The sequence below is a fragment of the Plecotus auritus genome (genome assembly GCF_963455305.1).
Source record: "Plecotus auritus genome assembly, chromosome: 1".
NCBI lineage: Eukaryota > Metazoa > Chordata > Mammalia > Chiroptera > Vespertilionidae > Plecotus > Plecotus auritus.
This window is the reverse complement of record NC_137770.1, coordinates 51,343,533-51,601,332: the sequence shown is the minus strand read 5'-3', so window position 1 is coordinate 51,601,332 and position 257,800 is coordinate 51,343,533. Positions and strand designations below refer to the sequence as shown.

At 45.5% G+C, this 257,800-nt stretch overlaps 3 protein-coding genes and 2 pseudogenes across 36 annotated transcripts; 2 read left to right on the top strand and 3 right to left on the bottom strand.

Annotated features, from left to right (window-relative positions):
- Positions 1-21,452: 21,452 nt before the first annotated feature.
- DAPK2 (death associated protein kinase 2) lies at positions 21,453-146,283 on the bottom strand (the record flags this gene model as incomplete). 27 transcript variants are annotated; one of them, XM_080676697.1, is made up of 13 exons in its annotated part: positions 145,892-146,017; positions 140,703-140,800; positions 105,371-105,471; positions 77,976-78,105; positions 69,350-69,488; positions 51,588-51,717; positions 45,376-45,424; positions 44,320-44,346; positions 40,733-40,885; positions 39,628-39,673; positions 27,975-28,064; positions 27,771-27,854; positions 23,637-25,142 (listed from the first exon to the last, which is right to left on the bottom strand). In XM_080676697.1, the coding sequence occupies exons 6-13, from the start codon at positions 51,703-51,705 to the stop codon at positions 25,062-25,064; spliced, it is 648 nt and encodes a 215-aa protein (XP_080532823.1). In that variant the 5' UTR covers positions 51,706-51,717; positions 69,350-69,488; positions 77,976-78,105; positions 105,371-105,471; positions 140,703-140,800; positions 145,892-146,017. The 27 variants fall into 27 exon arrangements, with proteins under 27 accessions (XP_080532830.1, XP_080532823.1, XP_080532834.1 ...); XM_080676708.1 differs by having other exon boundaries at positions 77,884-78,105; positions 145,892-145,998; XM_080676685.1 differs by having other exon boundaries at positions 77,884-78,105; positions 105,275-105,471; positions 145,892-145,983.
- Positions 53,663-54,610, top strand: LOC308254037 (sodium/potassium-transporting ATPase subunit beta-3-like; annotated as a pseudogene). Its single transcript has 2 exons — positions 53,663-54,332; positions 54,578-54,610. The product of its transcript is annotated as a sodium/potassium-transporting ATPase subunit beta-3-like (transcript).
- A 26,207-nt stretch (positions 146,284-172,490) lies between the features above and the next one.
- Positions 172,491-202,844, bottom strand: CIAO2A (cytosolic iron-sulfur assembly component 2A). 6 transcript variants are annotated; one of them, XR_013960259.1, is made up of 6 exons: positions 202,581-202,844; positions 194,434-194,598; positions 191,046-191,095; positions 188,918-189,786; positions 182,331-182,376; positions 172,491-172,954 (listed from the first exon to the last, which is right to left on the bottom strand). XR_013960259.1 is itself a non-coding variant. In XM_080662173.1 (5 exons), exons 1-5 carry the CDS (start codon positions 202,702-202,704, stop codon positions 172,857-172,859), a joined length of 483 nt encoding a protein of 160 aa, XP_080518299.1. In that variant the 5' UTR covers positions 202,705-202,844; the 3' UTR covers positions 172,491-172,856. The 6 variants fall into 6 exon arrangements, 2 of the variants coding, with proteins under 2 accessions (XP_080518299.1, XP_080518300.1); XR_013960261.1 differs by having other exon boundaries at positions 188,918-189,732; XR_013960260.1 differs by lacking the exon at positions 182,331-182,376.
- Positions 184,876-186,307, bottom strand: LOC308245234 (SWI/SNF-related matrix-associated actin-dependent regulator of chromatin subfamily D member 2-like; annotated as a pseudogene). Its single transcript has one exon. The product of its transcript is annotated as an SWI/SNF-related matrix-associated actin-dependent regulator of chromatin subfamily D member 2-like (transcript).
- Positions 202,845-204,434: 1,590 nt separating the features above from the next.
- Positions 204,435-248,165, top strand: SNX1 (sorting nexin 1). The gene is made up of 15 exons (XM_080659652.1): positions 204,435-204,791; positions 223,688-223,796; positions 230,501-230,628; positions 231,071-231,137; positions 235,013-235,056; positions 237,255-237,396; positions 238,040-238,118; positions 238,581-238,656; positions 241,186-241,299; positions 241,480-241,573; positions 242,630-242,835; positions 245,292-245,435; positions 245,965-246,045; positions 246,509-246,580; positions 247,735-248,165. Exons 1-15 carry the CDS (start codon positions 204,639-204,641, stop codon positions 247,783-247,785), a joined length of 1,560 nt encoding a protein of 519 aa, XP_080515778.1. The 5' UTR covers positions 204,435-204,638; the 3' UTR covers positions 247,786-248,165.
- Positions 248,166-257,800: the final 9,635 nt, after the last annotated feature.

The following is a 257,800-nucleotide window of genomic DNA, read 5'->3' as shown; positions in this document are numbered from 1 at the left end:
TTTTATGCCTATAAAAGAAGCTTTTTGTGGTAAATTTCAGAACTCTTGGCAGACTTGATTTTGAAGTTTCTTGTGGCTGTGGCTTGTGACTTTTTGTATCTTGTGTTTACAGACAGAGAATGGTGGATGGTCAGTGATCGTTTGATGAGAGCCTGTTGTCAACCACTCAGTCTCTCAAGGACCTGCCTATGAGGCCACCAGTTGGAGAGCCAATCACGTCCAGATTCCCTCCCTGTGGCCACAGGAAGTGCTGCCTCTCCACTCTGTCCTAGGACACCCCCACCCACCCCTGACATGGGCTCCTGGATTTTTCTCTAAGATCTGGATTTATGGCTCTTCTAGCATATACCCTTGGTGGAGCAGGGTGGGGAGGAGGCTTCTACTTCCTCTTGGGAACGCATTGGAAATCATGCCCCTAATTCAAGTCCCTCTTCTTCCCTTTAGCCATCCCTGCCCCACTAGACTTTCTCTACCTCTACCCCCTCTTCCCCATAGGGTCTGCTCCAACTGCTTCTGATCACCCACCTCTCTCTCTCTCTCTCTCTCTCCCCCCGCCCTCCCTCTCAGCTTTATTAAATACAATATACATACTATACATTTAAAATATATAATTCAAGCTCAGCTAGTGTGGCTCAGTGGTTGAGTGTCGACCTATGAGCCAGGAGGTCACAGTTCGATTCCCAGTCAGGGCACATGCCCGGGTTGCGGGCTCGATTCCCCACAGGGGGTGTGCAGGAGGCAGCCAATCAATCAATGATTCTCTATCATAATTGATGTTTCTATCTCTCATTCTCCCTCCCTCTCTGAAATCAATAAAAAATGTTAATAATAATAATAAAGTATGCAATTCGATGGGTTTTAGTATATTCATGATATGTGTAACCATCACTACAGTCAATTTTACAACATTTTTGCCATCACAAAGAGAAACCTTGTATACTTTGGCAAACACGCCCCCATCCCCCACACCACCCCCATAGCCCTAAGCAATCCCTTTTCTGTCTCAGTAGATTTTTCTCTTCTGGACATTGCATATACATGGAATCATATAGCATGTTGTCTTTTGTGTCTGGCTTTTTTCACTTAGCATCATGCTTTCAAGGTTCACCCAAGTCGTGGGAATCTCTTTTATGTATGTGAATGTGACTTCTTTCTCTGGCTGGGTTTTAAATGCCTTCAGGTCAGGGCCACTTTTTCTGTTGCTATTCTATCACCCCCACCCAGTGACCGGGACAGTGCTAAGCACTCAAACACCCATTGGTTTCCCCTCTGGGACTTTGGGAGGAAACTGCTCCTAGGGATTCCCTTCCATTGTCCTTTGTGGATCATGATAGCGAATGGGCAGGGGGACCGTTCAAATCAGCTCTGGATTTGCCCAGAATAAGGTCTTCAACATCCAAGACATTGGTCACTTTATGGCCCTCAACTTTTATTGGCTTATTGCTGACTACAGGATTGAAATCAAATTCTTTAAAACTTTGCAGCAGGGAGGGAGCCCTCAGCCAGTTGCTAGCTTTGTCTTGGGTAAAACTCACCCTTCAGTCACAGGGGCTTCTCCCAGCTTCCTAAACAAGGAGCTTCAGGCCTTTGCTCAGGCTGTGCCTCTGCCTGGAATGCCCTTCCCTCTCTCTCCCTTAAGCCTAATACTGTGGCTTATTGAAAACCTACCAGGTGGGGAGGAAGCTAGGCTGAGCAGGAAGTGTGAGGGCCTGGGTTTGATTCCTGACTCGGTCATTTAGTAGCCTCAACCTCGGACAAGTTTTAAACTTCTCTGGATCTCAGCTTACTCATGTGTAAAGTGGGGCCAACCAGGAGCTACCTCACGTGGGTTGCATTGAGTGTTGAAGCTGCATATGTGACATGCTCGAACAGGTAGGTATTCAGTAGTTTCAATTCTTTCCCTGTTAAATGTGAGCTCTTCTGAGGAAATATCTAAGCTGTCCTCATTAAAAAACAAACATTTTTTATTGAATTATATGTGCATAGCCCTAGCCGGTTTGGCTCATCGGATAGAGCGTCAGCCTGTGGACTGAAGGGTCCCGGGTTCGATTCCGGTCAAGGGCACATGCCTGGGTTGCAGGCTTGATCCCCAGTTGGAGGCAGCCTATCAATGATTCTCTCTCATCATTGGCGTTTCTTCCTCTTCATTCCTCTCTGATCAATAAAAATATATTATTTTAAAAAAGAAATATATGTGCATACAAGTACACTAATCATAAGCGTATAGTTAGATTAAATTTCAAAAACAGGCACACCTGTGTAACCAGCCCCAGAGCATGCCCCCAAAGTCCCTTTGTGTTCCTGTTCTGACACCACAGAGGAGGGTAGCCGTTTTTGTACTTTATATACATGGGATCCTACACTAAGTTACCCTCACTTTTTGTTGGTGGTGTTGTTAATCCTCACCTGAGGATATTTTTTCCATTGATTTTTAGAGAGAGTGGAAGAGGGGGGGAAGAGACAGAGAAACATCGATGTGAGAGAGACACATCGATTGGTTGCCTCCCATGTGCCCCAACTGGACTGGGAATCGAGCCTGCAATCAAGGTATGTGCCCTTGACCAGAATCGAACCAGAGACCCTATGCTCTAACCACTGAGTGAGCAACCGGCTAAGGCCATTACCCTCACTTTTAAGGAACCTCTCCCATCTCCCCAATCCATAGCAGTGATGCTAAACCTCTGTTTGACACAGTGTGTTCAGTGGGCTCCTAGAAGGCAGAAGCGGAGACTTGTTTTCCTCAGTGCCTCTCACAGGATTCAGGTGCATGGAGAAGGCAAGGAGCCCAAGATGGGTGAGTTTTCCTGGGCACCAGTCCCAGGCTGAGAAAAACACGTCTTTATTCAGTGGAGAGGCAAGCTCACCCCACCAAGGCCACTGTGGTTTCTCAAAGCGTGCATCTCTCTTTTCCTCTCCTTTTTGACCCCTGCTTCTCTCCCCTGGGTCCAGGCCTCCTTGACCCTTTGCCAGCACCTGCTCTGAGGGCTAGGCCCTGGGCAGGAGGCCTGGGAAAGCTGCTCCCAGCAGCTCTTGTGAGAGACTGCGGTTGGGCTGGGGTGATCTATTTGAGGCTGGTTTGGCATGGGAGTGGGGAATAAGGCCTCCAGGCAGATGCAGGTCAGGTCCTGTCTGGGGTCAGCTCTTGTCATCCTGAAAGCCACAGGGCCTGGGGCAGGTCCCTGTAGGCCTTCCTCTGACCCTCCCTCTACCCCCATGAAACCCCAGGAGATATAAACCCTCCTGGGAGCCCCATGCACATGTGTACATGCACAGAACCACAAACTACTGCCAACAACGAAGACCTTCCAAGCCTGCTTAAAGCTCCGGAATGTTATATTGTATTTATAGATATCACATGTGCTTTACATTTTCTTTTAGATTTAAATTTTCTAAGTCTGTTTATCCAGTGCTTTTCTTCCTTCTGCCCTCCCTCCCTCTCTTTCTCTTTCTCAAAGAGAATGGTGGTTGGTCATTAGTCGAGTTATGTGTCCATGCTGGGCAAACGAGCCCCTTTTGTATTGCTTAGTGGGGAGAATGGGAGTGGGGCTGGCATTTTCTTAGTCCTGCCCCTGCCCCAGTCTGGTCCTGGGGACATCACCTGGCTATGTGGCTGGATCTCATGGGTCTCATCATAGTTCACTGCCCTCCAGTCCATTCTAAGGTCTATTGTCCAGATTGTCCCCAGGGCTGACTGGGTAAAAAGGGAACTCCTGACAAGGCGGGCCTCCTGGACCAACATCTATAGTATATGAGCCCCTACTTGAGTATGTCTGAGAATATTGCCTCATCTGCAGCTGCTGCTAATGGCTGTCTTCCTTCAGGGTTAAGCACTGTCCTCTCTTTACAGAACGTTGGGGCCTAGTGAGAATGCACCTCTCTCAAAGGGGTGAGCTTACTGCATTGCCTTTTCTTCAAAATGAGGAAAGAAGAGCCTGAGGAAGATTTTGAGTAGGATAAGCTCTGGAAAATGGGGAAAAGCACAGCAGGAGGGCCCTGGAGACAAACCAAGGTGGTGGTTCAATGTTCACTCTACTCAGGGGCCTGCCTTGTTGACAGGACTAGGGTTAGAGGCAGCTCCGGATGGAAGCACCTTGTTGCAGGAGCCTGTGAAATCCCTGGAAGGGGCTCTGAGTCTGAAAAAGTGGCCTTACTGTAAACACACCACACACACTTGTATTCACCACCTCCCTATCATGGACACACCTCCACAGTGCATCCCTACAAATCCAACCCCACCCTTTACCCTACCCTCCTCCATCATCTCCACCACACACAGAAGTCTAGAGCAAGGACCTTAAAAACCCAGCCATTTTATAGACAAGAAGACTAAGGTAGAGAGAGGAGAGACCTGCCCAAGGTGGCCTATGGGTAGTTGCCAAGCCAGCGCAGGAGTGGGAGCTCAGGTATCCACGTAGTTCAGGCAGCTGTGTGCAGTGGAGACATATCTCCTTTCCCCAGCTGTGTGACCTTGGGCAGGTTGTTTAACCTTGCTGAGCCTAGAGTCTTTGTTTGTGAAATGTTAACACCCACATCAATGGGCTTTTCTGAGCAATCATGTAGTATGAGCATATCTTCCTTGCAAGCTATAAAGATGGTGAGATATAGTGGGCAGTCAGAACTCTGCCCTTTTCCCTTCCTTGGAAAGTTCATCTGCAAGTTACATTGGGAAACAGGTTGCAAATATTTTTCCCATTGTCTTTTAACATTTTTATGGTATTGTTTATTAGAAGTTTGTGATTAAAATATATCCATCTTTTCCTTTAAGGTTTTGTGTTTTTGTGTATTGCCTAAGATTATAGGGGAGGAACATTTTATAAATGACAGATTCCCCAGATAAATCTCAGAAAAGGAAATATAAATAGATTTTAAAAACATGAGAAAAAATTCCACCAATTATCTCAGAAAAAAGGAAATGCTGGAATACCAGTTTTTACATTATAAGATTGGCAAAAATCCTAAAGTTGAAAAACGCATTGTATTGGTGAAGCTGATGAGGAACAATTTCTCTCACACTTTCCTGGTAGAAGTATAAAGTGTACAACCCTTATCAAGGGCAATTTTGCTATATTTGTGAAAATTAAAAATGCACATACCATTTGATCTAGCCATTCCACTTCTAGGAATTTGTCCTCAGATATTACATGTGTGAAATGACATATGTACATTATAGCCTTGTTTGTAACAGCAAAAGAAACATTGGGGAACTTGTAACATATGTTTCATCCATACATGGGACTACTATATAGCTGTAATGAAGAATAGAAAGATCTTCATGAACTGAAATTGAAAAAAATCTCTATACTGTTATGTGAAATAAGGTGCAGAATAGTATCCTATATAATAAAAGGGTAATATGCAAATTGACCCAAACGGCAGAATGACCGGGAACGACCAGTCACTATGACACGCACTGACCACCAGGGAGCAGACGCTCAACACAGGAGCTGCCCCTGATGGTCAGTGCCCGCCCGCAGGGGGAGCTCTGCTCAGCCACAAGCCGGGCTGATGGCTGAGAGCACAACAGAGGTGGTGGGAGCCTCCCCTGCCTCCTGCCTCCTCCACAGTGCTAAGGATGTCTGACTGCGGCTTAGGCCCACTCCCTAAGCTGGCAGGTGGACATCCCCTGAGGGGTCCTGGACTGTGAGAGGGCGCAGCCCGGGCTGAGGAACCCCTCCCGCCCCCCCCCCCCCCCACGAGTGCACGAATTTTCGTGCACCGGGCCTCTAGTGTACTTATAATATATAACACTCTCTCTCACTGCTAGAGACAACCAGACTTCCACATCATAGAAGCAGGTTCCACAGGTCGCTGTGGTTGGGGAACTGGGAAAGTGCCATCCCACGCAAGGGTACTTGACAATGTATAGCCAGTGGTTTGGCATCGTACAATTCCCAAAGCGGTGATCTTGAGAGCCAAGCCTCCCAAAAGCCAAGAGGCTGAGCGACATCTAACAGGAATCCGACACCGCCATCAGAAGCATAATTTTATTTCGGCTTCTGTTAAGTCAAAGGGGTGGGATCCCTTGCAAGTTGACCGGGACCAGCATAACAGGAAGTTTCTGGAGAAAACTTGTGCAAGCAAGAATTGAGGATGCCGTGCAAGGGTTTATCATTAACACTGAAGAAAGACAAAATAAGTAAGGCTCAGAACCCTGGGGACCCAGACTCTGAAACAATCCTGAAACCTCAGTTTGAGATTGGCTTGTCAAAAATCAAGTGAATTTTCATAGTAAGAATCATGGCTGAGATTTCCATAGTCCTATCAAATCAACAGCTATTGCTTATTAGTATTTTTACTTGTGATAGCCTGTTTTGCTGGACAACAAAAGAATAAATATTTATTTTATTACTTTAATTAAAATCTACTCATTTTACTTTTGTTGCATGTATGTGTTTTGTATCTTATCTGGATGTGATAAAATATGGCTCAGATCAGTCATTTTATTGACTTAAAACATCAACTAGTCTTATTTAATGGAGGACTGAAATATATCTTTTCCTTTTTTACAAAAGTTATGCTTAGACATAATTCTGAAATTGAATATGACAAAATAATAATCAGTTAGTAAAAAGATATGCAACCATTCATGTAAAAAAGAGAAAAGTATATTATTATTATATATGTACTCTTAAATATAGATGATTATATATATTATATACATATGTGCAATCTCTAGAAGGTTACTATATATAACTAATATTAGTGAATACCTACTGGAAAGTGAAGGGAGATTCTTCTCTATATAGCTTTTCATACTTTTAAAATTTTGAACCATGTGAATGATACTTCACTGATTCAGAAAAATTAAAAAACACAACTTTTAAATGGCAAATTTCCGGAACCCATATCTAGAATCTCAGACCCATCTGTTGAGGATTGGGCCTATATATTTAGAATCCTTTTAGGAGAATCCTGGCCTGTCCTAGAAGATCCCTAAAAACCTGCTGAGCCTTAGATCCTGGAATCAAAGTCCCATGGACTATGCTGCGCCATCTGGTGGCCTTAGACAAGATTGCAAACATCCTTCTGAAAAAAATCTGCGGGATACTCAGTAGACACAGAGGAAGGATGGTAACATGGCACTATGCCCACAGGCTGGGTGGGGTGGCCACAGTGGCACGCAGTTGACCTCCAGGGCTGCTTGTCTGGGTCCTACTAGGAACGAGGCACAGCTCCTAGAGTTCCACAGCTTCTGTATCCCAAGGAGTCCCCTAGAGGCATCCTGCAGAAGCACATAGCACATGGACTGGGAAGCTAGACCTGGGTTCAACCCCTGGCTCCATCTACTAGCCTTGCTATCTCACCTGGTTTAACCTCTCAGGTCCTCAGTTTTTTCATCTGCCAAACAGGTATAAATCAGATAAAGTCTGCACAAAAATCTAAAACAATGCCCCCACATAGCAGGAACTTGGTAAATGTTCATTCTCTTCCCTTTTGTTACTCTTAATAACTTTACTCCCCTGCCCAAAAGAGAGTGGACTGGTTCCTGGAAGCTTTCTGTGGCCACAGTGCTGGGAGGGTTCGACATTGGAAAGGCTGAGGAAAAAGAAATCCATATAATCCTGGTATTTCGAAGCACTCTCCTTCCCTCATTCCACCTTCTTGCGTCTTTTTAGCTACCAAGGAATATTCTATGGCTGGCCAAGGAGGGTAAGAAGCTCAGGAAGTGGCTGCAGTTCCCACAGGCAGGGTCAGATCCAGTTTCAGTCATTGCCCCAGGAGGCCTCGGTGCCCCATCAAGCACTTCTTCTGGCCTGGGAGCAAGGCCCAGTTCTTGCCCCCAGGGAGCGCATAGTCTGGGAGAGAGTCAAATGGAACAACCATCACAATGAAAACGCAGGGAGTTGAGGGGACTCAGAGAGGCTCTGATGAAGTTACTAAATTGGCCAGTTGCTCTTTTGAGGGTGATACTGTTTCTAGAAGCTCCTGATAAATTTAACTAAGATCCTGTTAGACCCTTTCATTCAGATTAGCATCTTAGTTTTCTTCCTAGGTCTTCTCAAAATGGCAGAATCCAAGGAAAATGAGAATCTAGGATGAAAAATGTTTGATTGAGACTATGAGCAGGAATGTTCAGAGATTAGGAAAAGCAGCCTGGGAGGGGTAACTACCGGTTTCAAAGGCGTCTAGCAGTGGCAAGACACCAGCCTGGCCTGAGGAAGAGCCTCACAGAGGAGACTGGGAAATACCGAGGTCACCTGTGTTACAGTTCTGCCCAGGCTGTGCTCTACACCCCTGGCAGCAGAGGACCACCAAGAAGTCAGATGCCAGGAGAACAGAATCCTGACCTTAGGCAACTGATTCACAGGTGCGGAAACTGAGGAACAGTAAGGGAGATGCTTGCCCCAGTCCCACGTGTGTTAATGAATGACCCTGACCTGGCCTTGAGTCTTCTCCCCATTGTGTGGTGGAAAGCACGAGGGCTATGGAGCCAGAAAGAACTGGATTTGAACCCAAACTCTCCAGTGAGTTTGCCAGCTACATGGTCTTAGAAGAGTCATTCACCTCTCTGAGCCTGAGTTTTCCTCATCTGTAAAACTGAGACAATAGCTCTTTCTCAAGATGGTTGTGGAGACTCAAGATAATACATAGAAATCACCTGGGACATGGAAGGCACATGACAAGCAGGACCACTGTTACCATTGCTTCTCCTCCCCAAACTGCCCCTGGCACAGACAGGCAGGAAGGGGGCAGGCTGCTGCAGCAAGACCGCTTGGCACTTGGTGGTGGTCATGGTGGGGGCGTGGGGTTCTGGTTGGTGGGGCCAGATGTATGGAAGTAGAATGTGGCCCAGGGCTAGGCAGTGAAGCTTCCTAACTAACCTCAACTTGCAGAGCATGCAGGCTGTTGGGGCCATACACACCACGCACAGTGAGGAGAGGCCACGGAGGTTTGGCCTCTTAATAATAAGACTAAGAGGCATGGCTCCTTATTCGCATTAAGGCACCTGTCAGCCAGAGCAGTTGCCAGGGGCAGAAGTACTACAAGCACTCTCTATCCTCCTCTCCCTTTTGCTCCTGTTTCCTCATTTATGTATTTACTAGAGGCCAGTGCATGAATTCGTGCATGGGTGGGGTCCCTCCCCGCCTATCAGGGCCGGCTGGCCAGCCATGGGAGGTTGGCTGTGGGAGCGCACTGAGCACTTGGAGGCAGCTCCTGTGTTTAGAGTCTGCCCCCTGGTGGTCAGTGCATGTCATAGCAACCAGTCGTAATGGTCGTTTAGGCTTTTATATATATAGATTCTTATTCTTTTATTGCATGATGCCAGTAAGAGGCATGGTTATTGCAGCAGCAACCATTTCCTAAGTGCAATGTACTGGGTGCTTAGCTTAGCTTACATGCACTTCTAAAATTTTGTTTGTTAATCCTCAGCCAGGGATATTTTCTATTGATTTTCAGAGAGAGTGGAAGGGAGGGAGAGAGACACAGAGAGAGACACATCAATTGGTTGCCTCCCACACATGCCCCAACCAGGGCCAGGGATCCAGCTTGCAACCTGAGGTACGTGCCCTTGATGAGACTCGAACCCGGGACCCTTCAGTCCACAGACCAATGCTCTATCCACTAAGCCAAACCAACTAGGTCTTGATCCTCTGTTTAATCCTCACAGCAGCCCTGCAGGGAACATACTGTCATCCCCATTTTACAAGAGGGAAAACTGAGGCTCAGTTCCTTGCCAAAGTCACTCAGCCAAGAAGGTGCCAGAATATGGATTCAAATCTCCTGGAGGCCTGGCCTGACTTCAAACCCAGCATTCGCACACCTGAGGCCAGCACCTCCTGCTGGGTTTAAAGCTGCTTTTCAGGGAAGGGGGTGGACATGGGCCACAGGTTTTGGAGGCTGCAGCAGGCCTGGCGACTGGGCCAGTATGGGTGTGTGTTGGGAATGGGGAGCCTCATTTGAACTCCAGAAAATTGGCTCATGAGCCAACCCTGAACTAGTGGAAGGTGTCCCAGTGGCAGAACCGGTAAAAAGCAGGGGTCATCAGGAAACGGGGAGAGAGTGAGAGACATGAGGCCCCTCCTGACATGTTCCCCTTCTCCTGGCAGAGACCTCAGTTCCCCATTATCAGTTTGGAGGAAGCTGACTCCACCCTAAGGCCCTGGGTCTCGGGCCTCAACAAATCACCCTCATCCATTGCAGTCCCCATTATTAGTCCATGGACTGGCATGTGGACCAGTAAGCACAATGAGAAGTGCCTTGGAGTCTTCAGAAAGAAGCCGCCCCACTTTTCTGAGAAAGCTTCCATGGGCAACCTTTCTGTCGGATATTTGTACCTCAGGTCTCTGTTTAAAAAACCCAACCTTTCGGAAAGGTGGGAGGTCACAGGGCCCTGCACTCTCCCCCTCTCTCTCCCCCTCCCCCTGCCAGGCCCCTGGCTAAAGTGGCGAGAACCCTGTTGAGCCCAGAGTAGTGGGGTAACAGACACCACAGTGATCCCCTGACTCCTGGCCCAGAGGAGCCAGCCAGGCACCCAGGCCAGGGCACCAGGCATTTTCAGCCTCCAGCAGCATCAGCAGGGCCTGAGAGGTGACAGCCATATTGTGTTTCACGTGGCGCGGAGCGGGCCAGCACCATGGCCATGGGGAGACAACCTCGTGCCCTTGCCACTGACCTGGGCCCCGTCTCCCTTTCTGCTGGTCACCAGAGTAGAAGCATGTGGGAGAGGCTCCTGCCAGACCCAGCGGGCACCAGGAACCGGTGGCATGAGGGACTAGCAATTGTAGCTGCCACCAAAGTGCTTGAGAATGGGCTTTGGGCCCCTCAGCATCCCCGCCCTCCACTCATTCCCTCCGGAAACATCCTGAGCAGTGCTTCTCTCTGAGGCCACATAGGGAGTAGGGTGACCGACCATCCTGGTTGCCCTAGACCCGTGGTCGGCAAACTGCGGCTCGCGAGCCACATGCGGCTCTTTGGCCCCTTGAGTGTGGCTCTTCCACAAAAATACCACAGCCTGGGCGAGTCTATTTTGAAGAAGTGGTGTTAGAAGAAGTTTAAGTTTAAAAAATTTGGCTCTCAAAAGAAATTTCAATCGATGTACTGTTGATATTTGGCTCTGTTGACTAATGAGTTTGCCGACCACTGCCCTAGACCAGTGGTCGGCAAACTGCGGCTCTGTTGACTAATGAGTTTGCCAACCACTGACCTAGGCTCTCGATTCCAATAATTACAGGTTGTTGTTGTTCCTTGTGATTAAGCCCCTAGGCCTAGACACTCCTGGTTTTAGCAGTAAAAGTCCCCTGTCCCATGAAACCACTCGGTCCTGGGCAAGCTGGGTCATTTTGGGCCATATCTCCTACCGTTCTCCAGCTGTGACTCCTCTTTGAAGATGCAGAAACTGAGGCTCAGGAAAGGCAAGCTCCTGGCCCAGATTCATGAAGCTAGAAGGTGGGGGGTTGGCTCCTGTCTTTCTGCCCCACTCAGGTCAGGCCTGCTGCCTGCTCATTGAGGTGATGCTAATGGCCCCTAACTGCGCTCCCTCCTCCAGACTATCCCACCTCACCTATCTCTCCTTCAGCTCTGGAGGATATTTGTCTAAAGCAGCCCCTGGAGGGCCTGTTAAAGCAGCTCTTTAGGTCCCAACCCCAGAGTTTCTGATTGGGCTGGTCTGGGTGGGGCCTGAGGACCAGCATTTCTAACAAGGTCTCAGGTACTGATGCTGCTGACCGGGGACCATGCTTTGAGAATCACTGATGTGAATCACAGCTCTGATAAAGTTTCCTGAAACCTCTGGACCTCCCATGGCTCAAAGTAAAGGCCCAGGACTGACTTCAAGACCCACTGTAATCCAGCCCCCATTACCCCCAAGCTCCCCTCCACACCAGGCCCCCATCCTGCCAGGTGCTCCACATCCTCAGGAGATGCTCCACTCTCCCCTGCCTCTGTGTCTTTGCTCAAGCATTCCTGGCCTGGACTCCACAGCCCCCTCCATATACAAAAGTACCCCTCCCCCTTTTTTTTGTTAATCCTCACCAGAGGATATTTTTTTCCATTGCTTTTTAAAATTTTTTATTTTTATTAATTTCAGGGAGGAAGGGGGAGAGAGAGAGAGACAGCCCCGTACTGGGGATTGATCCTGCAACCCAGGTATATGCCCCGATTGGGAATTGAACCAAGACATCCTGGTTCATAGGTCAATGCTCAACCACTGAGCCACACCAGCTGGGCTCTATTGCTTTTCAGAGAGAGTGGAAGGAAGAGGGGGAGAGAGAGGAACATCTATATGAGAAAGACACATCGACTAATTGCCTCCCCACATGCCCTGACCAGCGGTGGGGAATGAACTGCAACCCAGGTATGTGCCCTTGACTGGGAATTGAATCTGTGACCCTTTGGTGGGCTGATGCTCTAACCACTTAGCAACACTAGCCAGGGCAAAATTCCCTCATTTTTTAAGCCCACCTCAAATGCCACCTCCTCTGGATGCCTGTCTGGGACCCCAGTGATCAGGACAAAGGACTTCCCTCTGTTCACAGCTTAGCCCTGTTTCATCCTGCCCCATGTAGTAGCTGTCCTTGTCATTGGTCTGTAGATTCATTGAAGACAAGGATTGTCTCTTTCATCTTTGTCTACATATTCATTAAATGGATGTGACCCCAGAAGATAGAACCAGGACAATAGATGGCACTTTGGGAAGGCAAATTTGAACTCAACCTGAGAAAGAACTTATAACAATGTGAACAGTTGACACCAGCTCTTGAGTGTCCTGCCAGGAGATCATAAGTTTCCTGTCACCTCGGGCATCTTTAGTGGGGTTGGATGAGAATCTAAAAAGTCACCAAAGTCCCTGGTTAGGAGAACCTGAACTCCACCAATCCACTGTGCATTCCAGACCTACAAGGCCCTATGGGCTGGCTGGACCTTACAGAGGCAAGTGATGGCAGGCAAGCCTGAGTGTTTGTCAGTGGCATTCACTGAGCAAGTGAGGGCCGCCTCCTCTAGGCCAGCCCACCTCCCCACTCTGATCACCTCCTCCTCCGAAGGACCCACCCCCTCGTTGATCCACCCACAGCTCTTTCCTGCACTTCACCCACACCCGTGCTTCCAGCCTTACGGACTAGGGGAAGCAGCTTATCTATGGGTCGGCTGAATGTCTAGGTGTGCCCCCAGCCTGAGCTCCTCAGGAACAATGTCTATCTGGCACTATACCAGACACATGTCATTGCTCAGAAGGTGTGTGTTTTCTCCCCATGCCCCATTTAAGCCCTTTCCTCATCCCTGGTGCCCTCCAGTGCACACCAGTGAGCAAATGCTCTCTTGTCCTTCCGCATCTATTCTTTGGAAAGAACCTGTGAACCCTGTGACTAAGGCTTCCTGCCCTGCTATCCCTGGGGGAAATTTTACTGTTTAAATCAGACAAGTTTGAAACACTCACTTGATTGCATTGTGGCTACATATACTATTACACTACTTTTTTAAAATGTGTGTTTTTATTGATTTTAGAGAGAGAGGAAGTGAGAGAGGGAGAGAGAGAAGCATCAATGTGAGAGAGAAACATCAGTCAGTTGCCTACTGCACACCCCTCAATGGGGATTGAGCCCACAATCCGGTCGTGTACCCTGACCAAGAATCAAACCAGTGACCTTTTGGTGTATGGGACGATGCTCAACCAACTGAGCCACAATGGCCAGGGCTGCAGTACTTTTTATTTGTGTCATGGTTGGTTTGGAGAGGGAAGAGAAGGATTTTCCAGAGTCTGGACTCATGACTTGGTGGGGCCTTCCAGGGTCAGCACTGATTGTAAGAGTTTGGTGAGGTCTGTACTTTGTACTATTCAAGACAATCCACCCTGGCTTCCTCCCCCATCAGAAAGTGTCTATTCTTCAGTTTCAAAGCCGGCAGCTTGGTTATTGGAACAGCCTGAGAAAGCCATGACCCGGAAAAAAGCCATGACCCGGAAAACCCAGCTGGGGAACACCCCGGTCCCAGGTCACCTTCTGCTAACCTCTAGGTCTCATGAGTATTCTCATTTCTGTTCCTTCCTGGGCCTGGCTGAGGTCATGACCTACAAAAAGAATGCAGGGTCAGCCAACTCTGTCTACAATTTCCTCTGTGTGTGTGTGTGTGTGTGCGCGTGTGTGTGTGTGAAAGGAGATATGTCCAACTATGAACACAGAGTCCACATCTTTATGATTCAGCAAACACCCCGTCCCCTGGAATGTGAACTAGACCAGCCTTAGAGGTCTGACAGCATCAGAACAGATGCTGCAATGCCTGGCCCAGAGGCACTTTCCTCTTGAGTCTCTTTAGACAATACCCAGGCACCCAGATACATCTACACAGAGATAGATGCACACACCCAGACATGGTCGGATGCATACACATAGAAACATAGACACACAGAGAAAACTCAGACACATCCAGTGATACACACACGCAAGCTACACACACACACACACACACACACACACACACACACACACACATCTAAACATACCCACAGAGAGACAGACGCACACACACAGATACCTAGGAACACCCAGAAACACACACTCCTCCAAAGAATTCAACCAGAGTCAGATCTGTCTGACCTTGAACATCTCTTTCAACCCCAACAAGTGGCTGCTGGCCCTCTAGCAGGGGTCCCAATGGCTAGAGGGGAAAGTGGTAGAACTACTAATTCATCACACTACTAATTCAACACCCCCCCACCAAAGTTTCATTCTTTCATCTATTTGGTAGCTTTCTAAAGTCCAGCCATGGGAAGGCATAAGGACAAGCAATCAGAATACTAACCCATACCCTTCTCTTATCAGAAGCTTCCTTTAAAGCCAGACAAAAGTCTGATGCACAGCAGACCTTCAAGACCAGTACATACTAAACTGAGTATGTCCACAAGGAATGGGCACGCCAAGATAGGGTGGCTACCCAATGCCTAGTTCCGAGACCCCTGTTTTGGCTTCTTGAAAGTCTGAGGTCCTACAGCTGTCCTTGCCATTTTCAATCAACCAAGGAAAGAGAACTCATTCAGAGCACCTTCACACACTGTACAAAAAACAGCAGAGGGTCCGGGGCCAGGTCTCATAGAGCTTATAGCCCATCAGAGGAGACAAACATCAAAAACTCAAGTAATTCTTAAAGTATTCATTATGGGCTATATTGGGTCTTCCCACCCTCCCCCAAATTCATATGTTGAAGTCCTAACCTCACGCACCTTAATCACCATTAAGTAGGTGATTAAGTTAATGAGGCCACCAGTGTGGGCCCTAATCCAGTATTACTGGTGTCCTTATAGGAAGAAGAAATTTGAATACACAAAGAGACACCAGGGACACATGTGCGTAAAAGAAAAAACCATATGAAGAGGCAGCAAGAGGGTGTCTATCTATAAGCCAAGGAGAGAGGCCTCGGAGGAAACCAACCCTACTGGCACCTTGATCTTGAACTTCCAGCCTCCAGAACTGTGAGAAAATAAATTTATTTAAGCCACACAGCCTGTGGTATTTTGTTATGGCAGTTCTAGCAAACTAATACAGCATCAAAAACAACAAAACAGGAAAACAGGGTGGGGGTCAAATAGTCTGACTCCTGCATCTGCTTTGTTAAAAAGCTGTTACACCCCTTGAAGTGATCTACACAGGTCCTGAATGAAAGGGCAAAGCAGCAGTAAGCAGCCCTCTCAGCACCCTGACCCACCAGGGCTCTGTTTCTGCCTCTGCTTCGCCAGCAGGTCCCATCCAGCACCTGTGTGGGAAGAAAGCCCCTCATGCCTTCACCTGTGTTTAATAGGCCATTGCCAGCATCTGCAGGGAATCAGGCATCACACAGGTGTGCTGGAGCGGGAGCGGTGAGTAAGAGGTGCACCTGGGCCCAGGAGCCCTTCACACAGTCTGGGCCACCAGTGTTGACTGACACTATGGGCCACAGTTGTTCTCCTTTTACGTTTCTCAAAGTTGCGTATGGTCTCAGAGTGCAATTAAATTATGGAAATACAAATCTCTTAAGTTGTCCCAGTTCTTAGAAGTTGACAAATCTTTACAAAATTGGTTTCAAACAGGCACTTATGACAATTAACATGGATATTATTATCACCATTTCACAGATGAGAAAGTTGAGGTCCAGAAAGGTTGAAACAGCAGCTGAAAAATGGGGGGACTTAGCCCAGACTTTTGGGCTCTGAGTGGTGAAATATAATATGGACTGTTAAGAACTAGAAAAGGACCCAGCCGCCGTGGCTCAGAGGTTGAGCATCAACCTATGAACCAGGAGATCACGGTTTGATTCCCAGTCAGGGCACATGCCCAGTTTGCAGGCTCAATCCCCAGTATGGGGTGTGCAGGAGGCAGACGACCAATGATTGATTCTCTCTCATCACTGATGTTTCTATCTCTCTCTCCTTCTCCTTTCCTCTTTGAAATTAGTTAAAAAAAAACAAAAAACAAAAAAACAAACAAAAAAAAAAACACTAGAAAAGGGAATGAAGGAAGACAATGGATCACCTTCTCTCAATTCAAAATGAGATGAAGAAACCCAAGTGCAGTCCCATCTAAGAGTAGGGGAATGGCCCAAATGGCTTTTCAAACCCCATCCAGCCTTTGGATTTAAACTCAAAGAGAAGGCACCTACAGTGTGAGCTGGCAAACAGCCTAGTTGGGCTCTGGTGTCCTCGGGCATCTCAGACTCCTTAGGCAGACTCCAAGGGGAAGTGATGATTGGGAGGGGAAGCTGTGAGGGACAGGGGGTATTTTCCACCCTTTCTCTTTAAAATGGAATAATAAGTCCTAGCCAGTTTGGCTCACTGAATAGAGCATTAGCCTGCGGACTGAAGGGTCCCAGGTTCAATTCCAGCCAATGGCACATGCCCAGGTTGCGAGCTCAATCCCCAGTAGGGGGCGTGCAAGAGGCGGCCGATCAGTGGTTCTCTCTCATCATTGATGTTTCACTCTCCCTCTCCTTTCCTCTCTGAAATCAATACAAATATATATTTAAAAAATAAGTAATAAAATGGAATAATAAGCCCTAGCTGGTTTGGCTCAGTGGATAGAGCGTTGGCCTGAGAACTGAAGGGTCCTGGGTTTGATTCTGGTCAAGGGCACATGCCTGGGTTGCAGGCTTGATCCCCAGCAAGGGACGTGCAGGAGGCAGATGATTAATGGTTCTCTCTCATCATTGATGTTTCTATCTCTCTCTCCCTTTCCCTTCCTCTCTGAAATCAATTTTAAAAATCCTATATAATAGGGAGAAAAACCAAGATGGCGGCATAGGTAAACACCTAAACTGCTGCCTCACACAACAATATCAAAACTACAACTAAAAGACAAAACGGACACCATCCAGAACCACAGGAAAGCTGGCTGAGTGGAAATTCTACAACTAGAAGAAAAGAGGAAAGCACATTGAGACTCAGAGGAGCTGCAAAAGGCTGAGGTACAAAGACTTGCACGGGAGAGGACGGGCGGCTGTGTGCATGGGTGGCTGAGTGCATGGCTGGCTTTCTAAAGCGGGAGGGAGAAGGAAGCTCCCAACTGCACTGAATTCCAGTCCCGGGCGAGACGCCGGGAAACCAGACTCATTCGGGGGGAATCTGAACTGTCAGGAAAAGAGAAAGCACACTGAGACTCAGGAGCTGCGGAAGGCAGAGGTCCGGAGGCGCGCGCGCACAGAGAGGACTGACTGCTGAATGCACGGGTGGCTGAGTGCGCGGCTTGCTTTCTAAAGCGGGAGGGAGACGGAAGCTCCTGACTGTGCTGAACTCCAGTTCCGGGCAACTTCCTGGGAACCCTGACTCATTCAGGGAGAAACTGGACTGTCTGGCAGCGGGCAAAACTCGAGGGCAGCTTTCTCTCAGAGGTGCTTGCAGCGATTACCGAGGGACACTGAGACCCAGGGGCTTCATAGGGCAGGGCTGATGGGAAACCAAGGCTCCACCCTGAAACTCTGCCCCATCCAAGCTGAGCACAGAGGCTTTTGCAATTTTGCAAGTCTTGTCTCATAAGAGTGTCTCCAGCACAGAAGTTCTCCCAGCGTAGACACAGCTGATCCTCACAGCCAATTGGCCTGGAGGTCAATTCCTCCCAGTGATACCAACAACAATCAAGGCTTAACTACAACAAGGCTGAGCACACAGTCCACAAAGGGGTGCACCAAGAGTGTCCACCTCAGGTAACTGGGGAGGCTGAGCCACTGGGCCATATAGGATACCTACCACACAAAGCTACTCTACCAACTCAGGGAAGCAGTGAAAATGTGGAGATAAAGAAACAGATCACAAATGAAAGAAATGGAGGAAAGCAAATGACTGGATATAGAGTTCAAAACCATGGTTATAAGGTTTTTCAAGAATTTCCTAGAAAAGGCCGATAAATTTAGCGAGACCCTCGAGGATATAAAAAAGGACCAACTAGAAATTAAACATATACTGACTGAAATAAAAAATATTATACAGAGACCTAACAGCAAACTAGAGGACCGCAAGAATCAAGTCAAAGATTTGAAATACAAAGAAGCAAAAAACACTCAACCGGAAAAGCAAAAAGAAAAAAGAATCCAAAAATTTGAAGATAGTGTAAGGAGCCTCTGTGACAACCTCAAGCGTACCAACATCAGAATTATGGGGGTGCCAGAAGAAGAGAGAGAGCAAGATACTGAAAACCTATTTGGAGAAATAATGACTGAAAACTTCCCCCACCTGGTGAAAGAAATAGACTAACAAGTCCAGGAAGCGCACAGAACCCCAAACAAAAGGAATCCAAAGAGGACCACACCAAGACACATCATAATTAAAATGCCAAGGGCAAAAGACAAAGAGAGAATATTAAAAGCAGCAAGAGAAAAACAGTTAATTACCTACAAGGGAGCACCCATACAATTGTCAGCTGATTTCTCAACAGAAACTATGCAGGCCAGACGGGAGTGGCAAGAAATATTCAAAGTGATGAATAGAAAGAACCTACAACCAAGATTACTCTACCCAGCAAAGTTATCATTCAGAATTGAAGGTCAGATAAAGAGCTTCACAGATAAGAAAAAGCTAAAGGAGTTCATCACCACCAAACCAGTATTATATGAAATGCTGAAAGGTATCCTTTAAGAAGAGGAAGAAGAAGAAAAAGCACCTGGATCTCTCAGCCCAAGGCTGGCTTGCAGATATTGAAGCACATACATGGGAGGAGTCTCTGTAAACAGCTTCTACTAAAACGTGATCCAGAGGATCATCTGTTTAAAAACATGGCAGCAGAGGAGGCCTCTGCTTCCTGTCTGACCAAGCTCTGGCCGGTTTGGCTCAGTGGATAGAGTGTCGGCCTGTGGACTGAAGGGTCAGGGCACATGCCCGGGTTGTAGGCTTGATCCCCAGTGGGGGCGCCTAGGGAGCAGCCGATCAGTGGTTTCTCTCTCATCAATGTTTCTATCTCTCTATCCTCCTTCCTTCCTCTCTCTTAAAAAATGAATTAAAAAACACATATAAAAGAATATATTAAGAAAACAAATTTTTTAAATACACACTTCCTTTATTTTTCTATATGTATACATAGTTTACTTAGCAGTAATATAATGAAAAGGGTATAATGATTCTGTCATTTCTGGATGATAATATGTTTCCTTTGGAGTTTGAATGATTAAATATTTGGAAATCTGTCTTTGGGCACACTGTACTTAGCTGTATTTTAAGACTTCAATTATGCTAACTTCCTGGCCATGTACTAAAGGTTATTTTCTTTTTCCATTTGTATCATTGAACATAAATTGCTTAGCAATTGGTTATAGGCAAAAAAAAAAAAAAGTCCTATATAATAAAAGGCTAATATGCAAATCGACCAAACAGCAGAAAGACTGGTGGAATGACCAGTCACTATGACACACACTGACCACCAGGGGGCAGACGCTCATTGCAGGAGCTTTCCTCTGGTGGTCAGTGCACTCCCACAGGGGGAGCGCCGCTCAGCCAGAAGCCGGGCTCACAGCTGGCGAGCGCAGTGGAGGTGGTGGGAGCCTCTCCGGCCTCTCTGGCCTCTGCAGCAGCGTTTAGGATCCCTTGGGGGTCCCGGACTGTGAGAGGGTGCAGGCTGGGCTGAGGGAGCTCCCTCCCCCACCCACCCAGTGCATGAATGTCATGCACCAGGCCTCTAGTATATATATAAAAATAAATAAAATGGAATAATAATCCAGCCCAGGGATTCATACAGGGTGGCAGGATTGTCTCTGATCAAGGTGCCAATAAAAGAACACAGATAAAAGCAGGCCACTGGGTCATGTGGGGGAAAGCACACTCAGGGGTAGTCACCACACAGACTCCATGTCTGTTCACTCTGGCTCCTGCTGACCAGTAGGGTTGATTTCTTTCACCTCACTTCCTCCCTTTGTGATTTTAATGTAATACTTGATACATGTAACAGAGTAGGTAACTAATATGTAAGAAAGCATGATAATAAACTGAATTCCTGGGAGCCCACCGTGAACTTAGCGCTGGCTAGAACACTGCCAACAGCCAGCACCCACCCTGTCCTCCTCCCCATTTCAGCAGCCTGGAGGTAAGCTTAAACTTGAATTCTCAGTATAGTCATTGTCTTGTGTTGCAGATACAGTTTTATCATGTTTGCATGTATTCCTAAACAACATATGGTATAGTTTTTGAGCTTTACAAAAATAGTATTATATGATATGTGGTGGTTCTCCGGGATGCTTTTTTCACTCAACAATGTTTCCCCAAGAAAAGTAGAGAAGAGATGTGAATTTGAAAGTAGGCAAAATAGGGCTGGAATTTAGATTCTAAGTACTCAGCTGTGTGATTGCATACAAACTTCGTCACTCTGCTGAGTCTCAGCTTCCTCACCTATGTAAGGGGGCTCTTGTTTCCCTTACAAGGTTATGAAAAGGACTAAATGGATTGCTGTCTGTGAAATGTTCCTATTGCAGAACACGTTTTTTAAAATTATTGTGAGCTTTTTTCTTTCATTTTTCTTTAGCTCAGATGGGGAAGCACTGATCCACAGGGGGGAAAATACAAAATTATTTCTCCCTAGATAATATTAACAATTTTTTTTTTAGACTAAGAACTGGGAATGTGAATTTTATTCAATAAGTCATTACGAAAATATGTGCTTCAGCTATATATTATGGTTTGCTAATGGGCAGAGGAGGAGTGAAAGAGAGAACTAGAGGGAAAGAAGAAAAAACAGGAAGAGAGAAATTATTAACGGGAGGACACCTACTGTGTTTCTGCTTTTTGAAATGTCAGTTAAGCATTGTTTACAGATCTTCAACTGCTCCAATCCCTAAGCCTATTATGGTTTGCTTACAATGAGATCCTTTCAGCAGACCACCAAGGCAGACATTCTTTGGGGGGTGGGGGCAGCAATGGTGAACAGAACAATGTCAGGATGACATCAAGCTGGGAACCAGATGGAAAGAAAGTTCTATAATCTGTGCCAGGTAAAATTCCCTGTGAAATCCCAGTTTTCATTGTAGCTCTTTTCACATGTACCTACTTTGTAGAGCACAGCGCTTAATTTTTTAAAAAATATTTTTTATTGATTTTTTTACAGAGAGGAAGGGAGAGGGATAGAGAGTTAGAAACATCAATGAGAGAAAAACATCAATCAGCTGCCTCCTGCACACCTCCTACTGGAATGTGCCCACAACCAAGGTACATGCCCTTGACCGGAATCAAACCTGGGACCTTTCAGTCCGCAGGCCAATGCTCTATCCATTGAGCTAAACCGGTTAGGGCACAGCACTTAATTTTTATTTTATCTTTTTTAGAGATTTTGTGGTTTGCCTCCTACAGCATGGCTTTCGTTTGCTTCCAAAATAAGGTTTTCAGCAAATGAGTATGTGAGTGGAAAAGGCAAATGCCATCTAAGATCTGGAGTCAGGAAAGTCAGTGAAATTGATATTAAAACGAAGTGCATTAAAATATTTATATGCGCATTTGTGAAATATTAATGCAGCATCCTGGAAACACACAGGCAAACACTCTGGGGCAGAACACCCTCAGACCTCTTTAGAGACTTGCCTTTTAACCAGACACAGCTTTCGTCACTGGGAATGTTCCATATGCCTCTGAGCACACTATTCAGCTCGAAGTGTCAGCTGGTCAATTGTCCTCTTCGGAGTCAACCCAACACACTGCTCCCCTGGGCCAGCTGCCCCACCCCTCTTCACGCCTGGAGGGTACCAACCATCTGCCAGTGGCGAGGCCACGAGGACTGAGCCTGTATGGGAGTGGGCACCTGGCTTGGCTGCTGGGATTCAAAGGCATCCTTGGAGATGTGCATCCTCAAAGGCCTCCCTCTGCCCACTGCTTGGCCCTATGCTTCCCAAGAGATTCTGGAAAACCCAGCTGATGCCGTCAAACACCAGAGAGCTGAGCTGAGGGGACTTGGTCAATAGGGCTTTAAATGACCCGGATGAGAGGAGGAAGAGGAGGGGCAGTCTGTGGTCAGGACGGAGTCTGGATGCCCAGGACTTACAGAATGTGGACCCCTTTAGGGCGGGGCCCATTCCTATTCGTCGTCCTCACTCTACATCTAGAACAGTGCCAGGTACATGTTGGTTCAATGACAGACTCGCAGCCCATGGATGTTGTCTGCTGAGATACCCCTACCTGGGGGCAGTGTCCTTTACTGTGAGAAGATGGACAACAGCAAGTGTGGCTATTCCTCTCTTTCCCAGGAATGAAGGATGAGGCACGGAACAGTAAGGGATAGATGAGAACTTGTTTAAAATGAGGCAAAGTGAATGCTCCATCCATTTCCACAGTTTATCACACTGAAGCAAGGAGCATAGAATCAGGAGTCAGGAAGTCTGGGCGTTCATCAGATGTTTTCAAAAATTTGCTGTGTGTGTCATAGACCTAGTTGTTTCCTCTCTCTAGGCTTCAGCTTCCTTGTCAGTAAAATATTGGGTCAAGATCTAAAAGGCTAACCCCATGGTTATGATTAAAAACTCAGACTGGGATTGTCAAAGCCATTCACTCTTGCCTTCCTAGCAGGAGGGCAGTGCCTACCCACCACCACACTTGACTTCCTAAGAGCACCCATAAGCTCCCATTCTAGAGCATTCCTTGCGGGTCTATGTGACCAGCCACAGCCAAGAGCCCCTCACTGGCCCAGGGGCCCTGAACACAGTTCTCAGCCTCGGCTGAGAGGCTGCAACGAGACCCAGGGCTGGCTCTGCCTGAGAACTACAGGTCAACTCACAGCTTTCTGCCACAGCCTGCAGGCCCACTCCATTTCTACCTATAAGCTTTTCCAGAACTGGATGGCCCTTCTGTTCCTGTGGGGCTCTTTTGCTCAGAATCCATCCACTTGGATGAAGGCAGCTTGATCCACTCTCTCACATGAGGGGCTTAAAACTTGCAGACAAAGGAAAAGGCTGCCTTAGGCCCTTTTCACTTTCCCCCCTCTCTCCTTCCTGGCTCACTTTTCCCCACTCACCTTCCAAAACTTTCCCTTTCTTTCCACCTCTTCACAGGTACTCTCTCAGTTTCAGGGCCTCACCCTGACCTTTTTGATTTCTGGTTTCCAAGGGTCTTCTCTTGGGTTTCTGGAAAGCATGGCCCAGATATCTATGTCCATTAAGGTTCCTTCCTTTACCATATTCACTCCAGGATCCAGGTAATCCACCTCTCTTCCCTCTCCTTTCTCCCTGTGGGTTCTTCTTTATCCTTCTCCACTCACATCTTCATTTATTTATTTAAAATATATTTTTATTCATTTCAGAGAGGAAAGGAGAGGGGGATAGAAACATCAATGATGAGTGAGAATCATTGATTGGCTGCCTCCTACATGTCCCCCACTGGGGATCTAGCCCTCAACCTGGCCATGTGCCCTGACCAGGAATCGAACTGTAACCTCCTGGTTCATATTTCAATGCTCAACCACTGAGCCATGCTGGCTGGGCTCCATCCACATCTTTAAAAAGTCCCCTGCCCCTATCTTGGCCATAGTTGGCAGGTGCATTTGTTTTTTGGGGCTGTTTTAATAAATACCACAGACTGGTGGCTTAAACAATGGAAATGTATTCCTCACGGTTCTGGAGGCCAGAAGTCTCAGATGGAGGTACTGGCAGGATTGGTCTCTTCTGAGGCCTCTCTCCTTGGCTTGTAGACGGCTGCCTTTCCCTGTGTCTTCACATGGTCTCCCTTCTCCTCCTCTTATAAAGACACCAGTCCTATTGGAATCAGGGCCCACTGGCCTCATTTTAACTTGCTGACTTCTTTAAAGACCCTGTGGCCAAATATTGTCATATTCTGTGGTACAGGGGTCGGGAGACACAACTCAGCCCATACCATCAGGGATGATGGTGATAGTAGTAGAGACAGTACAGGCATTACATGCCACATCTGATTTAGGGAAGGATATAGAAGGTAGGTGCCTTAGAGTCCAGAGGAGGTGGTTCAGTATGACCTTCTGAGGCACTGTCCACTCAGCGCACCCTAACCCTGGGTGCTCCCCCAGAGTCACAGGCACCTAAGCTAAAGAAAATCAGATGGAGAGAGACCTAACAGAAGCCAAGCATCAGATAAACCAGAAGTTTAATAAAAATGAAAAAAAATTACAATACAGTGGGCTGGCAATGGGCTGCTTTAGAAGGTCTGATATATTGGTCGGCCTGATGTGCTGACTCCATGTGGGTTCTAGGAGGTCACAGGATTGGTCCCTCACGCCTGAAGATTCACTTCACTCATTTGGCTTGTCCCCATGGGGGAGGCCTCTGTCCTCCTGGTGTAATTTTTGACCAGGCTGGTTCTGAACTCCCTCATCCTGTGAGGAAAACTGCCTGAATCTGACCTTTACCACTGATGACAATGTTCATTTACATTGTTTTCTTAAGTCCACACCTGCACCCCACGTTCTGAAGTTGGCCGATGGGTGAGAGCCCATTTTATGGAGAATAAGAGCTTTGGGAATGCTGGCACCTCCTCCGTAGGAAAAGCCACAGCTCCCAGAGTCTCCTGGATCCCCTGCAAACTCTTCTGAATCCTGCAGGCCCATCTCTCTTGCAACATGTTCAGAAATGCAGAATGCCTGGGTGCTGGAGACAAACAGGACCAAGAGTCTGCACAGACGGGGGCCCCACTGGGCCTGGGCCTCCCTGGCGGCCACTGAGAGCCGGATCAGTTAGGAGGTACTGCTCCTCCTCCGGGGGTGGAGGGCTTTCCTCTTGGCGATGTCCTCCTCTGTGTCACTCTCACAATTCCTCTGGAAGAAAAAAAGAGGCCCAGGGCCAGAGGGTCATGAGATGTCAGGAATGGGGTTGTGCCACGCAACTGGCCTGGTACACCTGGGCCAGGGGATTGCAAGCCAGAGAGGTGGATGTTGAGAGGAAGGTTGTTGTTCTGTCCAGAGACTGGGCACGGGGCGGATAGGGTGGGGAAGGACTTGAAGTGAGGCCAGATCAAACGCCAGGAGGAAGGAAAACAGGCACCCTCGTGTCTAGGGGGAAACAGGTGCCAGGAGAAGCCAAATTACAATAATGAAAATTATATCTGGTGGCTGCCACATGACCAAGACCACTTGGATACATGGTCTGTGGTCTGATAGGTCTCCTGAGCTCAGACTAGAGAGAAGGGGGAAGAAGGGAGCCACCAGGACCTCCCCAACCCCTGACAGTGACCACTCTATCCCCCTTCTTCCGCCACTGGCTTAGGCTGCACCTTGAGCGAGCCTTGCAATGTGGTTTTTCCAGGGAAATAGCTTTTGTGCTCCATTTTTATGAGAGAGGAAAAGATTCAAGTACATTCCATGGCTAAACCAAAGCTGAGGCCCTGGAGGTCACAGTGCCTTTTTCCTTCAGGCCACACTGATCTACTGAATTATTAAAATTACTAAAAGAAGTACTAATTCAGAAAGACTTAAGCAAGTTATAAAAAAAATCTGCTGTGCCGAAACCGGTTTGGCTCAGTGGATAGAGCGTCAGCCTGCGGACTGAAGGGTTCTGGGTTCGATTCCGGTCAAGGGCATGTACCTTGGTTGCGGGCACATCCCCAGTGGGAGGTGTGCAGGAGGCAGCTGATCGATGTTTCTCTCTCATCGATGTTTCTACCTCTCTATCCCTCTCCCTTCCTCTCTGTAAAATATCAATAAAATATATATTTAAAAAAACCTGCTGTAAGATGTTCGATTTTAATGCTTCCTAAGCAAAATGACCTATTTTTTTTTTTTTTTTTTAAGGAAAGTCCCTTTGGGAAACTTTGTAATGGATGTCTAGGACCCAACCTTTTGCACTTGCAGGGTGAGCCATTGTGCTAATGGTGCTGAGCATTCGAGTAAAAAGAGGACTTTTTAAAATGCTTATACAAGGACAAGTCTTAGGATAGAAATTGATGGTCTTTTTAATACTCTCTGGTCCTCTCTCCCCGCGGCCTGCATTATATCAGGGCAATGCAGCTGGAAGGCATGCCTGCTGTCCACTTATGCCTTCCCAGGGTCTTCTCCCCTTCCCCTGGTCTCAGCCACTTGGAAATCCAAGGTCAAGATCAACTTTAGCCAAATACATCCTGGACCAAGCCTGGCTATAACAATAAAAATAACTCAAGCTCCGCTGAATAGCAACTTTTTAGTGTGTGTCAGAGCCAGACAATAAAAAAGTAAGCTGGGGGAAAGTCTGCCTGTCATTAACAGGGATTTTCAGAGGGAGGGAGTCCAATTCCTTTTATAGCAGATGAGGAAAGCGACCAGGGAAGGGACATAGCTTCGTCAAAGCCACATACTTGTTTCAGTTCTCTGGAGCCATAAATCCTCAAGTACTGAGCAAGAGCAAGAATCAACAAGAGTTGAGTCTGAAGAAAGAGGACCCCAGGATGTGGGGGTGGGGGGGAGGGAGGAACACAGGGGCTGTGCCGGGTCCTGGGATTCAGCCCGAGTGCTGTGTCCTAAGGCTGCTCAGGGCTGACTGCCCATCTGTCTCAGGCAGCTGCCTTCCAGCCCTGTCCTGAGCAGAAGTCACCTTCTGTCCTGACCTGTGCCACCCCAGACACTCCTGGGGCCCTCAGCGAGCAGTGAGGAGCTTCTGTCCAGGGAACTTCTAACAGCTGAAATACTGACACTGCATTCGGAAGCACTGGCACCGCATTGTAAAGTCTACAGGAGTATTTTAAACAACAATAACCGCTAACGTGTATTGAGCACTTGGAGTGTCAGGTTCTAAGAATATGTCATCATTTAATCCCTATGACTGCCCTATGGGATGGGAACTATTGTTAACCCCATTTTACCAATGATAACATTTTGGCACAGAGAGGTTAAGTAATTTCCTCAAAGTCACACAGCTATTAAGTGGCAGATGTGAATCTTGGCAGTCTGGCTCCAGAGGCCGCACTCTTGATCAGTGTATTATAAGTCCCTCGATTTAAATGTACACAAAATGGTAACAAGCTAATCAAATATAAGATATCTAATTATTATTATTGATGCTCATCTAGAGCCACACAGAAAGAGAACAATTGAAACATGAATATAAAGCGCCATTCTGCAGCAGATCTTTGGATTGCCAGGAATACATTTTGGATTGCCAGTGGTAGTCTCATTATCCAAAGTCCTCAAGTCCCGACAGGCTACCTGTCCTCAGGGAAAAGCTGGGCAGTGAAGCAGCAGCAGCTGTGCCTTTAAAGGCCCACCAGGAGAGGATTGAGATCCTCCAGGGCTATGCTTCTCCTGGCACCATCTAGGTGGTCCCTCTGAACACCAGGCCTCCACTAATCACAGTGCAGAGGAAGGCAGACCAGCAGAACTGGCTGGAAACAGTTAAGACCCAACTGCTCCCCTTCATTCCCGGGCTCCAGGCCACCCCCGAGTTCCACCCCAGAAGAAGGCACTGGATTTATTTACCAGGCTGTCATCTGGCCTCAGGTGCACCTTCTTCATCAGGGAGCGGGTAAGGTGGTTACACAGGGAGACAATGCTGAAAGAGAGCTGAGGGAGGGAGAGAAGAGGAAGTGCCAGGTGAGAATGTGCACAGAGACCCTGGAGGGAACCAGGAACCCACCTGGGTCCCCTGCACCCACAGCCCCCCACCCCTAAGCCCTGACACACCTTCCACCGTCTGCGGACATACTGCTTCTTGAAGTTCTCCAGGTTGACCACGGACTCCCTGCGCACCAGGGCTTGCTGGTTGTCCACGGGCTGGGAGACAAAGCAGAGCATGGCAGCTGATGCTGAGCTTTGGGCAGCAGCCACCCCTCTCCACAGAATCCCCAACCACACGCCATCCTTAGCCTGACCCTGGCACCCTCTGCCGGGCAGCGCATGCGGAGGGATATCACACAGAGGACAACGTTTACAGGTGTCTCAGCTGTTCAGGAGATGCCCTTGGTGCCCCTGAGCTATTATTACCACAGCCAGATGCACATGCTGGCAGGGCAGAGGCTGAGCTTCCGCAAGAAGAGAGGGAGGCAGGGCTTTCGATCACAAATCACTTTTGGGAAGGGTCATTGTACGGTAGTCTAAGATGCCCACTGTGCACTGGGCCTGATGGGCTTTAGCAAACGGATGCCTTGTTGGCAAACGACATTGTACTCCATTTAAAAATAAATGGAAGGAAATAGGGGCTTTGATGGAGGTCAAGAGGAAACGGAATGTGTAGTTGCCTTTCATGGCCTGATAGTCAAGGCTCAGCTTAAATCCTGGCTTTTCCAAGAAGCCTGGATGACTTTTCTGAGCCTCAATTTTCTCATCTGTAACATGGGGATAACAAGTAACATTGTATATCAGGGTTGTTTAGGATTGAATGAATGTGGGTATGTAAAGTGTTTAACCTAGAGATGCTCAATAAATAGAAATAAATTATTGATAGCCTTCCTGCCTTCTCCAACCCCTCTTTTTAAAATTTATTTTATTTTAAAAATTGCTTTATTTTTACCAAGAAGATGAACATATTTAATGTATACAATTTGATGAGTTCATTCCCTCTTAATTCCCCCCTTCTGTAAATAAAACAAGGATTTCTGAGACCAAGAGATGGCTTTTGGGGGTTCTATGAACCTTCTGAAATGGTTTATAAATTTTAGTGTGTAAACTTGAAGGTGAATGTTCACAGCAGCATCATTCATAACAGCCAAAAAGTAGAAACAACTGAAATGTACGTTAACTGATGATGGACAGACAAAATATGGTCTATCCACACAATGGAATATTACTCATGAAAAGGAATGAAGTAGTGATCCATGATGCACATGAATGAACCTTGAAAACATTGTAAGTGAAAAAAGGCAGAAGCAAAAGGCTACATATTGTATAATTCTATTTGCATTATATGTGCAGAAGAGGCAAACCCATGGAGACAGACGATAGATTAGTTGCCAGGGGGTGCAGAGAGGGAAGAATGGGGACTGACTACTAAAGGGTATTAATAAAAGGCTCTGGAATTATACAGTGATGATTGCTGCACAATCTGTGAATATACTAAAAACCACTGAATTGTATACTTTTAAAAGATAAGTTTATAAAATGTGAATTATATCCCAATTAAACAATTTAGAATTTATGCACAGATACACATTTCTTCTGAGGAGAGTCAATAGCTTTCACCAATTCTCAAAGGATGCTGGGACCTCAAGAAATGAACTGCCCAGGATGGTCCATAAAGTCCAGCTCTACTTCTCTCTCTGCTCTGACGGCCTCCACACAGCAACGCCTCATTTGACACCTCAGTGAATGTGGGGCGAGGCAGCTCATTGGTTCCTGAGTGCTGGTCTTACTCTTAACCACACTTGTTTAGTTTCCATCATGGTGCTAGGCTCCAGGGGAAGCCGGTGCACACTGCTGGCCCACACTGCCCTGGACTTAACATCTTCCAAGTCCACCCAACCCCCATCGTCCTGGAAGGCCTCTGTGTGTTTGTTTCAAAGCCCAATTCAAATGTGACCTCCTTTAAGACAACTTCCAAGAAACAATGTCACTCACACACGTGAGAGCCCTTATTACATATATCACCCATCTCAGTCCCACTAGTGGAAAACAACCTGAGGGCACAGAATTTTCTTCATGTGTTTGTCAATGTTCCTGGCCCCACCTCCTTCCCACTCAGAGCATTCAACAATGGGTGCTGACCAGTGGTATGTTGAAATTGTTTCCCTGAGCTGTTGAAGAGACCAACTGGAATAAAACCTAGGACTTAGGACCTGCTCACTCCTGCCAATGAGAGACCAGGCACCTGGGTCAGCAGCCATGACACCATGACAAGGTGTCATAACACCATGACTCCCCACAGCTCTGCCTGAGAGTCAGCAGAGTTCTGTGGGGGGCAGGGGGGGATGGGGGGCAGAGAGGAGAGTGTACACAACCTTAACACGTGAGAGAGAGCTAGGGTAAGTCACCCCCCCTCCCCCGCCCCAAATTGGAACATAGTGGTTTAGATCAAAGAGCGCAGGAGGACAGAAGGGAGGGGGAGGAGAAAGAAAGATGGAGAGGGAAGAGAAGAGCATAGGGCACCGAGGGGAGCATCGGGCCAGCTCTCCCACTCCTTCCTTAATTGCCTTCATCTCCTCTGCCACACCTGTAAGCCCAGCCCTGGGCCGAGGACTCACCTGGAAGGGAGACTCAAAAGAGAGCAGAGCCTGCCCATTCCTGGTATCAAAGCCTTCCAGCAGCTTCCTGGCACTCTTAATGGAACTCAACATGTTCACCAAGACCCCCAAGGCCTGAACCACCTGGGTCCTTCTCCAACCTGATTTCCTCCCTCTCTCTTTCCTATCGCTGTGGCTCCCCATCACACAGGTCTGCTTGCTAGTCCAGGAACTCAGCATCTCAGAGTTTTACCCTTGCTCCTTCATATTCACTTTGTCACTTTGTTCTGGTCCTTGCTTAAATGTCACCTCCTCGGAGAGGCCTTCCTTGATCATCTACATAATAAAAGCCTAAGCAACCGTTACAGCAGAATGACCAGAATGCCTGGTCACTATGATGCACACTGACCACCAGGGGGCAGATGCTCAACGCAGGAGCTGCCCCCTCGTGGTTAGTGCACTCCCACAGGGGGAGCACCGCTCAGCCAGAAGCTGGGCACACAGCTGGCGAGTGCAGCGGGCAGTGGCGGAAGCCTCTCCTGCCTCTGTGGCAGCGCTAAGGAGCAGCGAACCAAGTGGTAAGGAGCAGCGAGCAGATGGGTGGTAAGGAGCGAGGGGTCCTGGACTGCAAGAGGGTGCAGGCCGAGCTGAGAGACAACCACCCCCCCCCCCCGTGCATGAATTTTGTGCACCGGGCCTCTAGTCTTGTATAAAATAGCACCCAGCTGCTCCACACAACTCACTGTGCCTGTGCCCTACTTTTTCCCAGCATGTGTCACTGTCATTTTATCCTGCAATTGTGTAGGGGTTTTTTTTGTTAGTTCCCCTCTCCTGCACGTCCCAGCAACTAGCGTCTCCTGTCCAATGTGATTTCCTGCCTCCCCAATCCACAGAACATTTCTACCTCTAACTTCACTGATGCCTGCAATTCACCTTTGGGCCGAACCCTTGCAGGGGACACTTGCACTCCATTTGGAGATTTTGATGAGGCGGGAAGAGTCTACCCACTTACTGATTGGCACCACTGCCAGGAGAGAGATGCCTAAACCCCATGGCTGGAAGGTCAACATGCAGGCTAGGGGAGTCACGTTTATGAGAATCCCATCTTCCAACTGGTCTAGCAGTGCCAGCGACAGCAGAGAGGCCCAACTAAAATATCAGGTGGGATCACTCACAGAGGCCATTCATGGGAGGTGATGCAATTCCTTCTAGGGCCCTGTCTATTTGCTACACAAAACAGCATGAACTCTGAGGAGGCCACCGGGACTATAAATCTATCAGCCTGGCCTTTCCTAATCAATGGCCTCCTTGGTTGCTAAGAGAGCTCACCAAATGCTGACACTCTCATCTAAGCCTTAAAAATCAGAGATGTAAATTCTGCGGTGAAATCTGTTCCCAGAAGGTGGCATGAAAACTTCTAATAAATTGAGAGTATGAGGTGGGGTGGAGCTATGTTCTGCCTGACCCCCACCCCCATCTCTCTGCAAACAGACAGTGCCCGCCTTCCTCTGGCCTGTAGTCCCTCGGGATACCAGAGAGTCTGGGCAATTTTGACCAGGCTCCTAGGAGCATGTTTTGTGTCTCAGAAAAATGTCAGGGAGGCAAGAAGACAGAATGCTGTGGCCGAAGTCAGGTTTTGTTTTGCAGATGCAAATGCCTTTGAAAAAGCCCAGCACCCTCATCCACAGAGCAGGGAGATGAAGCAGCAGCCATCCCCCAGGTATAAAAAAGAACCCTGGCTTTTCAGAAGAGGCACTCCAGAAGATTTTTCTTTAAATACCAGGCCTCCTCTAGAAACTGCGAACAGATTGCAAGTTTTCAAACCTCCCTCTGTGCCCTTTCTCCAGCCCCATCCTCCACTGAAAACCAGGGACACCTGAATGCCCACTTCCCTCTCTTGCCCAGGTCTGTTACTCTACCCACTCCCCACCCCCTCCCCTTCGCCGATCTCTCTATAGGCAGCCCCTCCACCTCTGCCTTTTGCTGGCTGGTTTCCTGGCTGAAGCCTAGACTGCCTAGACTCACCTCCTGAAAGGAGCGGCGTGTGAAGCTAAGAGGTGCCTGAGTCTCTGCCTCCATATAAATAGGTAGGGAGAGCTGCAGAAATGATGTGTCCCTGCAGGTTGTCCCTACATCAAACAAAGGCAATGGAAAGAGGCAAGAATGCCCTTTTCTTTGCCTGATCTGGTCTCACTTTTCCCAGTTAAGTCTCAGCATGGAAACTCTCATTTTTAATCCACTCTCCAGGGCCTTCAGTCTTCTGAGCCATTTTCCATCCCCAGGAAGAGCTTCCAAAGCTCCCCATTCTGTACACAGAAGACAGGCGACTGGAGAGACACAACAACCAAATGCCACGTGTGGACGCTGTTTGGATCCTGATTTGAACAAACCAACGATAACAGATCATCCTTGAGAAAAGTGGGGACATGAGTATGGAATGTGTATCCAGATGATATTAAGGAATTCATCCTGATTTTGTCAGATGTGATAATGACACAGTAGTAATATTAATAGGAAAAGTCCTTATCAGAGATTCAAGCTGAAGAATTTGTGAGTTAAGTAAGTCTGAATTTTCTTTTAAAATACTCCAGAAAAAGTAATGGTGGAGATGAATGAGACAGAACTGGCCACAACTTGCTCACTGTTGAAGCTGGGTAATACGGTAGGTACATAGAATTTACTATACCATTCTCAATATTTTTTGCAGGTTTTGAAAAATTTCCATAACAAAAAGTTAAAAACAAAAACTCTCTTTTTAATCTCTGTAATCTTCTCTTTAATCCCCACTTCCCAGTCCAGGTTCCTGGCCCCAATCTGGGTTTATCCCCACCCCTCCAAATTCTATTCAGCTGCTTCTCCAAGGCTACAGTTTGGGGTGGGGGTGGGGAGGGTGTTGAGAATGTTTCTGCCCTTGGCCTCCCCTCTCAACTTTTCTCAATCAGAATTCACCTCTCTCCTGTTTTCTGGAATATTGGGTACCTCTATTTTATCACTCACCACGGCCTGTCCCATCTCTTGGGTAGGTGCCCGTTTATCCCAGAAATGGAATCTTTTATTCAGGAGTTGTCTTGTCCTTATCTGTCACCTCCCTTCAGAGCCGAGCACAATCAGTGTTTGTTCCACTGAAACTGGCCCCTTCTGCTCCTCAAATATGCCCACTGCTGGGTCTTTGCTCCAGAGCAGAGCCTTCTCCACAGGCCAAGAGTTTCACAGACAAAGGAGAAAAGGCCATTCAGTTCCGTAGACATTTGCAGCAGGGATGGTATCTGGGCACAAAGCCACCTCCCAAGGGGCCGACTGCACCATGTGATGGAGTGAGGTGGGAAGCCTCCATGTCCATAATCACCTGTAGGGGAGCGTGGACAGTGCTGGGAGCAGGTGCATGGAGGAGACTCTGGCTTCTCCTGTCATTATTATTCCTCACACCCCTTCAAGGCCAGCCACCTGCATCGCAGAATCAGTGGTAACCCCCCCTTTGTGTGCCATGTGCATGCCTCTCAGAGCAGGTTCAGGCTGCCGCCTTCCCCAGGAGCCGACTCCAGCTTCCCTGGGAGCTGTTATTCAGGAAGATGTCACACACTCACCCTCCCCACCCCCAAGAGTCCAGGATGGCATTTGCACAGAGCACAGCAGCCGACCTTTCATTAACAGCCTAGTGAATGAAAACTCTGACGGCAGAGGGGTCTGCCCACAGAGCAGTGCCCCAGGCCTTTCTCCCTCTAAGTACCAGTGTCAGAGACATCCGGATACCTAGGGACCGTCAGCCCCACCCTGCCCTTGACCCCATTGCTAAAATTCCAGCTGTGGGTGTGTGGGGAGAAGTTCAGCGGGCCCCCTGGCTGGGTCTCCTTGGGTTCTAAAGCCAAAGGGTGATGCATGTTGGACTGGCCAAGTGGCGGGGAAGGTTACAGTCTTCTCTGATTTCCCTGAAACACTTGGGGGGCATTTCTCAGTTCACCGCTATTTGTCTTCGGAAGTTCTTAGTACAGAAAAGGATCTGTTTATAAAGTGTCTAAGTGACAAATCGTTGCCAATGACTGGAGTTGAACATAAAGAGGACAATTCCACTCCTGTGAGGAAAACCTCCTATGGTTCTGACCAGCTGGGTTACCTTCAGACAAGTCCTGCCCTGTAAAATGCTGTAAGGACATCTGGTGGTTCACCTCTGAGGACTTCCCTGCATGGAGAGCCTGTGGCTGCTGCCATATTCTAAAATAACCCCTTATCCCTCCCTCTTCCCAGTCTCCCTAATTCAAATCATCATCAATGTCTTACTCTTTTATTGCATTTTATTTCGATGTCCGCAAGAAAGTTTCCCATGAGTTGCTCAATCGGGGCTTCCTTTCCTTAGGAAACCTGGCCATGTGAGATCAAGGTCTGTTGACATGGCCAAAGGACCCTTTAAGGAACAGTGTCATATGCCAAATGAGAACATCACATCCTGGGACAAGGCATCCTTGGAGAGATGATAGATGTGTCATTTGTCCCCATTCTCCCAGGCAGGGCATAGGAACAGCTTTGCCATCTTCTATTGATTCCAAGATGCACATTTTTGAATCTCTGAAATCAGGACTTGTCTCCCCATCAATGGCATCATATCATAACTGTCGGTCTAAAGTGAAGGCAGGTGTTCACGCTGCTTCTGCCAGCCATCGGGGCCGCCAGCTGTCGGGGCCACCAGCCTCAGGCTGTCTGACCTAGAGTACCTGCTTGAGGTTTTTTTGGATCACACTGATTGTGCAAATTCACAAAGCATGAGGACCACCACCCGGAATTCCTATTCTTAGAGGAGGGTTTTTCATCCCGCCTCAAGTATCAAGGTTGGAACTCATGTTCTATTGCTTTTCCTTTCTCATGGTGGCCTTATCTCTTACCCTCTTAGTACAGGTGTTCCTCTTTGTGTGTGTGTGTGTATGTTTATTTATTTTTTTTTTTTGGGGGGGGGGGCGGGTCTCCTATTGGACTTCCCATCTTGGGCTTTTTATCTTTCTTATTTTTGGTACATAAAATATGTGTCTTATATTTGATGGAAATACAGTTTCTTCTATTTGATGAAAAGAGTTTGTTACAACATTATATATATTTGAAATGATCCATCATGCTAATAGAAAAAGAGGTAGACTTTTGAAGAAATGGTTTCATGAGATCAAAATCTCATGTCTCATCCTAAACCACTTCCCATCTGTGCTGCTCACTAGGCATTTCCCCCCAGCACTTCAGGCCACTGACTAGCCTGGCATCCATCATGGCTCCCCATGACTCTTGGGATAAAGGCAGAGCTCTTTGATATGGCAAAGCCTTGCTGGTCCTGCATCCTCTCCAGTCATATCTACACAATCCTCTTATTCTGTCCCCTCCAGCTTTCTTTCTATCTATGTAATTTCAGCCTCCCATGCCCCTCCCACCACAGAGCCATGGCATGAGGGCTCTGTAGGGAACAATTCTTTCTCCTTAGTGTGCTTAGCTGATCTCAGCTCAGCATCACCACCTCATGGATGCCTTCCCCGACTAGATCAAACCCCCATTGCAGGCTCTTACAGTAATTCATACTTCTTCCCAGCGTATGTCCCAGCTTCAGTTCTACATTTCTAGAATGTTCTTGATTAACGTTGGAATCTTTCACTGGACTGCAAACTTTGTTAAGGCAAGAAACATGCCTGTTTTCTCTTAGCTTTGTATCTCCAGTGCCAAACCAAGAACCTGGCAGGTGATAGGTGCTCAGAAACTATTGAGAATGGGTAGATGGTTGAATCTGCATATCACCTGCCTCAGAAGCAGAGAGAAAACTCCTGAAGCCTGGGGCAGTTAGTGGAAGCAGAAAGGCAACAGACTTCTTGGGATACCTCCACTTTTGCCACAATTATGCCCTTGGGCAAATCACATCCTCTCTGTTTCCTCATCTCCAAACTGGGAATAGCATTTACCCTGCTTCTCTGACAAGGGTATGTTGTGAGTGTATTAAGACACTTGGAAATGATACATCCTTTCCCCAACCCCCAAGCTTCTAGAACAGTTCTGGGCCCACACTCAAGCTCTGTCTCTATGAGCCGGATGATGGGTGCTCCTCTGGGAAAAGGGTGATAAGACCACACAGTCCTCAGGGGGTAGGCTCAAAGCTTGGGGTCAAGAGGGGACCACTGAATCTTGTGCTTCCCAGTCTTAATGTCCACCCTCTTCAGAAATCCTCATGGAGTTTCTCTGACCTTTCAGGGCCCGATGCCCTAAGTACGTAAGAAAAGGAACCTTCTTGCTAAGTCCCATTTGGTATTCATTCCCAACACAAGGTTGAGGTCCTTAGCCAGAGGGAGACAGCTGGAGAAGGTTGAGATGCTGCTCTCCTCCTGCTCTGTGGGCAGAGCTTCAGACAGGCTCAGGCTGGACAGGAGTCATGACCGCACCCTCTAGGACATACTTCTCCATCATCTGAAGGTACGAGGCATTCCATCTATACCTGGCAGAATATGTGAAGTTCCTTATTTTACCACTGGGGTCTAAACTTTAATATTAAGATGGATATTTACATCAAAGTCTTGCAATTTCTTCCCATATACCTCATCTTAGAGTCAGGCATCTCGAGTTTCAGTTTCATCTGTATCAACCAGCTATGAATGAGCCTGAGTAAATCATTTTCCCTCTTTGAGTCAATTTCCTTATCAGATAAATGAAAATAATAGTAACAGCAATAATAATGCCACCAACTTTCCTGTCTTGCAAAGTTCTTTTAGGGATCAAAGACATAAGGATCAAAGAGATAAGTGCTTGGTAAGTGATGTCAATGCAAATGATAAGTAATATTTTCTCTGTGCATTTAAAATTCCTCCTTCTGAAGCAGGAAAGCACCAAGCTGACTTACTATTACCCCTGGTTAGCTCAATATTACCCAAGATCTGCAACCCCCAAGGCATATAGGTGGGAAGTGAAATGTGCACAAATCCATGATCACACATCAGTTATCAAGCATTTCCCCAGAGCCAGCTGTCCTCCCTCTAGAGAAAGATACATTGAAGGGTATTTATTCTTATTTGTTTTAACAGCTTGGCTGCCCTGCCAATCCCCCATCCCGAAAAACCAGGTTGGTGAGAGGAGGTGCAGAATGAATAACTCGCTAGTACCTCTGTGGTTCTGGATTCTGGGAAGGGGGTGGAAGTCTATGCTACAGACATACATCCCTGCAGGATGACTCTAGTTGATGCCCAGCAGGGCCGTTGGAACATGCTTCTGTAAGCCATCCATGAAGCATTGCTGACTAGATTCTGGTGCTCAGAGCTCCAAGCTGGCCAAGACTTCTTCGCTGCCTGATCTGCTGTGCAGCTCCGCTAGGGGTTCACTGGCATCCCGGCAGAACACAGGCCATCTGTGCTCCCACTCTCCAGCTGGTAGCTGCCCACCAGCTCCTGGACCCACTGTAGGTCTGCTGAGAGCTCCTGCCTCAGAGCTTCGAACTGCACCTGCAGATGGTCCAATCTCCGGGCCATACTTCCGAGGCTGGACCCTGTGGTCTGGATGTCTTTTCGCAGGAGCCTCTTCAAGGACTCCACTTTGCGGAACTCGTACCTGAGCTGGGACAGGTCATGCCGGGCACTCTCACTCTCCTCTCGGTACCAAGCTTCCTTCTCATTGAAGATGGAAACCAAAGCTTCCACATCATCCTGGATGGTGTCATGGGCCCCTGCCAGGGCATGGCATCCCTGGTCTACCCAAGCCACATCCTCCATCACATGAGCAAAGCGCTCAAAGTTGATGTAGGTGTTGTTGGGAGGCATGCTTGAGTGGCATTTGAGTGTGTACTCTCTCAGGCGCTTGGTCTTCAGCTGGGTTGGCTCGGTTTTCCGCCGTTCTGGGGCTCTGACTTCTCCTTTGGACTGGTGGGTGTTTAGACAGAAGAGCCAGAGTTAATTTGACTCCTGCTCCAAAGGGCAGTCCGAGCTGGAGGCAGAAGACACACAAGCAGCCTCTGGCATTCACTGCATGCGTCAGGCCAAGTGGAGGACCAGGATGGGAGGAGCACCCCTACAGACCATCATAAGGCGAGGAATACAGGGGCGCTGCCTGCATGCTCACTTCAGGGCAGGGTGGCCCTCAGCATTAGAGAGTCTTCACGCGCATAGCATTTAGGGGCGCTCACACAGACAGGCAGGCTGCAGCACTTTGCAGGCATCTACTCAAGGCCAGGAGCACGCAAGGCCAGGTCTCACAGTGGGAGGCTGAGTGGCCTCTTGCCTTCAGGGCCAGTTGGCCTCCTGGACCTTGCAACACTCAGCAGGCTGAGCAAGGAGGCAGCCCAAGAGACTCCCTAGCTCTGCGCCTTGACCCCAGCCCAAACCTGTAGGGCCCTTGGCCTTCCTCATCCTTCAGTGAGCAGAGGAATCTGACCTTTCTGGAGCACTCCAGCCCTCTACCCCGCCTCTGTACCCTCAGATCATCCTCACCAGCTCTCTCATTTAACAAATAGTTCAAGGGAATTAGAAGTCCTACTGTGTCCCTGGAGTACACATCTGATCAGTTAACAGAACTAGTAGGACCAGAGTCCCAATCTCCTGATTCCCACCCTCCCAAGGGCTTTTCATAGCACTTTACTGTGACTAGACCACAAAACCCCTGGAAAACCAGCAGCTGGAAGCGCAATTACAAAGCAGGTTAGGCAGGGAGTCGCCTTTGTGCCCCTGTCCTCCCCAGAGGGAATGGAATTGCCCAAAGAGTGGCTGCCTCTTCCCACCAGGCCTCTATCTCAGAGCCCATTCCCTGAGGTCTCACGGTGCCTGAGGAAGCCCGTGACTGGTTTAGTGTCTTCCTTTACTCAGAGCCCCAAAAGTCAGAAGGAGCCCTGGTTACAAAGCTGAGATTTTTCATTGTTACCAATCTCTCTCTACAACTGGGAACAAGAGTGACACATCATCCGACAAAGAACACTTTGTAAGATGGCCCTAGAGAAAAAGGGTTACAACCAAGGTTTGCGAGGGTTGCATTTTATAAGTCACCTGAACCCATGAAATAAAAACGTAAACCTATAAACCTATTTGAAAAAGGCCCAGAACCTTGGGGCTTTCGTCTGTGTCCCCAGAACCTTGGGGCTTTCTTCTGTGTCAGTATTTCAAGGGCCCTCTGCATCCAGCCACCCCAGCCAGCCCTGGCGACAGAGCGGAGACCTTCCTGCTCACTGGAACACATCACTGTGCCCTTACCGTGATCCAGGGGTGTCCGAGAGCCTCTTGGATTGTGAGCCGTTTCCTGCGATGAGGACCAGAAACAGAGGTGATCCATGAGGACAGAAACTGAGAGCAAAGGTCTTCATTCTTACTCTTCTTAGACTACCATTTTGGCATTCTTTGATCACTGCCATCAAACCAGAATAATGGGGGAATGCAGAGATGGATGGGGAACTGGCTGAATTCTCTGCACTCCATAGAAAATGGTCCAGACAGACCCCTCTGTAGAGTGACAATACATAAACCCTCTTCTTTGGTTCCAAAGTTGAAGGACCCAACGCCATACTATGGGAGAGTGGTAAGTGCTCTTTTGAGCTTCCCACTTTCTATTGTTAAATCTTTGGTCTCTGTTTTCCTGTTTGCCTCCCAGATCCCTTCTCAGCTCTGCCCTTCCCAGTACCCAGGTGCGGTGCTGCTTAGCACTGCCCTTAGCTGGAGAAATCAGGCTCCTGTACTATAGAGGACCGCACTCTGGCTCTCTCCAAAGTCTGTAGGACCAAGAAGACATGACCTTGTAGAATCTGCAGACCTTACTCCTGCCCCACGTAGGCAATGCTCCGAGCACCTAACTCCCTACAATTCCCTGCCCATCTCCTGCTGTGACTCCACAGCCACAGAGCTCACCCTGGGTCCTGAAGAAGGGATAGGATTACTATGTCTCCTATTTTCCCACTTTTTGGCCTCTCTGAGCTCACTTCTCCCAACTCCCACCTGAATTGGTTTGAAACCTGCTGCTTTCCTTTTCAAATTCTAGTTATAGGTGCTTTTGGGACAGATTGCACATGGAGAAACCCAGGCTGACTTCCAAACACACACACAGACACACACACACTGCTCACACACAGATACACACTGTGCACACACCACGTACAGTTATTTGCATTTCAGCAGGAAAAGAAGCAGAAAGACTTAAGCAAACAAGATGAATGCCAGTCCACACTTCTCAGCACCTGCCCAGATTAGACCACAATGGCACAGATGACAGCCCGTGACAAAGTGGGGACAGACTGACATGTCTTGGGGAAGAGCAACAGGTGTAGGTCAGTACCTGAGAAGCCCGTGCCTTTCTCTGTCCTCTTACCGTGTCTCTTTAACCAGAAGCTTCCGAATGAAGTCCTTGGCCAGCTCACTGGTCTGACTGAAGAATTCCTCATCAAAGTCGTAACTCACCGCTGTGATATTTGCCAGTGTCTCCTGCTTTGTGTCTCCCAGGAAGGGGGATGCTCCACTTAGGCTGAGCACAGAGAGAGAGAACACGTGACTACAGGAAAGTAGATGAATAGGGGGGTGATGGACTCAGGGAACCCTGACTCATACTATTGCATGGGGTTGGGAGGCTCCCAGCAACACTGCCTGACCCCTCTGGGCAGCCAGTCAGCAGCCTTTTCAACTGAGTCTAATTCAATACACTTTATGGAGCTCTGACTAAGCACTTGACAGAAACTGCATCTTCAGGAGACTGGAAAGAGGAAGGGAGAGAAGCAGAACAAAGTAGAATATAATAGAAGGACTGTGGGAGCACAGGAGGGAGGTGAGGCCTAGTGCAGGCTTCATGGGAGAGTTGACACTTGCATCAGTTGCGTCTTGAAGAATGAAGAGGCTGTCAGCAATCAGAGAAAGTGACGGAAAGCCTTCTAGGCTAAAGGGGCAATTTGAGCAAAGCCTGACAGGTGTGGAAGCAGACAGGCCATTAGGGACTAGACAGGGGTGGGCAAACTTTTTGACTCGAGGGCCACAATGGGTTCTTAAACTGGACCGGAGGGCCGGAACAAAAGCATGGATGGAGTGTTTGTGTGAACTAATATAAATTCAAAGTAAAGGAGCGGAGGGGAGAGCAAGAGAACCGGATAGAACAGCCGGATCCGGCCCGCGGGCCGTAGTTTGCCCACGGCTGGACTAGAGGGTGGTGTGAGGTTCCCCTGCAAGGTTTGTGAAGGAGGTGTCATTTAAATAGCAAGTCCTGAATCTATTGTCTCCTAACACATATGCCAGTTGCTTATGGGAAACCTCTACCTAGAGGTGCCATTTTCCCAGAAGTCACTGTGCCTGAACCTCCCTCCTTGAACTCCCTGCCTGGATTAATGATGCTACTTCACAAATGTATCCAAGCTGGAAACACAGGGTCACCTCAGACTCTTCCTTCCATTTTCTCACCTCATCCAACTGGTCAGAAAGTATTGTTGGTCAAATATCTCTTGAAAATCATCCCCATCCACATTGCCATTTTCTTAGCATAGCGCACCGGAAAATATTTGATATTTCAATCTTAGGTTCAACCTAGGTAAGTTACTCAACTTCTCTGATCTACAGTTTTCTTGTCTATAAAATGAAGAAAATTAAATCTCCACCTCACATAATTGTTGTGAAGAGTAAATCTATATACATAAAAGCCTAAGCGACCATTACAACTGGTCAACCAAATGACCGGGAGACTGGTTGCTATGACAACGCACTGACCACCAGGGGGAAGATGCTCAATGCACCCCTGGTGGTCAGTGTGCTCCCACAGCCAAGCTCCCACAGCCAACCTCCTGTGGCCGACCAACCTCCCATGGTCCCTCTCCCTCCCTCCCCCGGGCCAGCAGGCCCCGATCGGGACTGGGCGAGACAGCCCTTATCGGCCCCGATTGCCAGCCAGGCCGAGGGACCCCACCTGTGCATGAATTCGTGCACTGGGCCTCTAGTATATATATAAAATGACCCATACAATCACGGTGGCCCTTATTAAAGATCTGAAATTGGTGGCCATTATTATCGTTGTTGTTAGAACACAAAGAACCTTCTATGGCTCCCCATTGTCTATAGGAGCAATTTTCAACCTTTCTCACTCATGGCACACATAAACTAATTACTAAAATTCTGCAGCATACCAAAAAATATATTTTTTGTTGATCTGAAAAAAATAGGTATAATTTTGATCCAGACAGCTCTTGTTGTGTTGGCTGTTGTCATTTTTTAATTTGACAGCCTAAGGGAAAAGAGGTCAGTGCCCCTAACTACCCGGGTATGCAGTCGGGTATTGCATGTTTTAAAAATGCTTGTGGCACACCAGTTGAAAATCGCTGCTCAATAGGATCACATCTAAACTCCTGAGCAAGGCATCAGGAGTTATTCCCTAACACATTCTTTATACATTTCACCACATTTAACATGCTGTTTCCTTCCTTAGCAGGACATTCCTTCCATCCCTTTATACCTGGAGAATTAACCTCATTCTGTACAGTCCAGTTCAAATCAAGTAAATCAATCAAGCTCCTTCTCCTCCCCCAAACCCATTAAACCTTCGGAAGCCCCAGCAGACCATTGCCTCTCCTATCTATGTCTCACAGAGGTGTGTTCATACCTCCACCATAACCTTGATCCCACTGGGTGAGAGTTAGCTATCTGGAGTCATTCCCCACTCCACCCCAATACAGGGAGCTCCAGACTAGCAGGGCAGACTCTCCATCATGTCACTATCCCAAGGGCCTGGCACAATGCCCACGATGGAGCAGGCACTCAAAAATTGTATGGAATTCAAATGAGCTACAAGAAGTCTATGTGCCCTGTACACACTGGAATTCTTTAACATTTCAATGTGGGCACCAGACTTCTGAGGAAACCAATGTTTCAAGAGCTAACGTCTGACTATTCTGGCTCTGATTTGAAACTATAGAGCAATGCATCTCTCTTTGCATCGAATTCCTCTGGGGCTTTTAAAATAATTGGTGTCCAGATGCCACCCCTAGTGATTCTAATTTAATAGATCTTGACCAGGGTTGGTATCAAAAGGTCTTATGTGCAGCCAGGATTTAGTCCCTCTCTGCAGCTCAAGGGGGTCCCTCACATTGTACAGAGCTTCCAATCCAAGTACTACTGGTCAGAAAACTAGTTTATGGGGGTGTTTGGAGAATGACCCCCTCAGCTGTTGAGTCTGGCTGTGGGCTGACTCTCACCCAGTGTGCCACAGAAATAGCGTTTTGCAGGTGTGCTGTGAGGGGAAACTGGTTGGGAAGCACTGATGGAATAAACAACCACTAATCAGCCGTGTACTAGGGGCCAGAGCAGTGCCAGGAAATTTGCACATGTCAGCTCATTTAACCCTCACAGCACACCCCCGGTGGGAAGTTTGTGATTCCTATTTTTCTGATGAGAAAAACAGGCCCAGAGAGAGTTAAGAATCTGCCAAGGCCACAGAGATGGAAAGTGTCAGATCCACTACACACAGAGCTGTGTGGGAAATCTCTGCTTGAGCGACTTAAAACTTCAGGAGCAGAAAGGAGAGACTCCAGGGAGAAAGGAGGAGGGAGAATGTGAGAACTGGGGAAAGAAGCGAGAAAGGGAGAGAAGGAGGCAGGATCAGGGAGGGCATAATGACATTAGAGCTGTCACACTGACGTTAGAACTGGTCTGGGTGAAGCAGAGAGGTGGGCCCCAGCCACGGTGGGGATGCAGACACAGGCTGCACAGTGTGGAGGGTCACAGGCTGCTCTCCTGCCCAACCCCAACCCCAGGGTCAAATGTGTGGAATGGAGCTAAGAGGGCTTAGCCTCAGGTTTGCTGTGTGGCTCGAACACATCTGATTTATGGTGGGTGCTCAGTGTCAATCTGTCTGTCTGTTTGCCCCTCTCTCATTCCTCCTGCTTCCCCCAGGTCTAAGCTGGGACACCCTGAATCAGGGATACTCACAGGATGTAGGTGATGACACCGATGCTCCTGCAAAACAAAGAACAGTCAAGTCAGGGCCTCCTGGCTCTAATCCCAGACCAGCAAGGGACTCCCCGCATGGTTCTCAAGGGAAGTGGCCCTTCCATGGCAGCCTCTGAATGCCATCTTGAGCCCCACAGTCCTCTCCATCCCACTCTTCAGCAGCACCCAGGGAAGCATGTGGAGTCATCACGCTCTGGACATTGAGTCTGAGGACCCAAGTTCAAGATCAGACTCCTGCACTTGCAGGCTGTGATTGGGGCAAGTCCCTTATCACTTCTGAGTCTCTTTCTCCTCATACAGTGAGGACAATAGTAACTACCTCACAGGGCTGCTGTGAGTATTTTAGAAAACCAACTAATCAAGGGGCTCAGCCAACTAAAAGCACTGTCCAAATGAAACAAGTCCTGTCTGTGCAGAGAATCAATCACGCAGTATCCCCAGGCCCACCACAGAGCCTAGAACACGAGGCTCCCAGTGTCACTTGGTTGACTGACTGAAAGAGCTGCTACCACATTATCTCAATCATGGCCGTGGCAGGCTTCAGGGATGGATCCTGAACCTCACCCTCAGCTCTCCCCTTGTTCTCTGCCTCGGCCATGTTCTAATCAGGGGTCCTCAAACTTTTTAAACAGGGGGCCAGTTCACTGTCCCTCAGACCGTTGGAGGGCCGGACTATAGTTTAAAAAAAAAAACAACTATGAACAAATTTCTATGCGCACTGCGGGCCCAAGACGAGTCGGCTGCTAAGCAGGACAGGCAGCGGCACCCGGCGGGCCGGATAAATGTCCTCAGCGGGCCGCATGTGGCCCGCGGGCCGTAGTTTGAGGACGCTCAAACTGGTCTCAGCTCCAGGCCTAGCTGCCTCCAGCTGCCCAGGCCTCAGACCCAGCACACCTGGAGCAGGCAGAGGCTCTGAAAGGAGAATGTGGAGAAAGTGGTTTTCATGGTCAAGAGGGATATCAGGCAGAGCCAGGGTCTGAGGCCTTCGGCCATTGGGAGGATCCCTAGACCACGTGGGTGGCCTACACAACTTACCACATGTCCGCCTCCAGGCCCAGGGGCTCATAGTTCACAATCTCTGGAGCTGCAAGAAGCCACATAGAGGAGTCAGCAGGAGTAAGAAAATGGAAGAGATGGCGGTTGGGAATTTTAGGGAGTTTGCTACCAAATGTCTCCATCCTGAATCCCCACTAAGGAAAATCAGAGCAAAGGAAGGAGATAATCCAGCTCTAAGAATTTTGAGGAAGTTAGTTGCCTGTTATCCTGGTAGAAACATTTTACAAAGAGGCCTTGATAGTGAGGAGGGGGAAAGCACAAAGGAATGTCCGGAAAAGGAAGAAGAGGGTGGGGAGAGGAAGATGCAAGAAGGGGAAATGGGGCCTAGTGACAAGGCCTACTTGAGAACTCTCTGGTGGACGCCAGTCAGGTCAGCACTGGAAGGTGGTGGAGAAGATGGCAGAGAGGGAATACACATTCCTCCAAGTCTGGTCTGAAAGAGGGTACCTCCCACCTGGGGTCCAGATGATGAACTTGAGGTCCCTGAGGGGCATTCAGGGGAAGGTGTCCAGGAAGAAGCTGGGCATTGGGGAGTGGGCCAGAGCTATCAAATTTGGAGTCATCGTATAGGTGGAAACAGGAGTTGTGCAAATGATGCGGTGGCCAGGAGAGGGTTCGGAGTCTTAGGGAAGAAGACTACTGAGAAGACGAGACTAAACGCAGCCCAGAGGTCAAGCAGACAAGCACTGGCAAGTGAGTATTGAATTTCACACTCACTGCAGTGGCCAGAGAATGCCCTGAGTGTGGGGAGTGGAGATAAGTGTGTAGACAACTCTTTAAAAAAGGTTGCTTATGAAATGGAGGAGAAAGAGAGGGCAGAGGCTAGAGAAGGGAGAAGGATTAAGCCTATTTCACCACTAATGGAATAAGATAGGAAGTGGGAAAGGCTAAATTTGTTGACCTAGAACAATATCAAAGCCACTGCATCTACAGGGTGTGCCCACCATTTCACCCTCCCACCTCTCCCTACTTGCAGAAACAGGAAGCCATTCTTCTGGCTTTGCTTATTTTTCAGCTTCATAAAAATGGTGGCATACTGCATGTGGTGTCAATGGTGTCATTTCATGTTTTCCCCCTCACTCAACATTATGCTTCTAGCATCCATTGAATGATCATCCACGATCTTTCATATTCTCCGCTAATTAATAATCCATTGTGTGGCTATACATATATCATTTTTTTACTTATCCTCTTCTCAGTGATCATTTGGATGGTTTCCACTTCTTTTATTATTAGAATACCATTTCTATGAACTGTTTTTTGTACATGTATCCCGACACACACGTGAAAGATTTTGTCTAGGACAGTGGTATTCAAAGTGTGGCCCACCGACGAATAGTTTGCAAATTGTCACTGGTCCAGACAAGGTAGATACAGAAATTGGGAGTAAGCATTTAGAGACACATATAGCACTTTGCTATTCAGTGTGAGAAGCGCAACTCATTTTCGAGTACTTACCTCTATTCGACATAATTATGTATCATATCTATCCTCTATGTGCTTTTGTTTGTCCATTTTTGTGCTTCTTTCTGTGTTTTTTTTTTTGTTTTTTTTTTACTTTTCTTATTGTTCATACACACACTTATATTTTTATAATGGCTACCTTGAGACTTTACTATGTCTACCTAACAAATTCTAACATAAGTCAACATTTTAACCTTCCTCTACTAATATAAACCCTAATTTCAAGCATTCTGTCAAATCTAACATTATTTTCTTCAGTTTTCAGTTGTCCTTTTTTATCCTCACAATTAAAACTTCATCATTATTTTAAATAGAAAATGTTTATGTTTGCCTAATGTTTTTTTTTGAAATGGTAAAAGGCTTTATTTTTTTTCTATTTTTTTTTATTGTTTAAAGTGTTACTCATAGTAGTACATATATCTCCTTTTTTTCCCCCCATTGACTTTCCCCCAGCCTCCCCCACCCCCTGTCGCATGCCCTCATCCCACCCGCCAGTGTCTTGTGTCCATTGGTGTGCTTATATGCATGCATACAAGTCCTTCGGTTGATCTCTTTACCCCCCTCCCCAACACTCTCCAGCCATCCCACTGTAATTTGACTGTCTGTTCGATGCTTTACTGCCTCTGCATCTATCTTTTTGTTCATCAGGTTATAGTGTTCTTTATTTTCCATAAATGAGTGAGATCATGTGGTATTTTTCTTTCATTGCCTGGCTTATTTCACTTAGCATAATGCTCTCCAGCTCCATCCATGCTGCTGCAAATGGTAAGAATTCCTTTTTTATAGCAGCATAGTATTCCATTATGTAGATGTACCACAGTTTTCTAATCCACTCATCTGCTGATGGACATCCAAATCTTAGCTATGGTGCATTGTGCTGCTATGAACATAGGGGTGCATATATCTTTTCTGATTGTTGTTTCTAGTTTCTTGGGATATATTACTAGATGTGGGATTGCTGGGTCAAATGGGAGTTCCAATTTTAGTTTTTTGTGGAAACTCCATACTGTTCTCCAGAGTGGCTGCACCAGTCTGCATTCCCACCAGCAGTGCACGAGGGTTCCTTTTTCTCCACATCCTCTGTTTGCCTAATGTTAACTGATTTATTTGTTCCTATTACTTCTTACATTGAGATGTCCCTTCAGAGGTCATTTTCCTTAATTCTTAAGTATATCCTTTAGAAATTCCATTAAAAAAGATCTGCTGGTATTTGATTGTTTTGTTTTTGTTGGGTTTTTTTTTTTTTTTTTTGCTTTGTTTTACCTGAATCTTTTACCCTCATTCTTTTTTTTTTTTTAAATATAGAATGCTTCACAAATATTTGTGTCATCCTTGTGCAGAGGCCATGCTAATCTTCTCTGTATCGTTCCAATTTTAGTATATGTGCTGCTGAAGCAAGCACTACCCTCATTCTTGAAATGCAATTTTCCTGAGTACACAACTATTTTTTTTCCCTCAGTTCTTTGTAGATAATATTCTATTGAACATTGGCTTCCATTGTTTTGTTTTGTTTTAAATTCTTTATTGTTGAAAGTATTACATATGTCCCCTTTTTTCTCCATTGACCTCTTCCAGCCCGCCCCTCCCCCCAGGCCTTCACCCCCCTATTGTCTGTGTCCATTGGTTATGCTTATATGCATACAAGTTCTTTGGATGATCTCTTACCTCTCCCCCACACCCAACCCTCCCCTGCCCCATTGTTGTTTTGAGAAGTATAATTACTGTTTGTTTCTTGTTTTGTAGGTGATCTCTTTTCTCTCTGGCTGGTTTTTAAGATCTCTTTGTCTTTGGTACTTTAGAGTTTAACTATAATGTGGCTAGGTATGGATTTATTTTCTTTTGTTTTCTGTTTGATGTACACTGTCCTTTCAGTTTCTGTTTTTACATCAGTTCTGAAAATTCTCAGCTATTCTTTTCAAATGTTGCCTCTCTATTGTCGCTGTTCTTTCCTCTGAGATTTCAAATAGACCTATGTTAGGTTTTCTTTCTTTAATCCTCATTCTCTTATCCTCTCATATTTCTATGTCTGTCACTTTGTGGTACTCTAGCTAATTTTTTCCAGCTCAGTATTCCAATTCTTCAAGTCTTTCCTCTGCAGTGTATAATCTGCTGTTTAGTCCATTCATTGAGTTTTAAATTTCTACAAGGATAGATTGTATTTCTTAAAGTTCTATCTGGTTCCTTTTAGAATTTGCCTGGTCATTTTTGACACTCTCTTGTTGCTTGCTCATTCTTGTGATTCTACCTTTTATTTCTATATACATTCCATTTATTTTATAGTCAACATCTGATCATTTAAATATCTTATGTTTTTGAACATCTAAATCCTGCTAGCCTCTGATTGAAATACTGATATGTGTACTTGCTTTTAGGAGCAGTCCTTCTATTGAACTTGCTGCTCACTGATCCAGTTCTAAATTCATTTCATTGGCTTTTGGGGTGGGACAGATTATGCTAAAGGAGTTACTACCCTTACTCATTTTCTATGAGTCCAAAATTGTTTTTAAAAATAATATTTTTTTCAAGAGCCCAGTTTTGTAGTGGGAGGGCTTTTGGAAAACCAGGTCCACCACACTCCAGGAAGCTGACAGTAAATTTTTAACCCTGGGTCTCGGGTTGAAATTTCAAAGAAATCATGGGAATAAGGAAATGGTTATAACCTGTTTCTCAGGGGTCTTAGGCATCAGAGTTTGGGCCGGGGCCTAGAGAAGCCACTCTACATATCTCTAAGGTACAAAGAAAACCAGTTTGGGGCTGGAGCTGGCTCATACTGTCTCACAAGAGTCAACTGTGTGCATCTCTTCACAACTCTGATTTCAGTGGCATGTTCATGGCTTGAAATTGGAAAATACTAGAAACTAGGGTTTTGTTTTGAGACCCAGTTGTTAGACATTTATCAGCATATGATTGGGCAAAACACTCCACAGTTTGGCCCTACTCATGAATATCCCACGTACATAACCGTCTGTGTGAACTCTCTGCTCCTTCCAGAGTGAACAGTGAATTGTCCCTGATAAATGCACTAATTCTGGCCCTAACCCCCTGCTATGGATGACTAAACCCGGGGTGGACTCCTCCCCTACCCTCACTCCTTCCCCACCCCTCTCAGACACTTCCCCCACTCACAGCAGCCCTTGTCCCTCACTGGTTCAAAGCCTTGACTGATCCCATTGACTGTGCTAGATATCTTGTTTGAACAGTCTTTGAGGAGCTGCATTCAGAATGACCTACCCAAGGTCACACCATGAATTGGTGGCAGAGCCAGTTTGAACATGAAGCATAAGACATCTATTATTGAACTTTTTCTGAGATAGCAATTACTGCCCACCATTCACATATGTAGTAAAAATGTATATGTTTATTTTGTTAAGTCATGCCAAGTGTTTAATAACAATAAATGGTTCAATTAGAAAGTCAGGGCAATGAGTGGCTATGAGATAGGATGTGATTAATTGCTCTGCCACCAATTCATGCTGTGACCTTGGGTGTGTTATTCTGAATGCGGCTCCTTACCATCACTGTGTCTATCCCCAGTCCTCACCTAATATCTCCCTACAAAAGATTAAGAATAGCCATTGGTTGACCTTAACTAAAATCCTCCAGCCCTCCAGTTCCACATTTGTAAAACTAGACCAGATGATCTGCAAAGAGCCTTCCAGAACTCTTATTTGGTGGCTTGATGTCTTGTTTCCACAAACTGTAAGCTCCTTGGGGCAGGGTCTCCTCAGAGAGGCAATCCAGTATAATGGAAAGAGGATAGGCTTTGATGTTGAATGTATCTGTATTGAATCTCAGCTCCACCACCTACTGGTTGCTTTGCCCTGAACAAAGCACTTGATAGAGGAAATAATTAAGTCTGCTTCACGAGGTGGCTTGAGGATTAACTGAGATAATGTCTGAAGAGCACCAGGCATAGTATTTGGCACATGGCAAGGGTCCCCCGCCGGTGGGTCTGTGGGTCCTCTGCAGCACCATGCCATCATGGCTGCAGAGCTGGTATGTGTGGCCTAAAAATCCATCAGAGTGAGTGATCTGACACATTTTGCCTTCTTTTTTATTTAGACTGTGGTCAGAAGTTTCAGCCCCTGGGTTTTGGGGAGACCATGCCCTCCCTCCATTTTCAAGACCACTCTAACTCCCAAAGCAGAGAGACAGTGGTTCTCAACTCTCATTCCTTTCCCCTTTACAAGGCTGTTTCTTTATGAACCCAACCAGCAGCCCAAGCCCCATGAGGGGGTTTCCGAGGCCTGGGCCAAGAGTGGGAGAAACAGAGGGCAGAGAGAGCCGCCTGGGCCCTGCTGCAGGTGGGCCTCCTGTGCATAAATAAAGGATAGGCATACAAGAAAGGCAAGTGGGAGGATCTGGCATCCAGCAGATGATTTCCTTTTTCTTTTCAGAGAAAGTTGAATTTACAGGAATGCAAGAGGGTGAGGTAATTTTAAATCTTCAACAAACTCATCTAAGAGCAGGAGATGGGACCAGCTCTGGGAAGGTTTAACTCTGCAAAGGCCTGTAGCCCCACCTGGCCTTCCCAAGCCAACCCTGGACCCTCACCCAAAGGCCCAGCAAGACATTTCCTTTCCCACCCATTGGGTTTTCAGGGGGTCTCGAAAGCATCATCTCGTAGACTGGAAGCCATAGCCCCAGACACCCGGATTGTTACTGGGATTTCTTTACCTTTTGATAATCAGATTCTTAACTGGGAGAGAAATAGCCCTAAAACTCACCAACAAATTCTGGTGTGCCAAAAATGTTCTTAAATTCAACTCCATCTTCTATTTCGTGAGCAAGGCCAAAGTCAATTAGCTTGATGTGTGGAATGGGAATATTCTTGTCTAACAACATAATGTTTTCTGGCTGGAGAACAAAAAACAAAAAAAAAGGAAAGGAAGAAGAAAAAGACAGTAATTAAAGCCCTGTTTTGTGTTTTTGCTTTGGGGCTGGGGTGGAGTTTGGTGTTCTTTTTTCAGAGACTAAAACAACATAAACTATTCTTGTTTTTTTGTGTCCTCAGTCTTCTCCTGTGAACTCAAAAATAGGCACAGCACTGAGGGCAAGACCCGGGTTTTACCAAACCTGCTGCTCCTGCTGCTCTCAGCACAACTGGAGACCCTGTCTTTAATACCCTTTCTGTTTCTGAATGGCACATTCCTTCAATGCAGTGCCTCTGTTTTCTCATCTGTCAAGTGCGGCCAGGACGCTACCTACAGCATTTCCCATAAACAAAACCACTTGGTTTACACTTGGTTAACTGGCCTTTGTCTCTCTGACCACCTCTTTCCCCTAGCAGGTCAGCTTCCTGTTGACAACACTCTTCTCCTCTAGACTATGGGTGTGGCTCACCAGTCTCTATCTATGTGTTTAACTAATTTTGGGCCCCAGCAGGGCACAGAAAAAAATGGACCTGATTTCCAGGGAAAATATAATGGTTCAAGTTACTTCTAGCAAATGGCTGTCAGATCTGGCACAACAATGCGGGGGTGCAGTAGTTGGGGGACAGCCCTACTCTGGCCTCACACACTCTGGCTCCCAGTGAGGCTAGAACAGGATCTTGAGGCTACCCTTCTCATTCCCACCCATCTGCTCCGAGTACCCAGTGGGCGAGCAGGTCCGTCTGCTTCATTCTTTCTTCCCACTCCCCACCATGACTTTCCTAGACTCCAACTGGAAGTGGAACACCCTGAGAACATACATCCACACAAAAACTTGTACACAAATGTCACAGTAGCATATTCATAATAGCCCCAAAGTGGACACAAGTGTCCATCAACTGATGAGTAAACAAAATGTGGTGTATCCATATGGTGGAATACTATCTATATATATATAAAAGGCTAATATGCTAAGAATCCGTCGACTGGTAGCTATGATGCGCACTGACCACCAGGGGGCAGACGCTCAATGCAGGAGCTGCTGAGCTGCGGTGACTTGGCAGCGGTGGTTCTCAGGTGACACACTCCGAAACCAGACAGGAGGGAGCCCGATTCCTCGTGGGGCTGTGTAATTCCACCTTTGACCGTGGATTATGTTGTTGCTGGGGTACTGTCAGCCCCGAATCTGGTTTACTGCACACTTGCATTTGCGTTCCACACCCTGTGTCCTGTATGACAGCAACTTTGCAGAGTGCCCTCTCGCACTCCGGGACCCCTCGGGGGATGTCGGAGAGCCAGTTTCAGCCCGATCTCCGCAGGCCAAGCCGAGGGACCCCACCTGCTAGAGGGACCTTGCTCACTCTGCAGACGCCCTTCGAGCCAAGGCTCCACACCAGGAGTGGCAGACTGGGGAGGTTGGCTCCAGGGCATGTCCAGCATGTCTCACTCAGTCCCGCCCTGCCGGCCACCTTCTAATTAATTTCCTTTCAATGTGCACAAATCTGTGCACCGGGTCACTAGTTCAGCCATAAAAAAGGAATGAAGGCAAAGAAAAAGAAAAGGGAGGTGGTGGCAGTGGCAGCATTGTGGGTCCAGTGGCGCAGGGATTGGCCGAAGCAGTGGAAACATCAAGTTCCCAAGGCCTCAGCAAGAGCCCGCCCAGCGCATGACAGTTGGCCTGGGTGCGATCGGCAGTGAGAAGGTGTCCTCTGCAGTCCCACCTTCTGAGACCATAGCCAGGCTGCACCTCTGGAGCCAGAATGCACCTCCATGCTCCTCACAGCCTATGTGGCCGCAGCTCTCCTCACACACACCATGACAAAGAAACACAAAAAGTCCTTCAGCCAGAGCCTGTCTGGGTGGGAGCTCTTTATCTACAACCACCGACCGAAGGCAGGATCATTCACCACCACTAGGAGTTTGTGGGGCACATGGCCAAGAGCAGGAGTTTGGTCCTGCTCTTCCACCTAGTCTCTTATGGGTTCCTGGCTGGATTCTTCACATTCACAATGTGGGCTATGCCTCAGACTGTCAATGATGGGTTCCAAAATATCAAGACCAGGTTTTTAGTTCAGGACTTAAATTTTTTTACAAAACTAGTGTCAGTGTTGGAATAGTCATTCAGTGTGTCTAATCCAGAGTCCTATACAGGGCACACTGAAGACCGTGAGATGTTTCCAAAGCCATTTGCTTTAGAAGGACAGAAGAACCTCAGTCTGCCCTGATGGAGAACTCTTTGAACAGAAGGGGCTAGTGTATGTGGCATGTCAGTCTCCTATTACCTTACTTCAAGCATGCCATGGTGTGAATGATCCTGACTTTGGCCACTCCAGTGGACACCCTTGTATTCTTGTGTAAATGAACAGAATAATTGGGTTAAAGCCTCAAGGAGAACCAAGGATGGATGGCTTTCCTAAGGGTGAAAACAACTCTATCAGCTTATCCTCCCAAGAGAAATATAGACTTAAAATATTTTCCATATTATGGGGAAAACTGCATGTGAGGTATCTGCAGCCATTAGTTGCTATCCAGCTCAACTTTGGTGCTAGCAGTACCCCCCAAAAAGTAATAGTCGAGTGCAAGATTATTGAATCACCCAACGTAAAAAACCACAATGATCATGACAAGTTTTTAGACAGAGTTGCATTCAAAATCACAATGCGGGGTGTGGGACAGGGGGTAGGGAGTGGGGAGAGAATGGGAGATAGCTGTAATACTATTAACAATAAAAATATTTTTTTAAGAAGAGAAACAAAACAAAATTACAATGTATGTATAGTAGGAGTTAGGAGATCTCCACTCTGCTGGAATGCCTTCTTGACAAGCTTCTTTCCCCTTCCCACCAGCTCCAACTCATCCACATTGGAGTGTCTTCTTGAGCCCTTGCCCCCAACACATGTAGCTACTTGTTTCCACCCAAGGGCCAGCATGGTACCCTGGCATGCCTCTGGCAGAGAACCAACTGTACTGTGATTACTTCTTTATGTGTCCTCTTCCCACTATCCTGAAGCCACATGACTGGGGCTAGGGACCTTCTTCTCATTTCCATCCCTAACACCAAGGAGTGGCTGGGAATGTGGTAGGGGCTCAGAAATTGTTCACTGGACAAATGAAGGATTGAACCAATGGAATCACAGATGCATCTCTGGTATATCCCGCTTTTAGGGAATCACTATAGATGATGGTTCAGAGCCTTAGAACCTGGGTTCGAATCCTACTTGTGCCATTTACCAGCAGTCTGACACTGGGCAAGATACTCAGCCTCTGGGGTCTCCCCTATGAATTAGAAATAATAATAAAGCCTACCTCAAGAGGATCACACAAGGCATATAAAGTGGCCTGCGGCTGTTATCAACATCTGTCATTATTTCCTTGATCATGTATCTCCTCCCCAGAGTGAGAGTCTTTATTTTATCATCTGCCTATTGAACTCCTACCTATCCTTCCAAGCCCAGCAAAAATTCTATCTCCTCCAAGAAGCATCATCTGAATACCCAGTCCAGCCCTTCTTCCTTCTCCCAGCTCCACATTCGTGCAGCAATCTCAACCTGCAGCACCAACACTGCCCAGAATTCTGTGTGCCTGTCTTCCTGCCCCACTAGATTGCACATTGCCAAGGGCAGGGCCTGCTTCTCATGCTCTACCTGTGTTCCTAAAAGCATGCAGCCCTGGGTTTCACATAAAGCAAAACCTACAGTGCTTAGTTTGCAAAGCGATCACACTCATCTATTTGATTCTCACTCTCTGAGGCAGGTACCGTCATCACTCCTATTTTACAGATGAAGAAAATGAGACTCAGAGGCAGTGGAGCTGAGATTCAAGTTCAGGCTGACTCCAAATCCTATGTGTTTGCCCTTTTCCCACATTGCTTCCTTTCCACTAGTTGATGCAGAGATGCCCACTGGGATCACCCCTGCTGGCTGGCAAAGTGGTCATTTCCATCTCGGCACTAGTGCCTCATGAGCTTGCTGTTCCAGCTCCATGTTTTTCCCAGAAAACTCACAGCTTAGGGAAGGGCCCCAACTCAGCTGCCCTAGATTTGTTAAAGCATAGCCTCTAGCCACTCACTCATGCCTCCTCCTCCTCCTCTGGGGGAGAAAACCACTTCCTAGTGTCTGTATGCTCTTGTGGGGTACAGGGAGGGATATAAAAATTCACTTTCAAGGTCATGCCAGGACCACTGGCTTTCAGCCTTGGGCCAGTCAGCAATGCTAGCTTTGTAGTCTGTGCCACACAACAATTAGCATTTGTCATGGGCATTCCCCGCACAACAGCATATTAGGTCCTCACAGCCTCCAAGCTATAGATGGCCAGTGCCCCATCTAACCAGTGAGGAACCTGGGCCTGGATCCAGGCATTCTGAGCCCCAAGTTAAGGTTTGGGGGCCCCCATCTGAGCTAGCTGCCCATCAGAATCCCCTGGGGACTGTGTTAAAAATACCAACCGACTAAATCAACTCACCAGGAGCGAGACTCCAGAATTGATTTTGTTAAGCAAGTTCTCCAAAATCAGGCAGTGCCCAGAGTTTAGGAAACCAGAACTAAAGAGGGTCCTGTCATCAGAAAGACATGGGTTTGACTCCCACTTCTGCCCCCTGCTAGCTGTGTGGCCTTGGCCCCTCATCTGAAAAATGGGAATATTGATATGGTACTCTGAGGAGGCACAACAAAGCCCTCTAGCAACCTCTCCTTTCTAAAAAATGAGCACCACCATGGAACCTCCCTCACAGAGTTATTGGGGCGATAAAAAGAGTAAACAAATGCAGAGCATGCAGAGAGGAGCCTGTGTGTTTACCAATACATGTTGGCTGCTGTTATTATTACACCACTGCTGACACCACAACAGGCAGCCTGCAGAGAGCACTATCCTGTTTATAAAACACTTTCACCTACGGCGTCTCAGGAAATGTGTGTGCGCACTAGAGCTGGTGCCTACCGGTTCATGACAGCTGGTTGTTCAATTGGTAGAAATTTTGTCAGCCAATTATTAAAGAACTATCCTATCTAATAAAAGAGTAATATGCAAATTGTCCATCACTCCAACACAAGATGGCTGCCCCCATGTGGACACAAAATGGCCGCCACAAGATGGCCAGCAGGAGAGGGCAGTTGGGAGGGACCAGGCCTGCAAGGGAGGGCAGTTGTGGGCGATCAGGCCAGGAGGGGAGAGCAGTTGGGGGGGACCAGGCCTGCAAGGGAGGGCAGTTGGGGGCGATCAAGCCTGCAGGGGAGGGCAGTTAGGGGTGACCAGGCCAGCAGAGGAGGGAAGTTGGGGGCGACTGGGCCTGCAGGGAAGGGCAGTTGGGGGGGACCCAGGCCTGCAGGGGAGAGCAGTTGGGGGGGACCAGGCCTGCAGAGGAGAGAAGTTGGGGGGAACCATGCCTGCAGGGGAGGGCAGTTAGGGGTGACCAGGCCAGCAGGGGAGGGCAGTTAGGGGTGACCAGGCTGGCAGGGGAGCAGTTAAGCATCAATCAGGCTGCAAGGGAGTGGTTAGGGGGTGATCAGGCTGGCAGGCAGAAGCGGTTAGGGGCAATCAGGAAGGCAGGCAGGCGAGCAGTTGGGAGCCAGCAGTCCTGGATTGTGAGAGGGATGTCACCGACTGCCCGTTTAGGCACGATCCTATCAGGCCTAAACGGGCAGTCCGACATCCCTCGAGGGGTCCCAGATTGGAGAGGGTGCAGGCTGGGCTGAGGGACACCCCCCCCCCATGCACGAATTTCGTGCACCAGGCCTCTAGTGTAATAATATTATTTTAATATTAAAAATTAAATTATATAAACTTATATTTAAATAAATTATATTTAAAACTTATTGCTCCCTAATTTTCATTATATTTTAGTATTGAGGTTGGTTCTACCTTTTTTCTTTGTATTGGGGAAATACTACATAATGGTGGGCTCCTGCACCCCTCTTCCCAGCTCTAGTCAGTGACATCACGTTGGCATCTTGAAATTGGCCATGGTGGGTGCATTTACACTGTGGAAATTGGCAGAACTACAAATCAGGATTTGATTTATTGTCTTCTTAATTCTAGACTTAAGTGCTGGAGAAGATTAGGTAATCATGAAGATTAAACTTAAAAGAGTGCCGTGTCTGTAGCCATTGTTTTGTGAATAGCACAGCAAATTAAGGAAGTATTTTTTTAAAGAATAGTTTATTGATTTTTTAGAGAGAGGAAGTATTTTTTTTCCAATATGCAGAAACTATTATCCAGTTCATCAAAGAAGTTACTCATGTCATTGGCAAACAAGTAAACTTCCAGCACATGCTTTCACTGTTTCATTTTTATCTTACTTGTTAATGTAAATAAAATTATCCACTAACGTTCTTGTTGGAACTACACTCCTTTGTCCACTACACCCACAGGTTGGCTACTGATGCAAGACTGGCAAAATCCAAGGAAAGCTATGAGAATCAACTGGCTCTCTGGAATTTACAATAAAAAGTATTATATATTTATTATTTGTAAATTGTGTTATAAATCTTTATATCATAAAATTTACAATATAAGTGTGTCTGTGTACGTATATTTGTTTTTTTTCAGAGACCTGGCTGTTACCAGAATACCACAGCACAGAATCTCAGTAAAGCAGGTTACAGTCTATGTTTTCCAGATGAGAAACTGAGGAACAGAGAAGTTAAATAACTTACTCAAGGCCATACAACTAATAAGTAGTGGAGCTAGGGTGGAGCCCAGGTCTTCTTAGTGTCAAGGTACCTGCTCTGTCTAACACCCTTCACTGCTTCCAGAATCAAGATTCTTTCACTCCCACTGAGATCAGCTGTAGTGGGAGGGCTGATGGTGGAGCTGAGAATAGAACTTTAAAAGTACTGTTTGAACATGTGATATTTCAATGGGGGTCAGGCCTCGCCAGAGATCCAGAGTGGAGGCTGTGGCATCTAAGAATAGCAAGAGGCCTCTGAGCACCTAACATTGATGGCAAAGTCAACAAGGGAAAGAGATAAAGGGCACTGCAATTTTGTCTTAGGTTCCTCATCTGTAAAATAGGGGTCTTGATCAATCTACTCCAACCATATCAGCCTTACCCAGTGTCCTGCCACCCTGGGAATCTGCACAGCCTGCTAGCTAGGAAATGCCACCTTATTCATTCTCCTTTTGGATGCTTCCATGCCCACGTCCCTTCCCGAATTCTTCCAGAGGCAAGAGAGAAATAGGGAGAAATGTGGCCTTATGGAGAGGCTGTTAGCCCTGGCCAGTGTGGCTCAGTTGGTTGGAGCATTGTCCTGTACACCGAAAGGTCGCGGGTTCAATTCCTGGTCAGAGCACATTCCTAAGTTACGGGTACCATCTCCATTGAGGCATGTACCAGAGGCAACCGATCAATGTTCCTCTCCCATATTGATGTTTTTCTCTCTCTCTCTCCCTTCCTCTGTCTCTCAAATCATAAACATATCCTCCGGTGAGGATTAAGAAAAAAAATTCACAACCAGCACTTGCACGGAGTTTTAGAGTTTGCAGAGTCCTTTCATAAACAGTTACCTCCCTGGTCCCTCACTCCACTCCTGTAGGACAGGAAGGAAAGGCAGGTTTATCTCCACTCTCAAGATCTGGAAAGGTCAGAGACGTGACCTCCCCAACATTCCCCAACAGAGGCGAGACTCAAATGCAGGCTCAACTTCCAATCTTCTCCCTGTTCCCCTTTGCCACGTGGCCTCCTGCTGTATCTTTCAAGAATCAGCTGGTTGATTTAATACTCCCATTTCAACTCTTTTAATAACAGCTCCCCATCATTTAGTTTTTGCTACATTTTGTTCTTTTCCTCAACCATTCAGTTCAGTGTCCTCATTCACTTGTCCTCAGGTTACCCTAGGGTGGCCTTGCAAGAGTTAATGAAGCAACCAGCATGCATTTCTAGGCTCCAGGCTCACATCTGATGCAGGGCTGAGATGAAGGGGCCCATGGGGTACACTCTGAGGCTGGGGCAGGCTAAGCTTTGGGTATGAGGAACTGGAAACAGGTCCACCCCTCAGAACACACTGAGAGGGTAAAAATCAGGAAAGACTTGTATAAAAGCTTCTGTAGCGAAGTAAAATACTTCAGAGTACACATGGGCTGCTTAGGTAAGAATGTAAAGGGAAAGAAACAGAGAGAAAATTGTGAAAGCATATAGTTCTAAGCACCTGAAAACACACACACACACACACACCTGTTCATAAAAACCTGGAAAAAATGCACCAAATGTTAATAATTATGTTTTGGAGTAGAAACTTTGTAGGTAACTTCTCTGTACATTTCTGTATTTTCTATGAGTTATTATTTTTATAATAGCATAAAAGACCATCAATTTCATTTTTAAAATGTTTATGGGGTACCATTGGTTTCTTTCTTTCCCACATCGCTAGTATCATCTCCAATTGGCTTATAGTCTCCCATCCATCCTCTTCCCTCTGGGAGAACTAGAAATAGAACCAAGTAAATGTCTTCTATAAATTATTATTCATTTTCTTAAGTGTGATGATGGTACTGTGGGTTGTTAGGAGATAGACCTTAATCTTTGGAGATACATACAGAAGTGTTTAGAGTGAAGTATTAGGATGGCTATAGTTTTCTTTCAAATGATACCAAAAGTTTAAAAAAATCAGATCTGTATGCATACATACACACACACACACACACACACACACACACTCACACACACACTAGTGACCCGGTGCACGAAATCCGTGCACATTAAAAGGGGGTTAATTAGCCCTAACTGGTTTGGCTCAGTAGATAGAGTGTTGGCCTGTGGACTGAAAGGTCCCAGGTTCAATTCCAGTCAAGGGCATGCACCTTAGTTGTGGACACATCCCCAGTAGGAGGTATGCAGGAGGCAGCTGATCAATGTTTCTCTCTCATCGATGTTTCTAACTCTATCCCTCTCCCTTCCTCTCTGTAAAAAAGCAATAAAATATATTTTTTAAAAAGGGATTAATTAGAGGAAATAATTTAATATTGCTATTTACCTTTTCTCTATAATAGAAGTGTCAGAGATGAAAGAAAATTAGTAAAATGTATATGAGAACCTTCCTCCTGTCAGAGTCTGGGGCTCACCACGGGACCCAGAGTCAAGTCCCCCCCCCACTCACATGAACCTCAAAATCCCGTGTGACCCAGACCCGGCCGCCCTTCCCCCCATTGGGCTAGATCCAGACCCGGCCAGTCCCACCCTTGTCAAGCCCTGCTGGGCAGGGGGCGTAGCCTCAGGTCCCCTGGCCCAGCGCCAGGATGGGGGGTGTGGCCTGAGGTCCCCCAGCCCAGACCAGGGCGGGGGGCGTGCCTTAAGGTCCTCCATCAAGCCCCACCAGGTGGGGGGCATGGCCTGAGGTCCCCTGTCAAGCCCTGCCATGTGGGGGGCGTGGCCTGAGGTCCCCTGTCAAGCCCTGCCGGGTTGGGGACACAGCCTCAGGTCCCCTGTCAAGCCCCACAGGGGTGGGGGAGGGCGTAGCCTCAGGTCCCTGCTGATTGCTCGTTAAGGCTCCTTATGGGAACTTGGCCTCAGCTGTGGGTGCAGCCATCTTTGTGACGGAGTGATGGTCAATTAGTCCCTCTTTATTAGATAGGATAATGTATATAAATGATTTTTTGTTTGTTTGTTTTTTAAATATATTTTATTAATTTTTTACAGAGAGGAAGGGAGAGAGATAGAGAGTTAGAAACATCAATGAGAGAGAAACATCAATCAGCTGCCTCTTGCACACCCCCTACTGGGGATGTGCCCTCAACCAAGGTACATGCCCTTGACCGGAATCGAACCAGGGACCCTTCAGTCCGCAGGCCGATGCTCTATCCACTGATTCAAACCGGTTAGGGCATGTATATAAATGTTTTTAAGACAGAGAACGATAAAGCAAGTGTGACCAAATGTTGAATTTAGGGGAAGGGTGTCCACTGTATTCTTCTCTAATTTCTTCAAATGTTTTCATAATAAAAAAAAAATTTAAGGTCTGCTCTGAACCTTTAAAATCTCACCCTAACCCAGTGGTTGGCAAACTGCGGCTCGCGAGCCACATGCGTCTCTTTGGCCCCTTGAGTGTGGCTCTTCCACAAAATACCACGGCCTGGGCGAGTCTATTTTGAAGAAGTGGCATTAGAAGAAGTTTAAGTTTAAAAATTTTGGCTCTCAAAAGAAATTTCAATTGTTGTACTGTTGATATTTGGCTCTGTTGACTAATGAGTTTGCCGACCACTGCCCTAACCTATCTTGACAGTTAAATCTCTGCCACATCTCACCTCCACTCCATGCCCCCAGGTGTTAGCATAAAATAGTCTCATTGTTGTAAATTTTACTTTCAAATGCATGCACATTTTATAGCACTTAATAAAAATACAAATTAATTTATTTAAATATGAGGAATAGCTTATTAGAAAAAAAATGTAACTGAGAAATTAACCATAAAGAATACCTTTACCTGATATAGCACAGTACAGACTTTTAGATTAACTCTGTGTAAAAGGCATGCATGACCCAAGGAAGAAATCTGCACTGTTAGAATGGTAAAATAAAACCCAGCTTTGTTAAATGTTTCTCACTAAGTTAAAGTCTAAACTCTGACATTTAATACCTGTGTGATCTTGAACAAGTTACTTAACCTCTCTGAATCTCAATTGCCTTGTGTGTAAAAAAGTGGCCATACCTTGTATCTCAATGGGTGGCCGTGAGAATCAAATGAGAGAACAGATGTAAGCATGCTATATTCTAGAATGTACTGTATATATTTAAAGTATTATTGGTGTCATTCTTATAAGAGCGTGAGGAGCAGACCCCATGACATTATGAACTTAACAGCTCAAAGGATGATCAGGGCATAGAGGAATTTGGAGTTTGGGAGTATCTTGCTCAGGAATTCACTCCTTTTAATACTACTTATACAGATCAAAAAGTCCCTTCAGAGTTTGGGTTCCTGGCTTGCATACAATTTCATTCAACCCTCGTGTCTTATTCTTATGCCAGTCAGACCCGAGAACTATCTTCTCTTTCTGAATTCTCAAGTTGAATCAGGTCAAGGCTGTGGGGGAGAGTGGGGTCACACCCTTACTCAGTAAGGATACTCCCAACTCCAAAATAAACACAAAACCACATAAAAACGCCCTTTACAAGGCTTTTATTTGTGTTGGGATCACATGCCAGGGTGAGGTTCCTGTGTAGCACTGAGTCCCATTTCCTGGTAATCCATCCTGTGGAAGGCATGTCTGAAGGCACATCAGGTGCTGCCCGTACTGAGGGGCAGTTAGCCCCAGTGTCCCTCCCATCTATGTAAATACAGGGCAACATCATCTACCTCTACCCACCTACCCACTCCAGCAGGCCTTTTCTGTCGAATTTACAGCACACAGCGGGATGGTATTCACTCTGCTGGGGCAGAATTTACCTCTTGGAAGTGAACATTTCTTGGGTCAGCTTCTATTTCAGGTGGCCTCCCCACTGAACCCCACTATGACATCTCCTAGTAGATGGTGAGCCCTTGGAAAGCAGGTACTATATTACATTGATGTTTGTCATTCTACTCTGTGGCATAAAATAGTCCCTCAATAAATATTCAGATCACCGAATTGAAATCTGCCTGCAACCTCTTTTGCTTTTTCCAGGTGACATAAAAGGGCCTTTGCCATCCATGCATACATTTGGTCTTACTAAGATATTCATTTACTTATTTGCACAACACTGAGTCACTGTGCTAGACACAAGCAGCGGAATGTTCACAGGGATAATGCTCCCAGCAGTAGTCTGTACAAAGGACAACAGAAGCAGACAGGCAGGTCAGTTCTCAGTGATGATTTGGGAGGTGACAGGGGTGGGAAAGTCTTCCCAGAGAAAATGGTGTTTCTGTTGGGCCTTGAAGAATGAACAGGAAGTCCACAGGCATAGGAAACGAAGAGCAGCAGTTTCCTGGGTGGGGGAACAGCAGGAACAGAGGAGGAGAGGCCAGAACAGTATCTGTGGTGCTGTTGGTGGGGCTAATGTTTTGGAGTGGGGGAAGGTGGATGAGGCCAGACTAAAGGCTAAGGCAGCATAAGGAAGGCCTGAAAGCCATGCTGAGAATGGGGCCATTTATCTATTCCATGGGTGAAAAGGATCCATCAGAGATTTCTGGACAACAGCATGCCATGATCTGTTTACCAAGACTGCTTATCAACATTTTTGTGTCCATTCGTCTGCTTTCTGCGACAAAGCTTCCGGAGCATGTTGTAAGCAGGGTCAGAGCCTCACCATGCCCAGCACAATGGCTGACATAGGAGTAGAGGCCATTCATATTCCAAAGGCTGACCCTACTCCATCAAGCTGGAAAGTGAGAGTGGAGAACAAGTCATGGGTAGGAACATGGACACATGTTACCAGGGCAGTTTGGCTAGCCTGGCTCACCTGGTGAGGCAAAATAAAAATGGAACAGGATAAAACAGGAGAGGAAAACCAAGACCCCCTCGTTGAGAATGAAGACCAGGAATAAAAATGTATTCATATAAAATGAATTTTATATGGTGGGAGACAATATGGAACCAAGAAGTCCCCTCTAAGCTGGATCTTCAGCACGATCCCCTCGGGCGGGCGGAAAGCTTCAGCAAGGGGGCACACACACGCACATTCTGGCTCCAGGGAGTGTCTATCCAACCATGAGTTCAGCTCTCTGAATTCCAGCCACTTATCACTTCCTGAAGGTGCCTAGCTGGGCCCAGGCCAAGGGACCCACTGGTGGAGGAGTCAGAAGGCTGAGTCCACACAGCTCTAAGGACATGAGGAGGGGAGTGGGTGTTAGCAGCATCCTCACCCTGCACGCATCCAGGAGAAACCCAGACTGTCTCCAGACTGTGGAAAATGTCCAGACTGAGCCCAGGAGCCAGACATCCTCCACAGCAGCCCCACCTAGCAACCAATCTCAGCTCTCTGCTTGGCAGAGTAAATGGCACCAACAGGCTTTGTTTTCCTAGTCTATTGGGGCCCAAAACACTGTGACAAGAGTTGTGTGTTCTTGGAGAAAACCAAGATGGCGGCATAGGTAAGCACCTAAACTGCTGCCTCGCACAACAATTTCAAAACTACAACTAAAAGACAGAACGTCTATCACCCAGAACCACGGGAAAGCTGGCTGAGTGGAAGTTCTACAACTAGAAGAAAAGAGCAAACAGCATTGAGGGGTGCACAAGTGCTGAAAAGCTGAGGTATGGAGACGCGCGAATTGCGCTGGTGACAGGTGACTGAAAGCGCTGCTGTTTTCAACCCGAAGGGAGATAAGCTCCCGATTACTCCGAACTCGTTTCTGGGGAGACGCGGGGGACCCAAACTCCTACAGGGAGAAGCTGGACTGTCTGCCGTGGGGTTGGAAAGTGAGGGAGGCTTGCTTGCAGGGCTGCGCGCAGGAACAATTGTTTATTGTGCTTGTGCTGGGGCACGGGACGCGGGGACAGGGTCGGAGCTGCAGAGCCGGCTTACTGGCAGCCATCGCTGTTTGCCACGCCCTAGCCTAGTCACGCCCTGAGACCCCGCCCTGCACAATCTACGAACCCACCCAAGCTCCAAGCAGCAGCTTTAGCATATGAATGGCCTGCCCTATCGCAGCTTAACCTAGCAAACTTGCAGCCCGGGTCAGACAGCTCCAAAACCTCCAAACTCCAAGCAAAGAGGAGAAAACTGTAGTTCTTGCTGTAGCTCCTGCTGGGTGGCCTCAGACAGTAGCTGACCTGCACCCCATTGGAGATCCAGAAGCCAGTGTACCTAGTGGTCAGTGTGAGACACCAGATTTCAACTCCTCACATCCATAAGTGATACATTCAAGAGGCAGACTCAGTGAGCACCAAAGCCCCACTGAAACAAGCCCTGCACCATAAGCTTGTCTCCAGCGCAGCAGTTCTTCCATTATAGACACAGCGGGTCCTCACAGCCAATTGGCCTGAAGGTCAATTCCTCCCAGTGTACCAACAGCAATCAAGGCTTAACTACACCAAGACTTTGCACTCAGCCCATAAAGGGGTGTACCAAAGGCGTCCACCTCAGGTGATTGGGGAGGCTGAGCTACTGGCCCCTATAGGTCACCTACCACACAAAGCCACTCCATCAACATAAGGAAGCAGCAAAATGCGGAGACAAAGAAACATGTCACGAAAGAGAGAAATGGAGGAAAGCAAACTAATGGACGACATAGTGTTCAGAACCACATTTATAAGGTTACTCAAGAATCTTCTAAAAACCGCCAAGAAACTTGATGAGACCTTCAAGGACCTTAATGAGAATGCCAAAAAAATGGAAAAGGACCAGTCAGAAATTAAGCATACACTGTCTGAAATAAAGAATATACCGAAACTCAACTGTAGATCAACGTACCCCAAGAATCAAACCAAAGATCTGAAATATGAGGAAACAAAAAACACCCAACCAGAAAAACAAAAAGAAAAAATCCAAAAATATGAAGATAGTGTAAGGAGCCTCTGGGACAACTTTAAGCGTACCAACATCCGAATTTTTGGGGTGCCAGAAGAAGAGAAAGAGCAAAATACTGAAAACCTATTTGAAGAAATAATGACCGAAAACTTCCCTCACCTGGTGAAAGAAATAGACTTACAAGTTCAGGAAGCGCACAGAACCCCATACAAGAGGAATCCAAAGAGGACCACACCAAGACACATCATAATTAAAATGCCAAGAGCAAAAGACAAAGAGAGAATCTTGAAAGCAGCAAGAGAAAAACGGTTAGTTACCTACAAGGGAGCACCCATACGACTGTCAGCTGATTTCTCGGCAGAAACTATGCAGGCCAGAAGGGAGTGGCAACAAATATTCAAAGTGATGAACAGCAAGAACCTACAACCAAGATTACTCTACCCAGCAAAGCTATCATTCAGAGTTGAAGGTCAGATAAAGAGCTTCACAGACAAGAAAAAGCTAAAGGAGTTCATCACCACCAAACCAGGATTACATGAAATGCTGAAGGGTGTTCTTTAAGAAGAGGAAGAAGAAGAAAAAGGTAAAGATAAAAAATTATGAACAACAAAATGACATCAAATACATACCTACCAACAAGTGAATCTAAAAATCAAGTGAATAAAAAATCTGAAGAACAGAATGGACTGGTGAATATAATAGAATCAGGGACATAGAAAGGGAGTGGACTGACAATTCTCAGGGGGGAGGGGGTGTGAGGGGTGCGGGAAGAGACTGGACAAAAAGCTTACACCTATGGATGAAGACAGTGGCAGGGGATAAGGGCATGGGGTGGGGTGGGGAATCAGGTGGAGGGGACCTAGGGGGAAAAAAAGAGGAACACCTGTAATAATCTGAACAATAAAGATTTATTTAAAAAAAAAAAAAGAGTTGTGTGTTCTTTTCCTCTGTTCTAGACAGAGCCCACCCAGCTACTATTACAGAGCACCTCTTTGGTATTCAGCACTTCATGCCACTTCTCTCTAACCCTCACAACAACTCCGCCAGGCAGGTATTATTGTTTGCACTGAAGCTGAAAAACCCAGGTTCAGTTGGAGCCTGGTACACAGTAGAGGGAGACACAAACCCTGACCTGCTAACTCCCGGCCAGCACTCCCCACAACCACTGAGAGCCGCCATAGAAGCAAACTATACAGCACGAACCTGCTGTAGTCATGGGGCCTGCGGGCCTCACAACTCCTCCTCCACCTCCACAACTCCTCCTGTGGGTGTTAGGGCGAGGATGCTGCTAACACCCACGCACGCCTCATAACCTTAGAGTGTATGGACCCGTTAGAGAACAGACAAAGGAGCCCATTTTGAGACTGGTCTCCTGGATCTAGCAAAGACATGAAAACAAGTTCACTGTCTATAGTATTACCAGGAAGGAGGCACAGGTGTAATCCGGGTTGAGTGTTTCCTATTTGATGTCTTACCACACTGAGGTCCAAAGGTCTGCCCAGGCCACACCCTCCTTGGTGACCCCAACTTTTACTCCTTGACACATAAGTGAAGCTCTGTAAGACATCTTCTATTGGAGGAATTCAATATACTGCGAGATAGTAACAACTGGCATTAGGAGGGGGAAACCATGCGGAGGAGATTCACAGCAGGTCACCTCATAATGCAGAATAAGTGCAGGGGTAAGATCCATATGCCGGAACAGAGCCCACCCTCTGCAGTTTCTCTGAGGCAGTAGATAAGCCATACCCTCTGGACCAGTCCCCCAAGTCAGTGTCATCCTGGACTCTGCCCTCTCCCTCATTTCCCACATCTAATGAGGCACCCAATCAATCCTCAGATCAACCTCTGAAATAGGTCTTACATCTGTCCCCTTCTCAAATAAGTTTGACACTTGTCACATCTCACCTGATAAATGTATAACCTCCTGGCTGGGACTCCAGCCTCCAGTGTTTTGCCACCATTCTATCCATCCTCCGGATCAGAGGGATCCTTCTGAAACACACTCCTTGCTCACCTGGCCCCCGCAGGGTAAAATTCTATCTCCTTGGCTAGGCTCCCACACCCTCATGTTTCCCTCCTTCTCTCCTCCTGACTTCTCTAGCCATTCAGCACATTCACTCTTTGCCTTACTCCCCTGAATGCTTTGTGGTATTCTGGGACCATGTACCCTGCTGGCCTCTCTTCCTAAGGAGGGCCTTCCCCTCTGATAATGCCTACCCATCCTTCAAAACTCAAGCCAAATACCACCTTCTCCAGGAAGCCCTCTCAAATACCCCATTCTGATTTAAATGCCCCTCCTTTAGGCTCCCAGCCCCACGTACTTCCCTCTATCATAGCACTTAGAATTGTTGATCTTTCTTTTTTGCTTCCTGCACTACGTTCCCTACAAAAGAGGAACTAAGCCTAGACAGGGCCTCAGATGATTCTGGATCTGTAGCAATATCCAGGCACCCAGCACAGTGCTTGAAACACAACAGGAGTTTCTGGATAGAAAAATGAGTGGGTCTCCTCCCCAGTAAACATGTCCCTTTGATCATGGGTTAGAGATCTTCATGCTTTGGGTGTCTGTACAGGCTCATCAGTCGTTGCAAAGGAGCTCAGTTTCTATGGGAACTGATCACCCTACTTTGACCACATTCTTGCTTTTTGAAGTCCTATGTGGTCACAGTGAACTTTCTCGACCTTGAAGAACAGTTACCACAAATGATCTGTGGCCCCTGGAAGCAATTTGATGGCCACAGTACGGGGTGGGGTGAGGGAGGGAGGCCAGTGGTCCTGGGCTCCAAGATAGACAACCTCTGGTCAAGGGATGCTGGAGGCTATGCTGTGGTGGGTCTGGAGCGCCAACCAACCTCAGCCGTCCCCTCTGAACACTTCGAGATCTGCCTCCTCAGGAGTTAGCTCTTTCTTACTGAAAAGTTCAATCTTGTTAAATGTGTTTGGTTTCAAGTTTCTTGTCATTGGTCTACTTATTTAAAAATTACACTATCTGCTCCTGAAAGAGATAAGGTGCCTGTGGTCTGATTAAGAAGCTTCCTGCAGTCCGCCTATGTGAAGAAATCCTAATCTGTTCAGTGAACCTGGGGAGGTGGATACTTTCCCAGGAGCTCAGAGTTTTCAACTGTAAGATGAGGGAGGAGAGCCATGGCCCCTGGCCCCTCTTGGCAATGACATCAGTAGAGACTGGGCCCATTCTTCCTAAATTGATTATTTTCCCTCACCTCCCTCCCCCTTCACTGACCTTGAGATCAAAGTGAGCAATTTTCTTGGCATGAAGGTAGTTCACTCCGTCCAGGATCTGCTTAATGAAGCTGGTGGCCTCCTCCTCACTCAGCGACTCTTTCTGGGCCAGAAAGTCAAAGAGCTCTCCTCCGGACACCCTGCAAGAAACCAGCAGGACGCCCGGTCAGCCCTGTGCCCCGAGGCCAGGCCGATGGCTCCAGGTCCTGAACCTGACCCCTGAGCACCCTGCGTGGCAGAATCCCTCGCCCATCTCTGGGGCTTTGTCCAGCCAGGGGCTGACTTGGCTTCTGTGTTGTGTTCTTCCCTTTGGCTCACAAGGGCAGGACCCATCCTGAGGGTGTCACCAGAAAGGTCTCTGGGAAGGCTCTAGGCCCAGGGCCCTGGTTACTCTGGATGTCACCTCGCCCCCACATATGACTGAGGTGGCAGAGGACAGAAACAAGAGCTGTAGGATGGAAAAAGTAACATACGCTGGGCCAGAAACTAGAGACCTAGGTTCCCACTAGCCCTGCACTGACCTTGGACAACTAACTTCCCCTCCTGGCAGACCTGCAAAAGGAGCAGATTGAGCAAGATGGCTCCTAAAACCCCTTTCTTTGATTTTATAACAGATGGCCTCATCAAAGGTCCCTAATTTAAACATAAAGACCCATTAATTATATTAATCTCTAAAAACTAGAAAATACTTTTGTCCTCACACTCCACACTCTTGCACCTTATAGTTGATGTGACAGAAATGGAGACCCACAGAGCAAAAAGAATCTCCCCTGTAGTTTACAGTTTTATCTGAATTTAGGATAGCCAGGTAAAGCAGGAGGTTTTTATTTGCTAAATTGGGCAACCCTTCTGGGCTTGTTTGTCCTCTGTCAGAGGCTGGGGTATCCAGCCTGCATGTGCTTCTCTGGGGCTGGGACAGAGCCAAGGGTCACCCCAGGAAAAGGTCTCAGTAAGGGACCTGGGACAGTTGGTCCAAGAACCTGATCACTGAGATAATGCATTTAAAATGCAGATTCCCAAGTCCCACTACAGACCCTACCAAATTATAGCCTCAAGCAGCAGAGCCTTGGAACCTGTATTTTTACGATAACAACATAATAGTAGTTAACATTTATTGAATACTTACTTTGTGCATTATGTATACTGTATACACATTATCTCAATCATCACAATACCCTATGAGTGAAGCACTATTTTTTTCCTATTTCACCGTTGAAGAAACAGAGGCTCTAAGCAAGCTTCACATGTGACATGAATTAATCTGTTGAGATTTTGAAAATATTCTTTGCGCCATAAAGAAATCAATTTATATGGACAACTAAATCCTTCCCAGCCCCGGCCACAGTCTGGCCACACACTAGCATGTAACTGGGACTAGTTGCCCTAACTCTCTCAACAATATCCCCAGAATTGAGGGTAATGAGAAGATCTACATGCTAGGCTTGTTCTGATGAGCAAATTAGCCAGTGCACCGAGCCAGGCCCTTGGCACAGTGACTGGCACAGGACAGTGCTCCATCCATGGGGACTTCTGTTATGATGTGATTATTTGTGTTATATGTGGTTAGCACAGGCTCAAGTGGTGGGAGAAGGTGCTGGGAACGCAGTAAGACTTGGGCAGGGCCTGGATGGAGGAAGCAGAGAATGAGGACAGGTGTGACAGGCAACAGCACAAGCAAAGGCCCAGAGGTGAGGGTGAGCATGGAACATGTACATGGCATTAACTCCCTGCGCCCTGGCCGGCTTTGGAGGTGAGGTGCAGGCCTGCTGGAATGCTGCTTCTGCCACTTCCTAGCAAGTCTCTCTCCACCTCAGTGTTTTCCCATCTGTCAAATGGAGCCAAAAATATCTCCCTTAAGTAGATGGACCAATGTCAGAAGCACATGTTCCTGCTGGGCTGTGAGCTTCTCAAGGGCAGGAGCCATGAGTTAGGTACTCATCTGTATGTCTAGTGTCTGCCATATAATAGATGCTGAGTAAATATTTAGAGAACGAGAGCGGGGGCAGGAAAGAGAGAAAGGGGAGGTGAGAGAGTGAAGGGAGGGTGCGATAAGATGGCACATGCAAGCATAATGTCTGCAAGAGCTGCAGTGCCCCTCTACTCAGAGTGAGCTGGGTGTGGCCTGAAGTGGCTGCCTGGGTGTGCGTGGGTGGCTGGTGCACTATTTCCCCACGTGTCTCACGGGTGAGGTCATCCTCTGCCCCACCTCCACCTGGGGCAGGTGCTGGAACTAGAGCACCCTTGCAGTTGCTGAAGTGTGTGGGACGCGGCTGCTGCACTATTTCCCCAAGTGTCTCATGAGTGAGGTCATCCTCTGCCCCATCCCCACCTGGGGTAGGTGGGAAGAATCTTGTAAAATTGGACAAGTGCTATGAGAGCCTCAATAAATACCATGATCTCTGAGTAAACACTATGCTACATCATTGTCAGGGGTGACAGTGGTGGAGGGCTTCATTTAGAGTTTACTTAGAGTTTGCCACCTCTGCCATGTGTGCTTCCTCAAGCATTCTTCCACATTCACCCTAAGGCAGTGGTTCTCAACCTTCCTAATGCCGCGACCCTTTAATACAGTTCCTCATGTTGAGGTGACCCCCAACCATAAAATTATTTTTGTTGCTACTTCATAACTGTAATTTTGCTACTGTTAATGAATCATAATGTAAATATCTGTGTTTTCCGATGGTCTTAGGTGACCCTGCTAGCGGTTCTCAACTTGTGGGTCGCGACCCACAGGTTGAGAACCACTGCTGTAGAGCCTAAGCATAATTTTATGGTTGGGGGTCACCACAACATGAGGAACTGTATTAAAGGGTCGCGGCATTAGAAAGGTTGAGAACCACTGCCCTAAGGTGTAGATGGAACTTCTGTTCTGAGGTTTTTTTCTTTTTTTTAAAATATATTTTTATTGATTTCAGAGAGGAAGGGAGAGGGAGACAGAAACATCAATGATGAGTGAGAATCATTGATCTCCTGCCTCCTGCATGCCCCCTACTGGGGATCAAGCCCGCAACTCAGGCATGTGCCCCTGACCAGAATCAAACCCGGGACCCTTCAGTACACAGGCCAATGCTCTGTCCACTGAGCCAAACCAGCTAGGGCATATTCTGATTTTTCAAATGAGAAGAATGAGGTCCCAAGAGACCAGGTGACTAGCCCAAGGTCACACAGCTAGTGAGTGGCAGAACCACCATTTAGACAGAGACCTTCTCAGCATTAGTCCACCATGTTACAAAGCTGGAATTGCTGAGGCGAAAGGGACAGCTCGAAGCCACCCCAGGCCCTGGGCACGTGCTCTGAGATCCCTGCTCAGCAGCACCCATGCCCTCATCACACTGTGTATCATTGTCTGTCTATCTCCCCAGCTGGATTATCTTTGCTTCCGCAGCATCTTGTACAAGAAAGACATTCAATAGAAGGTAGGTGAATAAAAGGACAAAGGAAAGAAAAACTTTTAAATATAAACATGACATAGGATAATCTAGATTGCATAGAAGGGAAGCCTTGGCCTTTGTAAGAGACCTGTCTAGAACACTTGGGAAATTTTTCAAAACCATAGTGCCCCCTGCTTTCTAATATCCAAGACCCTGCTGGGTCCTGTGAGGCTGTGACCTTGGGCACATCTTGCCATTCCCACCTTAGAGGGAATGCTGCATAAATGCAAAAGAATATCATGGTGATGCAGGGGTATCTGGCCACCCAAAGTCCCTGATGTAAAGGCTATGTGAGACTCTGGGGGACATCCGCCATTCTGTTTGAAGGTGTGATGTGGGCAAGAGACCAGGTGAGACCATATCTCCTTTGAATGAAGAAGGGTACAGCCACAGTGGCCCTTAGAATCTCCCCCCGAGACTCAGAAAAGGAGAGACTGGTGAGCATACCAGTCCTAGGTACCCATGCTGGGGTCACTCACATCAATGCTCAGGCAACTCGTCTCAAGATTCTGTTCATTTTCCCCCTAACATAGTTTCTCCCAGGGATTTCTCAGCCCCACGCCCTCTTCCCTGGAGCCTTTGCCCACCTCCTCCCAAGCTTCTCTCCGTTCTTTCCCAAACCTGTTTAGCTTAAAGAAGAAAAGCAAAACCTAACAGGCTGGGCCTCCTCTGTTCTCCTTCCAGAGTCCCCACCATCAGTCACCTTCCTGCTAATCGGACCTTTGCCTCCTTCCTCCCTGCAGGTTGGTCTCCCTGCTAGAAACACTTTCAGCACTCTTTCAGGAACGTGTGTCCGAATGACCTGCAGGCAGTGATTTGAAGAATGCTGACTGACCCATCGGGGCCGAGGAAGCTGGACTCAATCTGTGGAACTGGGAAGCACTGCCTCCACCTTGGAGCCCTCTACCAGGCCATTCTCCGGAATGCAACTGCCAGGGTACCGCTTTCCACTAACGTAGAGTCAAGGAGATCCCAGAGAGGCCAGAGGCCTGGGACGGGAGACCAGCCCAACCCTCCCAGAGCAGACGTATGTTTTCCAGAGCAAGCTTCACGTGTGACATGAGCTCATCTATTGAGATTTTGAAAATATTCTTTACAGCATACAGAAATCAATTATATGGACAACTAAATCCTCCCCAGCCTGGCCTTCAACAACTCTGGCCAGAGGTAGCTGCTGCTAAGGAGGTCATGCTTGAGGTAATAACAGCTGAAAGGGACCTAAACCAGGGCTGAGCATGGCCACCTAGTGCTGGATACCTTAGCAGAAATCAGGAGAAGCCCATCCCAGATGACAGGTGCAGAGAGAGCAGTGGTATCAGTGTAAACCCAACCACAAAACTTGCAAATTACAACTGAGCAGGTGGGCACTAATACCCGTGTTTAATTATTGGGCAAACCCACTAACCTACCAGGGCACAGTGAGGACCAGGAGGCCAAAGGCTCCTGATCAGCCCAATAGGAGTCACCAAGTCCAAACACAAAAGCCCACGGAAAGCCCTTCTCTCCCAGATGGTCCTCCCTCTCATTCCCTGAGCATGCATGGTTTCAGTCTTAGCAACTCCTAGCACCCCGTGCAGACAGGCTCCCTGAGAGCAGTGAGACAGCCTGAAAGTAAGGAGGAGACAGAGAAACTAGGAACAGACAGAACACAACAAGCACAGCAGCTCAAGCAAGTCACAGGAGCAGCAGTGTGACAACGGATGATATGAATGGTGACAGCTCTCAAGAAGGCACATAACTGTTGGTTGACCATGAGTCCTGCTGGGAGAAACTGGGGCATCTCAAGATCATCCCAGACCCCAACTCCTGGGGTTCTATAAACAGGGAGAAACAGACAATTTCCCCAGCAATTACAGAAATGCCAATTAAAATAACAAAGTGCCCTGGTAAGTGTCACTCAGTGGTTAGAGAGTCAGCCCACAGACTGAAGGGTCGAGGGTTCGATTCCCAGTCAAGGGCACATATCTCGGTTGCAGGTTCAATCCTGGGCCCCAGTTGGGGTGCAAGCAGGAGGCAACCAATCGATATGTCTCTCTCACATTGATATCTCTCTCTCTCTCTCTCTCTCTCCTCTCTCTCTCTCTCTCCCTCCTCCCCCACCTCCACTCTCTCTAAAGATCAGTTGGAAAATATCTTCAGGTGAGGATTAACAACAACAAAAGAAATGACAACAAAGTATCATTTTCTAAGTATACAGGTCAATAATTAATGAACCCTGTTTTAAAATAAGTGACTCAGGGTTAGCAAGGCTGCAGGCAAATAGGAACATTGCTGTGTTGCAGGTGGTACTGATTAACCAACATCAGTGTATGAAAGTGAGGATATCAGGAGCCCTAAAAATGTCAGCCTAGTCATCCCAGTCCTGAGGATTTATCTGAAAGGATGAATTCAAAACAAAAGGGGGAAATTATGGGAAGAAGGTTGTTTTATGGCAGTAAAATTTATAATGATTAAAAGCTGGAAAATAAAAACCAAATGACCAACAAGAGGGAAAGACAGGTATGTAATTTAATGAAACATGATATAGCCAGTTAAAAGAAAAAAAGTTATTTATGGAATTATGTGAACTGGGAGGGAAAGTAGAGCAGGAAAATCTATAAGGACGATGACTGTGTACAAATAGATAAAAACAGAGGAACCACAAAAAAACATAAATAGCTATGGTTGGGAGGTAGGATTATGAATGTAATTTCTTCTCAGTCGCTGTAAAGTTTTGTTGATAGTGGACTTTTTAAAGGCGTGGCCTGGCCTTCCCAGTGAAGATGGGCTTCTCACTCTCTGCTGGGAATCCGTGTGCCAACCAGTGACCCTTAGCCTTGGGGCATGTCACACCTTGGGCTGTCCACATGGCTGGCCACACTGTGGGAACCCATCAGGCTTGTCTGGGCCAGGAAGGTGCATACACCAACTATCCAGTGGTCAGCAAACTCCTTAGTCAACAGAGCCAAATATCAACAGTACAACGATTGAAATTTCTTTTGAGAGCCAAAAACCGACTTCTGCACATGGGCCAAGAAGTTTCAATCGCACTGTACATGCGCGCCTGCATGTGGTACTTTGTGGAAGAGCCACACTCAAGGGGCCAAAGAGCCGCATGTAGCTCGCGAGCAGCAGTTTGCCGACCACTGAACTAGTCCAACTGGCTGAGGGGTCCATGGGAGAAATAGAGAGGATGCTGGGATTTAGAGAAGGGGGAACATGGGCAACACGTCCATTTAAACATGCAGATGATAATTTAAGAATCAAATGCAAGAGCATCCAAATGCCCATCTGCCACATAAATCTATATCCTGGCCAAGACAGAGCATAGTTCTTAAATTAGAATGATCTCAAATGCCAGTGGTCCACCCCTCCTGTAGGCAGGTTAAGGATGGCTGCCTGGTTTACAGATGAGATCTGAAGCTCAGGTGGATGAGATGACTTTGCCCAAGGTCACAAAGTCAAGGAATGCTGAGATAAGTGCCACCACTCCTCGGCTAACTGGCAGATGCATACATGCCTACGAGGCTCAGAACCTTCTCAGCACAGTGTCCTGCTGCTTGACTGGGCACAGCCACTGTGACTTGTGCCACAGCCCAACTCAAACTCGCTTGTCTGCCAGAACCGCACATCCCCATTCCATGGAGACACCTCCAGGAGGGACAATCCTGAGAACTTGGTGTCACCTATCCAAATTCCACCAGGATGGGCCAGCATAAGGCCATCTTACCTCATGCTCACAGCTGTCTGCACAAGCAGTGTGGACTCAAGTCCTGGTGCAACCTAAGCTATACATGTAGCCTAGCAGTAGCCTAGCATAAATTAACTTTTTGCTTAGAGTTTCTAACTTTGCCTTGATTAACCTGGAACCTCACTTAGATCACCCTAGAATTTATATGGTTTGTGTGATGCATTATCTCATAATTTGCCAAGTTTCATAGAAAGACCAAAACATAATCAGCTAAAATTCCTTCCATAACAACTGCAATCCCCGACGTAGAGGATCGCCAGGGACTGTTCAGGAACAAGCCCAGGACGTTTTGCAGAACCAGGGGGTGAACCAGCTGAAACCGTGAGACCAGCTTGAAAGACCCTCCAGTGACCTCCTGCTGAACTTTCCTCATTATATTCTCATTATAATACTAAACTCTCCAACCAGAGGCGGAGATTTTTGAATATGCAATATATGTATAGGCAGTTTTCTAACTGTCGGTGCCCTGGCATGTCCCCACCTATATATTCAATGACAAAGTTCACCTTGATGTTTATGCATGATTTCCCCCAATAAAGTTGGATCAGATGCTTTGCTTGAGGAACACTGTTCTGGGAGTGATCCCCAGCATGTTCCTTGTTTACAAGCCTGCAATGAAGTTCCTTTTCATAAAGTCATCTGCGTTGTCTTTTGGCTGGCTACTCTTGAAAGTTTGGGCCTGGTTTGGTCCGGTAACCCCACCACTTCCTGGCTAACAGATCTGGTAAGTGACCTGGCCCAAGTGTTCTTGTTGGTAAAATGGGGATAAGGAGAGTCTCTGTGTGATAGGGTTAATATGAGGAACAGACGAGGTAAGAGACATGCCTGGCACAGTGAATGTAAAGTAACCTCTCTGTGTTAGTAGGATACTTCCTTCATCACAGTCCCCGTGAGGACCAAACAGATGACAAGCATGAGACATGTGGCAAATGCTCTCTAAACAATAGTTATGATAACAATAAAGGCATCACAGCACAAATGCAGTAGATTTTTCCAGGAAAGGGCTGGAGAAGGGCTCCGCAGAGCCCAAAGGATGTTTGTTTCCCTTGGTCATAGAACAGACCCCTGCCTGACAATATCCCCTGCTGCCCCCACCACTCCCCGCTCCATCCTCCCACCTGCTTGCCAGCCATGAAATGACCCAGAGCCAGCCAGCCCTTCCCTTTGATCCCCAGGGCCCATGAAAGCCAGACCTAGACTGTCACCTCTATCCTGCTGCTTGGCCCCTGCTTTTCCCCAGGTTTAGAAGGAGGCTGGGGGGTCACTGAGGGCAACCACCCACCACTAACTTCACCTCCTCTGGGGCCTGTGGCTGGAGCTTCCGCCGCCTGGCCTGCCCCTGTTGCCCACCATGGGTCCCGGCAGCCCACTCACAGCTCCAGGATGAGCACCACGTCGGTGCGGTTCTCAAAGACGTCGTGCAGCGTGATGATGTTGGGATGCAGCACCTGCCGCAGGATGCTCACCTCCCGCTCGATGTCCTCCCGGCACACGCCGCGCCGGCTGGCCCGGCTCTGCCGCTTCTTGATGAACTTGGCTGCGTACTCCAGCCCGGTGCTCTTCTCCCGGCACTTCTTCACAATGGCAAACTGGCCGCTGTGGGGACACAGACACGCAATTAGGGTATCACTGTGGCCTTCCGGGACACTAATTCAGAGTCACTCTGCCAGCTCAGCACAAATCCTGCCACCAGCCAGCATCCCCACCTGGCCATCAAACAGTGGCTGAGATGGGACAGGTACTGGGCTTCCCTTCTGTTCATGTGAACCCTGAATGAATGTTAGCATTGTTGTTTCCAGTGTACAGATGTGAACACTGAGGCCCTGAAAGGTTACTGATTTGATCAAAATGACACAGCCTTGCCCTAGCCGGTGTGGCTTTGTGGATAGAGCGTTGGCCCATCCACCAAAGGATCACGGGTTTGATCCCCAGTCAAGGGCCCTTACCTGGGTCTCAGGTTTGATTCCCAGCCCCTGTCAGGACATGTGCAGGAGGTAACCAATCGCTGTGTCTCTCTCACATCGATGTTTCCCTTTCTGTCTCTCTTTCTCTCTATCCCTCCTTCCCTCCTTTCCACTCTCTCTAAAGTCAGTGGAGAAAATATTCTCGAGTGAGGATTAACCAAAAAAAAAAAACCACACATAAAAAACTACACAGCCTTGTCATTCCAAAGCCTCAGCTGGAACCCAAGTCTAGTATTCACCAGATGAAATCACAATGCCCAGAGGCCTATATTATGTAATGGAAAGGTTAGAAAGGAAAAACAAAAAGACTAGCATACCCTGGCCAGGTGGCTCAGTTGGTTGGAGCATCGTCCCATGTACCAAAAAGATTGCAGGTTTGATTCCCACCACCTAGGTTGTGGGTTCGATCCCTGGTCAGGGCATGTAGGGAAGGCAACCGATCGACGTTTCTCTTTCACATTGATATTTCTCTCTCTCTTCCTTTCTTGCTCTCTAAAATCAGTAAAAGCATATCCTTGGGAAGGATTTTTAAAAAGACCGGCATGGTCAAAATACTAATGCTAAGAATCATCCAGCTGAGTCTCCCGTATCTGGATACAGGCACAGATTCATCCATTGGGAACTGGGAGGTAAGTGACAAACACCTGCCCCTACATTCGCATTTTTGCCACTTTGCTTCCAACTTCCTCCCCACAAGTAGAATCTCGATTGCCTGACATGAGCCAAGCAGCTGGACAATAGGGGGCCCAGCAAATATGAGGGTTATGCACTTAATTTAAAGACCGGGCCAGAGGCTCTGCAGGCTGGGTTGGTGGGGAGTCTGCTGGGGTGGAGGCAGCCTAACACTGTGAATAACTAGAGGTGGGAGTTCATCACGGTGAGAGGGCTGATGGGACCACAGAGTTGTAGAATGTTTGGAAACTGAGGCACAGAAGTCAAGTCACTCTCCCGAGGTCATCACAGGGTTAATGGCAAGGCCAGGCCCCAGCGATGGGCACCTAGCCCACTGTCCACAAAGCCTCTAAGATACAGGAGTCAGGGCTGGGCCTGGAAGCCTCCACCCTGTAGACCAAGACAGCAGCCATAATATGGTGTCCACGCCAGAGCGGCAGGCGGCGCTGAGCCAGCTTCCCTGGGTGCGCCCACCCCAAGGGAAGGCCAGCAGCCTTTGCTTCACCATCTCAGTCCAGGCATCCAGTGAGGGCAGCTCTAAGTCCCTGGAGACTGCCTGGTGGCCACCCCTCTTAGGGTCCTCCCACTCCCCTTTCACCATGGCCCCATGTTTTCTTGCCAGCCTCAACACCCCTGCTTGAGACAGAACTCAGAGAATCTTAGATTAAGCTTAATAAGGGGCCACCAGACTCCACACTTGGGATGTATACTCTCTTAGTGGCTCTGGGGTAAGAGCTACACAATGAAATGCTCTGAAGATCTGCCTCAACCTCAGAAAACAGCACAAATCTGAACCATTCCATTACTAGAATAATACTCAGTGAGGCAACCTTCAAAATAAACCTAAGTGACACACACACAAAAGAGTCAAGTAGAGCCAGCAAGGAATACATATGCCAACATGCTGTAGAGATGTCACCAGACACACATCCTCATTCACTCAACGCTGGCTGTGCATCTGCTCTGTGCCAGGCTCTGTGCCAGGCAGGGATCAAAGGGAGCTCTGGGGAGGGAGAGGGCCCCGGGGGCTGGGGTGGGCAGGGAAGGCTTGGTGGAGCCAAATTGATATTGCATTGTCCACTAATGTTAAAGTTTCAGCTATTTATGCCTCAATATGCTCTCAGCTGTCGAAACACCCAGCTGACGCAGGTGGAGTGAAGCCAGTCCGCCCAAAGCCGGAGTGAACACATTAAGCAAGATCTCTAACACAGCTGGTGACTTGGAACCACTTTGGGCCTTAGGGACACTGGGTCCTTTAGTGGGTGCCAGCAAACACTTGATGAAGCTTTCAGTCCAGGCGGCTGTGAGTCTCAGCGTGGATGCCACATTCTCTCCTCTCTCTCTCTCTCTGATACCTCAAGGGGCCTGGCATCAGCAGTCCTGAGGGCAGACAGAGATCCCTCTTTCCAGTTGACTGATGAGAAACCAAAGTGTAAGGATTTTAAGCAATTTGTATAAACTTACAGAACACAGAGGTGGAGGCACCAGGTTTTTATTAAGCAGAAATCACTATTTCAGGTGACCTTGTCAGAGCTTCCCCTATTCTTACGAGGGAAACAAATGCATTTTTCTATATTGCATGTCTGAGAAATTCCTCCAACTCTCAAAAAGCAAATGAGTGTTTGCTTTTCCTGGTTGAGTTTTCTCTTTGTGCGAGCAGCTGTGGCAATAGGAGGTGCCGGGGTCAGGCCTAATGTGCAGGCATCTTCTTCCGGCCAAAAGGAGGTATCTTGAGAGGGGGTGACCATCGCGGAGTCAAAGGCCAGGCAACAGCGCTCATTTCCCCCTCTTCTCGAGGGTGGGGTCCTCCACTCAACCTGCCCTGGGGAGCCTCAGGAGATCCAGGGACACTTGCTGGTTTTCCTCTCGTCTTGAGCTGTTCCTGGAAAGAGTGGAGAATGTGCCCCACTAGGGCCAGCCCCCAGGCCATGAGGCTTTGGACAGTGAGAGCAGACTTCAAGGTCAGACAGGTCTGGTTCAGGAACTCACACTGTCACCTGTGGCAAGAGGCTACCTGCTCTGAGTATCAGTTTCCTCAACTGTACACTGGGAATTTTCAAGACTGGAAATGTCTGTAATGCTGGCCCATAGTCAGCACTAATCAGTGGTAGCTATCATAACTACGAATTTGTGGCTCAGGTGAAGGCTGAGCAAGAGGCATTAGACACAGAAGTCACTGATTTAAATGGTCTGCAATGTGTGGCCAGGGAATCAGTGTAATTTTAAAAGCTCCCCTGATGATTCCAGTGCACGGCCAGCTGTGGCAATATCTCTGTTCTAAGCAATTAGCCAATTCTTTTCATCCTTAGAGCAATGGTTCTCAATGCTGGCTGCACGTTGGAGTCTTGTGAGGAATTTACAACTACTGGTGCCTGGGTTCCATCTCCAGAGATTCTCATCTCCTGGGCCTGGGAATCCGGATGCAGCCAGTCCTTGAGTAATGTTTCATTATAACAAACGATGAGATGCTACTGAAATGTAACTCTTGTTTATATCAATCGGCCTATGGCAAAATTGGCTTCTTTATATGTTGTTTAGCTTAAAGTTGCAGAACCTGTCGATGACGTTAAGTGAGGATTTACTGTACTTCAAAGCTGCCCGGTGACTGATGTGCATCCGGGCCGAGAAGCACTGACTCACAACAGCTCTCTGATTATCTCCACTTTCCAGAAGACACTGTGCAGCTGTTACTCATATTATTCCTTGTCCTTTTCCTTACCCTCTCCCCGAGTTCTTTGATCTGACAAGGGAGGGATGGAGAAAGAGAAGCAGGCGGGGACTATTGTCTTTCCCACCAACACAGTGTTTGCTTGAGGGGTCCGCAATCTAACTGCCCCAATACTTATTTGCAAATCAAGACAGAGAATTACCCTGGGCTTTGGGGGATAACAGGAGTGGAAGTTTGCATGCAGGCATGCCCTGGTCACTATACCCAGGGAAGACACATGAAGGCCAGACCTGAGGGTACTCTATCATGTCTATCAGCACCTGCAGACTCACAGGCAGGTGAAAACAGTGACAGTGATGGGCCCTTGCCTGCCCATCAGAAAGGCTCCAAAGCCAGAAGTTCAGGCTCCCCTTCCTCCCCCCAACTCCGGTGCAGAGGTCATCCAGCTAGGGCTAGGCTATGGGGGCAAAGGTGAGAGTGAGGGCCCCTCTAAGGTTAGGACAGTCACCCAGGGCATTATCCAGAGAGGGAACAGATGGGAGCCATTCAATCATTAATGGATATTATTGCCAACACTGATTCAAAAATTAAGGGAATGCTGAAACATTGATACACATATGCAAAACATGCATATCCCCATCCCCCATAGCAACAGTCAATACCTAACCCACGGTCTAATGCATCAAAGGGCAGGTAGTCAGGAGGCCCGAATCCTGGTCCTGACCTGCCATCAAAGCTTCGTGGGCTTGGACAGGAACTGCCTTCTCAGGTCATGTTTCTCCACCTGACACCTGAGGCCTCACCTCTTAGAAAGCACCGAAGAGTCTGAGACAACTCTGAACAGAAATGAGAGCTTTCCCTTCACTCGCCAAATTCCTATTTCTGAGCAGCTGTCCTAATCAAAAGCCTACCACTAACTGGTCACGACCCTGGGCAGCCTCTTCAACTCCGGGGGCCTCAGTTTACCCCCTTGTCAGAGGGGGATGAGAAAACCTAGCTTGCACACCTCTCAGGGTTGGTGGGAAATCACAAGATAATGCTCGAGAAAGGACTTTACCATCCAGCGCTGCACAAAGGCAGGAGGTGTGGGTGCGCGGAACTCTGCCCTGAGGCTGGCCTGCAAAAGTCCCGTAGGAGGGCAGTAAATCCGCAAGTCACAGAAACTACCTTCCCGGCTGCTGCCAGTGCGCTCTCCTGCAATTATGTCTCAAACACACCCCTCTTCCCAGGCGGAGGGCTCAGCTCCTCACTCACTTCGCACCCTGGGAGGATAGAGCAGGCTGCGTAGAGAATGAGACAGATGGGCCTCATTCCAGAACTCAGCAGGACCCAGGGTGGCACCCCACGAGGGCCTCCTGTTGTCTGCCCTGAAACCAGATGATAAGGAATAAACTTACAACAGCTCCTCAGCACCAAAAATGATGTTAGTGTCTCCAACAGCAGCTCCTAAGCTTCCTGGAAGAGCCTGGTTCAATTGCCCCCCAATTCTTCACTACCAAAGGGAAATAACCCAGACATGACCCAAATCTCACCCCATTTGGATTTTGTATAGCATTGTGGACATTACAAGACTTACACCCAGCTTTTCTTTTTCTAAGCTGTGGACGAAAGGGGCCACACGCTAACCAGGGGTGGGCAAACTTTTTGACTCGAGGGCCACAATGGGTTCTTAAACTGGACCGGAGGGCCGGAACAAAAGCATGGATGGAGTGTTTGTGTGAACTAATATAAATTCAAAGTAAAGGAGCGGAGGGGAGAGCAAGAGAACCCTCCGCTCTTTCGGCTCCGAGGGCCGGATAGAACAGCTGAACGGGCCGGATCCGGCCCGTGGGCCGTAGTTTGCCCACGGCTACGCTAACCTGACAAGCTCAGGGAAGGCCTGCATGGAAGGCTTGCAAACTCAAAGACCTAAAGAAACCACAAAGGATGGTCTGAAATTAAACTGTAACTAAAAGCAGTTATGGTGGGTAGTCACCTCCTAGGCCAGTATCTTCCCTGACAAGGTCATTCTTTACCTTAACTGAGCTTATTGTCTTTTTGCATCTACAATAACACATCATTGAAATGTCAGGGTAACTTGTAACTTCCCTTTTTTCTGGACCCCTCAGGGCACAACCAAATGCCCTGGGTGCCAGGACAGATACCATAAAGTCCTTCGTTATTATTATCACTAGAGGCCCGTTGCACGATATTCGTGCAAGAACAGGCCTTCCTTCCCTTGGCTTCACTCCCAGCTGCCCGGGAGCAGGCACGTCCCCGCTCCCCAGCCGCCCGGAGCCAGCAAGTCCTCGCTTCTGTCCAGAACACCACTCCAGTAGCTCCCTCCGCCACCCCCCTTCCCCTCATAGCAGGCTTCACACCACTCAGCGTGCCTGCATATGCAAATTAACCTCCATCTTTGTAGGGTTAATTTGCATAGTCACTCTGATTGGCTGTGGGCGTAGCGGAGTGATGGTTAATTTGCATGTTTCTCTTTTATTAGGTAAGATGTTAATTGTTGACTGTTAACTATCCTGGATCCACCTAAGTAAAAGAAGTATGTGTCTATCATTTTACTCTTTATCCAATCCCAGAGGTTTCCCCACTTTGCTTTCTCCCACCTCTCTAATCTATCACTGATGGATTTCATGTAACCCATTGTCTCCTCCTTTCATTGCAATGTACTAGTACAAAAATAGATAAAAAACCGCCATTCTCTGGAGCATTATCCCAATCCTTTGAGATTCTGCTTCCCAGCAATTGTCGACTGTTTGGCTCAAAAATTCTTTACAGGCCCTGGCTGGTTTGGCTCAGTGGATGGAGCGTCGGCCTACGAACTGAAGGGTCCCAGGTTCCATTCCAGTCAGAGGCACATGCCCGGGTTGTGGACTTGATCCCCAGTAGGGGACTTGCAGGAGGCAGCCAATCCACCATGATTGTCTCTCATCATGGATGTTTCTATCTCTCTCTCCCTCTCCCTTCCTCTCTGAAATCAATAAAAATATTTTTTTTTAAAAAATTCTTTACAGGTTTGAATGTTTTTACATTAACAAAGCTAATTTTATATTTTTCTATTAATATTTACAGGTAGTTCCATTTTACAGATCAGAAAACTAAGGTTCAGGGAGGTGAAGTGACTTGTTGATTGGCCAGGTAGCAGGCCTAGATAGCATGGCTAAGGCCTAAACCTGTTGAGGTAACTAACCAGCGGTGATATGTCAGGCAATGAGGAGAGGGGCCCACCTCAGAAGGGAGGAGCATTTTTGTCACTAACACTGTTTAAATTTGCCAGTGCATGGTGATAATAAAAAACAGATTGACCTTTATTCGATTTTATCATTTAGTTTTGAATTCTCAAAAGACAATGCACCCCCATGACCTGCAGCGAGCAGACCACTGGCCCCCACCTTCCATGGGAAACCACAGCCAAGCAGATGTGTTCTGGCAGCCCCCCAGCAGCTGGCTGCTACAGGTGTTTTGCAAGGTCTATGAATAGGGTGGGCCTAACTCATTCCCTTTCTTGGTCAACTCTTAAATGTCCATGACTTTAGTAACTTGCTCCAAAGTCACTGTTTATCGAGGTGGAGATGAGGCAAAGCTGCACAGAATGCAAACCCAGGGATGAGATGCCTCATGAGGGAGATGTATCATCAAATGGGAAGCCTTCCAAGGCAGAAGGATGTGGAGACCAGGTTCCTCCTGCTGGGCTTCCCCCAGCGGTCACAGCAGTTCCCCTTCCCACCCTGGAGAACAATGAGCAGATTCCTCTGGAATTACCCTGCAAGTCTTCAAGGCCACAGCCAGGGATAATGCTTAGAAGCTTCCAGCCAAGGTCATCCCAGGTGCAGCTCAATAGTTGGGGGTTGAGACCTGTAGCTAACATGTTTCAAAGTCATAGACAGAAGCAGCCTGAATCTATAGTCAGCAGGAACCAGATCAGCCTGATCCCAGAGGACCCACACCCTGATCCTACAGCAACAGCCTGTGGGGGGATGGTGTCACCGAGCCCCCTCTTTACCTCTCAGCCTGACCAGGTTTGACTGTGGGGCCTCTGTGGCTGCCCCACCCCTCTCCACCCTCCCCTTTCTAACATATCCACCTCTAGCGAGGTCACTTCCAGTTCCCATGAACAAGATCCTTCCCCCCCACTGCCTTAGTAAACAACCTGTTTCTGATCTCCTATATCCAAGTCCAGGATTTAGAGTCAAAAGATCCAAGTTCTATTTCCATCTCAACTACTTTTAGCAAATCACATAACTCTGAGCCTCAGTTCCCTTGTGTGAGGTAACACAGACATAAGAATATCCCAGTCTCACCAGGTTGTAATGAGAATGACATGAGACAGGTATGTGAAAGCATTATGCAAACGATCATTTCTCCATGAATGTGAATTATTCTTCCCCTCCATACACTGGACTGCCACATCTGAACCCTGGTCTCCATTTTCCAATCCCAGTGTCTTCCGGAACCTCACTCAGCCTCAATGAAGCCCATCCTCAGATCCCAGCTTAAAAATAGGTAGTGCTGGGATAGACTGTGGCAGCTGGAAAGCAGGGTCCCCAGGTGGTGCCAGGATCTAGGAAAGCAGAAACCACTTCGGGACACAGTTAGCCAAGGTCAGAGCAAACAAGGGACTAGATATCCAGGAAGAAGCCAAAATAGGGTGAAGAAATATGAAGTTACCAAAAATCAGAGCAGGATATGGGTCAGGATCCCAGGCCAGAGAGATGAGGGCAAGTTGCAAACATTTATGAGAAGCCAGGTGGGCAGCACATCAGGAACTAGGTAGACAAGCAAAGAGTGAGAGGCCCACAGGAGCAGCAGCCAGGCCAGCATCCTGTGGGTAGAGACCCCTGGAGCAGACAGAAACATCAGCACAAGGCCTGAAAACACAAGAGTACCCAGAGCCGTTCAAATGGCCTTTTCTCCCAGCTAGCGACTAGAACCACTGTCTAATGAACCCGTTTTTCCTTTGACCATGTTGTCAATGCCTCTCTAGTCTCCTGACAATGCTTTTTAAATTTATTTGAGGAGTGGAATCCTCTCTCCAATAAATCTTGCACAGAAGCCCAACATGTAAACCAGATGAAAAGTGGTGCTTCTTTTTGGGGAGAGGCACTCAGAGCCCACCCTGATGATGTGAAAAGGGACTTCATGGAACCCCATGAGCTCCAGGGAACACAATTTGAGAAGTAAGCTCTAGAGCATGAAAGGATGCTCTTTGATGATACCAAAACAGTTTCAAGCTGTAAATGAAGAGGAGAAACAAAAACCACTGATACTTCTCAAAATTATTATCTAGTCTTTGAAGAAGTCACTCTGGCCAAGCCAAGCTCAGGGTAAACAGAAAAGAATACAGTTAGGATAAGCATTAGGAACCAGAAGTCTCCATGGAGCTGAACCCTGACCTAGAAATGGCCCCTGTCCACAAAGTCACAGGTGTCTGCCTGTGCAGGCCCATAGCAGCTGCTTTCACAGGTTAGCTCAGTGAATTCTCTAGTCCTGCAGACTAACTTCCTTCCTCTGACCTTTTTTTTTAAGCCAGAAAAATCTCCTAAGGCACAAAACGGAAGAAACCGCTGAACACAGCCAAGTCGGGCTGAGGTATGATTACTTTTTGGAATCTATTTTTAAGCATAAGCACATTTTGATGCTGTTGTCAAATGAACATGAGCTCACAAGTCCAATCCCTGAAATAAACTAGGCTCCATAGAGAAAAGTTTTCACTAAAAATGCAGCTCAGAGTTCTCTGGTCTTTTCCATAGTCTCTAGAGCCTAGGACCTATATGCTGACATGATGTAGGTTACTGTAGAAGTGTTGGGCTTAGAGGGTACCATCCACCCCACCCCCCATCCACCTAACTGTCCATTCATCAATCCATTCACTCACTAATGTATCCCCCACCCTCATTTATCAATCAATGTCCTAAGTGCTATACACAGGACCCACCTCACAACTTGAAGGGCTTATAATCAACTGGGGAGATCGAACAAACACTAATGGAAAAAGAAATATGTTCTGGATGTGAAGAAATACCTGCCTCGGGGTCAAGTGAGTGGGCAAACAATAAGGGCTGCAGCAATTCAGGGGAGGGAAGGACAAGTACTACTGAGGGGGGTCAGGGGAAGCCTTATGGGATTTGAACCAGGCCTGGAAGAAAAGCTGGATTCAGACAGGCAAAGGAAAACTGCCTACTATAGCTGGAGAGGCAGAGGGGCGATACACAAATGCTCTATTCTGTGGAGGCCCCAAGTCACCACCTCTCCACCTCACTTCCTCCCGGTCAAGTGGCCACTTTCTCAAGGAAATATCTCAGGAAGCTGAACTTGCCCTTTCCCCACCTCTCTGTGTGGTGGAAGGAGGGATAGAGCAATGAGTCAAGTAGTCAGTAATACTCAGTTGGGTCAGACAGCCTTTTCATCATCCCAGTCGTGAAGCCAACTGGCCTTTGCAGCCTGGGCAAAGCCCAGAAGGCTGGACCTACAGTTGATACCTGAAACATGAACTCACGCTGCAGAGCACGAAAGGGACTGCTAAGAGAAGACAGAAAAACCCAGGATGGTTGAGGTTCTGCTATCTCTGTGGGGGTACAGGGTCATCCTTCATAAAATGGGGAAGTACCTCCCCTCCAATGCGGAGTTCTCCTGTATCAGCATGTCTCCTGTGAGCTTTGCACCTCCCTTTGGCCCACATCCCTCTGGGATCCTTTCCATAGTCACATAAAGTGACCATGGACTCGCAAGGGTAACCTGACCTCATTCAAAGTAACACGTTCACATGTTAACAGCATCCTAGACCAAGAGGGACTTCAATGGTGGCAAGTTTAGGTACACACTGGGCAAGTGGAGGAACTACTTGGAGATAAAAAGGAAGGTCTTTCCACTTTCCCAAAATTCACATCAAATATACGGGACGGACTATGTGTGTCTGTGTTTGTGAATATGGGTGTGTGTACAAATCATAAACTATTATTTCTTCTGGTCGATTCTCTTCTGCACACCTAGATCTTAATGTCCAAGAGATTCTTGTAGCAACTTCTTCATTGATATACTCAACTCTCCGTCCTAAGGTGGATGCTCTCTGTTTCTCAGCATGTCTGTGAATTTTTTACCCCAAGTTGGTTTCCTTGTCGTTACTTGACAATGCCACAGATCACCTCTCTCAAACACTCAGAGTTGTGAATGGGGAAGAGCATACACTGTGGGTACAGCATGGGGATAGGTGCCCTGGATCCATCACCTACGTCCAAGTCCCTTTCTCTCTTGGGACCTCAGTATCCACATCAGAAAAAATGAAAGATGGGACCAAGAAGACTCTTTCAGGTCCCCACTGCCATCCCACCCTCTTAGGAATCTCTGATGCAGGTCATTATGTCACATGTATCTATCAATGTGAGACATTTAGAGTGATTTCTGGGCTTCTTGCTGTACAGAGCCCAGCCATGGGTTCATGCTACTGAGATTTATCAGTCACATGTTAACTAACTAAATTTCCAAAGAGAGAGGGGGATCAGGGCTTTGGGCAAGGAAAGCAGATCTCGGGTGCTCTCAAGATACCCCTGTACCACCTTCACATACAGCAAAATCCTGAAAATACCCAATGCCAAAGGTATTTCTATAAAAAGTGACTGGGTACTCACCTTAGCCCTTAACCCCCAACCCTCCCCTAAGGGCCTGGAGAGTAAGTATTGTCTTAGTCATCTTTATAACTCTCACAGGGCCTGCCCAGCACTGAGCAGTAAGCAGGGATTCAGCCAGTGTTTGCAGAAATAAAGATCTAAACCAAGCATGTCAAACTCATGGCCCGAGGGCCGCATGTGGCCCACCATGAATATTTTTGCAGCCCCGCCAATATAACGGTATGTAAGAAACGTTTTAATAAAAATTTTGTAACTTAATTTTTACAATATCCTATTGTACATAATTATTAATAACAAACTACAACATTCGCTAATAACTGATTACTATAATCATGTTGCACTCATTTCCCTTACGCACAGGCGCACCATTTCTCTCCACTAATACTATCAGTAAATCTTTTAGCAGCTGATGGCCACATCATTAGTCTTGGACTGACTTGTTTGGTGTGCGCAACAGTAAATACTTCGCTTTCAGAGAACAAGAAAAATAGGTTTATTTGTGTTACGCTTATTAATTTGTGCAGTTATTCAGTGTCTGGTAAGTTAATGTTCAAGAAAAGATATTAAGTTTTATTAAAATGCTCTATTATTTTAGGTTAACGATTACTCATTTATTTCAGTCCTTTGTATTCAGCATGTCTCTATCGAAATAAACCTACGTTTCTATGAAAAATCGAAGCTTTTGTTTTTTTGCGGCCCACATACACTTAAACCTTGTTTATTTGGCCCGAGTTAGCCTTTGAGTTTGACATGCTTGGTCTAAACTGAGGCAGAAGTGTGTTGAAGGACTGCCACCCACAGCCAGCCCTCAGGACAGCAGAACCTCCCTGGCAGACTTGCTTTAAAAACAACACATTCTTGATTTTTTTTTATTACAAAAGGAGCATGTACATTATTTAAAAGAACAAAAAAAGACAACAGAAAAGCACAAAGAGGAAGCTTCCTGAGAAAACCATTGTTATCATTTTGGGGTCTGCTCTCTTGGACTTTTTTCAGTTTGTTCATTTTTAATGTAATTGGTATGATGCCATATATACTATTTTGTAAACTGCCTTTTTAAACTCTCTACTTAATGTACTTCCCACATAATTAAAAATTATCTTACTACCTAATTTTAAATAATGCCCCACATACAGATAAGCCATGGTTTTTAAAGCAAAATCTTAATTGTGGACATTTCTATTACTTCTATTTTTAATACAATTAATAACAATTATAAATATTCTTAGGTATATATCGTTGTGTACACCCCTGATTATCTTTCCTTAAGATAAATTCCAGGAAATAGGATACCTTGGTCAAAAATTATGTACACTTTTATGGTTTTTGACACTTGATAAATTATCCTCCAGAAGGATTGTCCCATTAATACTCCTAACAGCACCCCTACTCCCCATCCCACACACATTTCACCAAATACTGGCTCCTTACTTTTTCAGCTCTACCATACTGATACTTGAAAGATGATATCTCATTGCTGTTTTAACATGAATTAATTAACCTGTAGTTAATTACAAGTCAGAATAAACAACTTTTCCTGTGTTTTTTGGTAACTTGAAGTGCCTACCAATATATGCTTTGTTAATTTTTCTATTAGGATATTTGCCTTTTTCTTATTGTTCATAAAAACTCTTTACATATATGTGATATTAACCTTTGTCATAAATTTTACAAGTATTTGCCCTGATAGTATTGTAAAGGAGCTTTAGGTCTTCTCAGCATCGAATGGTGTTAACCAGTTTTTTTTACTTTACTTTTCTCTTCTCTTACCTGCCACTTTAATCACCCGACTACTGTGCCTTAGGAGCACTCTGAAGAGGAAAGCCTTGTGGCTTGGTGATGTGGTTACTGAGGCACTCAATCCAGGTTATACCTTCAAACTTACTGCACAGGCCCCAGAGGAATTACCACTGCCCCTTCCCCCACACCTGGTCCTTCCTCAAGTCGTCCCACTCTTCCTCCTGACAATGTCCCTTCTACTGGCTGAGTGCAGGAAGGGAAGGCATCTGAGGATGAGCAGGTCCTGCTGCAGAGTGGGCCTGGTGTCCCCAGGGTGGGCCGCAGCTGGGGGGGCGGGTAGTGAGGGAGGTTGACCCACACAACCAACCCCTTTAGGGATACAAAGCATCCCCCTGCCCCCCAATTATCCATTATGTTGTTAAGTGTCCTTCATAACAGGCACAGGCAATGGCTTTCTCTCAGAAATTAGTACCGTGATGATGTGTATCTACCCTGAACAAATATTCTTCCTCATTTCAGATAATGAAAATGACATAACCTTGTTTCCCTTTTGCTCTTGGTAGTCAATGGCAACAATTATGATGGCCTAGCTCTTAGGTGTATTTCCTTCCTCCTTCCTTCACTCTAGTGGCTCTCAAACTTGGTGGTATAACAGAATCATTGGGGGAGCTTGTTTAACCCTTTGTACGCTGTAAGTGAGTATAGACGCAAGGATGGTTTTCGTTTTTGGACAAGTGGCAGTTAACTGGTTAAAATGCAGGTATCCAGGCCTTACTACAGATTTGAGAAATCCTAATCTTTTGGAGGGTATGTGGCTTTTGATCTTCTACCTTTATTTTCAAATTCTCTGTGCCTCTTATTGTATGTTGCCTCAAATCCTCAACAAACAGGAGAAACTAACTCTAAGTGGTTCTGTGTTGCTATCACTGGAGCACAAAGAAAGAGAGTGAGCTGCAGAGCAGGCCTGCAAAGACAGAATTTGACCCATTTCACAGATGGCAAAAGGAGGCCCCAAATCGTTAAAGGTGTTGACCAAGGCAGGACCACCCAAACGCCCATTTACAATCCATCCCAATGTCCAAGTTGATTGACTGCAGAGCAGAAGGCTTTTCCCATAAGAATAAAATGGTTCCACCCCTTCTCCCTTCTGCCTCCATGCCCCCATTCTCTCACCCCCACCCTGAAAGGGACTTGACTTCAGATCCACACCCAGCCTCCCTGTGCCCACAGCCTGGGGGTGAGGGAATAAGTCCTGGGTGGGGGTGAGGGAATAAGTCCAAGTCCTCTTAGAAGCAAATTTCCTCCCCACCCTCCTCCCACCCAGCCCCGTCTCCCCAGCAGAAGCCAGAGCCTTGTTGGGCAAGCGGCTCCAAGTTGCAGCTGTGCCACCGCTCTGTCATCGCCAGCCCCAATTAGCAGCTACCAAGCACCTTCAGGACTGCCACTCCTTCCTGGTTCCTCTAACTCTGTTCTAAGTCATTACAGGATTTGGCGCTGCCTACCATGTCTCCTTCCAGCCTTACTGTGGGGACACAGGAAAGGTATGTGTCACATCCAACATGACTTATTTTTCCTCGGTGCACCCAAACTAATCTAAATGGACCTCTGCTTCGAACATGGCCTCGTCCCTCTAGAAGCCCACGCACCACGCCTCCCTTGCTAGGTGCCTCAAGGTGGCCTTGTCCTCGCCCACGTGGTTCACATCGGAATCACGGGGGCAGAGGTTAACAACAGTGCCCTGGTGTGCAGGGGGCTCAGATCTGGGCAGGACCCCAGGATAACCCGACCCAGCTCTGTTCCTAAGCTGGTTCTAGGACTTTGGGTGAGTTTCACTTTTCTGTGCCTCTGTTTCTTCATCAGTAAGATGGTATGACAACCACCTCAGAGGTCGTGATGAGGATTAAAGGCATTGACACATGTACGTGCCCAGAATAGCCTCTGGCACATGATAAACACCAATAAATATCGTTTCCATTTTAGCACTCTGGACTTCAGTGTCCTCACCTGTGAAATGAAAATAATACACTCAACTCACAGGACTGTGGAGAAACTTTAGTTACAGAAATGTGAGAACACGTAGCACATATATCCTTGGTGCTCGGGATGTGGTGAAGGGGGAATACACTGGACACTGAATGTCATGGATCAGAGCACATGTTTCCACGCAGGCCGCAATAACCCAGAAAATCACCTCCACCCTCAATGAAACAGGTCCACAGAGCAGCCACTGGCCCCCACACATTCCTGCCTTATCTGGAGAGCTGGCAGGTCCCAGCTTTCCTTCCAGAGCAGAGTGAGAAGCCGGCTGTGTCTCACACATCAGGGCCCATGACAGCCAGGGGACAGACTGTCTCCTTGGGCCTCCTGCCACCACACCATTTCCTCCAGTTCAGGGACTCTGCAGGGTCCTCAGACAGAGGCTGGGTCTGGCTGGCAAGGCTCATATACACACAGAGAAGGATTCCCAGATAAACAGAGATCTCTGCCTGGATCCCTGGGTCTCTGCCGGGTGGGACACCTTCAGAGCAGACCCAGAGGAATTGCCAGGGAGCCCAGCCAGAAGCAGCCGAGATTGCCAAGACCATTACAACAGGTGCCCTCTGTGTGTGCAACTCAACGTCTATCACAGCTCTTACTGCCCTCAGACATATCTGGGTTTGAACCCTAGTCCTGTCACTTTGGACCTGGGCTATTCTGACTATCTACCTGCCTGAGTTCCCCACCCTCAGCTGAAAACTCCCAAAAGCAGGGTCGGCACTGTCTTACTCACTGCTGAGCTTTTGGCATCTCCAAGTGCTCAGTGCGTGTGAGCGCAATAAATGAGTCTTGAGTGGAGGCACTGGGAACACAGATGAACAACAGGCAGTTTCTCATTCAGGTAAGTACCACCAAGCATTTGAAGAGGGCACCCTCACAAATCTCTTTTCTAAACTAGACTTTCCATGTGCCTTCTCTCTCGTGCTCTTTGAGGGCAAAGCTGTTGGGTGGAACTTCTCTTTACTCCCAGGACACCTAAGCTCACACAGTGTTCACAGTACGCCCTTCGATGTGGACTAAACTCAGCTCAGGAGCCCTACGCATACACTCTGACGGAGACTCGCCCAGCTGGAGGGGAATTTTCCCATGGGTCCCAATGGTAAGACACAAAGTAATTTGGTCAAAATCCCCCTTCCTCTCCAGCCTAGGAATGATCGGAGTATGCTGGGGCGGCCGAGGGGGGGGGTGGGGGTGGGGGGGCACGGGGAAGGGGAAGGGGGTGACGCGCGCCAGGCAAGGTGTCAGACCCAAGCCTTTCCAGGCACTGCAGGAAAGGGGAGGGACGGTCCTACGCCCACAGCTGCCAACAGCTGCTTCTCACGAAATTACAGGGTCAAACCGCAGGGGAGAGGAAGGATGCTTTTCACAGCTGAAGAAACACACAGGGTAGCTTGCCCAAGGTCACAGAGCAGTTTACAGCAGAGCAGCCCAAGACCCCAGGTCGTTCAACACCTAGTCTGGGTCTTGGATTTGGCAAGGATTTCCAAACTTTTTCTAGTAGCATAGCTCCTTTTCTTGTCGTCTATTTTTTTTACATTTTTAATGCAGTAATAGACACGAACATGGCTAAATAAAAATGAAATTGCACAGAAGTTCTTTTAGCAGAATCAACGGCCCGCTGCCCCAGTTCTGCTTGCCAGAGGCCTTAAGAACTTAAGAATGTTTGTTTCAAATTAATCTTACATAGAAGTTCTAGTAATGTACAAAATATATGAAAGCAAAGATGCTTTGGTTGAAAGGAAAACAACACAAAACACTTGTCTGATTACTACACACACACACACACACACACACACACACACACACCCTTCCCAAGTTTGTACCATAGGACTCCATGTGCAAACCACACAGCTGCAGGAAACCTCCCTTACATCACAGCCTCCTGCTTTTCCTGGGGCCTGCTGTAGAGGCAGAAGGAACCTTTCTGCCTGAACAGACACACCTGCACCAGGTACACCTGGATTTTGTCCCACAGCTCTTCCCACACCCAGACTCTTGAGTTCTCAATCTACAGCAAAAGAGACCTCTACAGAACTTCACATTTCCCCAAGGCTTAGGCTCTGACCGGAGGGAGAGAAATGGGGAGGAATCCATGTATGTCACAGCTCATAAAATACAATTAACTATAGCTAGTTGGATAGGCAGTCATGCATACCTTAATATGAATTAGTTGAATTAGACTGCTTTCCTACCACCTGGCAAAATTCAGCTATGCTGAAGAGAAAAAGGAAATGTTGATGTAAGAGGAGAAGAAGAAATTGTGTTGGGGATGGGGAGAACTGAGGTACTTGAGGAGAAGGCAGAACAGTGGAAGGCTTGGGCTGCTAGGAGGCAGCATGAGGGCACCCGTGTTGGCAAGCTTGGAACAGGCAATGACAAAGGTATCAGAGGAATGTAAAAAGAAGGGTGGGAGCACGTCTGGTTGCTTACTCCGCAGTCCTTCCCTTATTTGAAACACTTAAGTCAACACTCTTCAACCGCCTCCACTACTGGCAAAAACATTTTTTTAAAGTTCTGGTCTGCACTGGATCTTGCTGTGTGGCCCCATCAGATGCTGAAGGCAGGAACTTCCTAGCTCATTCTGCTATCTCTAGATCATTGTTCAGCCGTGGGGAAATGGAGCTTGCCACCTAGAAAGGACAGTTACCATACCCGATGGTGCAATCTCCTTCCTTCCTCCTCCTTCCCCAAGCACTCACAATGGGTATGTTCTTCCCCCAAAATTCAGAACAAATACACAGCCCAGACAGCAGCCTCTTCCCACCAGATGGCGATGGGAAGGAAGTGGGGGCACTGACTCGCAATCACAGCTCCCAACACAACCTTCCTGGCATTCTTCCTCCCTCCCAGGGCCTGCACTGCACTTCCTTTCCTGTCCTTACCACTGGACATGGCATCCCTGAGAACACTGCTCCCCAAAGTGTGATCCTTGGACCAACAGCATGACTTCACCGGGAACTTGTTAGAAAAGCAGAATTTCAGACCCCACCCCAGCACAACTGAGTCAGAATCTGCATGTTAACACGATGCCCAGGTGATTCACATACATATTACAGTTTGAGAAACTCTGTCTTAGAAAATATTACATACAGCAAGCCTGCAACTCATTAGCTAATGGAATCCTGGGCACCCAAAAATTCACTCCAAATTCTCTTTGGTTCTGGCTTTTCTTGCTGAAAATCTGGATCTATGAGACTGTTTTCATACCTTGGAAAAGGCAGTATAACACAAATTAATAAATATCTAATGAGTGACTCCTTCTATGAATAAGTACTCTTGAAGAGGAGCTTTATGATTTACGAAATGGTTTCACCTGAGATCTCTTATTTCATCCTTACCAAATCCCTGGGAGGCCCTTGGGGACAGGTATCACTGACTCCTATTACAGAGAAGGGGCCAAGCTCAGGGCCCTTGGAGAAAGTGGCATAATCAGCCTCCATATCTAGATCCACAACTGGTGGGAATGTTGTGGCTCAACACAGATTAAATATAGTGTTTGGAAGAAAGGATGATGTGATTTGATTTTTTTCAATGTTTATAATTACAGTAAACTAGAGGCCTGGTACACAGATTCATGCACCGGTGGGGTCCCTTGGCCTGGCCTGCACCCTCTCGCAATCCAGGACCCCTCAGGGGATGACGGAGAGCTGATTTTGGCCCAATCCCCGCAGGCCAGGACAAGGGACCCCACCGGTGCACGAATCCGTGCACTGGGCCTCTAGTATGCATATAAGATCTTTGGTTAATCTCTTCCCACCCTCTCCCCTCTCCCCTTCTTCTTGAGATTCATCAGTCTATTCCATGTTTCCATGCCTATGGTTTCCACTCCTGAGTTGAGTGTTTGCCCCCTGGTGGTCAGTGCGTGTCATAGCTACCCGACAGTCAGATGGTCACTTAGGCTTTTATATATATAGATAGATATTTATCAGAAATTCTTTTTTATTTGGGCTTTCTGGTTGGGAACATGAATGAGCTTTACCTGCCCTGATAATGAACAATATCCTGTATATGTGCTTTAATCAAAAAATTCTTTGAGCCAAAACCGGTTTGGCTCAGTGGATAGAGCGTCAGCCTGCGAACTGAAAGGTCCCAGGTTCGATTCCGGTCAAGGGCATGTAACTTGGTTGCGGGCACATCCCCAGTGGGAGGTGTGCAAGAGGCAACTGATCGATGTTTCTCTCTCATCGATGTTTCTGACTATCTATCCCTCTTCCTTCCTCTCTGTAAAAAATCAATAAAAATATATTTAAAAAAAAAAATTCTTTGAAAATAACAGATCTTTAAAGGTCTTAAAGTTTCTCCTGTTTATCACTGTGTCTTCCACAGCACAATAATTTGCTCATACTTTGCTCACATACTGTCAATAAATGTTTTTTAGTTAGTTAATTAATAGATAGACAGGTGACCAACTGGCAGATTTATCAGAACATGTCTTTTCCTCTCGCACTGAAGAGGCCTGAGCACAGGTATGAGAAATTAGGCTCCTACCTCTAAAAATATAAACTAGATTCCTGATATCTCTTGTTTTCTTTTAATCTGCCTCTCTCTACTCAACAACAAACAATCACTCATTATTTTACAGTCATATCTTATTCTAATTGCAAAGACTTTTAACTATTTATAAAATAGCTAGCATTTCTTTCTTTCTGTATTCTAGGCACCATGCTAAAATGTATTAACTCATAAAAATAAAAATTAAAAAAACAAAAAAAAATCCAATTGAAAAATAGGCAGAGAACCTAAAAAGACATTTTTCCAAAGAGGACATACAGATGGCCAACAAACACATGAAAAGATGCTTAGTGTCACTAATTATCAGGGAAATGCAAATCAAAACCACAATGAGATATCATGTCACACCTGTTAGAATGGCTATCATCAAAAAGAGCAAATTACAAGTGTTCGTAAGGATGTACATAAAAGGGAACCCTTATGCACAGTTGGTGGGATTACAAATTGGTACAGCTACTATGGAAAACAGTATGGAGGTTCCTCAAAAAGTTAAAAATAGAAATACCATATGACTCAGCAATTCCACCTCTAGGTATCTATCTGAAGAAATCAAAAACACTACTTAAAAAAAGATATCTGTGCCCCTATGTTCATTGCAGAATTATTTACAATAGCCAAGATATGAAAGCAACCTAAAAGTGTATCAATAGATGAGTGGATAAAGAATCTATCTATATATATAAAAGCCAAGCGACTGGAACGCCAGAACTACTGGAACAACTGGTGGCTATGACACGTACTGCAGCGGCCAACCAGCCTGCCCCTCTCAAACCGCCCATGGCCTCTACCCCCGGTCAGCCCCGCTCCCAATAGCCCCCACACACACCCCGATCAGGGGCAGGGCCAGCCAGCCAACCTCCCTCGTCCCCCCCCCCCCCCCCACTGCTGGCATGGCCCCAATCAGCCCCCATTGGGGCAGGCTGGCCAGACCCCACCGATGCACGAATTCATGCACCAGGCCTCTAGTGTGTGTGTGTGTGTGTGTGTGTGTGTGTGTGTGTGTGTGTGTATATATATATATATATATATATATATATATATATATATAATGGAATTTGCTCAGCCATAAAAAAAAGAATGATATCTTGCCATTTGCAACATGGATGAACCTAGAGGTTATTATGCTAAGTAAAATAACTCAGACAGAAGGACAAATACCAAAGGACAAATATGATCTCTCTTACATGTGAAATCTAAAGAGAAAAACAAATGAGTAAACAATACAAAACAGAAAGTCTCAAAGACATAGCAAACAAACTAATAGTTGCTAGAGGATAAAGGGATGAAGGGGGCAAAAGAGTGAAGGGGAATAAGAGGTACAAAGTTCCAATTATAAAATAAATCACAGGTATGTAATGTATAGTATAGGGAATATAGTCAACAATGTAGTAATAACCTTGTATGATGACAAATGGGTACTGGACTTAGTGTGGTGATCACTGTTAGGTATGCTAATGTTGAATAACTGTGTTGTACACCTAAAACTAATATAATATGGTATATTAATTATGTTTTTTAAAGAATGTGGGCAAGAACTAAATAAATAAAATAAAATGTATAACTTACATTTTAACAACCCTATAAAAGAGGTACTATTATTACCCCCTGCTTGGGGAAACTGAGTAAAGGATACACAGGAATTCTCTGTACTATGTTTGCAACTTTTCTGTAAGTCTAAAATTATTCCAAAATAAAAGCGCATTCTAAAAACAGAGGTTGCTAATGGTATCTACCTTACAGAGTTGTTATGAGGATTAAATGAACAGATAAAAGGGCTAAGAACAGCATCTAATCACAGTAGAGTCTCCATAGATATTATTATCTACTTTGTACCAACCCAGAAAATAGTCCTATTCTATGTTGTAATGTATTGAAGTTCATTTGATTTACAAACATTTCAATAATGACTATAACACTGAGTGTGAGAGACATGTCCATACAATAAGGTTTTTTAATCAACCTGAGATCAAGTAGTCCCATAAAAAGTTTTTGTCAAATCTCATTAAAAACAATTTTTTTAACTTCAACAATGATCAACTCATAGATATCTTTTTTTAAAATATATTTTTATTGATTTCAGAGAGGAAGGAAGAGGGAGAGAGAGAGATAGAAACACCCATGATGAGAGAGAATCATGAATCAGCTGCCTCCTACAAGTCAAGTCCCCCACTGGGGATCGAGCCTACAACCTGGACATGTGCCCTTGACCGGAATCGAACCTGGGACCTTTTAGTTCGCAGGCCAACGCTCTATCCACTGAGCCAAACAGGGTAGGGCAGCTCATAGATATCTTATTTCATCTACACTCCTATCTGCTCCCCGCTCCATTTGGGTTATCTTGAAGCAAATCATCTGTAAATATTTCAATATGTGTGCCTAAAAGATAAGAACCTTCTTTTTAAAAACTATAACCATGATACCTATCATGCTTTTAAAAATAATTCTTTAATACCATCAATATCCAATTGGTGCTAATATTTTCCCTATTGTGTCACAAAGGTTTTTTACAGTTTATTTCACCAAATCAAAATCAAGTTCATAATTGCACAGATCTCTTTTAATCTATAGATTTTGCTCCCCATCTCCTCCTCCTCCTCCTCCTCCTCCTCCTCCTCCTCCTCTCTCTCTCTCTCTCTCTCTCTCTCTCTCTCTCTCTCTCTCTCTCTCTCTCACACACACACACACACACACACACACACACACACACAAAATTCATTTTCTGAAAATACCAAGTTTTTTGGCCTGCAGAGTTTACCACAGCCTGGATTTTGCCAACTGCACCCCCATAGTGTTGTTTAACATGTTCCTTTGTCCCCTATATTTCCTGTAAATTGGTAGTTGGATGTAGAGGCTGATCAGCTTTAGGTTTGTTTGTGGCAAAACTCCATAGGAGGTGCTGTGTGCGTCCATCAGGTGGGACATGCAGTCTGGCTCTCTCTCTCTGTGTGTGTGATAATAGCAGCTTTGATGATCAATGCCTAGCTCCATTAATTCAATAGGGGCTTCATTCTCTAAAAAGTCATCATCATCACCCAGGACTTGCCTCACTTGGATCCCTTTGCCTGGATGGCACAGCTTTGTTAGATCAGTAGCGTGTTGAGGATTTTGAACCTCTTCAGGGATACAGACTTTCAAAGCTGGCAGTGCCCAACAGCATGGGCTGGAGGTGGGCATTTCTGCTAGGCCTCCAGAGGATCTGCTGGCTGGTTTGGTGGGTTGTCCCCTCAGCTTTCGTCACCACAGTCGCAGGGTGGGCTTTCTCCCGGGTTCTGGGCACACACACTAAAGCACTGAGCGCGTGCAGAACTGCCTCCTGAGTCAGGAAGGGGTGCAACCCAAGGACCCTATAATTCTGAGAGCCGCAGCCTCCTTTCAGCAGCCACCGGTTGTCCTTTGACCTCACTTTCTTGGCTTTAGGGCCAAAATCAGTGACAACTTCTCTTTCTTTTCTTTGAAACGTTAATTCCTTTTACTCCCGTAGGTCCTTTTAGATGAGGATTTTCATGAGCTTTCAAGACACTCTTACCTGATCCTCCTAGTGGGTAAGTGAGTAAGGAAGATGACCAGCAGAGAGCCCTACTTCCCAGGCAGGGAAACTGAGCCCGGAGAGTTTGTCTGCTGTCCTGCTCTGGCCTAAGGTGGGAGATCTCGCCTTTAACAAAACAAACTCATGTCGTCTGAGTAAGTCCAATACCGACGCTGTGAGATCCTCCTACCTGTGGTGTTGGGGAAGCCAGGAGGCTCTCCGCACGAAGTATCCACTCTGCTTAGGGCAAATCATCCTGCCTAGATTTTCCCAAACAGCAGCAATTTCAAACACTTTGCTCACTCTCAGGCTCTGCTGGGTGTGAGGCCATGTGTTTTGATCAGGGTTTAGTAGGTACATTCACCACAGAACTTGAAAAAAGGAGCAGAAACAGTATCCTCCTCTAACCCAAATCCCAGCCTCTGGCCCAGGAATACCAGGTACAGTTCAGGAAAGACATTCAGGTGCTGAAGAAGATGTGGGAAGGGAAACAACCCAGAAGGTGGGAGGCCAGCCACGTGCCTTCCCAAGATGGGAACGGGCTTGTACCAATCTGCCCAGAGGCCCTCAAGCTTGAGGCCAACAGCAAACACCAGGAGACAGATGGCCAAGGTGGGGGCGGGAAGGGAAAACAACCAGAAACTATGTTGCCCACAAAGGAGGCCAAGTGAAGACAAGGACTGGATCCAGGAGCAGAACCAGATCCAGCCACAAAAATCCCAGCCACATGGGCAAAACCAGGCTGCCCAGCATCGCTCTGACACCCCACCATTCCCAAAAGGGCTTCAGGACTAGCCCCCACGAGTGATCCTAGCCCAGCACACTGGTCCACCCAGCCTCCCTAGGCCAGCCTGACCCCTCTGCTGCCACAGCAGCACCTGCCACTGAGGTCTGTACCCACCTGAAACATGGCGCCTGTAGCTTTTGCCAGTTTACCAAAAAACAGGCCAGAGTCAGAAAATCTGCCTTTGCAATCAGAGCCACAGGCTTCCAGGCTGACTGGTCAGGGATCAGAGGGCACCAAGACACCTCTCCTCATATGCTGTCATGGTCTGTACAATATATGTCAGCCACAGCCACCCCCAGCCAGGCAGTGCAGTCCTAGCCCCTATACCAGGACTCTTAAGAGAAGCCGCAAACTCCTCCTAGCAGGACAGACCCATCCAAGGCCGGTTGTCCAAGATCCCCCAGTACACAATACAACTTAGAAAACCTCCCTGAACCATGCAAATTCTCACCAACACCCTCACTTTTCAGATGGGGAAACTGAGGCCCAGCAAAGGGAATGGACTTGTCCAAGTCTTTATTCTCCCAGGCAGTGACAGATTCAGGACCAGACGGGTCTCCTGACTGGCAACCCAGTCCTCCTTCCCCTCCACCCGCCTCATGTTTCAGGCAGCTCAGACTTGGCGCCTCCAAGGAGAAGGCCTGGCAGCTGGGAGAAGAGAAAGCCAAGCCCAGATTACATCAATCTCATAGGTAGCCAAGAAAAAAGTGGAGACTATTCTTCCCTCCCGTCCCCAGGTAGCCCGGCTCCAGGAAGCCACTGAAAACGCAGGGAGGCTAACCTGGCTCAGAAAAACCCCCACCGGCTACAGGGAGAGGGGAAAGCTAAAAGGCAGCAGTGGGCCCATCCTCACGTCATCATGCTCATCACCACACAACCCTTTCTCCCATACCCCCAAATGCTAAGAAGGCATAAGATCCCCTCAGTCTATAATCTGGACCCTCAGTTTCAGCACCCCCAAATCTTCCCTCCACTCTCCTATCCTGACAACCTGTCCCTTGCTCACACCGCCCAACACGTCCATCTCTCCTCACTCAGCGAGACCTGTCCATCCTCGAGGGCCAGTTGGAAGACCCCCCCAGGAAGGCTTCTCTGCCTCCCGAAGCCCCTCCTCTGACCTTCTGGGCCCGAGGAAAGTCAGCACTGGAAGGAAGGCACAGTCCCCTCCCGGAGGGCGAGTGCTTGCTCAGCACCAGGCAGCTCTCTGAAGGTCTACTGTGACCTAACTCCTGCAGTTTGCTAAGGAAAAGGGATCGCGAGTCCTACTTTTTGGCACATCAGACAGCTTGGGGTACACAACAGTGTTTGATAGATGCCACTGAGCATTATTTATCAAGAACCACAAACCCAAATGTCCATGAAATGATGCATGTAATAAAATCTGCTATATCCATACAATGGAATATTATCTGGCAATTACAAGGAATGAAGTACTGATACTACAATGTGGATGAGCCTTGAAAACGTTAGGCAAAGTGAAAAAATCCAGTCACAAAATGCCATAGATTGTATGATTCCAGTTATATAAAATGGCCAGCATAGGCAAATCCATGGAGGCAAAAGTAGATTAGTGGTTACTTAGAGCTAGAGAGACTGGGGGAAATAGGGAGTGACTGTTAATGGGTATGGAGTTTCTTTTGGGGGGTGATGAAATGTTCTAAAATCAATTGCAGCGATGATGCATGCTCTGAATATACTAAAAGCCATTGAATTGTACACTATATATGGGTGGATCGTACGGTATGTGAGTTCTATCTCAAAGGAAAAAAAGAAGAAGAACCATAAAATACTCACATTCTTTTCCTGGATGTCAACTATGCCTAAATGTGTGGGTCCTTTATGAGACATTTCTACAAATATTGGCCCTGGGTCATCTCTCAACACCCTGTGCAGTCAATATTATCATCATTTTACAGACCAGGAGGTTGAAGCTCAGAGACTTAAGTAACATAGCTCACTAGCCACAGATCTGGGACTTAAAATCAGAGGACCTGAGTTCCAGTGTTCTTTGGGAATGTAGCCTATGGAGAGGAGAGAAACGAACACAGCTCCATGGCCACAGAAAAGCTGGAAACAAACTCAACACCCTCTACTGAGGAATTGCAGTGGCAATTATTTGTTCCGGATGCAATGGAAGATTACACAAATGTTAAAATGATAAATAGGAGCTCCAGGTCTTATAATGTTAAGTGAACATGCACAAATGGTAAGTACAGTTTGATTACATTTTTGTTTTGTTTTAAATGTAGGCATGGGGCCAAAAAATGGTAGAGAACACAGATGCAAAAATGTGCTAGGATGATGAATAGTTGAGTGAACTCTTTCCTTTTAAAATTTCCTGTGTTGTTTTAACAGGAGGGAGGGGGAGGAGGGAGGAAGGGATGGCGGGAAGAAGAAAATAAACACTTGAATGGACACCCCAACCAGCACAGCAGAGCACTGTAATTATCCAATCAGGGTGAACTCATGATGGGGTCACACAACACAGGCCACAGGGCTGCAGTGTCACCAAGGGCCTTACAGTCGATGGGAGGAAAGGGTAGGCCCCCTTTTTAATTCTGCAAACATAAGACCTCTTTATCAAAAGGAGCACAGCAAAGTCAGAATTTATTCAATCACTTCTGATCTTTTCTTTGAAATGTTCTTTGTGTCCTAGGCACGAGGCCCCCCTCTGTTTTCACCTCTGTGCACACCTCCATCATGGCATTTTGCTTGAAGTTCTCTCTTTATATGTTCCTCTTCCTCACTAGACTGTGAGGTCCTTGGCAGAGCCCATCATCACCCATCCTTGTACCCTCAGGCATCTAATACAGTGCTAGGCACACGGTAGGTCTGCAGTATGTGTTTTCTGAATGGAATTAGCTAGACTCTCTTCATACCTGCCACACTCTTGAGCTAGACTTTTATGGATAAATAATACGCCTAGCACCACCTCCTGATCAGCATTCCTGCCCGCAGTCCTCCCCCCACTCCAGTTTACCCCACACATCCCCAAGTCTGTCTTCCTGAAACACTGATGTCACCACATTCTCCTCTGCTCAAGACCTGTTTTCCCTTTCCCATCAAGACTGAGTGCCTTGGCCAGGCCCCAGAGCCCTATCATCACCTGGCCCCATGCTACTTGCTCAATTGTACTCTGGCTTCCCGGCAGGCACAGCCCAGCACATGCATTCCCACCCCCGGGCTTCTACGAGCCCTGTTTGCCTGTCCTCAGATACCTTCTGCCTATTCAAATCCTACCTCTGCTTATGTTCAAGTTCCAACTCCTCCTGGTCACGCCAACCCCCAGGAATCCTCGTTCTGAATGTGTCAGCTTCCAAAGTTGAGCACACTTACACTTTTTTCCTCTGTGATTGTCTCCCCACCCCAAAACTAGATTAATCTTCTTAAGGGCAGGGCAACGTCTTATACTTCATCGGTGTGACCCACCGCACCCACTGTAAGACAAGCACATTGGAGAAGTTCAAGACTTACTGACGGTTAGGTCTGAAAATCTGGAACACAGCCATGGTTAGTAATGACAAAAGTGATAGCCAGTTGATGCCGAGGCTTGTTCTAGGCAGCTGGCACCATTGGGGCCTGGGTACAAGGGTTTGTGAAAGGGGCTTAGAAATTTAAATCGGTGCCACTGAAACGTCAACTGAGTTCTCACCTGATGGTATAAACCAGTGCTTCTCACAGTGTGCTAGAGAGAACTCAGGTGCCCAGACCAGTAGCATCAGCATCTCCAAGGAGCTTGTTAGAGATGCTAAATCAGAAACTCCGAGGGTGGGGTCCAGCCTCTATGGTTTGACAAGCCCTTCAGGTGACTCCAATGTCCACTATTGTTTGCGAACCACTAGTGTAAACACACAAGAGGAATATCCTCAGATAGCAGAAAGAACAGCTTCTTCCACCTCTAAAGACTGCTTATGGATATAATTTTTAACTCCGGTCTTCCTGTTTACTGTTACTACTACTGCTATTACTATTACTACTGAAACTGTAGTTAGAAAAATTGGCAGAGAATGCTAAGCAGTTGATAATTATCAATATTACGAGAAGTAGTAGTACTGTTATTACTGAGTATTAGTAATGGTAATAGTAGCAGTAATAATAACAGTTATTGACTGCTTAGTACCCTCTGCCAATTTTCCTAACTACAGTTTTGGGGAGAAAGTGGTTGAGTAGAAAATAAAATCTACATAGCATGAAGTATAGGCATCCTTGACCTTTTCAACATTTGTCTTTCAGTTTTAAACCAATGATTTCTTATCACTCTGTCTGCCTTCTCAATCATCTGAATTTTCAGTTTGCATTTTAATTGTTCTAAGCCTCTACAAGAGGTTTTCATCTCTAATTTGCATACCCACCCGCACCTTTGAAAACATTGGATCATCTGCTGGCATCTCCAGTTTTATCTGGTCCAAGCTTCACATCCCCTCGTTCTTCAGCATCTGTGTCAGTCTGCGCATCGCTGGGTGGGGTGGTTTGTGTGTGCAGTGGCAGCCCAGCTTCCTGTAACTGTGTTTATAAACTTGACCTGACCCCATCAGAAGAGGGTTTGAGGGTTGGCCTACAGTCCTGGGGGAGAATCTGCAGGGCACAGCATCGCCATGCAGAAGTGGCTGACTCACACTCTGGTCTCCGGGTCGTGGGGACACAGCAAGAAGGCAGACTTGGGGCTACGTGGCAGAGGGCACCTGATCTGGGCCCTTAGGGTCAGCAAGTGGTCAGGGCAAGGGAACAGCTGCAGCCATACACATAGAGGCCCTCAGGATAAATGAGGCAGGTTGGAGTGAAGGATACACAGGGGAACTTTGAACCCTCAGCTGCACCTCCTGTCTGTGAGCCTCCTTTTTCCTACTTGTAAAGTTAGAAAGTGAAGATGATCTCAAAAATTCCTCCCACAAACATTCAAGTATTTAGGAGAAAAACAATGCCACAGCCTTATGGACACTGTAAGTCACCGCAATGGGTGACAGCCATGTTCTGTAAGTGCACTGTCCACTGCAGTAGCCACTAGCCACGTGGCTACTGAACACTATAGCTGAGGAACTTTTAATTTTATTTCATTTTAATTACATTTAAATTTAAATAATCACACATGACTAGTGGCTACTGCATTGCACAGAGCAGCTCTAAATGAATTCATGAAATGCAAGTCCTTTAGAACCCTATCTCCACATAGTAAGTGGAAAAAAAAACACTAACTTATCTTCTGGTTTTAAAATGATTTAATTTACATGGCAGGAACTCTAAACACCCTTGAAGAAGTCCCAGGAAGCAGAGCCCCTCTTCCTGGGTCCTCATCCCAGCCTTCCCACCAGTCCCTTCACCAACCTTAGTTAACTAACCTTACCTCTCTGGGCCCAGTTCCTTCTGTAAAGTGCAAACTAGCCACTCCGACTGTGGCAGGACAGTCAGAAGCTAGGAAAATTCCTGGGCAAGTGGAATGGGGAAACTAAGACAAGAAAAGTAAACAAGGCCAAACAGTTCGGGCAGCCAAGCCAGCTTGTGAATCACAAGACCTTATCTTCCCAACCAAGGACACTTGAGAGAAAATGGCTTATACCTCTCCTCCCTAACCAGAGAATATATAGCTTAAATCACACTGGTCCAGGAAAACAGAGAACAAAGACCCAATTAATGCCATTTTTGCTAGCTAAACCCAAAGACAGATAAAGTCTGGGGGACAAATAACAACCCCCCCACCCAAAGCAGTTGGGTGGTATCCTTTGAGGGGTGTATTAGGCAAGAAAGATAGTTGTTAGGGCAGGAGAAGGGGGGAGGGAGCAGGAAAAGAGAGTTGATCTCACCCACAGAACAAATAAGTCAGCAGTCTTGGGACTTGCCAAGATAAGATTGTCAGAAATTATTGGAAAAGCCATAGCAATGTAAAAGGGGAACCTTGAAATCTAGTCTACCCAGCAGGGGAACCTTGAAACCTATAGGGGGGTACAGTATAAAACCCTTGAGACCCCACCAGGTGGAGTGCTCAGACTAACCAAGTTGCCCATTTTTGCTTTATGCCAAGTGTATTCTTAATAAATTTGCTTGCTTTGCTTCCTTAAAAACTCACTTGCTTTGTTTCAACACTGCTTTCTGACATCCATTAGAATTCTTTCTCACGAGCATGACAAGAGGTAAGGAGGGGAGAGCCAGCCCCCTTTGGCACAGGCAGCTCTCTGGTAAAACAACTTTCCCACATAGCTGTGAGGACACAGAAAAGCTGTACCCTATGAACCTTAAAAGTGTCAGAAAACACATATTACTGTCCCCATCCATCACTGCTGGAATGACCTTCCTGAAGCCTCAGTAAATGGCCCTTTAACACTGGGAGACTGGGGAAAGGGTGGGCATAAGGTGGCAGAGGCAAGGGGATGGACAAAGTTTCAGGCAGCCACTGATTTATCATTTATCAAACACTCAATAAAATATCCTATGTGGCTTAGATACATTAAATAAATGTGTTACATCAATCTGCCAACAATTTCACTCTTCAGAATTGATCTGACAATTATACTGGTATGAATGTTACACAAAAGTCTTATTTACCACTAAATCCTCAGTGCCTAAAACCATACTTGGCAGATAGAAGGTGAGTAAATGAGGTATGTAAATGTATATACAAGGATGCTCATTATGGTAACAAACTAAATGTCTATCAACAAGGGCACTAGTTAAATTCATTATGGTCCATCTATAATAGGTGATCTATGTCACTGTTAAAAAGAATATCACACACACACAGACAACACACACACTGATCTGGGGAAATGCACAAGATTAAAGAATCAAATTTCAAAACGACATTCTGAACCCATCTCACATGTATAGTACAATCCCATCTACATTTTAAAAAACAGTATATGCATATATGGTATAAACGCATAGACAATTTCCGGCAAGATACACAGAAACTTAACAATGGTCACTTCTGAGGACTGGGCCTAGAGAGATTTAGGACAGGGAAAGATGCTTTTAAGTGCACTGGTTTTGTTTTTGGTTTTTATTAATTAGCTTTCTATTTTAATTATAAAAGTTAAACATGATCATGTTAAAAATTCTATCTAGAACATTTTATGGCCAATAAATACATTTACCAAGGGAATGATAGAGAAAAATGTTTACACCGTAACATAATTGGGGGAAATGGGATATATTTGGTGTGATCATAATGTCAAATAGACCGAAAAAAAAAGCACAAAAACAAAACCATGACACAGCCCCTAACAGTCTGGTCCCTCTAAGGCTTGTGGACCCCCTGCCACTCACCCCCAGACAATCCACAAGGTGGCAACCACATCCTTAAGGACTTGAATCATTCCACAGCCAGAGTCCAGAAGGCAGTCATAGTAACATTGCAAATGTCCTGTAAAGTGAGACAGGTCCCACTGGAATCTGGAGATGGAGTGAGCCTGCCTAACTCTTCCTAAAGGCTGGCACCTTGTTCTTCATTACAGAGATTTTAGGCTGGGAGTCGTAAGTCAGAAGACATTAGGTGAATCTGTGCAATCTTAAAAGGCCAGAAACTAACAGCTTAAACGACAATAGGTGCCTTTAAGACTTGGTAATTGGGCAGAAAAGTGAAACCAGGCATGAGGCTTCCAAGCAGCTGAGCTGTCTCTGATTACCCTGCAGCAAGCAGCCCTATGGAAGCAAATACCTTAAGAAAACAGAAGGGTTGACTGGGGGAGGGGCAGGAATTTAAAAGTAAAGAACCTGAGGGCTAGAAGGCGCTGAGATACCATCGAGCCCACATTGCCACAGAAGGAGTGAGGCCCGGATAAGAATGCATTCCTTCTGAAATGACTGCAGACCAGGGGAAGGAGGGTGCTATTAAGTGACCAGAGTCATAGGTTTCCTGGCTGACACTGGGAAAGCAAGCTAGGTTTGAGCAATTATCCATTCTGGAAAAATACAGTTGGCTGCCCATCACATGGAAGCCACAGGAGACAAGGGCCCAGGCCCTGCAAGTGTTCCAACCTCACATGAATAAGTCATGAGGCCACTGTGAGAAGATAGGAATCTCCGCTTCAGGACTAATTAGTCATTTCACTTAGCAAATCGACCTTCTTTGGGAGTGGCTGGTAGCTTTGCCAGACAGAAACACCTTCCAGCTAGGATTCTGGGCTGGGAGGTACGGCCGCCTGGGTCCTCCCTGAGTTTGCAGTAACTTGGATCAAGTGATGATTCCTTTCATTTCCCTCTAACTGGCCTCCACGATGACCTTTTCCCCTCCCAGAGAACTTGACCCTAGGAAGTGTTACCCCTTAGGCTGCTAACAGAGAAAAGCGTGGTCTACCCTGAGGAGGCAGCAGTGCCAGGGGCAGAGGTGAAGGAGTGGGCAACTCTGGCCCTCCTCAGGCACAGGGAGAACCTTCCTGTTGGTCCAGGCCCTGCCTTTATCAAACTCGACCTTTCAGAGACCTGAAGGCTGTATGGACAAACACAATGTTGAACCGGAAAGGGAGCTTGGAGATGAGGAAAGAGTGAAGATAGGGTATAAATTAAATGGAGTCACTTCAACCAAGCTGCCCAAATTATTAACATTATGAAGGCTGAGACATGAGAAGACTCTATTCTTGTTCTAATGAGCCCGGGAACTTAAACTTTTTGAACTTTCGAGTCCTGCGTGAATGCCTGGATGTACATCAGACCTTCAGATAACCCTCTGATTACCTCCTGAGGACTCACATATCCAGTCCACCCAATATCCACCTGACATCCACTATCCAGACTGCCTGACATCTCACTGATAACTATCCTGGACCAATCCTAGGGCTAAGGATGCAGGCCTGGTTATTCACAATAATGCACTTTTCACTACAAGAACTCAGCTTTTCTTTCTTCTTCAGAACACTTCTGGGTTTCTGCCTAGCTCTATTCCCAGTTTGCAAATTCTAAGACCCTTGAATAAATCTTTGTCATTTATTTCTGAGTTTGTTTGACAGACAGTATCTGATAGTCCAACATGCTGGTTTTCCAGAGGAAGAAATGAGAACCCAGAAAGTGACTTGTTCAAAGCCCCCTGATAATTTAGGAACAAATCACCACTTCTTAGGTTTTAATTTTTTCCTCTGGAAAACCAGAGTGTTGGACTATTAGATACTCTCAAAGGTCTCAGGTGGAACCTTGTGTGGTTGTCCCAACAGGTCCTGGATGAGACCAGAGGTCCACATACACTTTCCTCTGCCAATGGGGTATTTATCAGAGATCTCAGCTTACATCTAATAAAATAAAATAAAAACACACCAGACCTAATCCTGCAGAAAAGTTAATACAATTAAATAAAAACAAATACAATTAAATAAAAACATGCCACAGTTGAGGAAGGAGAGACAAATTATCAGAGAAGCATGAGGCATAGAGTAAGAGGAGGCAGGCAGGGAAGGATGAGGAGATCTGGCCAGAGGAGCAGAGCAGATCTTTATGGGGCAGTAAGTCAGGGGAGGCAGCAGGAGAGGGTATGGCATGGTCAGGGACCTGTGCCAGCTGCAGACAGGCAGGAGACAAATAGCCTGGCTGATCCACGGGGCCTTGCCATAACAAGGACACCCTCTCTCCTGCCTATGCCCTGTGGGACAAGGACAGCATGTTCCAGGTGGGAACTGTCACTCTGAAGTTCACAAGCAGCTAACCCCAGGGTTCTATGAGCTCTTCATACAAGAGCCTTCCATTGCCAGTCTATGGGGGTCCAAGACCCACTTGACCATAAGGCTCAGGGGACTGCTTGGGGAGAAGAGACAGGTGCATCAGCACAGGACCCAGTGTGCAGTGAGGGCACTGACCCCAACAGTCTCAGACAACTCCAGGAGGAAAATGGGTAGCAGGTATAGTGGGATGTCTATGTCCTAACCCCCAGAACCTGTGAATGTGGCCTTATTTGGTAAAAGGGTCTTTGGGGGTGTACCTAATTTAAGCATCTTGAGATGAGATCATTCTGGATTACGTGGGTGGCCTAAATCCAATGATGGGTTTAAGAATGAGACAGAGGGAGATTGAACAGAAGAGGAGGACTCGCGGAGGTACACAGGGGAGAAGGTGATGTGAAGGCAGAAGCAGAGATTGGAGGGATGCTTCTACCAGCCAAGGAATGCCACGGATGCCACAGCCACCAGAAGCTCAGTGAGTGCCATGGAACTGATTCTCCCTCAGAGCCTCCAGAAGAGCCAACCCTGCCAACGCCTTGATTTCAGACTTCTGGTCTCCACAAGTGTGAGGGAATAATCGTCTGTTGCCTTAAAGCACTTAGTTTGTGGTAATTTGTTATGGCAGCCCCAGGAAACCAACACAGCAGGGAAGGGAGATGGAAACACAGGCTTGGGGTTTTCAGCATTCTGAAAGAAGGTGTCACTCATCTATATGTCACAGGGGTCCCGAGGCCTGTGGCAGGGGGACCTTCCCAGGAGGGTACCCAAGAGGACATAGCAGCCTCTGGCTCCTGAGAACTTCAGGCTGGCTGGATGCAGGGCCATGAACAGGAGCCCACCCTGCCCCACCACGCCCCATCCCACCCTGCCCTGCTCTCTCATCAGGCACTGGCTGCCTCCAGCAGGGCCCACAGCCTCTTAAAGATTCTGTCCAACACATATGTAATATCTTAATAAAAAATAAAAGGTTCTGTCCAGAGCTGAAGTCCTGTCCACCCACCCAGTTGCCTCTGTCTGACCCTCTTTATCCATGAGCTCCCCAAAAGTGACTGGACCATCCTTCTCCAGCAAGTTTCTCAGAGTCCATTATCATAGAGAGCATGTAGGTCAGTGGAAAATGTCCTGGCTTTGGAATCAAACAGACTGGATTTTAATCCCAGGGTAACTTGAGATGGGAGTGATTTGACCTCTCTGAGCCTCTGTTTTCTCATCTGTAAAGTGGGATAAATAATCACTGCCACATAGGTTACTGCGACAATTAGAAACAGCACAGGAATAATGCCCAGCCTTTGTTTTGCTATACAACAGGAGGGCAATAGGCCTGGCCAGTGTGGTTCAGTTGATTGAGCACCATCCCATGCACCAAAAGATCTCCGGTTTGATTCACAGTCAGGACACATACCCAGATTGTGGGTTCAATCCCTGGTCAGGATGCGTACGGGAGGCAGCCAATCAATGTTTCTCTCTCAAATTGATGTTTCTCTCTCTCTTTCCCCACTCCCCCTTTCCCTTCCTCTCTCTCTAGAATCAATAAAAACATATTTAAAAACAAAACAAAACAGGAGGTTAATAAATGGTAGCAATTATCATCATCATTATTTACATGAATAACAAAGTGTTTTTGGAACTTTGGCCTGAGCCCACCTTGTTTTCATTGCTGTGGAAGATACAAAGAGATCCACAACATGGGCTGTTTTCAAGGGCTCTGACTCAGCCAAGTTGGCGAATACCTACTGTGTTCCCTCTTCTTATTGCCTTCAAGTCCTTCCTTCCCCAGTCACTAGGTGTGACCTCAGTCCCCTATGTACCTCCAATAGTTAACCAATAAATATTTGTTATGCGATTAATGAATAAATGACACTGAGTCACCCAACCCCTTGAAATGTCAGTTTTCTCATCTGTAAAATGAGGCTAATAGCACCTACCTACCCTTCTGTCTCACAGGGCAATCCTATCTAATATTGAAGGAATATACTAATTGACTGCCCCATCCTCAAAGATGGCGGTGCCCACAGTCACAAGATGGCGGTGCCCAGTGCCCTCAGCCCCGCCGGGGCTGCAGGAATGCGGCAAGGCCGGCCCACCCCCAGGCAGGCCCGGCCACTCTGCGCACCTGCCTCCGGAGTCCCCTAGTCCCCTCAGCCCCTCAGCCACCCAGGGCCGGCCCAAGGTGCAGGATAGCCTTGGATGGTGGCTGTCCAGCCACCCAGGGCAAGCCCGAGGTGCAGGTAACCAGGGCTGGCCGAGGCTTGTGCTGCCGGCAGTGACAGCAGCAGAGGTGTGATGGGGCAGCAGCAGAGGTGTGATTGCCAGGTCGCCTCCCACTCCTGAGGGCTCCCAGACTGTGAGAGGGGGCAGGCCAGGCTGAGGGACCCCACTCCAGTGCATGAATTTTCATGCACCAGGTCTCTAGTTATAGTATAAACCAAGCAGCAACCATAGAAGGCCTTCAAGGCAAAGCCCCCCACAAAACCCCAAACTACACCTCAAAGGTTGTCCCATTTTTATAGAGGTTGGCCATGCTGGGCCCAGGACAGTCACAGCAAGGTCTGGCAATGCTCACATCTCCCCATGCCGAGAGAGCCTGCATTCCAGGACCTGGGCAGGTCTACATCTTACTGGTTGCAAACCTCCCTACCTTTCCTGGTCTGGAGTCAAAACACTTGACTTAACTTCTGACACTGCCTCTTCCTGGCCGTGTGACCAGATCACTTAACCTCTCTGAGCCTCCGTTTTCTGTAAAAGGAGGGTTAATAGCCCCTGCCTGTCTAGAAATGCAGCCATGAGAATTGAATGAGATAATGTACATGAATGTGCTTTATAAACTGTAAAGTTCCATACAAATGTAGGTAATTATTACGATTACCATTGTTACGTAAGAAACAAAAGACATGCACAGTGGTGTGAGCCTTGGAGTAACACAAACTCCTGGAACAGAGGAGGAGCATTCAAATGCCACTGCTCCTTTCAATTTTGGTGACTTGGAAACCTTCACCATCAAATTTCAAAATCCTATCTGGCTTTGCCAAGGAACCAAAAATATTCTAGCCACAACTCAGGAGAACCACAAGATAAGGTATTTCCATAATGGGTACTTGCTGGGCTTCAATCAACTCAGCTGCTTGGGCCAAAAAACATAGTTTTTTAAAAACACCACACACCACAATTCAGTCCCTCCCCCAAAACACACCTCTTTTCTCCTAAGAAAATAAAATAAGTGGAAACCAACTTTAACTGAAATCGAACTCTGAGGCATTCATTCTTGGAAGGCAGGCCTTCCCGGGTGAAGGGGGCATACACAGCATTCTCATTATGGTCCACAGGTAGAGAGCGTTCTAGTGGAGGCGGGCGAAGAAAGGGGGCTCCCGGCCCATTCCAAAGGCTGTGAGGACTGGACCTGTGAGCCCAAAGAGGCAATCGCTACCGCAGACTCAGAAATTAGCTCTACTAATCCAGCTAAAAAGCCAAACAACCATAAGACTCCCCTTCTAGCTGTTTTAATTAACCAGGTACAAAGAAGGCCTCTCTAGACCAAGCACCTACATTCCTTGATGCAGCAACCCTGTGCTCCAATTTCCTGCTCCCCAACAAAAGGCCTCCCCTACAGCATAAGCAGTCCAAAGATGAAGGGCCTCTAGAATGGCTAGAAGGAGCCTCAACGGAGACCCACCTGTGGCCCCCACTGGGCCTGCTGAGTCACCCCAGGTGAGCAAAAACTCACAGTCCTAGGTTCAGGGCTAATACATTAGGATCCTACCTGCAGCTACTCATTCATGTTTCACACTTGGGGCTGCCTCTTCCTCCAAAGACCCTCAGTCCTGTCTGGAGGCTGCAGGCTCCCTTTAGAGGTTTTTGTTCTCTAGTGCAAAACTCTAAATCACTTGAGAGGCAGCCTGATGTGGTGGGAAGAGTAAATGCTGGCCATGGCCAATGTGATTCAGTTGGTTAAGCATCATCCCATGCACCAAAAGGTCACCAATTTGACTCCCAGTCATGGCACATATCCAGGTTTCGAGTTCGTTGGTGGTAGGCAATGGGAGGCAGCCAATCAGCCAATTGATGTTTCTCTCTCACATCAATGTGTCTCCCTCTCCCTTCCTCTCTCTCTGAAGATCAATAAAAAAAATTAAGAAAAAAAAAGAGTAAATGCTTTGCAGTCAGGTGGACATGGGTTTAAACCCAGTTCTGTTGCTGACTGGCTCTGGGGCTTTGGAAAGGTGACTCTCCGGGCCCTGGTTTCCTCATCCCTAAGAGGCAGCTCATTTTCTAAAGATTAGTAATAATGTATGGAAGGCTCCTGGTAGATGGTTGGTGCTTAATCAGTGGTAATTATTATTATAACTAGAGGCCCAATGCACGAAGATTCATGCAAGAATGGGCCTTCCTTCCCCTGGCTGCCAGCACCGCCCTCCCCTGGCTGCCGGCACCAGCCTTTCTGCCTTTGCTCCGGCCCAGAGCCTCCTTTCCGCCTTCCCACGCTGCCCAGAGGCCCGGAGCTGCTGGGGCAGTGCAGAACGCCTGCGTCATTGCCATGACGACGACACAATCATCCCGCCATGCCCCCAGCCACTCGGGACCTGCAAATGCAAATTAACCCACCATATTAGTTGGGTTAATTTGCATACTCACTCCTGATTGGCTGGTGGGCGTCACAAAGGTACGGTCAATTTGCATTTTTCTCTTTTATTAGTATAGATTGCATCCCCACCCCCATGCTACAAATTCTAAGGCCTAGTCCCTCCTCCATACCTGGCTCCTCCTACCTTTGGCTCACATGTAACCACTTATCAAAGTGGCCAGTTCTCAGACCTGCCCAGTTTTGGGCCAAGCCAGGCCTGGACTCTGTAGAGTACAGTGTTGGCAAACAAAGCACTCCAAGCAGTAAGTGTTTGTTTACTTAGAAAAAAAATCCTGAAATCACAAGTGATTGGAATTTTTCCCACAACATTCTGCTTTCACGAGTACAAATCATTAAGTAAACACAGGGTTCATTTAGAATAACTTCTCTCATATGAACTTCACTCTTCTCTTGACAGCTATGTTACTACACAATGTCCAGTAAACAAAACACAATGATTTGAGGGATCTAGAAGATTCTGAAAGTTCAGACCCTTCAAATAAAATATATTATTTCTAATACATTGCCCTTCCCTGATTACAAAAGTAATATGTGATCATTGCAGACAGTGTGGAAAATAGAAAAAGGATATGAAAAAATCAAATTAGTGGCAATTTCACCATCTCTAGAGAATGTCATAATAAATGTTTTGGTGTATTTCCTTCCAGTCATTTTTCTATGTGCTTCGAATGAGTTTAAAATCAAATAGAAGATTAAGAGAGCCAGCTGGTGCCGGTGCCGACAAGACAGCAGCCGTGGATTGCCCACGATGGCTTCCTTGTCCTGTTTTCCCTTCTCCCCACCCCTAAACAACTTATTTGTTGGTGACACACCTACACATGGCATAACTACATCTTGTCTTATCAGGGCTTAGTGAACTTCTACCCTTTGAGTGAGTTAATGCAGTCATCTCTGCTTTCCATTTTCCTGCCACAGAGTCAATATTTACTAGCAGTGTTGCTAAAACATGCCCTGAATAAACTCGGTGCTAAGCGTCGCTGCCTAATGTCAGCAGCAGCAGTCTCAGTGGCACCAGAGGCTTTACTGTGCCACAGGCCACACCACCAGGTGAGTGACTCCTGCCCTGACTGAACAGGTGGGCCCCGGCCCAGCAAGGATGCTTCATGTAATCTTAAAGTCCAGGAGGCTACTGCTAAAAGACATTTAAATATTGAGATGGGGAAACTGAGGTCCTGTGGCGGGAAGGACTTGCCTAGGCACATGTCGCTCCAGAACCAAAGCCTGGATCCCTGCACTCCCACACCAGCACTCTCTCATTGCACTGTCTCGTTGAATGAACGGAGAAACAGCTGAGATGGCAGTAGGGGCAGAACCCACTTCATCAGGCCTGGATTTAAATTGGGCAAGTGCTGCTCTGAGATGGTTAGTTTCACAGAGGGATCTCCCCAAAACTGGCCTGGTCTCATAGAGTGATGATTAAGAAGATACCATGGCATCATCAGTTCTCTTGTTTCTTGCTGGAATTCATTCATTCATCTCTCCGTGGGACAAGTTTTTATTGAACCCCGCGACAGGAAGGCATTACTTGCTTCCCCAAAGCAGCGCCACTTGCCCATCTCTTCTGAAAAGAATCTTTTCGCGGTTGTCAAAAGAGACAGACCCGTCGGGTAGCCCCAAGGAAATCTGGGGCCTAAAGGGAAATATCTATAGGAAGGAAATATAGAAAACTTATAGTTTGGGGATAGATCCTTGACAGCAGGCCTCTGGAGGGAAGTCCCTATTCCTAAGAGCACCTCAGGTACTAAAAGGAACAAGTCAAAAGGGAAAGGAAGGGTGACTTGGTGTGATACCAAATGTCTGCGGTGTTTCTGTGGAGTAGCAGAAAGAACAAGGAGCTGGAGTAAAGAGACCTGCATTCAGATCCCACTTGCACGGCCAACAGAGGGAAAGTGTCTTGCCTAAGGCCACACAACATATTGGTGGCCAAAGTGGGACTTGAATCCAGTCTTTACTCCAAGTCCATGGCTGATGGCTCAGATGCCACAAATGACTCTTTCTACTTCTCACATAGCCCCAAGAAAGCCACACCCCTGATCTGGAAATTCCATGGCAATAGGCCTTCCCTTCATCTCCTCAGCTGAGATCAGACCCTGTCCGAAAAAGGAAAGCCCTTGCCCCCTTCTCTCCCTGGGACTAGATACGCCACTGGGGTTCACAGAACCAGGCTCAGTCACTTCCTGGAGAAACAGAAGCAAGAGAGAAATCACTATATCAACCAAAGGACTTATATGCATGCATATAAGAGTAACCAACGGATGCAAAACATTGGGGGGTGGGGGCATGTATGGGAGTGGGGTGGGGGGGCAATGGCAAGATATGTACACATATAATACCTTAATAAAAAAAAAAAAGAGAGAGAGAGAGAGAAATCACTAGGCTGACCCAGCGCAGGAAGAAGCTGTGATGTGGGGCGAATCTGGTACATGAGAGGGAGAACAAGTGAGCATTCTGTACAGCGACTGAGATGTCAAACAGCTCTGCACACTTGGCCTGCTCCCCTGCTCTGTCCCCTCCAGGCAAGAAAACAAAGAAGGTTGTGTGTGCAGAGCTGTGATGAAAACGATGCTGCTGCACTTCTACTGGCTCCTGGGCTTGTAGACACAAACTCAAGGCCTGAGGCTCAGCTGACTGAGCACAGTTTATGGCTGCACTGGCCCTTGTGTTTGCTGAATGCTTACTGTGCATCCCACCCTATGCTAGAGGTGGTGAAAACACTAAGAAAGGTAAACCTTGGCCCCTGTCCTCAACGGTCTCACAGCCTGGCTTGGAATACAGAATGAACCTCCAGAAAATCTTCTACTTCTGAAGAACTATGTATAAGGCCCAGACTCTAAGAGCTATGGATGCTTGAAGCTGGAAAGGTGGCTGCAGCAAGTACTCATGGCAAGGCTTTAAATGGAAAGGGGGTATTTTCACTGGATTTGAGGGCTGAGCAGAACTAGTGGAAGAGAGGAAGGGGGATGAGAGAGAAGGTGCTCAGAAGAAGGAAGAGCATCTCACTAAAAGACGTGGACAGCAGCTAGAGGGGAGAAAGTATAGAGAGATAAGTTTGGCCAGGTAGAGTGGACAAAACAATGGGACTAACTACACCCTTCAGTTTAATCTGCCAGCCACTTCTTCCTGACTCTGCATCATAGAGTATAGGGAAGACATGGCTTAGACATTGGCCTAGACGCACTTAACCTGCAAAGAGGAAATTAAGGTGACAACAAAAAGGGAAGGTAAATGCATTAGAGACATACATCTGTGGGTACAGAGTACATTTTTACAAGAGTAACCATCCAAATGCGGGTTAATATCTGCAAGAGTCAGCTGATCTTGGCAATGCTCTAGGGGCTGGCTATTGGGCAATCTTGTAGAGAGAAAAGAATATGTACCACTACTGTTATTCCTAAATGAGCACCTGCAACTATAAACATTTAAATAGTTTAAGTCCTGTTCTCAGTTAATGGTCATCTTCTTCCAAGCATTAGGCAAAGTTTCTCCAGATTTATTTTTGGAAGCTCTTATTTAGGAAGAGCTTTGAAAAGCCAGCATTAGCTAAAATTAGGACTTGAGCTAAGATACATACAGGTATACTACATCCAACAGACAAGTTCCTTGAAGAGTAGACTTCTTAAAAGTCAAGTCACTTTTTTTAATGTCCAAGAAAGAAGAACTTGTTGTGCTCAGTGAATACTTCTATGAAGAGTAGACTGCTTAACATTTTTAAATGACTCGAAAGAGCCCACAGTGCATTGAAGGGGTTAGATAGATGGCATTGCGGGGACCCTCTAGCCTAATTCTAATGGTGTGATGACAAATTACTCTTTCCAAACCCCTTGGGGTATCTCTGCCAGAATTTTTTTCTAGCAAAAGATATGGGAGACTCATTGTAGGTACCAGTATGGAATCCTCACCAAATCTTTACCTTCCCTAACTTACTAGTCCTTCAGCCAAGGGTTCACTGAGTCTGTTCTCTCTGCATGAAGGATACAGGCAGTGACACCTTCATCCCTTTATGACACTTCCAGGTCCTCATTGCCTCACATTCTCTACAGTGATTCACTCCTCCTGGGCCCACCTCCCATGCCCTTTTCTCTATCCAATACCATTAATCTTTCTTCCAGCTCAAAACCAGTAGGAAGTCCAAACTCCTGAGCATGAAATATTTAAAAAGCAATTTGTTCTATATGACATAAGAAAAGCATGTTAAACTTTTTCAGCTTAGGAGATACTGTAAAGTATAAGTAAAAACAATTAAATAATTCATTATCCTACCCCTCTACCCCTGTGACCCATATTATAAAACTTTAATGGCTAGCTTAGGCTTTTGTCCATCCTCTACTTGCTACTCTGGGCTTGCCCACTGCTTCCCTGCTAGACCTGTCATCCAGTTTCCTTGGACCCAACCCCCCAAACATACCTTGCATTATCTTGTCCATTTAGGTGGCTCAAGTCCATCTATACCTGGAATGCCCACCCTCCCTGCTCAACCTATCCAAATTCTACCCATCCTTCAGTGTCCCGCTTAGCTCCCACCTCCCAAAACCTCCCTGGCTGTGCCAGGCCATGGAGGTAGCCAGGTTCTGAACCAGTATCACATGTATTGTCTGGATGTTTTTTCAGCTGCACTATATTCTGACAGCTCTTGAATTGCTGCTGAGCCTGATACTCTCATGAGTGTTTTTGTATATTTAAGGTTTGCTTATTTACTTCTATAAGCTTCTAAAAAGATAAACTATATCTTTGCATCCACTCCTCTCCCCACCCTAGTGCCCATCAAAGCATCTCCTACCCAATACATGTCTGACAGGTATTTCATAGACTTGTGAAATTCTAGAGCTGAGGACCAGAGAGGAGGAGAAACTGGACTAAGGTTAAAGTGCAAAGCCAGAATAGAGACCCAGGATAGGAGCCAACTGAAACAGAACTCATTCGAACATTTACTGTGCACCTACTATGTGCCTATCACTGTGTAAGGCATTGGGAAATGAAACGGAATGACCTCCAGATCCTGTGATCAGAGAGCTTACTGGACTGCGAGCTGTTCTAGGGTAGCTTTTTTTCAGGGGTGGTGTGGAAGAGGGTGCGAGCAGACTCAAAGGCAAACAATAACAACTAGAAAATCCACAACATACTGTGGAACGTAGAACAGGTGCACCCAACCCTGCCTGCAGTCACTATACCTGCAGTAATCAGGGCAGGCTTCCAGGAGGAAGCAAAGCTTGAGCACATGCCTGGAGGCTCCACACATGGGAGAGACAGAGATAAGGACAGGGAAAGCATGCTACCTGGGATTTTCAAGGGGAAGGTGGTCACTGGAAGGCTACAGGGATGGGAAGTGAACCTAGAGGCCATCAAGGCATTAGCTTGCGGAATCACTGCATCTTCAATGGTAGCTCCATTCCCTCCTCACATTCTGCATTGAGTCTCAGAGAGAAGCTGTTTTAGCTAATTACCACTGCTCCTACTGGGCAGAGCTTTTTCAGCCCAGCATCTCATAGCCAATGAATTGGTCACTCTTGAGCCAAGTGACACTCCCTGCCAATCAGGGGCCACCCTTGTACAAGGGCCAGCTCAGCTCAGCTCTATGGGGCAGAAGGCTGGGAGGAGTCTGGAGAGAAAAAAGAGGGTAGTTTTAGCAAGAAAGGAATGTTGAGTGTGGTAGACACCATGAAAGAGTGGGGGTCGGTGAGGGAATCCAAGCAGGGATCTAGTGTGAGCAAAGGGAAAGAGGTAAAAATAACATAACAAGCTGGGTAGCACTTGTATGCCTGAGTTTCTCTAATGCTGAGGTGACAACCCAGGTCCAGAGCCTCCTCTCTGGAGTGTAGGGTTACAATTAATCAGGTGGCATCTTATGAGCTGCATGTCAGTGATGCTTATTTATCTATGACCTGTTATTACAAGGAAGACAGGGAAGCACCTCTTTTTGCTGCATCTTTTGAAGACCAAGCTGAAGTGAAGCAGGATCATGCAGAGCAGTTCCGAAGACACCTAAGAAAACATGGGGTAAACTCTGCCTTCCGGTGACTAACAGGTCTGATATAGGTAACCGGGGGCCTGGCGTACAAGCTCTAGAGGCTGCTCTGGAGTTGAAGAACATGTTAACCAGCAAGACTGGAACCCCTCGGCTTCAGAACAGTGGAACTGATCTCTCACGCTTCACGGGAAAGTACCTGGATAAACAGGAGAGGAACATAGGCTGTCTGGTTCACCAGCTTGTATATCATCAGGGAGAAGAAAAGCCAGCCCAGCAGGAAGACCCATTTAAAAAGCTGCTGAAATGTCAGGTAGAGACTTAATATCTGAAAGCAACACAGCAAGTCTTCCCACTGTAGTGGGTCCCAAAGTCAGCTACTTAAGAATCTAGATCGTCTCCATTTGACAGAAGACTGCTCATTGTTGCACATACAAATAAATCTGGTTTACATTATTAAAAAATCATAACATAACCAGAGAGAGGATAATAAAGAGACTTGTTATTAGGGAAGAAAGGAATAAACCAACATCTCTAAGAGCCTACTGTGTCTCAAGTACCACTTTGAAGAAATGATCTTGGACCTAGTTGTAGCTTCTACATCCCAAACCCTTGGCACGTATGCATGTGTGTGTGTGTTCTAAATTGCTTCTGTGATTCAGATGCACTGCCCAGGATGACATCCGCTGTACTACATGTTTCAGTCATAATCTCATCCAATCTCTGGAGTCAGAAGAGATCTAAGTTTAAATCCTGGCTTGATAAAGTAGGTGGTATGTTCTCCATTTCATAGATAAGAAAAACCGAGGCTCAGAGAGGTGAAGTAACTTGCCCAAGGTCACACAGGCTAACAGTAGTAAAGCTTGGATTCCTACGCAGGTTTGACCCTGAGCCTGAGGGACAAATTCTTGGCTGTGTATTGGAGAGGAGTGGGTCAGCTGCCCAAAGAAATGACCCGGCCACAGGTCTTCCCTATAGGGTAGCAGCTCGAGGAACCAGAGGGTTTGCAGCGGAGCCCGGCCAGCTGAGCCAGCGTCTGGCAGTGCTTCCTGAGCTGCAAGGAGCTGACGTTTTCTCAGAGACACGCCGTGGACCCCAGGAAGGATCCTGTGTCAGAGTTCAGATGAGACATTAGGAAGGATTTCACGCTCCCAAACTCTGGAAACACTGCAGAGTTAGCTGGCTCTAAGATGCTTTATAAAATCTTTCTCTAAGAAATCTTTTCAGGATTGCTACTTGGACCTGTGTTAATAAATACCTGGGGACACCCAGCCTTATCCCCACTCCATCTGGTCTCCCTGCTCTCAAAGGTTGGGACTGGGTCCTTGTGCCTCTTACTGTAAAACTAGAGGCCCAGTGCATGAAAGTTCATGCACTGGAGGGGGGGTCCTTCAGCCCAGCCTGCCCCCTCTCACAGTCTGGAAGCACTCAGGGGCGGGAGGCGACCTGGTGATCAGGGGAAGGCGATGCCCCATCACACCTCTGCTGCTGCCACTGCTGGCAGCGCAAGCCTCGGCCAGCCCTGGTTACCTGAGCCTTGGGTAGCCCTGGGCAGCTGGGGGGCTGAGGGGACTGAGGGACTCCGGAGGCAGGTGCGCAGAGCGGCCGGGCCTGCCTGGGGGCGGGCCCAGCCTTGCCACATACTTGCCACACCTGAGGGGACTGGGTGCTGCCATCTTGTGGCTGTGGGCACCGCCATCTTTGAGGGCAGGGCAGTCAATTAGCATATTCCCTCCTTAGTGGCTGTAGGCACCACCATCTTTGAGGGCAGGGCAGTCAATTAGCATATTCCCTCCTTATTGGCTGTGGGCGCTGCCATCTTTGTAAAGGCATGAGGGTCAATTAGTATATTCCCTCTTTATTAAATAGGCTGTGGACAATTACTTCCTACCTGCCTGCCTATCCCACTTGGGAATCTCACTGGTTAAATAAGGTAACAGGAGAAGCTGCCCAACCCAACCTCCCTGTGAGCTCTTCCAGGCAACTGACCGCTGGGCTTTCAGCACAGTGAGGTCTGTATCTGCGACCATGTGCTAGGTACTTCCCACGTGCTGGGTTATACCCCTTATATCCGGCAGGAATGAGGGGAAAGGGAGGGAAGTCAGAGGTAGCTTTGTGTTTGGGAGAAACTTTAAAGGGCCTTTGATTCCAGAAAAGAGAGACCTAGAGTCCTAGCTGGTTTGGCTTAAGTGGATAAAGCATCTGCCTGTGGACTGAAGGGTCCCGGGTTTGATTCCAATCATGCCTGGGTTGTGGGCTTGGTCCCCAGTAAGGGGTGTGCAGGAGGAAGCCAGTCAATGATTCTCTCTCATCATTGATGTTTCTATCTCTCTCTCCTTCTCCCTTCCTCTCTGAAATCAATAAAAAAATATATTTAAAAAAAATTTTTTTAAAGAGACCTAGAGTCCACTGAGGCAGTGGTTGCAACAACAATAAACTGTCTATATATGAAAGAAACAGGGGTCTCCCTTGGGTGGTAAGTAAAAAAGGATGGTAGCTGGTTTGGGGACTGAGGCAGGGTCTTGGAAGCCCCAGCATCATCACAGAGGTCAGAGGTCAAGAAGCAGAGGTGTCTGTCTCCTGCTTTAAGCCGTTTCCTTCTTTGTGCCAAAATTCCTCTCACTGCCCCCAAGCCTGACATGGAACTCAGTTTACTCTTCATCCAGTCTCAGTGATGAGTTCATCCTGAGCCAGGGTCACAGAGGGAGCCCAGCCCTGTCTCAAAGGAGGAAGGGGTCCTCGAGTTCAAGGGCCTGAGGCGTGAGGAGGATGTGAGCACTCCCTGGGGAGAAGCAGAGAGGCTGGGTCAGGAACACGACTTCCTGTTGCCCTGGAATGGAATGCTCATTTTTCCTATTTGGACATGAACGATGGGACCCCAGAAGGCTGGAAAACATGAAGAGACTCAGAGTCCCCAGGTTACTTCAAGAACCCTGTGAGACAAAGACCATTACAACGAAGAAACAGAGCCTAAGAGAACAAAGCTGCCTCCTGAGGCCCAACAGCTCACAGTAGCAGAGCCAGGGTCAACCCGGGGCCTGGCAGCTCCAAACGCCCAGTGTGGTCACCACCAGACTAAAGCTCCCCAGCCTCCACCCCTGAGCCCCTCCTCCTGCTAGGAATGGCTCAGTGCCCTTCCCTGCCTCTTCCCTCTCTGCCCGTCTCCCTTCGGCCCTGTCTCCTCTCTCAGTTGGCAGGGGTTCCTCCAAAAGATGAGTAGGAACACTGCCTCCTAGAGCCATACTGTGCCCCTCAGCAGCTAAGCTCTCCTTTCTAGCTGGTGGCCCCGCCCCCGAGGTACCACCTCATTCCAAGGTGGGAAGGACATTCCATTTCCCTCCAGGCCTTGTGGCCAAGTTACCAGGGGCCAGAAGCTCAGGGTCCAAGATTAGGGTACTGAGTGAGGCCTTAGGGTTAGATGCCAGCAGCATGTGGGTGGGGGTGGCAGGGAAGCAGTGCCAGGCCTGGACGTGGATTAGACACAGGACAACAGGCTCTCGGCAGATCGTCCGGTAAACCACCAAGAGCACTAAGCAGTAGGACCCACCTCTTTCTCTGTTCTCTGGAGGGAACCCGAGGGTCACAGGCAGTAAGAAAATCCTAGGCAGCTTGGCACCTCAAAGAGAACACTGGACCAGGAATGGAATTGGAGAACATTATGCTAAGTGAAATAAGCCAGTCAATGAAAGAAAAATACCACATGATCTCACTCATTTGTGGATAATAAAAAACATTATAAACTGATGAACGAAAAGATAGATACAGAGGGAGTAAAGCATCAAACAGACTGTCAAATTACAGCGGGAAGGTTAGTGAGAGGTGGGGGAAATAAGAGATCAACCAAAGGACTTATATGCATGCATATAAGAGTAACCAACGGATGCAAAACATTGGGGGGTGAGGGCATGTATGGGAGTGGGGGCGGGGGGCAATGGTAAGATATGTACACATATAATACCTTAATAAAAAAAATAAAATTAAAAAAAAAGAAGCCGTGGGTTTAACTCCCAGCTCTGACACTAAAGTTGGCAAGTAGTGAAGTTCTCTGAGCTTCAGCTTCCTCATCTTCAAAATGGGAAAAGACCCACCAGCCCAGAGGATTAGGCCAGGTGATGCCCCCAGCCCCACCCTGTGCCTGTACAAGATAATCCCTAGTACCCAGAGAGCTCCTTGCCATTCTTCCCACCCTGCCTTCTCTTCAGAGGACCACATTGGCCTTGGTTGTGAAACAGGGTTTCCCAGAGGTTCCTCATGGGCTGTGTGAGGGAGGGGGGGAGGGCAAGTGGACTTCTGCGCCCTCTTTGTCCTCCTTTCCGCACCCGCACCTTCACTTTGACCTGTTTGTGTCCCGTCCCCCACCCCACAATAATCTACTTTTTTAAAGTTTTTCTGCTTAAATAGTAAACTCTGCTGAAGTAGATCAGGAGAAGGCACGCTTTTTCCACAAAGAGCCAGATGGTAAACACGTTAGGTGTTGTGGGCCAAGAAGCAAATTTAAGGGTATTATGCAGTCCTTATACAACAAAGGAGAAAACAAAATTTCAATAAATATTTAATTGATAGGATTAAAAATATAATGAGAATTGAGTTTTGTTTTGTCTGTTTTTTTGTAATACAGGTTTTCCAATGAGAAGAATGGAATTTGGGAGGGATGGGGTGGGGACTGGGGAGGATAACATTTTGTTTAATTAGGTTCCCTATCATTAAATCTATTGGAACTGTTCCTCTGTAAACCCCATTCTTTGCTCCAGGGCCATTCACAAACAGGTGGCAAGTAGTGAAATACAGTGCATGTTGGCAGACAGATTTGGCCACAGAGCTGTAGTTTTTCGTCCCCTGGACTAGACATTGCAGGAGCTCTTGCAGGTTCAAGTACTTGGGCTCTGAAGCCTGTTGAAGCCTGCTTTGGGTCTGGGGCAATCTCCAGAAGAGAGACCTGAAGGCTGCAGTCATCACCTCTGTGAGAGGTCCCGGGACTGCAGCCTCCCACACTGCCCTGGGGCCTTTACCACAGCTGAGGGGAGGGGTACCTCAGGGCCTAACTCCTGCCACTGCCTCCGCTCTTACCCCTCACTTTCCAGCAAAGGAGAAAACAGGGGTACAGCACTCTTCTTTGTCCTCAAAGCACCCCTCCCCAAGGAGCCCATCTCTCCCAACAGCACTCTCTCAGAAAGCTTTTAAAAATATATATATTTATTGACTTGAGGAGGGGAAGAGACAGAGAGAGACAGAGAGAAAGAGAGACAGAGAGAAAGAAACGTCAATTTGTTGTTCCACTTACTTATGCATTCATTTGTTCTTTTTCTTTGTATGTACCCTGACCAGGGATTGAACCCACAACCTTGGCATATCGTGATGATGCTTTAACCCAGTGGTTGGCAAACTGCGGCTCGTGAGCCACATGTGGCTCTTTGGCCCCTTGAGTGTGGCTCTTCCACAAAATACCATGTGCGGGTGCGCACGTACAATGCGATTGAAACTTCGTGGCCCATGCGCAGAAGTTGGTTTTCAGCTCTCAAAAGAAATTTCAGTCGTTGTACTGTTGATATTTGGCTCTGTTGACTAATGAGTTTGCCGACCACTGCTTTAACCAACTGACCTACCCAGCCAGGGCCTCCAAGAACTTTGTTTTTTTAAAAAAATATATTTTATTGATTTTTTACAGAGAGGAAGGGAGAGAGATAGAGAGTTAGAAATATTGATGAGAGAGAAATATCGATCAGCTGCCTCCTGCACACCTACTACTGGGGATATGCCCGCAACCAAGGTACATGCCCTTGACCGGAATTGAACCTGGGACCCTTCAGTCTGCAGGCCAATGCTCTATCCACCGAACCAAACCAGTTAGGGCCAAGAACTTTCTTATAGAACCCTGCCCACCAGCTTCTAAAAGTAGAGACAAAGAAGTGGAATCTGCTCTAGCTAGTTTGGCTCAGTGGATAGAGCGTCAGCCTGTGGACTGAAAGGTCTCAGGTTCGATTCTGGTCAAGGGCACATGCCCAGGTTGCGGGCTCAATCCCCAGTGTGGGGCGTACAGGAGGTAGCCAATCAATGATTCTCTCTCATCATTGATGTTTCTATCTCTCTCTATCTCTCCCTTCCTCTCTGAAACCAATAAATATATATATATAAAAAGAAGAAGTGGAACCTTTCGCTTGAGTTCTGGGGTCTCCCAAAAACCTTGATCTCCTCTATCTGGGGGGGGGGGGGGGTGGGGGCAGGAGGCAAAACCATCCATCTATGGGGACCTCTGTCTCTGGTCCTGATGGGTCACATAAGTTTTCTGGGCCTTATTTTCATCCTTTATAAAATGGGAATTATTATATTTGTGTTGCCTGCCTTGTGTTGCTATCAGAACTTCAAATTATCCATGAAAATGTAATTAAATGAAAATGAAATGTAAACACCATTAGAAAAGGTAACATAGCAGAGAGAATAAGTTTTGGAATTAAGAATGAAGGATAGAAAACTTCAACCACTTTCCATTTCCCTACAGCAAAAACAGTAATGTTTCTTTACAAAACTCTTGAACTACCAGAAATACATAAAAACAATGAGTTTTTGGCAAAGCCCTAAGGAAATCAGCGCATGTTGGTGACCTGGTAAACTGGATCAGTATTTCTAGTTTTAACCACGATACAAATCAGCCATAACCTTTGACCTGGTATTCCACCTCTGGGAATACACCCAGCAGAAATAATGCAGAGAGAGGAAATTAAACAAATATGTCCACAGAAACATTTATTTTTAATAGTGAGAAACAATAGAGGAACGTTAAGTAAACTGAGGAATGTCTGTATAGCAGAATATTATGAAGTTAACAAAAATATGTACTATATCTTTTTTTTTAAGTGGGTATTCTTCAAAAATATCAGTGTCAGGCCCTAGCCAGTTTAGCTCTGTGGATAGAGCGTTGGCCTGTGGACTGAAGGGTCCCAGGTTTGATTCTGGCCAAGGGCACATGCCTGAGTTTCAAGTTCGATCCCTAGTGGTGGTTGTGCAGGAGGCAGCGGATCAATGATTCTCTCTCATCATTGATGTTTCTATCTCTCTCGCTCTCTCCCTTCCTCTCTGAAATCAATAAAGAAATATATTTTTTTAAAAAATATCAATGTCAGGAAAGTCAAAGGAGGGCCAAGGAGCCATCCAGAGTGCAGGAGCCCAAAGAAATACAACAAAATGCAATGCATGATCGGCACTGGACCTGGCTCTGCCGGGAGAAAAACTGCTCTGAAGTGCACTAATGGGAAAATTGACAAAACTAGAATAAGAATGAGAGCTTAGATAAAAATATGATATCAGAGTTAAATGTCCTGAATTTTAAAACTGTACTGTGAAAAAATAAATAAAAATAAAACTGTACTGTGACTATGAAAGAGAATAACCACGTCCTTAGGAGACGCATAATGAAGTGTTCAGGGATAATAAGGCAAAATGTCTGCAACTGACTCTCAAATGGTTTAGAAACATTAATAAATAGATAGATAGAAAGGGAGGAAGGAAGAAGGGAAGGAGAAAGGGGAGAGGAGCAGCAGGAGGAGAAGGAGATGGGGAGAGGAAAGAAGAGAGACAGGAAGTGACAAAATGTTAAAAATTGGGGTATCTGGATAAAGGGTGTATGGGAGTTCTGTTATTCTGAAACCTTTTATTAAATTTGAAATTATTTCAAAACAATAATTGTTTTCACTTACATAGTCTCTGGATATATAAAAGGTATAAATAAAAGAATACTGAGTGTAAAAACAATACAACACAAAAATGTTCATGCTGGCGACAAGTAGAAAAGCAAGTGTATACAGTACATATAGGCATATAATGCTTTCAATTACCCCACACAAGTACCTCTCTTCAGCTCTTAGAGTTCTCATAAAGCAAACTGAGCTCAATGAGACCTACCCTTGGGCAGGGGATTTGCTCTCTGCGCCAACTTGGGACTGAAGCGTGTGCAATGCAGCCACTTTGTCTGAGTGGCTTTGTGCTTTGTTTTCCTAACAAAGGCTGATAAAAGCGTCTCTCTCCCTCATCCATGGCTTCTGTCATCCAGGGCTCTCTGCAGTCACCTGTCCTCTTGGCGGCCCCATCCCTTCAACCCTCTCCACATGCCCTCTTGCCCACTCCCAGGTCTGCTGCTCCTCAGTCAGTAGGATAGCCCCTTACCTCGAGGCAGTTACCTGCTATTTCCCGGATTAGCTGTGAGAAGCTGCCCCACCCAGGGTTAGAGCTTCCTCCTCTGAAGGAATAGCACATGTTTGGGGGAGGGAGTGTGGAGTATTAGCTCATGGCCTGTTCCATCTTCTTATTTGATTACCTTTTGAGAAGAGTACCCCTGTTCCCCAACTTTTAGAGACTGAGTTTCTTTATCCCTAAAATGGGAATAATAGCTGCTTCCCAAGGTGTTACAAGGATTAAATACAAGAATGTATATCTAGCCCGGTGGGTGTGGCTCAGTGGTTGAGCATCAACCTGTGAACCAGGAGGTCACGGTTTGATTCCTGGTCAGGGCACATGCCCAGGTTGTGGGCTCGATCCCCAGTAGGGAGTGTGCAGGAGGCACAATTCTCTCTCATCATTGATGTTTCTATCTCCCTCTTCTTTCCTCTCTGAAATCAATAAAAATATTCTTTTTAATGAATGCATGTAGGAAATGGAGGTAATTTTTGTGTTTTGTTTCCCACTATGTGTGTGGGGAATCCTGGATGTTCATGGACTCCAAGACCTTTGGAAGCTGGGGTGCTTGGCTGATGTTTTCTGCCTCAGATTGAACTCAAGGCAGGTTCCAGACAGCTCTGCACTTACCTGATGGGTATCTGTGGGAGCTGAGCACTTAGTATAAAAGGCCTGGGCTGGACACTATGGCAGCAGGGAGGGAGAATGGATGGATAAAAGATGAAGTATGCAGGGAAAAGCCTTCAGTCCAGAGGGGGAGATGACCAGGTGGACCCTTTGTGTAACATGAGATGTGATGACATTAGCACTTAATAGAGATGTGGGTCCAGGATAAGAGGTAATTAAATCCACGGAAGGGGCAGGGGTAGGGTGGGGTAGGTCATGAGAGGCTTTGCAAGGGAGACAGCCTTTGATCTGGACCTTGGAGGAAACGTTTAATTTTTCCAAGAGTGAGGGAACAACAAGAACAGAGGGAAGGGGCGAGTTTTGGAGGATCTCTGGCCTCCGTCTCAGTACTGCAATGATTCTCAAAATAGGAGATCTAATGTGAAGCTGGCTTCGAAGAGCTGACAGCCCAATACAAGCAAATGTGAGACAGGATAGGCCTAATCTCATTCCTGGGCAATCCCAGGGCTGTGGGCGCTGCTCCTTGGCCTCCCAGACCTGCCCCGGTAGCTTAGCACTTGGGGGAATATTAATTCTGAGCATATGTGTACCTCAAGTAGACACAAAAGAGGAGGGGAATGTGTGGACATGAGAAATAGCTGTCAAAAGATTAGAAGGTAAAACAGAAATAAAAATAGCTGCTGTATTAAGGCTACTAATCTTTTATTGGCTTAAACTGTCTTCCTAGATTTTTTATTTAAAAAAAAACTTTCATCCAAAATAAGTCTCACAGATCGATATATACGGCTGTAAAAAGATACTCAGTGCTTTTCACGAAGTGAAAAAGCAAGTTGTAGACTTATGGTTGTGTGGTCCCATCTGGGTCCACTTACGCACTTACTTTGCTTAGAAAAGTTCTAACAGGCAGCAGAAGAACATTATTATCAGAGTTTTCCTGTAGGTGTGAGATGTGGAGGGAGCGCAGAGGGAATTCTACTTTAACTCATCATAACTTTATGACATATCCCATGCATCACCTCTGTAATAAAAAATAAAAAAATTCATTTAAACAGAAAGAGTAAAGTCCTTTGCTTCAGAAACGCTTTTCCCTGGAAAACCCTTTTCCCAAGGACCAAGACAGGTAAACAACTATTACTGTTGTGTTCTATAGTGCTTGGTGGCTAGACTGGGCTATAGCACCCAGTCAGTAAATCTGAGCTCTACACATTTCCTGAAGGTTTTTATTTCTCTCACAAAGAGGTTGCCCAGGCTAAGTTGAGTGTGTGGTGAATGATCTTAACAACAGAGGACCCCATTAGAGTCAGGTCTGGCCGACAGCCCTGTTAATATGGCCACCCCTGACAATTCCTCAGCTCCCAGGAAGGATGAGGCTTGAGAGCAGCGGACCCCTCCCTGTCCCAAAGCTCCTGCCCCTACACAAGGAGATTCTGCAGGGTAAGTACCTAGCAGGGTGCCTTGCACATGTGAGCCTCCTGGAAGTAGCAGGGCTTACAGCTGCTGTCTTCACCAGGGAGGGAAGAGGGGGTGATAGGTTGTGGGGGTGACAGTGAGATAGGCTCCCTGAGAGAGGTGGGGACTGTGGATAAAAGTTGAATGTGCATATGGATAGTTTTTTCTGTTTGTTTAAACCAGCATAATGTAGTTGAAAAGCTTCTTTAAATTCCGCCTCCTAGGAGAAACCAAGATGGCGGCATAGGTAAACACCTAAACTGCTGCCTCGCACAACAATTTCAAAACTACAACTAAAAGACAAAGCAGACATCATCCAGAACCACAGGAAGGCTGGCTGAGTGGAAATTCTACAACTAGAAGGAAAGAGAAAAGCACACTGAGACTCACAGGAGCTGCAGAAGGCAGAGGTACGGAGGTGCACGCATGGAGAGGGCTGGCAACTGACTACGTGGCTGGCTTTTTCAAGCCAGAGGGAGACACAAGCTCCTGACTGCTCTGAACTCCAGTTCCAGGTGAGACTCTGGGGACCCAGACTCATACAGGGAGAAACTGGACTGTCTGGCAGCAGGCGAAACTCGAGGGTGGCTTTCTCTCAGAGGTGCTTGCAGTGATTACTGTGGGACACTGAGACCTGGGGGGCCTCTTAGGGCAGGGCTGACAGGAAGCCATTGCTGTCTGCTCCGCCCTGAGACTCCGCCCCATCCAAACTGAGCACAGAGGTTTTTGCAGATGAATAGCCTGGTCCTTTGAATTCTAATCTTACCTAACAAACTGCAGCCGAGTCAGTGAGACCCAGAACATCCAAAAGAAGGCCCAAGGCCCCACAGCAGCTTGCATTGCTTCACAGCTGGGCCTCATGTGGGCACCTCCAAAACCCAAACAAAGAAGAGGAATCTGCAGATCTCTCCGTAGCTCCTGCTGGGTGGCCTCAGGCAGAGACTAAATTAGCACCTCCTTGGAGATCCAAGAGCCAGTGTACCCAGGGGTCAGAGTGGGACCATCCAGATTACGACTCCTCAGATCCATAAGGGACACACTCTTGTCTCATAAGGGTGTCTCCAGCACAGAAGTTCTCCCATCGTAGACACAGCTGATCCTCACAACCAATTGGCCTGGAGATCAATTCCTCCCAGTGATACCAACAACAATCAAGGCTTAACTACAACAAGACTGTGAACACAGCCCACAAAGGGGTGCAGCAAGCGTGTCCACCTCAGGTAACTGGGGAGGATGAGCCACTGGGCCCTATTGGACACCTAGCACACAAAGCCACTCTATCAATACAGGGAAGCAGCCAAAATGTGGAGACAAAGAAACAGGTCACAAATGAAAGAAATGGAGGAAAGCAAATGACTGGATATAGAGTTCAAAACCACGGTTATAAGGTTTTTCAAGAATTTTCTAGAAAAGGCCGATAAATTTAGTGAGACCCTTGAGGATATGAAAAAGGACCAACTAGGAATTAAGCATACACTGACTGAAATAAAAAATAATATACAGAGATCCAACAGCAGACTAGAGGATCCCAAGAATCAAGACAAAGATTTGAAATACAAAGAAGCAAAAAACACTCAACTGGAAAAGCAAAAAGAATCCAAAAATATGAAGATAGTGTAAGGAGCCTCTGGGACAACTTCAAGCGTACCAACATTTGAATTATGGGGGTGCCAGAAGAAGAGAGAGAGCAAGATACTGAAAACCTATTTGAAGAAATAATGACTGAAAACTTCCCCCACCTGGTGAAAGAAATAGACTTACAAGTCCAGGAAGCACACAGAACCCCAAACAAAAGGAATCCAAAGAGGACCACACCAAGACACATCATCATTAAAATCCCAAGAGCAAAAGACAAAGAGAGAATATTAAAAGCAGCAAGAGAAAAGCAGTTAGTTACCTACAAGGGAGTACCCATAGGATTGTCAGCTGATTTCTCAACAGAAACTATGCAGGCCAGACGGGAGTGGCAAGAGATATTCAAAGTGATGAATAGCAAGAACTTACAACCAAGATTACTCTACCCAGCAAAGCTATCATTCAGAATTGAAGGGCAGATAAAGAGCTTCACAGATAAGAAAAAGCTAAAGGAATTCATCACCACCAAACCAGTATTATATGAAATGCTGAAAGGTATTTTTTAAGAAGAGGAAGAAGAAGAGAAATGTAAAGATAAAAATTATGAACAACAAATACATATCTATCAACAAGTGAATCTAAAAATCAAGTGAATAAAAAATCTGATGAACAGAATAAACTGGTGAATATAATAGAATCAGGGGCATAGAAAGGGAGTGCGCTGACAATTCTCGATGGGAAAGGGGTGTGGGGGTGTGGAAAGGGACTGGACAAAAATCGTACACCTATGGATGAGGACAGTGGGGGGGAGTGGGGAAGGGCAGAGGGTTGGATGGGAACCGGGTAGAGGGAAGCTATGGGGGAAAAAAGAGGAACAATTGTAATAATCTGAACAATAAAGATTTATTTTTAAAAAAAATTCCGCCTCCTATACTTCTTGCCTTGTGGCCTTAGACAAATCACCTCCCCTCTCTGGGCCTCACTTTCCTTGTCTATTAAATGGAGATTTGGACTAAATTCTTGTCGAGATCCAGTTCAACAGTAACATTGAATAATTTTATGTTAATAATATAATCTGATCATCTAAGTAAAAGAAACCACCAGAGGAAGAAGAACCACTGATTATTGCATGCTGTTTTTATTGAATTACCTTGTGTCCTTGTGCATGCGGTATTCAACACTGGACCTAACCACCAGCACCCTTCCTCTAGGGAATATCCCTCATTCCAAAATGTTCACCTCCTGACTCTGACCCTTGACCTTCAAGGTCAAACAGAAATGACCACCCTACCATATATTCTCCCCCACTCCCCAGAAGCATTCAAAATAAAGGAAAAATCAAGTTTGCACTCTGTGGGTCCTTATAGTGTGGCCAGAGCCCTAGACTAGGAGTCAGACCTCCAGTCCCCACATGATCTATCACTGGCTGACCATGTGACCTTGGACAAGCCACTTCCTCTCTCCAATCCTAGCCTTGTCTATAAAATGAGGGGTTGAGTGGCTTTTTCTTTATGAGCCCTACTCTAATATACCCCTGCTCTGCCCTAGGTGGCTACCAAGTCTGGTAGAGGCCAGAATCTGCAAGCCAGCATTTCTCCAACCGCTCCAGCATCCCCAGCAGGCTGCTGCCAAAATGTGAGCGCAGCCAAGTGTCTGCACTCAGCACAGGGAGCCAGAAATCAGGTGAGATGTGCAGGGTCAGGAGTGGTCCCAGCTGAGCTCAGGACTCTCCAGCCAGGGCACGCTGTCCCCATCCAAAGCTGGATGCTGCAGCATTTCTCACAGATGTTCTTACCTGTAGAACAAGGGCAAACAAGGCCTCCAAATGAATCAAAAACATGTGCTTCAGGGACCAGACAAGGGCAGGAAGTGAAGTAAAAGATTCTTTGCTTGTTAACACATGGTTTTAGCTAAGGTATAACATACCTACAGGAAAATGTCATGTACATGAACATGAACGGCTTGATCTATTTTCATGACATGAATACAGCAATAAAACAGGCACCCCGATCAAGAAACAGAACAATCCTTATGCCCCACAAGTCCCCCTGTGCCCCCTTCCAGTCACTAGTCCCCCAAATAACCACCATCTGACTTCTAGCATATCTGATTCACTTTACCTGTTTCAAACTTTACACAAATAGAATTATACACTATGGACTCTTTGAGTCTGGCTTCCTTTACTCAACATTATGTGAGTTTCATCCATCAGTACAGGTGAAAAGGAAAAGTGACTGTCATTCATTTTCATTTTTGCATAGGAAGGACTTAATGAGGAGCTAAAATAAACAAGAAAGCCCTGAGTGTAGGTCAGGGTACTCACTGATAGCCCAGGAAGCAGGCGTACATACAGATCTCTCCAAAATAAGAATGACAGCCCCCTCCACGTGCTGTTTTCCTGCAGAGTCCCACCCCTTCTCCTAGGGAGAGGTGGGAGGCAGGACCTTGATGCCTCAAATTTACTTCAAAGCCCAGAAGCTCTTGTTCACTGAACACTTACCCTGTGCTCGGCTCTGTGAGGAACACCATAGACTCAAGCATCTCATTTACTCCCCACAACTGTGAGGTCGGTACTGTTATTCTTCCCATCACACAGGTAAGAAAACTGAGGCCCAGAGAGGTTGAGTAAGTTATCCTAATGTTGCAATCTGTGTGACCCCCTAAGGCCAAGCCTCTCCACCATCCTGTGTTGACAGGGAGCTTGCTGGCTGCATCAGGCCCCCCTATGTCTCCAACCTCATATAGCACCGCTTGCCCCCAGCTCACGTTCTGAGGCCACATTGGCCTCCTGTCAGTAGCTCAGGCCCCAGGCCTTTTCCCATCTCTGGGCCTATGTCCATGCTGTTGCCTCTACCTGCTTATTAACCCCTCAGTTCTCCAGTTAACAGGCTCTTCCTCAGAGCAGCTTTCCCTGACCCTCCGTCTAAACCTGCATCCCCTAGTCTCTCTTAGATCAGCCGTGGGCAAACTACGGCCCGCGGGCCGGATCCGGCCCGTTCGGCTGTTCTATCCGGCCCGCGGAGCTGAAAGAGCGGAGGGTTCTCTTGCTCTCCCCTCCGCTCCTTCATCAGCAGCAGTGTTAACATGGCAACAGCAGCAGTGTTAACATGGCAACGTCGGGAAACACGGCCACAGCTCCTTCTTCTGAGTGGACGGATTTATATCCGCCCATTCAGTAGAAGGAACAACCTCTCAATCTTCCAGAGGCTCCTTGTAATGCCCGCGGACGCGTCCCCCGACATCACCCTGGGAATGCGTAGACACGTTATCGCGGTGATGTAGGGAGACACCCCCTGGAGAGCACAGTATCAGAGCATTAGCTAAAAAGGAGACCAACAACACTGTTCCCACTGAAGTTGATGTTTTAAAGACCAAAAACCTTTCAACCCAGTCTACATTGCCATCTACATCTACGTCCCGGGCATAATTTGGAAGTTGCACTAAAGAAAATGTTTAATTTACTGTTTACACATTTTGTTCTTTTCTATTTGTTTTAGTTTTAAATTATTTTATTATATTTAAGTTTAATTTGAAAGGCTTTTGTACCTTTCCTTTGTTAGGCAATTTTATTTTGCCTTTGCCATCTTCAATATAAGGTATGTTATTGTGCTATGATTCCTCCATTTTTTGAAGTTTCAAATTATAATAATTAGTGTTTACATTCTTCTTGTTAAAATGTTTGAAATGAATAAAACTATTGAAATAAAAAAAAAAAAGGCCATCCCTTTTTATGTAATGATGTTTACTTTGAATTTATATTAGTTCACACAAACACTCCATCCATGCTTTTGTTCCGGCCCTCCGGTCCAGTTTAAGAACCCATTGTGGCCCTCGAGTCAAAAAGTTTGCCCACCCCTGCTCTTAGGGCACCTGCTCTCTCCTTCATAGCCCTTACCACATGCTAAAATGATGTATCTGTGCCCTTATTCACTTGTTTAGTGCTTTTCTCCACCAATGGAACATAAGCTGCAAGAGGACAGGAATATTCCTGTTTGTGTACCCCTACCTTGGGCAGTGCCTGGTACACAGCAGGTCCTTAATAGTATGTTAAGGGAAGAAAAGAAGGGCAGGAGAGAAAGGTAGGCCTGTTCCTTCAGAAGCTGAGCAGTCATCTGGAGGCGGTTCTATTTCCAGCCTGTTCATGGCCTCAGGCAAGACCTTTCCCTCTCTGAGCCTCCGTTTCCTCCATTGTCAGATGAAGGGCCTGTTAGAAAGGACCTCTAATGGCCTTCCAGATCATCTGACCTCTAGACCACAAATCCTAGCATGTCAAGCCATTCCAAAGGCTTCTACTGCCTCTCACCCACTCCATGTCTGGTTAGCATTTTAGAAAAGTAGGTGCTAAAAGTAGGTGGGGTCCCATAAGGCTCCCCAGGCTGCGAGATACATGGGGCCTTCACACCCTGTTACAGGAAAGGATCAGAAAACGTGAGATCTCTCTAGTTCTAGTAGCTCCAATATAGTGCGCAGGGAAAAGACAGGACTAGGGAGGAATAACAGATGGATTCCCTAGGAAGCTGCTTCTACTTCCTTTTTCAAAGTCTCCCTCCTCAGTTCCCAGCTCTGGTGCCAGTCCCATCCAACTCCACCCTTGTTGTGTGTGTGGCCCTCCTCCACACACACACACACACACACACACACACACACACACACACACACACACTCACACCCTGGAGCTCCAGGAAGGTAGAGACTATCTGTGTCCTCCTTGTCTTTGTACCCACAGCACTTAGCACAGACCCTTACACACAGGATGTGGCCAAGGATGGGCCACTGAATCAAATGCCACGGGCAGGGTCTGCTGCTGAGGATGCCACTTTACCCTTGGTGTCATCAAGGTCAGGAGAAACCGGAGGGCAGAGAGCCTGGCCTCTCTTTCAGAGGCAGACTCCTACTGCCACCCTCAGCTTCTGGCCCTCTGTCCTCCTCCCACCTTTTCACGGGGCCCTGGATAGCCTATGTCAGCTGGTCTCCAAAATAAGGCAGACAGGTCATCCCCCCTGGGGTGTCTGCATCACTTGCTCCCATGCACCCAGCCATCCAGTCACCCAGGACAAGCACCGCCTGAACTTGAAGCACCTGCACCTCCCATTCTCCTCAGAGTCTGGCTCTGTTTTGTCTTTCGGAATTAAAGTAAGTAAAGAATTAGTCCTGACCCACAAACTCTATAAAGAGGAAGGGCCTCCTGCTTTGCCTCTTGGATGCAGGGAGACCCTAAACCCACAGGTTTTTACTTTGCTGGGAGTGTGAAAGGCTGAGGTTGGGTATACTGGTGAGCACGTGGGAGGGTGCAAGTGCCGTGCTCATAGGTCAGAGCACAACAGGTGTGCAGTTACAAACTGAGCTGACCAGACCTGGTTAGGTCACTTGCTGGCTGAACAACTTCGGGCAACTTGCTTAAGCGCTTGAGACCACAGTTTCCTCAACTGAAAAACGAGAGTAAAACAATTCCCATTTCTTCCGGCCAGCATGGCTCAGTGGTTGAGCATTGACCTGTGAACCAGGAGGTCACAGTTCGATTCCCAGTCAGGACACATGCCTGGGTTCTGGGCTCGATCCCCAGTGGGAGACATGCAGGAGGCAGCCGATCAATGATGCTCTCTCATCATTGATGTTTCTATCTCTCTCTCCCTCTCTCTTCCTCTCTGAAATCAATAAAAAAAAAATTTAAAATATATATGTATTTAATTTCCCATCTCATGCACTGTTGTGAGAATGAAACTTCAGGACTACTGTTCTATAATCACTAAAACACCATCTAAATAGTAGCATCTGTTAGAAATGGAGCAAGAAGAGAGCTTTGGAAAAATCTTCATCTCTCTCAAATAGGAACTACTTTCAGGTCTCAGAGGTTAGCTCTGGTTGTGTTCCGTGTTTAGCAAACCTGAAAAGACACCCAGTAACTCAGATCCTCAGAACCGTCATGGCTATGTTCCTGTGGCTTGTTACTCAATGCAAATCCACTTTCAGGAGGATTACTTCACCTCCCAATCAGGCTCTGAGCTTATGAAACAAAATCCTGGGAGCCGTGGAGAATGTCAAGTGGGACTCAGAGAAGAAAACCACAGGTCAGGTCTCAGTCCAAAGTCTGAGGAGGGCTTCGTGAGAACAGTAACAGATAAACCAAGAATCGTTTAGATTCACCATAACTCTCAGCCAGAATATACTGAAAACACAGAGCTCAACAATTCTAGCCCCTTCTACCCGTGTCTTTATTTTCAGAGAGATGTCTATTTGCAGAGCCTCCCATAAAGATGAATAAACCTCAGGATTACTGACAGCTGTCAGAGGGGAGGGGAGTTGGAGCTGAATAAAAACGGTGAATGAATTAAGCAAAAAAACAAACTAAACAACAACAAAAAAAAAACAGAAAAAGACCTCATATTGGGTGGTGAACACACACTACAATATATAGATGATGTTTTATAACATTGTACACCTGAAAGTTATTACTTTTATTAATCAATATCACCCACAATAAATTAAATAAATAAACTTCAGGCTTGTTTTTAAAGCTTCCCACGAGTTCTGTGACAAGATCCACTGACAAGTGCACCAAGAGAAGTGTATCTTTGTCTCCCTCCGGCATCCCCTCCGCCTCTCCTGGCCTCTTACCTTCCCAGCTCCTCTCCGATGTCGTAACAGTCCTCCACCTTCTGCTGCTTGAAGGCCTCCATGTTTGGGCTCCTCATTGAGGCCTGGAGCATACAGCCCTGAAAGTGAGATTAGGACAGATGTGTAAATTGGCACAAGCCTAAGAGTCTGAGCCTGAAAGTAATCAGCCGAAAGGGAGCTAATAATTTCACAATAATCCACAGTCCTCGTTCAAGAACTGCCCTGCTCTAGCCTTTCCTCACTTGTGACCCACTCGGCATGGTTCTGATGTGATTTAGAGGAACTCATATTTGCTCGGGAGACAGAAAAAGAGTCCTCACTTATTCAGATCTGCTCTGAACAAGTTCAGAGAAACAGAACCATGCCAACTTCAGCGATTTGTTCTCAGGAAATTCAGGTCTACTGGGGAAAGAGGCAGCTGCGAGGCAGGAGAAAGAGCACTCGTTTTTTTGAGTCAGAAGATCTGGGTTCCAGTTCCAGTTTTGACTGGATACGTCATTTAAACTGTGGGAGACTTAGCTTTCCTGTCTGTAAGAGGGGCTAATACTGTAAAAGCCAACAGCAAATCATTAAATTATCTCATAAACTGTAAAATGCAGTCAAAAGGTAAGGGATTTTCATGACCTCAGCTCTCTCCAGGCTGTGCCACCTGAAAGCGAGTCTGAACTGATTGTAAACTCTCTCACTCATCACCCCAAGGGAAAGATGGGCGGGAGTGCCGTGACAAATAACAACAGGCATCAGGAGCCGGGAGGCTGAGGTTCCAGTTCCAGTTTTGCCCACAGCTAGCTCTGTGACCTCATCTCTTGTCAGAGGAGCTTCAGTTTCCTCACCTGTCGAATGGAGCTCGCTCTGCTGCCCCGGGCTCCGCACTGAGAGCCAGGGCAGCTCTGCGCCATGGGAGTGCTGACCACTCCACCAGGAGAGACTGCCTGCACCCTGCCCTGGGTCCCCCGCGCCAAGGAGCTCACCCACTCCTGGGACAGCCACATGTCACCCTCAAGGGCAGGGCCCAGGACACAGTGTGCAAGTCACAAAGATAACACCAGCTGCCTGTGGATGTGTCTTTCAAGAGTCATTATCACGGGCCTCTCAGAGCTCATTTAGGCTAAGCGTTGGCAGCTTTTCTTGTGCCTGCCCATCAGATACCAACCACGCCCGGGCCCCATGAACCCCAAAAGACTGTTTTCCCCAGGCTGGGTGGAGGCCCCATTACGTAAGGGCATGTCTCATCAATGTCAAGCGGCTGGAGCTGTTCTAACTCTCAGGTGGTGTGTACATTTCACCCTCTTTTCTCCATTTCTAGTCCACTGCAAACTAGAGCTCTGTTACCAGGATGCACACACATCCCTGAAGACCTCCAGACCGCACTGGCCCGGCACCCAGGCCTTTCTCTCAGGTCACCTGCCGACCTCCTGCCTGTGAGTGCTCATGGTCCACCACACATCCTTCTTCCTGCTGTGTCTTCACTCTGTGCTCAGCCAGGGCCCAGCGAGGATGGGATACTGGAAGGAGCAGCTCCAGGAGCCCATTCTAGGCTAGTCTGGTTCTGCGTCAGCCATGTGACTCACAGCAAGTTGGCACCCTATCTGAGCCTCAGTCTCCCTCATCCATAAACAGGGGTGATAACATTGATATCGCCTACTTCACACAGCTGTGTAAGGGCCCATTGTGATAGGGGCATAAACTGCTGGGCAAAAAGAAAGAGGATGATTGTTACTGTTATAGTTAGACTCATCCCAGACGACTGTTTGTGTTTCTGCTTCCCACAGCCATTAAGACAACCAATTCCGTTCCTTTCTTGAGGAAAGGTCTGGGGATCCTCCTGGCAAATTTGGCTCAACCAGAATCAGGAGTCCAACCCATCCTGGCAAGTCTCCTGAGACAAGCCCAGTGGGTGGCAGGACTGCTACCCACCATCTTCTTTGTGCTGAAAACATCCTTCCAAATAAACTTTTTGGTTCAGGTCCTTGCGGGGCAGGGGTGGGAGTGGGTCGCAGGGAGGTGAGGCTACTAATTTCACACAGCTAGATGGAAGCAGAAAAGTCCAAAAAAATTCTGTTGGCAGATACCCTGAGAGTGGCCCCAGGAACAGCTAAGATCTGCCATTGGCACGAGGCCAGGGACATTTGTTATCAGGAGCTGAGCTGGATTTGAAGCAACCCCAGCTCCCCAGCAAAAGGTTAAGCCCCATCCTTGGGCTCCACGTCCTGGATGGCTGGGGTGAGGGCAGGGGGACCCCAAGGGCAAACAAGGCCCACCAGTTTGGCCCCCAACTCACCTTCCCAACCTTAGTCCCCTCCCCACCACGTAGTCTATATTACAGCCAAAATAGACCTTTCCCATTCTCCCAAAACAATGGAATTACTAAACAATGAGAATAAACTACTGCTATCTGCAACTACATGGATGAAACTCACAAACAAAATGTTGAATGAAAGAAGTCAGACACGAAAGACTTCATAATGTGTGATTCCACTTGGGCAAAACTACTCTATGGTGCTAGAAGTCAGAACAGTGGTTGTCCCTGGGTGAGCAATTGTGCCTGGAAGGAAACACAGGGGGGTTCTGGGTGCTGGCAATGCTGCTCCCTGATCTGGGTGGTGGTTCCATGCGTTTATACGATATATACTTATTTTGTACACAGTTTTACACAGTTAAAAAGTGAGTCTAATATCTACCTTATGGGGCAGATGAGAACATATGTAAACTATTTTAAGTAGTGTTTGGATGGTCCCTCCTGCCTATTGTCTTGGAACCCCAGGAGGGCAGAGGTTGAGACATCCTCACCTCTGTCCCCTTGTAGTAGCTGGTATACAGCAGGCGCCCCATAAAGGATGATACGACATCAGGCAAAAACAGCTGATAACAGCCAAAAGCCCTTTCCTCACATCTGTCCCCAAGATGAATTTGTATTTTAGTTTGGAAACATGAAACTAACAGGACAAAACTCTGAGGAGGAATTAGTCACAAATTAGGACCCAGAGGCACAGGCCCTTTTCTGGGCCTGCAAAGATAAAACCACATGGCAGAGGGGAGGGACACAGCCACAACTTTTGGTTAGAGGCACAGGCCATCAGCTGCAGACATTTCAACGATGAGGCCCCTCTTAATGCCCACATTTCTCTTAATGGAATCTCCAGAATTCACCTTCCTGCCCCCAACCCTCACAGTAGGCAATACTTCTGAAGGTTAATACAGATTTCCTAGAACCTCACAGACAGGGGCCTCAAAGATCATCTGGGGGATTTTTAGACTCTGCTTCAGGAGCCAGCAGTATGAGGAAGGGGACCCAGAGCAGTTCCACTTCATCCATGTTAGATGTTTGGGTTCTGTGAAAGAATTCATGGGGGGTGGGGGGTCTGAAAACCACCGCTGTCTAGTCTAACCCACTTGTTTTACAAAAGGAGGAAACTGAGGTCCAGAAAGGAGAAGGGATGTGCTAAAAGCCACACAGCTAGCCCACTTCGGCTGCTCCTCCTGGGCTGCTGTTGACAGCACCTCTGATGGTGGCACCAGGGTTGGGGAAGTCAGTGGCCTCTGAAGGACAACCTAGGAGGAGGCGTCCAGGGCTGGAGGATCACCCCATAGGAGACTCTCTCAACCCTACCAAGCCCTCTTCCCCACTGGCCCTGGCTACTCAGCTGAACTCTCAGAGACCCTCACCCCACCTCACCCAGTGCAAGTCACTGAAATGGGACCATTGCAAGAGGCCATGAGTGACTATCCCCTTACACCTCCCACCCCACTCCCGCCATTAGGGATCCTCACATTCAGGCTCTGAGGAGGCTTGGGGGATGGGGGGCGGGGGGGGGAGGGGGACTCTTGCATTACAGAGCCCCTCCAGGCATTTGAGGCTTTGACCCAAACCAATCTCTGAGGAGGAAGTGGGGCTCAGAGAAGATGAGCCACCTCCCTAAGATGACGAGAGAAAACTCCATCTTTCTGATGAAGGTCCAGCTCCACTGGGCAGCCTGCTGGTTCACCCCCACATCCAACATCAGGGGGGCCTTAGGAAAATGCTCAGGGTCAGTTCAGGTTTCATTCCTACCAACTGGAAACTTGCCCTAGACCAGCATACACCACCCACATCCACATCCCCTTGTGCCCCCTGCCCAAGTCTCTCCCAAAACTGCTGAATTATCAGTGGGTCCATTTTGTTATCAGTGGGGCCATTTTAGGTGCTAAAAACACGTCCTGGGAGATGGGTGGTTTGGGAAGAGCAGGACTCTGAAAATATTTATGAAGGGGCCAGACAGCAGCACCCCTCAATCTCCAGGATTCTTCCAGGAATGCCTTACACAGAGACAGTTAGGCAATGAGTGTCAGAAGCCAGAGCAGCAGCCCCCAACTACTACCACTGGATCCAGTGTACAAGGTGTCAAAGGTTATGCTCAGTCTACCTGCTCACAGGGACCTTCCCACCTGCCTCTGACAGCCACCTCTGGCCTCCTCTCCCAGTGTGCACTCCTGATCTACCTCACCTGTGTGACCTCCATGCTCACCTCTCCTCATTTTCTCCTTCCTAAAGCGAAATGCTAATTATGGCCACATGCCAGGAGACATCCACAATGCCTGCCCCAGAGTCGGGGTCAGCTGCTGACAGCACTTCTATGCCTTTCTACCCCAGCCTGCACGAGCCTGCTGGCAGCCCCCGAGCCCACCCTAGCTCTGCCCCAGGCCGGGGTCCTGATGACAGGGCTCAGAGCTTCATCCTGCCACACAGGAGGCTGACCGTGCACTGAGCAGCCTCCTGCATCACCTGCGACAGCGAGGGAAGAAGGAGTCCTGAGAGGAGGCGGATGCTGAGAAAACCTGGCTCCTCTTCTCCCGGAAATCTGGGGTCCTCTACCCCGTCAAGGGGCTCTAACTTAATGGAAGGAAGTCTGTCTCCCATCTCCTGCCTGGGTGCCAGGCCTCTGCCCACCGCCCCCGTCCCCTGGGTCAAACTACCAGGCTTCGGAGTGTGCCCTGGGGGTGCAGCGGGCAGGTCCAGCGAGGCCACAACGCCCAAGGCCACGGCCGGCCAGACCCGCGGGCAACGTCAGGAACCCGGGCTGCGGGCTTGGAGAATACGAGAGTGCGTGCCCCGGGCAATTTGCTCCCCCGCCAGCCCCAGCCCCGGGCACCGCTGCGGTCGGGCGTGCGCCCCGTCCTGCCCGTCGTCGAGCCCGCACGGCGCTACTCACGGCGGAAGGCTGCGCGGCGGCGGGCGCGGTGGGCACGGGGGCGCGGCAGGGTGCGTGGCGCTGGGCTCCGCTCTGCTCCTCGCGCTCCCGGCGCCCTCCGGCCGCCCGCCCAGCCGCGGAGGAGCCGAGGGGCGGAGCGGCCAGCCCCGTCCCAGGCGCCGGCTGGAGGCGCGCCCGGTGACCCAGGACGGGACTCGGGGCGCCCCCTGCTGGGAGCCCCCTGGGACAGCCCAGAGGTGAGGGCCCAGGGCCCGGCGGTCACCTCCAAAGCTCTGGCAAGACCTTCCAGGCGTCCTCACCCGCTCTGCAGCTCACGTGCTGTGCGGCCCGGACAAGTCAGCTAACCTCTGCGCGCCTTGTCTGGAAAGTGATTTAAATGGGCTGATACGTGTGACATAGCCTGGCACAATCGCTCAGAAAATGGTATTTCCTTGCGGCCCCCCCCCCCCCCCGCCTTCCCAAAGAAAACACACCGTGAGAGAGGAAGTCCCACAAGGGAATAGCCCGTTTCCTCCCTGACACCAGCGTGCGCCCTGACACTGCCCAGATGCTTCTGGGAACCTCACACGCACGTTTCACTGCGGGGCAGGGGCTGTGGTGGGAGGGGCACTCCCCTCCTCACCACCTCCCCAGCTTGGGAGCGCCCAGCCTGGCTTGCCCTCTGCGCCCCCAGCCCTGGAATGGTTGCTTGGTAGCAACCGCATCAGCATCACCCCTTCCCTAATGAAGGACTTGGGAGAGGGTTCTTCCTCTCTTCCTTACCTCAAAATCCCAGGAGGAAAAAAGGAATGAGGGGGGTGGGGAAGGAAGAAGAAGCAGAACTTCCGCCAAGTTCCGTGGTCTCCCTTCAAGACAAGAGGCTGTTTAGCTAAAGGAAATGGAGTTCCCTTCTCAGAGCTCCCATCCCTAAGTCACCACGGAGCTTCTCAAGGCAGTTGTAGAGTCCTGCCTGCTATTGTGGTCAAAGCCCAGCCCTGCCATCCCCCTCGACCCCACCACCGCACAGTCTTGAGCATGGCACCCGAGCTTTTACTTCATAGGTAAGGCAGGGGAAACACCCCTTCTTACAGCATCTAACAGAGCTATTGTGAGGCTGAAATGAGGTAGAGTGTGTAAGATGCACCTCCAGGACCTCTACCAGAGTACAACCGCCCTTCAGCCCTTTAGCCTTTCCCACACTGAGGTGTTGACAAGTACAGATGGTCCGCCTTCCAGCTGACCCATACCTCAGAATCTGGGACAGCCTGGAGAAAGACTCCAGAGCTTCCTTGTTTATAACTTTACAACATCCCAGGACAGTGCAGGCTCTGAGTTTCCTCTCCCAAAAGCACCATGCTACCTGGAGTAATTACCCAAGACCAGGGGTGGCTGCTTCCGAAGTCAGCGAGCAGAAGACATCCACCGAGCCTTCACTGCTCATTTCCAGTGCAACAAACCACACCAGCCTTCGTAGCTAAAACTACAATCTTCCTAGACTCACAAATTCTGAGGGTCAGGAATCCAGACAATGTACAGCACTCTGCTCAACAGAGTCTGGGCTTCAACTGAGAAGATTTGAATGGTTGGAGGATGGAATATTCTGGAGGCTTCTTCATGCACATGGCTAGTGCCTGAGTCATGGTGAGTCCGAGGCTGGGCACAGCTGACACTGCTGTAGCATCTACATGTAGCCTCTCCATCCATTCCCCTCTAAGACTCATGCTTAATACCTAATTTGCAGCAACAGTGTCCTTTTGCATGAGGCAAAACAGACATTTTTTGGATTTTATACTTGGCAACTTAGAGAACATTGCAACTGCAAAGGCCATTGTCAATCATCCCATCCAGCCTGGTCATTTTTCAAATGTGGAAACAGGCTCAGAGAAGAGAAGCAATTTGCCCAAGGTCACACGGCTGGTGAGAGGCAGAGCTAGGACTAGAACCAGGCCTCCTCAAGATTCTCACTTTAGTGCTCTTTCCACTGACCCTGCCAAATGCAATTGCCTAGAGAGGTACCATCTGGAAATGCATTTTATGCCTAAGGTCAAGTGGCTTTATCAGACCCTCACCTGAGAGCAGCAACAGGACACTGAGTACTGAACATGGAACCAAGGCAGCAGTGGGCAGAGAACAGGAGGCCCCAAGAGTAGTGACAACAAGGACACCTACTCCAGAATGAAGCCAGGAGAAGGTCCAGGTATTAAGAGCTAAGAATTGCCCTGGCCAGTGTGGCTCAGTTGGTTGGAGCATCATCCCATGTACTGTAGGGTCACAGGTTCGATTCCTAATCAGGCACATACCCAGGTTGCAGGTTTGATTCCCTGTTGGGGTGCATACGGGAGGCAACCGATTGGTGTTCTCTCTCACATTGATGTTTCTCTCTCGCTCTCTCTCTCCCGCTCTCTTTCTCCTCTCTCTCTTCCTCCCTCCCCTTCCTTTCTCTCTAAAATCAATAAAATTGCCTGGCCCAGTGTTGCTCAGTGGCTGAGCATTGACTTATGAATCAGGAGGTCACTGTTTGATTCCCAGCCAGGGCACATGCCCGGGTTGTGGGCTCAATCCCCAGTGTGGGGAGTGCAGGAGGCAGCTGATCAATGATTCTTTCTCATCATTGATGTTTCTATCTCTCTCTCCCTCTCCCTTCTTCTCTGAAGTCAGTAAAAATATAAATAAATAATAAAATAAAATTCTGTGCCTGGGTGAGGACTCAAAAAAAAGAGAGAGCTAAGAATTATGCAACCTGTTCCCATTCCTGTGTGGTTACCTCAGCTGACCAAATGGAGTCCAGATGCTTAACCCTGGCAGTTAAGACCCCAACCCGCATATCCTCACTAAGCACGCACATCTCCTGCCCTCCTGTGCATGCATTTCCAGCTCTTTTCCCAAGTTGGACTATTGGCTGTATCTGCCCCTATGCCTTTGTGTAAGCCCTTCTATCACCACCATCCCTCACCCATCCTGCAAAATTTTATCTATCACTCTTGGTTTGTACCCAATGGACGTTAGTTGTGATTGGTGTCCGCTTCTCTTTTCCTCAAGGGCAAGGACAATGTCTTGCTTCTCTTTGTACCCATACAGTGTCTGGTATCCTAAACCCAATGAAGCTTGTTAAATTGAATTACTAGAATGTAAATGCCACAAGGGACCAAAACTGTTTTGTTTTCTATTGTCCCCCCAAGTAATCGTATGTTGGTGGAGAAATGTATAATTAGCTTTAATAGTTGCCACATGTTACATTTCTTCTAGCATATGCCATCTCCATACCACAGGCTTTGCTTTAAAGATGGATGTTATTTTCCATCTTTTACAGATGAGGTAAGTGAGACTTCAGGGAGTTGACTTGTCCAAGCTCACCCAACCTGTAAGTGGCTGAGCTGTGATTTGAATCTTGTCTACGCATCTCCAAAGCCCAAACTCTTTCTGCTCCCCATCCCCACTCCACTGCCTGCCCTCAACTAAACTTCCAAGTATTCTAAAACAGTGATAATGCAGGAGTTATTGGATGCCCATCAGAAATGTTCCAGGAGTTTTTAAAAAGCCCTAGGCTCAGACTGCACCCCACACCAATTACATCAGAACCTCTGGGGTCTGGGCATCAATAGTGGTTAAAACTGCCCAGGTGATTCCAAGGTACCGGTTGAGAACCACTTTATTCATGTCACAGAGACCTGGGGAAGTGGAGGCATCCTCCACCAACTTGCCCATCTGTGAACACATCTGAGCACCTACTTTGTGCAAGGCACGCCAAGGGACTGAGATAGGCAAGCCACAGGAGCTTGAAGCTTCCATCGGATGAGAAGACAAGCCCACGGGGAAAGACGTACTGAGGCAGACAGTAAAGTTCGATGGAAGGGGTGATATCCCAAAGCACACTGTGGTGCCTGGCAGAGCCTAACAACCTGCTGACAAGGAGGCAGGGCCAGGAAGAAGATGCTGCATGTGTCGGCGGGGGCCGTTGGCACTGGGGTTGGCATAACGATGCATGGTGTGTGGGCTAACTGCAGAAACGCTGATGCCAGGTGCCTGAGTGTGGATCCCAGCACGCAAACGAGTGTGTGATCAAGGGCAAGCTTCGTGATCTCTCTGTGCCTCATTATCCCCATTGGTCAAATGGAGCTAAGAATGACATTTATCTCATAGGTTGTTGTGAAAATTCAATTAGTTGTGTGAAGGACTTTGATCAATGTCTGGCACATGATAAAGTGCTCAATGAGTATTAGCTATGTTTGTTCTTACTTAAATGTCTGGTGTGACCTCCCTGAGAGGAGGAAATGGACCTCACCCATCTTTGTACCCCACCGCCCTATTCCCCCAGCATGCCCCAGAGCAGGTCCTTAGCAAGTGTCAAATAAAGTCTGGAAGACAGGCTTTTTCTTTTTTTAATGGCAACATGATCTCCTTTAATTTCTTTTTCTTTTTCTATTTGTCAAATATTTTTACATTGATTTTTAGAGAAAGTGGAAGGGAGTGGGAGAGAGAGAGAAATATCTCTCACATCAATTGGTTGCCTCCCGCAAGCCCTGACTAGGACCAGGGTTCGAGCCTGCAACTGAGGTACGTGGCCTTGACTGGAATCGAACCTGGGACCCTTCAGTCTGCAGGCTGATGCTCTACCCACTGAGCCTAACCAGCTAGGGCTGGAAGACAGACTTCTTGACAACAATCCGGTGCTGACTTTTTCTTGGGCTATCAGAGCAGGCCAGGAGAGGGCACAGGTGGTTCCTTCCCCGCTGGCTCACCGCCCTGGTGGAAGGCAGCCGGGAAGCCTCCCCTCCCAACGGTGGCCTGGTAGCTTGGCTTCTCAGCCCTTCCCAGCCCTGCCCACTCTGCCCTGTGCCCTCTGCTCTCCCATGCCCAGCCAGGCAGGGTCACGGGAGTGGACCTGGCAGCCTTTCCTGCTTCCTCCCTCAAGAGACTGTGGCTCCTGCCACCATAGGCAGCCTCTTCAACCTCTGGCCCTGTTGGACTCTCAAGGTCTTGACCCTAAAACCGGACTGGGGCTGGGAAGGGGAGGATAAGAGACAGAAAGGGGTGGAGCATGGGAGGCCTTGCCTTCCCTGGGAGCCCTGGAGGATGGGGATTCCTGGGCACATGTCACATTCATTCACTCTGCAAACAGTCAAGGGCACCTCCTTGGGGTGGTCCAAGCTCAGAAGTGTGATTCCAGCAAGCATCATGAAGGGCTTGAGGGGAAGGAGAGGCTTGATTCAAACTCCAAAGAAGAGGACCAGGAGAATAGAAGATGTGAGGAGGGAGGGAGGGAGTGACCATAGCGGGGAGCATGCTGGGGGTATGAAACCACCTGCATTTGCTGCCTGGACTCCCACCTGAGCCAGCACAGGGGTCACACTGTGGGATCAGGACTCAGGGATATACCATCACCTTCTATTTGGGGCAAAGGTTGGAGACACAGGCACTGAGTACTTACCCAAAGTCCCCAAACTATGCCCATCTTTAGGGCTACAAATTCCACCCACCTAGTTCTCTAAGCTCGGAATCAGATAGGCCTATTTATATTCCTGTTTTCGGCCATTATCTGGGCAAGTCACTTCTCTGCTCTGAGCCTTAGTTCCCTCATCTGCAAAAATGGGAATAATCACACCTCTCAGGGCTGATATGAGAACCAGGCAAAATATCTGAGAGAGTACTAGTATACTAGTAAATGTCAGTTTCTCTTCCAAAAGAGATATTTCCCTCTCTCAAGACAGTTTGTCCCTTGTGCCTTATCTCTTCGGCCATGTTGTTCCTGCCACAGTCACTAAAATACTTTATTCCTTTATCCTTCATTTATCTAAGGCTCAGCTCAATTCCAATCTCATTCAATTTTCAGACATTTCCTGTTCCCCATCCTGGGCCAGGCCCTAAGAGAAGTGAGGCACCAGCCCTGCCTTTTGGGAACTCAAAGCCAAGCAGAGGAGATAACATGGGAACAAATGCCCAGAATCCCATGTTCTGGAGCCAGGCTGGAAGCTGGGCAGAGCCCCAAGGGAGCCCAGAGGTAGGAGGGATGGTCTCTGAGTGACTGGGGACCGGGGCAGGGAGGCTCCTCAGAGGAGAGAACTCTTCTAAGATGTCACAATCACATCTGCTGAGCTGAAGCTGATTTCACTTCCCTATGTTTGTTAATGGGCCCTTTGAGTGACTCCTGTCATCCCTCTCCAACGGTGGCCTGATAATTGCTGATAATGTGGTTGGACCATCAGAGGCCTTTGGTGGATCCACAAGGGAAGGATGGGTAGGACAGCATTTCCTCCCATCTTCCTCTGAAGAGAAACTTCACGTCAGATCCTTCTACACCCCTGGCTGATCCCTGACCTCTGCGTCGCTGGCCTGCCCACTCAGACCACTGCTCCACCCTCCCCTCCCTGATATTCATGCTGACTCCATCTTGGCCAAGCCCAGGTCCTGACCCAGTTATGAGCAACTACATCCAGGAAACCAAAGGCATAGAAGGCCAAGTGCAACCGTCTACAGTGGCCTCTGACCCAAACAGGGTTGAGCCCTGCTCCTTCCTTTCCACACCTGCTATCCAGACTCCCTCAGCTCATTCCTTTCAGTAGATTTTCTGGCCTCTTACTCTTGGTTTCTATCATTCCATCCACATAGAATATTTTCATTCTTCTACCCACACCAAACCAACATGTATAGAGAACCTATCATGAGCCAGACACTGTACTAAATGTTTTCCTATCATCTCATTTAATCCCCAAGTTGAATACCTTTATATAATTATTATTTTTATAGAGAGATGGAAAAACTGAGACTCAAAGAGTGTAGGCCATGTCCATGTGTTTTGACTGTCTGCTTTCCAATGTCCCCTTCCTATTTGAGAGGAAACAATTATGGTGGCAGCATCAGGGTGTAAGTGGATATGATAAACCATCTTCCACACAAAAATCGAAGAGAGAAAATCCTCCTTCCCCCAACCTCAATATCAGTGAGATCACTGGCTTGGCCAATCAGATACTTCTGTATTGAATACCAAGTCAGTAAAGCTAAGCTGTTCACAATGGGCATCAGAAGTGGTGGAGGCATCTTGAACAGATTGTTCCAGCTTTTTTTTTTTTTCTTTAATATATTTTATTGATTTGTTACAGAGAGGAAGGAAGAGGGATAGAGAGTTAGAAACATCGATGGGAGAGAAACATCGATCAGCTGCCTCCTGCACACCTCCCACTGGGGATGTGCCCGCAACCAAGGTACATGCCCTTGACCGGAATCGAACTGGGACCCTTCAGTCCGCAGGCCGACGCTCTATCCACCGAGCCAAACCGGTTAGGGCCCAGCTTTTAAAAAAAAAAAAAAAATTATTGATTTAAAAACATTGATTTGTTGTTCCACTCATTTATGCACTCACTGGTTGCTTCTTGTGTGTACCATGACTGGGGATCAAACCTGCAACATTGGCACATTGGATGAGCGCATCCAACCAACTGAGCTACCCAGCCAGGGACATTTGAGCTTCTTTGGTTCCTGCTATTCCAGCCTCCCATTGAGTCTGAGTCCCTCTAGCCTTCCAGTAAATCCCTTTGTGCTGAGTTGGCAAGAACCTGATTGATGTAGGGAGAGCCAGGAACCAACGACATCTTCTTTCATACTCAGAGTTATCCACTTTGTCAAAAAACATCTAACACAGGAGAGAGCTGGGTGGAATTCCAGGATGATGGTAGAGGAAGCAAGGATGACAGCGTGCAGCATACAGCTTGGAACCGGGGAATCTGTAGGGGAACAGAGGCCTTCAGGAGTGATGTCTCCAAGAAAAAAGTGAAACTGATGTATCTGGCAATGTGTTTTAACCTACTGAGAGGAGCTCTTTGAAAGTTTGAAGACAGATTTATTAAAAGTATATAGAAAAGTTAAATGAATGAATGACAAAGTGATTATTAACCCCAGGGGGGAAAGAGGCATAAATAAGTAAGGAAATGTTCATCTCAATTGCTAAAGCTCAACTTTGAACTGTGAATAATATTTACATGTCATAATGATATGATTAAATTTTTATCTTATCTCACTCAAGAGAAGGATGGGGAATGAGGAAAATTATGAGCATTAGGCCATCTTTCATAGTAGGAAGTCAATAGATAAATAATATTGAAAAGTCAGGAAATAGCTTTATATTAATGTGGTTAATTTTTTTTTAAATATGATGCTGAATAACAAAAGGACAGTTTCAAGGGTTGAAAGTGTTGGCTTCTAGGGAGTGGAGCTCAAATGTTGGGGAGGGAATAGTGGTTTTTAGTTATAATACTTATAAAGTATTTGTTCTTTAAACTAATGTTATTCTGAGAGAGTGTGCATATGGGTTGCCATGTCTGCATGCACTGGTTTGCAACCTTTCTCCCCCGACCACCCCTCAAATAAATCCCTTTTGGTGATGAAGAAATAAATAAATAAAATACAATGTTATTTTTATTAAAATTTAAATTTTAAAAAATAGGTGGAGCCGAAACTGGTTTGGCTCAGTGGATAGAGCGTCGGCCTGCGGACTGAAGAGTCCCGGGTTCGATTCCGGTCAAGGGCATATACCTTGGTTGCAGGCACATCCCCAGTGGGAGGTGTGCAGGAGGCAGCTGATTGATGTTTCTCTCTCATCAATGTTTCTAGCTCTCTATCCCTCTCCCTTCCTCTCTGTAAAATATCAATAAAATATATTTTTTTAAAAAATAGGTGGAAAAAATTAGGTGGGATCAGACTAATAGAAAAAAAGGCAAATAAAATCACAGCTCAACATAACAGAGTTCAGTTTTGTAGTCATTAAGAATAACTGAGCATTTACTGCACACCAATCACTATATATTATTATAATTCCCATTTTATAGATGAGACTTAGAGAGACTCACATAGTTAACATGTAGCAGAGACAGGATTCCAATCAGGAATTCTGTCTCCAGAGTCCCATTTATGCTGTACCCTAAAGCTCCAAGCCCTGCAGTAAGCATTAGGAAGAGCAGAGGTAGGGGAGACAGGGGTGTGCAGTGTGACCAGAATCATTCATGAAGTGCCACATCAGGCCAGCAGGCTCCTCCACTCTACTCTTCTAATACTTGCCAGAGGATACAGCTTTGGGTTTGGGATAAAGCCTGGGGAAGCCTGCTAGTGAGAGTGGCATGGAGGTGGGGTTGAGGGTGCTCAGAAGAAGCAGAGCAGATGTAACTCTGGCCCTCCATGAGGGATAGAGGATGGAAAAGGAAAGATAGCTCCATCCAGAAGTAAAATATGACCATGGCTGGGCAGATCAGTTGGTTAGAACATCACCCCGATACGCTAAGGTTGTGGGTTCAATCCTGGTCAGGGCACATACAAGAATGAACTAATGGCCCAACTGGTGTGGCTCAGTGGTTGAGCATCAACCCATGAACCAGGATGTCATGGTTCAATTTCCGGTCAGAGCACATGCCCACATTTCTGGGCTGGATCCCCAGTAAGGGGCATGCAGAAGACAACCAATCAATGATTCTCTCTCATTATTAATGTTTCTATCTCTCTCTCCTTCTCCCTTCCTCTCTAAAATCAATAAAAATATATTGCCCTAGGAGATAAACCAAGATGGTGGCATAGGTAAGCACCTAAACTGCTGCCTCACACAACAATTTCAAAACTACAACTAAAAGACAGAATGGACATCATCCAGAACCGCAGGAAGGCTGGCTGAGGGGAAATTCTAAAACTAGAAGGAAAGAGAAAAGCTCACGGAGAATCAGAGGAGCGGCAAAGGGCTGAGGTACAGAGACATGCACGCAGAGAGGAAGGGCGGCTGAGTGCCTGGCTGCCTTTCTCTGGCGGGAGGGGGAAGGAAGCCCCTGACTGCACTGAACCCCAGTTCCGACTGCACTGAACCCCAGTTCCGGGCGAAACCCTGTGGACCAAGACTCATACAGGGGGAGTCTGGACTGTCAGGTAGAGAGAAAGACACGGAGACTCGGAGACTCGGGGGAGCCGCGGCGGGCAGGGGTCTGTAGGCCCGCGCACGCGAGTGCTCACAGAGAAGACTGAATGCAGAGGTTGCTACAGGGTTTCCCTAGCAGAAGGGAGTCGGAAACTCCTGACTGCACTGAACCCCAGTTCCGACTGCACTGAACCCCAGTTCCAGGCGAGCCCCTGGGGAACCACGCTCTTATGGGGGGAATCTGGACTGTCAGGCGGAAACTCAGGGGAGCCGCAGAAGGCAGAGGTCTGGAGGTGCGCGCACAAGGGCAGGGCTGACGGAAAGCCAAGACTGTCTGCTTCGCCCTGAGAATCCGCCCCATCCAAGCTGAATACAGAGGCTTTTGCAATTTTGCACGTCTGATCCTATAAGGCTGTCTCCAGCACCGAACTTCTCCCAGCATAGACACAGCTGATCCTCACAGCCAACTGGCCTGGAGGTCAATTCCTCCCAGTGATACCAACAACAATCAAGACTTAACTACAACAAGGCTATACACACAGTCCACAAAGGGGTGCACCAAGAGTGTCCACCTCAGGTTAACTGGGGAGGCCGACCCACTGGGCCATATAGAAAACCTAGCACACAAAGCTACCCAGCAACTCAGGGAAGCAACGAAAATGCGGAGACAAAGAAACAGATCACAAACGAAAGAAATGGAGGAAAACAAATGACTGGATATAGAATTCAAAACCACGGTTATAAGGCTTTTCAAGAATATCCTAGAAAAGGCCAATAAATTTAGCAAGACCCTCGAGGATATGAAAAAGGACCAACTAGAAATTAAACATACACTGACTGAAATAAAAAATATTATACAGAGACCCAACAGCAGACTAGAGGAACGCAAGAATCAAGTCAAAGATTTGAAATACAAAGAAGCAAAAAACACTCAACCGGAAAAGCAAAAAGAAAAAAGAATCCAAAAAGTTGAAGATAGTGTAAGAAGCCTCTGGGACAACTTCAAGCGTACCAACATCAGAATTATGGGGGTGCCGGAAGAAGAGAGAAAGCAAGATACTGAAAACCTATTTGAAGAAATAATGACTGAAAACTTCCCCCACCTGGTGAAAGAAATAGACTTACAAGTCCAGGAAGCGCACAGGAATCCAAAGAGGACCACACCAAGACACATCATAATTAAAATGCCAAGAGCAAAAGACAAAGAGAGAATATTAAAAGCAGCAAGAGAAAAACAGTTAATTACCTACAAGGGAGCACTCATACGATTGTCAGCTGATTTCTCAACAGAAACTATGCAGGCCAGATGGGAGTGGCAAGAGATATTCAAAGTGATGAATAGCAAGAACCTACAATCAAGATTACTCTACCCAGCAAAGTTATCATTCAGAATTGAAGGTCAGATAAAGAGCTTCACAGATAAGAAAAAGCTAAAGTTCATCACCACCAAACCAGTATTATATGAAATGCTAAAAGGTATTCTTTAAGAAGAGGAAGAAGAAAAAAGTAAAGATAAAAATTATGAACAACAAATACATATCTATCAACAAGTGAACCTAAAAATCAAGTGTTAAAAATCTGAGGAACAGAATAAACTGGTGAATATAATAGAATCAGGGGCATAGAAAGGGAGCGGACTGATAATTCTCAGGGGGAAAGGGGTATGGGGGGTGCAGGAAGAGACTGGACAAAAATCGTACACCTATGGATAAGGACAGTGGGCGGAGGGAGGTAAGGGCAAAGGGTGGGGTGGGAACTGGGTGGAGGGGTGCTATGGGGGAAAAAGGAGAAACAATTGTAATAATATGAACAATAAAGATTTATTAAATTAAATATATATATTGCCCTAGTTGGTTTGTCTCAGTGGATAGAAGGGTTCTGGGTTCAATTCCCAGTCAAGGGCACATACCTTGGTTGCAGCTCGAATTCTGGTCCTGGTTGGGGCACATGCACATCGATGTTTCTCTCTCTCTGTCTGTTCTTTTCCCTTTCACTCTCTCTAAAAATCAATGGAAAAATATCCTTAGGTGAGGATTAACAAAAACAAACAAATAAAATACATACATAAATAAATATAAATATATATTTTTAAAAAGAATCAACCAATGAATGCATAAATAAGTGGAAAAATAAATAGATGTTTCTCTTTCTCTCTAAAATCAATCAACCAATAAATCAATCAATCAATAGAAGTGAAATATACCATGGTGTACTATGCTCAGAGTAAAACTACTTATCAGTTTGTCCCCAACCTGCATGCTCCCCACCCAGTCCCCAACAGGAAAGCTAGACTAACCACACATCCAACCCACTTACACAGTTTGTAAACTGGAAAACATAGAAGTCTCCCAAAATAGAACAAAAAGATGAGAAATATGGAAAAATGTTCAGAGTCATAGAGAACAGATCTGGAAGTCCAACATTTGTTTAAAGTGAGTCCAGTATTAGGAAAGAAGAGAACAAATTTAGTCAAATCTTTGACTAAAAGGAAAAAAAAGGATAAAAATCTTCATATTAAAGAAACTCCCTAACTGCCAAGCTGGGTTAACAAAAAAAATATTTATACCAAGGTACATCATGATAAAATTTCAGAATTCTAAAAAATCCTAAAAGAATTCAAAGGTAGAAAAGCATCTTGCCTTAAGAAGAATACAAATCAGATCAACAACAGATTTCTCACTTATCAAACCAAACTGTCCACTAAGTATTATAACGAAATGATATCTTACCACACACATTTGATATGAAAAGGATTACTCTAGAAAGTATAAAAATGTTAAAGAATCCCAAAAAAGAGAATAATATGAGATATAAGAAATAGCTTAGGCTGAATATCACCCCCTCCCCCCTGCCAAAATGGAATGCAGCTGGAAAAAAAAAAAAGAATTATTTAGGGGTGACACTTAAAGGACTCTCAATCAAACTGCCAAATTTTAATGACATGCATTATATTTCCTTCTTTGTGAGCCCAATACTACTTCTACAGAATGTCTTAGAATCACCAGATCCCTTAAATTTATTGATTCAGAATTTCTGGGGGTGGGGCTGAGAAATGTAAATCTTCTAAAAAATATGTTATTGATTTTTTGAGAGAGAGGAAAGAGAGAGGGAGAGACAGAGAGAAACATTGATAAGAGAGAATCATCCATTGACTGCCTCCTGCACGCCCCCTACTGGGGATGCAGCCAGCAACCTGGGCATGTGCCCTGACCAGGAGTTGAACCGGCAACCTCTTGGTGCATGGAATGACACTCATCCAACTGAGCCACACCAGCCTGGCAAGAAATGTAATCTTTAACAAGTTCCTTAGGAGATTCATATCTACACTAAAATGAGACCCAATGCATATTGTTTTAAAGGGAATTACATGTAATCATTAAAAATCTTATTTATTGTTTTTTAATTTCTAAAAATGACCTATAAGCAAAGAATGAACTAGTTTATCTATAGGTACAGGTCAAAACATAATGTTATAAACCTTGACAACACAAAAAATATATTACTATCAAATTTGGGAAGTGAAAAGGGAAAAAGAGGTAGAAGGAAAGGATTTTGCTCTGGTTTCTATGATTTTAAATTATAATGGAAATCTCCTAAGGGAAATGACTGATACGAGGGCTGGGGCAGGAAAAGTACAAGGTGAACCTAGAACTTCTTGTGCTAGAAAGAAAGGAAGTGCTCAAAAATGGGTGGTATCTAACGTCTCAAGGACCAGGGAGCCGGCTTAAAGCGCCCTCCACTGGCCAGATTTGGAATAATTTGAGTATTGAAATAAATAATGATAAAAATAGATTATAGTTATTGAGTAATTTTAAAAGAATCCATGTGTTATAATCTGATATTTTAAAATAAAAATTAAAACAAGGAGAGAAAAAGAAAGGATATTTTTTTAAAGAAAATGTCAACTCACAAGAATAGAAGAAATGATGGAATTTTAAAACTCACTACTTTGCCATCATGTAATATTGAGTGATTCAGGCAATACTCATCAATTGGAGAACAGAATACTCAGGTGGTCTCTAAGTATCACCCCACAGACTACTCATTACTTGTACAACGGAGGATTCTGATAGATACCATATTAATAAAATGTCCAAATTTAGCATCAGTAATTATCAGACAGCCCCAGCCGGTTTGGCTCAGTGGATAGAGGGTCGGCCTGTGGACTGAAGGGTCCTGGGTTCAATTCCAGTCAAGGGCTTGTACCTTGGTTGCAGGCTCGATCCCCAGCCCCAGTTTGGGCACATGCAGGAGGCGACCAATCGATGTGTCCCTCTCATATCGATGTTGCTCTCTGTGTGTCTCCCTCTCCCTTCCACTCTCTAAAAAACAAAGAAAAAATGTCCTCAGGTGAGGATTAACAAATCCCATATAATGAAACCCTAATATGCAAACCTAGAAAGTAAGAAAGTGCTCAAAAATAGATGGTAACTAATGCATCAAGGACATAATCCTATCAATGCTACATTTTTCTTTTTTGAGTGGGAGAATTATATTGTGGTTATGAAGAATGTAATTATTCTTAGGACATGCATGTGGAGGTATTTAGGGGAACAATGGAATTATGTCTGCAACTATGCCTCAAATGGTTCAACAAAAAGGAGAATATGTATATTGTACAGTGAGAGAAAGCTAAATATGGCAAGCTGTTGTAGTTAGTTGATAAATCTAGGCGAATTCTTGCATCGTCTCTATAAGTGCAATCTTTCAAAATCAAAAGTTGGGGAAAGTAATACATAACACTTATTATGGTAATTAGCAAAAAAAACCTGAAAATAAGCATTGTTGAAAGTGATTATTTTGGGGGATTAACACTGGGATGAGTGGAAAAGACTTCTAGTTTTCATTTTCCAGTTTTTGAACTTTTTTTTTGGTTTTGCTACATTTCTATGTTACTTTATGATTTTAAAAACTAGGTTAATTAATAAAACAAAATATGTACAACAGAGGTTGGTCTGAGGATAGTAAACTTGTATCTCTGGAGGCCTCTTCATTCCAAAAAAGAATAAATAAATATCATGTTTAGTGCCCATTAATGCTCATCAAACTTTTAGACCTATTAATGAGTGCTGAGGTTCTTAGAGCTTGGTTAGGCTTCCTCAGCCCTGTTTATACACAACATAGCATTTATTAAAGGGTATTGCATTCTCTTTTTTTTTTTTTTTAATGTTTTTTATTGTTTTTAGAGAGAGAGGAAGGGAAGGGAGAGAAAGATAGAAACACTGATGAGAAACATCCATCAGCTGCTTCCTGCACGCCCCCTACTGGGGATTGAGCCTGCAACTCGGGTTTGTGCCCTGGCCAGGAATCGAACTGGTGACCTCTAGGTTCATAAGTCGATGCTCAACCACTGAGCCACACCAGCCAGATAAGGGAATTGCATTCTGTTGCTAAATCTTCCTAAGAGAAAAAATATTGCTAAGAACATTAAATATCACTAATATGAAGCCATATGAAGATGTGAATGTTCTTCAAAAACTGATGAAAATGACAAAACAAGTAGAATGATATCTTGATTTTTATGTCCTATATTTTTTGCCAGGAAGTTCTCTGTCAACCTACCTAGTCCCTAATTTAATCTACAAAATAATTTTAAAAACTAGAAAGTTTCACATTTTATTCTATCTTTTAATTCACTTCAATCAGTGGGGAGAAATTACTTGCCCAAATCACACTGCTTATTACTGGCAAAAACCAGGCCTCTTTCCATATATCTGTCTTAATAGTCTTGGTCCTGGTTCATCATGCTGTGTGAGTGTGGACAGTCACTTAGAATCTTCTGGCCTCCATTTTCTTACCTATAAAATGCAATAATAAGATTAGATTAACACAAAATCAGCCCCATAGTTGCTGATGGTAGCCATGTATTGCAGTTGGAGAAATGAAGGTCTAGCAAGGCTCTGCAACTTAGTAAGGTTCACCCCGCAAGGCAACCTTGATCTTTGCACACATATTCGTTTTATACAGTAGTCCCCCCTTATCGACAGTTTCACTTTTCACAGTTTCAGTTACTTCAAATATTAAATTTTTCCAACCATTGATATCATTTGTTCCTGACATCCAACCATTGACATAGTCATGGCTCAGTGATCCAAGATCACCCGGACGCAGATGATCCTTCTCTGACAAATCCTCAGAAGGTCAATAGTAGCCTCACACTGGTTACAATGCCTAAGTCATTGATCTCACTTCATCTCATCACATAGGCATTTTATCATCTCACATCATCACAAGAGTGAGTACAGTACAATAAGACATTTTGAGAGAGACTAGTCACATAACTTTTATTACAGTACTAAAGGCTCGATGCATGAAGATTCGTGCAAGAATAGGCCTTCCTTACCCTGGCTGCCGGCACCGCCTTCACTCCGGCTGGAGCCGCCTTTCCGCCTTCCCACGCTGCCCAGAAGCCCGGAGCAGCTGAGGTCGTGTGGAATGCCATGGTGACAACGCAAGCATCCCGCCCCGCCCCGGGCCGCTCAGCACCTGCATATGCAAATTAACCTTCCATATTTGTTGGGTTAGTTTGCATACTCACTCCTGATTGGCTGGTGGGCATTGCAAAGGTACGGTCAATTTGCATCTTACTCTTTTATTAGCGTAGATGTTATTATAATTGTTATTATTGTTAGTCTCTTACTGTGACCAATTTATAAATTAAACTTTATCATAGGTATGTATGTATAGGAAAAAAACATAGTATATATAGAGATCGGTTATCATCTGCAGTTTCAGGCATCCCCTGGAGGTCATGGAACGTTTTCCCCACAGATAAGGGGGTGACTACTATATTCTGACTCATCTGAACAGACCTCACCTTAATGTAGCCACGGTACATTGGTATGACAGCCTCAGGAATCCAAAACAAGGAAACTCAGCTGATGTGACCCAGTTTAGCTTAATAAGCTTAACCAGAACAGCAACCACAACAACAAAAAAACCTAAGAACTATAACATTCTCTTTAAAAAAAAAAAAAAAAGAAAGAAAGAAAGAAAAACCAGTAAGCTTTGCCAAAGGGTCATAATCACTTTTAATCCTGCATGAATCAACAAATTAGCAACTGTGGGCCACACTCAATATTAATCACTCCTGTGGTTGTCAATGATGCTAATGAATCCTTGGAAGCTCCAGAAGGCCAGAATCCACTGTGGCTTCTAGTAGGTAGAAATTTAAAGTTAGAAGGAACCTTAGAGATTATCTAACACTGTCATTTCATAGCAGGAAGAAAGAGTACCAAACACGGGAAGTGACTTTTACTTGAGTTTAGAGTTTACTCATGTCTGGGGGCAGAGCCAGGATTAAAGTTCAGGCTTCTTGACCTTCATCCAATGGACATTCATCACATGAAATACCAAAGGCTAAAGACCTGGGTGAAGCTGAATCCCCTCATTATGACCAAGGTGAGACCTGAAATAATTAAACAGGAAAACCAGGAGCTGTTGGAGGTATGAGAAGCACCTAAGAAGATAGGAAATAGAAAACACATACAAAATAATCAAGAATATGAGTAGTACTAGTGCTACAGTGCTAGGCCCAGGTGTTTAGATAAAATCAAAGGAAACTTCCCCAAGGCTTCCCCCAGGTAGAAAATATGTTTTATTTATTTCCCACCTTAAAAAATATATTTAAAATCGTTTTACATAAGATACATACACTGTAAAAAGAATTTTTGTGTTTTAAATAACACTTACTAGGGGTTATCAAGTTATTAAAAGGAAGCATTCATTAGAAGTAAACTTTTTATGCAGAGATAACTACTCTTAAAGTTTTATAATTTCCTTCTATCCATTTTATATGTAAATACACTCTTTTTTTTTTAATCCTCACCCGAGGATATGTGTGTGTTTTTAATTGATTTTTAGATAGAAGAGAAGGAAGGAGGGAGGGTGAGAGGGAGAGAGAAAGAGAAAGAGGAAGAGGAAGAGGAAGAGGAAGAGGAAGAGAAAGAGAAAGAGAAAGAGAAAGAGAAAGAGAAAGAGAAAGAGAAAGAGAAAGAGAAAGAGAAAGAGAGAGAAACATTGATATGAGAGAGAAACCTCCATTGGTTGCCTCCTCAACTTGCCCTGATCAGGATCAAACCCAAAACTTGAGTACATGCCCCAACTGGGGACTGAACCTACCACCTTTTGGTGTACAGGATGATGGTCCAACCAACTGAGACCCAGCAAGGGCATCTTTTGGGATCACTTGTCATATATTATTTTGTATTTTGCTTTTATCTCTTAATTTTATCTTGAGAATAAATGTAATTGGAATATTTGAAAACATTAAAATTCCATTAAATGAATGTTGTATAAATTATTTAACACCTTACCAATTGTTGGACATTAAGTTGTACATTTTTTTTTAAATATATTTTATTGATATTTCACAGAGAGGAAGGGAGAGGGATAGAGAGCTAGAAACATCGATGAGAGAGAAACATCGATCAGCTGCCTCCTGCACACCTCCCACTGGGGATGTGCCCGCAACCAAGGTACATGCCCTTGACCGGAATCGAACCCGGGACCTTTCAGTCCGCAGGCTGACGCTCTATCCACTGAGCCAAACCGGTTTCGGCTAAGTTGTACATTTTTCAATATAAAAAATTGTGCTGCAACAAAGCAAGTCTTGCCATGGTAGTAAGTCCCAAAATCAGCTATTTAAGAATCTTAATCTTCTTCATTTGAAAGAAGACTGCTTTCCTTCATTGGTGTGTGTATAAATAAATCTGTTTTTGCATTACAAAAATTAAAAGAAAAAAGAAAAGATGCTGTGATCATGTGGTTCATAAAGTAGGATTTGAAAATAATGGTCACCAATAAGGTGGACTATTCAACAACTTGTGTCAAGACAATAATTAGCCATCGGGAGAAAAACTGAGTTGGCTGCCCAGCCTGTGTAGCTCAGTGGTTGAGCGTCGCCCTATGAACCAGGAAATCATGGTTCAATTCCTGCCTGCGTTGGGGGCTCGATCCCCAGTGTGGTCATGCAAGAGGCAGCCAATCAATGATTCTCTTTCATCATTGATGTTTCTATCTCTCTCTCCCTCTCCCTTCTTCCCTGAAATCAATTTTAAGAACATTTTTTAAATCAACCAATGAATGCATAAATCTTTCTTTCCCTCCCTCTCTCTCTGTTTCTCTCTCTCTCTCTCTCTCTCTCCCTTCCCCTCTCTCTAAAATCAATAAATAAAATTTTTAAAAATATATTATATCCCTGGCTGGCTTGGTTCAGTGAATAGAGTGTCAACCTGTGGACTGATGGGTCCTGGGTTTGAGTCCAGTCAAGGGCATGTACCTCAGTTGCAGGTTCCCCAGCCCTGGTCAGAGTGTGTGCTGGAGGCAACCAATCCATGTGTTTCTCTCACATGGATGTTTCTCTCTGTCTCTCCCCCTCCCTTCCCTTTAAAAATCAATGGAAAAATATCATTGGGTGAGGATTAACAAATAAAAAATATATTATACATACCATTAATGGAACACTCTAACACTGTAAAAGTAATGAGAAAGCTCTTTGTAGATTGATATGGGAATATCTCAAAAATAATTTAAGAAGAAAGAAAGAAAGAAAGAAAGAAAGAAAGAAAGAAAGAAAGAAGAAAGAAAGAAAGAAAGAAAGAAAGAAAGAAAGAAAGAAAGAAAGGCATAGAACAGCTGGGTCTGGTACAATATATGCTAAAATTTGTGCAAAAGAATATGCATATTTGTATTAGATTTTACAGGCATAAAAGCTCTCTGGAGCAATAAGTAAGAAATGATTAACCAGGAAACCTATTGGGGAAGGGTGAGAACTGGGTGAATAGGGTTGGGAAGAAATCTTTTCACTGTATACTTTTCTATGCTTTTTGGTGTTTGAACCACTTGAAGGTATTACTCATTCAAAAACTGAACAAATAATCGTTAACCAGTCTATGCAACCCAAAAATACTGGAAAACATACTTGCAGAATATATAATAGAAAATGTTAATATCCATCTATACTAATAAAAGGGTAATATGCAAATTGGTCATGACGCCCTCACAGTAACAACTGAACAGAGGCTGTGTGGGGCGACCAGGCCAGCAGAGGGGGGCAGTGAGGGGCAACCAGGCCAGCAGGGGGGCAGTGGGGGTGACCAGGCTGGTGGGGGGGGGCAGTTTAGGGTGACCAGGCTGGCAGGCAGAGGTGGTTAGGGGTGATCAGGCTGGCAGGGGGGCAGTTAGGGGCAATCAGGCAGGCAGGCAGGTGAGCAGTTAGGAGCCAGCGGTCCCAGATTTTGAGAGGGATGTCCGACTGCCGGTTGGGCCGAAACTGGCAGTCGGACATCCCCAAAGAGGTCCCAGATTGGAGAGGGTGCAGGCTGGGCTGAGGGGACCCCCTCTCCCCATGCATGAATTCCGTGCACTGGGCCTCTAGTATTGTATAAATTGCTTTCTAAATAGCAAACATCTCAACAGAAAAATTAATAAAGGGTATAAACAGATATTTTTAAAATCCCAATAGAAATATTGTTCAATCTTAGCAAGCAAATGCAAACAAAGAAAGATAGCATATTTTAATCCTCCACGTTAGGCAAAGATTTTTCAAAATTATAATACCCTGTAGTAGTGTGGGTAGGGACACACACTGGCATCCTTAGTGGGATAGCAATTGGCACAATTTCTTCAGAGGGCAATTCAGTAATATGTATCAAAAATTTCAAAATTACTCATAACCTTTGGCAAAGTAATTCCACATCTAAAACGTCTTCCATGATAATCATCCCTATCAGAACAAAGGCACAGACAGCCATGCGCCCGGGGTATGACACCATTTAGTGCAGCCTCTAACCAGGCTCACCAGTGGTGGTGAATGTGCCTGAGGGGATGAGGGGGGGTTCCCTCGGCAGGTCCCTCAGCAGGTGCCAGGAACACCCAGGGCTGCTGACCCTACACAGTCAGTGCTGTGTTGTTTGTGGATGAAGACTGGAAACCAGGAAGCTGGCAGTAAGGAATCATGCTTTGCTGCCACCTAGTGCTCCCCAGGTAATTGCACCCAGCCAGGGAGGAAAACTGTCTCCCCATTAAGTAACTTCGCACCAAGGGGCCCGCTCCTCTATGTTTAGCTAACAAACACTAATAAAGCATTTGCCATATTCTAGGCATTGTGCTCTGCATTTATTAACATTCCCTCTTGATCCTCATAACAGCCCTATGAAATAGGTACTTTTATCATCCTCATTTTATAAATGAGGGAACTAAGGTAAAGAGAGGTTAGATAACTACCTCAAGGTCACATAACTCCTAAGTGGGTGAGTCCAGGATTAGAACAAGTGGCAGATTGGCACCAGGGTCTGTGCTCTAATGAGGGTCAAAGGTCTGGATGATACTAACAGCATTCAGAACCTCACAGCCCACACAGCAACTGCTAGCCCCCTTTCCCTAACACATCTGCCCCAAAGAAGTTCACACAAGGACTGAGTTCACCTCTGCCCTACAGCAGTCTCACCTGAGTCAGAGACAAACATTGTCCCAGGATACACTCAGTGGATTTAAAAAAAAATTTTTTTTAATATTTTTATTGATTTCAAGAGGAAGGGAGAGGGAGAGGTAAAACAAACAAACCATCAATGATGAGAGAGAACATTGATCAGCAACTTCCTGCACACCCCTCACTGGGGATTGAGCCCACAACCCGGGCATATATATGCCCTGAACGATAATCAAACCATGACTAACTGGTTCATAGGTCAATGCTCAACCACTGAGCCACGCCGGCTGGGTTAAAAAAAATCTTATTTGTAAAATATTTCATACTATATACATAAATATATAAGAAATAACATAACAAATATTCAGTAACCACAAGCAGCTTAAAAATAGCATGTTTCCAGTAATGGTGCATCAGTGATGAGTTTTGGGAATACCAACGGGGCTATGAATGCAATGGGGCTTTCATAGCAATCCCTTTCCTTCTTAATAAACAGTCCTCCTCTATTATAGTTCATTGTATCCTGCTGGGACATCTGCACTTGGGTAAGAAAGCAGTTGCTTCACAGTGGAGCTGATAAAGCTTCTCCATTATTTGTGATGGTCTAAGAAAGTAGTGGCTCCCCACCAAGTCCGTGAACCCCTGGGCTCTGAGAAGTTATTGAAGGAATGGGAAGCCCAAGTGCCTAGCTGACATCATTTGTAGCCCAGAGTTATTAACCCAGGGTCCTTTGACTCCTCAGCAAACTTGGAGTCACGTGCAAAGTTTTATGTGGTGCCTTTTCTTGTAGAGGGAGGGGTCCATTCCATATCTCTTGTCAGAGTCTCCAGGAGGTCTGAGACCTTCCAAAAAGGTTAAGAATCATTCCTACAGAAGAGGGGTTGGAAAATGGCCCACAGCTCAAATCCAGCACAATGCTTACTTTTGTAGAATCCATAAGCTAAGAATGAAAATTTTCTATCTTTAAATGGTTTAAAAAACTCAAAAGAATATTTTATGATATGAAAATTATACGGGATTCAAATTTGTGTCCATAAATAGTGTTATTGGAACACAGGCACTCTCATTCATTTGTATATTGTCATGCCCATTGTTGCACTACAAGAACAGAGATATAGCCTAGGCCTGTGGTCAGCAAACTGCGGCTCGCAAGCCACATGCGGCTCTTTGGCCCCTTGAGTGTGGCTCTTCCACAAAATACCACGGCCTGGGCGAGTCTATTTTGAAGAAGTGGCGTTAGAAGAAGTTTAAGTTTTAAAAATTTGACTCTCAAAAGAAATTTCAATCGTTGTACTGTTGATATTTGGCTCTGTTGACTAATGAGTTTGCCGACCACTGGCCTAGGCAGTGTGGCTCAGTGGTTGAGCGTTGACCTATGAACCAAGAGGTCACGATTTGATTCCTGGTCAGGCACATGCCTGGGTTGCGGGCTTGATCCCCAGTGTGGGGCATGCAGGAGACAGCCGATGAATGATTCTCTCTCATCACCGATGTTTCTGTCTCTCTCACTTCCTCTCGAAATCAATAAAAATATATTTTTAAGAAAGAACAGAGATATATAGTTGCAACAGAAATGCAAAATAGCAAAATATTTGCTATCATATGGCCCTTTTCCAAAAAAGTTTGCTGACTAGATGGGACTAGATAGTACATCTTATATTCCTCTATTTTTCATTTGTATGTGCATGCTATTATGATTGATAAAGTACAAATCATTTAAATATATTATTTATGTAGTGCACATTAATCATCGGAACCCTCTTACTGTATGTGGGGAATTCCCACCATGTGAGTCTTGCTGGAGAGTCAGCCTCCCTGTACAGAAGGCCAAAGACTTCTTTCTCCCATCTCCCTCGAAGCCAGGACACGGAGATGTGACTTGGAATCAGCCCATAGAGACCCCATCTAGGGCTTTGAAGCTGGAGTGAGTCACACAAAATGGTAGTGACAGAGATCATTCTGGCAGTAGTGGAGACTACAGCAGTTACCTCTGACTTCCAAGAGCAGCAGGGCCAGCAGGATGGGGGCACCAGCAGCAGTGACCTATTTATGGTTGCATGCACATCAGTGGTCCCCTCACCAGACAGTCCCTCAAGTATGGTTTTGTCTTTAGTCCTGGCCGTGTATCCTCCATGTGTACCTGGCCGGGACAAGCTCAGGCACTATATGAGACTGAGTCTGTATCACGTACTAATACTGTCTGCAGCAGAGAGGAGCTGAAAGCAGAGGTCAGTAAGGATGCACTCCAGACAATGGCTGATCCACCTTGTATCTTCAGTGCCTAGGATAATGGCTGGTGCTTGAAAAGTGCTCACTGAGTACTTGTTGATGTGAGTACCAGTGAGTATGTGCATGACACTGGCAATGAGAGTTCATATATCAGGGTTTCATGAGAAGTGGATATAAAGGCAGCTGTGCTCTTTGAACCCTGTATAGGGCTTCCTAGGTTTCCCAGACCATCATGGCTCCAGTAATGAGAAATGGTCAGAACTTGGGGATTAGTGTGAATTTGACCCTGGGCTATGAGCCAGCCTGAGCCCCCTCAGATAATGCCTTCATATCTTAGAAGGCAGCTGGTCAAAAAGCATGTGTGTATGCACTGGGTGGGAAAACACTGAACAGCGTGCACACCAGGTATACTCTGGCCCTGGATCACAGCCTGCCATGAAGCAAGAAACTTAGTATTGGTGCCAAAAACCCTTTCTGGTGGGTTTGTAATTTAGAAAGAAGTGATTACAGTGATGACTAAAAATCAGCAACATCTCATTACTTCTGGATTTATCTATGTGTGGTGGGTGACAGATTTTTAAAGATCTGGAAGAGAGCAGCCAAGATGGCTTAACAGGACTTCTAGACCCAGTACGTGGCATAAGAATTAGTTTTACTTGTGTCCCCCACCATCATTTGCAACTTTGTTGAGAAGACATGATCTTCCTCTGCCAAGGGGTGAAGATTTAGGCAGCACAGGATTTTTGTCTGTCTTCCTGTCACATTTAATCAGATAATCTCATTGTGTTACTGGTAAAGCATCTAGTCACATCTAACAGTCAAAACTACAAACTTGGCATTAACTCTTGCTAATTTGAGCTTGCTTCAGGCCTGAAACTTATAGCAGAGCAACGGGATGGAGTCCTGTGCTTTCTCTTCTTTCCTCCTCTCCAACTCCACCACATGCTAGCTGTTCTACCACTGCCTCAGAAGCTGAGGGAGAACCACAAGAGAGAACACAGTTCTTACTTACCTGGTTGGCTCTGTGCTCTCTGGGCCTGCCTGGTGATGAGAACTGGCTTTCTCTTGGGTCAACACTTTCATGAGTTTACCAGAGGTTCCTGCTGTGCAACCCTTTACCCTGGAAGATGCATCTCCACCCTCGCTGTTCACTTGCTGTTTTCTCCTCAGTCCTTAGGCACCAGGCAGTACATGCAAGTCCTTTTCTGCTGAGGTCCCCTTGGCTCTGCTGGTGGCCTGTTGGACAATGTCCAATATGACCCCACCAATGGTCCATGGGGAAAATTCATGCATCCTTGGCCATGAGAAAGAACTGTCACCAAAGTAGCTTTGCCTTTCTCTCCCCCGCTAGATTTCCTAGCCGAGTGACATACTAGCTTTCAGCCCACTTGTGCTTTCTTTCCCAGTCCCAAGCCAGGCAGTTTTCCGGGTGTCCTAACTGCAGAGAAGACATTTCCAAACTCTCTGAGTTGACCCCCTGAAATCTTCCTCAGCTTATAATAGTGTCACTTCCCTACTCTTCTGCCAAAAAGGGGGTTGGAACTCACAGAAACAACTTTATTCAAAAAACATTTTTATCCATCTTCTTACCAAATCCTCTGTTCTCTCAAAACTTGTATTCTTGAAGTAGATTAAGGGGCTCAAGAGCCATGAAACAAGTTCTCCTGTTCTCCCCTTAGGATTCTCAAATTTGAGGCAAAAGAGTTTCACTCTAATAACTTGTATGTTAGTTACTTATTGCTGCAAAATAAATTACCCCCAAACTTGGTGGTGTAAACAATAAATATTTATTATTGTTCACAGCTTCTCTGGGCCAGGAATTCAGGAATTAAGTAGTTCTGGCTTAATTAGGTAGTTCTGGCTCAGGGTCTTGTGCGGTTCCAGTCATGGTATCAGCCTGACAAGGGCTTGGAGGGTCACTTCCAATGTGGTTCACTCACTTGGTTTGCAAGTCAGTGCTGGTTGTTAGTGGAGGCTTCAATTCCTCTCCACTAGCATTCTCCACAGGCTGCTCCAGTGTTCTCAGGGCATAGCGGCTGGATTCCCTCAGAACAAGCAACAAGGCGAAAGCAGCACCTTTAATAATGATCTAACCTCAGAAGTCATATACTGTCACCTCTGATTCTTTAGTCATGTCGACCAGCTCTGATTCCCCATAGAAAGAAACTACTCAAAGGCATGAATATCAGGAATCTAAGATCACTGGGGACCATCTTGGAGACTGCTTGCCAAACCCTGTTACACTTAAAATGACGATTATCCCCTAAAACAAACTGAACAAAGTAAGTAAACGAGAGACCATAAATTTAGATTGTTTTAATCAAAACTGCTTTGGAGCCCTGGCCGGGTGGCTCAGTTGGTTGGAGTGTCCACGCATGCACCCAAAAGATCTCAGGTTTGATTCCTAATCAGGGCACACACCTAGGTTTCAAGTTCGATCCCAGGTATGGGAGGCAACCAATCAATGTTTCTCTCATTGATGTTACTCTATCTCTCTCTCCCTTACTCTCTCTCTCTATAATTAATAAACATATCCTCAGGCCCTAACTGGTTTGGCTCAGTGGATAGAGAATCAGCCTGCAGACTGAAAGGTCCCAGGTTCGATTCCGGCCAAGGGCATGTACCTTGCTTTCGGGCACATCCCCAGTAGGAGGTGTGCAGGAGGCAGCTGATTGATGTTTCTCATCAATGTTTCTAACTCTCTCTCTTTTTCCCTTTCTCTCTGTAAAAAAATCAATAAAATATATATATTTTTTAAAACCATATCCTCGGGTGAGGATAAACACACCACACACACACACACACACACACACACACACACACACACACACCTGCTTTGGGGAATTCTTGATCTTCAAAATTATATCTGCCACCTGGCCCTCTCCACATTTGTTCCTCATCTAAATGGGTCCAGAACTCTCCTCGAAGAAAGGCAGGACCCCAGCCTGATCTTAAGGGTTCATTTTGGCTTTCAGATCTCTGATTCTACATCACATTCAGAAAAATAAAGCTTTGTAAATATCTCAGTCGACATTTACACTGAATTTAAAATTCAATAAAAACATTCTAAGGTGTGTCATTAAAAGAATCATCTCTGCTTTATTTATTTTACAGAGTAATGATTTAAATTGAATACATTTGGACACAGTAAATATTTGACATTAAAAGCAGTTGTATCAGAATAGGCATCAGAAAAATAGCAACTTATCTTACACATAATAACTAGAAAATATTTTTCTGTCTGATCATTTAAGTGTTACAAATCCTGAGAATGTTATACAATGAACAAACTAGGTACTACCTTATCTTGCCTGGAAATCATCTTTTAAAAAAATGCTTTGAGGTATAAATCACCTATGTATTAAACATGAGTCTTTTACATTTTACAAGGAGTTTAAACAAACATATCAAACAAAGTTCAGTGGCTCTTAAAACAGCTATCAGTCAGGTTCAAGGACACACTGTTCCACAATTTCCCGTAAGTTGGGGTTCTCCATTGCAGCTGCCACTCGCTCTTTGTCATTTATCTGCTTGTTGACTGAAAAACACACAGACAAAAGTTAGCAGAACTGTGTCAATATATGGCAACAGATAGTATTTTTCTTAGGCTGTTAAAACAGAATTTAACTCCCTAAGAACTTAAAACTGATTTTAGCTAATTATTCAGAAGTTCTGGAAGGAAGCTTTAAAGAGAAAAATATCCCCTATAATCCTACTATTCTACCACAACTATTTTCATTTCTTTCTTTCCAGTCTTTGTCCATATTCATACTGCCAGATGTTACACTCAGGGTAAATACCATTTTTTTTTTCTTAAAATATGGAACGCTTCACGAATTTGCATGTCATCCTTGTGCAGGAGCCATGCTAATCTTCTCTGTACCATTCCAATTTTAGTACATGTGCTGCCAAAGTAAGCACAAGGTAAATACAATTTTGAAAATTGCTCTTTTTTTCCCCTTAAGTCTATTTTTTTTAACTACAGGGTTATTTAATACAGCAAAAATTGTAAGTGTTCTAAATGAATTATGAAGAAAAATGAATCTTAAAAAATAAATTATAAACACTATGCTACAACAAGCACCTTTAAACATATAGCCTTCTTTTTGGAAAGATTCTTCAAAGTGGGATTATCAGATGCAAGAACATGAGCATTTTTATGGTTTGAATGATATAACTGAATTACTTCCCAATATTTTTTTTACCAATTTGTATTCTCAACAGCAATACATTTGCTATTAGTGTGCCAAAAATACCCAGTATATTAAAAAACAAACAAAAAACAGCCCTAGCCAGGTGGGCTCAGTTGTTTGGAGTATTGTCCTGTACACCAAAAGATTGTGGGTTTGATTCCCATTCAAGGCACATACCTAGGTTGTGAGTTCGATTCCTGGTTGGGGAACATACAAGAGGCAACGAATCGATGTTTTTCTCTCACATCGATGTTTCTCTCTCTCCATTCCTCTCTCTCTAAAATCTATAAAAACAAATTCTTACATGAGAATAAAAAAATTAAATATATATATATACACACACACACACACACATACATACATAAAACAGGTGAAAAATAGTTCCAATGACTGTAATTTGCAATTTCTTGATTAATAGTGGATAACATTCTCCCATGTGTATTTATGAGCCCTTCTTATGTGAATGTTCTAGTTATGTTCCTTTATGTATATATATTATTGATTTCAGAGAGGAAGGGAGAGAGCTAGAGAGATAAAAACATCAATGATGAGAGAGAATCATTGATTGGCTGCCTCCTGCACACTCCACACTGGGGATCAAGCCCACAACCTGGGCAAATGCCCTGACTGGGAATTGAACTGTGACCTCCTGGTTCATAGGTAGATGCTCAACCACTGAGCCATGCCGGCCAGGCTGGATCTTTCCTTTTTTAAACTAGTTTGCATGGATCTTCATATCATAAAGGTTATCCTATCTAATAAAGAGGGAATATGCTAATTGACCATCACTCTGTCACAAAGATGGCTGCATGCACAGGTAAGGCCAAGTTCCCATAAGGAGCCTTAACAAGCAATCAGCAGGGACCTGAGGCTACGCCCTCCCCCGCCCCCGAGGGGCTTGACAGGGGACCTGAGGCTGTGTCCCCCACCCGGCAGGGCTTGACAGGGGACCTCAGGCCACGCCCCCCACCTTGGCATCAGGCTGGGGACCTCAGGCCACACCCTCCGCCCCAGTGCCAGGCCAGAGGACCTGAGGCCACGCCCACCGTCTGGCGGGGCTTGACAGGGTACCTCAAGGTGCACTTCCCGTCCTGGTGCTGGGCTAGGGGACCTCAGGCTGCTCCCCCCACCTCAGCGCCAGGCCGGGGGACCTGAGGCTGCGCCCCCCTGCCTGGCTGGGCTTGACAGGTGACCTCAGGCTGTGCCCCCCCACCCAGCGGGGCTTGACGGGGAACCTCAAGGTGCACCCCCAGTGCTGGGTCGGGGGAACTCAGGCCGTGCCCCCGCCCAACGGGGCTTGACGGGGGACCTGAGGCTACGCCCCCGTCCCAGTGCTGGGCCGGAGGACCTGAGGCTGCACCCCCCTGCCTGGCAGGGCTTGACAGGGGACCTCAGGCCATGCCCCCCACCCAGCGGGGCTTGACAGGGGATCTCAGGCCATGTCCCCCACCTGCCGGGGCTTGATGGAGGACCTCAAGGCACGCCCTCCGCCCCGGTCTGGGTTGGGGGACCTCAGACCACACACCCCGTCCTGGCGCCGGGCCAGGGGACCTGAGGCTATGCCCCCTGCCCAGCAGGGTTTGACAAGGGTTGGGACTGGCCAGGTCTGGATCTAGCCCAATGGGGGGGGCCGGCCAGGTCTGGGTCTCACGCGATTTTGAGGTGCATGTGAGTGGGCGGGGACTTGACTCTGGGTCCCGTGGTGAGCCCCAGACTCTGACAGTAGGAAGGTTCTCATATACATTTTACTAATTTTCTTTCATCTCTGACACTTCTATTATAGAGAAAGGGCAAATAGCAATATTAAATTATTTCCTCTAATTAATCCCCTTTTTTTAAAAAATATATTTTATTGCTTTTTACAGAGAGGAAGGGAGAGGGAGAGGGATAGAGTTAGAAACATCGATGAGAGAGAAACATCAATCAGCTGCCTCCTGCACACTTCCTACTGGGGATGTGTCCACAACCAAGGTACATGCCCTTGACTGGAATCGAACCTGGGGCCTTTCAGTCCACAAGCTGACGCTCTATCCACTGAGCCAAACCAGTTAGGGCTAATTAATCCCCTTTTAATGTGCACGAATTTCGTGCACCAGGTCACTAGTTGGTCCATATTGGTTGTCTATAATTTGCTAAAAATAATCCTGATGGAATAGTTCAAGAGAGATTTCTATATTCTTTACATTATTATTTTTCATCTTCACCTGAGTATATGTTTATTGATTTTTTTTTAGAGAGAGAGAGAGAGAAAGAGAGAGAGAGAGAAAGAGAGAGAGAGAGAGAAACATCAATATGAGAGAGAAACATGGATTGCCTGCCTCCCATCAGCTCCCCAACCAGGGATTAAACCACAACCTTGGTAAGTGACCTGGTTGGGAATCAAACCCACAACCTATTTGGTGCAAGGAACAACACTCCAACCAACTGACCTGGGGGCAGGACTATCCATATTCTTTGTAAAGATTTATTTATTTATTTATTTATTTATTTATTTATTATTTATTATTTATTTATTTATTTATTTATTTATTTATTTATGCAGGGCTATCCATATTCTTTGTAAAGATTTATTTATTTGTTTGTTTGTTTGTTTGTTTGAGAGAGGAAAGGAGAGGGAGAGAGAAACATCAGTGTGAGAGGGAACATTGATGGGGTGCCTACTCCACACCCTCTACCAAGGATCAAGCCCGCAACCTGGGCATGTGCCTTGACTGGAAAACAAACCAGAAACCTTTCAGTGCACGGGATGATGCACAACCAACTGAGCCACACATCATGGTGAGATGTCCATATTCTTAAAGTGGGCTAACTTTTCTGGTATCCTGCTAAAATGTCACATGTAGGAAACATATATATTCCCATATAAACTATTGCAATTCTGTTTCTTCCTACAATGTAGACTCCACAAGGGCAAGGATGTATCTCAAAGGTCAAACTGTGCCTACATAAAGAAAGCACTCAATAAATACATTTTAAAAAAGCTAAATACGAGGAGAAACCAGGATGGCTGCATAGTTAAACACCTGAACTTGCTGCCTTGCACAACCACTTCAAAACTACAACTGAAAGACAAAACGGATATCATCCAGAACCATGGGAAGGCTGGCTGAGTGGAAATTATACAACTAGAAGGAAAGAGAAAAGCACACTGAGACCCAGAGGAGGTGCGGAGGTACAGAGGCACATGTGGAAAGCGGCTGGCAACTGATTACACAGTTGTCTTTTTCAATCGGAGGGAGACACAAGCTCCCAACTGCTCTGAATTCCAGTTCCAGGCGAGACTCCAGGGACCCAGACTCATACAGGGAGAAACTGGGCTGTCTGGCATCAGACCGGAACACAAGGGTGGCTTTCTCTCAGAGGTGCTTGCAGCAATCATTGCTCCTACACGGTGCCGTGGGACACAGAGACCTGGGGACCTCTTTGGGGCAGGGATGACGGTCAGCCATTGCTGTTTGCTCCACCCTGGTGATTCCCTCAGACCCCACCCCACCCAATTTACAACCCCACCCAAGCTATGAGCACAGGCTTTAGCATATGAATGGCCTGGCCCTTTGCAATCTAAAACCTAACATACTGCAGCTGTGTCACAGAGCCCCAGAGCTTCCAAAAGAAGGTCCAAGGCCCCACAGCAGCTTGCATTGCTTCACAGCTGGGCCTCATCTGGGCACCTCCAAACCCCAAACAAAGAAGAGGAATCTGCAAATCTCTCTGTAGCTCCTGCTGGGTGGCCTCAGGCAGTGGCTGACTTTGCACCTCCTTGGAGATCCAAGAGCCAGTGTACCCAGTAGTCAGAGTGAGACCATCCAGATTACAACTCTTCAGATCCATAAGAGACACACTCAGGGGGCAGACTCAGTGAGCACCAAAGTCCCACTGAAGCAAGTCTTGCCCCACAAGGGTGTCTCCAGCACAGAAGTTCTCCCATTGTAGACACAACTGGTCCTCACAGCCAATTGGCCTGGAGGTCAATTCCCCCCAGTGATACCAACAACAATCAAGGCTTAACTACAACAAGACTGTGCACACAACCCACAAAGGGGTGCACCAAGACTGTCCACCTCAGGTAATTAGGAGGCTGAGCCACTGGGCCCTATAGGACACCTAGCACACAAAGCCACTCTATCAACACAGGGAAGCAGCCAAAATGCGGAGACAAAGAAACAGGTCACAAATGAAAGAAACTGAGGAAAGCAAACTACTGGATATAGAGTTCAAAACCACAGTTATAAGGTTACTCAAGAATCTTCTAGAAACCTCCGAGAAAATTAGTGAAACCCTCGAGGATATGACAAAGGACCAACTAGAAATTAAGCATACACTGACTGAAATAAAGAATAATATACAGATATCCAACAGCAGACTAGAGGATCCCAAGAATCAAGTCAAAGATTTGAAATACAAAGAAGCAAAAAACACCCAACTGGAAAAGCAAAAAGAAAAAAGAATCCAAAAATATGAAGATAGTGTAAGGAGCCTCTGGGACAACTTCAAGTGTACCAACATCCAAATTATGGGGTGCCAGAAGAAGAGAGAGAGCAAGATATTGAAAACCTATTTGAAGAAATAATGACAGAAAACTTCCCCTACCTGGTGAAAGAAATAGACTTACAAGTCCAGGAAGCGCAGAGAACCCCAAACAAAAGGAATCCAAAGAGGACCACACCAAGACACATCATAATTAAAATGATTAAAATGCCAAGGGCAAAAGACAAAGAGAGAATATTAAAAGCAGCAAGAGAAAAACAGTTAGTTACCTACAAGGGAGCACCCATACGATTGTCAGCTGATTTCTCAACAGAAACTATGCAGGCCAGAAGGGAATGGCAAGAAATATTCTAAGTGATGAATAGCAAGAACCTACAACCAAGATTACTTTACCCAGCAAAGCTATCATTTAGAATTCAAGGTCAAATAAAGAGCTTCACAGATAAGAAAAAGCTAAAGGAGTTCATCACAGCCAAACCAGTATTATATGAAACTAGAGGCCCGGTGCACAAAATTCGTGCACAGGAAGGGGTCCCCTCAGCTCGGCCTGCACTCTCTCCAATCTGGGACCCCTCAGGACCTCTGGCTCCTAACTGCTCACCTGCCTGCCAGCCTGATCCCAACTGCTCTCCCCTGCTGGCCTGATCCCCCTAACTGCTCTCCCCTGCCTGCCTGATCACCTCTAACCTCCTCTGCCTTGGCCCCGCCAACATGGCTTTGTCGGGAAGGACGTCCGGAAGGACACCTGGAAGGTCGTCCGGAAGATGTTCAGTCTAATTAGCATATTACCCTTTTATTAGTATAGATGCTGAAGGGTATTCTTTAAGAAGAGGAAGAAGAAAAAGGTAAAGATAAAAATTATGAATAACAAAGTGACAACCAATACATATCTATCAACAAGTGAATCTAAAAATCAAGTGAATAAAAAATCTGATGAACAGAATAAACTGGTGAATATAATAGAATCAGGGGCATAGAAAAGGAGTGGACTGACAATTCTTGGGGAGAAGGGGATGTGGGGGGGGTGGGAAGAGACTGGACAGAAATCGTACACCTATGGATGAGGACAGTGGTGGGAGGGGTAAGGGCAGAGGGTGGGGTGTGAACTGGGTGGAGGGGAGCTATGGGGGAAAAAAGAGGAACAACTATAATAATCTGAACAATAAAGATTTATTAAATTAAAAATAAATAAATAAAGCTTAATACTATCCTATTATAAAATCCCATAATTAAGAGGAATTTCAAAGACATAACAAGAGTGGATTTAGGGAATCTAAACTCTTTTATATTTTAATTAAGAGGTAGAAGCCATCAGCTTATGGGATTTGAATAAATTTAATACACGAGGAGTAAAAAATCTACAGGTCTGGAACTGTGAAAATAGGACATGGTTTTAGCAGTTTTCATGACAGTACCTAAAAAGGTTCCTAAATGGGCTGATACTCTGAAAGCAGTGGGCTTCCTTCCCTCTCTGCACCTCTCTTCTGTGTTCATTTTTTGTGTGCATCTCTTCCTGTGTATGTTTTTTAAGTCACTGTCTTCCTATATATGTCTGTCTTATTGTTGCTCTTACTCTATTACTGTCCCTTTCTTCCCCTCCTCTGCTGTTTTCCAACTTCCCAATTTACTTAGTGATAAAAGCTAAGAACAACATGTATTTTACTTTTTTAAATATATTTTTATTGATTTTTTACAGAGAGGAAGGGAAAGGGATAGTTAGAAACACCAATGAGAGAGAAACATCCATCAGCTGCCTTTGGCACACCCCCTACTGGGGATCAAGCCAGCAACCAAGGTACATACCCTTGACCAGAATCAAACCCGGAACCCTTCAGTCCATGGGCCAACACTCTTATCCACTGAGCCAAACCGGTTAGGGCAGTAGTCGGCAAACTGCAGCTCGCGAGCCACATGAGGCTCTTTGGCCCCTTGAGTGTGGCTCTTCCACAAAATACCACGTGTGGGCAAGCACGTACAGTGCGATTGAAACTTCGTGGCCCATGCGCAGAAGTCGGTTTTCGGCTCTCAAAAGAAATTCAATCGTTGTACTGTTGGTATTTGGCTCTGTTGACTAATGAGTTTGCCGACCACTGGGTTAGGGAAACATGCATTTTAAATGTATTTTTCATTATTTGCACTCTATTAGTTATAGATAAAATTGTTCTCTGGAGGATTTTTTTCAATTTTTTTTTTAATTTTTTTTTTTTTTTTTTTTTTTTTTTTCTTAGAGAGAGTAGAAAGGAGAGAGGGAGTAGCAAGGGTTGGGAGGGGAGAGAAACAGAAACATCAATTTGAAAGAGACTCATGGATCAGTTGCCACCCACATGCGCCCCTACTTGGGACCTGCAACCCAGGTATATACCTTAACCAAGAATCAAACCCATAATCCTTGTGCATGTGGGCTGATGCTGAAACCTCTGAGCTACATCAGCCAGGGCTGTTCTCTGTTTTTAATATAATACATAGGTTATATAGAACTTTTTGTCTTTTGCTTTTCCCAAACCCCAACTCTGATATTTTTAATTAGTCACTGATTGACTTCTCTCTGTAGGTCAGAGATCCTCTATAGAAAAAAGGTTCCCTACTCCCATTTTATTTTATTATCACTAGTGGCCCGGTGCCCGAAATTTGTGCACGGGGGCCCCTCAGCCTGGCCTGCACCCTCTCCAATCTGGGATCCCTTGGGGGATGTTTGATTCCTATGAGATCGGGCCTAAACCAGTAGTCGGACATCCCTCTCACAATCCAGGACCACTGGCTCCTAACCGCTCACCTGCCTGCCTGCCTGATCACCCCTAACCACTCTGCCTGCTGGCCTGCTTGCCCCAACTGCCCCCACCGCCAGCCTTCTCACCCCCAACTGCCCTCCCTTGCTGGCCTTGTCGCCCCCAACAGCCCCCCACGCTGACCTGCTTGCCCCTAACTGCCCCCCCTGCTGGCCTGCTTGCCCCAAACTGGCCCCTCCCCGCTGGCCTGCCCGCCCCCAACTGTCCCCCCACCACTGGCCTGATCACCCCCAATTGCCCTCCCCTCCTGGCCTGATTGCCCCTAACTGCCTCTGCCTTGGCCCCTCCACCATGGCTTTGTCCGGAAGGACGACTGGAAGGTCTCCTGGAAGGTCTCCCAGTCTAATTAGCATATTACCCTTTTATTAGTATAGATAGAGGCCTGGTGCACGGGTGGGGGCTGGCTGGTCTGCCTTGAAGGGGGTCTCCTTTGGGGGCAGGGCTGGCCTGGGCGAGGAGCCTGGGGCAGTTCGCAGGCCAGCCATGCCCCCATCGGGGTTGGGATCCCTGCTGAGGGGCGAGGCCAGCCTGGGCAAGGGGCTGAGGGCCGTTTTCAGGCTTGCCACACACCCTTCGGGGTGGGGGTCCCCACTTGGGGGTGTGGCTGGCCTGGGTGAGGGGCCGAGGGCCGTTTGCAGGCTGCCCACGCCCCCATCGGGGTGAGGGTTCCCACTGCGGGGGCGTAGCCAGCCTGGGCAAGGGGCCATTTGGGGGAGGTTTGCAGGCTGGCCAAGCCCCTGGCTTTGTCCAGAAGGTCTCCCAGTCTAATTAGCATATTACTCTTTTATTAGTATAGATTCTAATCCTCACCTGAGGATGTTTTTATTGATTTTTTAGAAAGAGAGGAGGGGCAAGAAAGAGAGAGAAATATTGATATGAGAGAGAAAAACTGATTGGTTGGTTGCCTCCTTTATGCACTATGACTGCAGAATGAACCTGCAACCTAGGTATGTGCTCTGACCGGGAATCAAGCCAGCAACATTTTGGTGCATGCTCCTACCAACTAAGCCACCTGGACAGGGCCCCCTCCCATTTTAATTCATTAACCCAGAAAGATAACACCTACTCCATGATTCCCTAAAGCTTTACTCACTAGACCTTCAATTTCAACTACACAGCTCTCTATCCTGCCACCAAAGAAAAGAATCAGTCCTCTTTAGAGCTTATAAGTCAAGTTTCCTAGAACCGGATGTTCTTTACAGATGTGTAACCACTGGCCTAAACCAGTCAATATCCACAGGGCCTAACTATAATTCACCCCGAGTCCTACTGAAAAAAATTAAGTTCATAAAAATGTCTATGTTTCCACACCTTAAGAAAGAGCTACTAACTGATTTTTCACTTCTTTGCGAAAGACCAAATAGATACTTGGCTGGCAGAATAACCTGGTATTCCAGATAAAGTACTTTCTGAAGTTGTTTTTAATAATGATTCAAGATTCACTTACTGTCTTCCTCTGTTGAGTGGGTTCCTTCAGAAATGTAGATTTCCAACTAGGAAAAAAAATATTAAAAGCAAAACATTTAGGGCATTCTAAGATGATGAAGTGGAATGTTAAATGGACTCAACAGTCTCGGGAAGAAAGCCCAAATCCTTTTTCCACCATCAAAGACTTAGGAACAAATCCCTCAGATTCTTCTCTAAAACAAGGGCTTAAATGAGCAGGATTTTTAATTTTGGTCATCTGGGAAAGGTCTGCAGGGGGCATTCCATTTTTTAAAATACAACTAATGTAATTTTATACAAATAAGATCTCATATATGTTTTACTCATGGAAATCCCTCTCCTGCACTCTAATTCTTCCTCTCAAATCAGTATCTAAACTTGCTCCCTACCCCACCTCTCAATAAAGCTACATTAATAATCTAGTGTAGTTTCTTCCATATTTTTCCTCTATACCACCCATAATCTAACACATATTTCACATACACATACACCCTAAGGTTGGACATTCCTTTTTATTTCTTATTTTACAAAAATGGGATCACAGTATATAGTTCTCAGTATCCTCCTTTTCTCATCCATTTTTACCTTGACAAATTTATTCTCAAGTACAATATAGGTTAAGCTAACCCTCCTGGTTCTGCTCTACTCACTCCTTCATAAGCTATCCTCCAAGAACCAGAGCTTTTGAGTCAAACCCACAAAATTATTGCAAATCCTATGGTAAATAAGTCATATTATGTGATAAAGACATGTTTACTTCCCAGAGAATAATGGAGCATATGAACTAATTCTTTGTTGTTTGTTTATTAATCCTCACCCGAGGATATTTTTTCCATGGATTTTTTTAGAGAGGGTGGAAGGAATGCGGAGAGAGAGAGAGAGAGAAACATCAATGGGAGAGAGACACATCTATTGGTTGCCTCCCACATATGCCCTGACCAGGGGCGGGGAGGGAAACTGCAACCCAGGTAATGCCCTTCACCAGAATCAAACCCACGACCCTTCAGTCTGTGGGCCGTGCTCTAACCAATGAGCCAAAAAGGCTAGGGCTGAACTAATTCCTATATAATTATTTACCACTGAGATGTTTTTCATGAGTGAAAAAAATCATAGCATATCATGGCTAATGGAGACCTTAGAGATCATCTAGTCCAGTCTTTTTTTTTTTTTTTTTTTTTTTGGTGGGGGAGTGGCGGGGGGGAACCCCAATAAACAAGGACTTACTTGGAAATTTCTAAACCTGCCTAAAGTGGCACTTTCCAAGCCCTAGGCCTACCTTCCTTAACAAGTTCTCCCCACCTCCCCCTGCCCTCCACCAAGCAAGCACACCCATACCTCAGGCCATGCCGGAGAACTTGAGTGTCCCCTTCCGCTAGGAGGCTTTATAGCCCTGGACCCAAGAGCTAGGGTGGCAGCCCTCTGGCATCCCAGGAGATAATGGCGGCCAGAGCCGCTGGCATAGATTGAAGCAAGAAAATAAAGGAGAGGGCACCAAATAGGATTCCCTAAAAAAACAACTTATCCCCTGCACAAAAAAGTGGGTCCTGCATAGGACAACCTGCTCCCCAAATAATGTAAATACCCAAAGGAAAAGAAAAAACCAGCAACAAGGCTGGGCTAGTAGGAATGGCAAAGAACTTCGGTTTAGAAAGGCTAGGAAGCCCTAACCGGTTTGGCTCAGTGGATAGAGCGTGGGCCTGCGGACTCAAGGGTCCCAGGTTCGATTCCAGTCAAGGGCATGTACCTTGGTTGCGGGCACATACCCAGTGGGGAGTGTACAGGAGGCAGCTGACTGATGTTTCTCTCTCATCGATGTTTCTAACTATCCATCTCCCTTCCTCTCTGTAAAAAATCAATAAAATATTAAAAAAAAAAAAAAAAAGAAAGAAAGAAAAGAAAGGCTAGGAAGCCGAAACCGGTTTGGCTCAGTGGATAGAGCATTGGCCTGCGGACTGAAAGGTCCCAGGTTCGATTCTGGTCAAGGGTATGTACCTTGGTTGCGGGCACATCCCCAGTAGGAGGTGTGCAGGAGGCAGCTGATCGATGTTTCTCTCTCATCGATGTTTCTAGCTCTCTATCCCTCTCCTCTCTCTTCCTCTCTGTAAAAAATTAATAAAATATATTTAAAAAAAAAAAAAAGGCTAGAAAGACTGTAAGTTGTGTCCCTCTTCCTTGCCCAGCTCCCCAAGAGCCAGCCAGGGCACTTGCCCCAGAAGGGGGTCTGTAAACAAGCAAAGCCAGGGGCCTTTGGTTTTGAAACCTAACAGTTATATCAAAGCAAGGCCTCCAGTAGTCCTACCTGGGCCTGCGTGCAGGGGGCAGAGGCATCCGTTGTGAACCCAACTGAAGCCAACCCATCAAGTAAGTAATAAGGCTTTGGGGGTCAAGCAACAAGGAATTCTACCACTACATTTATGAAACTAAAGCTGGGAAGTAGAAGGTGACAGGAGATACCCCTCACTCCCTTCTTTATTCTGTGCCTGTGTCTGCAGTCTCAGATGATGGTCCCTTCCAGGCTGAGAAGGAAGGGAGGGATCCCTATTCAGTTAGGTCAGGCGAATTCCCAGCACCTGTTCCAGTTCTTGCCTTGGCTGCTGCATCTTGACAAAGATATGCCTTCATACTGCTTCCTGGGTCCAGGGCTGGTGGTAGAAAGCATCTCATCTCTCAGGGTTCCCAATCACATCAGAGATGATCTTGAGGTCTTGGTGCTGTGAACGAAGTCATTCCTGGATGCAATCTGGGGGGTGGGGGGGTCAGTGCTAAGGCTGAGCATGAAATCCCTCTGGGTCTTCAGCTGGTTGATGGACTCAATGGTCTCATGGATTTTGATATCAAGGGAGGCAATCTCCTATTGATTGGTGGTAGAGGCCAGAAAATTGCTCATCTGAGCCTTGAGTGGGCTGTCCACCTCCAATGCATAAGAAGCTGTCTTCTTCTGGTTAGGGTTCAACCTAAAGATATGGTTGATTACAATGGGTTCTGGGTGCTGCAGCAACCCAGCCAGCTTCATGGGAATCTCGGAGAAACAGTCGACCACAGCTGAGATCTGGCAGAAGTAATGGTAGGAATTGATGTACCCATGCTCATGCTCATACTGTAGCTGGTAGTGTTTGATATAAAGCCACAGGAGCTGCATTCCTAGCAGCCTTGCCAGCAGAGGTCCAACTTGTACTGGGGAGGCTGATGATCCACATGAGCAAGAGGGTACACTTGACATTGAGATCTCCAGGCCATTTCACCTGGAAGCCATCCATCTGCTGGGTGGTGGGCATCCAATGCCTCTCCAATAGGTGGTTGTCAGGTCTTATCTAGCTCAATGACAAGGCTCTTAAAGAATGAAGAGAACTTCCTCTTCTGTTTGCTAGGATCATCCAGTTTTCCCTCTGCTCAGAGTTCCCAGGAAGCCACCTTGTCCCCTGCTGGGGTTCCCTACAGTTCCTGCACTGTCACCTTCTGCCTTGCTAGGACTGAACATATTGGAAATATAGATCCGCAGCTTTCGTTTTCACGGCAGAGGCTTTTTGATGGCCTCCTGGATCTCCATCTGCTTGCAAGCAACGGTCTGGTCCAGCTTCCACTCAAAAGTCAGAAGATCCATGTATACCTGAGACTCTGGGACAAGCTCCCAAATTTGCTGAGGTAGAAGCTTATCTGCCAACTTCTTCCTCATTAACCTGCAGTGCTGGAAGGCATTGGGGCTGGGCCTGGGGCACAAGCAGGCATTTTTGGAATGGGTCCATCATGGCAGGTGGCATACCAGATGGAAGTGAAGTAGCTATGCCAAATGGGGAACCCGCAAGGGGTTCCACCTGCAAGCCAGCCATGGACATCCAGCTCCCTGGTGACATGCCAGGCCACTGGTACTGCACTACAGGGCCTGCAGAGCCCATGGGGTGGAAAGCAGCAGCCCCACGTGTCCCTCATACCTCCAGCTGGCCCTGTCCTCCTGAGCACTGGTCCTGGTTTGGCTTGCATAATACTAACTCTTATTCTAGACACAAAGTAACAGATATAAAACCTTTGGTTTAAATTAAGCATGATTCATTATTCTGAAAAATGGTAAATAAAGGAGTCAGCATTTACCCTATTTCTTCCTTTCTTTGTTTTTTTATTTTTCCAGAGAGGAAGGGAGAGGGAGAGAGAGATAGAAATATCAATGATGAGAGAGAATCAAGGATCAGCTGCTTCCTGCATGCCCCCTACTGGGGATCGAGCCAGCAAGTAGGGCATGTGCCCTTAACCAGAATCAAACCCAAGACCCTTCAGTCTGAAGGTTGATGCTACCCACTGAGCAACCGGCTAGGGCAGTGGTTGGCAAACTGCAGCTCGCGAGCCACATGCGGCTCTTTGGCCCCTTGAGTGTGGCTCTTCCACAAAATACCACATGTGGGCGTGCACGTAGAGTGCAATTGAAACTTCGTGGCCCATGCGCAGAAGTCGGTTTTCAGCTCTCAAAAGAAATTTCAATCGTTGTACTGTTGATATTTGGCTCTGTTGACTAATGAGTTTGCCGACCACTGGGCTAGGGCTACCCTGCTATTTCTATACGAACTATACCTCAGGGTAGCCAAATAGATGGTTTGGTACCTTGCAAGAATAAAAGATTCTAAACTTGAGAGGTTTCTTCTTTTCTTTTTTCAGCAAAACAAAATAACATATAACTTTTTTTTTTCTTACAAATAAAATAACATGTTTTTCTTAAAACAAAAAACAAGAACACCATATTTTAACTAGGTAACACCTATTTTGTCAGAATGTAATTTGCTGCTAAACCACCTTACTTAAAAAAAAATATATTGTTGAAAATATTACATATATCCCCTTTTTCCCCCCATTGACCCCTTCTGGCTCGCCCCCACCACCTATTTTTTTTTTTTATAAGAGGAATATTCATCAATAAGCATTAACTCAGCAAGTACAGACTTTAAAGAATGACATCTCACCCGGCCAGCGTGGCTCAGGGTTTGAGCATCGACCTATGAAACAAGAGGTCATGGTTCAATTCCCCAATCAAGGCACATGCCTGGGTTGCAGGCTCGATCCTCAATGTGGGGCACACAGGAGGCAGCCAAACAATGATTCTTTCTCATCATTGATGCTTCTCTCTCTCTCTCTCTCTCCACCCTCCTCTCTGAAATAAATAAAAATGTATTTAAAAAAGAAAAAAGAATGGCATCTCTTCCTAGTGAGTCAAATCTCAGAAATGCAAAAGACTCTCTAAACAACCATGGTCTTAGGTATGGAAACACAGAGATTGATAGGCTGCCTTCTTTCTCTTTATGTCATCAAGATTGATAAAGAAAAGACCTGGTCAACAGCATTAAGTAAAAATGATGACTTAATAAGGTAATGATTCATTCATAAATAAATATTAATAAGTACATACTAATAAACTTGGCTAATTGTTATTGAAATATTTTACATTCTTTTTCATTTGTGAGAAAAGCAATTTTGTAAATGTTTTTAAGTCCTCTATATACTACATTTGGCTAAAAAATTCTCAATACTGTATTTTCTAACTTACAAATATTCTAAAACCAGATAGAAAATTTGGGGGAGCCAATATACTTAAATCAAAGATAAAAGCAAATATTGCCTAAACCTTTTGACCTCAAATCACCGAATAAGATGGACTCCTCTGAACTGTATGTTCAACTTGACAAATGGAGTCACTGCAGTTAGCTACATAGCAAAACCAGCAGAGTGGGTATATAGGTGGCTATTAATGGGCCAACAGTGGTTTGTCCCACAGTCTCTGAGAAACTGAGAGCCCAATAGTGGACTAGACCCTTACAGTTACTAGGCCAGCAGAGTAGTGATTACAGAGGTTGACAGATAAAAAATTCCAACAAGTTATATCTATGATAACTATACTGGCAACTTACTGACTATATATATTTTAAATTTAAATGTTTGATTATGGGAAAGTTAAAATATATATAAAAATAGAACACTATAATGAATCCCATGTACCATCACTGAGTTTCAATAATTAGCCAATCATGTTTCATCTATACCTTCCACCCACCTACTAGTGCCCATATTATTCTGAAACAAGTTCTAGATCATATCATTTCACCTATAAATATTTCAATACTAGTGGCCTGGTGCACAGATTCATGCACATTGAAAGGAAATTAATTAGAAGAAATATTTTAATATCGCTATTCACCCTTTCTCTGTGTCAAAGATGAAAGAAAATTAGTAAAATGTACATGAAAATAATATATAAATTCAATAAACAATAACATAACAACAAAGACATATGAAAACAACAAAAAGATAAAAACAACAAAAACATAATATAAAAAAATCGATAAAAACAATGACTGATAAATTGATTAAACTTATTCTAATATCTCCCTGTATACCACATTAAGAGTAAAAACACTTTCAGAGTGCTTGACTAATTTCCCTTGTGATGAAGTATTTACAACTTTAACGTCACATGCTCTTCGAACTCGAGAGAAAGCAACATATAACTCCATTTCATCAGAGAAATTTAGGGATAGGCAAAATTGACATGTAACACCACATGTGTTACATTCCACCACAACTGTGTTCGATAATTGTATCCTCATTTACCTCATTTTCGCTATGAAGGCAGTTCCTACCACTACTGGTAGTACTTGTCGATGACTGTTCTTCATACATTTTCTGTCGACGACGCCGGCTTCTTTCGGCTTCAGAGGTACGTTGTGCCAATCGTTGTTCTTCAGACATATTCTGTAGACGACGTCGTTTTCTTTCGGCTGCAGAGGTACGTTGTGCCAATCGTTGTTCTTCAGACATATTCTGTCGACGACGCCGGCTTCTTTCGGCTTCCGAAGTACGTTGTGCCAATCGTTGTTCTTCAGACATATTCTGTAGACGACGTCGCTTTCTTTCGGCTGCAGAGGTACGTTGTGCCAATCGTTGTTCTTCAGACATATTCTGTCGACGACGCCGGCTTCTTTCAGCTTCAGAGTTACGTTGTGCCAATCGTTCTTCTTCAGACATATTCTGTAGACGACGTCGCCTTCTTTCGGAGGGAGAAACATATGGTGGCAATTCTTGGTCTTCAGGCATATTATATCGACGACGACGCTTTATTTGGGGATTGTCCTCGACAATTAGTCTGACAAGAGTCCTCTTTGTACCATCGCTGTTCTGTGCTCCACTGTGCTTAACAACAGAAGCATAGAGAGCAATGGGCACTGGAGCTGAGACTGGCTGCTGGCTCTCAGAAACTGTAGTAGTTTCATCCACTGAATTATAATCTTCAACTTCAGAATCCTCAATGACATCACTGATTTTCTGCCATGGCTCCAGCTCCTCCTCCTCACATTCCATAAACAGGTCTGCATCCGCCATGCTCCCGATGTCCGCCATGCTCCAGTGGTCGCTGCTGGTAGTCTGACCTGGAGAAGGCACCGGAGAAGGCGCCAGAGAAGGCGCTGTCGCCTTAAAGGGACCTGCACTCGGAGAAGGGGTGGGAGCAGGGGAGGGGACAGGGGAAGAGGGAACTGTTGAAAGCTCATCTCCCTGAGGGTGCGAGGAAACCTCCCTCGGGCCCTGAGGGTGCGAGGAAACCTCCCTCTGGTTCCAGTGACTTGGGATGGATTTTTTTCCCCAGGGGGGAGGGGTGCCCTGAGGGAGAGGGTGGGAGGACCAAGGAATGTGGCTCCATGTATAGGAGCTCTTGAGAGGTTTCTTGTGGCCCTTTTTATGTGGCTTTTACTTGGTTTAAAATTTTTTGCACATGAAAAAATATTCAATATTATTAGCTACCAGGGAAATGCATATCAAAACCTCAATGAGCTATCACTTCAACCCAGTAAGATAGCTATAATGAAAAATACAAGTATTGGTGAGGATGTGGAGAAATCAGAACTCTCATACACTGCTTTTGAAAATGTGAAATGATGGAGCAGCTGTGGAAAACAGTCTGGCAGTTTCTCAAAGGTTTAATATAGTTACCATATGATCCACTAATTTTACTCCTTAGGTGGAAAACAAATGGGAACATATGACCACACATAAACTTGTACACAAATGTTCATAGCAGCATTATTCATAATATATGAAAAATGGAAACTGCCCAAATGTCTACCAACTGATAAATAAATAGAATGTGGTATACCCACATAATGGAATAGTATAAGGCTATAAAAAGAAATGAAATACTGATACATATTACAACATAGATAAATTCTGAAAATATGTTTTTATTTTATTGATTTTGGAGAGAAAGAGAGAAACACTGATTTGTTGTTCCCCTTATGTATGCATTCATTGGATGATTCTTGTATGTGCCCTGACTGAGATTGAACTCACAAACTTGGTGTATTGGGATGATGCTCTACCCAAACTGAGCTACCTGGTGAGAGCCTTGAAAATATTATTTCATGAGAAAGAAGCCAGTCTTAAAAGACCACAAATTATATAATTCCATTTAAATGAAGCACCCAGAATAGGCAAATCTAGAGATAAAAAGTAGATCAGTGGTTGCCTAGGGATGGGGGAGAGTTTGGGAGAAATGGAGAATGACTGCTATCAGTACAGGGTTTCTCATTGGGATGATGATAATGTTCCAAAATTAATAGTGATTTTGCACAATTCAGTGAATATACTAAAAACTATTAAACTGTACACTTTACATAGGTGAATTGTATAATTTGAATTAAATCTCAATAAAACTGTTATAAAATAACAACAAAAACATCTTCCTTACCTTATGTTTAAATGGTAAACACCGCTGAAGTTTTACTCTTAAGCACAGCCCTGTGGAGAGAAAAAAAAAAAAGCCCCAATTATCCCTTCTTACCAGTTCTTGAAAAAGCATACACCTGTGCTTAGGCATCCTATCTAATAAAGAGGGAATATGCTAATTGACCATCACTCCATCACAAAGATGGTTGCACCCACAGCTGAGGCCAAGTTCCCATAAGGAGCCTTAACAAGCAATCAGCAGGGACCTGAGGCTATGCCCTCCCCCACCTGGCAGGGCTTGACAGGGGACCTCAAGGTGCGATTCCCGTCCTGGTGCTGGGCTAGGGGACCTCAGGCTGCTCCCCCCGCCCCAGCTCCAGGCCATGGGATCTCAGGCCGCACCCCCCACCAGGTGGGGCTTGACAGGGGACTTCAGGCTGCGTCCCCCACCCCAGCACTGGGCCAGAGGACCTGAGGCCGCGCCCCCCTGCCTGGCTGGGCTGGACAGGGGACCTCAGGCCATGCCCCCTACCCAGCGGGGCTTGACAGGGGATCTCAAGGTGCACCCCCAGTGCTGGGTCGGGGGAACTCAGGCCGCGCCCCCGCCCAGTGGGGCTTGATGGGGGACCTGAGGCTGCGCATCCCCGCCTGGCGGGGCTTGACGGGGGACCTCAGGCCATGCCCCCCACCCAGTGGGGCTTGACAGGAGATCTCAGGCCATGTCCCCCACCTGGCAGGGCTTGATGGAGGACCTCAAGGCACGCCCCCGGCCCCGGTCTGGGCTGGGGGACCTCAGGCCACACACCCCGTCCTGGCACCGGGCCTGGGGACCTGAGGCTACGCCCCCGGCCTGGCAGGGCTTGACAAGGGTGGGACTGGCCGGGTCTGGATCTAGCCCAATTGGGGGGGGGGGGGGGCTGGCTGGGTCTGGGTCTCACGCGATTTTGAGGTGCATGTGGGTGGGCGGGGACTTGACTCTGGGTCCCGCAGCGCGCCCCAGACTCTGACAGGAGGAAGGTTTTCATATACATTTTACTAATTTTCTTTCATCTCTGACACTTCTATTATAGAGAAAGAGCAAATAGCAATATTAAATTATTTCTTCTAATTAATCCCCTTTTAATGTGCACAAATTTCACTAGTCTCCATATAATACAGTACCTGAAAACAGCTTTGGCTCAATCCATTGTAGGTCTCCACTGAGCCTCACACCATGCTAGCAACTTTAATATAGATATAGTCTTACGTATTCCTTATGATAATCCAGTAAGTTAAGTATTATCAATTCCACTCCACAAATTATGAAACCAAGGTCACAATGTAACTTGCCCAAGGTCAATGAGCTAATAAAGTGGCAGAGTTGGGACTGGAATCCAAGACTACTGCAAAGCCCAGGACCTTTCTATTATATCAATTTGCCTTTAAACAAAAATCAATTCACTACTTTAAACTCTACTGAATGCCCACAACAGGCCAGGCTACATAAAAATTTAAAAACACGTAAGAGGCACTTAAAAAGGAGCACAAGAAACCTCTCAAAGTTGGAATCCTAGTCTATGCCTACAAGGTACAAAGTTGTTTCCCTAAAACTAGTTCCTCTGAAGTTCAGTTTATCACCCTAATGCCAAGACATGGTTCTATAATTTTTTCCAGTAAATTAAAAATTTTAATTTGTAAATTAAAACTGGGCTTGGAACAGACCCGTAGTGCCAATGTTCCACTTCTCCCCCACCTCAAAATAAGGAATGAAGACCTGGCCAAGTGGCTCAGTTGTTTGGAGCAATGACCTATATACCAAAAAAGTTGTGGTTTCGATTCCCAGTCAGAGCATACAGCTAAGTTGCAAGTTCGATACTCTGTAAACCATAAAGTTATGATACATCATGCTAATTGCTACTTTGGGTCAATATCAGCTAGAAGAATTCAGAATTTTAAAATCCTATAAAATAAAAGGGAAATATGCAAATTGACCCTAACCGCAGAACAACCAGGAATGACCGGTCGCTATGACATGCACTGACCACCAGGGGGCAGACGCTTAATGCAGGAGCTGGCCCCTGGTGGTCAGTGCACTTCTACAGGGGGAGTGTTGCTCAGCCAGAAGCCAGCTCATGGCTGGCCAGTGCAGCGGCGGTGGCGGGAGCCTCTCCCGCCTCCGCGACAGTGCTAAGGATGTCTGACTAATGGCCCAGGGGGAGCGGGCCTAAGCCGTTAATCGGACATCCCCCAAGGGCTCCCGGGCTGCCAGAGAGATATCTGAAGGCCAGCTTAGGCCCAATCCCCCGGGGAGCAGGCCTAAACCTTCAGTCGAATATCCCCTGAGGGGTCCCAGACTGCGAGAGGGCACAGGCCAGGCTGAGGGACCCCCCCCAAGTGCACGAGTTTTCGTGCACCAGGCCTCTAGTGTGTGTGTGTGTGTGTGTGTGTATGTGTATATATATATATATATCCTATCTAATAAAAAGGGAATATGCTAATTAACCATCACTTCGTCACAAAGATGGCTGTACCCACAGCTGAGGCCAAGTTCCCATAAGGAGACTTAATGAGCAATTAGCAGGGACCGGAGGCTACGCCCTCCCCCACCCGTGGGGCTTGACAGGGGCCCTCAAGCCACGCACCCCACCCGGCAGGGCTTGACAGGGGACCTCAAGGTGCGCTTCCCGTCCTGGTGCTGGGCTAGGGAACCTCAGGCTGCTCCCCCCGCCCCAGCGCCAGGCCAGGGGACCTCAGGCCACGCCCCCACCAGGTGGGGCTTGACAGGGGACTTCAGGCTGTGCCCCCCACCCCGGCACCAGGCTGTGGCACCTCAGACCGCACCCCCTGCCTGGTGGGGCTTCACAGGGGAACTCAGGCCGCACCCCTCGACCCAGCACTGGGCCAGAGGACCTGAGGCTGTGTCCCCCTGCCTGGCTGGGCTTGACAGGGGATCTCAGGCAGTGTCCCCCACCTGGCAGGGCTTGATGGAGGACCTCAAGGCACGCCCCCCACCCTGATCTGGGCTGGGGGGACCTCAGGCCACGCCCTCCTTCCTGGCACCGGGCCAGAGGACCTGAGGCTATGCCCCCTGCCCAGCAGGGCTTGACAAGGATGGGACTGGCTGGGTCTGGATCTAGCCCAGTGCAAGTGGGGGGGGGGGGGGGAGCAGGCGGCAGGGTCTGGGTCTCACGCAATTTTGAGGCGCATGTGGGTGGGCGGGGACTTGACTCTGGGTCCCGTGGTGTGCCCCAGACTCTGACAGGAGAAAGGTTTTCATATACATTTTACTAATTTTCTTTCATCTCTGACACTTCTATTATAGAGAAAGGGCAAATAGCAGTATTAAATTATTTCCTCTAATTAATCCCCTTTTAATGTGCATGAATTTCGTGCACTGGGTCACTAGTATATATACATATATAAAACCTTACCAATAAGAGTTGCCAAAGAGCAATGAGGTACTGTTGGCGTGAATCTGATAATAACCAAATAGTCCTCTTCATTTATTTCCTGAACCTCCACACAACTTTCCGTTACCACTTCCAGTTCTTCCAAAGTATTGGGCTTCTCTGGGTCCCGGATAGTTCGAATCAAATCTAAAGAATCATCACAGGCAAGGTATTATGTAAAAACATGAATATTCTAAATATGGATGATTTTGCCAATCTTAATCAAAAAGCACACTCTTCTTTATATTTAAGCAAATACTAGAGCAAGTCCCCATATTTCTGACAGAAATTTCCACTACCACTTTCCTTTTGAGAAAACTGTTTTCTTGGTTATTAGATCATTTCAGTGTCTTGGATTCAACATTGAAGTGAGAATATAAGAATGGGGTAAGTGACCTCGCCAGTTTGGCTCAGTGGATAGAGCATCGGCCTGTGGACTGAAGGGTCCCAGGCTCGATTCTGGCCAAGGGCACATGCCTGGGTTGCGGGCTCAATCCCCAGTGGGGGGCATGCAGGAGACAGCCAATCAATGATTCTCTCTCATCATTGATGTTTCTATCTCTACCTCTTCCTTCCTCTCTGAAATCAATAAAGAAATATTTTTTTTTTTTTTAAAAATGGGAAAGCATTATAGCAACTCAAGAGGAAGAAATAAGTTTAGCTTAGGAGAATGTAACATCAGGACTTGTGGAAGTGGAATCTGAATTAGGCCTTTAAAACGGGTAATATTTCAGCGGCTCTCTCTATGGAGCACGCCAAACCTTTCCCTACCCCTTTCCCCCAGGTACATTTTCCTTACCCCTCTCTCCTAAGCTCTAAGGGCCCATCATTTGCCTCTGTAACTTGTTCCTTGAGCCCACACAGCTCAGCTGACACACTTCTTCCACAGCTCACTTCTTCTACCTCTGTGACTTTCCAAATAAACTTTTTATTGTATCTGACAAAAATAATTTTAAAATAAAAATAAAAATAGGTAACATTTCAATATTCAATATTTAAGGTGAAAGAAAGTAAAGAACCAGAAATTTAGTTTGCCTGGAACGCAGCATACTAGTAAATGAAGAGATGTAAGAGTTTAGGCCAAACCATCAAGGATCTTTTGGGGTTACTACAGACAACAGGATGACTTCAAGAGGCTTTGAACAAGGGAGTGACATGGACAGCATTACACTATCAATTGTACCTCATTCACTAGCTGATAGGCATAGAACTAAAGAGCAGAGTCAGGGATACCAGCTGAAAAAGTTAAGCCTAAAACAGGCATGTAACATTGGTGACAGACAGGAGACAGAGGAAGAATTTCTGTGGCAGAATCAACAGAATTTGACAACAAGTTAAATGTAGAAGGGAAGGAAAGGGAGAAAAGGAACATGACTCCAATTTTTCCTTTAAATCCACCCAATGTTTATTGATTATATATATATATATATATATATATATATATATATATAAATTGGTTGCCTCTCATATGTGGATTGAACCCGAAACCTAGGTATGTGCCCTGACGGAGAATCAAACCTGCAACCATTTTGGTACACGGGAAAATGCTCCAATCAACTGAGCCACCCAGCCAGGGAGGTGACTCATATTTTAAGTGTAAGTGTCTGGGATAACACTGATAGAATAAAACAGCGAACACATAAATAAATTTGGGGGCTGGGGCAAATAGTTTTAATTTTATACATGATTTTGCTTCAAGAGCAAACCAGTGGTACATTCCAGTAAACACATACTTGACATAAGGTTTAAGAGAGAGCATCAGGCTAGAGCGGTTGTTAAGCCTATGAGATTCACAAGAAAGAATGAGTAGAACAGTAGTTTTCAACCTTGGCTGAACAATGGAATCACCAGGAATCCTTTAAAAAAATAAAAACTGATGGAAGAACAAGAGGAGAACCAAGATGGTAGCATAATTAACTGTGGTACTTACTGCCTCCCACAACCACATCAAAATTACAACTAAAGCACTAACTGGTTTGGCTCAGTGGGTAAAGCGTCGGCCTGCGGACTAAAGGGTCCCAGGTTCGATTCCGGTCAAGGGCATGTACCTTGGTTGTGGGCACATCCCCAGTAGGAGGTGTGCAGGAGGCAGCTGATTGATGTTTCTCTCTCATCGATGTTTCTAACTCTCTATCCCTCTCCCTTCTTCTCTGTAAAAAATCAATAAAATATATTTTTTTAAAAATTACAACTAAAATACAGAACAACCATCATTCAGAACTGCCTGAAAGCTGGCTGAATGGAAGCCCTACAACTAGAGAAGTAAAGAAGAAAGCACACAGAGACTGGTAGGAGGGGCAGAAGCAGGGAACGGGCTGGTCCGACACCCACATGTGGCATTTTTTTAATCGGGAGGGATATCTCTGCTGCCTCACATGAGAAGCAAGGGATCCCAGCCCCACACTTGACCTCCTGCCCAAGGCTCCAGAGCTAGAAAGCGAAGTCCCCATAACCTCAGGCTGTAAAAACCAGCAGGGATTGTGACTGAGTGACAACCCACAAGCTGCTAGAGTCCTACACAGTTCCTTTTAAAGGTCTAGCACACAAACTTATATGGTCCCACTTCCTCTGAGCTCCAGTGCTGAGGGGAGCCAGAGACATACAGGGAGGAACTGGATTGCCTGGCATCAGGGCAGGAACTCAGGAGTAGCTTTCTCCCAAATGGGGGTGCTCACAGGGATCATTGTTCCTGTGCTGGGACCTCCACCATCGTAGAGCTGAGCGGCGCCCTATCTGAATTTCCATCAGCCTGGCTCACACTGCTCACTTCACCTTGTTGATTCCCTGAGATTCCGCCCCATTCAATTTGCAGCCCCACCCAAGCTGCTTGTAGTGAATTTTCCATATGGATGGCCTGTCCTGGCTCAGTCTTCAGACTTTGCTAAAATCTCTCAAACAAGCAGCAGCTGGCATCAGTGTGCTCCATACCTATCAATAAGAGACCCAAGACTGTTTGGCCTCAGCTTGGGCATTTCTGGGCCTTACACATGTGGCAGCCATCTCCTGGTCACTCTATGGCTCCTGCCAGGTGGCAGTGAATAACTTTGCATCTCCTGGGAGAACTCAGAGCCAGTGCACCTGGTGGACAGCTTCAGAACATAACAGATTACAATTCTACATAATCACAAGCAATACACTCCAGGGGCAGACTCAGTGAACACCAAAGCCCCACTGAAGCAAGTCCTGCTCCATAGGGGTGTCTCCTGCACAGCAGCTCTTCCACTGTAATTGCAGTTGGTCCTCATAGCCAATTGGCCTGGAGGGCAATTCCTCCCAATGACGCCAATAGCAATCAAGGCTCAACTACAACAAGACTATGCACACAGCCTACACAGGGATACACCTAGAGTGCCCAGCTCTGGTGACTAGGGAGGCTGAGCCACTGATCCCTACAAGACACCTACTACACAAGGCCACTCTACCAATCACAGGAGACATAGCAGTGATACCTAATACATAAAAACAAACACAAGAAAGCAGCCAAAATGCAGAGACAAAGAAACATGTCACAAATGAAAGAAATGGAAGCAAGCAAACTACTGGATACAGAGTGCAAACAATGATTATAAGGTTACTCAAGGATCTTAATGAGAGCTTTAAGGGACTTAATGAGAGCTTCAAAGGACTCAGTGAAACTTTTAAGGATCTTAGCGAGAATTTTAAAGACATGAGAAAGGACCAGTCAGAAATTAGGCATACACTAACTGAAATAAAGAATGATTTACAGGGATTCAATAGTAGAGGAGAGGATTCTGAGAATCAAATCAATGATTTGGAATATGAGGAAGCAAAAAACACCCAAATCAGCAGAGCAAAAAGAAGAAAAAAATTATGAAGATAGTGTAAAGAGCCTCTGGGATAACTTCAAGTATACCAACATTTGCATTATGGGGGTGCCAGAAGGAGAAGAGAGAGAGCAAGACATTGAAAACCTATTTGAAGCCCAGCCAGCATGGCTCAGTGGTTGAGCATGGACCTCTGAACCAGGAGGTCACAGTTCGATTCTGGGTCAGGGCACAAGCCCAGGCTGGGGGCTCAATCCCCAGTATGGGGCGTGCAGGAGGCAGCCAATCAATTATTCTCTTTCATTATTGACTAGAGGTCTGGTGCACGAAATTCGTGCACAGGTAGAGTCTCTAGGCCTGGTAGGCGATCAGGGCCTATCAGGGCCTTGCTTCCCCTGGCTACTGGCTGCTGGCCGGGGCCTTCCTTTCCCCAGCTGCCGGCTGCTGACCGGGGCCTTCTTTCCCCCAGCTGCCGGCTGGGGCCTTCCTTTGTTCTGCACTGCCCCTTAGTGATCAGTGCACATCATAGCGAGCAGTCCAACTCCTGGTTGGTTGAACTCCCAAGGGGACAATTTGCAAATTAGCCTTTTATTACATAGGATTATATAGGATAGTTCTATCCCTCTCTTCCTTCCTCCTCTCTGAAATCAATAAAAATATTTTTAAAAAAGAAAATATATATTTGAAGAAATAATGACAGAAAACTTCCCTACCCGGTGAAATAGACTTACAAGTCCAGGAAGCACAGAGAGTCCCAAACAAGAGGAACCCAAAGAGGTCTATACCAAGACACATAGTAATTAAAATGCCAAGGGTTAAAGACAAAGAGAAAATCATAAAAGCAGCAAGAAAATAGCAGTTGCCTATCTACAGGGGAGCGTCCATATGACTGTCAGCTGATTTCTCAACAGAAACTTTGCAGGCCAGGAGTGGCAAGAAATATTCAAAGCAAGAACCTGCAACTAAGATTACTTTACTCAGCAAAGCTATCATTTAGAATTGAAGGTCAGATAAAGAGCTTCACAGACAAGAAAAAGCTAAAGGAGTTCATCACCACCAAACCAGTATTATATGAAATGTTGAAGGGTATTCTTTAAGAGGAAGAAGAAATTATGAACAATAAAATGGCAATAAATACATATATCAACAATTGAATCTAAAAATCAAAATAAACAAACAAGAAATCTAATGAGCAAATTACACTGATGAATAACGTAGAACCAGAGGCATGGAAACACGGAACAGACTGACAAATCTCAGAGGGAAGCGGGGTAGGGGTGTGGAGAGATTAACTAAAGATCTTATACGCATAAATGTATTTCCTATGGACACAGACAATAGGGTGGTAAAGGCCTGGAGTGGGGTGGGAACTGGGTGGAGCGGGGCAATGGAGGGGAGGAAAGGGGACATTTGTAATACTCTCAACAATAAAGACTAAAAACAAACAACTAATAACTGACCCCTACCACCAGATATTCTGTTTAGTATGGCCCGGGCATTGAGACTTTAAGAAATTCTTCAGGTTATTATACGTAGTCCAGGTTGAGAATCATTAACGTAAGAGACCCAAGGATAGATCTGTGAAAACACCTAATTTAGCATCAGGAGAAAGAAAAACAAGAAGCAGAGAAGGGAAGACAGGGGTGGTTAACATCATCAAATGCTGCAGAAAAATTCAGGTTGACAAAGAGCTAAAACAGGTCTTTGTTTGTCACCCAGGAGATCAACTGTAAGAAAGCAGTTTCAGTAAAGATGAAGGCAGAAGCCAGCTTGCAAAAGGGGAAGTGGGTGGGAACTGAAAGTGTAGTTCTATAACATTGGCAGGGAAGGGAAGGGCAGAAAAGGGACATCGGGTTTAGAAAAAGCTAGAACAATGACAAGGATAAGGGAAACTTGAGTATGTTTTAGAGTCCAAAGAAAAGAATCAAAAAGAGGAAGAGACACTGAAAATTTGAGGGGATGTAGAGAGACTGGTAAAATAAGCAGGAGTGAGACCAAGGATGTGGGAACCTGCATTGGCCTTGGAAGAGAACAGATTTTCTTCTTACTCCGAGGTTGTACAGAAAGACACAGAAAAAAAAAGAATGATAAAGAGAAATGGTGAAATAGAAAGGACAGAAGCAGAGGGAGTTCAGAGAATGGGCTTGATGTTCTCAAGCCTGAGATTTTGTTCTATTATTTACTAGTATGGCACCTCTGCCATCAGAAATACAGCTGGGAAAAACAAATCAATCAAATTTACTTCCTCCATAGCAACTCCTGGGCTTATCACTTGATTAGAAACAGAATTTGAAAATAGAGGCAGGAAAAAGAGTACACAGCTTCTCCTTCACAAGGCTGTGTCATCATGGAGCTCAGGGAAACAAGGTTTTTGAAAGGGATTTTGCTGCCCTTCATCCTAGGCCTTTTTCCTGTAAGGCTCGTTTATACAGGCTGCATTATATTTTTTATATGTTACTTAACCCTGAAATTAAATCTCCCCCTTTATTAAACATCTCCAGTTTTCTAGTGATTTGAGAGATTTGGACTTATTTTTAGAAAGAAAGCAATGTTGTTCTCCTCACATTACTCCCCTGAATAAAATTCTTCTATGGTTCTGGACTGATATTAAAATCTTCATTTATGATATAGATTTTGTCATTAAAGAAATTGTTATACAAAAAAAAAATCATTTATATATAAACCTTCAGTATCCAATTCCAACCTGCTATCCAAAACAATTTTTAACCATACCACTTTTAACCACAAACTCTATCCTATCCACCTATCTGCCATTCCCCAAACATGCCACTTTCTCACCCCCATTCTTTTGCTCTAGTTTCTTCTGTTTAGTATGCCCTCTACCCTCTATATGTCCAGATCCTAATTCTTCAAGGCCCAACTCAAGTGATTCTTTCTCCTTAAAGTCTTTCCAGATCCCAAATCAGAAATGGTATCTCCCAATCAGAAATGGTATCTCTCCTTCCTCTATTTTAATATATTTTATTGATTTTTTTCAGAAAGGAAGGGAGAGGGATAGAGTTAGAAACATCAGTGAGAAACATTGATTCAGCTGCCTCCTGCACACTCCCCACTGGGGATGTGCCCACAACCAAGGTACATGCCCTTGACTGGAATCGAACCTGGGACTCTGCAGCCCACAGGCCAACGTTCTATCCACTGAGCCAAACCAGTTAGGGTTTTCCTCTGAATTTCTGTATCTCTCAGGTCTATGGCCTTCTACTGCATAATATATATATATATTAATATAAATATTTGTCCCCCTCAATGTCAGTTTGAAGCCAAAAATCATCTCTCTTCCAAAGTTGTGTCCCCAGTGCCCTGCTGTCACTAACAACTGTAGATAGAGACCTGACAGGACAAAAAAGTATCCATCAGCTTCCTGGAGGTCATTCCATCCTGTCAATCATCTAGGTAGGTTGATTAGGTCCTGCCTCTGGCAAGAGAATGGTAAACTAGACCAGCTCCAAAGGTTATTTCCATCCCGAGCTTCCTTCTCCTAGCCTATAATCCTTACTATATTATATTTTTATTCTTATGGTTCTTTCTTTACCCTCAGTCAGCAGGAATCTCTGAACGTTAGTTAGATCCACTCTTTTTAGTTTTCAAAAACAATACTAAAAGAATAGTCATAAGGCAATTGTGAAGTGGTGGAAAGTGCACTAAATTTGGAATCAGAAGACATGGGCTTTACCCTTTTTCCTTACTAGCAGTGTGACCTCCAGGTAGTTGTGTAGCCACTCTAAACGTTTGTTTCCTCACCTGTACAATGAAGATGGCCCCAGAGGTTAAAAAGAGAAGTGTGTGTGTGTGTGTGTGTTCTCTTTTTTTGCATTCCAGGTTTGGCTGTGTTAAGTTCGAAAACTGGCTACGAGGAATCTATCTCGTCCTCTTCTCTTGGGGACCTCTCCCTATTGCCTTTGCAGTACAAATAAGTGGCTGTGACCTTGGGCCAGTCCCCAACTTGGCAGTCACACATCAGCGCCCTCAAAGGTAGCAGGAGCGCGTGTCAGGGATAGGAAAGAGGCTCAAGGAGTGCAACCAGGCCAGCTTGCTTCCTAATCAAGCACCCTCGGTGCCAGCTCTGCCACTAGGGCAGGGGGCAGACAAGGGAAATGAAGCGTTGCAGACTTCCAGAATTGGCTTGCCCAGCTTTAGGAAGAGCCCAGGTCCTAGAAAGACCCATACTGCCGCGTGACTTAAAACCCCGAAGAAAATGCTTCCCACGCTCCCCAGAGGATCCGGCAAAAGCCCGAGTCGCCACTCCCAGGCCCCATGTGAGGCCCTCGTTACCCACAGCCTCCACGTATAACACCAAATACTGCCCTAGATAAAATTAATTACCATAAACCTCTAGCGCTTTCTCTTCCATGATCCGGGGCTGCCGGTCAGCTCCCCGCTCAAAGAGGCCCGAGAGCCACAGGACCCTGCTCAGCGTCCAGGAGAGCAGCCCCGACACCCGCTTCATCCTCACGCTCCGCCATCCCTGGCGACTGTCCCACCCGAGCCGCCGTCTTTCAGCGGCCGGCCTCGCGATTTATCAACTTCCTGGTCTTCAAACGGGCCAAGACCAACCTAAAAGTGTCCAGGGGAGCAAGGAATGGGCGGGTCCGGATAGAGTAGCGCGGGGGACCAAGGGAAAGGCGCAAACCACAAGGACCACAAACCCCATCATGCTTTGCTCGGTTTCCGCGAGACTGGAGAGGGGGAAAAAAAAAAATTCCTCGCCGCACGCGAGGCGCATTGCATGCTGGGACGTATGGGCCGTTTTCTTCGGAAGACAGCTGTGTTCTGGGACATGTAGTCTCAGCTGGGGAAGGGAGTAGGCATGTAACTGTCTATTATCCACTACTGATTTCCTCACTCAGCGCCCTCTGTAAACTAAGGATGACTAAAGATGAATCCTGAAGAGGTAGGGGAAAGGAGATCTTGATATCTAGTCCTGGAGGAGCGTGTGCAACGGAGACTCCTACTGTTATTTCTCCAAGGGAAATTTTACTTCTTTAGGCCGGAAGTGAGTTTCCCTGGCTGTGAAACAGGATGTCCTGGGTGTCCAGTGAAGGATGGTTAGATGTGGCTGGGGGACGGGAGGGCGTTTTTTATTTTCTCGTCTCATAGGGATTTAGGCCAGCACAACTACCCACTACAGACTGAATATTTTTGCCAATTGTCTTCAAAGACAACTAAGGAGAGCTTTCCCTGTGTCTAGTGCATCCAATAGCGACCTTGGAGATCACCATCCTAAAAAGGATGTCCTAAGTCCTCTGGCGTTCGTGGCCTTGATGGCTGCGAGTAACAAGGTTGATGTTAGAGTTTTATCCATCCATCCCTCCTATCAAATCGCAAACATTTATTGGGTATTTAATTTGCCAGACTTGGTCTGTAGGCGTCAAGGATTGGACAGGGCCCCTGCATTCCAGCAGCTAACAGATCTATGAGGGAGCCAACCTCTGATGTTGAGGAATTTGCAATTAGAAACAAACTAAACCTTTTGTGAAAGGCGATACCAAGTTTTTTTTATCATCTCTATTGAGAAGAAAGTCAGGATTATCTTGCAGAATTATCCCACAATAAACTATCCCACTTATCTAGCTGATTTAGACCTTAGACCCACCAGACAGCCAGTGAATTGTTTAAGTCCCAAGAAAACTTTATTCAGAGTTTAATAATTTCCCTCTTTCACTTCACATACTCCACAGCAATTGAGAGAATCCTAACTTCCTTGCAACCAGATTTAGGACACTGAGGTTTCATTTCCTCTGTGAGGCCTCCTGACTTCAACAAATAGAATTGATGATCTCTTTTACGGTGCTGGCACAGCAAATTATAGCACTAAACCTGTTGAGTTGTTCATTTACATGCCCTGCAGCGCCTAGTCGGCCAGGAGCTTCTTTATTTCTGTGTCTCAGATGTATAGCACGGTGCCAGGCACACAGTAGATGCTCAATACATATTTCTTGAATTAACTAAATGTTGTCCAAAGAATACATGGCAAGACTTTACTGCAATCTGTTCAGAGACCTGAGTCAAAAGTACTTATTGAAGCTCTATGAGGGCACTATGCCTGGCACGGGTAGGTGGCATGTATAAGTTTTCAGACACCTTTATCCAGACGACATCTCCTTAAGAAGCCTGGCCCCTCCTTTTCTGCCCCTTAGCTCTCTTGGTTTAAGAACTCAGCACTGTGATCCAGGGATCAGATTTGCTGGGCGGGAGCGGTGAGCCAGCCCCGCGCCCGCCCCCAGCGCGTAAGCCCCGCCCCCAATACCTAGGCCCCCGCCCCGGCGCGTTCCGCGGGGGCTGGTAATGGCCATCCCACTCCTCGCTCCGCTGGAACGATTTGCTCGCGGCGCTTTCTCTCTATAAAGTTGTTGTTGCGGCTTCCGCCGCGGGTGGAGGAAGATGGCGTCGGGTGGTGGTGGCTGTAGCGCTTCGGAAAGACTTCCTCCGCCTTTCCCCGGCCTGGAGCCGGAGTCCGAGGGGGCGGCCGGGGGTTCAGAACCCGAGGCTGGGGACAGCGACACTGAGGGGGAGGATATTTTCACAGGCGCGGCGGTGAGTTCGCACCCTTTAGGGCGGCCAGGGGGGCGGGCGGGCGCCCCAAAAGGGACGACAGGCTAAGTGAGGGTCGGGGAGGCTGGGCAGAGTGGGACCGGCGTTGGTGACAGTAGTCGTGGCTTGGGGGCGCTAGATGAACGCCGGGCGTAGAGCGTGGCATCCCGGCCTCTGGACGGACAGTGAAAAGAAGTGAGGGGTGTGGTGGCTTCTCGGTTGAAGTCCCTGACTGCGAGGAGCCGCATTTGGCCCTGCCTTGTAGTGACCCCACGGACTCACGGAGCTGTTTGCTGGTCATTGTCTGCAGGGCTCATTTAATAGGACAAGGGAAGTGCATGGGGCGCAGACTTTCTCTCGCCTACTGCTCCGAGGATGAATAATGTTATCTGAAGTGGCCCAGGATAGTGATCCGCCCACAAATCCTTTTCTTAGCTCAACACTTACCTTTAATTACCAAAGGATCTTTCTGGATCTTGGTTTATTTTATGAGTTAGGTTGACTCCTGATCTCTAGGAAAATTCTGCCAGAGGTCGTTTGAAAAAAGGGGCCTGCCAGATAAATCTCTACATATGCCACAAGCTTTGTCTCTTTTAAAGGGATGTGTTAAAGGCCTAAGTATCTTTGTGGGAGCAAATCTGTAAATGTGAAGAGGAAATGGTGTTTACCATAGTGATATCCAGGTTTCTAATAAGAGTTCAGAATTGGGAAAAACTAATCTTTGTATGTGAAATGTGGAAATCAGTTATCAGTTCTAGTACTAGTGGAGATGTTTTGGACTTTTCTATAAGAATATTGACCCATACCACTTGGTATAGTTCTTACCAGGTTGAAAACATCTTCAGCATTTAGGTCTGCAAATTTATGTATCTGTCCTGGATAATGCTTCTCTTCAGAGTAACTACTCAGTATATGAGTGACTAAGTAATAAAACAGCTTTACATTCTTTATGCAGTATGTGTTTGAAACAGTTGGAGCTTGTCTCATATGTCAGTATGAGGGTTCAGAACAAGTCACCCCAAGATGTGCCTCCGTGGTATGCAGATTTTTTTGAGCTAAAAGCAACTTTAGCCTCTGGCTCAAAAGAAATTTCTGCCCCTTCCTAAAATAACTTGAATTAGGGGCCTTCCCTATAGGCGCAGATTATCAGAGATAACTATCTCTTTAGATTTATGTATAGGGCAGGACAAACCTCTGTTTACTAAGCATCTGCTCTTATCATCCTGCAAAGACCCTTTGAAGCCCCCAAGACACCTTGCCTCATCCCTAGGATGTCTTACATACCCATGTTCGTTTTCTGTCTCTGAACTTTATCTGCATGTGGGGTCTCTGACTCTCTCGTGTATGCAGGGGTTCCTGTACATATTAAATTTGGTTGTTTTCTGTTGCACTATGTCTCATATATATTTGACCAGCCAAAAGAACCTTGAAGGTAGAGGAAAATTTGTTCCTCCCCAATATCAGAAAAAGGTTAAGTTTCTTGGGAATATCTTATATGACAATCATTAGAATTTTCCCCATACTGTGTTCAGGAATTGAGTCCATAATTCCAGCTCAAAAAGCATTTGCTGCCAAGGCCAGTGTGGCTTAGTTGGTTAAAGCTTCATACCATGTACCAAAGGGTCTCAGGTTTGATTCCCATTCAGCGCACATACCCAGGTTGCAAGTTCACATGTACAGCAGCCAATCAATGTGTCTCTCTCACATCAATGTTTCTCTCTCCCCTCTCCCTTCCTCTCTCTCTAGAATCAATGAAAACATATCCTTGGATGAGGATTTCTTTTTTTAATTTAAAAAAAAAAGAAAGCATTTGCTGATGTTAATATAACAGCTCAAACTGTTTAGTGAAGTCTCTTATTCTGAGAAATAACTCTTACTGCTAATTTAGTCTTTCTGTAGCCCATTTGATACATATCTTTAGTCTATTCCTTTAGTAATTCTCCCATACACCATGGTGAATAGCTCCTGGGGTGGTAGATATTTAGACTGATATCTCAAAATAGAAACTCTGGCACTGAAAGTGATTAATCATATAGACAAATGATGACTTTTTTTTAAAAAAAAAAAAAAAGGACCCTGGGAGGGTGAGGAGTTATTTTCTAGAGTTACCTTAAAAAGTTCAAGAGGCTATGATTTGATCTAACCAGATTACTGTACAGATGCATCAATACTTCTCTCTTAAAAGACTAAAAATACTTCGCCTAATTTCCAGCTAAGGGGAAAAGGAGGAGGTTAGAATGGCCTTTTTGTACCACATAAAGCATAATTATATTTCAGATTTTAATTTAGGAAAAATTACTTGCTGAGGAAACTAAAATGCTACTTGTAAGCCATTTTTTGAGCTGCCTTTTCTGCTGTTAATCTTCAGGAAGCCAAGACCCCTATCTGTGAATTTCTACTTAAATAGCCATTTAATACAAATTATATTTCAATACATGCTTTAGTTGTGAGCCAATGTGAAAAGATAGGAGACTGCATTGATTCTGTATCTTAAGGAACAACACTGAAGAAGAAAGTAATTAGAAGCACTGGCTTTGAAGTCTCATTTAAATCCAGGCTCTGTTATTTGCTAGCTTAACCTTGGACAAGGAACTTAATTACTCTGTACAATTCCCTCACCTGTAAAATGTGAATAATAATGGTATTTACCTCCACAATTCTTTATGAAGATTGAATTAGAATATGTACCTGTAAAGCACGTTAAACAATTGAGCATTTTGTAAACTAAAATTAAAGAATAAAAAAATCCACTAAAATCTAATAATGGATTACAAAGTTAAATTCATTCTAAATGACTAACATATTTTGTCAAAATCAAACTAGTAAAGTTGATTTGCTTAGCTAGAAGTCATCAAAGTAGACATCTTACTGATTTAAGTTTATCTTCATATTGTGTTTTGTTGCATGTTGGAGGCAAAGAGAGGAGCATTAAAGAATTGAAAAGGCCCTAACCGGTTTGGCTCAGTGGATAGAGCGTCAGCCTGCGGACTGAGGGGTCCCAGGTTCGATTCCAGTCAGGGTCATGTGCTTTGGTTGCGGGCACATCCCCAGGAGGGGGTATGCAGGAGGCAGCTGATCGGTGTTTCTCTCTCATTGATGTTTCTAGCTCTCTATCCCTCTCTCTTCCTCTCTGTAAAAAATCAATAAAATATATTTTTTTAAAAAAAAGAATTGAAAAGCTAAGGCATGTAAACTTTAAAACTCACTTATGTGTGTAATTTCCTGAACATTGATGTAACAGCTGCTGCTGTTAATCATCCCATCTGCTCTCTTTTACAGCCCAAGAGGCTTTGTTAATACAGTAATAAAAGTGTGATTTGATTTATAATCAAAAGGGCAGCCCATGATAATAATGCATCTCAGAATCTACAAGGAGAAACTGGAGTTAAAAGAATTATTAAAATAAATCTGAAGTCATTGCATTAAGACTGAAAACCAGCACGTGGAAAGTCTGATTCTTACAAATATGTAAGACCTTATCTTCTTTCTGCCTCCTACTTTGTGGGCCTCTGAATAAAAAGGTCTAAAATTCTAAATATTGTAATCTGAATTTTTTATGTGGACCTGAATCCAAATATGTATCTTTTTAGTTAAAACATTCTTAGTTCTGGGATAGGATTAATTTTTTCTCTAATAAAACTGGAGACTAAATTGGAGCCATTCTTTTGGCTCTCTTAATTCTTTTTATTTTATTATTATTATTTTTTATTGATTTCAGGGAGGAAGGAAGAGGGAAGGAGAGATAGAAACATCCATGATGAGAGAGAACCATGGATCGGCTGCCTCCTGCAAGTCCCCCACTGGGGATCAAACCCACAACCCAGGCATGTGCCCTTGACCGGAATCAAACCTGGGACCTTTTGGTTCGCAGGCCAACGCTCTATCCACTGTGCCAAACTGGCTAGGGCTATATTCACATTTTTGTGAAACGTATCTCCAGAACTTTTTCATCTTGCATTTCTGAAACTATTCTCATTAAAACATTTCCCCTTTTCCCTCTCCCTCTACTTTCTAGTAACTACCATTTTACTTTCTGTTTCTATGAATTTGATTACTTTAGATAACCTCATATAAGTGGACCATGCAGTATTTGTCTTTTTGTGACTGGTTTATTTTACTAAGCATAATATCCTCAAGGTTTATTTGTGTTGTAACATGCATCAGAATTTCCTTTTTAAGGATGAAGAGTATTCCGTCATATCTGTATATATTCCACCTATTTATCAGTTCATCTTCGATGGACATTTGGGTTGCTTCTACCTCTTGGCTCTTGTGAATATGAATGTGCAAAAATCTCCTCAAGACTCTGCTTTCCAATTCTTTTGAATATATACCCAGAAATGGGATTGCTGAATCATAGGGTAGTTCTATTTTTAATTTTTTTAGGAACCTCCATGCTGTTTTCCATAGCAGTTGCACCATTTTGCAATCCCCTCTCAGCTCTTTTTAAAGACCAGTTTATTTCCCATTTGAGTGCTTATAGGATAACTTATTTATATCTGTGGACAGAATTTGGTAATTTTATTAAATGCCCTAAGGAGATTGATGATTAATACCTTAATTTTCTGTTCTATGAAATATATGATGACTGTTCTCAAAGGTATACTATATAGTAAATTTCTTGATACTATCCCTTCTCTGTTCTTAACCAGCGAAAGTTAATCTACATAATAGTAATTTTTTTAAAATATATTTTATTGATTTTTACAGAGAGGAAGGGAGAGGGATAGAGAGTTAGAAACATCGATGAGAGAGAAACATCGATCAGCTGCCTCCTGCACAACCCCCACTGGGGATGTGCCCGCAACCAAGGTACATGCCCCCGACCGGAATCGAACCTGAGACCCTTGAGTCTGCAGGCCTACGCTCTATCCACTGAGCCAAACCAGTTAGGGCCATAATAGTAATTTTTAAATAGATTTTAGAGAGAGACAGAGAGGCAGAGACATCAGTTTGTTGTTGCACTTATTTATGCATTCATTGGTTGATTCTTGAATGTACCTTGACCAGGGATCAAACCCAAAACCTTTGCATATCAGGATGATGCTCTAACGGCTTAATCACAAGGAACAACAACAGCCTGTAATTATTGGAATCAAGAGTGTAGGTCAGTGGTCGGCAAACTCATTGGTCAACTGAGCCGCAGTTTGCCGACCACTGCTCCAACCAACTGAGCTACCTGGCCAGGGCTACATAATAATAATCTTAAACAAAGGTTTATTGCTTAAGTTCTTTAGTTAATGTAATAAGGTATAATCATTTACAACTTATATTAGTAAATATAGTCATGGGTAAGTGTTCCTCTAGGGCAGTGGTCGGCAAACTCATTAGTCAACAGAGCGGCAAACCTCAGCTTGCGAGCTGCGGTTTGCCTACCACTGCAATAGGGTATAATATTTTTTTTCTTTATTTTCTCTTTCTTTTTGTGTATAGTATTTTCTGTAGGCATATTGTTTCAAACACTTATTTTTGGAGCTAACATCATCACAGGTAGTCAGCTCTGGTTAAATAAAAGTCATAAGTAAATACCACATTTTTCACACAAGTCTGATACAAATATTTTTGAAAAAAATCAGCAATTGGTGTTATATCCAAAGATTCATTTTAATGCTCAGCTCAAATTGTAGACAAGTTTTACTTTTTAAAAGTTTAGGTTTTCCTGAAGTACATAGATTCTTCAGTTTCTTGATCATAAATTTATACTAGTAGTTAACCTAGTTTTCAGGATAATGGAGGAAAAGCAAATAAACATAGTTACAAAAGCCTTTTGGAGGAAGTAGGGTATGAGAAGACTTTTAACAATGACTAATAAGACCCCAAATTAAAAAATATAAAAAATTCAAGTTTGGAGCTTATGAGAGACAGTTGATGTCTGGTTTCTTTTCTTTTTTTTTTTTTTAAATATATTTTATTGATTTTTTACAGAGAGGAAGGGATAGAGAGAGAAAGTTAGAAACATTGATGAGAGAGAAACATCAATCAGCTGCCTCCTGCACACCTCCTACTGGGGATGTGCCCGCAACCAAGGTACATGCCCTTGACCGGAATCGAACCTGGGACCTTTGAGTCCGCAGGCTGATGCTCTGTCCACTGAGCCAAACCGGTTAGGGCTGATGTCTGGTTTCTATAGCGAGTTGCTGCCCTTTGCTTACTCAAGTGTTGAGGTATCTGATGAGTGTTCTTCGTGATTTCTTCCGTTGGGAGGGGAGAAAGGAAAAAGAGCACTAATTTCTCTCCCTTGGTCCTCAAAACTTCTCAGTACTCTTGAGTAACTGTTGGCATAAATAAATCATGAGTAGTGAATAGTTATTAGAGCAAGTAGCCATGAAGTATCTCATCTCCAGGAAAAGCCTGTTGCTCAACTTTTTCTTATACTTTTGCTTAGTCAAATGGACAGCTGGGCCTTCATTCTGCTTTCAGAACAGATTTGAACTGGGTTTGCTTTTTCAATTTAGAAGTTAATGTACCCATTAGTGCTCTGATCCTTCAGTTTTCTAGGCCCTTCTAAGTTATAGTAATTTGAGACCTAAAAGTACAGTAGGAAAATTACAACAGAGAATTCAGCAGAAAGTTCAGTAGCTAAATTTTGGTAAATCATGGTGTGTATGCCCTTTCACTTTGAGGTCCCTAATGGGCTTGCTCATGGTTTTCCTTACCTCGTTCAATGGTTAGCTTCAGGGTCATTTTCCTCACCCAGCTCCTCCTCTACTATTTTCATTAGTTCCTTTACATCAGATATTCTTTATCTTTTTTGTGTCATGGACCCATCAGCAATCCAGTGAAGCCTATGGATATATTATCAGAATAATGTCTTTAAGTGTATAAAATACTTAAGATTACAAAGGAAACCAATTACAACAAACTGCAATTATCAAAATATTAAAACAATTTTGTTTTAGTAACATGTGCTTTTTAATGCTTTAAATAATAAGATCTAGGGATAGGTCTAATAACTAATATTTTTAAGTAGAGATGGGCATAAATGATATTTTGAAGTTTATAACAACTATAAAATATCTAATTTCTATTAAATTCTCAGATACTGCTATTACTATTATGGCTTATTGCTTATTTTTATAATTGAAGAAAATGCTGAATTTCAGTTAGAGGTTAATGAAAATGAAGTTGTTGTTTTATTCCCATCTAAGTTTATAGATCCCTTCTGAATTCTGTGGCTCATGGACCTCAGAATAAGAGCCCCTACTTTAACTCCTTAAGGCGCAAAAGGGGTAATACTGTGAAATCATTTGAGTTAATCAGATATTTACTCAGTTTGTAAAGTAAGATGCACCTATGCCCAAATCTACCCTGGGCAGGTAGCTCAGTTTGTTAGAGCATCGTCCCAATCCACCAAGTTTGCCAGTTCCCCGATCAGGGTCAGGGCACATACAAGAATTAACCAATGAATGCATATTTAAGTGGAAGTGGAACAACAAATTGATATTCTCTCTCTTTTTCTCCCTCCCTCTCTCAAAATCAATAAATAAACAAATTAAAACAAACAAAAATCCAATAGATATTTGGTGTCCCAAGCACAGAAGCTTTTAGTGCAGTGCGTTTATGCTGTTTTGTGGAACATGGTGTGGGAGAGGAGTTACTGCTTTTAATAGGCAAAATAATTGCCCCCTCCCCAACATATCCATGTCCTAATCCCAGGACCTGTGAATGAGTTAGTTTACAAAGCAAAGGGGGGTTAAGGTTGAAGACAGAAGTAAGGTTACTAATCAGCTGCCCTTAAAGTAGGGAAATTATCTGGGTCCAGTGTAATCACAAGGATCCTTTAAAAAATGGAAGTTAGAGAGTGACTACACTAGACAACTGTCTACCTTTGGTGGAGGGGGAGGGGAGGCACAGAGAGATACAAAGTTGTTGGCTTTGAAGATAGAAGTGAGCCATAAACCAAGAAATGTGGGCAGCTTCTAAAAGCTAGAACCAATAAGGAAATGGATTCTCCCTTAGAACCTCCAGAAAGGAACACAATCTGATGACACCTTGATTTTAGCCCAATGAGACCTATATTGACTTCCCCAGAACTAGAAGAAATAAATTTGCATTTTTTAATCATCTGTTAAATTTGTGATAATTTGTTGCAGCAGCAATAGAAACCTAATACACTGTCCCATTTCACTCATTTTTCCCTAGAAGTAAAGATGGCAAAAGGAGCAGTATTTCATGCCAAGGTCTTCCAGGGTAATTTTTAAAGACTTCCTGACTGACCTGTTATCATCTGGATATAGCTTCTGGGGTTAATTTATCCCTAATTGTCCTTGCCTTGATATATTAGTATGATCACACAATTTCATAGATCCATCTTGCCTTACTAAATTATGCTAATACTAGAGGCCTGGTGCACGAAGTCCGGCAGTCCCAACATCCTTAGCGCTGCCACGGAGGCGGGAGAGGCAAGATCGCTGTGCTTGCCAGCCGTGAGCCCGATTTCTGGCTGAGCAGCGCTCCCTCTGTGGGAGCACACTGACCACCAGAGGGCAGCTCCTGCTTTGAGAGTCTGCCCCCTGGTGGTCAGTGTGCATCATAGCAACCAGTCATTCCACCGTTCGTTCGATTTGCATATTAGCCTTTTATTATACAGGATTCTATCAGAAAATGAGTACTCTAGTTCTCCAGATCCAGAAGCATTGTTACCTTAGCTTTTAATATGGATTTGACCTATTGTGCAGTTGAGTTTTAAAAGTACTACCCTTTTGAGGTCCCTTGAACATAATGCAAGGGTTCTATATGGAGCAAGGAACAGTTGAACAACAGGAGGACGAATCACAACTGGTTAACCTAAAGGGAAGTTACCCAGAATCACAGGACTTCTCAGTACTGAATGGCTATGTCAGCTCTGAGGAACAGCAAGTCCAGGTCTGTCCTTCCCCGAGCTAAGAAAATTGCATTAGTAGACTGGGCCTCATGGTTTAAGGCTGGTAATTGGCAAGGAATACCTGTTTGCTCTTAACACAAGTGCTCTCTTGCTTCATGGCAGATCTTTCTAGTGCCTTTCTGAGAATTAGGACTGTGCTGTCTATGTGCTCTGTAATTATGAACAGAAGCACTTGAACTTTTTAAACAGCTTATCAGTGGAACCACCTGCTAGAATTAACAGTCAAACGGAGTCAGCAAGTGTTGGATATCCTAGCCTAGGATCCTATCACTAATGGAAAGAATGCTTCCTTTATTTTACAAAAAGGTAGGGAGGGCAGAGGGAATAGGCAGGGCTAGGCTTTGGCTTTGTTAGTACATCACAGACATACCATTTTCATTACAATATAATTTTAGCTGTTGCTTGAAAAGTAGCCTCCTTCAAATACATGTAAATGTTGTGACTTATTGACTACTAAAAGGTTTTTAAAATATGGATTATAAAGTAAAGCTTATTTTTAGTATTGATCTTGCCTTTCAATTAATCATTGTGCTTCCTTCTTTCCCCCAAAATGAGTCCTTCCTAAAATTTTAACTGTTGATTCAAAATTAGCTTTTTAATATAAATTATACTTAATACTGATTTAAAATGAGCCTTTTAATCTTAGACATAGCATATGAAATGTGTTGTTATATTGCCTATGTGGGTATTTATTTTGACAACAGGTATCAACATAAAAATTGTTTAAACTGCCTGGCCGGCTTGGATCAGTGGTTGAGTGTTGACCTATGAACCAGGAGGTCATGGTTTGATTCTCTGTCAGGGCACATGCCTGGGTTGCGGGCTTGATCCCCAGTGTGGGTTATGCAGGAGGCAGCTGATTTGCAGCTTTTTATACATTTGAAATTAAAGAGGGAGTGTAAGGAAGATGATCTGAAGGTGGGAGAAAGCAATGCTGGAATTGGATAGTTTTCAAGATTATGTGCTTTCTTGAGGGTGTTTACGCTTATTTCAAAGGTGAGTTAAGCTAGATGCACTAGAAAAATGGATAGGGCTTGTTTAAGGCAAAGATTAAAAAATAAACCTTTTACTAAAAAAGTTACATGCCTGAGGCATGACTACCCACCATTACCTGCCCAGTTAAGAATTTATGATCAGATCACCTGTGAGGTTACTTGCCATAAAACTCCTTCTTCATCCACACAAGTCATTATTATAGACTGTATAGTCTCATGGAAGACTTACTTCCTCTGTGAATGTGGGGTACCACCAATAGGGGCCCATTTCTTCTTACTCCTGAAAATAGTTCTGCTGAGCTTCTTTTGAAACTGATTTTAGGTAAAACTTGAGAATATTATACCTCAAAGGCCAACTGTGACTTGATGCTTTTCAACCTGTTAAAGAAGAAATAACAGACTCAAAAATGGAGTCATTATCCCTCACAACAGCAAAGCAAGGCTTATTTTCAAATTCGACCTCTCCCAGAAATGTGACTTTTTTTATTATTAATTTTATTTTTCAGTTACAGTTTACATTCAATATTATTTTATATTAGTTTCAGGTGTACAGCATAGTAGTTAGACAATCATTTATAATAATAAAAGTGTAATATGCAAATCGACTGAACAGCCGAACATCGGAACAACCTTCCAGACAACCTTCCAGATGAAGTTGGGGCTGCAAGGGCCTACTCTTGCACGAATTTTGTGCATCAGGCCTCTAGTGTACTTTATAAAATGATCCCCTTGATATTTCAAGTACCCACCACCGTAAATAGTTATTACAGTATTTTTGACTATATTCACTGTGCTGTATTTTACATCCCCGTGACTATTTTGTAAACTAACTAAAATTTTAAAATTTTACAATAATCCCTTCACCATTTTTACCCAGTCCCCCAACTCCCCTCCCCTCTGGCAACCATGAGTCTATTCTCTATGAGTCTGTTTCATTTGTTTATTTTGTTCATTAGATTCCACATATAAGTGAGATCATATGATATTTGTCTTTCTCTGACTTCTTTCACTTCACATAATACCCTCTAGGTCCATCCATGCTATCACAATGGTAAGATTTCATTCTTTTTTATGGCCGAGTAATACTCTATTGTGTATGTACCACTACTTTTTATCCACTTGTCTATTGATGGGCATTGGGTTGCTTCCATATCTTGGCTAGTTTAAATAACACTGCAGTGAAAATAGGGGTATATATTTTTTTGAGTTAGTGTTTGGGGGTTGGGGGGGTGGAGAGACTGAGCATCCTATATAATCCTATATAATAAAAAGCTAATATGCAGATCAACTGAACGGCAGAATGACCGGTCACTATGTCACACACTGACCACCAGGGGGAGTGCCGCTCAGCCAGAAGAAGCCCTGAGCCAGGCTCATGGCTGGCAAGAACAGAGGTGGTGGCAGGAGCCTCTCCCACCTCTGTGGCAGCGCTAAGGATGTCCAACTGACAGCTTAGGCTCGCTTCCTGGGCCTAAGCCATCAGTCGGACATCCCCTGAGGGCTCCCAGACTGTGAGAGGGCGCAGGCCGGGCTGAGGGACAGGCCCCCCCACACACACACTGCACGAATTTCATGCACTGGGCCTCTAGTAAAAGAATAAAAAAGAAAGAAAAAACTCATGGACATGGACAACAGTATGGTGATTGTAGGGGTGAAGTGTGGAGGGAGGTGGAGGAGCATATAGTGGGGATAACTGGTGATGTAGGGAGACTGACTTGGAGTGGTGGCAGGTGATGTATTGTAGAATTGTGCACCCTGTAACCTGTGTAATTTTATTAACCACTGACTTCTTTCACTTAGCAGTGAACATAGGAGTATATATATATTTTTTGACTGAGAATTGAACCATGACCCACCTCTTGGTTCCTGGGATAATGAAAAGTAAGGATCTGAACTAATTTGAAACAATCTGTAATCCAATTCCCACCTTGCTTTCTCTGACCTACATATAATCTTCCTTACCTTCTCTCTTCAACTCCAAATTTATGAAAAGAAACTGCAAACTATTATTCTCAGGGGCATTTGAGACGTGCTTCCCCACATATGTCATCAAAAAAGCACCCCTTTTTGTTCATAATTTTACCAAATTTAATTTCAGTTCATTGATTTGGATTGGCATTGGACAAACTAAGCTTGTTTCTTTAGGATTGTTAAAAAGCAAAATTCAACCCAGTAAACATAAAGATCTAATTGAGTTTATTGAATGATTCATGAATCGGGAAGCATCCCATCTAGTAAATAGAGGTACTCCCAGGAGTTATGCAAAATGGAAGGGTAGTAATAGCAGGAGGGTGGGGAAGGAAGTCATTAGTAAAACAAAAATAAGTATTGCTTCAGGCCAAGTAATCAACTGTTTTTTTAAACTGAATTTATTGGGTAATGAAAAGCCAGGCAGGTTTGGATGTTTCTTACATCAGCAAAGTAAAATATAAAACAAATGTGAACAGAGATCAAGTTTGGGAGGGATACTGTACAATATGCCAGAGAGAGGGTTAATGTACTTTTGTAAGAAAAGTGTACACCTAAGAAAAGTTAACTTTGCCTAGAAAAATGGGCAAAGGACATCAGGATAAGTCACAGAGGTGTTTTAGATGTTTTAGTAAACATGAGGAAACCTGGCAAAGATTTTTAAAAAGAGAAAATGCTTAATGTTGCTATAGATGCACTACTTTTGTACATTGCTGGGGGATGAGAGGGGTATATAAGCTTGTGCTACTCTTTCTGAAAGGCAGCTTAGCAGAGCCTTTGAAATTTTTATGTCCAGTAATTCTACTTAAGAGTCTATCCCACCCGGCTGGCATGGCTCAGTGGTTGAGCGTCAACCCAGGAACCAAGAGGTCACGGTTCGATTCCCAGTCAGGTCACAAGCTCAGGTTGCAGGCTCAGTGCTCAGTAGGGGACGTGCAGGAAGCAGCTGATCGATGATTCTCTCTCATCATTGATGTTTCTATCTCTCTCTTCCTCTCCTTTCCTCTTTCTCTAAAAATTAACAAAAACATTTTTTAAAAAGAATCTAGCCCTAGCCGGCTTGGCTCAGTAGATAGAACATCAGTCTGCAGACCGAAGGGTCCCAGGTTCGATTCCGGCCAAGGGCACATGCCTGAGTTGTGGGCTCGATCCCCAGTGGGTGGCGTGCAGGAGGCAGCCAATCAATGATTCTCTTTCATCATTGATGTTTCTATCTCTCTCTCCTTCTCCCTTCCTCTCTGAAGTTAATAAAGAAATATATTTAAAAAAATAAAAAATAAAAAGATAAAAAGAATCTATCCCGAGGAAATATATATATATATGAATATCACATCACTATTTGTAGTGATAAAAAACCTGGAAACAATCTAAATATCCATCCTTAGGGAAATAATGACTAGCTTGTGGTATACTCATACAATAGAGAGTTAAGTCACTAAGAGTGGAGATTTTTGTACAACTCTTAATGACATGAAAAAATGCTCAGATGCCATTTTAATTCTTTATGCCTATGTTTCTCTATTTCTTTCTTTTTTTTATTTCAGAGAGGATGGGAGAGGGAGAGAGATAGAAACATCAATGATGAGAGACAATCATTGATTGGCTGCCTCCTGCATGCCCCCCACTGGGGATCAAGCCTGCAAACCAGGTACATGCCCTTGACCGGAATCAAACCTGGGACCCTTCAGTCCGCAGGCTGACGTTCTATCCACTGAGCCAAACCGGCTAGGGCTCTCTCTGTTTCTTATATTATAGCAATTCCTTTAGCATTTCTTGCAATTCTGGTTTGATGGTGACAAACTCCTTTAGCTATTTTTTTGTATGTTTCCGGGAAGCTCTTTATTTCACCATCTATTTTGAATGATAGCCTTGCTGGATATAGTAATCCTGGTTTCAGATCCTTGCTTTTTAGTACCTTGAATATTTCATGCCATTCCCTTCTGGCCTGTAGAGTTTCTGATGAAAAATCAGCTCACAGCCTTATGGGAGCCCTTTATAGGTAACAGTTTGCTTGCTGCCTTTAAGATACGCTCTTCGTTTTTATTTTTTGGCATTTTAATTATGATGTAAATAAATAAGTACTATCAGTAGTAACCTTAAATGTAAATGGATTAATGCTCCAATCAAAAGATACAGGGGTAGCTGAATGGATATGAAAACATGACCCAAATATATGCTGTCTACAAGAGACCCCTCTCAGAACAAAGACTCACACAGGATGAGAGTGAAGGGATGGGAAAAAAAATTTTTTCCATGCAAATGGAAATGGGAAAAAAAAAAAAAAGCTCAAATAAACTCTTACAAAAATTCTCTACAAACTTGTTTTGTTTCTTTTTTTAATGTATTTTTACTGATTTCTGATAGAAACATCTCCCTCTCAAAAGAGATCAATTCAACAAGAGGATATAACCCTGGTAAACACATATGCACCCAATATAGGAGCACCTAAATATATTTTTAAAAACACTTCTGGAGGACTTTAAGGGAGAGATCAAAAGAAATACAGTTATACTAGGGAACTTTAACACCCCACTGGATAGATCTTCCAGATAAAAAATCAACAAGGGCCCATCCAGCATGGCTCAGTGATTGAGGTCAAGGCACATGCTGGGTTGCAGGCTCTATCTCCAGTAGGGAGTGTGCAGGAGGCAGCCAATCAGTGATTCTCTCTCATCGTTGATGTTTCTATTTCTCTCTCTCCCTCCCTCTCTGAAGTCAATAAAAATACATGTTTTTAAAAAATCAACAAGTGACACACTGGATCAGATGAAATTAACTGACATTTACAGAACATTTCACCCCAAAGCTACAGAATATACATTCTTCTAAAGTGCGCATAGGTCATTCTCAAAGATAAATCACATGTTAGGACACAAAACAAGTCTCTACAAATTTAAGAAGATTGAAGTCATGTCAAGCTTCTTGGATTACAGTGACATGAAATTAGAAATCAATTGCAATAAAAACACTCAAAAACATTCAAACATTTGGAGGCTAAATAGCATGTTATTAAACAATGAACGGGCTACCAATGAGATTAAGAAAGAAATATTAAAACTTCCTAGAAACAAATGAGAATGAACACACAACAACCCAAAATCTATGCAACACAGCGAAAGCAATTCTGAGAGGGAAGTTCATAACACGACACGCCTACCTCAAAAAACAAAAATTATTAATAAACTACCTAACCCTACAACCTAAAAAATAAGAAAGAGAACAACAAGAAAAGCCCAGGGTAAGTACAAGGAAGGAAATAATAAAGATCAGAGCAGAAATAAATTACATAGAGACAAAAAATTAATAATAATACAAAAGATCAATGAAACCAAGAAACTAATCTATATACAGAGGAAAGCTTAGGGTAGTAAATATAGTAATCCATCTATCTTCAGTTACCTAAAACTTTATCTAGAACTCAATCCTGAGTTTTTAGGATGGAGTCCCAGAGGATATCTGAGGAGCAGTTTTCTGTTCTCACGGGTAGTTGTTAGCTAGCTATTAAGGGAGCCCAAGTCTGTTTTCATCACAGTTCTAGTCAAGCAACTATGGTTTGGGCCAGGGGTCCTCAAACTTTTTAAACAGGGGGCCAGTTCACTGTCCCTCAGACTGTTGGAGGGCCGGACTATAGTTTTAAAAAAAAACTATGAACAAATTCCTATGCGCACTACGGGCCCGGGACGAGTCGGCTGCTAAGCAGGACAGGCAGCGGCACCCGGCGGGCCGGATAAATGGCCTCGGCGGGCCGCATGTGGCCCGTGGGCCGTAGTTTGAGGACGCCTGGTTTGGGCTCAAAGATGGTCTGGTGAAGGGAGAAAGATAATTCTGCTCTAGTTGTCATTGCATATTCCATCCATCTGGTTCTGTCTTTTCTTAGTACAGTGATAGACACGTGGCTCCAGAAAATGTTCTTTGTCTTTAAGCTTTCAAGTTTAGATGGTAAATCAGAAATAGAAAGCTGGCTTTGTTCATCTCCATATCACAGGAATGGGTTCTTCTAGGTGCTTTTTTAAATGGCTGAATTCCAACCTGTGCCCTTCTGTTGCTTCAGTGTCCCTAGTGAGCTACTAGTAACTTACGTTTAAATATATTCATCCTTAATGTATCTTGGGTTTTAATCTCTCCTAGATTTCCATCTACAGATGACTGGTATCAGTGGGAACTGAATTAAAAAGAAATCAGATGGGAAAGGAAGTGGTGGGGGGCTTAGGAGAGGGTAAAGGGGATAAATGGTGATGGAAGGAAACTTAACTTGGTGTGGTGAATGCACAATACAATATACAGATGATGTATTATAGAATTGTACCCCTGAAACCTATATTTTATTAGCCAATGTCACCCCACTTTTAAAACATCAGATGGCTTTTTATGAGATCCCTCTACTGTACAAGAGCACAAGAATATTTATAGGAAATGTATATGTAAGAAGGTGATTGACAGTGTGTGAGGCAAAAGGGAAATGTGGGTTTTGTTTTTGCTCTATTTGTTGTCTGTGTCTCTGCTTTTTAAGATAGAAGCAGCTAGAAGTCTCTTGACAGTTGGTGTAACTTTAAGCATATACAACTAAGTGCTTATTAAATTTTATTCGCACAGGAAAAATTCCAGTAGAAACATTGTTTGCTAATATAAAATTAAATATTGGTAACAGTTTCTTTCCCCAAGGGTGGTCCCAGTATTGGGGTGGAGCTGTTTGCATGGCATATTCAGAGTTCTCAATAGATCTATCATTTCACTTTATTCTTTTGGGTCAGAATTGGCCTGTTTCTGAGGAACTAAATCCCTCTGATTTGTTAAGGAAATGTTTCATAAAAGATTCTGTAAGTCAGGTCTTAACTGATTTAGCCTTAGGGTCTGACTTCAAAACTGTGCGAAACCACACCATGGCTTTTGAAGCCAGATTCCCAGCTTTCTGTTCCTGTCCTGCACAATCCAGCTTTGTTTATTCCTGTAACTGGTCTGGGTCTCTCCCCACACTTGTTTGTGGTTGATCACTGAACTTTTGATAAAGGCCATGGACTGACTGTATTTTCACTATGTACCCACTAAGCTAAGCATGACTGGTTTTTATTCCCCTATTTTGACATGGGTATGGTTGAAAATTGTGTCTATGTAAGTTAAGGATGAAAAGATAAGTTATTTTAACAACAGTATCAGGTGTAAAGTGTTAAAACTTCTTTTGCCTCTCCATAGGGATCAATAATACCCACACAACTGGGTTTCAATGAACAGTTTAGCCAAGACAACAAAGTAATCCAGGATCAGAGTTTAAATACTGGAATCCAGTGTGGGGTCCTTGTCACTAGAATGTGCCCCATCAGCATTTGAAAGAATAAAGGTCATCAACTGAGAAGGAGAAATCCGTTTGGACAGGTTCTTTTGAAAATTATCTCTGTGTACACATATCCACATCAGTATCATGTGCTTTGGGGTGGGGCATTTCAGCAAGGTTATGGTGTTAGAAATTAACTCTAAAATGTATCAGTTTGTTTCAGCTCTGTGATTACTTGGGCAGCACTTACACCACTAATATTGGTTTGCTGCTTATTGAACTGGCTGACTAGTGCTCCTGTCTTCTCCTAAATAACTGTAGGAGTGACTGAAGGATGAATTAAAAGTCACTTTCATTGAATTATACACTTGAAACCTATATAATTTTATTAATCAGTGTCACCCCAATAAATTTAAATTTTTTTAAAAAAAGAACCAATGAGCTCTAGTTGATTTGACTCAGTAGATAAAACATTGGCCTGCGGACTGAAGGTTCCCAGGTTTCATTCCAGTCAGGACACGTGCCCAGGTTGCTGGCTCCATTCCCAGTAGGGAGCTTGCAGGAGGCAGCCAGTCAATGATTCTCTTTCATCATTGATCTTTCTCTCTCTCCCTCTCCCTTCCTGTCTGAAATCAATAAAAAAATATAAAACAAAACAAAACAGCCCTAGCCAGTTTGGCTCAGTGGGTAGAGCGTCAGCCTGCAGACTGAAGGGTCCCAGGTTCGATTCCGGTCAAGGGCGTGTACCTTGGTTGCAGGTTCCCCGGTCGGGGTGTGTGTAGGAGGCAACCAATTGATGTGTCTCTCTCACATCGATGTTTCCCTCAGCCTCTCCCTCTCCCTTCCACTCTCTCTAAAAATCGATTGGAAAAATATCCTCAGGTGAGGATTAACAACAACAAAAAAAAATTTTAAATATAATGATCCCCAGACTTGAAGGCACAGAACCTGTCTGTAGGCTGCATTTTTTTATTTAAAAAATATATGTTTATTTATTTTATATATTGAGAGAAAAACATTAATTTCTTATTCCTCTTATTTATTCACTAGAGGCCTGGTGCACAAATTCATGCATGGGTGGGGTCCCTCGGGGTAGCCTGCGGAGATTGGGCCCCAGCTCTCACCCCCAGCCTCGCAGCCCCGCAGCCCTGCCTGATACCCTGCCTTGGCCTGGTGCTGCCCCCTCACCTGCTCCACCATCCTGCCTGCAGGGCGATCCATCAGGGCCAGGCCCCCCGCCTGGCTCCCTCAGTGCCTGGGAGCTGGGCAGTGGCCCCACACCCCGCTGCCGCCACTGGTCGCCATCTGCAGGGCAATCGGCAGGGCGATTGGGCCCCCACTCGCACCTGACTTGGCCTAGTACCGCTTGCTTACCTGCTCCACCACCCCGCCACGGTCGCGCTCTCATTGGGGCCCAATGGGGCTGGCAGTGCCTCCACTGCTGCCAATGCCGTGTCGCCAATGCCCACCATGTTCTGCGCCACCCCCTGGTGGTCAGTGCACGTCATAGCAAGTGGTCGAACTCCTGGTCCAAAGATGGCCCAAGGGGACAATTTGCATATTAGGCTTTTATTGTATAGGATTGGTTGATTCTTGTATGTGCCCTGACCAGGCATCAAACCTGCAACCTTGGCATATCAGGACAATGCTCTAATCAATTGATTTACCCATCCAGGGCCAGAATAAATATTCTGCTAAAAAAAAAACCCACAGAAGTCACTTTATAGGTTTATTTTTAATTGTACTGTCTTATTCACAGTATCTCTCTCTTTTATTTTTTTAGAGTAACCCTCAGTATCCAAAGAGAATTACTTCCTTTCCTATCAGCAGTGGCTCCAAAGAAAATGGAATCCATGAGGAACAAGATCAAGAGCCACAGGATCTCTTTGCAGGCAAGTATGGACTCAACACTTGTACTAGGGATCTTTTAAATTACTGAGTTAAAGTAACCTTCCCCCCTTCCTCTAAGAAAAAATACATCTACATATTGGCAGCTTAACTAGGATTGTGAAGGATTCAAAATATATAAAATACAGTCCCTGCCATCAAGATTATTACAGGTTTAGAGAATAAAACATAAATATATAGTTACTTAAGAACGTTAGACAAACTATTAAACAGTAATATAAATGTGACCAGAAGAATGATAGACATACTGAGGCATGGGAGCTCAGAGAGGTTGGAGATCAGACTAAAGCAGTGGCTTTAGACTTTTATGACCAAGACTTATAGTAAGAAATATATTTTATTGTCATCATACAAAATATATATGTACTGCCCAGCTGGCATGGCACAGTGGTTGAGCATTGACCTATGAACCAGGGGGTCACAGTTCGATTCGCTGTCAGGGGACATGCCCTGGTTGTGGGCTCAGTCCCCAGTGAGGGGCATTCTGGAGGCAGCCAATCAGTGGTTCTCTCTGATTATTGATGCTTCTGTCTCTCTTTCTCCCTTCCTCTCTGAAATCAATAAAAATATATTTTTAAAAATATGTATACACACACACACACACACACACATACACATACACATTACACATATACTTACTAGAGATGATTGGGGCCATCTCTCCCAGTCCCGATCGGGGCTGATTGGGGCCAGCCTTGTGGGGGGAGGGACTGCGGGAGGTTGGCCAGCCGTGGGAGGTTGGCTGTGGGAGTGCACTGACCACCAGGGGGCAGCTCCTGTGTTGAGCATCTGCCCCCTGGTGGTCAGTGTGTGTCATAGTGACCAGTTGAGTTGTCATAACGGTCGCTTAGGCTTTTGTATATATACTAGTGACCCAGCGCACGAAATCACGTGAGACCCAGACCCATGGGAAATCATGCAAGACCTGGGACCCCAGACCCTGCTGCGCCACGGGACTCCCCCAAGTCCCGCCGCACTGCGAGACCCAGAGTCAAGTCCCCGCCTACCTGTGCGCACCTCGCCGCACACACAGCCCCACTTACCCACTAGTGCCTTGCCACGCACACAGCCTCCTGGTGACCGCTCTTTGGTCATTACAGCGTTAGGGCCACTGGGTTTTTATAATATAGATAGATATAAATCTGAAACAAGTTTTATTAAATTACTTTCCCTTACAACTTTCAATACAATCTGAAATTTTTTATTATTTCTCTTAATGACATTCACAACCCATTGAATCGATTTCACAATTCACCAAATGAGACACAATCTGTGGTTTGAAAAACACTGGTATAGAATGGGGATTTCTTAATCTTGAAGCTGTTGAATTTTCATCCTAGGGCCAATTAAGAGCCATTGGCAATGTTGAATTTGGGCAACATAATTTTTAGGAAGATTGATCTGGTGGAATCCTATATAATCCTATATGATAAAGAGCTAATATGCAAACGGTCATCATGCCAGGGCCAGGGACCTGAGGCTGCGCCCCCCGCCTAGCCAGGCCGGGGGACCTGAGGCTGAGCCCCCCTCTAGGGAGCTTGACAGGGGTGGGGCTGGCTGGGTCAGGGTCTCACGTGATTTCGAGGCACGCGCGAGTGGGTGGGGACTTGACTCTGGGTCCCGCAGCGTGCCCCAGACTCTGACAGGAGGAAGATTTTCATATACATTTTACTAATTTTCTTTAATCTCTGACACTTCTGTTATACAGAAAGAGCAAATAGCAATATTAAAATATTTCCTCTAATTAATTCCCTTTTAATGTGCACGAATTTCATGCACCGGGCCATGGATTGTAGTGGACAAAGATTGGAAACTTCAGAAGGTATTCACAAATCAGTTCAAGAATGAAATGACAAAACTAAGGTGATGGAAGTAGGAAGGGAAAGATAAAAACTTTTCAAAAGAGAAATCAGGAGAAACCAAAATGTCGGCATAGGTAAATACCTAAACTGCTGCCTCGCACAACAATTTCAAAACTACAACTAAAAGACAAAACAGACATCATCCAGCACCACAGGAAGGCTGGCTGAGTGGAAATTCTACAACTAGAAGGAAAGAGAAAAGCACACTGAGACTCACAGGAGCTGCGGAAGGCAGAGGTACGGAGGCGCACGCACGGAGACTGGCTTTCTCAAGCGGGAGGGAGACAAAAGCTCCCGACTGCTCTGAACTCCAGTTCCGGGTGAGACTCTGGGGACCAGACTCATACAGGGAGAAACTGGACTGTCTGGCAGTGGGCAAAACTCGAGGGCGGCTTTCTCTCAGAGGTGCTTGCAGCGATTACCGCGGGACACTGAGACCCAGGGGCCTCTTAGGGCAGGGCTGATGGGAAGCCATTGCTGTTTGCTCTGCCCTGAGATCCCACCCCACGAAGCCATTGCTGTTTGTTCTGCCCTGAGACTCCGCCCCATCCAAGCTGAGCGCAGAGGCTTTTGCATATGAATGGCATGGTCCTTTAAAATCTAAACTTACCTAACAAACTGCAGCTGAGTCAGTGAGACCCAGAACATCCAAAAGAAGGCCCAAGGCCCTACAGCATCTTGCATTGCTTCACAGCTGGGCCTCATCTGGGCACCTCCAAAACCCAAACAAAGAAGAGGAGTCTGCAGATCTCTCCATAGCTCCTGCTGGGTGGCCTCAGGCAGAGGCTAAATTAGCACCTCTTTGGAAATCCAAGAGCCAGTGTACCCAGGGGTCCGAGTGGGACCATCCAGATTACAACTCCTCAGATCCATAAGGGACACATTCAGGGGGCAGACTCAGTGAGCACCAAAGCCTCACTAAAGCAAGTCTTCTCTCATAAGGGTGTCTCCAGCACAGAAGTTCTCCCAGCACAGACACAGCTGATCCTCACAGCCAATTGGCCTGGAGGTCATTTCCTCCCAGTGATACCAACAACCATCAAGGCTTAACTACAACAAGACTGTGCACACAGCCCACAAAGGGGTGCACCAAGCGTGTCCACCTCAGGTAACTGGGAAGGCTGAGCCACTGGGCCCTGTAGGACACCTAGCACACAAAGCCACTCTATCAACTCAGGGAAGCAGCCAAAATGCGGAGACAAAGAAACAGGTCACAAATGAAAGAAATTGAGGAAAGCAAACTACTGGATATAGAGTTCAAAACCACGGTTATAAGGTTTTTCAAGAATTTTCTAGAAAAGGCCGATAAATTTAGCGAGACCCTCGAGGATATGAAAAAGGACCAACTAGAAATTAAGCATACACTGACTGAAATAAAAAATAATATACAGAGATCCAACAGCAGACTAGAGGATCCCAAGAATCAAGTCAAAGATTTGAAATACAAAGAAGCAAAAAACACTCAACCGGAAAAGCAAAAAGAATCCAAAAATATGAAGATAGTGTAAGGAGCCTCTGGGACAACTTCAAGCGTACTAATATCAGAATTATGGGGGTGCCAGAAAAAGAGAGAGAGCAAGATACTGAAAACCTATTTAAAGAAATAATGACTGAAAACTTCCCCCACCTGGTGAAAGAAATAGACTTACAAGTCCAGGAAGCACACAGAACCCCAAACAAAAGGAATCCAAAGAGGACCACACCAAGACACATCATAATTAAAATGCCAAGAGCAAAAGACAGAGAATTAAAACCGCAAGAGAAAAACAGTTAATTACCTACAAGGGAGCACCCATATGATTGTCAGCTGATTTCTCAACAGAAACTATGCAGGCCAGAGGGGAATGGCAAGAAATATTCAAAGTGATGAATAGCAAGAACCTACAACCAAGATTACTCTACCCAGCAAATCTATCATTCAGAATTGAAGGTCAGATAAAGAGCTTCACAGATAAGAAAAAGCTAAAGGAGTTCATCACCGCCAAACCAGTATTATATGAAATGCTGAAAGGTATTCTTTAAGAAGAGGAAGAAGAAAAAGGTAAAGATAAAAATTATGAACAACAAATACATATCTATCAACAAGTGAATCTAAAAATCAAGTGAATAAACAATCTGATGAACAGAATAAACTGGTGAATATAATAGAATCAGGGGCATAGAAAGGGAGTGGACTGACAATTCTCGGGGGGAAAGGGGTGTCGGGGGTGCAGGAAGAGACTGGACAAAAATCATACACCTGTGGATGAGGACAGTTTTGGGGGGAGTAAGGGCAGAGGGTAAGGTGGCAACCGGGTGGAGGGGAGCTCTGAGGGGAAAAAAGAGGAACAACTGTAATAATCTGAACAGTGAGACATTTAGTTTTAGGACTTGAGTAACTTCTCAAGATGTTTTAGATATTCACTGGAAATTTAAATTATTATATATTTTCTACATGATTAGTGATGATCAGAGTATCTGTGATGTAGCCAAAGGCTTTTCCATCACTCTTATCAAGAGTACAGGGGGGAACCCTAGCCAGTTTGGCTCAGTGGTTAGAGTGTTGGCCTTCGGACTGAACTGTCTCAGGTTTGATTCTGGTCAAGGGCACATATCTCAGTTGCAGGCTTGATCCCCAGGACCCAATATGTGTGGGAGGCAACCAATGGATGTGTCTCTCCCACATCGATGTTTCTCTCTTTCTCTGTTTCTTCCCCCTCCCTTCCACTCTCTCTAAAAAAAAATCAATGGAAGAAATATTCTTGGGTGAGAATTAACAAAACAAACAAACAAAAAAAGAGAAAGAATATAGAGAAAAAAGCGTGTAAGTTTTGATATCTTTGTCACATGAATTTCAATAGAAATGCCACAGCTCTTCAAAGAGCTCTTAGTAGCACTCCAATAAGCCAAGGGTTTTAAATAAGAAGCACCTCCTGTTTCATTTCCAAACACATTTGTTAACTTAATTATTTGTGTGGGGCCTGCATGATGTGAATATCTTAAACATACTAGCTGGTGCTTGTTTCAAAGAATCCTAACTTCTTACATATACTTTTTTGTTTTATACTCCCACAGCGTCAGATTATGTTACCACTCTTTTCTTGATAGGGACTGGATTCCAACAGTGTGACCACCTTATTTGTAGACATGATTCACATTTCATGATTAGGACATTGATCTAGTATTTGGTTACGTCTTATAGACCCCTGTCTCTGGTTTCATTTTAGCTCCAAATGAAAGTCTAGAAAAGAAAAAGAAACCACTTTCTTTGAATTCCCTAAGGGCTAAAATTGAATACCTAGTGATCAAGCCAAACCCAAATGGATATTTACTTTGTTTTTTATTAAAAAGAAAAAAAATCTGAGCTGTTTAGATTTTGAACTGCTAGCTCCATTGCTCTGAGTTGAAATTGCTTTTTTTTTTAATTGCCTATAAAATTGTGATGCCTAAAAATGGTGCATAATGCTCTTTTAAAAGAATCCTCTCTAGGTCACTTAGAGAATGAGTTGTTCTGCTCAACAGAAATTTCCCGGATAGACAAAGGCAGCTCTTAAGCACTATTTTGTAAAACTGTTTTGATTAGAAAGATCAATAATAGTAAAAGTGTAATATGCTAATTAGACCAGACGACCTTCCAGACTAAGCTGAGGCAGCCACTGCAGCTGCAAGGGCTGAGCCCCTTGAACAAATTTCATGCTCAGGCCTCTAGATATTACACATCTTTTAGATATTATACATCTTTTTATCCTCCTTGGACCACATATATTAAACATAACTTAACCTTTGCAAGGTGATCTATAACTATAATTGTGAACAATTCTTAAATTGTGCTAAAAATGCCTGGCCGTGTGGCTCATGGTTGAACCAGGAGGTCAGGGTTTGATTCTGGTCAGGGCACATGCCCGGGATTGCAGGCTCAATCCCCAGTAGGGGCGTGCAGGTGGCAGCCAATCAATGATTCTCTCTCATCATTGATGTTTCTATCTCTCTCCCTCTCCCTTCTTTTCTCTGAAATCAAATTTTTTTTAATGTGCTAAAGCAACAGTACCATCATCAGGTGTGGCAAATAGTCCTTTTCATAGGTATTACGATGTTTGTATATTGGGTCCATTTTTTCTAGTTTATAGTTTTTCTTACTTTTCCTCTGATGTCATTTTTTTTACTGTCAGTATATGTGCCTTTTCTATCATATCGGCTTATAATGTAGGTAACCAAACTTATTCTTCTTTTACAACAATTATAACAAGAATAAATAGGCCCTGGCTGATGTGACTCAGTTGGTTGAGCATTATCCTATACACCAAAAGGTCACCACTTGGATTCCTGGTCAGGGCACATGCTCGGGTTGCGGGCATGCAGAAGGCAGCCTATCTCATGTTGATGTTTTTCCTCTCACGTGTGTGTTTCTCTCTCTCCCCCTCTCCTTTCCTCTCTCTCTAAAAAAATCAATAAAAACATATATGTGTTTTAAAAAGAATAAATAGGATCCATATAAGATTTTAAAGGAATGTTCCTAAGAGTAAAATAAATTGGCACACTTACTTTGGCTGTGTAGTCTTTTTACTTGACAACTGGTTCTTGCCTAAATTCTATGTAAGAGCGGGTAACCAAGTAGTTCTATTTAGAAATGAGAGATGTGGCTCTAAGAAGCTTGTGCTAGAAGAATACTTCCCTTACCATCTTCCCCTTTTATACATGTAAAAATTTCATGATTCTTATTCTCTTAGTCTGAGAACCTCTGAGTATTGCGAGTGGTTGTTCTTATTCTTGTCACAGCCTATAGAACTGAAGTTTAACCATTAAAGACCCATTATTAACCTTCATTGTAAAATATTAACTATTTTTAGATGCCACAGTGGAGCTATCACTGGACAGCGCACAGAATAATCAGAAGAAGGTGCCGGCCAAAACACTCATATCGCTTCCTCCACAGGAAGCCACAAATTCTTCTAAGCCCCAGCAAAGCTATGAGGAGGTGAGAATCTATGCTATTTGTGTGTGTGTATGTATGCATGCGTGTGCGTGCGTGTGTGTGTGTGTGTGTGTGTTTAGAACTATGTTGCCAGTCTGAAATTGAGTATGAACCCTGAGTAAATATTTAGTGTCTGAAGCTCCCATATTCAAGAGTATAGTCTCTTCATTCCCTCCTTAGCCTGACAGAGGCAAGCTCTCCAAAACCTAGCAATTATTCATTATGATCAAAATAAGGTTTTAAGATAATAGATATAACAAAGACGTTTGAACAGCCTCCCAACTTAAAATTGTGGAAGTTGGTTCATTGGTACTGTTGGGAATGGACAACTGAACACTGATACATAGAAGGATAAATCTTGATGTTATATTGATTCAATATTAATACAGGGTAAAATTAATAGCCTTTTTTATATCAAGTCTCATGATTGTTTTCTCTTTAAAAGCTAGAGGAAGAAGAACAGGAAGACCAATTTGATTTGACAGTCGGTATAACTGATCCTGAGAAGATAGGTAAGTGTACTTGGGACTCCTTGTGATGTTAGGATGTGGCTGTGGGAAGTATACTTAGCTTATTTCTAGATAGTTAAGTCCAGAACTGAACTAGCCATTGTAAAGTACTTCCTTGTTATCTTTCCTATAAAATTATACTCCTTACTATGCTTCTAAGGCCAGAAATGTCATTTACCCAGTACTTTACTTAGGTTTTTCTTGGCTTTAGGCACAAAAATCAGAGACTTCAAATACTATTAGAATCCCTTTTTAAAAATCCAGACATCTCCTTCTCCCACAGAGTTAATTAAACCATTTTATTCCCTTTTGAGTTCATAAATCCCATTTAAACACCCAAAAAGACACATGTTCTATACTTTGGGGATACTGAATTTGTTTTTCCCTCAAGCAGTTTGGAATTCTTGTTACAGACCATTTATCATGTACTCTTGATGTCCTAATGAAGTGGGGAGGTCTGCATCTATTTTAGGTAAAGAGTAAAAGAATCAGGTTGAATTTTGGTCAAATTGAAATTAAATTTTCAAGAAACACAATACTTAACTTGGACAGAAGTTGGATTTTTAGAATAACCTCTCCATGTCCCAAGCTTATGAAAGCTATTAGTGAGCAGAGAGCAACAGTCCTCAACTTTCCTTGTTCCAGGTATATCCCTACAGAAGATGCTATATAGAGCCTTATCCTCCTAACCTCCAGTTAAGTGGAAAAATGTAATTTCTAACCTTCTGTCTATGCTGAATTAGAAACAGGAATTTATAAAATCTAGTTAGACTTTATACCAAAACAGTTTGTCGTTAAAATGTTGAGTTTTACTTTTCCTAGACTGTTGCACTGGTAAGATATTTATGAGCATCTTACACACTTCACTCTCCAACAACAGAGGAAATTCAAGACCAATTGTAGCTTTCCTGTCAGGTCACAATGTGATCCATGGCCAACCCGGGACCAGGACTTGGGGTTACATATTTAGAATTCTCTCTTGCCTCTCTGATGTTTATGAATATTCTATAAGCACGTTGGTTTTAAGGTAGTTATTAGCTGCTTTAAAGACTTGGTAGAATAAGATAAACAAATTTTGAGTAAATAATACTAATTGTTTTAATATTTAAAAGTTTTGATGTTTGAACCAGGAGTGGAAGGGAGTGTATCAGTTTCCTAGAGTTTCTGTAACATAATACGATAAACGGGTGACTTAAAGCAATAGAAATAAATTCTCTGAGTTCTGGAGGGCAAAAGTCTAAAGTCATGGAGTTGGTGAGGCCATTCTCCCTTTGCAGGGAAGGACTGTTCCATGCCTCTCTCCTTGATCTGGGAGCCTCAGACATTCCTTGGCTAGTGAATGCATTACTCCAATCTCTGCCTTCGTTGTCACATGGCATTCTTTCTGGGTGTTTTCACATCATTTTCCCTTAATGTGTGTCTGTTTCTATGTCCAAATTTCCCTTTTTTTTAAGGGCACCAGTCATACAGAATTAGGGCCCAGCCTATGGACCTTATTTTCACTTGATTAATTCTATAAAGACCTATTTCCAAATAAGGTCACATTCTGAGATACTGGGATTTAGGACTTTCACTATATCTTTTTCAGGGGAACACAATTCAACCCATTTTTTAAACATAGCATGGATCAGATTTATTTAAATACAAGTCACTTTTGAGGATAAGTCTTCATCTCCTTAGGTTGGTGCCAAGAACCAACTGCTTAAAGCATTTTCATTTTCAAGGCCTGATCTTATTGGAACACCTTTTATTTGTGTGGGCTGTTTATTCAACATGAGGTTCTCATTTCCACATACATTAAATAAAATTAGAATCCTACTTCTATCAGGACATGCTTTTTTAAGTCTTGGTAATTTGCATATGCCATCTTCAACGTTCTGAAATTATTTAGGAAATTAACAAATTTAAAACTACTGTATTGCTAGCCCATTTCTATATCTTGTGAGTTCTCTGTGTATATGCAAGTATTTCTCTTTCCTCACACATTTCCTCAGTGAGAGCAGATGATATGTAGGCAAAGTGTCTGAAGATCCTGCTTTGCTACTGTGGGTTTTTTTTGTGTGTGTGTGTGTTAATCCTCACCGGAGGATATTTTTCCATTTTTAGAAATAGTGGAAGGGAGGGGGAGAGACAAAGAGAAAAACATTGATGTGAGAGGGACACATAGATTGGTTGCCTCTCACATGCACCCCAACCAGAGCCAGGAATTGAGCCTCCAATCAAGATATGTGCCCCTGACCAGAATCGAAACCCGGACCCTTCAGTCCATGGGCCGACACTCTATCCTCTGAGCCAAACTGGCCAGGGCTGCTACTGTGTTTTTTGTATATGTGCACTTAGACTTTTCTTAATTAAGGCAGTAGATTATGGGATTGACCTTTTGGATATTTGACTATGACTACTAGACTGTGAATGAAATTTTTTTGTAAATATATTTTATTGATTTTTTACAGAGAGGAAGGAAGAGGGATAGAGAGTTAGAAACATCAATGAGAGAGAAACATCAATCAGCTGCCTCTTGCACACCTCCTACTGGGGATGTGCCCGCAACCAAGTTATGTGCCCTTGACCAGAATCGAACCTGGGACCTTTCAGTCCACAGGCTGACGCTCTATCCACTGAGCCAAACCGGTTTTGGCTGTGAATGAAATTTTTAAGACTTTTTCTATAAAGTAAATCTAGATACCTTTTTCCTTTTATCAGTGGTAAGCATCCTTAGTGATATTAGGCAATATAGTATGAGTGGTTTAGAAGAGAACTAAGAGCAATAATCAGTATAAAGCAATTTTTAAAGTTGAGTATATGATTTCCATTTTATACATACTCTTATTAGGGGCTGGCAAGATAGAGAAGGCAAGTCCTCTATTCCTATATAGGTATACAGCTTCTTTGTGTACTTTCCCAGCCATCTCACTGAAACCAAGTTGTGACCCTGCTGATCCAGTACTGCACCTTCTTCCCCTGGGCCCTTACCCCACAACCAGTTCAGAAGGTTAAGCAAGTAGTAATTGTTGACCTGGGTTTCCTGTTTGGTGTGGAGGAAAATCAAGGGGTGGGGAGGAAAGGAACAAAATCAACACCAAACACCAGAGTCTAGCCCCAAGCATCAGAGCTGTATCTGTCTACAGTCCAGCGTATGTCTTTTCAGTGCTCAGGGAGTCAATGGTGCCTTTATGTCCCTCAGTGGCGTAGGTCAGGACACTAATAAAGAGAAAAACAATTGCTTGAATCCCAAATTATTTAACAGTCAAAGGCTGTTTCAGAAAAACAATTCCTCCAGGAAAGAGAGATTTGTATGACATCAGGCAACTGAAGTCTCTTCCGGCCAGGCCCTTTGCTCTGGGTGAACATGTTAGATGAGAGAGGTCAATGTCCCCCAGCACCAATGGAGGGGGCCGTGACAGTATTTCTGAAAGAGCAAACCAAGCCCAGAGCTAGCTTAGGGTAGAACTACTTGTTTCCTTTTACATCAGTTGCTTCCTTTGCCTCCTCCTGTTTTATACAGCAAGAGAATTGTTTGGTTTTAGACAGATGTGTGCAACCAGCCCAAATATTGGCATGATAACAACTGATGGATTGTCAGTATCCAGTGCTGCTTTGTGGAGGGCATAAATGGAGCCTGGCTTTGAACAGGGGACTGACTCTGGTCTAACTCAAACTGGGGCCCAGCCAGCATCCATGGGCCATGAAATGCATGAAGGCCCAGAGGCAAAGTAGGAATTGAATTTAGGATAGTATACAACAAAGCTTGCATATGAAACAAGTTTCCCTTCTTATACAGGGCTCCTGTAGCTTATGATTCCTGGTTAAAGGTTAACAAGGTTAGCACTGCTTTGGTTTACAGAATAATCCTCTATTGCTTTCTTGTTCTCCCACAGGGGATGGTATGAACGCCTATGTAGCCTACAAAGTTACAACACAGGTGAGTCCAAGTGACCCTTCTGATGGCTACCTTAATAGAGTTGGGTGCTTATTCCAAGAAGGTCATCATTCAGATTATTTCTGGGTGTTTATTTAGTTTCTTTGCCAAAATCTTCCTTCAAGTTTCCTCAAGATGGAGCAAGCCTGCATCCTCTTGGTAATCTCATCTGAACCTTTCCACTTTTCTTCCAGAGAGCTAACATTTCAGTGTGAAACTTTGTAAGTTTTATTAGGACATGTAGTGTATCTGATATAGTCCTGTCCCTCTGAGGAACTATGTGGCTTAGAGCTAGTTTGGTGGATTGCCCCAAACTATATATCACCTGTTTAAAAATTGTCAGTTCTTCTCAGGTTTGCTATGTGGAACTTCTTTTAATGCTTTCCCGAACCTTTTGCCTTTAGGTCTGGTCTTCCTTTTTTATATAATCTTAATGCATACAAAACTTACACAATGTTGTATGCATGTTATGAAGCATAAAATATGAAGCCCTGAACCTACCATCATTCTTAAGATGAGTACCATTGAATCCCACCTGCGTCTCTCCCTGTCATATCCCTGTCTCACACCTTAGAGATGACTACTCTCCTGAGTTGTCGCTCCTTTATTAAAAAAAAGTCTTCATATGTGTATCCCTAAACAATATACTGTTTTGCTCTGTTCTTGATTTTCATAAAAATGGCGTCATGCTGAAAATAGTGCTTTCTTTACTAGCATTGTTTCTCAACCCATCCATGTTGTGTGTAGCTACAGTTAGTTTATTGTGTGATTATAGCATAACATACTTATCTGTTTTTATGTTGTGAACTAGAGGCCCAGTTCACAAATTCGTGCATGGGTGGGGTCCCTAGGCCTGGCCAGCGATCAGGACCCATTCGGGGCCAGGCCAGTTGGGGCCTGCCGACCGGGGGCAGGGACGAGGGGAGGGACCATGGGAGATTGGCCAGCCAGGGGGATGGCTGGCTGTGGGAGTTTGGCTGTGGGAGCGCACTGACCATCAGGGGGTAGACACTCAACACAGGAGCTGCCTCCTGGTGGTCAGTGTGCATCATAGTGACTGGTTGACCAGTTGTTCCGATCATTCAGTCGTAATGGTCACTTAGACTTTTATATATATATAGGTATTTGGCATATTTGCTGTTTTTATAGTTATGAATTATGAACATTCTTGCATAGTCTCCTAGTATACACATAGAAGAGTTTCTCTAGGGCAGTGGTCGGCAAACTGCGGCTCGCGAGCTACATGCGGCTCACGAGCCGCGGTTTGCCACTCTGTTAACTAATGAGTTTGCCAACCACTGACCTAGACTCTCGATTCCAATAATTACAGGCTGTTGTTGTTCCTTGTGATTAAGCCCCTATCCCAGTGGTCAGCAAACTCATTAGTCAACAGAGCGGCAAACCGCGGCTCTAGGGTATAGAGCCAGGAGTAGTTCCCCTGGGTCATGCAAATGTTGGAAAGGAATACAGCTTAGTCTTTGCACCAATTTATACTCCCATTGGCAGTGTGTAAAAGTTCCTGTTGATACACTTTCTTGTTAATCATTGGCAGAGCCAATCTCCTTAAAGTTTGCCTATCTGGTGAGTATTCAATGATCTCTCATTATCATGCAGGCCTAGTCTTTTTTACTAGAAGTCTCCTTTATGTTGTCTCTCTGCTACTTGTTTCTCTGTCCCCTATAAATTCTATATCCTGTGACACCTTAGGGGTTAAAGTGTCTACAGCGTAGACATTTCATCTGATCCTTCCCCTTAGAAGCACTGTTTAGTCTGTCTATCTTTAGTTTGGCGGCTTTAATTCTAGCAGCTAACACCCTTAATAAGTCAGTGCAGGATGAATGGGTTATAGGTGACCATAGAATTCTAGCTTTATACTAGACTTAAACATTTTTCCTTAGAGCAAGGGTTCTTAACCTGGGAATGAAACTGTATGCTTGAATTTAATTGGCTGCCTTTTGTAATCCTATATATTTTATGCATTTAAAATAATTATTCTGAGAAGGGCTCCATAGACTCCAGATAGCCAAAGGTAACTATAGCTCAAAAATTTAAGAATCTCAGCCTTGGAGAAAGTTATTTACCAGATGGCTAAGACAGGGATCTGGGAAATAAATGCCTTTGATGTCAGCTGGACAACTTTCAAGATACTCCTTCATTCCTTATTTGGAGTGAAATTGCCTTCTGTTTTTTCTCTCCCCAAGACAAGCCTACCAATGTTCAGAAGTAAACAGTTTGCAGTGAAAAGAAGATTTAGTGACTTTCTGGGTCTTTATGAGAAGCTTTCAGAGAAACACTCTCAGAATGGCTTCATTGTCCCTCCTCCACCTGAGAAGAGCCTAATAGGTAAGCCTGTGGTCTTTAATTCTGCTTGGGTGTTTTCTTTGCATTCTTCTGCAATATATTTTCTACCAAAACTATTTCATATAATAATGTAGAGTCTTGTAGTTAGAAAAGAGATATTTCCAGTATTTTCCTATAAGTCTCAGGAGGTCTAGAGAAATAGCTCGTTTTGACATGTTCTCTTTCCTTGGGTATTGTAGAATATTATGGTGTTAGCTTCCACAGGTAGGGTGTGTGTGTGTGTGTGTGTGTGTGTGTGTGTGTGTGTGTGTGTGTTGGTATCTAGGAGACTTAAATGATTGCTGTTCCTTCCAAATTGAAATATAAATTGGATGGGGATTGGGGGAAAAGAACCTTCCCATCATCCTCAGTTGATGTTTGATCTATACTCAGAGTCCCATGGGCCCCCCCTTTTAGAAAACATAGATTCTGCAAGTCCCAGAGTTTAGATCCTTCAGCACTTCAAGACTAATTTCACAAATGACTCGTGTAAAGACCTTTTGTTAATGCTCATGGCATAGAAGTGGCCTTTGATTCTGTTTTGCAGTGCTATTCTTATTGCCTTTCCTCCTGTGGGCTTTCTTACAGGTGCACTCTTTTTTCATGATGATTATTAATTATTTTTGCTTTTTCAATTCTATTCCAGGAATGACAAAAGTAAAAGTTGGGAAAGAAGATTCCTCTTCTGCAGAATTTCTTGAAAAACGGAGGGCTGCTCTGGAAAGGTAAGTGCCATACAACCATTTTCCTGAGTAACATGAGGACTAGTGAGAAGCTGAAACCTTAGACTCAACTGTAAGATGTTCACTGGAGTTAGTAGAGATGAGAAACATGGGTGAATGAAAGACTCACACCTTCATAGTATGTCTAACTTCCCCCAAGTCTCTTACCTGCTCAGCTCAGGAACAGACCATCTTTTCTTTCCCCATCCTGAGTAGGCAGGCAGTCCTCTCCTTGGGCAGTCAAATATGAATAACTGAGGTCTCTTTCTGACCAGTTATTTCTCTTCCCCTTTTAGAAATGTGAAGAACATGAACTTGAATGTGCTTACAAGCAGAGTTATACTTAAGCGCCTTACCTGAGGATGTTTTAAAGTAATGAAAGACATTGCAACCCTGCCGGCACTCTATGACACTCAGAACCAGAGAGGCCAGCCTGACTAACCAGATAACTGCTTAACTCCATAGGTACCTTCAGAGGATTGTGAACCACCCTACCATGTTACAGGACCCGGATGTCAGGGAGTTCTTGGAAAAAGAAGAGGTCAGTATTGTACAGACTGAATTTCATAATTGATAGCTGTCCCTAGCGAAATGAAACTAGTTCATTCAATGAGTATTTGAACACTTAGCATGCATATAGGCTAGTACCAAACTATATCCTACTTTGTAAACACCTAAGAGTGACAACTATTTTTCAGCCTTTGACAGAAAAGAAGCTCTGCCTCTAGTCAAGGCAATTGGTTGTAGAGGTCACACTGCAATCTAGTTTTCTTACTGGATCAACACAGTGATCTATTTGGCAAGTCCTTGGCATGTCTTTCATAGGTTACTACTTGGCTCAAATTGAATACATTTTTTTGTGCCAGGAGCTGAGGGGCATTGGTTCAAAACCAGTTACCACAAACCACAGAACTGCCATGTAGCAAAAGTGTTGATTCAAGTGAACAGTCTTTTTTTTACTGGCTATGTGTAGGCTATTCACGATTGTGAGAAATTGGAGACAGCCCAATTGCTAACAATTGAAGAATTAAGTAAAACTTATCAATACAACAAGTGCTTTATTCTCATCATTAACAAAGTTTACAGAAATGTTTATATTTGCTGGAAGCATATATGAAAATGATAAAAAGTGAAACATGAAAATACAGGTGTAGAAATATGTTAGTCATTAAGGATCAAAAGAAACGCTAGAGCCCTAGTGGTTTGGCTCAGTGGATAGCGCATCAGCCTGCAGACCAAAGGGTCCGGGTTCTATTTTGGTCAAGGGCATGTACCTTGGTTGCAGGCTCCTCCCTGGCTCAGGCCCTGGTCAGGGTGTGTGCAGGAGGCAATCGATCGATGTGTTTCTATCACATCAATATTTCTCTCTGTCTTTCCCTCTCTATTCCATTCTCTCTCTAAAAATCAATGGAGCACTAACCAGTCTGGCTGAGTGGATAGAGCGTCAGCCCAGGAACAGAAGGGTCCTGGGTTCTATTCCAGTCAAAGGCACATGCCTGAGTTGCGGGCTCAGTCCCCAGTGGGAGGTGTGCAAGAGGCAGCCGATCAGAGATTCTCTCTCATCATTGATGTTTCTATCTCTCTTTCCCTCTCCCTTCCTCTCTGAAATCAATAAAAATATATATATTTTTTAAAAGCAACGGAAAAATATCCTCGGGCGAGGATTAAAAAACCCCCACTATAATAAAATAATGTTGTATCTCATAGGAAAGAAAACTAGAAGGAAATAAATGAAAGGACAGGACTATATTTTGTATTTTTCATTTTGTTTTTATTTTTTAATTTGCATATAGTATCTAGTATTCTAGTAAAGAAAGTGCTACTAAGTATATGGGTCTCATCCCCCCCCCCCCCAAATGTCACTTTTTAATTAAAAATTCTGTCTGACACTTTATTTATTTTTTTTTAAATATATTTTATTGATTTTTTACAGAGAGGAAGAGAGAGGGATAGAAAGTTAGAAACATCGATGAGAGAGAGACATCGATCAGCTGCCTCCTGCACGCCCCCTACTGGGGATGTGCCCGCAACCCAGGTACATGCCCTTGACTGGAATCGAACCTGGGACCCTGCAGTCCGCAGGCCGGCGCTCTATCCACTGAGCCAAACCGGTTTCGGCTGTCTGACACTTTAAATCTTTTTACTCCTCCTCTGGGATTCCTAAGTCCATTCTTCTGTTTCACCCACTTATCTCACTTTGTTCCCCTAGGGCAGGGTTTGTGTACACTGTGGCACCGGGGACACTTCAGGCTGGATCATTCTTTGTTGTGGGGGCTGTCCATGCATTGTGCAGCTCTATCCACTAGATGCCAGTAGCAACCCCCTTCCCAGTTTTAACAACCAAAATTATCTCCAGATATAGCCAAATGTGTGTGTGGGGGGAGGAGGGGCGGCAAAATAGTGTCATATTGAGAATTACTGCCCTAAGTGTCCAAAATCTAATTTTTCATTATGGTATGCTATATATATAGGTTTCTCAGCATCCCTTCCGTGCCTTAGGAAAGTTCTGAAAGACTGAACCAATCAAATTGCTATAAATATTTGGCCTTTTTTTTTTTTTTCTTAATTAAATCATCACTAAACATAGCCTCAGTCTGAATAAATAATGTTCCTGTCCTTGGATCTTTAATCACTGGGGAAAATCCAAATACAATTAGAGTACAACTTGAAATAATTTCAAGACCTTAAGTCCAGGTGTGTGCAGAGTATGCTAATCCAAAGGAACTTTTGACTTTTGACAAAAGCATACTTGTTATTTAAGCACTTCATGCCTGGGTGGGCAGACAATCTCAACATGAGGTCACCTGGCCCCACAACATTCACACACTGCTTTCTGCATACAATATCAAAAGCAGAAAATGTTGCTGATTCTGTTTAGCATGGTCCTTTGATTTTTTTTTTTTTTCTGTACATGCTGGTTATAGATTTGTCTGCCTTTGAAAACAATAATCTACAGTTCAAATAATTTGTTTGGCACGTTTTGGGCATGCCATCTGATAGATACTAATTCTTCTGAACCTAAAATAGGGGCAGCAGATAACTTGCCATCCCCGCCTTCTTGGTCTTGTAGCTGCCACGCGCTGTGGGTACCCAGACATTGAGTGGCGCTGGTCTCCTCAAGATGTTCAACAAAGCCACAGATGCAGTTAGCAAAATGACCATCAAGATGAATGAATCAGACATTGTGAGTAGCCCTGTGCTGCCCCTACTCCCTCAGGCATATAGATTGGAAGCCCTGAGGAATCCTGAAATTAGAGACTTTCTTTTTAAGATAATTCAGTTCCTTTTTAAAAACTGCTAAGGAAAGACTGTGCTGTACCTATGTGAATAGCTTCCATTAAAGCTCTGGGCTTGTGTGTTTCAGTGGTTTGAGGAGAAGCTCCAGGAGGTAGAGTGTGAGGAGCAGCGCTTACGGAAACTGCATGCTGTTGTAGAAACTCTAGTCAACCATAGGAAAGGTAACAACCTCTGAAATGCACTTGGAGCCAGGGGAAATTGATGTCTCCAGTGAGTTGGACATGGGAGGGCATGCTGTTCCCAAGCCTCTCAGCCACTCACATTGCAATTCTCTGCCCACCTGGTCCTGATGTTCCGATCGAAAAGATATGCCTGCATCTCCTGGCAAGAAACATGACTCAGTCACTGTGGGCATTGTACTTTCTACCTGGGCGGGAGCCGTCCCAGGTACAGCTAGACCTGGGACGTGGGCTTCTGTTGGTATGATTTGAGTTGGTGGCTTATATCCACAAAATGATATTACAGACTTTAGCTACCTGGTCAAATGAGCAATTTGTAAATGTAGGGAAACCAGATATGTCTCCTAACTCTTTCTCATTTTTTCTTTAGTGAGATTTGCTTAAGAGCTAGTGAATTTTGCCAAATTTGAATGCTTTCCTTTTCTGCCTTAAGCATGCTGGATCAACAGAAACCTAAAGAGGCAAAAACCATTAGAATGAGACCATTGCAAGGGTTGGCCCAGGGCCTACTGCTGTGCTAGGAATGGTTTTTACATTTTTAAAGGATGAATTTTTTAAAAAGCATGTAAGACCATATGTGGCCTGCAAAGCTTAAAATATGTGGCCCTTCACATGAAAAGTTTGTCCTGCTTTAGAATATGCAAGATTGTGCAGTGTGACAGCATTCACTCTCCTGCAGACAGGCTTCTTACCATGAGCTCTACATAAACAGAATCGCCCCTTTGGCCCGTTTGTATTAACTGGCCTCTGGCTCTTCAGGAATAGTGGAGCTGCTTTTTCCAGGGAGACCCAACTAGTGAAGCTCATGCTAGCAGGTGCTTCGCCCTATTCTTGTGGCCAAGCTGCATTCCCTCACTTTGTGAATACCTTTGAGTGTGGTGTGACTGGGTTGCAAGGCCCAAATAGCAGGGGCAGCATTGCTGAGACACGCCAGGCACCAGCTGACTTGTCCCTTTTCTTTTTTGTTGTTTTTGTTTTGTTTTTGACTTCTCCCTTTTCCCTGTGAGATAAGAGCCTCTGCTGTCTTCCTCCTTCCAGAGCTAGCACTGAACACGGCCCAGTTTGCAAAGAGTCTAGCCATGCTTGGGAGCTCAGAGGACAACACGGCCTTGTCACGGGCGCTCTCCCAGCTGGCTGAGGTGGAAGAAAAAGTTGAGCAGCTCCACCAAGAACAGGCCAACAGTGACTTCTTCCTCCTTGCCGAGCTCCTGAGCGACTACATTCGCCTCCTGGCCATAGTCCGAGTAAGCTTCTGTTTCCTCTTTCTCCTCCCGACTTCATTTGTCTTCCCTTTGCTCTCCCCTTCCAAAAAAGTTTCATTCATTATACTTCAAAATAGCCGAAACCTTTTCTATTCTCAAGAGAGAAGGCATCCTGTGAACCAAGAAATCCATTTAACTGTTAGCTAGTTATTGCTAAGTCATTTTGAGGCCCACAGCCAGTTTTTTAAGTGCATTAGGAGAAAAGACCACTCCTGAATTCCCAGGAGGCCCCTCCTTGTTATTGAAGCTGGACAGTGTCCTCGGGCTCCTTTCAAGCCAGGCTATGTCACAGCGCCCTAGCGCAGTCATTTCCTCAGTCCTTTGGTCTTTGCCTCCTTAACAGTAAGCGGTGGCTCTGCCCTGGTAAGAGCTCTTGCTGGCTTCCACTTGTCCTCCAATGTGAGCAGTCAGGTAACTACAGAACCAGCTTGGCATTGCATGGAGGAGTGTGCCCAGGGGCTGAGAGAGCTTGTCACCAGAGCCCTTTGTGTGCTGTGCTGACCACACTGGTAACAACACTGCAGCCTGCCCCTCAGGTCAAGCACCTCACCTTTTCTCCTGGTGGCCAGGACACGGGTTTCCCATGGCCTCTCGGAGCAGCCCAGGAAGCTTCACTGGGAAGTGGGATTAGCTCTCGCATGACATCCCTGAGACAGAGGAAAGAGCCCTGTAAGGCCTGAGCCCGCCCCTGATCTGACTTGGGCCCAGAATGAACGAGCCGCTGAGTTGCAACGGAGCCACCTTCACTCCCCACCCCCCCATCTCCCTGCGTAGAGGCTCCTGTGCTGTCAGGAGCCAAGCTGCTCCCAGGGCTCTCGTTTCCTCTGTGGGCCTGCTCATTGTCCTGTCACGTTGCTTTTTGGTTTGCTAACCCAGAGTGATAAGAAGCTGGAAAAATAACCTGCTTTGGAATTGTTAGAACTGGTCAGACTGCTTAGACTGGAGAGCCATTCCAGGGAAGAGCACTCTCTGGGGAACTGTCAGAGAGGAGCATTGTATGGGATCCCTGGAGGGCAGAGGTTGGATATGGTGTCTGGGCAGGGGGAGCCCCTGTGGACAGGGGTGAGGGAGGCCTGGCTTAAAGCTCCAGGTGCTGGGGCAGCAGGCCTTGGCGCAGAGCTGCCAGCTGGGCTTTTCCCTGAGACTTTCCCTGCCCTCCTGATGGCCATGAGCTGGTGGTGAGAATAGAGAGGGAGCAGATTTCCTCCCTCTCCCCTGAAGGTGGGCTGTACCGCTGTGAGCCCCGGGGTTAGGCTTGAGTCTTACTTGGGTATGAGGTCACCCTTTAATTCTTTGACTTTGAGCTGTTAAGAAATTTCAAGTGATCCTAGTGGCAAAAGGGGAAAGTGATCCTAGTGGATCCTGGGGAAAGTAAATTTGGTGGCATCTCACTCCCTGAGGTTCAAGTTTCAGCAAAGCCCTGTACCTCGAAAACCTCCAGGGAACTTATTATGCCAGGAAGGGGAGCAAATGGAACAGGGCCGAGAGGCTGTCCACAGGCACACATCTTTCCCCCAGACTGTCTCTGGAAGCCTGCAAAGACAGTGGGGATGGGGGATGGTTTGGTTAGGCCAACAACGGTCCTCTGGAAAGCTTGATTGTGGGCAAGTGACTAGAACCAGGGAAAACCAGCAAGTGGATTTTAGGGAGCTTCTTGGGCACTTGATAGCCTAGAGCAGTGGTCAGCAAACTGCGGCTCACGAGCCACATGAGCCGCAGTTTGCCACTCTGTTGACTAATGAGTTTGCCGACCACTAGCCTAGAGCAATTGAGTATATGGATGGGGCGATAGCACTATGTCCCTATGGGGCTTTAAGTGTTTAAAGACCTGTTGAGCTAACCCTGTATATTATTTGGTTGTCAGTTTAAAGGTTGCTTTCTTATGTTGGCCTTCCCTGATATATCTCCCAGGCTAAGCTAGGTCCCAGTTTTATTAAAGTACCCTGCTTGTTTTCTCTATACTCTGCATACTTGTAATTACTTATTGGTGATTATTAACATAATGTCGGTCTTTTCTAGTAGAGTATAAGCTCCATGAAAGGAGAGCCATGTGTGTTTCATTTCCCACTGTGTTCGTAGTTCCTGGCACATGGCAAGCACTCAGAGGAGTGTGTAGGTTCATGGACTGGCTGGCCTGAGGGAGGCGTTCTGCAGCTGTAGTACTGGGCACTGGCCTCAGGCCACCTCTGGTGCTCCCGGCCATCCAGCCTGGGGAGTGGCATGCAGCAGCATGGCTCTGGCCCTCTGGAGGCTGGGAGAGGAGTCTTACTCAAGCTTCTGCTTTTTGACATTAAACTTCAGCTGGGCACTAACACTGGGCTATGAAACCTGCCCTTGCTCGGTCCTTCCCTAGCCCAGCTGCTGGGAGAGACCCCCAGGCAGGGCCGGTGGAGCTCCTGAGGGCTGGTTGTGCTCTTCCCCAACACCTCACCCCACAGGCTGCCTTCGACCAGCGCATGAAGATGTGGCAGCGCTGGCAGGATGCTCAAGCCACCCTGCAGAAGAAGCGGGAGGCTGAGGCTCGGCTGCTGTGGGCCAACAAGCCCGACAAGCTGCAGCAGGCCAAGGACGAGATCGTGGAGGTGAGGCCCCAAAGCAGCCCGACAGGGGCGTTTGCTGGTCCCATTCCACCCAGGTGCTGGGCACGCCACCTCAGGTGAGAGAGGTGATTGAGTGTGAAGGACAGTGGCTGCTGGCTGGCCTTGAGGCCTGCCCTCTTCCTCTTCCCATTCACCCAGACTTCCAATCAGTCTGCTGGAAGGGTCCTGGCAGAATCTTGGAAAAGGTAATTCACATATGCCCCCTGGTGAGAACAAATACAGTTCTTTGGGCGCCCAGCCTTGTTGGTGAGGACCTGACCAGAGCTCTGCAGTTACGAGCTTTCCTAGATGCAGGATCGGCCTGCGAACCAGGCATCCTTTCCAGCCAGCCCCAAGGTGGCCTTCTGCCGGACTCTGACTTACACACTAAATCCCCACATGCTATCTGATCTTACCCTGAGGGACAGACAGAATGACCAATTGAGGTCTCAAATATAGAATTGCTGTCCAAAGACAGACTGATAATGATACCATAATGTTAAGTGATCCTTTTTTTCCTCTTTCTTCCCAGTGGGAGTCTCGGGTGACGCAGTATGAAAGGGACTTTGAAAGGATTTCCACTGTGGTCCGAAAAGAAGTGATCCGCTTTGAGGTGAGATAGAAGATCTTTCTTCTCACAGGTGTGCCATGCCTGCTTTAGTAGTGGCGTTGGTTTTGTCCAAGTCTATTGCGCAGAGACAGGTGGAGCTGCCAGTAACTTGGCAGTTGTGAAAAGGAGTGGCCCTGTGTGTGTGTGTCTTCATGTTCACGTCTATATGTTTGTTCCTAAGGCACTTGTTGCTGCTGAACTAGAACAGTTAAACCCAAAATAAAACTTGTAGCTGTCATATACCCTCTGGTCTCCTGTCCTGTCTCCTCCCCTTCCCACACCCCGCCACACAAAAAACCTCGAAAGACCTTGGCAGAGGCTGTTTGGCTGGAAATTATAGCTATTTCAGGTGCTGGCTCCACTTGCTGAGCTATGTTCAGCATTGGTCAGCAGTAACCACCACCATCCTATCAAGAGGGGAAGAAGCACTGTCTGGGTGGTCAGTGTAGAATCCTGTCTCCTATAGAAAGAGAAATCCAAGGACTTCAGAAACCACGTGATCAAGTACCTTGAGACGCTCCTGTACTCACAGCAGCAGGTATGTAAGTTATGCACGACTTTCATCCTTGCCTGCATACTCCACAGACCAGCTACCTGCTTGTGGCTTTGTGACAGGATGGGCTGGCCCTGCTGGGGGGCGGGAACAGGGAGCAAGGGGTGCCTGTGCCCTGCTATAATCAATAATTAAAAGTAGGCCCTGTTGCTCTAACATGGAACATCCAATAGAGTCTTTTGCTAAGCAGGATTGCCCTAATCCTAAAACGAGTTTGTTTTTAAGAACAAACCCCAACTCTCCTCTCCCTTTAACCCCTTGATACCACCTAACCCAATCCATATGTGGAACAATGGCCCCACTGTGAGGAGCTAACGGAGCTGGGCAAAGCTGTGACCTCCACAGGGATGCTTCCTCTGGGGCAGACCCAGGACTGTCTTCAGAGATTATTCTAGAGGCCTGAAGCATGAAAATTCATGCACTAGAGGGGGGTCCTTCAGCCCGGCCTTCCCCCCCCTCACAGTCCGGGAGCCCTCAGGGGCGGGAGGTGACCCAGTGATCAGGGGAAGGCGACGCCCCCTCATACCTCTGCTGCTGCCACTGCCGGCAGCACAAGCCTCGGCCGGTCCTGGTAACGTGAGCCTCAGGCGTCCCTGGGCGGCCGGTGGGGCTGAGGGTACTGGGAACCGCCATCTTGTGGCTGTGGGTGCTGCCATCCTTGAGGGCGTGGCAGTCAATTAGCATATTCCCTCCTTATTGGCTGTGGGTGCTGCCATCTTTGAGTGTGGGGCAGTCAATTAGCATATTCCCTCCTTATTGGCTGTGTGCGCTGCCATATTTGAGGGTGTGACAGTCAATTAGCATATTCCCTCCTTATTGGCTGTGGGTGCCACCATCTTTGATGGTGTGGCAGTCAATTAGCATATTCCCTCCTATTGGCTGTGGGCGGGTCAATTAGCATATTCCCTCTTTATTAGATAGGATCTAGAGAGATATTGGGCAGTGTGGCTGGCTGGCCAGTCTGTCCCAAGATCTACTCTTAGCCTCACCATTTCCTCAGCTCCACCTCACCTCAGGCCTCTCTTTGGGGGTGGCTGAGGCTCTTGGGGAAGTGCTATGGCTCTGTGCTTACTTCCCTTCCAAGCTCAGGCTCTGCCATTGGATGGGGGCATGTGCTTACTGTCCCCACTTCTTTACAGCTGGCAAAGTACTGGGAAGCCTTCCTTCCTGAGGCAAAGGCCATCTCCTAATGGACCAAGGACAACAGAGCCCACCTGCTCGACGCTGCCTTTTTATACACTGTCCTCCACCTCTGCTGGACCCATGATGCATCCTGCCTAACCTGACTTCACCCCTTCCACCCTGCCCCACAACCAGCTGTCCCGTCATTCTAACCCTTACTGCATTTAGCTCCCATATATATTTTCTTACCTGAGAGAATAGTTTCTTGCTTTAAGCAAAAGACCTATAATAGGTGGTGGAATTATGGGATGGGGTGGAGTATTGATATAAATATATAAATACATATGTATATTTTTCAGGATGTGGTTAGGAACTGGGAATAACGTTTTCTGTTACTCCTGATGGTGCCATGAAAAGATTATGTAATAAAATATTTTAAAATCAGGTCACATGACTCAGAATGTGGTGCTTTTCCCTTTAGGCTGGGGTGCAGTTGGCAAGCAGGTCTCGAATACTCCTAACCCAGGTGCTGCCCAGGTAGAGTAAGTTTCTCGCTGCAGGAGTTCACAACTTCATGCTGCTGCTTCCCTAGGGCACTGGAACTTCCTTTTCTCCATCAACCACAGCGACAGGGTCTCTTAAATCGTTTCATCCTTATTCCCACTTCTTTAGAGAAGGAGTTTTAAAGATGTCTCTTACAATAAGAGGGAAAACCAATTCTCCTGCAAAGGAGGCAGACTTTCTCTTTTATGCCTACACTGTTTCCCTAAGCTGCCCAGGGAGCTCTGAGTCTTGCCTTCTGATAGCACAGTCTTGGGTTCTGAACTCCTTTTTGCCACACATCAAAAGTCCTAAAAAGTGTAAAGGACCGATAAGGAGTTAACTCTTTATCCCCATAGACAAGAGCCAGGCACTCTGCTTCTAGGGAAGGTCATCCAAGAGTTCCTAAACCTTTTAAGGTTCCAAATTTTACTGTCTGTGCCCAAGAGGAAGCATGCCATCAAGAGGGCCCGTGCTGTCAGCACGAGATGAAGGCCTTCAACGGGCCCCCCTCCTTCCCAGTGCTGGCCTGGCCAGGGAGGCCTTCCAGAAGATGCGCTGCTGCTAGGCTTCCCCTCAACCGTGCCCACAGCTGCTTAAGCTGGCTGGTCAGAGGGCTGCCAAGATGCTCTGTAGGCAGGGCTGGCCGACTGCCTACGTGTCCACCACCATCAAAGATGCCTCTGCCTGAGGCACTTAGACCTTCTTTGTCCCGGTGGTTGAAGTTTGGGGAGTGGTAGCCTGAGGCAAGAGAATGCAGTAAACAGCAGGGATTTCCGAGACACTGGCCTGATAGTGATGGGGGAGGGGGAAGGGTGTCAGTGCCACCAAGTTTTTTTTCAACAGGTTGATTTTTTTTTTTTAAGTCACTCATTATCTTTCTACTCCGCTAATATTCTTGTTATCACCTTTGATTGTATCCTCACAGCCTTTCTTATATGCTTACTTTGGCATAGTTATAAAAATATACACATAGAATATTTTGTATCCTGCTTTTATCATTTTACACTGTATATGTTATAAACATTTTGTCTATATTGTTATGTAGCTGCACAAACTTGATTTGTAAGGCTGTGTCATCGTAAGGCTTCCTCAGAGTGGCTGTACCATAATTCTGACTCCTCCCTTGCTGGATTCTTGGTTTGTTTGGTAACTTTTTACATTTTAATATAATTTCAAACTTATAGAAAAGTTACAGGACTACCCAAAGAACACCAACATATTCTTTACCCAAATTTCCCAAGTATTTACATTTTACCAGATGCTTTATGACTAAATGACTTGCTGTATCTACTTTTGCATGTATTTTCTGAGTCATTTGAAAATAAGTTGCAGATGTTGTATCCCTTTACCCCCAAAACTTCAGTATGTATTTCCTTAAGAACATTCTGTCATAACTTATAACCATAAGTATAGTTATCAAAATCAGGAAGTTTAACGCTGATATAATAACTGTTATCTAACCCATGGTCCATATTCAAATTGTGTCATTTGTCCCAGTATCTCCCTTATAGCAATTCCCTTTTTCTTGGTGCAGGTTTTATGTTACATTTAGCTGTACCACATGGTTACATGTGTCTCTCTGAATCTTGAAGAGTTCCCCAGCCTCATTACGCTGGCATTTTTTAAGAATGCAGGCCAGGTAGTTTGTAAAATGTTCCTCAATTTGGATTGGTCTCCTGGTTCCACATGACTAGATTAGGGTTTTTGTATGCAGGGCAGGAACAGCACGGAAGTGATGTCAGTCGGTCCCATTAATGCTGAGGTTCACTCTGATCACTGGGTTAAGTTGATGTTTGCCAGGTTTGTCCATTTTAAATTTACCATTTTCCCCTTTTTGTAACTGAATGAAGAATTAGATAATTTGTGGGGAGATACTTTGAGATCATGTAAATATTTTGCTCATTATCCACTGTGATTTTCTAATTCTATAATTTCTTCTACATTTATTGGTTGGCATTCTACTTCTAGTTCGCCTGCCTTTATAAAGGCTTTTATTGTAACAGCAGCTTGAACTAAATTAACGATTAGACACTCTCAGCAGGGTAAGCGTCCTGGAGAGGACACATGCGTCTGCGGTGCCCTTTAAGCAGGGCCGTCTGAAGACTAAGCTTAAAGATTCCAGTGAACACCCAGCGGTTTAGACTTGTTTGGAAGAGTCAAGGCATGGGCAGCCACCTTCAGCCAGCTCCCGTCCCATGTCTCCCCACATCTCTCAAATCAATAAGTTAAAAGAAGTGTCTTTTCTCCTCACTTACTAATCTGCTTGTTTATCATATGGATGAAAGGATTCCTATTACTCAAAGTGCAAGTCATTGTTTTTATTTATTTTGATTTTCAATCCATTCCCTATTCCTAGCAGGCTCCTGTGTCTTTTTAACATGTCCCCTTCACTTTGGGAACACTTTCTGGCTTGACAAGATGTTTCAAGCTTATCTTGTATCTTCCCTCCCCCCGCCCTGTTATCAGCCATTTCTCCAGGGAGTCCTGAGTCCTTTTAATGAGAATTATATTTAGAAACCAAGATCTGGGTGCTGAGTTTGTGCATTGCTACTGGAGTGTCGATGCTTCCAGGCCTGGCTAAAAGAGCAAGGAAATAAATATAAAGCTTTACAGAAATATATATATATATATTTGGATTGGTCTCCTGGTTCCATGTGACTAGGGTCCACACTTCCTCTTGGGTTATATCCCCTAAGAATCTCTGGGCTTGAGTCCTGAAGATGAGGACTTAGAGCTGGAAGGACCCCAATATTCAATGTTAGTCTTCAGAGACAGAATATATGAGAGAAGTCAAAATGATAGGAAGGGTCATTTGTACATAAATATTTGTAACTTTGAACTCTTTCCAGATTTTCATTCTGAATGTATCCTGTATCTGGGAACCCTAAAGAAAATAAATAATTCCTTTGCAGCTCAGGTTTTAGAAAGGGAGAGAAGATAATGCTGGGGCTGGGCCAGGAACTGGTTGAGAGCATGGTGATGGAAGGCGGGTCCTTTGCTGAGTGTGGTCAGGCCCACATAGAGTGAAGACCATGGATTTTGAGGGGCATCAGGCCACACGGGGGGTGGGATTTTTCCCCGCCAGTCCTCAGCCACCTGGGGTAACAGGAAGGAAGGGCATGATAACGATGATCCTTCCCAATGCAAAGGACACATTTGCTGCAATTGGCATATGCCTGAGCCAAACTCTTTGTCTTGTGAGACACTGGCTAATATTCCCTGCTCCATATTTGGATAGAGTCAGGCCTGAGCTGAGAGTTAGAAATAAATGAGAACAACTCATCCCTGTCTTCTGGCCCCCAGGACGGTGCCTGCGTCATCTGCCAATGGCTTGGATCCAGTTGTGTGGTTCCATGTTGGCTCTCTCCGCCAATCAGTAAACTCTCTGAAGTGGTGCATCTTTTAAAAAAATATTTTTAATATGTTTTCATTGATTTCAGAGAGGAAGGGAGAGAGAGAGAAACATCAGTGATGAGAGAGAATCATCAATCAGCTGCTTCCTGCATGCCCCCTACTGGAGATAGAGCCTGCAACCCAACTGGGCATGTATATAAAAACTGTGACCTCCTGGTTCATGGGTCAACGCTCAACCATTGAGCCACACCGGCTGGGCTGGTACATCTTTTTATAACTCTGTGGCCCTGGCAAAGATTTGGGCTCAGAATAGATAACTATTGAATGTTCCAAATAGATAACTAATGCCAAATAGATAACTGGTAAATGTTCACCAGTTACACTCTGCCATCTGGCATTCACAGTCTTCTGTGAGAGGACCCCAGCTCAACTTCCCCTATTTATCTCCTAGTCCTTCCTAGCCATGCTGACTCCTCATGGAAACTGATTCCAAATATGCTCTTTCCTTTCTCACTTTGTGTGGCCTAAGGAGCCTTCAGCAGTGGTGGGCTTTGTATCGGAAGTACCTCTCCTCAACCTCAGTTACACCTGTGTGAAACAGTGTGCAGTACTGTAGATGGAAGTGTTGGTAAATAGAAATAGAGGGCATTGGCCAAGGTGTCAGAAGATTGAGGATTCCCATAGACACTTCTACAAACCAAGACCATGAAGATGACTATGCAAAGATGCCCCTTAAAGTATTGTTTACAGTTGTAAAAATTGAAATCAGTCTAAATGTATAGCAGGAAGGGATTAAATGAATTATGGTACATAATGCAACTGAATATTACACAGTTATTGGAGATAATCTATAGCTATATTCATTGACAAGGAATACCTATTTTTGGGTGAAAAAAGTAGGTTATAGAAATATATGTATGGTATGTTCCACGTGTATAAAAAATTATATATGAAGGATGTTGATTGAATTGTTAAACATGGTTGCCTCTAAGGATGGAATTGTGCATGATTTAACATTTTTATACCATTTTATGTTGCTTAGAATTTCTATGTATTTTAAAATCATAAAAATTAAATAAAGCTATTTTTATTCTGGGAAAACAATCCAATGCATCCTTTGGGGCCTAATTTAGATGTACATTCTCTGGAAGCATTCTTTGATTCACTTTCCACCTCACCCCAGACTGGCATGGGAGCTCTGCCTTCTTTATTTTTTTTATTTTATTTTTTAAAATATATTTCTTTATTGATTTCAGATAGGAAGGGAGAAGGAGAGAGAGATAGAAACATCAATGATGACAGAGAATCATTGATTGGCTGCCTCCTGCACGCCCCCCACTGGGGATCAAGCCCGCAACCCAGGCATGTGCCCTTGGCCAGAATCGAACCTGGGACCCTTCAGTCCGCAGGCTGACGCTCTATCCACTGAGCCAAGCTGGCTAGGGCTCTGCCTTCTTTATAGCTCTTGGCAAGGCACTGTCTTTGTCATCCCCTTAAGCCTTTCTCACCCTTTGTGTAATGTGATTTCTGAGATGTGCCTCCTGGTCTCTGAATTCCTTAAGATCCTGAACTACATTCTCTTGTCCTCATCCTCCGTTCCTACCCATCCAATGCCCTTCCCCAACCCACAAAGGCAGCCTGAGGGACAATGGCTACCCTTAGGCTCTGGTAATTATTGTATTATGAGCCTACGGGCCCAGATCTTGGAGTGTTTTAAGAGATTCTGAAATCAGACCTGATTTGGAGTTCAGCAGGCTTTGCTGTGGTTGGTAGGACTGGTGCTCAGGTGCCCCAGGTGGGGCCTGCAGGCTGGGAGGTGACAACCACCTGCCACATGACTTGCCTCCTTTTTGCCCTCCTTATCTCTTGTGGAAATGCCCCTCTGGCTGTGATGGCCAGCCCCTCCCCCTAAGGCTGCTTAGAGGAAGCAAGCTGCTCACATCCAGAGGATGTACTTTGTCTGGGTCCAGAAAAACCCATAGAAAAACCCTTTCAATCTAAGACAGGACCTTTTCCTAGTGACTGTCCCCTCCTAGCTCCAGGGTTCTCAGCTTCCTCTTCCATTATGAGAGACAGCAGTGAAGACCAGGGCCCCAGCAAGCAGTTCACTCCATGGGAACATCAGCAACCAGAAAATGCTAAGGCACCTGGCAGCCAGGGACACATGCAGGGTGGGATCCAGACAGCCCCATACTCCCTCTCCACCCCGGGGCCTAATAATAAGAGCTGCCAGGCGTTAAACACCTACTCTGTGCCAGTGTGCTCTCACAGGAGGGCATCATTATCTCCATTCAAAGACTGAGGCTTAAAGACCTTGAGAAGCCTGCCTAAGGTCACACCTCAGAGCTGCTTGACAGCTTGTCTGCCGTACCCTATCCTACAGGATCCACAGGGATGGACAAGAGGAACCTAGACATTATCCCAGAAGTTGTTTTCTTAAAGCCCTTAATCCGTCCAATAAGCTTGTGAAGGATAAGTTCCCCACCTGACTTTGTAGGCATCTGAGCTTCTGATCCCTGTGAGATACCAGACATGCAGTGTGTGGCCCAGTTTAGCGCAGGAACAGAAGCTGGAAGACAAAGCAGCAGCTTGAGCAAATAGCTGGGGACCATTAATAGCAGAGACTGAAAACCCCACTTGCCGCCCTGGCCAGTGTAGCTCATTCGTTGGAGTGTTGGCCCATACCCCAAAGGGTCAAAGGTTCGATTCCGGGTCAAGGGCACATACCTGGATTGCGGGTTCGCTCCCTACCCTTGGTTGGGGTGCCTGCAGGAGGCAGCCAATCAATGTGTCTCTCTCACATCCATGTTTCTCTCTCTTTTTCTCCTCCCTTCCACTCTCTCTAAAGAGCAATGGAAAGGTCCTCAGGTGAGGATGAACAATAATGACAAAAATCCCACTTGCCAAGAAAATCACAGACAGCACCCAGGGCTAGCGTGGAAGAGAGGGAACTTCCATCCAGGCTTTGAGACCAGGGCTGTGTAGCTCCTCTTGCCCTTCGGCCTGACATTCCTGTTATCTTCAGGTCTCGGTCCCACAGCTCTCTTCACATAAGGCCCCATGACTTGAGGGAACCTGCGTGCATCTTTGTTCATTGAACCTAGAGCTGGGCACACCAGAGGGGCTGGTTGGTTGGTTCACTGACGTATCACCCCAATGTGTTCTTTGTAGAATTGTAGCTCCAGAAACCCCCTCCCTCCGCCCCCCAGAGGCTATGCTGCCTCAGATGCCAGGTGGCTGGGGTCTCTGCCAGCTCCCGTGGCTCCAGCCCTAGCTCCTGCATTCTGAAACAGCTGAGCTGCCTCTGTTGTCTGGGCAGGGAGGAGGGGGCTCCTAGGAATAAAGCTGCTGGCTAAAGCCTGGGGGCTAGAGCCTGCCTGTCCCCTGAGAAAGTCACCAACCTACCCTGAGCCAAACTTTGCTTTCCGGGTTGGGCTCAGGCAGGACGCTTGTCAGAGGTCCCTTCCTAACACAGCCTCTCCAGGGCCCACTTCTCCTCATATCACAGTTTCCTCACGTATAAAATAAGTGAGGCTGAGTAGCTCAGCTGGTTAGAGCAGCGGTTGCCAACCAGTGGTCTGCGGACCACTGGTGGTCCGTGAGGTCTGAAAGGTTGGCGACCACTGGGTTAGAGTGTTGTCCTGATATGCCAAGGTTGGGGGTTCGATCCCTGGTCAGGGCACATACAAGAACCAACAAATAAATACGTAAATAAGTGAAACAACAAATAGATGTCTCTTTCTCTCTGTCCCTCCTTCCTACCTCTCTCTAAAATCAATAAACAAATTTTTTTAAAACTTATAAAATAGAGGATTAAAAATGGGTGCTGCATGGACATGCTCCCAGGAACAAACTGGAATTACAACTGAAATACAAAAACACTTCCTGAATAACCAACGGAAAACTCGCAGGAGAGAGCCCTGATACCAGGGGACCAAAAATGGAGACCTCACAGAGACTGGTAGGAGGAGCAGAGGCCAAAAAGGCTGGCCAGGCTCCCAAAGACAGCAACTGAAGTCCCAGAGAGATATCTCAGCTGTTGGGGGTTGCCACTAGAACTCTGGGATCTAATCCCCAAGCTGGGCCCCCCAGCAGAGAGCACCAAAACTGAGAAGGGTACCCATTGAACATCTTGCTGTGAAAAACAGCGGGGTGCTGTCTGCCAGAGAGAGACAGCTGAAAATTCAGGCACCCTCTTAAAGGGCCAATGCACAAAATTCTCTGTGGAGCCATTCATCTTTGACTGGAGCTGTGACAGCAGAAGCCAGGATTGGGGACTCGGTGGATAGAGCTCAGAAAGCAGACACCCCAAGTTTCCTGGGCTGAGTCATTCCCTCTCTGCAGTGGAGGACTTCTTTCCCACATAGACATCTGCCTTGCCTGGGGGGAAGACATTTGACATACCCTATTGGAAAACACCTTGCCCTGAGGCCAATTAATAGATTAAAAATAACAATTAGCCTCCAGGAAGAAGCAACTGCCCTACCCTGTTGAAAAAAAACGCCTGCCACACCTGAGGACGATTGCCTGAGGGGAAATTCAAGTGGGAATCCAATCAGTCTGTAGGCAGAGGCAGTCTCTGGAGGCTGAGTCTCTGCCTGATCTAATTAGTCAAAAACAGCCTGTAATACTGTCCTCACTAGAGATTGAGAGGTGTAGAGGATCTACCTAATATATGGTCACAAACCCAAACAGAAAGCCAAAATGAGGAGGCAAAGAAACAACCCCCAAATGAAAGAACTAGAGAATTTTCCAGAAGAAGAGATAAATGAAGCAGAGATAAGAAATTTATCTGAAACAGAGTTCAGAGTAATGATGTTAAAGATGCTCAACAGCATGAAAAAAGATATGGTAACTATGAAAAAAGAATAGTCTGAAATAAAGAATGACATAACAAAAATAAAGAATGCATTGGACTCGCAGATTAGGGGAAGCTGAGGATCAAATCAGTGAATTAGAAAAAAGAGTTGAAAATATCATTCAATCAGAGAACCAAAATGAAAAAAAAATTAAAAAATAGGAGGACAGCTTAAGGGAGCTGTGGGACAACATGAAATATAAAAATATTAGAATAGCAGGTGTGCCAGAAGAGGCAGAAAGGGAGCAAGGAATAGAGAATGTGTTTGAAGAAATAATGGCAGAAAACTTCCCTAACTTGGTAAAGGAAAAAGTCATACAAGTTCAGGAGGCACAGAGAGCCCCCAGCAAGAAGAACTGAAACAGGCCCACACCCAGACACATCATAATTAAAATGCCAAAAATTAAAGACAAAGAGAGAATCTTAAAGGCAGCAAGAGAAACAAAACCTGTTACCTACAAAGGAGTTCCCATAAAGCTGACACCTCATTTTTCATCAGAAACCCTACAGGCCTGAAGGGAATGGCATGAAGTACTCAAGGTAATGTAAAGCAAGGATCTGAGACCAAGATTATTATACCCAGCAAGGCTATCATTCAAAATAGACGGTCAAATAAAGAGCTTCCCAGACAAAGAAAAGCTAAAGGAGTTCATCACCACCAAGCCAGCATTACAAGAAATGCTAAAGGGATTGCTGTAATGAGAAGAAACAGAGAGAGAAAGCTAGCCATACTGAATTAAAATGGTAATAAATAAGTACCTATCAATAATAATGTTAAATGTAAATGGATTTAATGCTCCAATCAAAAGGCATAGGGTAGCTGAATGGATACAAAAACATGACCCAACTATATGCTGTCTACAAGAGACCCACCTCAAAACAAAAGACACACACAGGATGAGAGTGAAGGGATGGAAAAAAATCTTTCATGCGAATGCAAAAGAAAAAAAAAAGCTGGAGTAGCAATACTCATATCTGACAAAATAGACTTTAAAATGAAGGCCATCACAATAGACAACAAAGGTCACTACATAATGCTAAAGGGATCGATCCAACGAGAGGATATAACCCTGGTAAACATATATGCACCCAATATAGGAGCACCTAAATAAATAAAAAAACTTCTAGAGGACTTCAACGGAGCGATCAACAACAATACAGTCATAGTAGGGGACTTTAACTCCCCTCTGACTTCCCTGGATAGATCTTCCAGAAAAACTTAACAAGGAAACAGAGACTCTAAAGGACACAATGGATCAGATGGATTTAACTGACATTTATAGAACATATCACCCCAACATAGCAGAATATACATTCTTCTCAAGTGC

Excerpts from the sequence above, each read along its gene's own strand:
- SNX1 (XM_080659652.1), top strand. The coding sequence starts at position 204,639 with ATGGCGTCGGGTGGTGGTGGCTGTAGCGCTTCGGAAAGACTTCCTCCG. Across the intron at positions 238,657-241,185 it reads AGTTCTTGGAAAAAGAAGAG|CTGCCACGCGCTGTGGGTAC; the intron begins GTCAGTATTGTA and ends TTGGTCTTGTAG. Across the intron at positions 246,046-246,508 it reads AAGAAGTGATCCGCTTTGAG|AAAGAGAAATCCAAGGACTT; the intron begins GTGAGATAGAAG and ends TGTCTCCTATAG.
- CIAO2A (XM_080662173.1), bottom strand. The coding sequence starts at position 202,704 with ATGAAGCGGGTGTCGGGGCTGCTCTCCTGGACGCTGAGCAGGGTCCTG. Across the intron at positions 194,599-202,580 it reads GAAAGCGCTAGAGGTTTATG|ATTTGATTCGAACTATCCGG; the intron begins GTAATTAATTTT and ends ATGATTCTTTAG. Across the intron at positions 191,096-194,433 it reads CTCTTTGGCAACTCTTATTG|GGCTGTGCTTAAGAGTAAAA; the intron begins GTAAGGTTTTAT and ends TTCTCTCCACAG.